At 42.3% G+C, this 243,793-nt stretch overlaps 2 protein-coding genes across 2 annotated transcripts; one reads left to right on the top strand and one right to left on the bottom strand.

Moving 5' to 3' along the window:
- Positions 1 to 16,133: 16,133 nt before the first annotated feature.
- rasgrp3 (RAS guanyl releasing protein 3 (calcium and DAG-regulated)) lies at positions 16,134 to 155,881 on the top strand. Its single transcript, XM_072580503.1, has 16 exons — positions 16,134 to 16,337; positions 80,236 to 80,422; positions 100,756 to 100,858; positions 103,713 to 103,775; positions 108,260 to 108,391; positions 113,236 to 113,386; positions 116,434 to 116,607; positions 124,148 to 124,264; positions 125,196 to 125,471; positions 125,858 to 125,938; positions 127,154 to 127,267; positions 130,207 to 130,322; positions 141,158 to 141,305; positions 146,570 to 146,606; positions 148,593 to 148,745; positions 155,351 to 155,881. The coding sequence occupies exons 2-16, from the start codon at positions 80,353 to 80,355 to the stop codon at positions 155,695 to 155,697; spliced, it is 2,082 nt and encodes a 693-aa protein (XP_072436604.1). The 5' UTR covers positions 16,134 to 16,337; positions 80,236 to 80,352; the 3' UTR covers positions 155,698 to 155,881.
- Positions 155,882 to 166,376: 10,495 nt separating this feature from the next.
- Positions 166,377 to 198,555, bottom strand: fam98a (family with sequence similarity 98 member A). Its single transcript, XM_072580502.1, has 8 exons — positions 198,381 to 198,555; positions 192,518 to 192,666; positions 191,649 to 191,783; positions 184,390 to 184,571; positions 179,318 to 179,398; positions 175,216 to 175,332; positions 171,026 to 171,193; positions 166,377 to 168,300 (listed from the first exon to the last, which is right to left on the bottom strand). The coding sequence occupies exons 1-8, from the start codon at positions 198,527 to 198,529 to the stop codon at positions 167,470 to 167,472; spliced, it is 1,812 nt and encodes a 603-aa protein (XP_072436603.1). The 5' UTR covers positions 198,530 to 198,555; the 3' UTR covers positions 166,377 to 167,469.
- Positions 198,556 to 243,793: the final 45,238 nt, after the last annotated feature.

Below are 243,793 nucleotides of genomic sequence, written 5' to 3'. Positions count from 1 at the left end.
AACGGAGGTGGTTAGATTTTTGTGGATAGGCAAGGGGGAAACTGAAGGCTATTGGGGATGGATAGGAATATGGGTTTTAGAGCAGAACACATCAGCCATAATCTCTTGAATGCTACAGCAGGCTTGAAGGGCCGAATGGCCATACTACCCCTCCTAATCCATATGCCCATGCGCAAATCTCCTTTATCTCTCCTTAGCCCCACTGAAAATCTTGCTCGAACAAGATGGGTGACAGTCCCAAACATAAAGAAGAAATAATTTGTAATCTGTTCTTCATTTTTAAAATTGAAATTCACCTCTTTTTGTATTAATTCTGAAATTTGAAGGGATTGATGTCAAACAATATGTTCTAGAATGTTCTGACACAGAGACAAAACTGGTCTCTCCTGAGTTAAAGAAAACACCCTCGCTTCTAATTAATTGATAGTGCTTTGAGGGAGGCCTACAGTTTGGCTTTTATTTCCAAGGTCATCTCCTCTTCAGTCAATTGAGGCTCAGTGCCCTACTCATGGATCAGCTGGGAGATGCAAATAGACCCCATTGATGGAATTCAGGTGCCTGGTAAGTCAGGTGTCATACTATTATGGAGCTTTGCTCCCTTGTCCCTCCTGTTTCCATGGGCGACATGATATTGGTCGTGGTATTGGTCCAATCCTAACATGCTTTGGAGTCGCCGGTGTTGGACTGAGGTGTACCATGTTAAAAACCACACAACACTAGGTTATAATCCAACAGGTTTATTTGGACGCACTAACTGTTGGAGCGCTCTCCTTTATCAGGTGGTTATCAAGATTGTAAGACACAGAATTTATAGCAAAAGTTTCCAGTGTGATGTAATTGAAATGATATATTGAAAAAGACCTGAATTGTTTGTTAAGTCTCTCATCTTTTAGAATGGGCATGTTGGTTTCAGTTCTTTCATACGTAAATCGCAAAACTTTTTTTAAAAGTTACATTCTCAAGTGCACTTTAACAACTGGTGTCATGTTGGCCCAGATAGGGTATTGTAAAATGTAATTCTGAAAGTACAAATGCACCCCACAAACTTATATGCGTATGTGTGCATGTGGGTGTGCGCGAGTGTGTGGTTGGGGGGGAATAATTTGAGGGAGAGTTATGAATGTCTGTGAGAGGGTGTGTGTGGGAGTGTATGTGTGAGTACATGAGAGAGGGTCTGAGTGTATGTGTGTGTGTGTGTGTGTGTGTATATTGCAATGGGGTCACCTGTAGTGTGACATGAACCCATGGTCCTGGTTGAGGCCCTCCCTATGGGTACTGAAGTTGGCAATCAGCCTCTGCTTGGCCACTTTTCGCTGCTGCCTGTATTGAAGTCCAGCTTGGAAAACAGTCACCCGAAGGTCCGAGTCGAATGTCCTAGATCTCTGAAGTGTTCCCCAACTGGGAGGGAACATTCTTGTCTGTTGATAGTTGTGCGGTGCCCATTCATCCACTGATGTAACTCTGCTTGGTCTTACCAAGCCTCAGGGCATCCTAGCCTGTAGCATATGAGATCGAGTCATAGAATCATAGAGATATACAGCATGGAAACAGACCCTTCGGTTCAACCCGTCCACGCCGACCAGATATCCCAACCCAATCTAGTCCCACCTGCCAGCACCCGGCCCATATCCCTCCAAACCCTTCCTATTCATATACCCATCCAAATGCCTTTTAAATGTTGCAATTGTACCAGCCTCCATCACTTCCTCTGGCAGTTCACTCCATACCTGTACCACCCTCTGTGTGAAAAAGTTGCCCCGTTGGTCTCTTTTATATCTTTTCCCTCTCACCTTAAACCTATGCTCTCTAGTTCTGGACTCCCCAACCCCAGGGAAAAGATTTTGCCTAGTAACCATATCCATGCCCCTCATAATTTTGTAAACCTCTGTAAGGTCACCCCGCAGCCTCCGACCCCCCCCCCAGAAAACAGCCCCAGCGTGTTCAGCCTCTCCCTACAGCTCAAATCCTCCATCCCTGGCAACATTCTTGTAAATCCTTTCTGAACCTTTTCAAGTTTCACAACATCTTTCCAATAGGAAGGAGACCAGAATTGCATGCAATATTACAACAGTGGCCTAACCAATGTCCTGTACAGCTGCAACATGACCTCCCAACTCCTGTACTCAATACTCTGACCAATAAAGGAAAGCATACCAAGCACCTTCTTCACTATCCTATCTACCTGCGACTCCACTTTCAAGGAGCTATGAACCTACACTCCAAGGACTCTTTGTTCAGCAACACTCCCTAGGACCTTACCATGAAGTGTATAAGTCCTGCTAAGATTTGCTTTCCCAAAATGCAGCACCTCGCCTTTGTCTGAATTAAACTCCATCTGCCACCGCTCAGCCCATTGGCCCATCTGGTCCAGGTCCTGTTGTAATCTGAGGTAACCCTCTTCGCTGTCCACTATAGACAGACTAACTGACATACACATACACGCACACACACACTCAGACCTTCTTTCATACACTCACACATACACTCCCACACACACCCTGTGACAGACTTAAACCCTTTTACATTCACACACATACACACACCCTCTCACAGATACTCATAACTACCACTCCCCCACCAACACACACACATGCACACATACGCATATAAGTTTGTGAGGTGCATTTGTACTTGCAGAATTTCATTTTACTTTATTTAAATGTAAGATTCTGTAAATCCATTTTTTAGATTAGAATCAGTCTGATCATTGTGGCACAGACAGCCTCACAGGGAGTTAACACCTACAATACCTTATCTGGGCCAACATGACACCAATTGTTAAACTGCACTTGAGAATGTAACGTTTAAAAAATGTTTTGCGATTTACATATGAAAGAACTGAAACCAACATGATCACTCTAAAAGATGAGAGTCTTAAACAATTTGGGTCTTTTTCAATATATAATATCAGTTACATCACACTGGAAACTTTTGCTATTAAGTCTGTATCTTACAATCTTATTCTCCACAATCACCTGTTGAAGGAGCAGCGCTCCGAAAGCTAATGCTTCCAAATAAACCTGTTGGACTATAACCTGATGTTGTGTGATTGCTAACTTTGTACAATCTTGACATCTTTATTTGCCAAAATGTGGAACTGAATGGTAAGGACGCAATTTAAAAACTTACATTCCAGATTCTGTGTTAGCCCACAGTTAGACAACATCACTGAAAATCCTGTCAAAAACGAGGTAAGTGGTAGCCCTGAACATAAAAAGAACGAATTTGCAACCTTTCCTTCCCAAGTTGAAACGTTACTTTTCAAAAAATATTAATTCTGCAATTTAAAAGGATGGAGGCCAGTCTATCAGACTGAGTGTAATGTAGAAATATCACCATAGGTGGCAGCAATGGTTAACAGAGCCACAAATGTATTGCCGAGTGTATCCAGCAACAAGAGAGTAGAATAATTTCCTGACTCAGGGAATAGGGAGACCATCAATTCTAATTGTCTATCCCAATCGTTAAACATAATTTCCTATAAAGTAATGGTTGCACAAATGAATAAAGACAAGTTTTATTGTTGTCCCACCTGACAAATCATTTAATTTTAGTGACTACCAAAGTTGTAATTATGATAAACCAAATGCATATTTGCATTTTAACATTGTTTTATAAGGTAAACAGTTCCTGGCCAATTACTAATCAATTGAAGTCATATTCATGCCATTTATTTGCTTGGACAAGATGGGCTGAATGGCCTCCCTGTGTGCCATTATGATGTGGGTTTTTTTATGACAGTGCAGCTTTGATCTTGTAGGTGCCATTTAGAAAAGGCTTTAACCTAGGACCTGGACATAATTGCAAACATAGCCCAGTTCACCCTGCAACATTCTCCTTACTCACATTTAGGGGTTTGTGTCAAAACTAGGAAAACAGTCCCACAAACTCATCACACAACAGTCTGACATAGTCATGTTCTTCAAATTATATCTTACAAACCATACTGGGGGTTGGTTAGCTCAGTTGGCTGAATGATTTGTTTGAGATGCAGAGTGATGCCAATAGTGTAGGTTTAAATCTTGTGCTGACTGAGGTCACCATGAAGGACTCTCTTTCTCTAAATTGACACATGCCTGAGATTAAATCTCCAATTAGAGAGCAATGCCATGGACTATAGTGACTTTGCCTTTCAACAATATTACAGACATCACCATCATAGTTTCTGGTTATGTCTGTCCCATTGGCAGGACAGATCCAACAGAGCTGACGGACTGTGTGAAATGGTCACAAAGGAGATCCCCTGAGAGTCCTAAATATTGACTTTGAATTGTCATGCCACTGGCTCAAATAGAGACAAGGAAGCCTCCTACAGCCCTTTGGCTGATGAGCCAGCACTATTCTACGTTGAACACCAATTGGAGGAAGCATTGAGTGATTCCAAGAGTACAGAATCTACACAGGATGGGAGACTTCAATGTCCATCAGTAATAGTGGCTCCTCAGCACCACTATTGACCAAGCTGGCTGAATCTAAAGGACATAACTGCCAGACTGTGTCAGTGGCGAGGAACACCATGAGAGTATTGATAGGAGTGACCACTGCACAAGCCATGTGACGAGGAAGTCTGATGGGTATCCTTCACTGTGTTGTGTGGCACTACCATCCTGATGAATGGGACAAACGGGACAAATCTCAACATCCATGAATTAGTGTGGGCCATTCACAGCAGCAGCAGAGAACTGTATTCAAACACAATCTGCAATCTCATGGCCTGTCATGTCCTCCACTCCACTATTACCATCAATCCAGGGGATCAACGCTGGTTCAGTGAAGAGTGTGGGCTGGAGGAGGGGTTTGGGGGGGGGAGGGCTTTGGAGGGTAGGATTGCCAGAAGTGGCACTAGGCATGCCTAAAAATGTAATGTCAACCTGGTGAAGCTACAACACAGAACTACTTTTCATGATAGATGACAGAAACAACAAGCAATGGAAAAGGGTAAATGATTCCTCAATAATTGAAGAATCAGATCTGAACTCTGCAGTCCTTTTAGATTGAGTTTTAAATGGTGTTGGGTAATTAACCAACAAACGGGAGCAGGAGGAAACTCCATATTTTTTCAAATATTCTTCCATGGGATGTGGGTATCAAATGGCAAGACTAGTTTTGAATTGTCCTTAATTTAAGTGGCTTGCTTGATCATTTCAGGAGGCAGTTATGAGCCAACCACATTGTTGTGGATCTGGAATCACATGTAGGCCAGACCAAGTAAAGATGGCAGATTTCTTTCCCTGAGGGACAATGGTAACAAGACATCACTGAGACTAGTTCTCATGTCCGGTTGAATCAGATTTAAAGTTCACCAGTTGCGATAGAACCCCCATAGTATTAGCCTGCTCCTCTGGATTACCAGCCTCAATTTCCACTACACCACCATCTCCTTGTACAGAAACATCCCCATCCTCAATGATGGGGGAGCCCTGCACATGAGTGCTCAAAATCCACAGGAATGGAAGCGACTCTACCATTGGGAGTCCCAAAATTGCCCTGAAAATTCAAACACCAGGCTAGTTAATCAGTCTCTTACACACAGCATGCTTCAACACCTCCAATTACTTTGAGTTTGCTTCCAACAGGGTTTTTTTTACGGGATATGACAAAGCTTCTGTTATCTCTTGTATCATGATAAACTGAGTGTGGGCATGGTGGTATTGAAGTCTTACAGACATTTTGTCACAACACAGCCTCAGGCGACTGACTGTGTGGAGTTTGCACGTTCTCCCCGTGTCTGCGTGGGTTTCCTCCGGGTGCTCCGGTTTCCTCCCACAGTCCAAAGATGTGCAGGCCAGGTGAATTGGCCATGCTAAATTGCCCATAGTGTTAGGTAAGGGGTAAATGTAGATGTAGGGGTATGGGTGGGTTACGCTTCGGCGGGGCGGTGTGGACTTGTTGGGCCGAAGGGCCTGTTTCCACACTGTAAGTAATCTAATCTAATCTAATCTAATCTAATCAAACATTATACTCCACAGGCACACAGGAGTCTGGGTTACTAGGAGGCTATATGTTTATAACAAGGAGCATGGTTCCAATTGAGTGCTATGCTGCACATGATCTAAGGGAAAATGGAGTGTGAGACCTTACACTCTCAGGATATGTGCTATGATGCATCTTAAGGTATCTTGAACATATCTCTTAAAAGTATACCGAGAGACATAACAAAGCACCAATTGTGTGTACCCTCTCTCTCATCAAGAAACAGAATCTGCGATTGGAGGAGCCTGCGATGGTGAGAGAGCGGGCACTTGTGATTGGATGAGCTGGACGAGTGAGTCTCATTGCTCAAGAGGTCACAGCAGATGGCAGGGAGAGGTGAATAGTTTTTACAGCCGAGGGTCAGGAATTAGGGAACCGGGCCGGAGAGTCACAGAAGGATTGGGCCGGAGGGTCAGCAAGGGGAGCGGGCCAGAGGGTCAGTAGGGGTAGTGGGCTGGCGGGTCAACAGGGTGACTAGGCTTGAGGGTCAGGAGGGAGAGTCAGCGAATGCAGCTTAACACGTGGCTGTGAGGCTGGTGCAGGAGGGAGGGCTTCAGATACCTAGACTATTGGGATACCTTCTGGGGAAGGTGGGATCTGTACATGAAGGATGGGTTGCACCTGAACTTGAGGGGTACAAATGTACTGGGTGGGAGATTTGCTCGTGCGATTCGGGAGGGTTTAAACTAGTTTGGCAGGGAGGTGGGAATCAGAGCCACATGTCTGAGAGGGGGGCAGTTGCAGACAGGACAGTGACAGGATGTATTGAATCTATCAGGAAGGTTTCTCATGCGATGAAACATAGGAATCGGTTAAAGTGTGTCTGCTTTAATGCAAGGAGTGTCTGGAATAAAAGTGACAAACTTAGAGCATGGATCACTACTTGGGGCTACGACGTTGTGGCCATAACGGAGACGTGGGTTTCACAGGGACAGGAATGGTTGCTTATAGTTCCAGGGTTTAGAACGCTTAAAAAGAACCGGGAGGGTGAAAAAAGAGGAGGGGGTATAGCATTGCTAATCAGAGAGTACATCACAGCTACAGAAACGAAGGTTGTTGAGGATGGTTTGTCCACTGAGTCAGTATGGGTGGAAGTTAGGAACAGCAAGGGAACAGCCACCGCATTGGGGGTTTTCTACAGACCACCTAATAGCAGTAAAGAGATTGAATATCTCATAGGCAGGCAGATTCTGGAAAAATGCAATATTGGCAGGGTTGTTGTTATGGGTGATTTCAACTTTCCCAATATCGACTGGAACCTCCTGAGTGCAAATGGTTTGGATGGAGCCGTTTTTGTCAGCTGTGTTCAGGAGGGTTTCCTAACTCAGTATGTAGACAGACCGACGATGGGAGAGGCCATTTTGGATTTGGTGCTCAGCAACGAGCCAGGACGGGTGTCAGATCTCATGGTGGGAGAGCACTTTGGTGAAAGTGATCACAACTGCCTCACATTTAGCATAGCCTTGGAGAGGTAAAGGAGCAGTTGCCGAGGGAAGATATTTAATTAAGGAAAAGGAAATTATGACGCTATCAGACAGGAGTTGGGAAGTACTGATTGGGAGCAATTGTTCCACAGAAAGGGCACAGTAGACATGTGGAGACTATTTAAGGAGCAGTTGTTGCGAGTGATGCACAAATTTGTTCCTCTGAGACAGGTAAGAAGGGGTAAGATTAAGGAACCTTGGATGACAAGAACAGAGGAACTTCTCATCAAAAGGAAGAAGGCAGCTTACGTGGAGGAAGCAAGGATCTAGCACAGCTTTAGAGGATTACAGGCTTGCTAGAAAAGAGCTCAGAAATGGATTGAGGAGAGCCAGGAAGGGGCAAGATAAAGGCTTGGCAAGACGGATTAGGGAAAACCCAAAGGCATTTTACTCATACGTGAGGAATAAGAGAATACTCAGGGAGAAGGTAGGGCCGATGAGGGATAGTGGAGGGAACTTGTGCGTGGAGTCTGAGCAGATAGGGGAACCCCAAAATGAGTTTTTTGCTTCAGTTTTCACCAAGAAAAGGGAACTTGTTGTAAATGAAAACTTAGAGGAGCTGGGACACAGTCTTGACCAGATCAAGATTGATGAAGTTGATGTGCTGGAAATTTTGGAAAACATTAAGATTGATAAGTCCCCAGGGCCAGACCAGATTTATCCCAGGCTGCTCCGGGAAGCGAGAAAGGTGGTTGCTAAGCCGGTGGCAAGGATATTTGTCCCCTCACTCTCCATGGGAGTTGTACCGGAGTATTGGAAGGAGGCAAATATTGTTCCACTTTTCAAGAAGGGTAATAGGGAAATCCCTGGCAATTACAGATCAGTCAGTCTTATGTCTGTGGTCAGCAAAGTTGTGGAAAGAATTCTGAGGGATAGGATTTATGACTATTTGGCAAAACATAGTGTGATTAAAGGCAGTCAGCAGGGCTTTGTGAGGGGCAGGTCATGCCTCACAAATCTTATTGAGTTCTTCGAGGAGGTATCAAGACAGGTCGATGACAGTCAAGCAGTGGATGTGGTGTATATGGACTTCAGCAAGGCATTTGATGAGGTTCCCCATGGTAGGCTCATTCATAAAGTCAGGAAGTATGGGATACAGGGAGATTTGGCCATCTGGATTCAGATTTGGCTGGCTGACAGAAGGCAGAGAGTGGTTGTAGATGGAAAGTATTCTGCCTGGAGGTCAGTGTTGAGTGGGGTCCCACAGGGCTCTGTTTTTGGGTGTCTGTTCTTTGTAGTTTTTATATATGACTTGGATAAGGAGGTTGAGGGGTGGGTTAGTAAATTTGCAGATGACAAAAAGGTTGGAGGCGTCGTCCATAGTATCGAGGGCTACTGCAGGCTACAGCGTGACATAGACAGGATGCAGAGCTGGGATGAGAAATGGCAGGTGGAGTTCAACCTGGATAAATGCGAAGTGATGCATTTTGGAAGGTCGAACTCAAATGCTGAATATAGGATTAAAGACATGAATCTTGGCAGAGAGGGGGAACAAAGGAATCTGGGTGTGCAAGTACATAGATCCCTCAAAGTTGCCACCCAAGTGGATAGGGTTGTTAAGAAAGCATATGGTGTTTTGGCTTTCATTAACAGGGATATCGAGTTTAAGAGCCGCGAGGTTTTGCTGCAGCTCTACAAGTCCCTGGTGAGACCACACTTGGAATATTGTGTCCAGTTCTGGTCGCCCTACTATAGGAAAGATACAGAGGCTTTGGAGAGGGTGCAAAGAAGATTTACCAGATGCTGCCTGGACTGGAGGGCTTGCCTTATGAAGAAAGGTTGAATAAGCTCAGACTTTTCTCTCTGGAGAGAATGAGGAAGAGAGGAGACCTGATCGAGGTGTACAAAATAATGAGAGGCATGAATAGAGTCAATAGCCAGAGACCTTTCCCCAGGGTAGGATTGACTGGTACGAGGAGTCATATTTTGAAGATATTAGGAAGAAGGTATAAAGGAATCATCAGAGGTAGGTTCTTTACGCAGAGAGTTGTGAATGCATGGAATGCATTGCCAGCTGAGGTGGTGGAAGCCAAGTCATTGGGGACATTTAAGCGACTGCTGGACATGCACGTGGATCGCAGTGAGTTGAGGGGTGCGTAGGTTAAATTACTATATTTTACATTAGGATTAAGTCTCGGCACAACATTGTGGGCCTAAAGGCCTGTTCTGTGTTGTACTTTTCTATGTTCTATGTACTAAGATTCCTGAAGAAGGGCTCATGCCCGAAACGTCGATTCTCCTGCTCCTTGGATGCTGCCTGACCTGCTGCACTTTTCCAGTAACACATTTTCAGCTCTATGTTCTATGAGCCTGGACCAGATACTTAGGAAGGGGAGTGGGCCAAGTGGTCAGCAGGGGGAATGGGGGTCTGGATGAGAAATCAAAGATTTTCACAGGGAATAGGAACTGCTACTCTTGTGCACTCTGACGTGCCACTCCTGTTTGAAATTACTTTGTTCACATAAACTTTTCATTGATTGGAATATTGTGTGTATTTCTGGTCTGCTTCCTATCAGGAAGGTTGTTGTGAAACTTCAAAGGGTTCTGAAAAGATTTACAAGGATGTTGCCTGGGTTGGAGAGTTTGAACTACAGGCAAAGGTTGAATAGGCTAGGGCTGTTTTCCCTGGTGCATTGGAGGCTGAAGGGTGACCTTATAAAATTATAAGGGGCATGGATAGGATAAATAGACAAGGTTTTTTTCCCTCAGGTGGGAGAGTCCAGGATTAGAAGACATAGGTTTAGGATGAGTGGGGAAAGATGTAAAAAAAGACCTAAGGGGCAATGTTTTCACGCAGAAGGTGGTACGTGAATGGAATGAGCTGCTGGAGGAACTGGTGGAGGCTGGTACAATTACGACATTTAAAAGCATCTGGATGAGTATATGAATATGAAGGGTTAGGGGGGTGTGGGCCAAGTAGAAGTAGATTATTTTGGGATATCTGGTCGGCATGGACGAGTTGGACCGAAGGGTCTGTTTCCATGCTGTACATCTCTCTGACTCTATCATTCTTTCAGCCTCGGGATGAAATAGATATACAATATTTGGACTGCCACAAAGAAATGTGTGATTGCGTATCATGACTGGGTGAGACAGAGGGAGAGGGGCTGATTACAGTGTTGGTGAGGGGGAAGAGCTGATTACAGTGTGAGGGGGTGAGGAAGGGGCAGATTACAGTGTGGGGGTTGGTTACATTGTGTGGGGGATGGTCTGATTACAGTTTGGGGGTGGGGAAGGGCTGATTACAGTGTGTGGGGGAGGAGCAATGGGCTGATTACAGGGTGTGGGGGAGAGGGAATGGGCGATTAGTGTGTGGGGGAGAGGGAATGGGCTGATTACAGGGCATGGGGAGGAGGAGGGGCTGATTAAAGTCTGTGGAGGAGGGGCAATGGGCTGATTACAGGGTGTCGGGGGGGGAGCGGCGGATTACAGCATGTTGGGGAAGGGGATGGGTTGATTACAGTGTGGGGGGAGGGAGAGGGGCTGATTAGAATGTCGGGGAGGGGCTGATGATAGTGTGGGGGAGGAGCTGATTATAGTGTGGGGGCGGGAGAGGGGCTGATTACAGTGTGGGGGAGGGGCAGATTACAGTGTGTGGGGAGGGAGAGATTGATTACAGTTAGTATGGAGTGGGAGGAGCTGATTACAGTGTGCAGGAAGGGGAGGGGCTGATTACAGTGTGGGGGAGAGAGAGGGGCTGATTATAGTGTGAGGAGGGAGGGGTTGATTACAGTGTGGGGGAGGGAGGGGTTGATTACAGTGAGTATGGGAGTGGGAGGAGCTGATTACAGTGTGGGGGAGGTAGAGGGGCTGATTACAGTGTTGGGGAGGTAGGAGGCTGATTACAGTGTGGGGGAGGGAGAGGGGCTGATTACAGTGTGGAGTAGGGAGGGTCTGATTACAGTGTGGGGGAGGGAGGGGTTGATTACAGTGTGGGGGAGGGAGAGGGGCTGAGTACACTGTGGGGGAGGAGCTGATTACAGTGTGAGGGTGACAGGGACGGGCTGATTACAGTGTGGGGGAGGGGCTGATTACAGTGTGTGGGAGGGAGAGGGACTGATTACAGTGTGGGGGAGGGAGGGGCTGATTACAGTGTGGGGGAGGAGCTGTTTACAGTTTGGGGGAGGTGCTGATTACAGTGGGGGGAGGGAGAAGGGCTGATTGTGGTGTGGGGGTGGGGCTGATTACAGTGTGGAGGAGGTAGAGGGGCTGATTACAGTGTGGGGGAGGGGCTGATTACAGTGTGGGGGAGGGAGGGGTTGATTACAGTGAGTATGGAAGTGGGAGGAGTTGATTACAGTGTGGAGGCAGAGAAGGGGCTGATTACAGTGTGGGGGAGGGGCTGATTACAGTGTTGGGGGAGGGAGGGGTTGATTACAGTGAGTATGGAAGTGGGAGGAGTTGATTACAGTGTGGAGGCAGAGAAGGGGCTGATTACAGTGTGGGGGAGGGGCTGATTACAGTGTTGGGGGAGGGAGGGGTTGATTACAGTGTGGGGGAGGGAGAGGGGCTGATTACAGTGTGGGGGAGAGAGAGGGGCTGATTATAGTGTGAGGAGGGAGGGGTTGATTACAGTGTGCGGGAGGGAGAGGGGCTGATTAGAGTGTGTGGGAGGGAGGGGTTGATTACAGTGAGTATGTGAGTGGGAGGAACTGATTACAGTGTGGGGGAGGTAGGGGCTGATTACAGTGTTGGGGAGGAGCTGATTACAGTGTGAGGGTGACAGGGAGGGGCTGATTACAGTTTGGAGGAGGTAGAGGGGCTGATTACAGTGTTGGGGAGGGGCTGATTACAGTGTGTGGGAGGGAGAGGGACTGATTACAGTGTGGGGGAGGGAGGGGCTGATTACAGTGTGGGGGAGGAGCTGTTTACAGTTTGGGGGAGGTGCTGATTACAGTGGGGGGAGGGAGAAGGGCTGATTGTGGTGTGGGGGTGGGGCTGATTACAGCGTGGGGGAGGGAGAGGGACTGATTACAGTGTGGGGGAGGAGGAGGTGCTGATTACAGTGGGGGGAGGGAGAAGGGCTGATTACAATGTAGGGGAGGGGCTGATTACTGTGTGTGGGGAGGGAGAGGGGCTGATTATAGTGTGGGGAGAGGCTGATTACAGTGTAGGGGAGAGGGAGGGGCTGATTACAGTGTGGGGGAGGGGCTGATTACAGTGTAGGGGGGAGGGAGGGGCTGATTACAGTGTGGGGGAGGGAGAGGGGCTGATTACAGTGTGGGGGAGGGAGAGGGGCTGATTACAGTGTGCAGGAGGGCTGATTACAGTGTGGGGGAATGGCAAGGGGCTGATTACAGTGTGGGGGGGAGGGCTGATTACTGTGTTGGGGGAGTGGAGGGGAATTGGCTGATTACAGTGTAGGGGTGACAGGGAGGGGCTGATTCAGGGTTTGGGGTGGGGAGGGAGAGGGAAAGGTGCTGATCACAGACTGTGAGAGAAGAGGAAGGGGCTGATTACAGTGTGTGGTTGAGGTGAGGGAAATGGGATGATTACGGTGTCTAGGGAAGGGGAAGAGGCTGATTTCAGTGTGTGGTTGAGGGGAGGGGGATGAAATGATTACAGGGCGTAGGGGAGGGAAAGTGGCTGATTACAGGGTGTGGGGTGGGGAAGGTGCTGATTTCAGTGTGTGGGGGAGGGGGAGGGGCTGATTTCAGTGTTTGCTGATGGATCACATATTTGCAACTCCTCAAATACTGAAGCAGTCCTTGTCCAAATGCAGCAAGACAATATCCAGGGTTGAGCTGAGTCGTGCCAAGAAGCGCTTGTGCCACACACGGTCAAATAATTCAATGGTTCTATCATCACTGAATCTCCCACTATTGGCATCCTGGAGTTTATCATTGATCAGAAACTCAGCTGGGCTGGTCATATAAACACAAGTACAGGTCACAGGCTGGCATCATACAGCAAGTAACTCACCTTCAGACTCCTCAAGATCTGTCCACAATTGTCAAGGCACAAGTCAGGATTGCGATGGAATACTTCCCACTTACCTGGATGGGTGCAATTCCAACAACACTGGAAACTTGACACCATTAAGAACAAAGCAGCCTGCTTGATGGGCATCACATGTAAGTTCCCTTCCAAGTCACACATTATCCTGACCTGGAAATATATCGCCATCTCTTCACTGTCTCGAGTTCACAATTGGAACTCCCTCCTGAAGTGCATTGTGGGTCACTCCACAGCACGTGGACTGCAGCAGTTCAATAAGACAGCTCACCATCACCTTCACAAGGAGGAGAAAGTTGAGGACTGCAGATGCTGGAGAGAAAAAGCGTTGGCTCTGGAAAACGTCAGGCAGCATCCGAAGAGCACTAGAGTCGACAAGTTAGGCATAAGCCCTTCATCAAGAATGTGGAGGGGGAAGGGGGCTGAGAAATAAAAAGAGGGGTGCAGCTCCAACAACGCTGGAAACTTGACACCATCAAGATCAAAGCTGCCCGCTTGATGTGCATCACATTCACAAACATTCATTGCCTCCATTACTCTTGGTCAGTAGCAGCAGTGTCTCAAAGGTGCACTGCAGAAATTCTCCACGGCTCCTTAAACAGTACCGACCAAACGCACAGCCACTACCACCTAAAAGGACAAGATCAGCAGATATATGGGAACACCACAACCTGTAAGTTCCCTTCCAAGTCACGCATTATCCTGACTTGAAAATATATCACCATCTCTTCACTGTCTCGAGTTCACAATTAGAACTCCCTCCTGAAGTGCATTGTGGGTCAATCCACAGCACGTGGACTGCAGCAGTTCAATAAGACAGCTCACCATCACCTTCACAAGGAGGAGAAAGTGAGGACTGCAGATGCTGAGAGAAAGAGTCAAAAGTGTGGTGCTGGAAAAAGCACAGCAGGTCAGGCAGCATCCAAACAGCAGGAAGTATGATGTTTCGACCACAAGCCCTTCTATTTAGCTATTTCTACGTTCCCAATGAGGGGCTTATGCTTGAAACATCGACTCTCCTGCTCCTTTGATGCTGCCTGACCTGCTGTGCTTTTCCAGCACCACACCTTTTGACTCTATCACCTTCTCAAAGGCAGCTAAGGATGGTCAATAATTCCCTGGAGATTGGAGGCTGAGAGGTGACCTTATAGAGGTTTATTAAATCATGAGGGGCATGGATAGGAGAAATAGACAAGGTGTTTTCCCTGGGGTGGGGGAGTCCAGAACTAGAGGGCATAGGTTTAGGATGAAAGGCGCAAGATATAAAAGGGACCTAAGGAGCAACTTTTTCACACAGAGGGTGGTATGTGTATGGAATAAGCTGCCAGCAGAAGTGGTGGAGACTAGTACAATTACAACATTTAAAAGGCATCTGGATGGGTATATGAATAGGAAGGGTTTAAGAGGGATATGGGCCAAGTGCTGGAAAATGGGACTAGATTAGGTTAGGATATCTGGTTGACAGGGACAAGTTGGGCCCGTTTCCATCCTGTACATCTCTATAACTCTATGACTCTAAATGCTTGCCCAGCCAGTTACACCCACAACCCCCATGTGAACTTATAAAGAGAAAGAAAAACAATTCTGAAAAGTTTTGGAAGTGGGTGGGGGGTGCGGAAATACAAAGATTGCAAGGAATGAGGTCATGGAGGGATTTGAAAATACAGTTTAGAATTTTTAAATGAAGGCATTGCAAATACTGATGCCTCATGTGACCATCCTTAATCTGTTGAGTGATCCCTGCACTAAGAACCATTCAGATCTACATTTGCCTGTAAAGCCTCAGACAAGTTTGTATTACATTTTTCATGAATCTCTACTAACTAGACCACATAGAAGCTTTAACTGGGCATACTATAAACTCAAAAATAGGCACATCAGGGTAATAATAAAAGAAATTGCTGGAGAAACTCAACAGGTCTTACAGCACCTGCGGAGGAAGAAACAAAGTTAATGTTTCTCTCAGAGTCAGTGCTGAGTTTTTCCTGATGAAGGGTGTTTGCCCGAAAAGTCGATTTGCCTGCTCCTCGGATGCTGCCTGACCTGCTGTGCTTTTCCAGCACCACTCTGTTCTTGACTTTGAGTTTTTCCAGCATTCTCTGGCTTTACTTTCAGATTTCCAGCATCCTCAGTACTTTGCTTTCGTTCCATCAGAGTTATATCTTGATTTAGACTAACATTGCAGAGGAAATTGTAAAACGCCCCAGACATAGGTAAACAAGACCTAGTGATCATTTAATGTAAAAAAAATCAGTGCAAGCAAATTTACCATTGTCTGTCCCAGAAAGAAAGATGATTCTTTGGCCAAACCAACATTGATTTATTTTCCAACCCTTTCCTTCACAACTATGACGGTGTGTTTTTTTATTTTTATAAGTTCACTCGGGGGATGTGGGTGTTGCTGGTTGGCCTAGCACTTACTGCCCATCCCTAGTTGCCCCTGGAGAAGGTGGGGGTGAGCTGCCTTCTTGAACCTAAGACGTCAAGACCAGTTGAAAATGCTAAAGCTTTGTTCTGCTTTTTCTTTTAAAACATTTCTTGCCTTGGCATTTACTATTTAATCCAGGCAAACTAGAGAGGAACAAAAAAACACTTTGGTGGCCATCCTATTTATAGATAAAGAGAGGAAAAGGCTGTGATGCCGGCAGGAAAAACTAAGTTAAGAAAGAATAGGAGGAAGTGTGAGTACCACTTAGCCAAACAGTCTGGAGCCAGTTGAGCTCACAACCACTGGAAACACTCTGCACAGTGCTCTGCACAGATGTGGCTTGCTCAGGATATCGATGGCCCCCTGTACTGGACTGATGTTCGGTGAATCTGGTCTACAATAACAGACGGCTGGAGCACACTGTGTGGCAACTGTCGAGGGTGACGAGATATTGGATCGAATGCTTGAATACAAAAGGCAGCAGGGAACAAGAAGAAGTAAGTTGTTCATTGTCGTTATTTGTGCTGGTGCTTTGATTTGAGGTGGGGTATGGGGGCTGGCAATTGTGACGGAGGGTCCAGGAAACTCTGACACTGTTTAGTGAACACAGACAGGACAGCTGAAGCAGTTCAAAGCTGGCCATGGAACTAACTACTGGTGGCAAAAAGGGGAAAAGGAATCGTGTTTATAAAGCTGAGCTGGTCTTAAAACGATTTTATTCTTTAAAAAAAATTCTAAGGCAACACCCACTATGTGGGAAGAAACTTATTATAGGAAACGGAGTTGTTTTTCAGGTGAGGTGGAGCTGCTGCTTTTGTTTGTCATTTGGATGTATTTGAAATTTGGGGAGATAGGAGTTTGTGAGCGGCAAATACAAGACAAATGCTTATTATGTTTGCTATTGCATGATAGCAGGAGGACCTTTCCTTGTGAGAGGATCCAGATGGGGAGACCCTGAGAGGGGATTCCTCTCTCCATCCAAAGCATCCCTGAAACATGAGAGAATCAACAGGCAGAGTTTGCTGATTAGACATGGATTGTTTTCTTCAACAACACACAGGACATTTACACACACATACAGACACACACATACAGGGTACACACACACAGATACAGACACACACATACGGGGGACACTCACACACACACACACACATACGGGGGACACTCACACACAGACACACACACACACACACACACACACACACACACACACACAGAGACACAGACACAGACACACATACAGACACACACATACGGGGGACACTCACACACAGACACACACACACACACAGACACAGACACACACATACGGGGGACACTCACACACAGACACACACACACACACACTCACACACAGACACAGACACACATACAGACTCACACATATGGGGGACTCTCACACACAGACAGACACACACGCACACACACACACACACACACACAGACACACAAACAGACTCACACATATGGGGGACACACACAGAGACACACACACACACAGACATACATACAGATCCACACATATGGGGCACACACACACACACTCACACACACTCACAGACACAGACACACATACAGACACACACATACGGGGGACTCTCACACACAGACACAGACACACACACAGACACAGACACATAGACACAGACACAGACACACATACAGACACACACATACGGACACACACACAGACACCCATACGGACACACACACAGACACATACACACACACACATATAGGGGACACTCACACACAGACACAGACACACACAGACACACATATGGGGGACACACACAGAGACACACACACACACACAGACACAGACATACATACAGATCCACACATATGGGGGACACACACACACACACTCACACACACTCACAGACACAGACACACATACAGACACACACATACGGGGGACTCTTACACACAGACACAGACACACACACAGACACAGACACACATACAGACACACACATACGGGGACACACACAGACACCCATATGGACACACACACAGACACATACACACACACACATATAGGGGACACTCACACAGAGACACAGACACACACAGACACACATATGGGGGACACACACACAGACACAGACACATACACACAGACACAGACACACACACACACACACACACACAGACCAGGTAAAGGTGCAACACAGATAGAGCGATTGAAGATCAGTCTCCTGTGAGTTTTAGTTGGAAACAGTGGAGCTTATACTCGAGATTATTTTCATGCAGATCTCCTGAGTTTTCTTTCGTGTTACCTTTATTACAACAGTGACTACTCTTTAAATGTTCTTCCTGGGCTGCAAGGTGCTTTAGGATGATCTGAGGTCATGAAAGGTGCTATGTAGATTGTTTCTATTCTTTCACTGTACTACAAAGACTGTCTCCTATCTCATCAAATCCCTCCACTTTCCTCAGCAGCTCACCCCATATATTCAGCAGCTTATGTGTTAACTGTGTAGACAAGTAAATTGGCACTGCAAACATACCATTACCAAGCGATTTACAAAATCTACTGAATCTGAAGAGACATTTTGGTCGGTTTCAACTTGTTAGGATGGGTTCAATTGGGGAGAGTGCAGGCAAATTTCTCAGGGATGAGAACTGGGCCCAGTATAATTTAAATTCAGCCGCTTCCGGTTTGTTCAATGAGTTTCATCACGTTTCACTCACGCCTAAAATGGCATCCTGAACATCAGGATGTTAACTTTGTCCAAGTTTCTCATTTCACCTTGGCCTGGCTGCTTTTTGTCTGTGGTTCCTGAGGCAAGAATAGATGCCTCTCTGACTCATCCAGTTGGAATGCAGACAGGTGCCTGATTCCTACTCGTTCAGTTTTGAGCCTGTCAGTCTAAGTTGGAGGAGCAGAAAGTTGTTATGAATCACTTGAAGCTCCAGGGAGGCACTACGTCCGTAGAGGCGTCACTGAGAAAAACTAATGCTGTCAGAAAATAACGTGGTAAGTTCAATTCAAGGGGGTAATTGGCCATCATTGTGTTGTACCGGCTCAGAAAGATATGGAGTCTTAATTGTACCCTTGGCATGTCTGTGCTTGTTTCCACTGAGACTAACTGGCAATACATAACCTTATTAAGGTTTGGCACCTCAGTTCACAATCTGGTAATGCTTTAAGTGTTAATCCAAAGCAATGTCTGATTTATTGCGATGTTGAGTTGGTGATGAATTACTATATTTTTATGAAGGGGAGGGGGGTCAAATGAATCATAGGTCCAAGTTCTTAAAGTGAAGACTGTTCCACCCATTGACAGAACATATGATGTGAGTTGGAAAGTGTGGTGCTGGAAAACACAGCAGGAAGAGCAGGACAGTCAATGTTTCAGGCGTAAACCCTTCATCAGGAATAGGGGGAGGATGGGGGCTGAGAGATAAGTGGAGGTGTGGGGGTGAGGCTGGGGGGAGGGTAGATGTGGGCTATGACAATAAAGGTGGGAGCAGCATCGGGGAAACTCAATAAACGAAGGATAAGTTATGCTGAAAGCAGACATAGTTTGTCATGGTATTTTGTTTTGCACTCATTATGATAATTTGCAAGAATGCCAATGTAATGGGGAAAGTATTTTTATGCCACATGAGCAGAGCATACTGACTGGTTGGCAAGTGGACACTGATTGGTAGAGGCATTGCCACAGAGATTGCAACAGTTAAATGAATGGTGCATTCCTTTGAATGGTGCTGTCAAATAAACTGTATCATAGAAAATAGAATGTAGAAAAGTACAGAACAGAAAAGACTCTTTATTCCATGATGTTGTGCCGAGACTTAATCCTAATGTAAAATATAGTAATTTAACCTACGCACCCCTCAACTCACTGCGATCCACGTGCATGTCCAGCAGTCGCTTAAATGTCCCCAATGACTTGGCTTCCACCACCTCAGCTGGCAATGCATTCCATGCATTCACAACTCTCTGCGTAAAGAACCTACCTCTGATGATTCCTTTATACCTTCTTCCTAATATCTTCAAAATATGACTCCTCATACCAGTCAATCCTACCCTGGGGAAAGGTCTCTGGCTATTGACTCTATTCATGCCTCTCATTATTTTGTACACCTCGATCAGGTCTCCTCTCTTCCTCATTCTCTCCAGAGAGAAAGGTCCGAGCTTATTCAACCTTTCTTCATAAGGCAAGCCCTCCAGTCCAGGCAGCATCCTGGTAAACCTTCTTTGCACCCTTTCCAAAGCCTCTGTATCTTTCCTATAGTAGGGCGACCAGAATTGGACACAATATTCCAAGTGTGGTCTCACCAGGGACTTGTAGAGCTGCAGCAAAACCTCGCGGCTCTTAAACTCGATGCCCCTGTTAATGAAAGCCAAAACACCATATGCTTTCTTAACAACCCTATCCACGTGGGTGGCAACTTTGAGGGATCTATGTACTTGCACATCCAGATCCCTCTGTTCCTCCACACTGCCAAGATTCCTGTGTTTAATCCTATATTCAGCATTTGAGTTCGATCTTCCAAAATGCATCACTTCACATTTATCCAGGTTGAACTCCATCTATCATTTCTCATCCCAGCTCTGCATCCTGTCTGTCACACTGCAGTAGCCCTCAATACTATCGACGACACCTCCAACCTTCGTGTCATCTGCAAATTTACTAACTCACCCCTCAACCTCCTTATCCAAGTCATATATAAAAACTACAAAGAGCAGAAGCCCAAGAACAGAGCCCTGTGGGACCCCACTCAACATTGACCTCCAGGCAGAATACTTTCCATCTACAACCACTCTCTGCCTTCTGTCAGCCAGCCAATTCTGAATCCAGACAGCCAAATCTCCCTGTATTCCATACCTCCTGACTTTATGAATGAGCCTACCATGGGGAACCTTATCAAATGCCTTGCTGAAGTCCATATACCTCACATCCACTGCTTGATTGTCATTGATCTGTCTTGACACCTCCTCAAAGAACTAATCAGTTGAGAAATTCTGAGGGGTTCTGACCTATTGTCTTCCATAAGCTTACCTTCGCTGGGCATGATAAACTGGATTCATATAGTTCCACCCACTATAAGATTAGCTAAATAGGCCCTGAGCCATGTGTTCCTAGGGTAGCAGAAGAGATGGCAGGGGAAATAGCAAATGCATTCGTGATAGTTTATCAAAATGTGCTGGACTCTGGGGCAACTCTGACAGATTGGAAAACAGAAAATGTGACATCCCTATACTGGATTTAAAGCAAAACACACTTTATTCATCTATTGTTAAATAAAATAAATGAAAGAAGGAATTGGAATAACTTAATTCTATTGGAAAACTTAATAGAATAATATTTACAGTAACAATTACTAATTAACTGTTCCAATGTAGTAACATCTCATAAACACACCCTTGGCAAAAAACAAATTCAGAAAACAGATTATCTCACGTTGAACTCCAGCAGCAGAGAGAGAACCCCCAGCTTTTGCCTGTAACTGAAAGAAGGAAAAAATAGTTTCCTCTTCTTCTTGACCCCAACAGCAACTGCTGAATGCTAAAACTAAAAATCCTGCTTCTGTAGGTGCTTGACAATACCCAATTAGGCTGCTTCTATTGTTCTATTTAAAAAAAAACCCAAGGCCTTACAAACTGGTTACTCGAGTGGCTCTCTTAGACTGCTTTGCACCCCTGCCTTAAAACTTCAACAATAAAACAGGACAAAATACACCTCTTGTAGTCAATTGTAACATCACACTATGTAAAAATGCTTGCGAGTTGAGCACAATTGGACTTCAAACAGGCACTCCAACTCAATTTACCACTGGGGAAATGCAGCAAGTGGAGCATAAGAGTTTCAGGCTATTCCAATGGAAGTGGACACCCTTGCCAGTCTGACTGAGCTTGAGGAACACCACTTGAGTGCAAGCAATTGCATAGCCACTTAGGGCATATCCTGATCAGGGGTTGGCCCACAACAAAACCCGAGAAAAAGCCAAACCTTGGTTAGACGATTAAAGTTCAACTGGTTAAAACAGTTAAACTGTTCATGTGTAAATATTCCCTGACCAGGGAAGTGGATGAGGCTATCTCCATAAATGTTTTTAAGGCAAAGATAAATAGATTTTAGAACAGTCAAGTAATTAGAGGTTATGGTGAGTGAGTGGGTAAGTGGAGCTGAGTCCATGAAGAGATCAGCCATGACCTTATCGAATGGCAGAGCAGGGTCAAGGGGCCAAGTGGCCGACTCCTGCTCCAATTTCTTATGTTCTTTTTTTAAAAGGGTGACTTGGTGATGGGAGTTATTTCAGATACTATTTATATTAACACACAGGATCCTTTTCTTTGCCGACAGGAAGAATGTGTACACACTCTGTGCCTTTCTCAACTAAATAAAATGGGTGCCTTAACTAATCAGAATCAACCTGCCTGGTTTAAATTTAAACAAAGCATGGCACTTATTTGCCAGTCATCACCTAACATTTATATTCTCCATGGCAATGCCTCTGTCAAGCAGAGTTTACCTCCCAATCAATCAGCTCATAAATAGAACATGTAGTTTCCCTTCAAAATGACTTTCTTGTGAATTGTCTTGATTAAGGCAAGACTGAAAAAATGCCTCAACATCATTTCTCTTTTCTCAGAAATACTCAAGTTCTCTATTACCAAACAACCATTTTTAACAGCAGATCAGAAATCCATTATGACTTTTATGGCCCTAAACAATAGCTTATGTTGGGAGAACAATTAAAAAGGAATGTTCACATATGATGCTCAGCACCATTTCTGAAACATATTGGGAAAACTCGTTTTAAAACTGATTAACTGAAGGGCATCCTAAAATTAGACAGCCCAATCAGCCAGCTGATATTTTGGCTCTGCCTATTGGATTATATATGTAAGTATGAGCTAATCAATCAGATGACCAGATGTTGGTATTCTGAGTTATCTTGTTATAAAGTGCTGGGATGATGATGAATTCTCTGCCATTTTAAGAGAATGAATTAGTGAAATGAATAAGACAAGTAGAATTCTGCTTCTGATGTGCTGTTCAAATGCTGTGAGTAAAATTTGTAGATTTTATAGTAACATATTCATTGTGTCTTCTCAACTGTATGTAATCTATTTAGGCTTTCTTGGAACTAAACAGCAAAAAAGTCAATTTTCATTTCAGTTGTTTGAATTGTACCATTCTTTAGTGCTTGGACATGAGGAATGTAAGTCATCTACTTCCTCTGAACCAAATTAGCCAATTTTCATTTCATAGATTTTTGCATTGTATCAATATTGAATGAGATTGAATGCATGACTTTTAGTCTTTTAGACTTTTAGTCTGACAGAGATTGAGTGCATGACTTATAGTCTGGGACAGCATTGACTATTTGATACTAATTTTCGCAATTGTTTGTCCAATGTTATGTTTTGGGTATTCAATATTAGATATTGACTGTTGGAGTGTAGGCATTAGGTATTCAATTCTGGAGACTGAGTGTTGGTCCTGTGTGCTGGATGTCTGAAAATGGATATAGAGCATTCTTTGTGTTGGAGATTCAATACTGGATATTGAGTCTTGTACTCTGGGGGTTTTACATTTAATGCTGGATATTGAGTAAAAAACCAAAAGCTCTGTGGCTGCTGGAAACCAGAAACAACAACAGAAATTGTTGGAAAGTTTCAGTAGGTCTGGCAGCATCTGTGGCGAGAAATCAGAATTGATTTTCCTCATATTCATTCCATTGCCTCATCTGATCTAATGTATTTAGCCTTCTCTCGTTTCATGTATTCTTTGTCACCTTTCCATCCTCCAATTTTGGCCATTAATGTATTCTATCATCTCACTGTTGGTGGTATAGACATCAACTCTTCAGGACCGCTCTCTGCAACCTTCTCCTTAAACTCCTGCACCCCAAGGATCCTTGTTCCTTTTTCAGAAGCCTTCAGAAAACTCATCTGCGGGCCATGTATGCTGCCGATCACCCTGTGGATCCTCTGCATCATACTCAATGTTGGTTCAAACACAGGAAGTGCTGGAAAAGCACTGGTGTGGCACCATTTGTGGAGAGAAAAATAGAGTTCATGTTTTGAGCCGACGATGACTCTCCTTCAGAATTTCGGTTTTTGGATCCATGCAGTGCACAAGGATGCTGGGGGTAGGAGCTGGGATCCTGGGAGATGGCTGCAGGTTGGTGGTAAATGGATATTTTGTGCTGGTTGTTGGTAATTGGCGTTTTATACAGTAAAATGGGCATTATTCTTTGGGTTTTAGATACCAAATTTTAGACTGTTTATTTCTTTCTCGTGAATGATTATTTGGGTATTGGCTGCAGTTTTCAATATTTGATATGAGTTATTCATTATTTAGTGCCTAATAACTTGCTTTGATCCTGGATACCTGTGAGTAAGCACCAAGCATGGAATTTTCTAGCCCTCCCTTTGACTGGGAGGGGGTGCAGCGGGTAGGTGTTTGGCAGAGGAGGAGAGGTGTGCTCATACTTTAAAATGGCATACCTGTCCTCCTCTGCTGTACTGCAACTTTACCGACAGTAGGGGAAGCGTGTGGGACGTGATCGCCTGGGGAACGAGGCTGCCAGGAAAAACTTGGTGAACCTCAGCACCAAGCTGGGGAATGGGAAGGTGCCACCTTGATGGGCAGCCTGTTTCCCCAAAGTCTGTTTGCCCTCTGTCTTCCCCACCTTGCTGTTTTAAAGACAGGACTCTCTGTGACCCCCACCACCTCTTTTGTGAGGCCGAACCAGCCTCCTTAGCATGTGAGATGCTCCGAACAAGGATTCAAATCTTGTTTCTCCGCAGCACAGCTATTGTGCTCCTGGACATTACTTGGGTTTGTGACCATTCATTGGCACACAAAGAATTAATGGTAATAGATGAGTGACTGTATTGAACAATGGCTTCTCATACCCTGGAAGCTGTGGCCATCACTCTCAGTGGTGCCACTCAGACAAGACAGGTGCCAGCACTCTGATTTCCCAGTGGTTTCCTCAAACCAACTAAAAGGCCCAGTAGCTGCACGGTTAGCTGGCCAAATGGGAAAGTGCTTGGCACTGATGTTTACACTGAGAGATATGTGCAACTAATGCCCAATGGTTAACACTGTTACCTCACAGCGCCTGGGACCAAGGTTCGATTCCCACCTCGGGTGACTGTGTGGAGTTTGCACATTCTCCTTATGTCTGCGTGAGTTACTACTGGGTGCTCCAGTTTCCTCTCACAGTTCAAAGATATGCATGTTAGGTTGATTGGCCTGTAGTCTGCAGGCTAGATGGATTGGCCAGGGTTATGGGGATGGGGGTAAGTGGGATACTCTTTGGATGGTCAATGCAGGCTCAATGGGCTAAGTGACCTCTATCTGTACTTAGGGATTCTATGCGATGTGTAAACCCTGTCCCCAGTGACAAATGTGGCCCAAGGTGGGAACGGTTTGATTGTGTGGTGTCACTTTGAGAGGCACTATGCAAGATATATTGATTCTCCAGAGGCTGATTGTACCTTGGGTCACAATTAGTTATTCTACCCCTGGGGAATTGGCCTAAATCTGCACAATGCACAACTGAAGTGAATCTGCACTGTTACTAATCCCAGCCAATATTATCATCAGATAAATCAAATCTCAGACTGGACAGATCATATTTTGATATGTTTGGATTTTAATGAAGTGGTATCCCACTGAAACATGAGCATGCGATGTTGCAGAATTTGCCTTAATGATACTACAAAAATTGACATCAGGCAGAAGTGATACTGCAGACACTGGAGATCCGAGTCAAGATTAGAGTGATGCTGGAAAAGCACAGCAGGTCAGACAGCATCCGAGGAGCAGGAAAATCAATGTTTCGGCAAAAGTCCTTCATCAAGAATGATTTTCCTGCTCCCCGGACACTGCCTGACCTGTTGTGCTTTTTCAGCACCACTCAAATATTGACATAAGGAATTAAGATAAAACACAATAATCAAACTATCTACTCATAACACAAACTCAAAGATTTTTAAATATGTAGTAAAAAGTGTAACCCCGTTCTGATCTCTCTCTCTCTCTCTCTCTCTCTCTCTCTCTCTACCTTCTCAGTGGCTGTAATTCAGTTCTGCTACTCTGGCATTTGGCTACTATGATCTGCCTGTATAGCATGCAAAACAACACTTTTCACTGTATCTTAGTACATGTGACAACAATAAATCAAACAAGCAAACAAACACACCTTTTAAGTTGAAAAGAGACCAAACATTTTTTACATCTTACCGAAAATGCCACTTGTAGACTACTCACTTGAGAGTTGTTGTATCTCATAACTCAGTAAATTTTACTGACTTCCAACCTCAAATTCATAATGGAACTGCATGTTCTTCTTGGAGGTACCACAACTGAGCTTAATTGTACTCAGCTTTAAGTAATTCTTCAGAATTTTATCTCAACAATTTTGGTCTGGGACCAGTCCTAACTCTTCCCTCTAAACTAATCTAGTTCACTTTACATCCTTGTCTTCACAGGAGCACTAACCTATTCAGCTATCTTCTTCCAACCACTACACCAGACTGCCCAAAACCCGAAGTAAAACCGAAACCAACATCCTCCCTCTCTCAGCTATAAGCTTAAAATAAGTTCTGGCATTACCTAACAATTCTCATGCCCCATTAGTTACATTGCTGAGTTGCGAAACAATCTAAAGTAACCAGAAAATCCATTTGTGGTGCAAACAAACCTATTCACTCCAAAGCCAGGTCTCAAAAACTATTTTAAAAGATATCACTATGGCTACAGAAATATTTGAGTTCATTATTAACTTCAAACACTCAGAGAACTCATAGGTTACTAATGTAAAAACCAAGCCCAAACGTACAATATAGAACTCACACAAACAAAAAAGCTCTCTCTGTTTTCATCAAGGTTTGTTAAATGTACATGCAGCATTTCTATCAAAGGAGCAGGAGGTTTAGAGGGGACGTAAGGAAATCTCTTTCACCCAGAGGGTGGTGGTATCTTGGAACTCACTACCCCCTGTAAAGATGGGAGAGCAGAAACCCTCCAAACAGTTAAGAAGTACTCAGATGTACACTTGTGATGTCATACAAGGCTATGACCAAGTGCTGCAAGATGGAATTGGAATCTTGGTTGCTTTTGACCAGCTGAGATGCCACTGGGCTGTAACCCTCTACAGCTCTATATATTATATAATTGTACAACATAGAAGGTGTGCTGGGGTTGGGGGCTGAGGTGGATTTTTACTACTCCAGTGAGAAGGGTGAAGCTTGAAAGGGTTCAGAAAAGATTTACAAGGATGTTTCCGTGATTGGAAAGTTTGAGGGAGAGGTTGAATTAGCTGGGGCTGTTTTCCCTGGAGCATCGGAGGCTGAAGGGTGACCTTATTGAGGTTTATAAAATCATGAGGGGCATGGTTAGGGTGAATAGCTAAGATCGTTTTGCCAGGGTAGTGGAGTCTAAATAGAGAGCATAGGTTTAAGGTGAGAGGGGAAAGATTTAAAAGGGACCTAAGGGGCCACCTTTTCACACAGAAGGTGGTATGTGTATGGAATGAGCTGCCAGAGGAAGTGGTGGAGGCTGGTACAATTACAAGATTTAAAAGGCATCTGGATGGGTATATGAATAGAAAGTGTTGAGAGGGATATTGGCTGGGTGCTGGCAAATGGGACTAGATTAAATTAGGGTATCTGCTCAGAATGGACGAGTTGGACTAAAGGGTCTGTTTCCGTGCTGCACATCTCTATGAGGGATATGACTTGGTTGTATGGCTCATTCAACTAAGAAAATTTCAAAATACCCTGGACTAGAAGATACAATAGCAATCGGAAATCTTTCTTGCGGGAATGGTTTAAATTAGAATTTTGTAATATCTTCTATTTCACCCTGCAGATTTTCCAAACCCATTAGACAGCTGTTTAAAGTCTGATATCCACTGCATCCCACCTCCTCTCACCCCTGTGATCCTTGCTTGCATTCTCATATTTCCTTTAACCCTCTTTCACAACAGCATTGTTTGTGGAAAATTGCCAGAGTTGGGATTTGGCTTTTTACCATGGAACAGCGGAGAGGAAAAGTAAAAGGAAAGTCTTGCTAAGGTGGAGCAGCTCCAAGCATCGTCGTCATCATCATCATCATCATCATCTGTGATGCCACAGACAAACCTCTAAGTCCTGTCAGTCTGCAATAGCTCATATTGCTGTCTGTAAACTAAGTCATAAAGTAATGACAGGATGAAGTATTTTGTGGTGCTTGTCATAACTTTGACATTGGTGCTACCAACTTGACAATCTAGTTTACACTTTCTAAATCTCTCATTTAGAGAGTGAGGAGAGATTGATATCTCCGTTAAAGGTTAATAAGAAATATGGTTCACAGGCAGACACATTTGCAATAAAAGTAGTTGGTTCTGAAAAGGGCTGGCACAACCATAAATGGGCTGAGTGGCCTCTCACTATGTTATATGGTCCTGACAGTTGACATCATAACAGACCAAGGGATATTGGAGCCTCACTTTGTGGGCATGGTAACAAGGTGGTGCACAGATTGGCCTTCCTCCTCCCCAGGGCCATGAGTGGATTTGCTGTTTATCCATTCATGGTGGGGGTGAGCTGCCTTCTTGAACTGCTGCAGTCCACTTGCTTTAGGTTGACCCACAATGCCCTTAGGGAGGGAATTCCCTGATTTTGACCCAGCAACAGTGAAGAAACAGCGATATATTTCCAAGTCAGGATGGTGAGAAGCTTGGAGGGGAACTTGCACATGGTGGTATTCCCATATATCTGCTGCCCTTGTCCTTCTAGATGTAAGTGGTTGCAGGTTTGGAAGGTGCTGTCTGAGGACCTTTGGTGAGTTTTTGCAGTGCATCTTGAGGTTTCCTGCCACATCACTGCTACTGAACGTTGGTGGTAGAGGGAGTGGATGCTTGTGAATATAATGCCAATCAAGCAGGCTGTTTGGCCTGGATGTCAAGCTTGTTAGGGCTGCACCCATCCAGGCAAATAGGGAATATTCCTTCACATTCTTCAATTGTGCCCTGTAGATGGCGGACAGAGTTTGGAGGGTCAGCAGGTGACTTGTCAGGGATTTCCTAGTTTCTGACCTGCTCTTTTAGCCACTGTGTTTATGTGATGAGTCCAGGTTAGCTTCTGGTCAATGGTAATGGGGGATTCAGTGATGGTAACACCACTGAATGTCAAGGGCAGTGGTTAGATTGTTTCTTATTGATGATGGTCATAGCAAGGCAACTGTGTGGCAGGAATGTTACTGGCTATGATCATGACACTTTGTACCATGGGTTTTTTTGTTCATTTATGAGATGTGAGTTCTGATGCAAGGATGGTACTTGCTGCCTGTTCCAGTTGAGCTTGAGAAGGTGGTGGTGGACTGTTGTAGTCCATACGGCACTATTGGGAAGGGAGTTCCAGGATTTTGACCCGGATATAGTGAAGGAACGGTGATAGAGTTCAACATCAGGATGGTCTATGACTTTGAAGGGAACTTGCAGGTGATAGGGTTCCTACATCATACAATCATATAGGACAGAAAAGGCTCTTTGGTCCACCAAGTCTGTACAGCCAAAACTATACTCCTACCTATACTAATCCGACTTTCCCACACTAGGCCCAAAGCCTTGAATGTTATGACACTTCAAGTGCTCGTCCATGTATTTTCTAAAGGTTGTGAGGTTTCCTGCCTCACCTACCCTCCTATGTATTGCATCCCAGGTCCAGACCACCCTTTGGGTGAAAAGGTTTATCTTCAATTCCCTCAAATCCTCCAGCCTTTTATTTTAAAACGATGCCCCCTTGTTATTCACCTTTTGACTAAGGGGAATAGCTGCTTTCTACTAACCCTGTCCATGCTCCTCATTATTTTACACACTTCAGTCAGGGCCCTTCTCAACCTTCTGTGCTCCAAAGAAAATAACCAGAACTCTTCCGCTCTCTCTTCACAGCTGAATGCCCCACCCTAATCAGCATCCTAGTGAATCTCCTTTACATTTCCTCACATCCTTCCTATCCTGTGATGACCAGAATTGCACATTGTACTCCAGCTGGGGCTTACCCAAAGTTCCGTACAGCTCCAATATGCCCTCCCTGCTCTTATAACCTAAGCCATTGACAGATAATGTGTGCCTTCTTAACTACCTTATTACCCTGTCCAGCTATCTTCAGGGATCTGTGGATAAGCTCCCCAAGATCACTCTGTTCCTCTGAGCTTCCTAATTTCCTGCCATTCATTGGAGTACTCCCTTGCCTTGTTCTTTCTTCCGAAGTGCATCACCTCACATTTATCAAGGTTCAATTGCATCTTTCACAGATCTGTCCTTCTGACTTGTTCCATTCACATCCTCCTATAAACAAATACCTTTCGCTTCCATGTGGTAAAGATTGTGGGTTCAGAAAGTGCTCTGGAAAGAGTCTTGGTGAGTTAGTTCAGTGCATTTTGTGGCCAGTTCACGCTGCTGCCACTCTGTGCCACTGGTGAAGCTGGTGAATGTTTAAGATGCCAAACACGAGGGCTGATTGTCCTAATGATGCCAAGCGTCTTGAGTACTTCGGAACTGCACTCATCCAAGCAAGTGGGGAGTGTTCCACCACAATCCTAAACTATGCCCTGTAGGTAATGCACAGGCACTGGGGAGTCAGGAAGTGAATATACTCACCTTAGAATGCTCACCTTTATTCTTTTGTAGCTACATATCTATCTGGCTATACCCATTCTGTTAAATGTCTAGTCAATGGTAATCATACAAAAGAAAATAGGAGCAGGAATCGTAGAATCCCTACACTGCAGTAGGGGCCATTCAGCCCATCAAATCCACACCAATCCTCTAAAGAACATCCCACCCAGATCCTGTAACCCTGCATTTCTCATGACTAATCCACATCCCTGGGGAGCTAGGGTAATTTAGCACAGCCAATCCTCTCTAGCCTGCACACTATGGGTAATTTAGCCTGGCCAATCCTCCCGAACTTGCACATCCCTGGGCACTATGGGTAATTTAGAACTACCAATCATCCCTAATCCGTACACTATCGGCAATTTAGCATGGCCAGTCCACATTACCTGTACATCCTTGGAATGTGGGAGGAAACCCACAGAGACATGGGGAGAATGTGCAAACTCCACACAAGCAGTTGCCTGAGACTGGAATTGAACCCAGGCTCCTGGTGCTCTGAGGCAGCAGTGCTAACTGCTGAGCCACCATACCACCCAAAGGATGAGGCCAGTTGGCTCTTTGAGCTTGCTCTACCATTCAGTATGATTTGAGGATGTTGATGGTTGGGAGTAATGTACATAGAAGCAGTTGTGCTGCTGTTGAATGTAAAGGGGAGATGGTTAGATTTTATGTGTAAGCTGAGAGCTGAGACTGATATAAATGATTTGGAGGAGAATGTAGGTGATCTGTTTAGGGAGTTTGTGCATGACACAAAGTTTGCAGGAGCTCTGGATAGTAAGGAAGATTGCCAGAGGATACAGAAGGTTGGAGACTTGTGCTGAGAAATGGCAGGTGGAGTTTAATTCAGACAAATGTGAGTTGATGCATTTTAGAAGATCGAATGCAAAAGAGAAGTGTACAGTAAATGGCAGAACCCTGAGGACCATCAACAAACAGAGGGATCCAAGTGTACTGTTCCATGGTTCCCTGAAAGTGGATAAGGTGGTCAAGAAAGCAAAGAGCATGTTTGCCTTCATCTGTCTGGGCATAGAGTGTAAAAATTGGTGAGTCATGTTGCAACTGTATCGAACTTTTATTTTGGCCACATCTGGAATTTTGTGTACAGTTCTGGTTGCCACACTACCAGAAGGATGGGGAGACTTTGGAGAGGGTACAGAAAACGTTTACCAGGATATTGCCTGTTTGGAGGGAGAGATTGGAAAAACTTGCTTTGTTTTCACTTGAACTTCGAAGGAGGAGAATGACCTGATGGAAGCTTACAAAATTCTGAGAGAAATTGATAGAATGCATCGTCGGTGTCTTTTTTCCCAGGGTAGAAATGTTAGTTACTCAGAGACATAGGTTCAAGGTAAAAGGGGTAACGTTTAAAGGAGATGTGAGAGGCAGGCTTTTTATACAGAGGGTGCTAAGTGCCTGGAATGTGCTACCAGAGGAGATGGTGGAGTTGGATACAATAACAATCTTTAAGAGGCATCTTGACAGATCAATGAATAAGCAGGGAATAGACAGATATAGACAGCCTAGAGACAAAAGGTTTCTGATTTCGAAAGGCACTATCAGTCAGTGCAGACTTGATGGGCCAAAGAGCCTCTTCCTGTGCTGTACTGTTCTTTGTTTTTTGAGTGTCTGGGCATACAGGAGGCTAAACAAGGGGTGAACAAGTGGGAAAGGCAGCTGAGGGACAGAGACACTTAACAGGGAGAAGGATTGATCCCAGTCCTAGTGGACGAAGCTTGATAAGATGGCAGAGCTTGAGTTACAAAAAGGAGCAAAAAGGAAGCGAATTAGATTGTAAAAGTCCTGGAAAGTGAATGGTCATGGGTGGTCTGAATACTGATGTGTTTGTGTTTCCCATTTTCACGTCTTCATTCCCAATAATGCTGAAGCGCTATTTTTCAAATGCACACAAGATGGTGGATGAGTCATTTTCAGTTCAAAAAGCTTAGTTCATTCTGAGCTAAGAAATAAAAATAGTTTACCAAAACTTGTTTGGAATTACATCAGACTGAAAAATAGATCCCATTGCAAAAGCACCAATTACAATATATAAATCCTGGGTTTAAAAATGCTGCTTTTCACCACATGTTGTTTTTTTTGTCAGGTTTTGAAGTGGAAGGAGTGATGCTGAACTAGCACAGTAGATGTTTACAAGCTGCTCCAGTTCCACCATTGTCTTTTGAACACAGTAGTTCCACAAATTTCTTTCGTTCAAACTTTTTCAGAGGAATGATCCATGGAGGACAACAAAACACTGAGTTTAACTCAGGATCACAGAGGCCCAGTGGTTAGTACTTCAGCCTCACAGTGCCAGGGACCTGGGTTCAAATCCAGCCTCTGTCAATAGTCTGTGTGGGTTTCCTCCGGGTGCTCCAGTTTCCTCCCACAGTCTAAAGATGTGCAGGTTAGGCGGACTGACTTTGCTAAAATGTCTTGTAGTGTGCAGGCTAGGTGGATTAGCCCTGGGAAATGTAGGGTTGTAGGAATAGGGTAGGGTCTGTGTGAGATGTTCTTTGGAGGGTTGGAGCAGACTTGATACACCGAATTTGCTATGATCAATCGATTCCAAAGCTATTATAATAAAAGGCCACTGCTCTGGGAGCCGATGACAGGGGACTGGGACTAACTAAAGTACTTGTGCAGAGAGCATGTCTGGGTTTGATAGGTTGAGTATCCTCCTTTGGTTCAGTAACCAATCTGTGGTTCCATCTTAGGATTTGATGAGCTGTGTGGTTATCATGAGGATATTTCTCAGAATGCTTCGTGTGGTGACTTAATTTTCGAGCAGCAGCAAACATTGTTGGCCAGATAAATGCAACAGGCGTGTGACATTTCAAACAATATGACCCAGTTACTTTGCTGCTTTGAGTGAGAAGAGTCTGGGAGTCGAACGGTCTGCTCTGAGACGTACTCCCATGAAAGCCTGCTGCCCGCGCTGTTTCTTCATCAGTTGCCATGTTGTTCACCTGGTGACTTTTCTTGCTGTGGCATGTCTCAGTCATTGTCAACATTTGTGGGTGGTTGATCAGTCAAGAATGAAGGTGAACACAATACTCAGGAGAGGTTACTGGAGTTGATAGTCTTTTCAAAGTAATTGTTTGTTTACATCCTCATCAGGATAGGCACTTAAACCTAATATGAGGCCTACACTGTTGAATCTTTCTTCAAAGTCTCTCGGAATGTGGTCCATTGAATCACTACTGACTTTGTTTCCCACTGACATAGTCAAGTGTTAACCCTTTACTCCTTATATTACCGTGAGGGATACAATGGTGCAGGATGTATAGTCTTGGACTCGCAGCCCACAGGCCTGAACTTATGACCCTGAGCTAGCATTCAAATCTGACAATGGCATCCAGGCAATTTAAAGTCAGTTAATTAACTAAATCTGAAATAAAATAGGATCAGTCATGGTGGACATGAAACTACTGGATTGTTGTAAAAACCCTGGGCTAGACTTTACAGCCCCTATTCCAGACATGTTGGAATTTTGGGGATGGGTATGGAGGGGGAGTGGGGGCTAGGGGGAAGGGGTGGAGCGAATAGTGGGGTAACGTAGCACAGCACTTTCCCACCAACTCAATCCAGAGCCCGTAAGACAGTAGGTGGGATAATTGTAGATCGCTATGTTTTAGAAAATAATTAAAGGGCAATTGAGCTTGTTATTAAGCCAAATTGCAGTGTTCTTGCCTTAATAATGATTACTGTGGCAACAGGTTAGAAAGTGGAGTATGTAGTTTGGGATGTGGGTGTGTGGGGGGGAGGAGGTGGGGGTGCGTGGTGCCCTGTGAAATTCGTGGCATCCCTCCCCAAGATGTTACTCATCACTTTGTCACTTCCCATCTGGGTAACAAAATCAACACCCCACCCCCCACCCTCTTAATGCCCTCTCTCACCAAACACCCAAACCCAACCCAAACCAGGCTCCCTGATATCTCCTTGTCCAAAAAGCTTCAGACTTCCTGCTTTAGGCTATGCCTCACATGAACACAGGTATTTAGGAGCGTCCTTAAATACTATTTCAAAGTACCTCTGGGCTAAGAAGGATGTGGCATACACTTAATGAAGAGAAGTTATCACTCCTCTTCATCCTCGACCATTCCCTGGTTCATACTCAAACCAAATTAAGGTTCACTCATTCTCTTCAGAACTGTAACAATCGTTGATTACATTCATATGCCACAGTTACAACGCTCTTGTGTAAAGTCTAAGACCTCCCTCTTTCCATGTTTCTTATCTCTCTACACTGTTTGGCTCTGCTGATGTTAGATTAACTTTGCTAACCATATCATCATAATTTGTCTAACCCATTATACTGCACTAACCTATGTCTGAGATCTATCCTCGAACTCTGTTTACCTAGCTGCAGTGCCCACTTCTTTGTTCTCTCCCAATGATGGTGCAAACCTGTTACGGAATCAACCAGACCCCCTTAGAATAAAATGCAAAGATGACCTAGACCCTAACCTTTTCTTATTGTTAAGGTAAATGTGAGATGCTGTGTTCCAGATGCAATTTGATTGGTCAAATTAGTCAACATTAAGCAAGAGAAACTTGGAATAATCTAACTCTATTGGAAAGCATAAAAGAATAATAGATTATTTTAGTACTAAACTGTAACTGTTCCAACATAATAATATCCCATAAACATACCCTTGGCAAATTCAGAAAACAGCATTGTCTCACAAGCAACTCTAGCAGCCCAGAAGGAAAAAAGAACATCCAGAGAAAACTCAGACAGAGAGTGTAGTAACTGGGTAAGATTCACTGTTTTCCAACTCTGCTAAGACCTGTGCAACAAGTACTGAAAACTAAACTAAAAATCCTGGTTCTGTGGGTGTGAGCTTTACCACACCCATTCAGGCTGCTTCTATTGTTCCAAATTAAATAAAAACAAGGCTTCACAAGTTGTTTATCTTCTCATAGACTGCTCAAATCCAGTTCCCTCATCTGTCTCTAAAAGAAACCAAGACAAAACACACATCTTAAAGCCACAGTATTGTCACACCTCCCCCTTTAAAAAAGAACCATCAATATACAAAGATAGCTTCAATTTTAAAAACCCTTAGTGTTACACACTTGGTACACAGTACATATACATTACTTTGACTCTAAGAGTGCAAACAATTACTGCTGCAGTCTATTCCAATCTGGTTTTTCCCACCACCAATCTTCTTTCATCATAGTTGTGACAATTATGTTCTTCCATTCTACCGTGTGAATAATTTTAAAATTGAACAACTGCAAAAGTTTTTTCCATCTGAACAGTCTGAAACTGTGTCCTTAAATCTCTCCAAAAACTTTAATGGGTTATGTTCAGGATATACAATTGACTCAGACACATTACTGGCAATATAAATGTTGAAATGTTGTAGCGCCAACACCAAACTCAAGGTTACCTTCTCAATCATGGAGTATGATGGTTCTGGAAAACTACCCGGTACGTCTTCCTGTCTCCTCATCGTCTTCTTGCAAGAGTACAGCACCGACACCCACATCACTTGTATCGATAGCCACCTTGAATGGCTTTGCATAATTAGGTGTGGCTAATACCAGGGCAGCTGTTAAATGCATTCGGACAGCTCGCCGTCCACTGAAATCCTTGACCCTTTTTCAATAAGTCAGTTAGTGGAGCAGCTACATTGCTAAGATTCTGTACAAACTTCTGACAAAAACCACTCCATCTCAAGAATCACAATCCTGCCCTCTTCATTGATGGTATGGGAAACTCCTCAATCACCTTTGTTTTCACATCATGTGGGGCCATCCTTCCATGTCCAATGACATGGCCCAGGAATGTGACTTGGACTTTTCTGAACTCACTCTTAGCCAGGTTTATCACCGAGCCTGCCTCCCAATGTCATCAAGTAATTCCAACAGATGCTGCAAATGTTCCTTCCATGTGTGACTAAAGATCACCAGGTCATCAATGTACACCACACAATTTGGTAATCCAGAAATAACTTTATTGGTTAGTTTTTTGAAATATGGCTGGTACATTCTTCATATGAAATGATATTATTTTAAATTGGTACATTCCATTTGGTGTCACAAAAGCTCTTTTTTGATAAAGGTACCTGTCAGTAGCCTCCGAGTAAATCCAACTTCGGAATATAAGTTGCTTGTCCCACCATCTCTGTACAGTCTTCCAAACGTGGAATAGGATATGAATCAGATTTGGTAACTGCATTGACTTTGCGAAAGTCCACCTTTAATTGTTGGGTACCATCTGCCTTTGGAACCATTAATATGGATGCTGCAACTCACTTCAATTATATTGTCTTTGAGCATGCGTTCAATCTCCTTTTGAACTTATGCCAACGTTAGAGGGTGGATGTTGCTTAATTGGAACAACATTTCCTACATCTATATCATGCATCATTAAATTAGTGCTTCCCAGCTTATGTGATTGTAATAACTCTTGCAGGTTTTAATTTTCCCTTGGAAGGTAACTTGGTAATTTATCCCAGTTTTGGAAAACTTCCTCATTGTCCAATTTAATTTGCAGAATGTCGAACACAGAACCATCTGAACTTGATTCTTCACTCTGTGTTGTAACCTGTAACACATTCTCCTTTTGCTTTCCTTCCCTATCATAATACCTTTTGAGCATATTCACATGACACACTCTGTGAGATTTATTTCTATCTGGTGTTCGTATCAAATAATTCACCTCATCCAATTTCATTTCTATTTGATAAGACTTGCTTTTAAAGGTTCTTCTACCATTGGAAGCAACACTAACACTTTATCTCTGTTAGTAAAATTGGAAATTTTTGATTTCTTGTCTGCTTCCTGTTTCATCATATGCTGGGCTATTTTCAAATGCTTTCTAGCTAACTCACCCGATGTATTGAATCTTCCTGAAAATTTGGCACATAGTCCAAATATGTGATGTTTGAACTCTGGCTCATCAATTTTTCTTGAATTAATTTCAATAGTCCTCTCACCTCATGCCCATAAACTAATTCAAATGGACTGAATTTGGTTGGTTCACTTAGTGTATCCCTTAATGCCTTGTTTAACCCCAATCTGTTTGGTATTGAGGTTTCTCTTTGAGGGGTAGAGAAATGTGGACGAACAGTACACCTCCCTTGAAAAATGTAGCCCTTCATCTGCTTCATTAACATCCTTTAAGGAAGGAAATCAATTGCCAATGCTGTGACTCCACACCCACAGTATTATGGTTAACTTAACTCTGAAATGACCGAGCAAAACAATCAGATGTACTCAAAAGGCTGACTCACCACCACTTTGTCAAGGGTAATAAGTGCTGCCTTTGACAGTGATGTCTATATCCTCTGAGCAAACTTTTAAAAATCCCATTTTTAAGCAGACTGTGAGCTTTGTGCAATGATAATGGGTGGGCTGCCTGTTTCCCGAGTGGGCAACCCATTGATCGTAGGAAAATGGCACCCAGGAGTTAGAATAGAGGTCGGTGGAGAGTAGCTGTTGGGGGCAGATAAAGGGGTTGGTCAGGGAATCTAGAGCTGGTTAGTATTGAGGGGAAAAGTCAGCCAGGACAGTTATAAAGTAATAAAGTTACCCAGAAGTTTAACTTGGAGTTTGCACAGAAGCTGATAAAAATAGGGAGGGATAGCACAATTTTTTCAACACAGACCAGGATAAAGCCTTGGTTTAAAGTCTCTTTCATAGATTGACACCTATATTAATGTAACACTTTCTTAAAAAAACCAAGTCAAAGGGCTTCACAGGTTGTGACAAAGGTCAACTAGAACAACAAAAATACTTACTGTGTAATATGATAGGATCAATTAGTCGCATCTCACCGTACAGGTGCCTTTTGGAGGCGGTGACCATAATATAATTGAATTTTACATTCAGTTTGATGGAGAGAAGAGTGGGTCCAAGGCTATTTCTCAACTTAAAGAGAGCCAATTGTAAGAGTATGAAAGCAAAGCTGGCGATAGTGAATTTATGAGATGGATTAAGGACAAGTCAGTAGGGAGATAGTGGAAAACATTCAAGGGATATTTCAAAATTTACAGATTAGACACATTTCAATGTGCAAAGACATATGACAGGTCAGTTGATTGAACAGAATATTTAAAAAAAAGCTAAAGAAATGAATAGGAATAGAAATCAGACCCCAACAGAAAGCTGAGCAGAAATATAAAGCAGAGATTAAGAGTTTCTATAAATATTTTTAAAAGACAATTTAACAAAGTGAACATTGGCCCTATACAGAGTGAATTTGGAGAATTGATCATGGAAAATAAGGAATTGAATGGTGTCTTGCATCAGTCTTCACCATAAAGGAAACAAGTAACATCCCAGAGGCAGTGATAAATCCAAAACTGGAAGGGAGGGAGGAACTAAGGAACACACAATCCCCAGGTAGGTGGTACTGAGTAAGTTTTTGAAACTACAAGTTGGTAAGTCCCTAGGTCCTGAAACACGTCATCCTAGGGTCTTAAAAGAAGCAGCTAGTGGGATTGTTGATGCATTGGTTTTAATTTTCCAAAGCCCTTTGATTTGGGATGGTTGCATAAAATTGGAAGAAAGCAAATGTTTATTTACAAAGGGAGCGAGACAGAAAGCAGGGAACTACAGATGGGAAAAATGCTCAAAACTACGATTAAAGAAGTCAAACCAGCACATTTAGACAAATTCAAGATAATTTAACAGAGTCAACATGGTTTTGTAAAAGGAAAATCATGTTTGATCAGTTTATTGGAGTTCTTTAAGGATGCAACATGTTCTGTTGGTAAAGGAGAACTGGTAGATCTAATGTACCTAGAATGTATTTTGTATTTGATCCTGACTGATGGTACTACTACACACATCTGATCCAACAATGAATTCTGGCTTGATATATCAAATATTTATTTATTCCAGATAATGCAATGGTTGATTACTAAAACAAAAGATGAAAAATCTTAAACACACTGCAAAACAAAGTTTCCATCTTTTCCCCAATACAATCACTTTATAATGATTCAAATCCAGAGAAATTGCTTTTCTATGTCACAACTTTAAGGTCAATGTAACTGATTTTCCCCAGTTCTTCCTGTTAACTGTGAAATCTTCTTCCGTGAATATTCACAAATCTGAAAGCTTAGTCTTTTTCCACCTTTACATAAGCTGTAAATTTCTAAGCAAACCCTTCTGGTCTGGGAGTTACGTGCACAAAGCTTCTCTACTGAGATAACTGAGCTTTCCTAATTGGTTCTATGCTCTTTATACTGGAAAGAAACTATATTTATTTCTGATCCCAGTCAGATCTCCTCTGAACTGCCCAAAAACTTTCAATTGTAGAATTAGAATCAGAATTAAGTTTATTGTCGTGTGTCCTTAAGTACACAGGTACAGGTGTACAGTGAAAAGCTTACAATGTCACACCCTGTGCTGCCATCTTAGGTACAAAGTACCTAGGTACAAATCTTAGATACAAAGTAGATAGATAAAGAAAAGTTACATTTCCTTAAAGTAGTTCATAGTATAAGCTAAAAAGATAAACATTACAGTCTTTCTGTAGAGTTCCTGCAGTAGATCAGTGCAGGGGGCTTCTACTCAGGTTCTGACTGGGTTTGTAAGCTGCTGACTGCCCATACAGGTCCCCAGTCTAACAACTATCCATCCTCCAATCCAGATACACTCACCATCCTCCTTCGTACGACACTCCATCTCCCTGACTGCCCCTTCCCCTTGCCCCTCCACCCCACTGACCGTCCCTCTCCCCTCGACTCTCCAGCCCGCTGACCATCGCCCTCCCCTCGACCCTCCAGCCCGCAGACCGTCCCCCTCTCCTCGACCCTCCACCACACTGACCGACCCTCCCCTCGACTCTCCAGCCCGCTGACCAACGCTCTCCCTTTGACCCTCCAACACACTGACCGTCCCCTCCCCAACCCTCCAGCCCCCCAGACCATACCCCTCTCCTCGACCCTCCACCACACTGACCGTCCCCCTCTCCTTGACCCTCCACCCCACTGACCGTCACCCTCCCCTCGACCCTCTACCCCACTGACCATCCCCCTCCCCTCGACCCTCCACCACACTGACCGTCCCCCTCCCCTCGACCCTCCAACCCACTGACCGTCCCTTCCCCTCGACCCTCCAGCCCACTGACCATTGCCCACCACTCGACCCTCCACCACACTGACCATCCCCCTCCCCTCAACCCTCTACACCCTGACCATCCCCCTCCCCTCGACCCTCTACCCCACTGACCGTCCCCCTCCCCTCGACCCTGTACCCCGCTGACCGTCCCACTCCCCTTGACCCTCCAGTCCGCTGACCATCGCCCTCCCCTCGACCCTCCACCACACTGTTTGTCCTCCTCCCCTCGATCCTCCAGCCAACTGACCGTCCCCCTCCCCTCGACCCTCCACCACACTGGCCGTCCCCCTCCCCTCAACCCTCCAGACCACTGACTGTCCCCCTCCCTTCGACCCTCCAGCCCACTGACCGTCCCCCTCCCCTCGACCCTCCACCACACTGGTCGTCCCCCTGCCCTCGACCCTCCAGCCCACTGACCGTCCCCCTCCCCTCGACCCTCCACCACACTGGTCGTCCCTCTGCCCTCGACCCTCCAGCCCGCTGACTGTCCCACTCCCCTTGACCCTCCACCACACTGACCGTCCCCCTCCCCTCGACCCTCCAGCCCGCTGACCGTCCCCCTCCCCTAGATCCCCTACCCCACTGTACATCTCCCTCCCCTCGATCCTCCAGCCCGCTGACCGCCCCCTCCCCTAGACTCTCTACCCCACTGTACATCTCCCTCCCCTCGACCCTCCAGCCCGCTGACTGTCCTCCTCCCCTCGACCCTCCACCACACTGGCCGTCCCCCTCCCCTCGACCCTCCAGCCCGCTGACTGCTCCCCCTTCCCACAAGTCTCGAGTCTGCCCTGCTTGGGCTCTCAGATGCTCCAATAATGTCACTGCCTCTCCAAGGTACATTTTTTTAAAAACACGCTAAATAAAACTTTTAAAATGACAGAGGAAAAATGAGAAAAAAGAAAAGAGGCTCCAATAGACGAACCCCGGGCTGAGGAGCCAGATCACTGCCTATTCTCTCACCGCTATCTTGCACACTCTCTGTAACATTCTCTCGGTTTTCTAAGATAACATCAATCCTTGATTATTGAGGAATAAGTTAATGGCCTTCAATGTTTATACTCCCTGTCATTAAGCAGGGCAGTACAAAACACCTTCCCTTAACCCTCGAGATATCCCTCCTTTCTGACACAACACTGGATTCGGTCATTGTTCCAGAAAGATATCTAACCTAGTTTTATTTTAAAGAAATCCTCTCAAACGGTAACCAACCCCCATGTGGCACTATTCTAAAGTCTGAACTCGGCAAATGTTTTTTTAAATAAATGTGAATAAATCACCCACATTTCCTCACAATTTGATAAAGTGCCACTTTAAATATTATCGTGTAATAGGAGCTCACAGTGCAAGGGGCAGCATATTAACTTGCTGTCGGTAATGGGACATTTTTCAGGTTAGCAAGTGGTGCGCCCCAGAGATTGGTGCTGGGACTTCATTTGTCCCAGTGTATGTTCCTGACTTGGATGAATGGTGTGGGTGCCACATTTGTTCATTCTACAAAGATATGTAAGACATTAGGCTGTGAAGACGACACAAGGAGATTGCAAAAAGATATGAAAACCAAAAGAACTGCGGATGCTGGAAATCAGAAGTTGCTGAAATAGCTCCGCAGGTCTGGCAGAGTCTGTGGAGACAAATCAGAGTTAATGTTTCAGGTCCAGTGACCCTTCCTCAGAACTGCAGGTGCAAAACTTGAGGGGGCACAGACCTGGCATTTGGAGTAGGGGGCAATTGGGAAAATGTGAAATTGTACATTTTGGCAGGAAGAATAAAAAAAAGCATTTATCGAATTGGGCTGAAATTGCAGTGCTCTGAAACCTGAAGGGATTTGGAAGTCCTTGTGCATGAGTCACAAAGGGTTAGAATACATAGAACATAGAATGTAGGTACAGCAAGCATGTAGAAACATTAAAAATGTTGTCATTTATTGCAAGGGGAATTGAATACAAAATTAGGGATGTTATGGTTCAGGGCATAGGTAAGACTACATCTGGAGCACAGTGTACAGCATTGATCGCCTTATTTAAGAAAGAAGACTAATGCCTTGGAAACAGCTGAGATAACGTTTACAAGAGTAATTTCTGGAATGGGCAGTTTGCCTTATGAGGAACAGGTTGGACAAACTGCTGGATTGTTCCTAGTGGAGATTGGAAAAATAAGAGATGACTTGATAGAGATGTATAAGATCCTGAGGGATCTTGATAGGATTGATGTTTGGAGGATGTTTCCTGTTAGGAGAGGAACTTGAACTAGGAGGGTCACTGTTTTTAAAATAAAGAGTTGCCTGTGTATAAAAAATAAGACGAAGTGATTATTTTTCTTACAGAGGGTGTGTGAATCTTTGGAACTCTTTCTGGAATTCTGGAGGCAGAATCTTTGTAAGAACAGAGTGGATAGATTCTTAGTCAGCGGTGGGGGGGGCGGGGAGTTCAAAGTTATCAGGGGTCAGAGAGAATGGGGGTTTATAATCAGAACAGCTATGATTTTATTCAATGGCAGAGCAGACTGAAGGCGCCCAATGACCGAAACCTGCTCCTTATCTGTATGCTAATAAATATTTATAGCTTTTTTAATACTATTAATATAATTACACAGGACCGTTATAAAACAAAGCATGACACAAGGCCAAATGTCAAGCTATTAAGTGAGAGGAAGAAAAACTTGGTCAAAGAAGTAGATTTTTAGGAGGAAAGCAGAGAGTGTAGGAAAGCAACTCCAGAAGTTATGAACCAGGCAATTGAAGATCCAACCTCTCATGGTGGAGTGATTAACATCAGGGATTCTTAAGAGGCCAAAATGATGGGAGGGAAGATATCTCAGATGACTGGGGGATTGGAGGGGATTGGATGCTGAGAAAGAGAGGTGGGGTTGAAAACAAGTTGAAGTAAGGAGCAATGTCAAACTTGGGTTTTAAAGACAGAAAATTGTAGGAAGGTGAGGACTGAGGGAAATAAAGGATTCTTTTGTGATTTTGGGAATAAACGAAATAGAGTAAAACATTACTTAACATTGCATAATTGCAACATTTTGGAGATAGCGAAGAGGAAGAGGATGTGGGATTTGGGGTATAGAATGAACAAAAAAGGAAAGTTCAAAGAGTCACCAGTGTTTGGGTTACAGAGTGTGCTTGAGTGAGTCAGTGTTATCCATTCAGAGTGTTCCGTTTCAGTGAAGAATTCAGAGGTTAGGTTTCTCCCTCAACTTAATGACATGATAGCAATTGGTGAACTTCTGTATATCATATTTTGCGCTGCTATTTAATTCCTCTCAATTTAATTTTCTATATTCTAAATGACAGAGGATTTGGAGCTAACCATGGCATTTACACTTATGCTGCTGTGGTTTATGATGCACATCTGACTTAAATAAAATTGACAACGGCGAAACACAAGCTGTGTATTACTTCCATATCACCAGAAATAAAACTAGAACAATAATCCATGTCAGAATACAATCCAAAAAAATCCCCACCAGAAAGGCCCAGTCCTCTCAGAATGAGTGTTCAAATACTTCTTTTTTTTAAATATAAGGGAAACCTGCATTTATATCACATTTTCATCAACGGCTCTACGTACTTTACAACCTGCGAGGTGTTTTTGAACTATAGTCACTATTATAATGTTAGAGACCCAGTCAACTTTTGTCTAGCATGCTCCAACAATCAGCAATTATATAATTACCAGAGAGCCTTCTTTCTAGTGACGATGCTGAAGGATAAACATTGACCAGCACACTGGCGATAATGATGTAATTCTAATTTTAAAAGTGCCATGGGATTTGTCATACTCACCTGAGAAAACAGATGATCCACTGGTCTTAACATCTTATCTGAAAGACCAAATCAATGACCAGGCAACACTTCCTCTGCGGTGCAACGCAATGTCAGTCATGACTGCGCCCTCACCCCTCTGGACTGGGACTTGAATTCAAGTTACATAGGTTGTATCAATCCAAGCTTTCAGTTTCCAGTAATAAAGCTTAACAACATTTAGTGTAATGTAACTTTCCTGAACACTTATCCTAGTACACCTAGTCATGATTTGGAGATGCCGGTGCTGGACTGGGGTGTACAAAGTTAAAAATCACACAACACCAGGTTATAGTCCAATAGGTTTATTTGGAAGCACTAGCTTTTGTAATGCTGCTCCTTCATCAGGTGGTTGTGGAGTACACAATTGTAAGACACAGAACTTATAGCAAAAGTTTACATTGTGATGGAACTGAAATTATATATTGAAAAAGACCTGGATTGTTTAAGTCTCTCATCTTTTAGAATGACCATGTTGGTTTCAGTTCTTTCATACGTAAATTGCAAAACTTCTTTTTAAAAATTACATTCTCAATTGAACTTTAACAATTGGTGTCATGTCAACCCAGATAATGCATTGAAGGTGCAAGCTGCCCTATGTGAGACTGTCTGTGCCACAATGGTCAGACTGATTCTAGTCTAAAAAACGGATTTACAGAATCTTACTTGGATTCATGCATTTTTTGAGCAAAATAAAATGTAATTCTTGAGTACTGTCTTATTCTCCACAGCCACAGCAGTGCTCCGAAAGCTTCCAAATAAACCTGTTGGACTATAACCTGGTGTTGTGTGATTTTTAACCTAGTACAGGTACATCGCTTCATTGCTTTAGCCTGTGGGTGGATTTGCTGAGTCAAGTCACTGACTTGGTTCTCAGAGTTACCTCTGATCATATGTGCATTTAAAGATGTTCTAAGCCATGTATGTAAATTATTTGAATTAAAAACTATCTCTAGACCTGTCTGAAATAAATAAATATCAATCCAAACACAGCAGTTAGCATTTGTCCAGACAAGTAGCATGAAAAATCGGGAGATCTAAATTCATCCAGTGTGTAAAACAGACTTGAGACAAATTGGCAGAAAGCCTTGCATCCTATCTGATCTTCGTTTTAACTAACGTTCAGAGAATAGTTGTTCAAATTCTTTATGGAGATTTGTTTCTCATTCTCAATGTCACTTTTATTTGGTTGGAAATTTCAAGGCCTCTGAGGTCAGTGGAAAATTTAATATCCTGTGAGGAGAAGCCATCTGGTGTTGAACGTTTCACTGTCTATACCACTTGGTGGGCCATTTTACAACATTATCAGGGCAATTTCCTTTAGCCAGCAACAAGGGGCAGAATTATTGATTGTCCCCATGATTTTACACATTAATTGCTCATTGAGTGAGGACATTTAAGTATTTGATTTTCCAGGTCACTGGTATTACAGCTCTGAGCTTTCTGCATTCTTGATGCCTCCTAGACATGCTAGATGAGAATTATAAAGTGAAACTCTGGCAGAGACAAGCAGAAGTGAAGAATTTCCAAGCTTGAAGAACTTCCATGGGGACACTGAACAGCTACGAACATTGGTATGAGGTAGATCATTCGGCCCTTCAAGCCTGCTACACCATTCAAACAGATCATGGCTGACCTGATGTTAACCTCAATTCAACATTCCTGCATATCCCCATTTGCCTTCCATTACTTGGGTAATCACAAATCTATTAACCTCGGCCTGTGAGAATTGGAATTTGGGTGTCCAGAAAATGGGGGAGATACTAAATTAATATTTTGCATCAGTATTTACTGTGGAAAAGGATATGGAAGATATAGACTGTAGGGAAATAGATGGTGACATCTTGCAAAATGTCCATATTACAGAGGAGGAAGTACTGGAGATCTTGAAACGCATAAAAGTGGATAAATCCTTAGGATCTGATCAGGTGTACCCGAGAACTTTGTGGGAAGCCAGAGAAGTAATTGCTGGGCCTCTTGCTGAGATATTTGTATCATCGATAGTCACAGGTGAGGTGCCGGAAGACTGGAGGTTGGAAAACGTGGTGCCACTGTTTAAGAAGGGTGGGAAAGACAAGCCAGAGAACTATAGACCAGTGAGCCTGACCTCAGTGGTAGGCAAGTTGTTGGAGGGAATCCTGGGGGGTAGGATGTACATGTATTTGGAAAGGCAAGGACTGATTAGGGATAGTCAACATGGCTTTGTGCATGGGAAATCATGTCTCACAAACTTGATTGAATTTTTTGAAGAAGTAACAAAGAGGATTGATGAGGGCAGAGTGGTAGATGTGATCTATATGGACTTCAGTAAGGCATTCGACGAGGTTCCCCATGGGAGACTGATTAGCAAGGTTAGATCTCATGGAATACAGGGAGAACTAGCCATTTGGATACAGAACTGGCTCAAAGGTAGAAGAGAGAGGGTGGTGATGGAGGGTTGTTTTTCAGACTGGAGGCCTGTGACCAGTGGAGTGCCACAAGGATCGGTGCTGGGTCCTCTACTTTTTGTCATTTACATAAATGATTTGGATGTGAGCATAAGAGGCACAGTCAGTAAGTTTGCAGATGACACCAAAATTGGAGGTGTAGTGGACAGCGAATAGGGTTACCTCAGATTATAACAGGATCTGGACCAGATGGGCCAATAGGCTGAGAAGTGGCCAATGGAGCTTAATTCAGATAAATGTGAGGTGCTGCATTTTGGGAAAGCAAATCTTAGCAGGACCTATACATTTAATGATAAGGTCCTCGGGAGTGTTGCTGAACAAAGAGACCTTGGAGCGCAGGTTCATAGCTCCTTGAAAGTGGAGTCGCAGGTAGATAGGATAGTGAAAAAGATGTTTGGTATGCTTTCCTTTATTGGTAAGAGTATTGAGTACAGGCATTGGGAGGTCATGTTACGGCTATACAGGATATTGGTTAGGCCACTGTTGGAATATTGCGTGCAATTCTGGTCTCCTTCCTATCTGAAAGATGTTGTGAAACTTGAAAGGTTTCAGAAAAGATTTACAAGGATGTTGCCAGGGTTGGTGGATCTGAGCTACAGGGAGAGGCTGAACAGGCTGGGGCTGTTTTCCCTGGAGCGTCGGAGGCCGAGGGGTAACCTTATAGAGGTTTACAAAATTATGAGGGGCATGGACAGGATAAATAGACAAAGTCATTTCCCTGAGTTCGGTGAGTCCAGAACTAGAGGGCATAGGTTTAGGGTGAGAGGGGAAAGATATAAAAGAGACCCAAGGCGCAACTTTTTCATGCAGAGGGTGGTGTGTGTATGGAATAAGCTGCCAGAGGAAGTGGTGGAGGCTGGTACAATTGCAACATTTAAGAGGCATTTGGATGGGTATATGAATAGGAAGGGTTTGGAGGGATATGGGCTGGGTGCTGGCAATTGGGACTAGATTGGGTTGGGATATCTGGTTGGCATGGACAGGTTGGACTGAAGGGTCTGTTTCCATGCTGTCCATTTCTATGACTCTGTGACTGTATACTGTATCTGTTGCACCTAGTGTGGTCTCCCCTACATCGGGGACACAGGATGCCTTCTTGCGGATCGTTTCAGAGAACATCTCTGGGACACCCGCTCCCACCAACCCCACCGCCCAGTGGCTGAACACTTCAACTCCCTCTCCCACTCCGTCAAGGACATGCAGGTCCTGGGCCTCCTCCACCGCCAAACCGTCACCACCCGGCGCTTGGATGAAGAAAGCTTCATATTCTACCTTGGGACCCTGCAACCACAGGATAAATGTGGATTTCAACAGCTTCCTCATTTCTCCTCCCCCCACATTATCCCAGTCCCAAGCCTCCAACTTGACACTGCCCTCCGGACCTGTCCATCAATCCCCCCTCTGACCTATCACCTTCTCCTTCACCCTCATCCATCTATCGCTTTCTCAGCTACATTCCCCACCCCCCATACCTCATTCGTGATGAAGGGCTTATGCCTGAAACGTCGACTCTCCTGACCTGCTGTGCTTTCCCAGCAACACACTCTTAACATCTCACACACTCCCTAAACACGAGGACATCCGAAACCTTACTGTCCTTAATCCTACAGTGGCCCTCTGCCTGAACAATTCCAGCTGGTTTCCTTTAATTGGTCTTGGGTTTTCTTAAAATGTCACTTCAGGCACTCACCACAGACAGAGGGATATCTTTAATCATCTCCCTTTTCTGTATCGCCTCCCAACAGTGGGATTGCGAACTGAGGAATGAACCTTGTGTCACATGCTACACAACATGTACATGTGGAGATTTTAATCGATTATACTCTCTGGGGGAATTGTAGCGTTGAATAGCATTGACCCTGATTCTGACCCTTTCTGCACTTTTCCCTGGCTGGTGGGGATGAAACACGATTACCCACAGCTTGTCCCGCCAGTACGTGGGACAGAGGTGAGTGGGCTATAATAAACCCTGGCTATGAAAGACAGCTCATGTTAACAGTCAGCGCACCTTCAGCTCACACATTGCAGCCTGAATAAAGTTATTATTTCCCATTTTGTCACACTGCTGCAGTCGCTTAATGAACAGCGAAAATGTCAGAGCTGTTTTGTAAAGGTCGTAGGTTATTTCTTGCAGGGGTAACCCCGAACCATTTCCTGAAAGCCCAGCCAGATGTGCATTGCCTCTTTCAGACCGGGCACAGCTGCCTGCTGACTGTGCACTGAATCCCTCCGAGAAGCTGCCTGCACTTCCCCTTGCTGTGGGTAAGTTAGGGTTAATAACTAGCAGACACCAAACAAACTCGGACTGCAATGAACAGCAGTCATGTGCAGGAGTACAAAGGAAAGTGTGTTCACCAGGGCATAAGCGAAAGTAACTGTTTAGCATGATATTGTAGCAAAGAAGGAAGCATTTGCATTTCTGTTGCGCCTCTAACCACCCAGGGCTTTTAAAATCGCTTTACGACAGTGGTGAACTTTTTCGCATTGTAGCCACTAATGCCATGTCAGACGGACAGTAGTCCATTCGCAAGCGGCAAGCTCTGACAGGCAGCAATGATACAAACAACACAGCCAACAGGTTTAGATAGAATTAAGGGTTTGCATAGGAGGCAGGAATATAGTTAAATAGTGTAAGGTCGCTTGAGTGAGGCATAGAGGCTAGTATAGGATAGTTAGGCTGAAAGGCCTGTTTGTGTGCAGTATGTAATAAACAGGTAATCTGACTGAAGGCTGATTTTTGGCCTGGATGCTGGGGCAACTCTTCAATTAGTCCCATAAATGGTTGCATAGTGTGAACATTACTGCTCTGATAATTCAGAATTATACTTTAATTATCTGGAGTCATGAGTTCAAATCCCACCTTGGCAGGTGGGGAGGGGAGTGTTTACATTTAATTAGAGGAAAGACAGGACTTACACAGTTAGTGATAAGGCCCTGGGGAGTGTTGTCAAGCAGAGTTCAGATACATAGGGGTTCAGATATATAGCTCCCTGGAAATGACGTTACAGGTGCATAGAGTGGTGAAGAAGACATTTGGCACGCTTATCTTCATTGCTCAGACCATTGAGTACAGGAGTTAGGGCGTCATGTTGTGGTTGCACAGGACATTGGTGTTGCTGTTTTTGGAGTACTGTGTACAGTTTTGGTCGCAATGCTAGAGCAAGGATATTATTAAATTTGAGAGGGTTAAAAAAAGATTTAGAAAGATGTTTCCAGGACTGGAATTATAAGGAGAGGCTGGATAAGCTGGGACCTTTTCCCCTGGAGCGTCAGAGGTTGAGGGGTGACCTTATAGAGGTTTATAAAATCGTGAGGGCTATAGATAAGGTGAATGGCAAATGTCTTTTCCCTAGGGGTGGGGGAGTTCAAAACTAGGGAGCATAATTTTAAGGTGAGAGGGGAAAGTTTTAAAAGGTCCTGAGAGGCAACATTTTCACAGGGGGTAGTTCGTATATGGAATGAACTGCCAGAGGAGGAGGGTGAGGCAGATACAGTTACAACATTTAAAAGATATTTGAACAGGTACATGAATAGGAAAGGCCTAGAGGGATATAGGCCAAATACAGGCAAGTGGGATTAGTTTAGCTTGGGAAAACTGTTCAACATGACAAGTGTCTGTGCTGTATGACCCTAATAAATCTGGCATAACAAGTGTGTCTCTCTAGTAGTCATCATATAGCAACTGGATTGTCACAATTCTGGTTCATTCATCCTTCAGGAAGTGAAATCTTCAGTCCTTTCCTGGTCTGGCCCACACATATACCAAACAATGTGGCTGATTCATAACTGCCCTCTGAAAATGATTTGGAGATGCCGGTGTTGGACTGGGGTGTACAAAGTTAAAAATCACACAACACCAGGTTATAGTCCAACAGGTTTAATTGGAAGCACACTAGCTTTCAGTGATGCTTGATGAAGGAGCACCGCTCCGAAAGCTAGTGCTTCCAATTAAACCTGTTGGACTATAACCTGGTGTTGTGTGATTTTTAACTTAGCCCTCTGAAAAGTGTTTGACTGATTTATTACAATTAAAATAGTCATTTGATGGTACATAACCCCATAACCCGAGCAACACTGGAAGAAAAAGGCACAGTTTGTTGAAGTGTTTTGACTTGCACTCATCAGCACCCTCCTATGAAGTGATTTAATGTTGGTTTTCTACTGTATTGGTATTGTTGTGAATCATCCTGATGAGTGTAGGACAAAAAAGTTTCAAGAAAATATGTCTTTTATTTGAGTTCTTTTGAGGAAGTAGCAAGCAACTTGGATTAAGGAATCCACATCAAAGATTACTCAGCATTTTAGGAACTTAAGGTGTACAGGGTAACAAGAACAGAGGATTGCTTAATCAACTGGAAACAGAGGGTGGTATTAATAGGCCAATTTTGGGTTCGCAGGACATGTCAAGTGGGGTGTCACACAGATTAGTGTTTGATCCTCAATTACTTACAATCTATTGAAATGTCTCAGATGAAGGGACCGGATTTATAGCTAAATTTGCTGATGATACAAAGGTCGTTAGGAAAGTAAGTTGAGAAGATGATAAGGCGATACAAATAGTAAACCAAATTTGGCAGATGAAGTATAATGCAGGAACATGTGAACGTGTCCACTGATTAGCAGGAAGACTAGAAAAGCAGCAAGTTATTTAAATGGAGGGAGATTGCCCAAATTCATTGCTGGATTCCTACATGGTGATAAGGACCTTGCAAATACCTTTCATCAGTTGCAAAGTGTTCTGGGACACAGACTGGTCATGAAAAGGGCTCTTAGTGACAGAAGCTTGTTTTTTTTAAAATACCAAATCTGTAAGGAACAGCTTCTTGAGCAAGGTCCTGAAAGCTTTGTGTACAAATTCCACATGGCAGATTGGACTCTCTTTGAGTTCATTCAACATCCATATAGCAATGCGCTTTGTAGTGATGGTAAACAAGGTCAGGTGATTGGATGTCATAAAATATAAGTTCCCTGATTGGGGCTGTTAACCTGGTCCAATCAGGGAGCCCTGGCTGACAGATATAAACAGGAGAGTCAGAGGTTCTGTTCACTGAGAGCAGGCTCTGAGGAAGCCGAATCAGAGTCAAGGACATTACACATGTAAATACTGGGTGACTTGGTGACAGGATGCTGGCTTCTGTGTAATTATTTTAGAGTGGGATTGTTTTAATCAGTACCGATTGCTTTGCAGTCAGTGAATGTATCCAACTGGCAGGAAATAAGTTTTAACTTTGTTACGTGATAAATCAGGGGATTTCTTTTATAACTTCATCTTCATGTGGTTCAGTGTGCAAATTCAAGTGGAAGCTAAATGTAGGCTGCTATTAGAACAAATTTTCAAGAAGGACTGTGAATCAAAAATAAATTCCGTCTTGCTTTAAGCTCTCAGTTCGTATCTTGGCCCCAGCATTTTTCAGGGATGGAGCACAGTAGCAAAAGGGCAGAATGACCTCCTAACATGTTGTAAATTTAAAAAAAATAAACACAAGAGTCAGAGGTTCTGTTCACTGAGGGCAGTTCTGAGGAAGCCAGATCAGAGTCAAGGTCTCTCTACATGTAAATAAAAGGTGACTTGGTGACAGGATACCGTCCTCCATGGAGTTATTTTATGGTTGACTCTCAACTGTCTTTTGGGATGGACAATGATTACTGGGGCACCACTGTGTAAATGTGTGCCTTTGGAGGAGAAGAAGGATTCTGAGTTGTTTCTGTGACACCGTGAAGAAAGATGATCATGTAACAAAACAGCAAATTTTTTATGAACAAGACTTTTGTTACTTTGAGCAAGCAATTAAATTTGTGTATAATTTATGAAGCCAGCACACTAACTCTCCAACATCTGTCCAGCTTTTTTCAACACAATCCTGATTCAGGTCACACTCCAGTACTTGAGGACAGAAATCAAAGTGGACACCCATGTGCAGCACTGAGGGAGTTATCTTTTGCGTGAGATATTCAGCTGAGGCCCTGTCAACTTGCACGAGTGGGTTTAAGAGATCCCATGGGACTATTTCAAAGATGTAAGGGAGTTATCCCAGGTGTCCTGGCCAACATTTTATCTCTCACCTAACATCACAAAACAAATGATGTGTGGGAGGTTGTTTTGTGCTGATTGGTGACCATGTTTCCCACAGTAACGCCATGATTACACCTCACTGGCTGTAAGGGGCTCTTGTGGTGCAGTGATAATGTCCCACCTCTCAGCCAGGATGCCCAGATTCAAGTCCCACCTGCCCCAGTGGTGAACAATAACATTTCTGAACAGGTTGATTTGAAAATATCTGCTTTGTTGTGTGTAAAACATTATGAGATTACTGCCATTGTGAAAAGGGTAATTTGAACACAAGTTCTTTTTAGCTTCTATCTGAAGCATTCCCATTGCTTGTCCAGGAGTTTAATTTCCAACTGGATCACACTAGGATTAAATTCAAACAAACACTACTAATGAAGAGTTGCAATTACATCAAAATAAGTACAAGATCAGTTAAGACGAGCTTTGGAAGGAGTGGGAAAAATATAAGACTGAATGTTAACAGCAAGAAATATTGTCATTGGATTACAATTGATCTCAAAGGAGGTGCCAGTGTTGGACTGGGGTGGACAAGGTCAGAAGTCACACGACACCAGGTTATAGTCCAACAGGTTTATTTGAAATCACAAGCTTTTGGAGCGCTACTCCTTCATCAGGTGAAGTCAGGGGAGGTGCCCAGGCTCAGAATTTATAATCCGAGAGATCAAAAGATCATATAAAAGGTGTGAGTGGAGTGTCAACAGGCCAAATAATAGGTCACTGCAGGTTATCAAGAGTGTAAGACCGTGTGAGTAAAGTGTCAATAGCTGAATAACAAGTGAAGGGGTGACCTATAATCTGATTAATAATCTGATTTTGTGTTGAATGGTGACCATGTTTCCCACAGTAACGCCATGATTACACCTCACTGGCTGTAAGGGGCTCTTGTGGTGCAGTGATAATGTCCCACCTCTCAGCCAGGATGCTGAGAGGTAATTACAAAATATTTTAAAAAGTTTGTGCTGGAGACAAACCAAATGATTAGGATGACATGATAGGTGTAAGGGTGGGATACTGAAGTTCTAACCAAAGTAACAAGTAATCCAAATCTGTACAAGGTAACTAAGGTAGAGAGGTGTCAGGTATTGATAGAACTGACTCACTTTTACTTTGCAGAGAGGGCATCCCCTCAGTACATTGTCCAGTTTCTGCTTGAATTCCCTTCCTTGGGAGTCTGTTGGAGTGCAGGAATGCATGCCAATAGATCACCCCTCATATTTATGAAAGGCCTTGCCTTCATTCAGAAGAAGGATGGTATGTTTCTCTGGGACACCCCCTCTGGCCTCCTTCAATTACCCTCCACCAATCTCCCACCGTAAGTATTAAGTCTTTTACTATCTCCGTGATCCTCCTGCTCCCCTTCCTGATCATACTCCCATCCAGATCCCACCCCCAGCCTTAGCTTTTGACTTATTCAGGTTCATCTCTCTCTGGTGTACCTGATTACCTGATTGGGCACCCACCCGAAACAGACAGTTCCCACCCTTCCTTGTCCCTATCTCTGTGATTCTCCCCAATGATGCATCCCAGTTTCCTCCCAGGATCTCTCCAGTGTTCTCTTTAACTCCCATTCCGTGTCATCCTTTCCTATCTGAACCTTTAGAGTTGGGGTCCCTTTAGAGGTTTAGCCTTACCCATCTCGTCTCGTTTCATCCCATCTCGTCTCATCCCATCTCGTCCCATCCCTTCCCCTCCCATCCCATCCCTGTCTCATCCCATCCCATCTTGTCCCACCTCATCCCGTCCTATCCAGTCAGATTGTTAACATCATGGTTGCCTAGCTCAGGCAGGCTTGCTGGCCCAGTCAGAACTCGCCCTTGTTACATTGTAAGCCTTTAACAACACAATAGGCATGACCATGTATAACTGACTTCACATGAGCTGATCGACCCCGTCAGGCTTCACCCCCTTACACTGTAAGTGTGTGTAAGAGAAAGTGAGGACTGCAGATGCTGGATATCAGAGTCAAAAAGTGTGGTGCTGGAAAAACACAGCCTGTCATCATTCCTGATGAAGGGCTTATGCTCAAAACCTCGACTCTCCAGGTCCTCGAATGCTGCCTGACCTGCTGTGCTTTTCCCTGGGGTGGGTGAGTCCAGAACTAGAGGGCATAGATTTAGGATGAGGGGAGAAAGATATAAAAGAGACCTAAGGGGCACCTTTTTCATGCAGAGGGTGGTGAGTGTATGGAGTGAGCTGCCAGAGGAAGTGGTGGAGGCTGGTACAATTGCAACATTTAATAGGCATCTGGATGGGTATATGAATAGAAAGGGTTTGGAGGGATATGGGCCCGGTGCTGACAATTGGGACGAGATTGGGTTGGAATATCTGGTCGGCATGGATGGGTTGGACTGAAGGGTCTGTTTCCATGCTGTACATCTCTATGGCTCTATATCTTTGAGATCTCGCAAGTAATTCTATGGACTGAGGTGTTTATGAATATTCCTGGAATGCTGAGGAATGTCCAAGAGGTTCCAGGAACTTGAAGCAAAACTTTAATCTGCAGTCAGGACCCCGAGCTTGAAGATCCCCTCCAATTAAGTTCCCCAAACTGCTTTCTAAAAGCATATAAGGAGTATGGAAGATTCTACCCCATATTTCTAAATGTTGCCAGAAAATAGTGGAAATTAAAGAATGAAGGAACGTGTTGTATTTATACACCCAGCTGCCAATGTATTCTTGCACTATCACACCAAGTTGATCTCTGCTACCCCCAGTTCTGTTCATTGTTTCAATTCATTTCATATTTATTTAGAATACAGCTTCGATTACTGTCCATTAGTGTGGTTCTTCGCTGTTAAATTTCACTTACAATTTGTCCTCCCAGTTCTGCATCGAACTGACAATTATCTGCCATGTTTGATCTGTTTTATCCTCTCTGTTACACTCGCTACTACACAGGATTTACAAGGATGTTGCCAGGGTTGGAGGCTTTGAGCTATAGGGAGAGGCTGAATAGTCTGGGGCTATTTACTCTGGAGCATTGGAGGCTGTGGGGTGACCTTATAGAGGTCTATAAAATCATGAGGGTAGAATAAATAGACAAGGTATTTTCCCTGGGTGGGGGAGTCCAGAACTAGAGGGTGTAAGTTTAGGGGGAGAGGGGGAAAAAGTTAAGAGGGACCTAAGGGGCAACTTTTCCATGCAGAGGGTGGTGTATGTATGGAATGAGCTGCCAGAGGACATGGTGGAGGGTGGTACAATTGCAATTTTTAAAAACGCATCTGGATGGTTTAGAGGAAGGGTTTAGAGGGATATGGGCCAAATGCTGGCAAATGGGATTAGATTGGGTTAGGATATCTTGTCAGCATGGACGAGTTGGACCGAAGGGTATATTTCCATGCTGTACATCTCTGTGACTCTATGTTGCCAATTGTCAATATTAAATTTTGCTTCAACATTCTGGGCATTCATGTTAATAGGCAATTCCATTCAGCAAGCCTCATTTTATTTTTAAACACCTTATTATTTGCAGCCATGCCTCATCTTGGATTTCTGTGCTTTTTAGTTTAATTGGAAGCCTTTCACGTGAAAGATCTGTGACAGACCTCCTAAAAGTCCAAATAAACTATACATAGGGAATTCTACTGCTTGTCGTGTGTAACACTATAAATTAGTGCTTATTAAAATATGCAAATTTTCTGTCTTTCGTCACTGACTTTCTTGAACATAACATCTATTACGTCCATCTCTCAACAAGTACAGATTAGCCAGTCATTATCACGTTGTTGTTTGTCTTTTGGCCATTATTACAGTGATGACTCTTCAATGTTGCTGGCTGTAAATTCTTTGGGAAATCCGAGGATCATGAAAGGCATCATAAAAATGTTGGTTTCGTTCCTGATCTCCCGAAAGGATCGCGTGCAAGTGTGCCCTAAACTCTACCAAAGCCAATAATATACTCCAATGGCTAGTTTAAATTCTGGTACTTTTCTGTTAAGAGTATTTCCAGTTTATATCAGATTAATTTAAGTTAAAGCATTGCTTGGAAAAGATCAGATTAATACTGGAGTCACAAATATGTGCTGTATGAGAGAATTTGGCTTTCTTGAGGATTTTCAGTTTCAGGATCAATTTTACAAATCCCACTCACCCACCATCCAATGTCATTTATAAGGCACATAATGGGTGGAATTAGAGTTACCGTATCAGAGAATTACTCCTGACCCTAGTGTTTCCTTCAAGCACAGGTCCCCTTTGGGAGTGTGTGAGTGGTCATTTGTATGTCATGGACATGTTATAGCTGAAAATGTGTTACTGGAAAAGTGCAGCAGGTCAGGCAGCATCCAAGGAGCAGGAGAATCGACGTATCGGGCATGAGCCCTTCTTCAGGAATGAGGAAAGTGTGTCCAGCAGGCTAAGATAAAAGGTAGGGAGGAGGGACTTGGGGGGTGGGGGGGGGGGGGGTGGTCGTTGGAAATGCGATAGGTGGAAGGAGGTTAATGTGAGGGTGATAGGCCGGAGTGAGAGTGGGGGCGGAGAGGTCAGGAAGAAGATTGCAGGTTAGGAAGGTGGTGCTGAGTTCAAGGGTTGGGACTGAGACAAGGTGGGGGGAGGGGAAATGAGGAAACTGGAGAAATTTGAGTTCATCCCTTGTGGTTGGAGGGTTCCTAGGTGGAAGATGAGGCACTCTTCCTCCAGCCGTCATGTTGCTATGGTCTGACGATGGAGGAGTCCAAGGACCTGCATGTCCTTGGTGGAGTGGGAGGGGGAGTTGACGTGTTGAGCCACGGGGTGGTTGGCTTGGTTGGTCCTCAGGGGATCTCCCATCCACCGCCTCCAACCTCATGGTCTCACAACCCCGCACCGCCCGTTTCTACCTCCTGCCCAAAATCCACAAACTTGACTGCCCCAGCCGACCCATTGTCTCAGCCTGCTCCTGCCCCACCGAACTCATCTCTGAAAAGACCAACCAAGCCAACCACCCCGTGGCTCAACACTTCAACTCCCCCTCCCACTCCACCAAGGACATGCAAGTCCTTGGACTCCTCCATCGCCAGACCATAGCAACACGACGGCTGGAGGAAGAGTGCCTCATCTTCCACCCAGGAACCCTCCAACCACAAGGGATGAACTCAGATTTCTCCAGTTTCCTCATGTCCCCTCCCCACACCTTGTCTCAGTTCCAATCCTCGAACTCAGCACCACCTTCCTAACCTGCAATCTTCTTCCTGACCTCTCCGCCCCCCACTCCCACTCCGGCCCATCACCCTCACCTTAACCTCCTTCCACCTATCGCATTCCCAACGCCCCTCCCCCAAGTCCCTCCTCCCTACCTTTTATCTTAGCCTGCTGGACACACTTTCCTCATTCCTGAAGAAGGGCTCATGCCCGAAACGTCGATTCTCCTGCTCCTTGGATGCTGCCTGACCTGCTGCGCTTTTCCAGCAACACCTTTTCAGCTCTGATCTGCAGTCCTCACTTTCTCCATGGACATGTTATAGCACAGAAGGAGGCCACTTGTCACATACATCTGCTCTGTCACTTCAAATGCGCACCATTACCTGCTGCCAACCCTCTGCTTATTCCTCAACATTGTTACAGGTGATTTCCTTCTAAGTAATCTTCCTTCTAAATAATCTTCCTTCTAAATCTTTCCTTCTAAATAACTCTAAATTATGGGCGGCACGGTGGCACAGTGGTTAGCACTGCTGCCTCACAGCGCCAGAGACCCAGGTTCAATTCCCACCTCAGGCGATTGACTGTGTGGAGTTTGCACAATCTCCCCGTGTCTGCGTGGGTTTCCTCTGGGTGCTTTGGTTTCCTCCCACAGTGCAAAGATGTTTAGGTCAGGTGAATTGGGCATGCTAAATTGCCCATAGTGTTAGGTGAAGGGATAAATGTCGGGGTATGGGTGGGTTGCACTTCGGCGGGTCGGTGTGGACTTGTTGGGCCGAAGGGCCTGTTTCCACACTGTAAGTAATCTAATCTAATAATTCAATAGCCTCTTGGCGGCCTTAGTTGAACCACCTTCCACCATACTTCCCAAATGATGCATTCCACACCCTAACTACTCCCTGTGTTAGATTAGATTCGATTCCCTACAGTGTGGAAACAGGCCCTTCGGCCCAACCAGTCCACACCGACCCTCCGAAGAGTAACCCACCCAGACTCATTTTCCTCCGACTAATGCGTCTAACACTATGGGCAATTTATCATGGCCAATTCACCTAACCTGCACATCTTTGGACTGTGAGAGGGAAACCGGAGCACCCAGAGGAATCCCCACATAGACATGGGGAGAATGTGCAAACTCCACACAGTCACCTGAGGCTGGGATTGAACCTGGGACTCTGGTGCTGTGAGGCAGCAGTGCTAACCACTGAGCCACCGTGCCGCCTGTGTTAAAAAGATTTTCCTTGTCTCACATTTATTTCTTTAGCAAATCACTCTAAATTTGTGCCCTCTTGTCTGTTATCCTTTTATGAATGGGAACAGCTTCTTCCTATGTCCCGAATCAAGCCCCCTCTTGATCTTGAATAGCTAGCTCTCTTGGAGGGTAAGGAATGGGTGATGGCCTAGTGGTACTATCACTGGAATGTGATATCAGAGATCCCGGTAGCATTCTGTGGACCTGCATTCAAATCCTGCCAGGGTAGATGGTGGAATTTGAATTCAATATTAAAAGAAAATCCGGAATTAAGAGCCTGAATGTTGACCATGAATCAATTGGTGAAAAAACCCATCTGGTTCACTAATATCCTTTAGGGAAGGAAATTGTCTCCTTACCAGGGTTACATCTAGAATCCACAGCAACGTGGTTGACTCTCAACTGCCCTCTGAGCAATGAGGTATGGACAATAAATGCTGCCTAGCCAGAGACACCCTAATCCCAGGAATGAATAAAAACAAAGATCTTGCTGTCTAATTTCCAAGGAGAACAGATCCAACTCTTTCGATCTAGCCTTTTCAATTCTGTCCTCAAGAAAGCTGTTGTGTCTGCAGGATTATGTCAAATCTACAATCAGTTTTCTGTATTCCTGATGAAGGGCTTTTGCCCGAAACGTTGATTTCGCTGCTCGTTGGATGCTGCCTGAACTGCTGTGCTCTTCCAGCACCACTAATCCAGTATTTGATTTTCAGCATCTGCAGTCATTGTTTTTACCTAATCAGTTTTCTGTAGCCCACTCTATACGTTAAGTTTTGAATGTAAAAGTTGCCTAGTTGTTGATAGTTGCCATTATTGTTCAAGAACATCATCTCATGCCAGAAGAACATTTCCCAAGAATGAGGCATATGTATAAAACATTAAAAGTAGCTCCCTTGATGTGCCCAGGAGCTGAACATCAGCTGGAAACTTACTGCTGGTAAAATCATATGTTCACTCATGATTGTGGATGACCACAAGCTTGTGATTTACACATAGTGGCTTTTGTTGGTTTAGTGCTGTTTTATTTAACCAAATCTTATTAAGTTCTTACTAAATTGTTGCAAAGACCTGGAGCCAATCGATTTTCCTCCACATGTAAGTAAGATTATATCAAATGCTGAAAGTGCTTTGAAAAACACAGTAGTGTATTGTTTTTGTGAAGTCATGTGGCCTTTCTTCACAGAAGAGAGCACTGCTGCAGGGAAATGAAAGGTATCGCTACCAAGTAAATGAAGAGTAAGGCAGCTAGTCGGTGGTTAGTAGGATGTTTGACTGAAGCTAACTTGTGCATAGCTTAAAGCAGCTAATCTGCGGACTCAACTGATGTCAGACCAAGACACCTCAAGTTTGAGACAGGATTCCTGCACCTATACAGAGGGTAGATCATCTCAACTAGTGTGACAATCCAAGTAGTCGGAACACTTACCATTCAAAGAGACAGAACTTCCTGAGATTCCTGATCACTGTGCAATAGTTAACGTTATTATTTGACAAAGGTGAAATTCAACTGAGCTCTAGTTATTTTATTTATTTCCCATTCCTAATCGCCGTGGAGACATTGGTGGTGAGCTGCCTTTCTGATCCGTTGCGATTGATTCGATTGAGTCTGACCCATATTGTGGTTCGGAAGAAAGTTTCAGACTTTTTAGCTGTTGACAGTTAAGGAATGGTAAGTTAGGATGCTGAGTGGCTTGGAAGGGAGCTTGTATATGGTGGTGACTCAGTGTATCTGCTGCTTTTGACCCTCTAGAGAGTAGTGGCCACATGTTTGGAAGGTGCTCTCGAAGGAGCATTGACTAGTTACTGCAGTGCACCTTGTAAGTGGTCCACTCTGCTGCCACTGTGTACTGGTGATGAAGGGAGTGAATGCTGAATGGGGATGGATTGGTTCCAGTTTAATGGGCTGTTTGGTGTTGAGCTTCTTCTGTGTAGTTAGGGCTGCATTCCTCAAAGCAAGTGAATATTATTTCATCACCCTCCAGATTTATGCTTTGTAGATGGTGAGTAGGTTTTGGGAGTCAGAAGGTGAGTTTCTTTGCTGCAGAGTTCCCAGCCATTGGTAGACTGTGACAACTGTTTTCTAGATACATTCATACATAGATAAGTGAGTGGGCAAACTATGGCAGACGTGGTTCAGTGCGGGAAAGTGTGATGTCACCTACTTGGAGCCAAGAAAGACAAAATGGAATATTTTCTTAATGAGAAGAGACTAGATACTATGAGGATTGTGGAGATGTAGGTGTTTGTGTACACAAAGACTAAAAACCTTTGGTCGTTATCTTTAAAATGTGCTGGAATGCGCAGTAAGGAGGTATTGCTTCACATGTAAAGATCAGATCCTATTGGGTATATTGTGTCTAGTTTTAGAATCACACATCATTGGTCTTGGAACAAGTACATTTGCCAGAATTGTACCAAGGTTGACATGGTTACATTGTGAAAATAGTTTCATAAATTTGGTTGTGTTCCTTGAGTCCAGTAGGTCCATGTATCAACAGGGAACCCGAAATGGTAATTTCGTGGCACTAATTAAAGTTAACTTTCATTGAGAGGTGCATTGTCACTGTAGAAAGGGTCGGGTGTCACACAGAAAGTGAAACTATCCTGGGAAACAGTGAGGAATGTTGCAACCTGTGACTCCAGGATTTTCAGTCTCTGCATTGGATGACTTGGTGGAAGAGGTGGAAAGGGGGAAGAGATGTCCTAAATTCATAGGACAGTAGAAGAGGCTCAAGGAGATGATTGGCCTATTGCTGAATACATAAGGATGGATATCAAAACAGCTTGCTTAACAGCCAGGTCAAATTACTGAGAGCATTTATTGGTTAGAGTAGGCTCATACATGAACAATATTGGAGAAGGTAGAGGTGTAGTGGAAGTACCACTGGTCTGTTGGCCCAGGCTAATGCTCCAAGGAATAAAATGTGCTGGCCATCTGAAACAACCAAAAAAAAACAAGAAGTGCTATCGAGTACATCTGGGGAGAGCAAGAAACAGAGTTTGAGTCCAGTAGGAGAAAGTGAGGACTGCAGATGCTGGAGATCAGAGTCAAGAGTGTGGTGCTGGAAAAGCACAGCAAGTCAGGCAGCATCCGAAGAGCAGGAGAATCAACGTTTCGGGCAAAAGCCCTTCATCAGGTATTTGAGTCCAGTCTGACTCTCTTCTTCAGATGTTAACTGTGTTTCTCTCTCCACAGAACCTGCCAGACTGCTTCTTGGAGACTTTCTTCGTTTTACCATTATGAGTGCTCCAAAGATTCAAATCCTAGCATGACAACGAATAATAATTCAATTCAATTAATAGATCTGGAATATAGAGATAGTTTTATGGCACGACTAATTGTCTTTAGGGAAAGGAATCTGCTTCCTTACCTTACCTAAGTGTGACTCCAAACCCACAACAACATGATTGGCTCCTAACTGTCCTTTGAAATGTCCTATGAAGACACTTCATTCAAGGGCTTTCAGGGATGGGCAGAAAATGCTGGACTTTTTAACGCTGGCAGCATTCCAGGGAGGAATCAGTTAAAAGTACATTTTGGGTGGTTATAAGTGGTCAATTGTATTTCGATAGGATTAAATGAAGGAAGAAGAGGTAATGCTAGAATATCATGACTCTGTGGAATGACAATACATGCATTCTTTACTGAGTTCAAGAGACTATGAGTGTAAAACTCACGTCATGTTTAGGAAGAGAGGAGTTATAGAGTTATGCAGCACAGAAACAGAACCTTGGTTCAACGTATCCATGCTGACCAGGTTTCCCAAACTGAACTAATCCCATTTGCCTGCGTTTGGCTTATATTCCTCTAAATCTTTCCTGTTCATGTACCTGTGGAAGGTGTGGAAGGTGGTTCTGTCTGTGCCGGTGGGGAAGGTGGTTCTGTCTGTGTGTGTGGAAGGTGGTTCTGTCTGTGCCGTGGGGAAGGTGGTTCTGTCTGTGGGTGTGGAAGGTGGTTCTGTCTGTCCTGGTGTGGAAGGTGGTTCTGTCTGTCCTGGTGTGGAAGGTGGTTCTGTCTGTGCCGGTGGGGAAGGTGGTTCTGTCTGTGCCGGTGGGGAAGGTGGTTCTGTCTGTGGGTGTGGAAGGTGGTTCTGTCTGTCTCGGTGTGGAAGGTGGTTCTGTCTGTGGGTGTGGGGAAGGTGGTTCTGTCTGTAGGTGTGGAAGGTGGTTCTGTCTGTGTCGGTGTGGAAGGTGGTTCTGTCTGTCCTGGTGTGGAAGGTGGTTCTGTCTGTCCTGGTGTGGAAGGTGGTTCTGTCTGTCTCAGTGTGGAAGGTGGTTCTGTCTGTGGGTGTGGAAGGCGGTTCTGTCTGTGCCGGTGGGGAAGGTGGTTCTGTCTGTGGGTGTGGAAGGCGGTTCTGTCTGTGGGTGTGGAAGGTGGTTCTGTCTGTGGGTGTGGAAGGTGGTTCTGTCTGTGTCGGTGTGGAAGGTGGTTCTGTCTGTCCTGGTGTGGAAGGCGGTTCTGTCTGTCTCAGTGTGGAAGGTGGTTCTGTCTGTGGGTGTGGAAGGTGGTTCTGTCTGTGGGTGTGGAAGGCGGTTCTGTCTGTGCCGGTGGGGAAGGTGGTTCTGTCTGTGGGTGTGGAAGGCGGTTCTGTCTGTGGGTGTGGAAGGTGGTTCTGTCTGTGGGTGTGGAAGGTGGTTCTGTCTGTGCCGGTGGGGAAGGTGGTTCTGTCTGTGGGTGTGGAAGGCGGTTCTGTCTGTGCCGGTGGGGAAGGTGGTTCTGTCTGTGGGTGTGGAAGGTGGTTCTGTCTGTGGGTGTGGAAGGTGGTTCTGTCTGTGGGTGTGGAAGGCGGTTCTGTCTGTGCCGGTGGGGAAGGTGGTTCTGTCTGTGGGTGTGGAAGGCGGTTCTGTCTGTGGGTGTGGAAGGTGGTTCTGTCTGTGCCGGTGCGGAAGGTGGTTCTGTCTGTCCTGGTGTGGAAGGCGGTTCTGTCTGTGCTGGTGTGGAAGGCGGTTCTGTCTGTGCTGGTGTGGAAGGCGGTTCTGTCTGTGGGTGTGGAAGGTGGTTCTGTCTGTGGGTGTGGAAGGTGGTTCTGTCTGTGGGTGTGGAAGGTGATTCTGTCTGTGGGTGTGGAAGGTGGTTCTGTCTGTGTCGGTCTGGAAGGTGGTTCTGTCTGTGCCGGTGGGGAAGGCGGTTCTGTCTGTGCTGGTGTGGAAGGCGGTTCTGTCTGTCCTGGTGTGGAAGGCGGTTCTGTCTGTCCTGGTGTGGAAGGTGATTCTGTCTGTGGGTGTGGAAGGTGGTTCTGTCTGTCTCGGTATAGAAGGTGATTCTGTCTGTGGGTGTGGAAGGTGGTTCTGTCTGTGGGTGTGGAAGGTGGTTCTGTCTGTCTCGGTATAGAAGGTGATTCTGTCTGTGGGTGTGGAAGGTGGTTCCGTCTGTGGGTGTGGAAGGTGGTTCTGTCTGTGGGTGTGGAAGGTGGTTCTGTCTGTCTTGGTATAGAAGGTGGTTCTGTCCTGGTGTGGAAGGTGGTTCTGTCTGTGGGTGTGGAAGGTGGTTCCGTCTGTGTCGTGGGGAAGGTGGTTCTGTCTGTCTCGGTATAGAAGGTGGTTCTGTCTGTGCCGTGGGGAAGGTGGTCCTATAGTGCAAACTGTGGCTCAGTGGGTTGAGTTTGAGATCAAAATAAAGTTTGTGATTGTGGTCAGTTTTATATCAATTGCAAGATTTCATGGTTGACGTGGAAGTAGATCGAAGAAGAATTAAAATTAGAATGAAATGTTATTGTTATGTGCATTCAAGTCCAGGAGTACCGTGAAAAGTGAACATTTCCACCATTCTCAGTGCCATCATCGGTGCAAACGTAATTAAGGTACAAAATCTTCGCTACAAAGAAGAAGATAAGGAAATTTTAAAATTCATCATTACAGTCCATCTTAGCATAAAGTAGAAAAATAAAGTTAAAGGTTTAACAGTATTATTTAGCTTAGCCATGCTGAGCTCACACACCCCACAAGGGCTCTATCTCCCTCCACCTCATCCTGGATTCAATCCTCCCCCCCCCCTGTGCTGGGTTCGACCTTGCCTGCGCCTGTTACTGCTGCAGTTCTTGGGATACCTGTATCGAGTCACCCTAAACAGATATGCCCTCCCCCAGATGTGTGGACCCAGCTGGACGTACCTGTCTGTCACTGAAAACAGCCTTAGGCTGAACTGGGGCTCTGCGTCAAAATGTTACCATCGACTGCAAGAACATCGTTCGATACTTGTAACATAGGCATGTCTGGTGGAGGTACCAACACCCACATCCTTTACTACCTCTTCATTTTAGGGGTGATAACTCACATCTGTTGGAGATGCCTCTGTAACAATTTTAATAAGTGTGTGTTTTGATGGGATGTGGTTGCTGCTGGTAAGGTCAGCATTTGTTATCCATTTCCAATTGCAGCTTGCATTGATCACTAGATCATTTCAGAGGCAATCTGATTACTATGGTGTGGAGTCACACACAGGCCAGGGAAGTTCAGATTTTCTTTCTTAAAAGATATTAGTCTAGTGAACTTCAGAATGTTTTACCCACAACCGGTGGCGCAGTGGTTAGCACTGCTGCCTCACAGCGCCAGAGACCCGGGTTCAGTTCCCGCCTCAGGCGACTGACTGTGTGGAGTTTCCACATTCTCCCCGTGTCTGCGTGGGTTTCCTCCGGGTGCTCCGGTTTCCTCCCACAGTCCAAAGATCTGCAGGTCAGGTGGATTGGCCATGCTAAATTGCCCATAGTGTTAGGTAAGGGGTAGATGTAGGGGTATGGGTGGGTTGCGCTTCGGCGGGGCGGTGTGGACTTGTTGGGCCGAAGGGCCTGTTTCCACACTGTAAGTAATCTAATCTAATCTGTCAAAATGTCTTTTAAATATTGTAACTGTACCTGTTCTACCATTTCCACAGGCAGCTCATTCCACATGTGAGCCACCTTCTGTGTGAAGATTTGCCCATCAGGATCCTTTTAAATATTTCTCCTCTTACCTTAAAATGTTGAGGTAAACTGAGGAGTATTTCCAGGCTATGGGTATTCCTCATTTCTGAGAAGCTGGGCATATATTTTTCAGGAATAGCTCCACCTCTCTAACTGGAATCCAAATTTCCTTTGATAAACAGCTTCGAAAACCTAGTCCCGAACATCTAGATCCATTCTTTGGAGGTGAGAGAAGCCGTAAATCATAGAATACCTACAGTGTGGAAGCAGTCCAATCAGTCCATTGAATCCACACTGCCCCTCCAAAGTGCATCCCACCCAGATCCATCCCTCTACCCTATCCTTGGAAATCTGCATTGCCCATGGCTAATTCACCTAGCTTATCAACCCTGGACACTATGGACAATATTGCATGGCCAATCTACCCTAAACTGTACTTATTGGACTGTGGGAAGAAACCGGAGCACTTAATGGAAACCCACATAGACACAGTGAGAAGGTGTAGACTCTACACAGACAGTCACTCGAGATTGTAATCAAACCTAGGTACCTGGCACTGTGAGACAGCAGTGCTAAACCACTATGCCCTAGAAACTGGCATCAAAAGGACCTTGCTAGTTGAGTGCTGGAGAGCTCCCCGTATGGACAGCAAACTGTCAGATAAATCTCACAAAAAAAAGCTCTAGACTGGTAAAAAAAGTAGTTTCATTTTGGTGGATGTAACAGGAGTAAGAGGTGTTTGAATGATTGAACAATGATTTCAATCATCGGTTTACCTAATTACTACCATTCAGTCATAAAATAAACATAAAATGGACATTTGACAATTCTGTGCGTGTGTGTGTGTGTGTGTGTATGTGTGAAAAGACATTTAGCTTTATGATCTGTACAAACAAGGTTTGAATGCCTGTAAAATAGATTCACTATTTGTAGCTCATTGTTTCTCATGCTGTTGAGAGTCTGGGGCTAAACTGAATATAATTAGCATTTCAAGTTCCCCTGTTCCAACAGGAGCTTTTTAATTGGCTTCTGAGTAATACACCTCCCGCTAAAGGAACCAGTTGTCTTTTATACTTAATGAGAAACTTTTCAAGAGCTTTAGAAGCGAAGAAATTGTAGTATGCCCCAGCTGGATGTTTACTGGGCTGGGGAGTAAAGCTGCAGGCCTGACCACAGGCACGGGTGATGTTTTTCTGTGTGAGTATCTAAATAGCTGCAGTGTTTTGACTCTAACTTGCATCTACGAGAAAGGTTAATCATTTACAAGCTGTTGAGAAGCTCTTTGTTCTTTGAGTAACTCACTGAAAGTGCAGCAGTGCTGTATGTAAAGTGTTAGGTATCAGTTTGCAGGAGAGTACACCATTTACCTCCCCCTGTACTGTGCCTGACCTGATCTGTTTCACTCACGGGATGTCAGTGGGCTGTGAGTCAGTGTTTGTGTCTTTCTCTGTCAAACTATTTTGAGCACAAATTGAGTCTTCTGGTGCTCACTTTAGCTTACATAATTGACATGCCTAGATCGTGACATCACATGATGCAGCAGCTTAGCAACGAGTAGAAAGAGTTTAAAGTCTATGAGCTTCAATACATCAATACAACTGGGGGAGTTAGGAAACATGCTGCTCCCTTGGACAGTGGAGTGGGGGATGAAACAGTCTCTTGCACCTGGTAAGTGCATTTATTTTCTGAACTGACAAACTTTCTTAAGGATGTGCAAGAGCAATGAAGCAAAATTAGCAAACCTTTCCAGGAGTTCTAGGCTGTTGAATATTTTTGGGTCAATTTTACAGAAAAAAGTTTTATTTTCAGTGTCTGCCCTTTATGTGTAGCACAAGTTTGATCAGAAACTGGCTGCATGTGCGCCTAGAAATACACACTGCAGTCACTGTTGCCAGTTTGTCATCATATTTACACTCCCAAAAAAGACAGCAGTTCTTTCCAAATGCACCATCAATTTTGAGACCACTTGTCCTGGCATCTGTGTAATTCATGCAACACTCGCCCACCCTCTGCACAAAGTCAGCTACACCCTGGGGAGTTACTTTTGAATCTCTAAACCATGCAAGTGCTTAGTATCTGCAGAAACTGGTGGTCTGAATCGAGGCATTGAATGATAGTTCTGTTTTCAGTCCACCTTCTGACTGGTGATCAGGCAAGCTCCTAATGTTAGCCTGGACCCTGGCCAGAAGTCGTGTCGAGGAATGTCATAAAGCAATATGTACTGCTGTCATTGCTCATTTGTCCAGATGATGTCCCCAGGAAGCTTTGTAAAAAGAGAATCAACAGGTATGTCCTTTCCTGATGATCCAACACTGCAGTCCCTTGCTCCCCCACACTAACTGGATGGTTAGTACTTCACCTTCTCTCTGATTTTAACACAGATTCATTAATGTAGAATCTTGATCTGGTTGTGGCACAGGCCATTCAGCCTGTTCTGTCCATGCCAGCAATATGCAAGTGCAACTAAACAAATCCCACTCCCTCGCCCCTTTTCCGACTGCTCTGCAATGTTTTCCCATTTGGACAATTATCCAGCTCTCTCTGAAGCTCTTATCATAAGAGCTGCTTCTTTTAAAAGAAAGTATTTTCTCATGCCACCTTTAGTTTTTTTATTATTCATCTTATATCGGTGTCCCCTGTTTCTTTAGCCTTGGGCCTGTGGGAACAGTTTCTCTCTGTGTACTCTGCAGAGACTCCAATTGATTTTGAACAACTCTATCAAATTTCTTCTAAATCCTTCTGTTCTCAGAGGAAAATAGCCTAGTTTCTCTAATCCTAATCTATCAATATTCATGAAGTCTCCCTTCCCTGCAACCAACGCTGTTGGCTTTTCTGGAACCCTCTGTAACAATTTCACATCCTCCTTCACGTGTGGCACCCAAAATCCAACACAATGCTCCAGTTGAGATGCAACCAGTGTTTTTATGCAGCTTCACCAGACCTTCCTTCCTTTTCTGCCCCACTCCTGTATTTTTCAAGGACGTCATTCCAATGTCTTGATAATCACTTTCTCAATCTGTCCTGTCAGCTTCACTGACCTGTGCACCTGTAAACCCAGGTGCCTTTGTTCGTACACCCGTTTAATATTGTATGCTATATTTTATACTGCCTACCCTTGCTCTTCTTGCCAAAATCCATCACTTTGCGAGAGTTAAATTTCAGCTGCTATGTAACTGCCCATTGAACCAACCCATTGATATCCTCTTGATGATTTCCCAGTATCTTCCTCACGATTCATGATACTTGCAGGTTTTGTGTCAACTTCAAGTTTTGAAATTGCGGACTGCATATCCAAGTCAAGGTCATTAATACAGATCAAGAGAAAACAGCGATATTAACCCTGACTCCTCGGCAACTCCATTATATACATTCTAAGTTGGAAAATCGAGACCATGACTCTGCTTGCTGCCATTCTGCAACCTTCATATCCATACTATCACTAATCCTTTTACTTCATGGGCTTTCATTTTGCTGACATGCTTGTAGTGTTCACTTTGAGATGCTTTTGGACATCCATGGCCACCTTAGTGATTCATCTGCCCTCTCTCTTTTTTACCACGTCGAAAATCTCAATCAAATCAAATAAATACAAAATTAATCTTTAACAAAGCCATAATGATTTCCTGAATTAACCTACATTTCTCCAAGTTACTTTTAATTTTGCCGCAGGTTATTATTTCTGAAAACTTCTACTATCACCAAGATTAAACTGACTTGGTATGCCAAGTATTTCCTTGAACCCTTTATATTTTGAAAGAAATAGTATTTTTCTGGTAGTGTTCCTGTGTCTGAGGAGAATTGGAAAATTACAGCCAGTATTTCTGCAATTTCTACCCCTGCTTTCCTCTGTATTCAGTAATGCATCTGGCCTGGTCCTGTTGATTTATCAAATTTAAATACAGCCAGCCTCTCTATTTTTAAGTGATGATTACCCAGTCAGTGTTCTCACAATCTGCTGTTCTTCATTATGACTTTGGCGACATCTCCCTTGGTAAGGACAGGTGTCAGGTTCTCATTTCCTAGTTTAACCATACCCTCTGCCTCCCTGTGTAAAATAGTCTTTGTGGACTCTAATTAGTCCATTCCTAATCTTCCTACTTATGATAACTTCATGTTACCTACTGCTGAAGTGCTGTGTTAACTGGAATGTCTGATATCCCCCGATACCTGGAGAAAGTGAGGACCGCAGATGCTGGAGATCAGAGTCGAGAGTGTGGTGCTGGAAAAGCACAGCAGGTCAGGCAGCATCCGAGGAGCAAGATGAAGAGCTTATGCCTGAAATGTTAACCCTCCTGCTCCTCAGATGCTGCCTGACCTGCTGTGCGTTTCCAGTGCCATATTCCCCAATTTCCTGTTGTATGAAAGCCCGGTCTGGAACCCACAAAGCTGCTCAGAGCTTGAACTCCTTTTTGTTTTTCTTTTTAAAGGAAGACCTGTCAGAAGCAGAGTTAATTGGCAGATTTCTGAAACTCCAATGTTGGATATACACCTTCTAGTGGACATTTGACATCTTTGGGCACACTGCGATAATCTAACATGGATTTTATAATTTGTTTACATTTCATTGTACTGTCATGTCTCTTCAGAGTAAGCATGTGTGGTTGGAGCTGTTTATTCAAACTAATGAGATGATATTCAAACCACCTGTCTTCAACTGTGGAGATCAATCTGTTCAGTTCTGCCTTTACTGCGATGCCTTGCTGTTTCTGGGCAAGGGTGGGGGGGGAAAAGCTATACTGTACTTGACTGTCCAGCTGTTTCCTGCTTCTTACTTATATTATCGACTTGACATCTGTCCTGTATGACCTTTTCAACCAGATCATCTTATTCTCTATTGCTCATCACCCAGAGAGCCCTGGCTTTGTTTCTTCTGTACTTCTCATTGTGGAAAAGTATATGATCTGTATGCGAACTGAGGCCTCTTTGAAGACAGTCCATTGTTCCTGTTTTACATGGTTACAGTTTTGCTTCCCAACCCTTGCTTCCATTGGCTAAATCCATGCTCTCCTACTGAAATTGGCCATTTCCCATTAATTACTTTGAATCTGGATTGCTTTTTGCCATCTCTCATAGCTTATTCACACATGATATTATAATCACTATCTCCTAAATGTTCCGCCTGATCTACTTGACCTCATTCTCCAGAGTCAGATCCAAAAATGCCTTTTTCCTCTTTGGGTCAGAAACGCACTGATCAAAATAATTCTCTTGAATACATTCAAGAAGCTCTTGACCGTCTCAACGTTTTACACTATTAGTTTCCAACTGTTTAAAAATAAGGGATTTTCCATTTAGTCCAGAGGTTAGGACAAAACTATTGTCGCTGAGGGTTTTTAGTCTGAATTCTTTTTCCCAGATAGCCTTGAATATGGTCAATGACCCAGCTTCCAATACTGAGATGTCGATTGACATGGAAGTCAGGGGTCATAAGGGATGAACAGGAAAGTGGACTAGAAGCCACAATCTGATTCTTGTGTTCTTATTACTATCCCAGGTTCTATTAGGATAAGTAAATCAAATTCAGTACTTTTTTACCTTGCTGTAATTTCCTTGTAAATTTGTTCTATATCTTTCCTGCGAGGTGATGATCTAGAGAATCTCCCAAATACTAGTACCTCTATTTATTGTTTGCTCGCTTTAACTAAATAGCCTCTGTCCTTGGTATTTTGATTACATTCTTTCTTTCCAGCACTCTTATATTCATTCAATCAATACTACCACTTTAATGATTTCTTAAGCAAAATTAAATGGCTGCAAAGAAAATGGAAATATTGTCCAGAATATTCCAGAATTCTTTGAATGCTGGGAGGGTTTCAGTGGATTGGAAAACCGTTAATGTGATGCCCCTGTTCAAAAGAGAGGGAGACAGAAAGCAGGAAACTATAGGAAAATTAGCCTAACATCTGTTTTTGGGAAAATGTTAAGATCCATTATTTAGTAAAAGTAGTAGGACATTTAGGAAAGCTTCACACACAATCAGAGACAATATAGTTTTGTGAAAGGGAAATAATGTTAGTCAAATTAGCTAGCGTATATAACAAGCAGAATTGGTAAAGGGGAAATAGTAGGCGTAGTTTTTGTGGACTTCAGATTAATTAGGTGCAGATAAAATATTATTGCATAAGCCAAGAGCTCATAGCATTGGGGGATAATGTATTAGCATGGATTGAGGGTTGGTTAGTACACAGAATCTGCATAAAAGGGTCTTTCTCAGGTTAGAAAGATGTAATTAGCAGATTGCCACAAGGATCAGACATAAGGCCTCAATTAATTACTATATATTAATGACTTGGAAGGGCAGAGTGTAATGTATCCAATTTTACTGGTGATAGAAAAATAGGTGAGGCCATGTGGTGAATGAGAACAGAAAGAACCAGCAATAGGATTTAGATAGGCAGACTGAGGCAGATGGTGTTTAATCAAGGAAAGTGTGAGGTCAATGTCTTTTGTTGGGAAGAATCAAAAGGCAGTCCCTTGTTTAAATGAAAAGGTACTCCCAAAAACGTGCAGCGGGGAGCGATGTGTGTGTTCTTGTGCATGAAACATGAGAAAGGTAACATACAGGTGCAATAAGTAATTAAGAAGGAAAATTGAATTTGGGTCTTTATTGCTTAGAGCTTGAAGTTTAACAATGGCCCTGTTTAAGTCTTGTTACAGTCAAAACATGTGGCGCTGGAAAAGCACCGCGGATCAGGCAGCATCCGAGGAGCAGGACAGATGACTCTCTTGCTCCTCGGATGCTGCCTGACCCACTGTGCTTTTCCAGTGCCATACGTTTTGACTGATCTCCAGCATCTGAAGTCCTCAACTTCTCTTAAGTCTTGTTATAACTTACGAGGTATTGGTCAGGCCCCTATTTGGCGTGCTGTGTACAGTTTTGGTGCCCGTATTTAAGAAAGGATGTCTTGGCATTGGAGTCGGTTCAGAAAAGATTTGTGAGCTTCTCCACAACGGTTGATTCCTGGGATGAATGGGTGGACTTAGCAGGAATGGCTGAACAGGTTAGACCTTTATTCGTTAGCACTTAGAAGCACGAGGGGTGATCCTTTTGAAACATGAGAGCTTCTGAAGGGGTTTGACAAGATAGATGTTGAGAAGATGTTTCCAGTACTGGGCTAAACTCGAACTAAGGGACATAGTTATAGAATAAGGGGACATCCATTTAAATCTAAGATACAAAGGAATTTCTTCAGTGCAGTGAATATCTGGAATTCTGTATACCAGGTAGATGTGGAGATGCATGAACAATTTATTGTTATTTGTATTTAATGAACAAATACAGTCAAAAGTGTAATATATTGCCATGCTGCGGCAACACATTGAGTTGCAGAAGATACAAAGACACAAACAGAATACAAGCAAAAACAGTTCTTCCTCCCCTCCTGTACCCCACTCGACATCGGCAGGGGGATGGGCACAACAGGGTCTAGGCTCACCAACTCCTCCACACCTCAGTTCATTCCAGGTAACCTCCTCCAGGGCCACCTTTGCTGTGCTGCCAGGAGCACCTGATGTACTCGCTGCTGATGTACCGGCTGGTCCAGTCAGTCCGATTACCGATTCAGGCCTACTGCATCACCACAGCTGAAGCCCAACATTCCCAATTCCGACCCGATTGGGGATACCACCTTCTCCGCGGACCAACCCTGCCATCGCTGCCATCTTGAAAGCTGGTACCACTGTCACCACGGGGAGAAAGTGAGGACTGCAGATGCTGGGGATCAGAGCTGAAAATGTGATGCTGGAAAAGCGCAGCAGGTCAGGCAGCATCTAAGGAACAGGAGAATCGATGTTTCGGGCATAAGATTCCTGAAGAAGGGCTTATGCCCGAAACGTCGATTCTCCTGTTCCTTGGATGCTGCCTGACCTGCTGCGCTTTTCCAGCAACACATTTTCACCACTGTCACCACCTCGAGTCCTGCACGGGGTCCACCGACGTCAAAGTCACCTCAGTCCAGCACCATCTCTCACTCGCTGCTATCGCGGGTTCTCTGAGGGTTCACTATTCCCCGTGCTGGGCTCCCTGGGAGTCCGGGCTCACTGTCTCCTTGCCGAAGATGCTGAAAAGGTTTTTAAGAGGGGAAAAAAGAAAGTGAGAGCCAAAAAAAAACCAAAATTAAAAAACAACAAAGAAAGTGAATGAGCTCCAGGCCAGGAGCTGAGATGCAGTTGCTATGTGGATGCCATCTTGCAGAGGAGATTTCTTGTGGTGGCCGACTGATTGACTGCATGTATTTGAAGAGAGAGATGGATTTTTGAAATGTCAGGAGTTGAGGGTTATGAGGATCTGGCACACAAAGAGGAATTGGGATCAGGGAAATATTATCATGTGCTGATTGCATGGCAGCACATCCTTGACAGGGTGAATATCCTACCCCTGCATTTATTTCTTATGTTCATAGTCCAGTGCTCTCCATTCTTTGTTGCCTTGATTTTCCTCTCTAATGTTGCATCATGGAACCCAACCCCGTCAACTTAGTTAAAGCCCTCCCCATCTCTCTGGCTGGTACGGTTCCTATCTCCCCCAGTCACAGATTCCACAGATCCTAAAGCCCTCTCACCTGCACCATCTCTTCAGTCACACATCTATCTGCTCTGTCCTCTTATTTTTTTACACCAGTGTATCCTTTAGGGAGTAATCTGGTTCCTACATTGTGAAGCCTTGCTTGCTGTTGAATATTTTGCCTAGTTTCCTTAAATTTGCCTGCACAATCTTAGCCCTTTCTCCATCTATGTTGTTCACGATCTCACTGCCCACCCCACTGCCCCCCAAATAACCTCAAGAGTGTGAGTGACATCCTTAACCCTAGCATGAGGGAGATAACATTCCATCCTGAATTCCTATCTGTTTACCATTTATAGCAATAGGGGATTCGATCAATAATCTTTTTCCGACTTTCCTCCTGAGGCTATGACCAGCCAACTCAGCCATAGGGTCATGGATTAGGACCTGCATCATTTAGAACCGATGTGCTCTGCAGTGGCTATAGCGATGAGACTATTAACTGATTCAACAGATAGAAATGGAAAGGTTTCAATAAACACTCTCAATCTACTCAGACCTCAGTTATTTCCTGTTTGCTAATTTTATTTTGTACTGAGCAACACTGACAGACATTTAAATCTACTTAAACAAGTCAAATTAAAAACCCAATGGGGAGGGGGAGGCAAAGCCTTAATGTCATTAGCATAGTAATCTAGAATCCCAAGTAAATGTTCTGAGGGATTTTGAATCACATAATGGCCGATAGTGAACTTTGAATTCAGCTCAGTAAATATCTTGAGTTAATGGCGACGATGTAATCATTGTTGATTGTCGTAAGAACTCATCTGGTTCACTACACATGTTCTTTAGGGGAGGAAAGATTTGCCATCCCGCCTGGTCTGGCTTACATGTGACTCCAGACTCTCAGCAATGTGGTTGACGCTGCTGACCCAGTCCACATCTCAAGAATGAATTGAAAAATAAACCAATGAACAAAATTTCTTCTATCGATCACAAATTTACTAGGGGCAGATTTTGCACATTTACCATTTGCTTTATTGGGGGAACCTTTTAAATGGAGGGAATTACAGAGTTAGGGAGAGGCGAAGCCACGGAGGGATGTGGGAACAAAATCGGAATTGGAAAGGCAAGGCGTTGTTTGACCAGGAGTCAGTGTAAGCCATGAAGCACAGAGTGACAGGGAAATGGGACTTGCTGTGAGTTAAGACAAGGACACTATAGCTTGAGATGACCTGACATTTACAGAGGGTGGAATATGGGACACAAACCAGGAGTACATTGGGATAATCCATTCCAGAGATAACAGAGGCCTGCTTGAGGATTTCAACAGTAAGTGAGCTGTGATAGGGTGGATGTTGGGTGGTGTTGTAGAGGTGGGAATGGACAGTCACAGTGATAAAATGAAAATGAGGTTGGGAGCTCAACTTGGAATCGAATGTAACATCATTGTTGTGAAGAGACTGGCTAAATGTTAGGTTGTTGCCTGGGAGACAGATGGAATTGGTTAGCTAGCGAGGAGGGACAATGGCTTCAGTCTTTCCAGGTTTTAAATGGAGAAAATTTGCATGTGATCCAGTGGATGTCCATTCCGTTCAGCTGAAGCTGCCTCTTCAGATCAGTCTGAGAGCTGCTTATCCACCTCCTTCCTGTGGAAAGGAAAAAAACGTAACCATCACAAATTCATAGTAATCAACAAATTAATCAACAGGGGGGTGAGAATGTGTTTTACACAGTGAGTTACGATGATTAAAATGTGTCTGCATGAGTTTCTGCCAGGTGTTCCGATTCCCTCCCATAGTCCAAAGATGCGCAGGTTATTGGCTTGGCCTTGCTAAATTGTCTGTAGTATCTCGGGACGTGTATACTAGGTGGATTATCCATGGCAAATGCAGGGTTACAGGGATAAGATGGGGGAGGTGAGTCTAGGTGGGGGATGTTCTTCAGAACATTGTTGATGGGCCGAATGCCTCTATTTGCACTGTAAGGATTCTGTGGTTCTATGATTCTATTGAAGGTGCTGAAGGTTTGTTTGCAGTCTCCTCATGGGAAGAGGTACTGGTAGTGTATTTATTTTTATTAATATAGATTTGGGAATGGGGAGAATGATGAAACTGAACAAGTTGCTCCAGCTTGCTCTGACTTTCTAGATCATTGAATGGGAAGTGACACTTTAATACGTGTGCTCCCTCTTTTTAGATTTAGATTTTATTGTCACGTACTCAAATAGGGGAATACAGTGAAAAGTGTCTAATGTCACCACATGGCACCACCTTAGGTACAAAAGTAGTAAAAGAAACAACGTTTAAATAGTTAAGCATTACAGGCCTTCATAGAATAGGTAGAAAAATAAGATAATAAGGTAATAGTTAATATTAAAGTCCTTCTTAATGTATAACCTAGTAAAATAAAGTTCAAAGGTCAGCAGTCTTTGAGTGCTTGCTGGGGCTTCAATCTCCTCTGCTCAGCTCACTCTGTTTTGGGGAAGGTAGGGGAAATGATGTGGGTCACCTGGGAGAGCGGCCTGATCCAGGAGCAATCAGGAAACCATCAATCTTCAAACATTGAGGCCCTGGCTCCAAAACAATGTCCTTACTTACTTTGTCGAGCCCTGGAAGAAGCTTGTAGCTTTCAAAGTGATCACCTCTCATTCTTGAGAATATCAAGCCAGTCTCATCATCTGTTCTTCTGGGAGTGTGTTTGTTTGTCATCTATCTTACCTTAGGCTCGGTAGCCTCCTTCTCCTGGGATGTCTGTACAAAGGGTCACATCGCAGAAGTCTTTGTGGGCAGTGTTGCTGTGTGCATTGTCAGTGCTGACTGGAAGAGCTGGGCCATTAAGTTACAAGATAAGAACGCAATGCTAGGCCGATGCTGTCAAATCAGATTTGGCTGTGAGTTTAATCTCTGCAGAGAAATTCTGGCATGTACTATTTCAATCACAGTGCAACTGAGAAAGATCCTTTAATTAGGATAAGCTGACTTGTGCAGAAAAGGTCAACTGCAAAGATATGGAACATTCCATCTTTAGAAATTTGCCTAAAGCCTATCATGAGATCTTTGGCACAAGGCATATTCAGGAGCGTCTTGACTGGGTGTCTCAGTATCTGTTTATGAATAATACTCCACAAAATCCAAAGAGGAAAATATCTGCATTTATATGATGTCTTTCATGACCACAGAATGCTACAAAATGCTTTGCAATTTAAAGTGTAATCTATGTAGTAATGTTATCACAGAATCCCTACAATGTGGAAACAGGGCCAACAAATCCACCCAGACCCATTCCATTACACTGCATTTACCACTGACTAATGCACCTCCGAACACTGTGCACAACTTAGAATGGCCAATTCACCTAGCCTGCACATCTTCAGACTGGGAGGGAACTGGAACACCTGGAGGAAACCCACGCAGACATGGGGAGATGTACAAACTCCACACAGATAGTCGCCCAAGGCTGGAATTGAACCTGGGTCCTAGGTGCTGTGAGGCAGCAGTACTAACCACTGAGCCACCATGCCATCTCCCACAACAAATAATATGATCAGATAACTAGTTTCATTGTGGTAATTGCTTGAGGAAAGGGATAGTTGCCCTTCAAAATAGTGCTGTATAATCTTTCACACCCTCCTGAGAGGGCGGATCCTGGAGCAGGACACAAAGCCATAGTATTTTCCCAGATACCTACTCCTGGTACCCTGTGGTATTTGTTGAGTGTGGTGCTGGAAAAGCCCTTCATCAGGAATGAGGCTTGTGGGCCAGGGACCTGAGAGATAAATGGGAGGGGGGTGGGGTTGGGGCTGGGTGCAAGGTAGCTGGGAATGAGATAGGTAGATGAAGCTGGGGGAGAAGGTGATAAGGTGGAGCGGATGGATAGGAAAGATGATGGACAGGTCAAGAGGGCAGTGACGAGTTGGAGGCTTGGGACAGGGATAAGGTGGGGGAGGGGAAATGATGAAACTGGTGAACTCCACATTGATGCCGTGGGGTTGCATGGTCCCAAGATGGAAGATGAGACGTTCTTCCTCCAGGCGTCGGGTGGTTAGTGTTTGGTGATGGAGGAAGCCCAGGTCCTGCATGACCTCAGTGGAAATCTTTCCCAACTATCTGCTCCACCCTCCTCTCCAATTTATCACCTTATTCCCCCACCTTCATCTACTTATTGTATTCTCAGCTACCTTCACCCCCCAGCTCCACCCCCTCCCTTTTATCTTTCCACCCCCTCAGCCCACAAGCCCCATTCCTGATGAAGGGCTTATGCCCAAAACGTTGATTCTCCTGCTCCTCGGATGCTGCCTGACCTGCTGCGCTTTTCCAGCACCACACTCTCAACTCTGATCTCCAACCTCTGCACTCCTCACTTTCTCCCACCCTGTGGTATTTGTCATTTCTACCAGTGTTTGGTGCTGGGTAAGGGCTGTTTTGTGATGGCTTGCTGACAGCACTCTTGCTTTGAATTTCCTTTTATTTTGGATCTATATAGTGTTAGTGGATGTACCACTGTAGATTATCTATGGAAGAGGTATGATTATTAGATGACAGGAATATTTAACTCATGATAACAATTAGTACAGCTACATTTAGATTACTTAGTGTGGAAACAGGCCCTTCGGCCCAAGCCGACCCTCCGAAAAGCAACCCATCCAGACCCATTCCCCTATATTTACCCCTTCACCTAACTCTACGGGCAATTTAGCATGGCCAATTCACCTAATTGGTGGGAGGAAACCGGAGTATCCAGAGGAAACCCACACAGACACAATGTGCAAGCTCCACACAGACAGTTGCCTGAGGCAGGAATTGAACCTGGGTCTCTGGCACTGTGAGGTAGCAGTGCTAATCACTGTGCTACCGTGCCACCCACAAGTCTGACAGAATTACCAGAAAATAATAACAAAGCCCTGCAGGTGCTGAAAATCTGAAACAAAAGCAGAAATTGCTGGAGGAACTCAGGGGTCTTCAGTGACAACTGTCGTAAAGCATTGGCAATGAACTGTCTCTGTTTCTGGTGACACGAGGGAGGAATGTCATGAGGGACAGAATTTGGAATAATTTTCAAGATGTCTTTACCAGGATGTAACCAGGACATATTAAATCAAAGAAAGACACCAAGTCACAGCTGGGAGTATTACATCTGATGACTGAAAGCTTATTGGTCACACACATGAGTTCTAAGAAGTGACTTAAGGGAAGAGAGTGTGACCGAGTTTAGGAGAGAAATGGAGAGGGATTTCTAGAGCTTTGGATCGTAGCAGTTGAAGACATGGCCCCCATTATTGGTACAATTATATTTGGAGACGTAAAAGAGGCCTGAGTTAAAGGATTACAAATATATTGGAGGTGTGTAGTACTGGAACAGATTACAGAAATAGACAGGGGCAAAGCCTTTGAGGGATTTGAGAACTTTAAGATTAGGATGTTTACACAAATACCTTCTCTCGGGCTCCCCTGACATGATGCTTTAAAATATAAAGTGAGCAATGATAGAGGCCCTTCAAAGTTTAGAACTGGAAATAAGATTTGAGTACTGTATTGGCAAAATAGTGTTTAATGTTTTATGTGCTTTCTTTTCCTAGTTTGGTACTAATTTGGTTCTGAGACAAGGCCTCACCTGTGTGCCAATGAGAGCTGCTTGCAAGTTGAGATGCTGTTCTGGAAAATGCAAATGACCCTTTGATAAGCCCAGAAGGACCATGGGATCAATTAATATAGGAAAGGCTGCCACATTGAATGAATTGTTACATGCCAGCATCGATACTATTGGTGAGTATATTTAGTTAAAGGGGGCAGAATGTGGGTGCATCACAATTCTTATCCTTAATTGCTGAAATAAGGTCTTGCATACGTTGGTAATAAATATACATCTTTGCTAAATCTCAGGTTAATGTCATCCTGTATTTAATGTATCGTATTTAAATCTGGTTCCTGGAGGGATTTGCTCATTATATTATGACTTAACCATCCCAAAATGTAAAAATTTCCAATAAGACTGCCAAATGGATGATTTGACTGATTAATTTTCTATTCAGGACAGCAGCAAAACACATTAGGTTGTATCATTAACAGAAAATATGTCTATTTAGAGTAACACAATTAAGTTCACCAAGAGCAAGGAAAGGGTTACTAAGGTACTTTAACTACAACTGTTCAAAAGCCCCAAATACATACACTCAATAACGATTTAAAGATTGATAAAATCAATCTTATGTTTTGAGTGAGAAAGAATATAGAAAGCAAATTCAGAAAATCAAACCACAAGGTGGAAAATTCTCACAGTCCTTTTGTTTTTGGCAATGATGTGCTGTTATCTCTAGGGTGACAATCATTCGCCAATTCAGGAGTTGATCAGATGGACCTAGGTATTTTCTTGTTTAGAATTCTTCTAATTTTTTTGCGGCTCATTTCTTTCTTCTATATGGGAGAGCGTGAGGGAGAGGTGGATGCTTTCTGCCTCTACATTTCTCTCTCTGTGGCACTCACAGCTTTTAACATTCTGCAACTCAGCTAACCGAAGGGCTGTTGTCATGCAGAATTTCCTGAAGTCAAAAGACTCTTCATGCCACTCCGTTTCGAGTTCTCCGCCTTACTGTTTCAAAAACTCCCATTTCAGCCAAAAAAAGGTTGTCTCTTCCAATTACTACTCTTAAAAAAAGTAGCATTCGGATGTAAATACATGAAAATGAGGCCAAGAGTGACCACCAGACACTTCATTGCTCCCACTGCCCACAGGATGGTGACATTTTCTGTTGGCAATGACCAGTAATATTGGCTCCAATGACCCTAAAAGAAACTGGTGGGGAATAAAAAAAAGTGGTATTGTGTCTCATTGTAATGTAAAACTTAACTATAGAAAATATTGACATATAGCAAACATTTGTTTCAAAAATATAAACATGTGAAAACATGTTCTAACACTAATGAAAATACTGCTTGACATTTTTCCCTCAGTAAACTTGTACAAGTCTGTCCCTGAAAAAACTTCATCTTGACTCGCCTGCTGGTTGGGTTTGACATAAGGGAAAGTTGGATCAAAATTGTCTTGTCACCTTCCTTGCCCCATCTGCTTCTGAAGTTCAGTGATACATTTTGTATCAGGCAAGTTGTGGTCATCAATCGTACCCTGCTGAAACAGGTGTTAGGCCCCTTGGTATAATCAGGGGCCTAGTGCCTGCTTTCAGGACTCAGTCAACTAATTCAGCGCACCCAGCTCAATGGTTCTGGGTAAATTATAGCCTTAAAGACAGTGCTACAAGCCACCAGAGAAGAGGTGTGTTTTTCCAGTTTCTCTTGCTTCAATGTAGAAACACGAAGTCGAAGTACTCTGGATTCCAATGCAGCCTCCTGTTACCTGTACTCTTCTTATTGACCATTCCACCGCCTGCCCATCCTGGACTTACCTGTTCCTCTGACACTAATACAAGCAGATCTTTATTGGTCGAACAGGTCTTATCACGGTCCGGATCAAATCAGCCCATTTGATTGGCACCCCATCCACCACCATCTTAATCATTCATGTCCTCCATCACCAATACACAGTGGCAGTAGCGTTTATCATCTGTGACATGTCCTGCAGTAACTCAACAAGGCTCGTTCAAGAGCATCTTCCACATCCCTGACCTCAACGACCCAGAGGGGTAAGGACAGCAGGCACATGGCAATACCATCTGCAAGTGCTCTCTCCAGTCACTCACCGTCTGATTTTGGAAATATATCTGTGTTCGTTCACTGGGTCACAATCATGGAACTCCCATTCAAACGGCCCTGTCGAAGTATAGATGCCACACGGACAGCAGCAGTTCAAGAAGACAGCTCAGTACCACCTACACAAGGGCAATTTAGGTTGGCTTTACCAGTTATGGCCCCATTCTAAATACAATTTTTAAAAAAATAGGAAATGTCCGAATTGGTGAGCCGCATTGGTCGGCTTGTTCAGTGTCTGCTGCTTGCTTGCGGCGTGGAGATGAGGCCTCAGGTTTAATTTAAGACAAAGCCTGAACCTCTCCTCATTGCATCAGCTAGCATCCACCTTCAGAACCTCTAACCCACACCTCCCTTTATCATTGAAGGTGTTACCAAGCTGCATGTCTCCCACTTTGATCAGATTACGTATTTAAGTTTCCTTTCTCCTTGACCTGGGAAAGAGGTGCTGTCACAGTGAAGAGTGGAATCTTTTTGATCTCAGCAATGTGAAAGACACGGGCTGCAGGTGCCAGAGAGGGATGAATAGGGAGGAAAGAATAGTTTGCAAGTCAACTTCAAAATCATGAGGGAGGTGTTCAGATGGAACATCTGTCAGAGTGTTCTGTCTGGCCTTGCATTCCATTACAACAACAATGTCATGCACCGATGTGCTCTGTTGATAATGTCAGACCTAAATTTTATGAAGGAGGCATGAAATGATTGAATAGGGCAATCCAGGGATCAGGCAGGAAATGAAGTTGAGGTAGCAAATCAGCTGAGAGATAGTGGAACAGCAGATCTGCCTGAAGGACTGAATGGCCTAGACCTCCTCCAAGCTTTTATGGTCAACAGCTAAAAGGTGCAGCCATTTGGATGGAAATGTAGGAGCTGTTTTGAATCTTGATGTACCATTCATTTCATCCATTTGATAAAAATAAATCTGAAAACTAGGTCATAGGGTCATGCAGCACAGAAACAGACCCTTCGATCTAACTCGTCCATGCTGACCAAGTTTCCCAAACTAAAACTAATCTTACTTGCCTCTCTTTGACCCATATCCTTCTAAACATTGCCTATTCATGTACCAGTCCAAATTTATTTTAAATGTTGTACCTGCATCTACCACTTCCTGTGGCAGTTCAATTTGCATATGAACCACCCACTGTGTTAACAAGTTGTCCTATGGGACCCTTTTAAAGCTTTCTCCTCTTACTTTAAAATTATGCCCCCTAGTTTTGAACTCCACTACCTCAGGGAAAAGATCTTTGCTACTCGCTTTATCTATGTCCCTCATGATTTTATAAACCTCTGTAAGGTCACCCCTTAATCTCCAATGCTCCACTGAAAGAAATCCCGGCCTATCCAGCCTCTCCTTATAACTCCATCTCTCCAACTTCATCAACACCCTGGTAAATCTTTTCGGAACCATCTCAAATTTAATAATACCCTTCCTTTGGCAGGGCAACCAGAACTGGATGCAGTACTCCAGAAATGGCCTCGCCAACATCCTGTACAAACTCAGCATGACGTCCCAACTCCTAGACACAATGAGAGCAAGATGGAGAAAACTTCAAGGGATTATTCAGAATTAAGAATGTCACTGTTGAAGGGGGGTTAGATTGGAAGACCGTGTACATACTTTGTGTTAGTAATGTCAGGCCAATTGTTTGGATACTGGTAGAAATGAGATTTTTGTTTATGGAAACATAGTAAGTGTTAGATGTATCATTAAGAGTGTGTAGAAGTTTGCTCCTATTCTTTGTGGCTGGCTGGTTATGAGCTGTGATGTTTCCACACTTAAAATAACTACAACTAAGTTCAAAATTGCCTGACAGAATGCCGTTGTGGATAATCACAATGAACTGCTGTTTGGTTTCAGTGGCGACAGAGAGACTTTCAGTGAAAACTTCTTAAGAAAATGATCCTAATTTTGTTTTAGAGTAAATAAAACAGCATTCTGATTTAGGCCGGTATCTGTCTTCTACCAAACAATTGGCCTGATATTACCAAACCATTGTATGAATAACCATCCAGTCTGATCCTCCTTTCAACCTGGACCTTCTTAATTCTGAACAACCCCCTGAATTTTATACATACTGCTCCCTCTTCTTTTTTGTTTTCAGTTTACTTTCAGGTTTTGTTTTTATTTTCTTAGCTGGTTTATTTGATCCTTTGAACTGGTTCTACCATTCCATAAGATCCCAGCTCACTTTCTATTTTGACTCCATTGTCCCACCCCATCCCTGGATTGCCCTATTTAGGCTGTCTCTTCCCTCATAAAATTTATCTCTGTGTGTATCATCAAGAAGCACTTTAAGGGCTGACTTATAAGGTGGTTACGATAATGGAATAAAATGGGGGGTGGGGGCAGGGAGGAGTGCAGCATGTTCTGATCCCTCAGTTTCTTTGACTTATGTGGAATCTGGAGTTTGCACATTCTCCCCGTGTCTGTGTGGGTTTCCTCCGGGTTCTCCAGTTTTCTCCCACAGTCCAAAGATATGTCGGTCAAGTGAATTGGCCATGCTAAATTGCCCAAAGTGTTAGGTTCATTAGTTAGAGGAGGGAGTGGGTTGCTCTTTTGGAGGGTCGGTATGGACTTGTTGGGCCGAAGGACCTGTTTCCATTCTGTAGGGAATCTAATCTAAAAAAAAAGCACAATTCTTTGACCAGTGCGTGTCAGTGCTTCCTGCTCCAGCGTTGAACGATGAGCTGTGACATGTCCTTGTGGCCACAATAAGGGGAGTCTTTTCTACAGAAGAGATCACTATTGTCTTGGGGGGGGGTTGGTGAGGAGCAGGCCCATTTGAAGTTAAGGCAGGATGTAAGAAGAATATTCCCAAAGTAACGTAGACGCACCCTTTGCTCTGGACAAAGTGAGATTGGTTTTGCAGTGGACTCTATTTAATGCCGTCTTTTCTTTAAACAAAACAACTGAGGTTGTTTCCCGTTACTGCAATAGTAAATGAAACCTGCAGTTTTCCACTCAGTGTGAGAAACCCAAAGGAGCACTCAGTGCTCTTTTATCAGACGTATCTCCTTTTCTTTTTTTTGTGTGTGATTTTGATCAAGGGTTAGATATTGTTCAGAGTACTGGGGACCTGGTTAATCTTCAAATTAGTGCTGTAGGACCATTTGCACTGACCTAGGAGAGGAGATGGGGAGCCACTGTCTATCTTCTCATTCTAATGATAGCACATCTAACCGTGTAGCACTCCCTCAGTATTGACACTGGAAGGCCAGGCTGGATTTTTTTGTTTAAAGGATCATTTGAATTCAGAACCTTGTGAGTCAGAGGCACGAGGGCTACCAACTAACTGCCAGCTAATACTTATGAAGATGTTATAAAAATGCAAACAATTTTTCCTTTAGTTTCATTTCTGCATGCTTTCAACACCTGTCAAGTAGAAGAGAACAGTTAATGAGCCTTAGATGGATTAAGAAGGAGTACAAGAGTAGGGAATTATACTCAGCTTGGTTAAGATAACAGCTAGCCCACAGCAGGAGCACTGTTCAGTTCTGGGTACCACCCCACTGGAAGCCTGTGAATCCATTGGAGAGAGTGCACATGAGGTTTACAAGAATGGTTCCAGGGATGAGGAGCTTCAGTTATGAGGATAAATTGGAAAAGGAGGGGCTGTTCTCCTTGGAGAAGTGATTTTTATTGAAGTTTTTAAAATCATACGAAATTCGCACAGAGGAAAAGCAAACAACTGGTCTCACTTGTAAATGGATCAAGAACAAGATTTTACAGATTTAAGCCCTTTTGCAGTAGAATGAAATGGAATGTGAGAAGAACCTTTAGATTAGATTACATTACAGTGTGGAACAGGCCCTTTGGCCCAACAAGTCCACACCGACCCGCAACCCACCCATATCCCTACATTTACCTCTTATCTAACACTACGGGCAATTTAGCATGGCCAATTCACCTGACCTGCACATCTTTGAACTGTGGGAGGAAACCGGAGCACCCGGAGGAAACCCTCGCAGACACGGGGAGAATGTGCAAACTCCACACAGTCAGTCGCCTGAGGCGGGAATTGAACCCAGGTCTCTGGCGCTGTGAGGCAGCAGTGCTAACCACTGTGGCACCGTGCCACCCACCTTGTTCATATAACAAGGAGTTTGGCCATGGAATGCAGTTGTGGGACTTGAAATCTCAAGTACAGAGCTCAACTGTGGATTTTGGAATATTGTCTATTCCTCCTAAAGATGCCAGTGGTTTCAATTACTGTACAAACATCCTTGCACACATGTTGTTATTGTGAAAACACTGGCACACAAGCCTCTAAACACCAGCTGCATGAGGACATTTATCGGCACAAGCTGCTAAATCGGAAACAAGTCAGCAATTGTTCTTGCCTACACAACAAGCCTGTCTCCAAGACTCTCAGCTTGAGCAACCAGTCAATGATCACAGAATTGTTAGAATACAGAAAGCAGCCGTTCGGTCCATCGCATCTTCACCAGTCCTCCAAATGGGCATTATGACTTAGTGCTATGCTCCCACCCTTTCTCTAACTCTACACATTAGAGACTTATTGAAATTGAAACAATGCCATTTAGAAAGCTCAACTGAATTTGTTTCCTCCATGCTGTCAACCCTCCCCATCTCTCTAACTTCCCCCAGCCATCCTGGACCCTTTAACATCTCCAACTTTAATTGCTCCACCATTGCTGCCTGGTTTCTAATCTCTTCGATCCCTATCATCCCCTGAACCTTACTTCGCCTTCCCCCTTTAAGCCATTTGTTCAAACTTTGACCAAGCTTTTGGTCGTCTCACCTGATATGCCCTAATGTGGCTCAGCATCAAATTTTGTCTTTAAAAGGAACACTCCTGCTCTTATTTCTTTTATATTTAAGTTGTTATAAAGTGAAGGACCAGAGATCATAGAATCATAGAGATGTACAGCATGGAAACAGACCCTTCGGTCCAACCCATCCATGCCAACCAGATATCCCAACTAATCTAGTCCCACCTGCCAGCACCTGGCCCATATCCCTCCAAACCCTTCCTTTTCATATACCCATCCAAATGTCTCTTAAATGTTGCAATTGTACCAGCCTCCACCACTTCCTCTGGCAGCTCATTCCATACACGTACCACCCTCTGTGTGAAAAAGTTGCCCCTTTTATATTTTTCCCCTCTCATCCTAAACCTATGCCCTCTAGTTCTGGACTCCCCCACCTCAGGGAAAAGACTTTGTCTATCTACCCTATCCTTGCCCCTCATAATTTTGTAAACCTCTATAAGGTCACCCCTCAGCCTCCGACACTCCAGGGAAAACAGCCCCAGCCTGTTCAGCCTCTCCCTGTAGCTCAGATCCACCAACCCTGGCAACATTCTTGTAAGTCTTTTCTGAACCCTTACAAGTTTCACAACATCTTTCTGATAGGAAGGAGACCAGAATTGCACGCAATATTCCAACATTGGCCTAACTAATGTCCTGCACAGTTGCAACATGACTTCCCAACTCCTGTACTCATGAGTGGAAGGGGTGAGAATAGAGATGTTGGATACGCACAGCATAGTTGGGACCAAAATGTGGCCTATGGTGTTTTCTTGATCTTGGGAAGGTAATGTTGGAGGAGATCAGCACGGAGCAGGATTTCATCAGATGTTGTGTTTTTTAAAATTTTGGCACAAGATGTGGGTGCTGCAGGCCAGATGAACATTTTATTGTCCATCCTTAATTACCCTTGAGCAGATGGGGTCACATTCAGCAATAGCTGGGAAATACATTGAAGAAGTTGGGACTGTTACCCTTGGAGAGAATGTTACTGAGAAGAGATCTGATCAAAGTTTCCAAAATCGGGAGTGGGCGGTGTGGACTAGATGGGAGAAGCTGTTCCCACTTGTAAAAGAAGGAGATTGAAAATGCTGTGTACACATCAGGGTCTGGAATGCACCACCTGGAGATGACGTGGAGGCAGGTCCCATTGAGGCTTTCAACAGGACATTGGATGGTTTGGGTAGAAATGGAGGGAAAGGCAGAAGATTAGCTGTAGGTAATAGAAGAAGTGCAGGCACAGTGGGCCGGATGGCCTCCTTCTACTCTGTAATGATTCTGTGCAGCGATTGAAGCATAGAAATAATGGATGCCATGTGTGAAGCTTAAGTCAGGATCCAGCAGCTTAGCAAATTTGTGCACCAGTGAGTTGAAGCTGTGCGAGTTGCTGGGGAGAGTTGTGGATTCTTTCCGCTGGTTTTAGGTTGCCAGAGTTAATGTCTTGATGTTGGACGAGTGATTTGACAGCGCAACGTAGCAGTAAAGGTGGTGGCTGAAAGGTACACCTGGGAAGCATAAGCATAGACCAGAAAGCTGTAACCCATTTAGACAGGCATCATCGCTAAGGGGCAATGTGTAAGGGTGAAGGGAGTTCGGGGAAACACTGACTTTACCATTCTGAAGAAGCCATTGCCGGAGGTCTGTTATCACAACCGAAACAGGAGCAGAACCAAGCAGTCCAACAGATATAGCCCACAAAGGAGAAATAACAGAAGAGAATGAGTTCTTTAACCATGTTGTTACGGTGTGAGCAAGAAGGCCAAGTACACATTAACATCCTGCTGGGTCATTCACTGAGGATACCATGAGTCGCGGTTCCTTTCCTCTGGACCTAGTTCGATAATGAGGACAAAGCAGAAACTGGATTTCAGGTTGGAAACAGGAAGCTGAGTGTATGGAGCTTGATTGCAGTGACATATTCAGCTTTAGAAGAAGCTGAGAAGCTGGCTGACAACTGGTTATAGGAGTGGAGTTAACAAATTACCTCAAGGCAGGAAAATCCCTGATCTGAAATCAGCAACTTAGAAAGTTTGTTTTGTAACTGGGCTGTTGAGCTTGATGACAGAAATTAGTCATAGTGTATTCAATAAGACACCAGTCTCTCTGTATACTTAAGCTTCCCCATAGTAAGGCAGAGTAAGACCCAGTTCCTCAGTCCCAGTTTGTTTATTAAAAGCTGATGGTTGTTGGGGTATTTTGGCTAATGAACAAGAAATTCCAACCTGTACTGCTGCCTTCCAAGGAAGGTGAGCAAGGGAGAAAAGATCTCATCAGCAACATTGGTGCAGTTATGCCCTCGTGTAATTTGGATTTTAATCATTAGTTGACGAGAGGATCAGGTTTTGTTTGGGTCCAAACAGGGGTTGAAGAGCAGCAACTTCCCTTGGCTGTGCTGGAACTGTGCCAGGAAAGTGCCCAGTGCCTTATTTGTCCAAGGACATGAAACAGGGAGTCTGCTTCACCACTCTGTAGAAATCTACCAGAATGGAGAAAAATCTACTGGACACCACAACTGCACCGCCATTTTTTTTTAGATTTGTTTGGTGGTTTAAAATGGCAACCGAGGAACATCCCACCCCTCACCAAGTTAGCAATCTATCTGTGTTTTAGCAGCTAGGAGGCTACTACAATTACAATAACATTCTGTTAAATTTGCCTACTGCTTTTTCAGCAATTTCTTTTTTTTTCAACCCAACCTCCCACCAAGAGGCTAATGGTGTACCTTTTCTATTTGGCTGGAACCCATACTCTCCCCAAAAAAATGAAAAATCCACTCACATTCCTCCATTACAGATCTTGTTCTCGCCTGATTGCTCAGTTAGAGTGTGACTGATGTTCTACCTCAACATAATTTTCCTGCTCCATCCCCATACCTGTTGATGCCTTTAATGTCTAGTAATCCATCAATTTCTAACTTGAAAATATTTGATGACTGAACCTCCACTGCTCTTTGGGGCAGAGAATGCATAAGCTTTACCTCTCTGTGTGTAGAAATGCCATTTTACCTCAGTCCTAAGTACCCTATGAGAGCAAATGCCCCCGGCTGTAGATCCTCCCCAGCCAGAGGAAGCCTTCTTCCTGCATCCAACCTGTTGAACCCTGTCAAAGTCCTGTATGTCTCAATGAGATCCCTTCTTGCTCTTCCAAAGCCTAGAGAACCACAAGCCAGTCTCCTTAATCTCTCTTCGTAGGGTAAACCCACCATCCCAAGGAGCGGTCCAATGAACATTTGTTGTATTCCCTTTGCAGCGAATATATCCTTCCTCCTGAAAGGAGACCACAACTAACCGTCATATTTCTGATGGAGTCCCACCAATGTGCTATAATGCCTTTCATCATCTTGTAAACTGGAACATTCCAGATTTCAACAATCCTCTTTGGAGTGAAAGCATCCCTCTTCATCTCTCCCTTGATGTTTTGGAAGTGATTTTACCTTTATCACCTCTTCATATTGATCCATTTGCCAAAGGGAATGTTTTCTCTCAGTTGAGTAATGATATAACTGTAGAGGAGGAATTTCTGGACCATATGTGAGTTGATTTTCTGGATGAATATGTTGAGGAACCAACCAGAGAACTGGCATCATAGACTAAGTATTACAAAATGAGAAGTAAATAATTGGCATCCTGGTTGTCAAGGTCCCTTCGAGAAGAGTAACCATAATATGATCGAATTCTTCATTAAGGTGGTGAGTGATGTAGTTGATTCTGAGACTAGGGTCCTGAATTTAAATAAAGGGTTTGAGGCATGAGTGGCTATGATAAAATGGGGATGTTACTTAAAGGGATGATGGTAGACAGCCAATGGCAAACATTTAAAAAGTGTATGGCGGAACCGCAACAATTCTTTATTCCTGTCTGGCACAAAACTGAAATTGGCAAGGTGGCTCAACCATGACGAACAAGGTAATTTTAAGGGTAGTATTAAATCCAAGGAAGGGGCCTACATATTGGCCAAAATAAAAACAATAGACCTGAGGATTGGGTGCAGTTTAGGACGACAAAGAGATTGACTAAGAGGAAGGAAATAGAGTTAGAAGAGTAAAATTGTGGGAACATACAAGTTGATTGTAAAAGCTTCTATTTGTATGTGAAGAGAAAAAGGTTTGTTAAGTGAAATGTAGGTTACTTTCAGTTGAAAACAGGGGTATTTACAATAGGGGATGGGCAAAGAGATTGCTGATCCATAAGGTAGCACTTTGCTTTTGTCTCCACAAACAAGGACACAAGGAATGTTGCAAATACATTGGGGAACACTGGGTCTCAAGGAGAGGAAAGAATGGAAGGAAATCAGGATTAGTAGGGAAATGCTGTTGGGCAAATTGATGGGATTAAAGGCTAATAAATGCCCAGGGTCTGATAGTCTGTATCCCAGAGTACTTAAGGAAGTAGGCCTGGAAATATTAGGTGTATTGGTGATGATTTTCAAGATTCCACAGACTCTGCAACGGTTTCTATTGATTGGAAGGGAGCCAATATAACCCTCCTCTTTCACAAAAAGTGGTAGAGAAGGAAGAGGGAATTATGAGTTGACGTTGGTAGTTGGGAAAATGCTGGAGTCCGTTATAAAAGATTTAATAGCAGAGCTCTTGGAAAACAGTGACAGGATCTGACAGAGTCAGCACGGATTTACAAAAAGGAATTTGTGCTTGTCAATCTTTTCTGGTACTGTTCAGCAAGTTGATAAGTAGGAGAGCCAGAGAAAATGGTTTCTTGAACTTTCAGAAGGATTTTGTTAAGGTCCCGCAAAGGAGATTGGCAGGTAAAATTAAAGCACATGGAACTGGGGGCTGTGTACTGACAAGAATAGAGGGCAAGTTGGCAGACAGGGCACAAAAAGTGGGAATACATAGTGGGAGCCAGTGACTAGTGAGGTATCGCAGGAACCAGTGTTTGGACTTCAACTACTGATAATATATATTTGATGATTCAAATGAAGGCACTAATGTAATATCTCCAAGTTTGCAGACAACACAAAGCTGATGAGTTGTGAGGAGGATGCAGATATGCTTCAGTGTTATTTGGACAAGTTGAGTAAGTGGGTAAATCAATGACAGATGAAGGATAATGTGGATGAATGTGAGGTTATCCATTTTGGTAGCAAAAAAGAGGAAGGCAGATTATTATCTGAATGGCAATAAATTGGGGGAGGGGATGATACAACAAGATGTGGGTGTCCTTGTACATCAATTGCTGAAAGTAAACATTTAGGTGCAGAGGGCTGTGATAAAGGCAAATGATATGTTGATCAGAGAGGATTCAAGTGCAGGAGCAGGAATGTCTTATTGCAATTTACAGGATCTTGATGAGATCATATTTGGAGTATTGTGTGCAGTTTTGGTCCCTTTATCTGCAGAAGGATGTTCTGGCTATGGAGGGAGTGCAGTGAAAGTTTACCAGACCGTTTCCTGGGATAGCAGGACTGACAGTTCAAGAACAGCTTCATCCCTGCTGTTCTTAGACTTCTGAATGGACATGTTCAAACTCATGTTGATCTCGCTCTTAGCTTACCTTCTCTGCAACTATAACTATAACATGCATTTTGTTTGGTATGATCTGGCTGTAGTGCACACAAAACAAAACTTTTCACTGTACCTAGGTACATGTGACATCAATATGTCAAATCAAATCAAACAAAAACACGTGAACAGAGACTGGATCAATTTGAACAATGGGGACAGCACAGTGACAAGTTGGTTAGTAGTAATGCTTCATAACACCAGATCCGATTCCACCCTTGGGCAACTGTCTGTGTGGAGTTTGCACATTCTCTCCGTGTCTGCGTGGGTTTCCTCTGAGTATTCTAATTTCCTCCCACAGTTCAAAGATGTGCAGGTTAGATGGAATGGCCATACTAAATTGCCCATGATGTCCAGGGATGTGCAGGCTAGATTGGTTAGGCATGGGAAATACAGTGATAAGGTAGGGGCTCCCTCACCTTCTACCTGTTCAGTCTTGTTGTCCTGTCCCACACCCCTACCCCCTGTCATTGGTATAAATGCCATCCTTTCCCAGCTGCTATCCATTCTAGAAAAGGCTCACTGAACTCAAAATATTAGCATTGTTTTCTCTCCACAGATACTTCCAGACCTGCTGAGTTTCTCCAGCAATTTCTGTTTTTATTTCAGATCTTCAGCATCCACAGTTATTTATTTTATTATACCCACGGGAGTTTAGAAAAATGAAGGGAGTGCATCTCATGGAATGTTATAAAATTCTAAAAGAACGAGATAAGATAAACGCAGGAAGGATGTTCTGACGGACTAGAGAATCCAGAACCTACAATCACAGTCTAAAGGTACGGGATTGGCTGTTTAGGACTGAGATGAGGAGAGATTCCTTCACCCAGAGAGTGGTGAGCCTGTGGAATTCACTGACACAGAAAGAGGTTGAGACAAAAACATTGTACGTTTTCAAGAAGGTGTTCTGTATAGTTCCTCGGGCTAAAGAGATCAAAAGGTAGGCAGAGAAGGTGGGAACAGGGTACTGCGTTAGATGATCAGCCACCATATTGTTCCTGTTTCCAATGTGTCAATGTTTGTTTCTGTACAAACTTCTTCTCACTTTCAACACATCTACCCGATCACCTGTGAACTATTCCATAGAGAAAAATATCCAAATGTTTCCAAGTTCCCCTCACAACTGGAGTTCTTCATTTGTGGTAACATCCTGTTAAACCTATATATCTTGGCTGGAATGTGTTCACCCAAATTGTCCACAATATTCTTGGTAGAGGCATATTGAGGTGAATTCCAGTCTACGGTCATCTTTGGAGGAGGGTGGGTGCTGCTGGAGTATCCACATTGCTGATGGAACACTCCTCGATGCCAGAGTTACCTGCTGTTCTTGACGATTCTAACATGCCTGGCTGAACTCCAATCTTCCATCCTCCACAGACTTTGGCACATCCAAATATCTTCTCCATTCACAATAACTTACACCAGATTTCAATCACCCAGCATCTCAATGTCCACTGTCCTACACCAGCCCACTCTCCCACAAGATTTGAATTTCATAAATCTCAATTTTGTTTGCAAAAGCCTTGATAGCTTTGCTCTGTACAGCTCTCCAAAATCTTTGCACACCAGTGCATCCACTATTTTAAATGCGTTCACCTATTTAGATCATTAAATTTGCCCACATAGCTTGCTTGGCCTATGTCCTTCCTTTAAGAGACTTCTCAAAAAAATCCACTCTTACTTCCAGGTTTTAGCTATCTGTCCTAATGTTTCATCAAGTGGCTCAGTGTTATATTATATGCAGTGCTTGAAGGTGCTATCCTGCACTATAGGCACTATATAAATGCAAACTTTTGTTGCTGATACTTTACGTTTCTCTGAGCAGCGAACAGCTGCACAAAAACAATGTCATTGTTCCATGTGGGACCATCAGTTTGAGATTTTAACTCTTTGAATATTTTTTGCCTGCTGCTTCAGTTGATAAAAGTGTTACCCCTCAGCAGCAGGATGCTAAATCGCATGTGGTTAATGATTTGACTCCTGGGAAAGTGCACAACAGCTGCTCTTTTAAGTGTTGGCCAATCTGCAGCTGTTTTCCATTTTAAGAGATGTGAAGGCCTCATCTGGAAGTTTCCACACGCCTGGAGTCTTTCAAGAACCCACATGTATAATTGGCAGAGTTAGTGCATTTGCAGAAGTGTCTCACCATTGCTTTTGGTTTAATAACCTGCTACAAGGAAAAAACAGTTTACTTTTGGCGTTCTAATTTAGTCTGTTTCTTTTCCCCTTTCTTCTGGTGACTCATGGTCCCACCGGGCTCTGGTACCTAATCTGACTAGTCTTTCTTCATATAGATACTCAACACACACAACACTGTAGAGATTTCTCTGGCAATGCAAAATGAGCAGTAACATGCTACCTACACCACAATACTTTGGGGCTGCACCTCCGTCAAAGTATATGGTGAGGGGGAGTGGTTGGGGATGAAGGGGAGCGGTGGAGGAGGATGGGTGAGGGCCGGGTGTGTGGGGAGTGAAGATAGTGTCAGAAACATTGCCCGACTGAATGGGTAACAATGTTCTTTTAACCAGCCAATGCCAATGCAGGCTGAATGGCCTCTTTCAGTACCAACCCACTACTATGATCTGTGAATTTTGTCATGGCTTATATCAGCAACCAACCACAAGCAGGGAGACTGACTGACTTATTTTTCCTTTTACTCCCCTAGTAGATACTGTTATGTCCACACTGTCACCATTGAGGAGTAAGGGCTGAAATTTTCACCTTGGGATCAGGGCCTTGACATTGGGAGCATTTCCAAGTCTTGACCACTATATCACCTTGGCATCCAATCACTGTGGTGTTCATTGGTGGCTCAGTGGTTAACACTGCTGCCTCACAGCACCTGGGACCCAGGTTTGATTCCAGCCTCAGGTGATTGCCTGTATGGAGTTTGCACATTCTCTCTGTGTCTGCGTGGGTTTCCTCCCATAGTCCAAAGCCGCACAGGTTAGGTGAATTGGCTATGCTAAATTGCTCATAGTGTTAGGTGCATTAGTCAGAGGGAAGTGGGTCTGGGTGTGTTTCTCTTCGGAGGGTCACTGTAAACTGTTTGGCCCAAATGGCATGTTTCCACACTGTAGGTAATCTAATCTAATAAAGCTGTTCTGTATTTGATTGTGTGCATCTGGTAACAGTACTTGATTGGTTATGCCCGGGTGTGAGCTAAGCGCAAAGTAAATAGACACTGCAGCAACTACTGCTGGAGTTCATGTAAACCTGTGGGTGCAGAAAATTTGGTGTTTGCAGAGATGTTTTAAAATCCTTATCAAAAATGTTGCGCAGTGAGAAACTAGTGTCATCTCTGAATTGCAACAATGAGTGACTCCATTTTGGAAAAGGCGGCCAATAAGGAGGACCAATGCTTTCATTGGTCATTGAGGCCTTCCAGCCTTGAGAGAGCTGCAGCCCCACTCTTGAGTTGGGTTCTGTTGAGACAGGGAGGGAGAGATGCGACTTCAAGATGGAGGCTTTCTCTAAACACACTTAATCTTTCAAAACAAAGTGTGATAACAGTGCGTGACTGCCATAATGGAGGTGATTAAGTGAGTGTCATAGAGTCATAGAGATGTACAGCATGGAAACAGACCCTTCGGTCCAACCCATCCATGCTGACCAGATATCCCAACCCAATCTAGTACCATCTGCCAGCTCCTGGCCCATATCCCTCCAAACCCTTCCTATTTCATATACCCATCCAAATGCCTTTTAAATGTTGCAATTGTACCAGCCTCCACCACTTCCTCTGGCAACTCATTCCATACACGTACCACCCTCTGTGTGAAAAAGTTGCCCCTTAGGTCTCTTTTATATCTTTCCCCTCTCACCCTAAACCTATGCCCTCTAGTTCTGGACTCTCCCACCCCAGGGAAAGGACTTTGTCTATTTATCCTATTCATGCCCCTCATGATTTTGTAAGCCTCTATATGTCACCCCTCAACCTCCGACGCTCCAGGGAGAACAGCCCGACTGTTCAGCTGGTCCGTATAGCTCAAATCCTCCAACCCTGGCAACTTCCTTGTAAATCTTTTCTGAACCTTTCAAGTTTCACAACATCTTTCTGATAGGAAGGAGACCAGAATTGCTTGCAATATTCCAACAGTGGCCTAACCAATGTCCTGTACAGCCGCAACATGACCTCCCAACTCCTGTACTCAATACTCCGACCAATAAAAGAAAGCATACTAAATGCTTTCTTCACTATCCTATCTACCTGTGACTCCACTTTCAAGGAGCTATGAACCTGCACTCCAAGGTCTCTTTGTCCACCAATACTCCCTAGGACCTTACCATTAAGTGCATAAGTCCTGCTAAGAATTGCTTTCCCAAAATGCAGCACCTCACATTTATCTGAATTAAACTCCATCTGCCACTTCTCAGCTCATTGGCCCATCTGGTCAAGATCCTGCTGTAATCTGAGATAACCCTCTTCGCTGTCCACTACACCTCCAACTTTGGTCTCATCTGCAAACTTATTAACTATACCTCTTATCCTCACATCCAAAGCATTTTTGTAAATGACAAAAAGTAGTGGACCCAGCACCGATCCTTGTGGCACTCCACTGGTCACAGGCCTCCAGTCTGAAAAACAACCTTCTACTACCACTCCCTGTCTTCTACCTATGAGCCAGTTCTGTATTCAAATGGCTAGCTTTTCCTGTATTCCGTGAGGTCTAACCTTGCAAATCAGTCTCCCATGGGGCCTTACTGAAGTCCATATAGATCACTGCCTCCAGTAGACTATGATAGATAGGCAGGAGGCTGGAAGAACACAGCAAGCCCAGGCAGCATCAGGAGGTGGAAAAGTCCATGTTTTAGGTGTAACCCTTCTTCAGGACTGGTGGTGGATGCAGGAGGAGTTGCACTTAAAGGGGGTGGAGGGTGTAGGTTACTGATGTGGGGATAGCTGAAGACAGGTAGAGGGTACAACCTAGTTGGTCAATGGGTGGAATGAATCCTGTTGGTGGTAGGGAAGAGTAGAAGGGAGGGGAAAGGGCTGGGAAGGGAGTCTGGTAATGGGAAGGGAGGTTATTTGAAATTGGAGAACTCAATATTGAATCCTCCGGGCTGTAGGCTGCCTAGGTGGAAGATGAAGTGTTGTTCGTCCAATTTGTGATGTGGTTCGTTGTGGCCATGGAGGAGGCCAAGGATGGTTATGTCAGAAAGGGAGTAGGAAGGGGAATTGAAATGGGTGGTGACTGGGAGGTCAGGTTGGCCCCTCGGGGCCGGCTGCGATGTTCGGTGAACCATTCCCTAAGTTTACAGTCAGCATGTCCAGGCCTTGGAACAAATCCAGTTGGCATCAAAACATTGGCCAAAATGGTTCTTTACTGGTTTCAGTATCTTACCCACTGCCTGCTGCAGGTAGCCATCACATGGCCAACCTGGAGTCTGTGAAAGTAGACTGGAGACCAGAATGTGCTGACAAACTGACAGTGCTGTCCAGTCCTAATCTTCTGTGCCTCCCAACTCTGACATCATTTGAAGCGTTGCCCCATGACTCCCCCTCACACCTAGAAATGCTGGTCAAGGGGGGAATGATCATAAATCATTTGTTTCGCTTAGCAACATGAACATTCAGCCTTTGTGCACGCTAGGATTAAACTTACAGCTGTGATTGATATCCATCTTCTGTTTATATCACCCTCACTCTCTACAGATTGGTCCTGGCATCTGGACCACACCTATTCTTTTCTTTCTGTGTGAATGTGGTAAAGCTCAGTAACATGTTGTTGCCAATCCTTCTCCAATGTTTATGTGCTAGTTTCAGCAAAGCTTATGTACTCCTCAGAGCACTTGACCCTTGGAGTTTAATGGTGGCCTTTGGAAATGGTGAGTCAACTGAATTGTGAGCTGACCAATATATTTACAGTGGATAGCAGTGTTTGACATCCAATCATGAAGTAAACATGTGCAGGCCTCCAGTGTATCCATTGGTATTCAGGCATAGTTGTGCACAGAACGTAATTTTGTACATTAAATCTGCTCTGTTCTTCATGAGGTCACTACCAAGGACTTCAGTGTTAGTGAGTTGTAAATACTGTTGTATTTGATACTGCTTCACCACTTTGTAAAAATCTTTCCTTCATTAACATATACCTTAGCTGGAAACTCAGCAAGGGTTTTAAGACAGTCATTCCCAACTTTTTCAGTTATACAGCATGCTTCAATGAAACAAAGGATTCCACGACACACCCATTTTTTTTTAGCTGCATTGATTGCTTATAAATGTCAGTTATTTGCATTTACTATGCTTGCAGTCTTACTCAAGAGGTTGCAACATAGAGCATACAACAAGCTAAAGAAGGATCATAAGCATTAAGATTAATAGGGCAGCATGGTGGCTTAGTGGTTCGCACTGCTGTTTCCCTGTGCTAGGGACCTGCGTTTGATTCCGCCCTAGGATTATCCGTGTGGAGTCTGTACATTCTCCCCATGTCTGCATTGGTTTCCTCCCACACTGCAGATTAGGTGGATTGGCTTTGGTTGGCAATAGTGTCTGGGCTAGGTGGACTGGGAGGGGTGCTCTGTGGAGGGTTGATGTGGAATTAATGGCCTGCTTCTATAGGATTCTAATATTTAATTTTCATAATGGCACATTTTCAAAATCTGCCCAGCTCAACTATTCATGGACCTAAATCTGTTCCACACACTGAACTGAACCGATACATAATAAAAATTCCAGTAGAACCTCGATTATCCGAACATCAGTTAGCCGAACAAGATCTCAAGGTCCCGTAAAAACAGCATTAAGCAATTCAGCATTCAGTTATCAGTCAAACAGTGCACTGCTGGATAACCGAGAAATGTTCGGATAACTGGCACTCATAAATTATTATTGTTCGTTTACGATCAGATCAATTATCCGAACGATCAGTTATCCGAACAAAATACTCACCGCTCATCTTGTTCGGATAATCAAGGTTATACTGTAAATGGAACAGAGCAGAATATCAAGTAGAGTAAATTGCAGTTTACCGGGTTAGAGGGAAACCTGGTGTGTGCAGACCCTTTTGATCCAGGGAGCAATTGATGCGAGGGCCAAGGAAAACCTTGTTCCTGACAAGCGCTCCCTCCAGTTTAGTTTGTCTTATTTTAACAAAAAGCATGCAAGCACAGTTTCTTGGGCTCTAGTTTAAACTATCCATGAGATCCTAAATTTCTCCCTGGCCTGCACATTTAGAATATTTGTGCGTTTTTAGAATTGAGAGAGTTCGATACCTCACTTTTAATTTGATGATTAATTTTCACGAGTTTTGGTTTAGTTTTTGTTTAAATTGTTTAAGATGAACATAGAATTTCCTTAACAAAAACAGAAATTAGTGGAAAAACTCAGCAAGTCCAGCAGCATCTGTGAAGAGAAAGAAATGTTAACGTTTTGGGTCCCGCTGACTCCTCTTCAGAACTGGACCTGCAACATTAACTCTGATTTAATGTTGCAATTTCCAGCAATTCCTGTTTCTGCTTCTGATTTCCAGCATCCACAGTTCTTTTGATTTTTTTTGTGCAGAATTTCCACACCTTTGTACAGAATTTCACAACATACTCGGACAATTCTGACAACATACCAGTTGCCACGGCACATTGTTTGAAAGCTGCTGATTTAGTGAGTGCTGGTATGAGGAAAGAAAGGTTGAGAAAGCAACATGGAAGTCATTGAGGCGCTGGATAGCTACACACATGAACCACTCTCTCTGTGTAAAAAATGTTACCCCTCATAACTTTTAAAAAAATCTTTCTCCTCTCACCTTAAAAATATGCCTCCCAGTCTTGAAATCTCCCACCCGAGGGAAAAGACACCTGCCATTCATCTTATCTGTACACCTCATGATGTTATAAACCTCGATACGGTCACCCCTCAATCTTGTACACTCCAGTGAATAAAGTCCCAGCCTATCCATTAGTTCTCCCTTTTCACCGTGGCCATTGTCACGTGGAGATTGTGGCAACTTTCAAAATGAGGTCACAATGGGAATAGGTTTGGGGACCGCTGGCTAATAAGTAAAATTGAAGAAGAAATGAAAGCTGGTGCTAATGAAGGGCCTGTTTTATGTTGCCTTTATTGCGAGTTGCGTACTGTGTCTAACCTGTCCTTCTTTATTTCCAGACAATGAAGGGGAGATGACTAACAGTCAGGTGCCAAGGATGGTCCTCCTAATGCATCGATGGTACCTGCCATCTACTGAACTCGCAGGAAAGCTTCTGTTGATATATCCTTTTGGTCCTCTTAGACAATTGAACAATCATCATTTGGAAAAGCCAATAATTGTTTGACTCTATTTTAGTCACTCACTTAGTCATAGAATCATAGACACAGAGTTTTACTGCACAGAAAGAGGCCCTTCAGCCCATCATGTTTATGCTGGTTATTAACCTCCTATCTACTCTTGTCCCGTTTTCCAGCATTTGGCTCATTTATGTGTATACTCTGGTACTTCAAGTAATCATCTAAGTAGTTGTTAAATATTGTGATGATTCCTTCCTCTAACACTCTTTTCAGGTAGTGATTTTCAGATACTCATTACCCTCCAGGTGAAAGAATTCTTTCTTAAATCCCCTATATGCCATTTACGTTATATCTATGACCCCTCTTCTTTTTCTAATCCCTCTACTAAAGGGAAATGTTTCTCTCTATCTACCCTATTGATACACTTCATAATTTAGAACACCTCAAACAGATCTCCCCATCAGCCTTCTCTGCTCTATGGAAATTAAGCCTAGCCTACCTAGTCTCTCTCTTCATTGCTGAATTATTCCAGCCCAGTCCACGTCCTGGTGAATCTCCTCTACAGCCCCTCTAGTGCAATCATAACATGGTGTGGTGACCAGAACTGTATACACCACCTGTGGCCTAGCTGCCATCTTGTACAGCTCCATCATAACCTCCCTCCTCTTATATTCAATTCCTTGATTAATAAAGGCAAGTATCCTATATGCTGCCTTAACCACCCATGCTGTTCCTTTCAAGAATTTGTGGACATGCAAAGGTCCCTTTGACCCTCTGTACTTCCCAGGGTGCTCCCATGCATTCTATACCCCCATGCTGTGCCAGTTCTCCCACAGTGCATCACTTCACACTTTTCAGCATTAAAATCCATTTGCCATTCTTCTGCCCATCTGGCCAGCCTGCATACATCATCCTGTCATCTGTGGAATGGCCAATGGGCAGGCTTGCCACCCAATTAGAGAGGTGGGCGGTCTCTTGAAGCCGAGGAGCCAATCCAAGGCCTTCCAACTTGGAAATTGGGAAAGTCACATTAGCTTTTGACAGATGGTAAGAGAAGGTGCTTTAACATAGAAGTGCCCCACCCCCCACTTGAATATTTTAAAAGCTTAACTTAAAACTGGCTTCATGCAGACACTCCCCACTCTGGCACTGGGCTGATGTGCCCCAGTGACAGCCTGCACCATCCAGGCAGAAAGGCCCTCCCTGGCATTCAGGGTTTCTCAGTCTGCCAATGCCCCGGGAGGCGGTGATGCGCCACCACCCAGAGCCTTAAATGGCCGCTGGGTTAGCTGCCCACTCTGTATGGGCAGTTATTGATGCCCACCTGTCATTCCTGGAGTTAGGTATTAAGCATAGGCTCCTGCCACATTCTAAATCAGCAAAAGGCAGAGCCTAGCCACTGATCTCTAACCCTACTTCACTCTGTCATTGCCTGTACCATTAGTTCGACATTCCTACTCAGTGACTATTGTATTGGAGGCCAAAAATATAAATCTAAACCTCAACTCTCGGAGCCTCCACTGCTATCAGATCAGATTGAACAGTTTTTCTTAACTTTTCTTCGCAACTTAATTGGTAGAGGAAACAAAATTGCAAAAAATGTAATCATCTTTTTAAAAAGATGCATTTTATTTAAGAAAGGTCTTGGTGGTGATACATGTTCTGTAAAAGGGAGCAAAGGGGTGATTAAACTTTTGTGGATTCTCAATACCTCTCTTTGTTAATACTGTCAAGGTGTTCCTGATGTTGATTTTCACCAGTCTAGAGACCAGTCCTGTCAATGTTTGGCATCCCAGACCTTTAACTACTGCTGAGCAAGGTTGAGAACACCTTCCACATGAGTCGGCAGGCATGGAAAAGTACTGTATTCCAAATCGGGGTAAAGTTAAAAGATTATTTAACTGGATTCAGTTGGAGGCTTCCTCTTGATCTTGAAATCAGTAGATTTTCTGAAACAAAGTCAGAAGATGCTGGAGAATCCCAATGGATCTGGCAGCATAAATGGCGAAAGAAGCCAACTTAACGTTTCGAGTCTGGTGTTTTTCTGTTCAAAGAGTCATCCTGGGCTCAAAACATTAACTCTGTTTCTCTCTCCACGATGCAGCCAGACCTGGTGAGTTTCTCCACCATTCTCTGTACTTATTTCAGATTTACAGCATCCTCGGTATTTTGCCTTTATTCCAGTCGATTTTCTGATTTGGGGTGTACGCAGACTCTGCTTCACAAGGGCGGGTAATGATGAATGTGAAGAGTGAAGCTTCCTGGCGAAAGGTTAGAGACCTAAAATATTAGCTTTGTCCTTACCCCACAGATGCTGCTGGACCTGCTGAATGTTTCCAGCATTTTCCATTCAATTTCAAATTTCCAGTATCAGTAGACATAGGTTTTGAACTTACTGTGTGAACTGGTGAAAGAAATATCTGTGTTCAAAAATGGCAATTGGAATGTGGGTAGCATTTCTTGCTGTTAAAGGTATTTGAGGTTTCCTGTGTGAGTTAGTGAGAACTAGCTTGCTTACCTCCAACCATCTCAGTAGCAGGAGAGAATTCCCTGTAACCTGTTTAGTTCTCATTTAAAAAGGAATCTTTCTGCAAAAATCAAAATTAACCATGTCTCGAATCAAGTGTGGCAACCTACTATAAAAGAGAGAAAGTGGCTTTAGAGAAAGGCTTGACTAGAAATTACCTCAATCGGTTTGAGTGCAGGCTTTTCTGTTTGTAAGTTAAAGAGGAATCAAGCTCGAAGAATTCCTGTTTTCTCTGTCACTGAATCAGTACCCGGAAAGTTAAACAGCATGTGCGAACACAGGGTCAGGCTGTTTTCCTTGACCTTCAAACGTATCGGGAAGCCACCGGTGAAGACTGCGATGCATTTCGACTCAAAATCTGCCACTTAATGAGGTAAGAAGCTGAAATGGCCTCATCTTTAACCGGAGGAAATAAATAGGGAGATCCTTGTGAGCAGTGTTACTGGCTCAATGTGGTTACAGTATGCACAATAGCTTCTCTCAGTAAGCCTGAGATGAGAAACCTTGTGTACAGCCTCACAAAGGACATAAGATCTGTGGCTTTCTTCATTTTGCCAAAATGCAGCATGGGAAGTGTAGGGATCAAGATGAGGTCAACCAGGTGGACCTCATAGAATATGAGTTCCCTGATTGGGGCTGGTAATCTGGTCCAATCAGACAGCCCAGATTGACAGATAAGAACAGGCGTGTCAGGGGTTCTGTTCAATCTAGGAATTGGCTCAGAGGGAGTTGGGTCAGTGTCTTGTACTCTCCACGTGTAAATAAAGGGTGACTTGGCGATGGTCTTCATGAAGTTATTTCAGGAAGATCCTCAGCTCTCCAATAACTCACCATTCCATCATTTATTCATATGTCAAACAATAATATATTGGTGGAATGTTTGACACTAGGGAGCCATCAGAATCATCATATCCTGTCTCCGTATGCAGAATGGAGCTGACCTATGTGTTGCTTGGCATCTGCAGTCCTCACTTTCTCCTATGTGTTGCTTGGGTCAATGTTATCCACGATTTAGAATGGAGGAGACTGGACTCCCAAAAGACAGAGAGAGAAAGGAACTTTAAAGACGAGGAGACCGAGCAGGGAACAGTCTTTTTCCAGTGAAAACTGCATGTTTGGCAGATATGAGCTATGTAGAGAGATTAATCTGATTCCATTTGTTTCTAATTTGTTGATTTACTCACAGCCTTAACTTGTGTGGTCTGAGATTGATATCTGGACAAAGGCATTTAAGCAAATGGTGCACATGTTTGCCTGAATGATTCTTGTATATTAGTTAGGAGGACAGTATGCCTGGTATTAATGAGTACAGGGAGTTTAATCCAGGAGAAATCCATTAGCCAGGGCATCAAACCTTTGCCAGGTGTACGTTCAGAATTCTGATCAAGACTTCTTGTATTATCCCATTCTCTATGTCAATAGAAATAGCTTCAAATATATGAAGGTTTTCAATAAGTCCATTACAAAGGCAAGGTTTTCACCTAATTGGTTTATCCCTGTTCTTAAAGCAATGCCTGGTTCATGCCAACATGTATAAGGAATGGAAAAGATTCCATGACCATGATAAATGATATCCAGCGATAACCTTAACCTTTACAGTGCTTAAGCTAATTTATGATATTCAGAAGTAAATGGTACATGATGAACAGTCCTAAGGATTTATTGTGATTGCTCTGTTCCATTGTACAGCATGGTAGCTCAATGGTTAGCACTTTGCCTCACTGCACCAGGAACCCAGGTTCGATTACACCCATGGGCGACAGTCTGTGTGGAGTGTGCATATTCTGCCCACGTCTATATGGGTTTGCTGTGGTTGCCTCCCAGAGCTTAAAGAGGTGCAGGCTAGGTGGATGAGCCATGATAAATGCTGGGTTACAGGGGTTGGGTGTGGTGCTCTTTGAAGGGTTGGTGTGGACTTAACAGGACAAATGGCCTGTTTCTACACTGTAGGGATTCTATGATGGTAGGGTGGCACCATGCAGTCTTTTATCAGGGTCCAAGTGCTGACCCCAAGCTGGAGGCGTATGGTGTGTTAGGTTTCATTCATAGAGGGATTGAGTTCTGGAGCCGCAATATCATGTTGCAACTATACAAAACACTAGTGAAATATTGTGTACAGTTCCCATGTTTCAGGAAGGATGTGGAAGCATTGGAAAAGGTGCAGAGGAGATTTACCAGGATGTTGCCTGGTCTGAAAGGAAGGTCTTATGAGGAAAGGCTGAGAGACTTGGATCTGTTCTCAATGGAAAGAAGAAGGCTAAGAGGAGATTTGATAGAGACATAAAAGATGATCAGAGGATCAGATAGGGTAGACAGTCAAAGTCTTTTTCCGAGGACGATGATGTCAGCTTGTATGAGGGAGCATAACTACAAATTGAGGGGTGATAGATTTAAGACAGATGTCAGAGGCAGGTTACGCAGAGAGTGGTAAGGGCGTGGAATGCCCTACCTGCTAATGTAGTCAACTCAGCCACATTTGTGAGATTTAAACAATCCTTAGACAAACACATAAATGATGATAGGATAGTGTAGGGGGACGAGCTGAGAATAGTTCACAGGTCGGTGCAACATCGAGGGCCGAAGGGCCTGTTCTGCATTGTATTGTTCTATGTTCTACGTTCTATGTTCTATGTTCTAATCAGTGCCTTTATGGTGGCTGATAAGGGTTGGATCCCAACACTAACACCCGAGCACAGTCAGCCTTTACTCCAATGTATAACCTTATATACCTCTGGTGTAAATGGTTTAAGTGCATGTCAGCGGGATTGGAGTCGGGTGGTTCCTCCTCTGACCCAACAAGATCTAACAGAACCAGCTGTACTCGGGCTACATCGAGATTGCCAATCCGCTGAGTGTCAGAGCTGTAGCACTGATCTCAGGAGCTCTGCTCACTCTCCCCTTCAACACTGCTGACCCAATGACATTTCCCAAGGAGGCCTGGTGCCTGACATATATTGGTCCTACTCCAGTTTACTGTTCATGCAGCAACCTGCTTATTGCAATGATGGAGAGGCTTTGTGCTTAGGGCATCGAGTGGAATATTGAATTCCCTTCGGGCGCAATCAGATTAGATTAGTTACAGTGTGGAAACAGGCCCTTCGGCCCAACAAGTCCACACCAACCCTTCGAAGCGCAACCTACTCACCTACATTAACCCCTTCATCTAACACTACTAGCAATTTAGCTTGGCCAATTCACCTAACCTGGACTGTGGGAGGAAACCGGAGCACCTGGAGGAAACCCACACAGACACGGGGAGGATGTGCAAACTCCACACAGTCAGTCGGCCGCCTGAGGCGGGAACTGAACCCGGGTCTCTGGTGCTGTGAGGCAGCAGTGCTAACCACTGTGCCATCGTGCCGCCCACAGATTGATTGGATGCAAAACCAACTCCAGAATAGAAGAAAAGTATCTCTTTGGACGTGATTCATCTCTTAATATTCTTTGAGGAAAATCCCAAAAACTGAGTAGTCTTGCATTCTCCTACCTCCATCCAGCCTCTCCCTGGCTTAGTTGGCCCTAGGATAGACCAATTCAGCACTTTAGACTTCGTCTTCCCTTCTAAACCCAATCCTGTTCCCGGTTGGGTGTTTACAAAGATCCATTTTGATAAAGTTAATCAGAACTGCAACATAACAAATGTAAAATAATAAATAATATTAAACTGTTTTCAAAACAGTTGCTGAATGCTTTGCCTTTCTCAACACTATGGTAAGAAAGGACATTTCCTCTGCTCCATTAGTCCTGAAGTGTGGTCAGACCACATATCCTGAAATTGTACACCTCCTAGCCAATGATTTTCTATCCATTAAGGTGAATGGATAGAAAACCAAGGGCTGGTCAGTTTAACATATACCTTGACCTGATTGGAAAAGTCTCCCTTAAGTGCCTGATATTTTTGACACTGACCTTTAGATTCATTAATTACTGCGGATGGATCAATTTGATTTCTTCCATTCAGTACTACATTTTATCTAGATTTCCTGCTGCTTTGTTCAGTGTGGGTTCACATCGAGAGGGCCACGCCTGGAGAATTGAAAGCTCCTGAGGGACAACCTTTTCAAACAAAGTGTGGTTCCTGTGTGGAATGAACTGCCAGAAGAAATGGTAGATGCTGGAACAGTTATAACATTAAAAAGACATTGGACAGCTACATGAATAGGAAAGGTTTAGAGGGATGTGGGTCAAACACAGGCAAGTGAGACTTAGCTTAGTTTGGGAAACTTGGTTGACATGGACGAATTGGACTTAAGGGTTTGTTTCCTGTCTGACTCTATGACTCTATTTCTAGGCACCACACTTTAGGAAGGGTATGTGAGCTCCAGAAGGAAGGCAGTATAGTTTCATTAGAGTGAGACTTGGACTCTAAGGGCTGACTTCTGAAGAGACGAAAAGGCAAACCAAGGTTGTATTACCTGGGATTTTAAAGGTTTGAGGATCCGATTAAAGGTTTTGGCATATTAAGAGGAAGAGAAAAGGTAGTTTGGAAGTAACAGTGTCAGCTAGTAAATCAAGGGGCCATGGTTTGAAAATCAGATTGTGAGGTATGAAATTAGGACAATCTTTTACCTGCAAAGCATTTTACAATTTTTAAACTCCTTTCCTCAAGTTGTAATTGTTGGATCAATTGTTTATCTTAAATGATTGGTAGATAATTTTTAATGAAAGGTCTTGAGGGTTAGGAACCAAATGTACACGGAGTGAGGTCACAGCTTAGGCATGTATGGCTTGAGGGGCTAAATAATGACCAAACCTCATTCCAAGTGTTAACCATGAAGTGTTATCGTCTGTCTGATGTCTTGGCTTGCCAAACAGAAAGCTTGTAATTCACCTGTCTTTCTGCACGTGGATGTACAGGTACTGGATTTCTGAATTCCCTGCTGAATTTAACTTGGATCTCGGTTTGGTTCGTCTGACAGAGGAGTTTCGGGAACTGGCCAGCCAGCTGGGATGTGAGGAGCACAGTAAACTCATCGACATCTCCAGCATGTAAGCAAGTGTTTGTGTGTTTCAACACCTGACAGTCAGCACGTGCTGCGATACTCATTACAGAAATTATCTTTTGCATTGAGTGAGAGATAATTATAAACTTTATTTAAGGGATAATTAGGTAACTTAGTGAATTCTATATGGTACAATACTCTTGAGGTTGTGAAGGGTGCTCTATATCTTTTAGATTACTTACAGTGTGGAAACAGGCCCTTCAGCCCAACAAGTCCACACCGACCCACCGAAGAGCAACGCACCCATTCCCCTACATTTACCCCTTCACCTAACACTATGGGCAATTTAGCATGGCCAATTCACCTAACCTGCACATTTCTTTTTGGACTGTGGGAGGAAACTGGAGCATCCAGAGGAAACTCACGCAGACACGGGGAGAATATCCTTCTTTTTGAAAGATATTCAAGTGACATTATTCCCTTTATTTCACAAGCACTTTTAGCTTCAGAAATGAGAGTACCTTTTTCCCATATAAATGCAATGACTTCACAAGGGATACTGGCTACGCTGTCTAGAAATTCTAGTAATCAAACTTTATAACGTTGCACCTATGCAGTAAAGGTACTAGGTGAGCAATCATACTGACAGTTTAAAGTGCTTTTGGTGTGGAAGAAATATTAAAGATTCAGAATGCAAGATTTAATGTTGTGTGGGGCCACAGCAAACCATGTTAGATTGTGGTGCAATGAATAGGATGTAATTGTAATGAAGGTGCTCCTTAGTAGCAGTGATCATAATATGATAGAATTTTTCATTCACTTTGAGTGAGAGAGAAATCGGTCCAAATCTGATATTTTAAAGTTTTAAAGGTAGTTATGAGAACATGAAAGCAGAGCTAGTTAAAGTGGACTAAAGCTAAATTAACCCAAGATAGTGGCAAATAGAGAGGCAGTGGCAGACTTTTAAAGGCTATTTCAGAATGCACTCTTTCCAATGAAACTGAACAATTTGCAGCTAACCTAAAAAGTTAAATAGTAAAGAAATTGCATATAATTGTGCAACATTGGGAGGCAGGTCTGAAGATTGGGCAGAATATATATAAAAAAACTAAGATTGACTAAAAGATTAGTAAGGAAGGAAATAACACTGAGTATGAGAGAAAGCTCGTGGAAAGGTAAACATACTGGTCTATAGACCTTGAAAAAGAATTGACAAAGAACATTGACCCTAAGCAAAGTGAGGCTGGTGAATTAATAATGAAAAATAAGGAGATGCCAGATTATTTGAAAATTATGATTATTAGGGAAATGGTACTCAGTAAATTACTGTAGCAGCAGGCTGACAGGTTCCTGGCTCCTGATGGACTTTATCCTCGGGTCTTAAAAGTTAGGCATTGGTTTTAGTTTTCGAAAATGCCCTTGAGCCAGGAAAGGTCTCATTACACTGGAATGATAGCAAATGTAACTGTTTTATTCAAAAACAGTAAGGAGACAGAAAGCAGGAAACTACAGGAGAGTTATTTTAACATCTATGATAAGAAAAACATTACAAGCTATTATTAACAATGTTATAGCAGGTCATGTTGTCAAAGTGAGGGTTATCTGATAGAGTTCACATGGTTTTATGAAAGGAAAATCATGTTTAACGAACCTATTAGAATTATTCGAGGAAGCAACACATGTTGTGAATGAAGGGGGGACCAGTATAAGTACTTTCATTAGACTTACAGAAAGCATTTGATAGATGCCACAACATTGTTGCAGAGAATAAGTACTCATATTGTAGAGAGGTAACTTATTGGCATGTATATAAGATTTGTAACTCACAGGGAAACGGTGAGTGGGCATAAATTTTCTGACTGGCAATATGCAACAAGCTGTGTGCCATAGAGATCGGTGTTGATGCCTCAACTTTATAAAATTTGTTTCAGTGATTTAGAGGAAGGGGCAAAATTATAGTTGCTGAGTTTGCTGATTCCACAAAGATAGATAGAAGAGTAAGTTGTGAAGAGGAATTAATGAGGCTACAAGGTCAGATAAAAAGTTAAGCAAGCAATTTAACGATTTGGCAAGAGATGTTGGAAAATGTGAAATTGTCCATTTTAGCAGGAAGAATGAAAAACAAGTATGCTATCTAAATCGGGATTGCAGATCTCCTCATTGCAGAGGGATCTCAGTGTCTTCATGCATGTATTGCAAGCAGCTAGTTTGCAGGCACAGCAAGTATTTAGGAAGAGAATGTTATTGTTTATTGCAGGCCATTAAATACAAAAGCGGGGAGGTTATACTTCAGTTATATAGTGCACTGGTGAGACCACATCTGAAGTGCTGCATATAGTATTAGTCTCCTTATTTAAAGATGAAAATGCATCAAAAGCAATTCAGAAGGGCTACTAGACTAATACTTGGGAGAGGCAGCGGCATCATGGTATTATCACTAGATGATTAATCCAGAGACCCCAGTAATGATCCGGGGTCCTCAATTCAAACTCCACCATGACAGATGATGGAATTTTGAATCAGTTAAAACTCTGGAATTAAGAGTCTAATGATAGGCTTGAAACTGATGTCAATTGTTGGAAAACCCCTTCTGGTTTACTAATGTCCTTTAGGGAAGGAAACTGCCATTCCTACCTGGTCTGGGTTACATGTGACTCCAGGCTCACAGCATTTGCCCTCTGAACAATTAGGGGTGAACAATAAATACTGGCCCAGCCAGCGATGCTTGCATTCCCATGAATGAATAAAAATAGGGTGTGTTGTCTTATGAGGAAAGGAAAGGCTAGATTCCTATCAACTGGCGTTTAGAAGGATAGGAGGCAACTTGATTGAAGCATTTAGAGCCTGAGAGATCATGTCAGGGTCACGTGCAAACATTTGGTGGGAAAATTGAGAATGAGGGGGTCTGCCTAAGACAGAGATAGGGAGGATATTTTTCTTCTCAGATGGTTGCTGGCCTTTGGAACTCTCCTTCTCAGAAGACAGTGAAAGCAGAGTTTTAAAAAAAGTATTTTTAAGACAATGGTAGATAGATTGTTGATAAGCGAGGGGACCAAAGAATAGGGAGGAAGATGAGTCATCAACTCAGTCACAATCTCGTCAAATGGCAGAGCAGCCTCAAGGGGTCCAGCTGGCTACTCCTGCTCCTAATTGTTGGTTTGTATGTGGGGATCTCTACATTGGGAGAAAACCTATCAGCTTTAGTATGTTGGAAATTGGCAAGTATAATTGCTGAAGACTGCACCTGGAGATTGGCTGGATTTCCAATTTTGGTTCTAAAATAGACATTAGCCTCTTTATGAATATATCCAGAGAACCAAATGTCTATATTGAATAGCTGCCAAGGATGCTTTAATGATGTCTAAAGTAATTCATGTTTCAAAGGCCTCTTAATGTACCACACTTTATGCTCATTTTTCATCCAGAATCTTGGTGTGGTGAGGCTAGGGTTTTGCCCCTTGGCCTCTGTGGGACTGGTATTATCAGAGGGTTCCATCATTTCTGCTTGAATAGATGGTAGTGTTATCTATCACAACATTGGAAGATCCATGTTGTGAATGTTCCCAGTTTTAATATTCATAAAGACCCATATGTCACTGTCTAAATTTTGTGCTCACTTCCTTCCAGTGTGATTATAAAATCTTTCTGACATCAAAATGGTGAGTAATATTTAAATGTGTTGAAGTACCTGTTCAGTACCAGATCTTTTGTAAGGACATGTCATCTCTGATGTAATCTAATAAACAGCAGGTTCCCACAAACAGCAGTGAAATAGATGACCAGATCTTCTGTTTCAGATATTGGCTGAAGGATCAGTGTTGGCCATGGTGCCCGGGAGAAGGCTTCTGGTCCTCCATTGGGGCTTATCTGAAAGGTGATGCCTCTGAATATGTAGCACCCTTTCAGAATTGCATTTCAGTGCCAGCTTAATTGTGCTTCAGTCGCCAAATTGAAGCTTGGACCTGTGACTTTCGTCCTTGGTTCACGAGGTTGCGTTCACATCTAGGCCAACTCTGCAGCAGGAGAACTGCTCTAATTGGTGGCCGTCTAATTTAGGCGACCCTTTACTTTCTGAGACTCAAGGAAATGGGCTGCAGGTTCCCTCCAGGCCTTGAAAATCCAGGCTGACACTCCGGTGCGGCACTGATGGTATGCTGCACTGTCAGAAGGGGTGACATGGTGGCTCAGTGGTTAGCACTGCTGCCTCACAGCGCCAGAGACCTGGGTTGGGTGACTGTCTGCGTAGAGTTTGCATGTTCCCCCCATGTCTGCACGGGTTTTCTCCAGGTGTTCTGGTTTCTTCCCACAATCCAAAGGTGTGCAGGTTAGACGAATTGGCCATTATAAATTGCCCATTGTGTTCAGGGATGTGTAGGTTAGGTGCATTAGTCAGGGGTAAATGTAGAGTAATTGGGAATGGGTTTGAATGAGATAGTCCTCAGAGGGTCAGTGTGGACCTGGTGGGTCAAAAAGCCTGATTCCACATGTAGGGATTCTAAGAAGGGCTGGAGTTTTCGCAGGAGATGTTAAATTGAGACCCCAGTTGTCTTCTTAGACAGAGGGTGCAAAATGTTCCAAGGCATTGGTCTGAGGAAGAATAGGGATGCTATTCCTAGTTTCCTGCAGTGTTTATCTATCAATAGCAGAACAGATCATCTGGCCATTCTCATGCTGCTCTTGTCGGTACTTTCTGTGCACAAAATTTCCACAACAGTGACTACATTACGAAAATATTTTGTTGCCGTGTTGTCCCTTTCACATTTGCATTGGGCAGACAAGAGTGCTATAAAAATACAACTTCCTTAATTTACGGTGATAACATGACAGTAGATGAAGTTCAGATTTCTCACCTTGGCTAATCCATTAACATCACTCTTTTTTTTCAAACAGTCCGTCCTATGACTGGATGAGACGGGTCACTCAACGTAAGAAGGCTTCCAAGAAGAAGGGGAAAGCTTCTCTGTTATTCGATCACTTAGAGCCACTGGAGCTGGCAGAACACCTTTCCTTCCTGGAATATAAATCCTTCCGACGGATATCGGTTTGTGATTGTTCATTTCAGAGAGTTGGTTTTGTTGTGTTTAAAATGGCACATTTCGCAAATAAAATGTCACCATTCTTAGCCAACACCTTGGCACTTCCCAAATGTTCTCCCGCTTCCTTGCAAGTGAAGAATGCTGTAAGTTTTCCAAATTCATTCCAAATGTATAATCTTCTAGCTCAGATCACCGAACTTTTCTGCTTGGTAAATTGAACAACTGTCCCTCCTGCAAACTGGGACTCAAAGATTTCAGATCCTCATGTGGCTGCAAGAAAAACTCATCCATCAAACAAAATTCTGCAGATGCTGACAATCTGAAAGGAAATCAGAAAATGCTGGAGGAACTCAGCAGGTCTGGCAGCATCAGTGGAGAGAGAAACAGAGTTAATGTCTTAAGTCTGGAAATGACTCTTGCTCAGTACCCGAACTCTGAATCCTGAAGAAGAGTCACCCTTGTTTCAATGTTAATTCTCTGCACACATGCTGTCAGTCCTGCTGAGTTTCTCCAGCATTTTCTGTTTTTATTTCGGCATAACTTCCTGTCTGTATCTCCCTCGTTTACTTGTCAAGTGTCACCTTAATTGTATCTATGCTGTTCACCTTGATGGGTAATTATGAGCATTTTTGTGTCTTCTTTCAACTGTGACGCTCTTTACCAGAAAACAGGTTGCAGTTGCCTGGGGTTTCTGTTCCTTCCCCTGCTCTGCAACTAGCTATTCTGGCATGGAAAGGAGGGGATAATGCTCACATTTACCTGGATTGGTGAGCAGTTTCCATCAGGGAAGGGTGTGGTACAGAAGAACGTCTCCAGATCAACCATTGAGTGAACCTAGGCTCCTGTCAACCACCCCATGTCAGCTATTTGCTGATCGGCACAGCTGGAAGCTTATGTCTCAATGGGTCTACATTAACCATGTGAGGAGGCAATGATGAGTACAACATTAAAAGGCAAGTGTTAACAGAAGTTAAAATTATCACAAAATGCAGAACATAAAGGGGAGATGGTGGCATTGTGATAATGCCATTGGATTGGCAATCCAGGATCCCAGGGTCATGTTCTGAGGGTAAGTGGTTGAATCCTGCCATGACATTTGAGTTCAATAAAAACCTTTAGGAGGAAGTTGATTTAATAGTGACCATGTGACCATTGCTGATTTTTATAGAAAGCCGTCGGGTTCACTAATGTCCTTTAGGGAAGGAAATCTGCCATCCTTAGCTGGTCTGGCTTACATGTGACTTCAAACCCATAGCAATGTGGTTGACTCTTAACTGCCCTCTGGACAATTAGGGATGGGTAATGAAGGGCCAGCTATGCCCACTTCCGTGATTGAAATTGTTAAAATATTAGCACCTGTATACTTACAAAAAAAGAGTCAATTTTCACTTCATTTCTGGATTTCTTAAAAAGTCATGTTTTCTATGTTTATGTTGACTTTATATAGGATATAATTATTATAACATTGCCTAAAGATTCATCAGTTGTATGAGATGGAGCCTGACTCATGTAAGGCCAATACTCTGGCTCAGTGGTTAGCACTGCTGCCTCACAGTGCCAGGAACCTGGGTTCAATTCCCACCTTGGGCAACTATCTGTGTGGCATTTGCACGTTCTGTTTGTGTGGGTTTACTTTGGATGCTCTGGTTTTCTCCCACATTCCAAAGATACGCTGGCTAGATGAATTGGCCATGCTAAGTTGCCCATAGCATTAGATCCATTAGTTGAGTTTAAATATAGGTTACCAATGGGTCTGGGTGAGTTACTCTTTGGAGGGTTGGTGTGGACTTGTTGGGCCGAAGGGCCTGTTTCCATACTGTAGGGAATCTAATCTATACAAACGTTAATACGCAGGGCATTTCACACTGCGGTGATGGACAATGTATGTTGTCCTGAAGGTGCAGTGTGATATGTTAATAACTGAAAGGTCCTTTTCTCATGATTAAACAATCCCACCAACCATGGCATGTGACACGAGGAAATGGCAGAATGTTTAATTGCAGCATTAAAGTGTTTCACTGAATATTTTTTTACAGCGCAGTACAGGCCCTTTGGCCCTCGATGTTGCGCCGCCCTGTCATACTAATCTGAAGCCCATCCCACCTACACTATTCCATGTACGTCCATATGCCTGTCCAATGAAGACTTAAATGCACTTAAACTTGGCGAATCTACTACCATTGCAGGCAAAGCATTCCATATCCTTACTACTCTCTGGGTAAAGAAACTACCTCTGACATCTGTCTTATACCTATCTCCCCTCACTTTAAAGTTGTGTCCCCTCATGTTTGCCATCCCCATATGTGGAAAAAGGCTCTCCCTGTCCACTCTATCTAACCCTCTGATTATCTTTGATTTATCTATGAAGGTTCTTGATGTTTCAGGTTATACCCACAACTCAGTGCTTTCCTCCCACTCAGGGAGTAAGTGCAGCTTAAATTTATTCTGGATTTAGACTGCAAATGGTTCTGTTGTTCTTCACATCCAATGCTTTGACCCATAATTGCTTAGTGTTATCCAGTTTAACTATCTTAGAATGATCCTCTTGTTTCGTTTTCAAACAGAGAAAACACCATGAGCTTTGTTAAGTCTTATTACAATAGAGTAAATGGAACAAGGAGAAAGCGAGGCATTCCTGATGAAACATCAACTCTCCTGCTCCTCGGATGCTGCCTGATCGGCTGTGCTTTTCCAGCACCACACTCTTCGAGTAAATGGAACAAGCAAAAGCAAAAATTGCTGGAGAAACTCAGCAGGTCTGGCAGCGTCTGTGGGGAAACAACAGCTAATGGTTCAGGTGTAGTGACTGTTGTTCTGAATGGACTTTGTTATTGATTTCTGTGGAAATAGTAATCATATCCACAAAATAGATGGTACTGTTCCAAATCAATCTAATCCTGAATCAGATTGGACAAGTGTTCATTATTACATTGGCAAAGGAGTAGGGCAAAGACCCACATGTAGAACAGGGCATCAACAATCAACCTAAGGAAATGTTTTGAAAACAATAATAAGAAAATTAATTAAATCTTGAAATGGTGATTTCTTGCAGTTTACAGATTATCAAAGCTATGTTACACATCGCTGTCTAATGGATAACCCAACACTTGAGAGGTCCATCGCATTGTTTAATGGCATTTCCCAGTGGCTCCAGCTGATGGTTCTTAGCAAGCAGACTCCCGTGCAAAGGGCAGAGGTCATCACCAAGTTCATTAATGTGGCTCAGGTGGGTAATCTTCACAACAGTCCTCGTTGTTGCGTTAGTTACCAATCCCCACGGTGTGCCTGTTTTAGCATCCCCTCGGGGTATGTGTGGAAGAATGTGTGTGGCACAAAGAAGACCCAGTTAAATCTGGGTCAGTTTTACTCTTGAGAGAAAAACTGAAATAACATTTAACATGATGCAGAGCTACAGGGAGAGCATGGCAGGAGGAATTGATTTTTTGTTGCTGCGGTCAGGACCTGATACAAATGTGATGGGTCGATTGGCAATCTTGCATGTTTCCAATAATAACTTTCCTATTAATGAGAAAACAGTGAGCCTTCAGCTCCTTCCAAAAAAATTAATCCTGTGAGGAAACAGAACAGGACTCAAAAACTGTTTGAGACAGTATTTGCTGTCGAGACAATTTGTACACAGTCCAGAATTGCTCTGTAGCCAAAGCCAAAGTTACATTGTTGTAAAGATTTGAGGTTTAGAATGACTAATCCTACCTGTGATGGCCTGTACTATTCTGGCTGAGCAAAACATCTCAGAAGAGAAGGTGAGATGGAGACACTTTGCCAAATGAGTGAAGGTGACTGGAGAAGGTGATCAAAATAATGGCTGAAGAGAGAGGTTTTGAAGAGGTTTCTGAAGCTGGAGAGAGATGGGTCAAGGATGTCGGGTCTAAGGAAAGGAGCCTCTGTGAAGGGGAAGGAAACCAGATGAGATTTCTGCCAGCCATGCTGCAAAGGAGAGGCAGGTTTGGAGTGCTGCAGGGATGAGATTAAATAGATAAAGTGGGGTGAATCTTTGAAGGGCTTTCTGTGTGCCATGATTATATTGATTGGGCAGGGCAGGCTTGATCAGCTGAATGGCCAATGCCTATAAACTCAAGACTGTGGAAAATGATGAAGTACATTTTCTATTCTGAAGGGCAAAATTTATTTTCAGTAGTCAGGAAGTGAATGCCATTTGAACAATAAGATGGACAAAGTCTGAATCGGAGATGCTGGGTAGCCAAGCAATACGTTTGTTTTCAATATTTGACAAATTTTTAAAAACCGCAACTCTGTCAGTGTGGCTGAAATGGAATAGCAGAGGGGACATTGTGTATGTAAATGCCTGACATAGAAGGCTGTGAGAGACAAAAAAAACTGCAGATGCTGGAATCCAAAGCAGACAGGCAGGAGGCTGGAAGAACACAGCCAAGCCAGGCAGCATCAGGAGGTGGAGAAGTTGACATTTCTGGTGTAACCCTTCTTCAGGACTTCAGAAGACTGTGAGCCCTGAGTCACATTGGGTAACAGTGGAGGGGTGTTACCTGGGAAGGGGGAAATCTCAGGATCTTGGAGAAAGGAAGAAGAAAAGGTGAGAAGAAGTGGAAAGGAGAGCCAATGGTCAAAGAAGTTCTCAGATGAGAATGAGACATTACTATTTTAAAAGGTGTGAAGACAAGATTGATCATGTGATTACGAAGACTGAAAGGAAGATAAACATTAACGAGGACTGGTTGGATGAGTTTGCCAATTTCCTATAATTGAGTCATTCCTATAAAGTACATGATTTAAGATGCAGTAGTCTTGATTGTTTGATTGGTTTTCTTAATTTCTTTATAATTTACTGTTTTTTTTGGTGGAATTTCAATATAATGTGCTCTTAATATAATGTGGCTATTCCTATACAGTTGATAGTCTTAAATAATCTACTATGCATGTTCCATCATCTGTTTAAAAACATACAGTATAAAAACCTATATGTTGTTGCCCTACCTAATGAATTAGAAATTTATCGGGATGCCTTTGTTGATGGAGCAACACATTAAATTTTGGGGCAATCTGTGATACAGCTGTTGGTAAGATTGGCTGAGGAAAGTTTTAGCTTCTTATCTGATCCTGAGCTGACAGTCTGTGGCTTGTTTATTTCTCTGTCATGCATTTCCTCTGTTTTTGACTGGTTTGTGCTATATGTGTAACATTGCAGGAAACCAGTCGGAGGTAAGGAAATGGGAAGAAATGACACTGATTAGGATGAGTAATATATGTTTGAACAACATGGATCTAAAGTCTCCAAGCCAAGTTTTCCTGCTGGAGGAGAGGATAGCTGACAAAGGACCAGCCTCTCTCACCCTCTAATTGGACGAGTGCAAGATTAATGATCACACCAGCATTTGACCCATCTCCCTCTGAACCCTTCCTATTCGTATACCCATCCAGATGCCTTTTTAAATGTTGTAATTGTACTAGTCTCCACCACTTTCTCTGGCAGCTTGTTCCATAAACGCACCACCCTCTGTGTGAAAAAGTTACCTTTCAGGTCCTTTTTAAATCTTTCCCCTCTCACCTTAAACCTATGCCATCCAGTTTTGGACTCCCTCACCCTAAGAAAATGATCTTGACTATTCACCCTACCCATGTCCCTCATCAATTTTATGAACCTCGATGCGGTCACCCCTCAGCCTCTGACACTCCAGGGAAAAAAGCCCCAACCTGGCCAGTCTCTCCCTATAACTCAAACCCTCCAATCTCAGCAACGTCCTTGTAAATCTTTTCTGCATCCTCACCTAAAAGGGAAATTAATATTTACATCAGCAGCTTCAATAACCCATTGATAACTACATGTGGTGGAACAGCAGATGTTTGAGACTGCCAAAAAAGTGAATGCTCCAAACACTTTGTTCATTGTAGCTCATTTGGCAACACTCTTGAGCAAGAAGCATTCATAACCTGGACTTGGGGCTGGATTGCTGACCAGCCTTCCTAAACTCTGCATGAGAAAGACTGTTAAGATAGGTAAACAGACGCTGCCACAAACAAATGGTTCACTCAGAGTCCTGCTGGAAATGCTAGTAGTCAGCAGTCAATCTCCTTTAACTTTATTGTATCTTCAGGAAATATAATCTGGGAATCATGTAGCCCTCGATCGTAAATTCTGATGAATATTGATGCCACACTAAGCACCATCTGAAAAAGAAATACACAGATACCCTGGTCATTATTCTACTCTGGCTTTGGGATCTCATTATGCACAGATTAGCTGCGGCATTTTCCACATTAGAACATCTTATTAGCTATGAAGTTGATTTTGGGATAGTAGGAAAAGGCGCCATGTAAATGCAAAGCAATCTTTATTTCAAAACGTTTTAGAACAATTCTTAAAAATGACTAGCAGAAACCAGAAGCTTCTGTTTTTGAAAATCAAAACAAGTCTCTTAAGTTTGTGTAACTGCTGATGAGAATATAAAAATGCTGGTTGATTTTGATAGGGTCTAGCCAAGCCATCATTCTGATTGATTCTGACAGGTTGGATGACAGTTTTAAAATAACACCAGCCCAGTCCAGCTGAAATAATAGTGGTTGTAATGGATTTGTACATGAATCAGCTGATACTGAGTTTCTTTCGGCTCTGTAACCAAGTTAAGTGTTGGTTGCTGAGGGGAGCGACACTAATTCCACTGGATCAATTAGACCTTGAGGAGTTTTGCTCCTTGGAAGTGCCTCAATCCTCATGTAACTGTGATCAGTCAGCTCTGGACACCTGTATCTCTGTCTAGCTCACACTATTGAAACAGAATCTTGGGACGCTTCATAAAAGGTGATGCCAGGGTTACAGTTTGGTCAAAGGAGTAGGTTTTAAAGAGGGTCTTAAAGTGGAAGGTCTTAAAGAGGGTCTTAAAGAGTGAGATACTGAGGTACAAAGGTTTAGGGAGGGGATGTGGAGAGCTTAGGCCTAGGCAACAAATATAGATTGAGTAAAGTTAGCAACGCCTAAGAGGCAAAAATTAAGAGATATCTGTGGAGCTAGAGAAGATAGTGGAGATAGAGAGGGGTGATTTATGAAGGGTTATTAAATAACAGCTTAAAATCTGATCTTTGACTGCAAATCAGTATTGATCAGCAAGCACTAGGGTAAAGGTGAGAGTGGAAGAATTTTGGACAATCGTGAGTTTATGAAAGGTAAAATGTTGGAGACTTCCACAATGCCAGGAGGGCATTGGAATAGCAGTGTATAGAGGAAACAAAGGCATGAATGAGGGTTCCAGAAGCAGATGGGCTGAGGCCAAGGAGAGTTGGGTGATGTTGCAGAGCTGCTACATCTTGGGGCTTAACTGAAATGTAACTAAAAGAATGAGGCTACATGAGGGTTACTAAATTAGCAGTTTGCCCTAGTTCTGTCCTTTGACCATCATTTCAGCAATCTCAGGTGCTAGCCTTTGTCAGACAGATTCACAGAAACAGAACATGAAATATGTGAGTGCCAACATCACAGAGTCAGAGAGGTGATTGGAATTTGTTGAAAGGATTACTAAGCAAAGAAACCTATCGTTCAGCTCTTAAAACAAAGTAAAAATTAATGTGTAACAATGTAATAGCATTTGGTTTGAATGACAGCTGCCTGTTTGGAATATTTTAAGTCCTGCATCAGACATTATTTCTAGGTGATACTTGGCAGTCTACATCGTCTAGCAATGTGATAGTCGTTTTATTCACATATCTCTTATTATCTATTTGAACATCATGCCTCAGTGTTTTCATGAGCTATGGAGTCATTTTATATAATTATTAATAACACAGCCAATATGTTTGTTAAATCTATGAACCATATATACTGAGAGAAGCAATGTAGCTGAGGCTATACTTTCTAGTGGTGAGTAATCCTGTTGAGTTTTGGTCTGTTTCATGTTAATGTGTATGTGTCCATTGTGGTATTCATGGGTAGACTATACTGTTACCACTCCTCTTACCTTGAGTTGGTGTAAGGGCTTATTTGGTTTACAATGGCAGAGCAGCAACTACTACTGAGTCCTAACAAGAAGGGGATCTTGTCTTAATGAGATGTAGCTAGTTGTACAACAGCAATTAGTTACAAGTTACATAAGTTAGTTGGAGATTGTTACTGACACTATTGGAAGGTTTGGATAACACATTTGTCCTCTTCTGATCCAAAGCTTTGTCCTGATTTTCTCCACCAATACTGTCTGATGTCATCAGATTAGGTGGCACTTAATTCAGTTCCCAATTGAACCCTATCAGAGCCTTAAGCTTATACAACATCTCTTCCAACGTTTGTATATGCATGTACATTCACCACTACTTTATCTCTGCCTTCTCCTTCAATAGACTTTACAGAACCCTTAAGAAGGGTCTCTGGACCTGAAAGGTTAACTCTACTTTCTCCCCACAGATGCTGCCTGATCTGCTCAGTTTTTCCAGCAATTCATGTTTTGGTTGGCATAACTGGGTTTACTTTGGTCTATCCACTGACTCTTGAAACTAAATGAACACTTCCTATTGCCTTAAGGATATTGAAATCAAGGTGTGTGTGCAGGTTCAAGGGTGAGAAGTGTTGAGTCTGAAACATATGTACATTGTCACCTCCCTCACACTCTTTATTGTTGGATTGCTTGTAGCATATCTCTAAGCTTGACCATATTTCATATCTGTAAGTCATGTCTTCAGTTTGTTTAACCCTGTTATTTGATCTAATGCAACAGTGACACCTGGCCCATATCAAGCTTAAAATTAATGAGATTCCCATTGACCTAAACAGATTCTGACAAATGTGATAAATGTAACAAAGAATTGTGGACTCTGGAAATCTGAAACAAAGTTACAAATTGCTGGAGAACCTCATCAGATCTGGCAGCATCTATAGAGATAAAGCAGAGTTATTGCTTTGGGTCCACTGAGTCCTCTTCAGAGTTATTAGTGCTAGGAACAGGTGGTATACATGTTGAAGACAGGGGGTGGTTAGGGAGGAAGTGTCAGTGAGGAATGGTCACAGAGTCCAGAAAGGGAGAGAGACCGAGATAGTAGGCAGATAAAGGGATGGATAATGGTCAGCCAAGGAGAAAGAAAAGTTGGTAATGGGGACCATAAGTCAGTGAAAGTCGGTTAGCTGTGCTGAAAATTTATTTTTGATGAATGTGGGCTGTTTGGATCATCATCATCACTTAGGAATGTACTGGATATCTTTACAAATGCTGGTGTATCTGTTACATTAATGTCTTTGCACAAGTAGGAATGCAACACTTTACTGCTCTGAAATTGCATCCTACGTCTGCACATTCTCTGGAGGTGACCTGTAATTTAACAAATGCAGCATTTTATTGTCATTGCTGGGCACTCCTTGAACTTGTGAGGCTTTTATATTCAGCAGCATTGACACTGACTGTTACCAACTGCTGATTGGTTTACTTATTGTCTTGCCTTGTTGGGTGTCCCTTTAGAATGTTTATACCTTAAAATGTTGTCCTTCTCTTCTTGTGTGTGATTCTTCCTGGTTTCTGCTTCAAACACAATTCAAACAACTTTTTCCAAAGTCAAATACTCTTTTCCATTTTATTAAATCTGACAAACAATCATCAATAATTCCAACAAGCATTGTCTCTCATAAATTCTAATTTCAAAGTTCCATTGTCACAGCTTTCTGTTAATCTGTAGAGATCATCAATTAAACTATCTGTGGATCCTCCTGAAAGCTGAACTCTTCTGCTAAATCTTGGTCATTCAAAATTGTTATTTTCAGATTAGGGTAATTGTTAAAAGCTTGTAAAAAGTCTTAAAAAGTTTTTGTTCCCTCTTTTATTTTCAGGTGAGGTATAAAGTTATGAACTGTAAGTTCTATTAATTACAATAGTATATTTTAATGCACATCTTGTGAAATCTTATGAAATAGTTTTTAGGTGTGAAGCATTCCTGTATCTTAAGAACTGTTCTCTCTAAGATTTCCATCCCTGAGATCCATTTGGCCCATCTCAGTAATGTTGAGGCCATAATATTTTCCCAGCCATATCTTTCTACTATAATTTTATTTCTTATTTTGAAAGTTTTCAAATTCTGCAATATCCATTATAATCCCTTTCCCTTGAATACTCTTACTTCTGTAAATAGAAAAAACAAAACTTTTAATTTGTTAAATAAGAATGCAGTATAACTGCACTGTTTACAGGGGAGGCTCTCTGCATTCTTAGAGGCATAGTGGAGCTTAGTGGGATAGATAGAGAAAAACTGTTTTACCTGAAAGAAAGACTATTCAATGCTGCCAGGAAACTCTCTTGCCACAAAGGGTAGCGGAAAGCTTGAACTGCTCTCCATAATGTTGCTGGACTGAAAATTTCAAACTGGAGGTTTGATAGATTGTTGTTATGCCAGAATAATAAGGGTTACAGAATGGAGGTAATTAAATGCAGTTGAGGTACAGGTCAATCTTCATCTAAGTGAATGCAGAACAGCAACAAAAGGCTTAATGGTCTACCAGTGTTCCTGTATTGCTAGATTTTTATTTTTAAGATCCTGAATCCATGAATCACATCTTCTATGTGGCACATAGTTCAGTTCTGCTCAAGAAAATAGTGTTATCCATTTGTATCAAGATTCAGTCATCCTAAGAATTTCAGGTTGGATACCTGTCTGTATAAATACACAGCACGTGTGGAACTGTAGAAGTGTGACCTACTATATGATTTCTGGCCAGGAACCATATTTTTGAATATAATGCAGAAATGGAGCTAAGCTTCAATATCTTTCACAAAGAGTCTAATACTCTGCTGTGTTTGTTTCAGAATTTACTCCAGCTCCAGAATTTTAATACGCTGATGGCTGTTGTGGGAGGCTTAAGCCACAGTGCCATATCCCGCCTGAAGGAAACTTGCTCACACCTTGCTCCTGAAGTTACAAAGGTAAAATAACAAGTGCCAGAAAAATGCAAAAATGGACAGCTAAGAAGTGACCAATTGGCTTGTTCCTCCTTTTCGTGTAAATATCATGCCGAGATTCTGGGTGCTTTTGACGGATGAGGGCTGCCCACCAGACATGTGCAAGTTGACAGACATTTACTACCTAGTTACACATGGTTGAGCTGGGCTTCACTAGAAACTCTTCCATTCAGGTCTCAGTCCTATGCGATCTTGCATCCTCTGATGTCAATGCAGATGTTAACATTTATTGTTGCATTAAAATGTACAATGTTAACATTATGAGGTAATGGTTATTTGTATCTTTCTATTATCCCCATGTATTACATTGTTGACTACCTACCATCTGTCCTTGCGTAGATTCTGCTAACCCATCTTGCCTGCAAATTCTTATAAATTCCAGATATCGCTTTCATTTTCTGTTCAGTCTGACCAAATCCCTGAACTTGTCAAGGTCTCTCTGGGTTACCATCAGAAAACTCAAAAGGGATGTAACAATTGGGTTTTCAACTCATACACAGGGTTTTATCATTCCAATACTTGGTCAGATCACCTTGTGTTGAGCATGCGTGAATTTATTCATGCATTTATTTTTCAAAGATTTTAAAGTATGATATTGGTCCCTCTCCCCTCTGCCTATCTAATGGAAGTATCTGAAACAAGGGAACAATTCCTCCAATTTAAAATAGTACAATATTCAGAACACGCCAGAATATAATATCCAGCTCTAGTCATAGCTTGATACAAAATCCTTTATATCTATATTCGGGCCATTTTTAAGAGAGAATGTTTCAATGTGTGGGATAGTTTATTAATGGAAAAGTTTCCACTTTATTTAATGTGACCTTCTGTGTTTCCAAAAGGTATTTTTCTTTTAAATCTTCTCTCCTATGTTTGTTTCTGTTTTCATCACTAGGTTTGGAATGAAATGACCGAACTCGTCTCCTCAAATGGGAATTATTGCAACTACCGGAAGGCCTTTGCTGAATGTGAGGGCTTCAAGATTCCGATCCTGGGAGTTCACTTGAAAGACCTGATTGCCGTCCATGTAGCTTTCTCCGACTGGATAGACGATAATAAAGTGAACATTGTTAAAATGCAGCAGTTGTATGTTACATTTAATGAACTGGTTTCCCTTCAGGATGCAAATCCGCATTTAGAACCAAATATGGATTTAATACACCTGTTGACGGTACGTTTAAGTGTGTATTTATGTTTCTATATGTATACATATGTGAGTGTGTGTATGCGTGTGTACATCCCTGATTACATACATTTATACCCATGTAAATACATATACATGTGTGAGTAATATGTGGCTGGTTGGCATCATATCATTTTAGGTATTTCGGGGCTGAAATTCACTGAAATTCACCATCCTGAGCAGGAACAGGGTGACAAGACTCTATTATGATGCTTAACTCCCCACATCTCCTTCCTGCCCCACCATCCCAGCTATGCCCGCTGACTTCAGACTGTTTCAGGGTAATTCCTGATTCAGATCTGCAAATTGGAAATAATCATTGTGTGAAGTTCAAGTGACCCTGAGAAACACTGCTACTTGTATGTTTTGCACAGCTTTCCCTGGATTTATACTACACAGAGGATGAAATCTATGAATTATCGCTACTTCGTGAACCTAGGAATCCTAAATCGACGGTAAGTAGCTTTCATTTTCATTTTTATTTCCGATATCTCCAAGTGCTTTACAATGGGTGAAGTGATTCAAAATGTAGTCACTGTTGTAATGCAGAACTCATGGTTGCTAGTTTACACACTGTAAACTCCCATAAACCAGTAATCTGATCATGACCAGATTACCTGTAGCCATATGGTAATGATTGAGAGTTATCCCCAACCTGGACGTTGGGGATAACTCTCTCTTTATGTTAATCACATGGGATCTTTTACTGAACGCATGGTTGGAGCCTTTGTTTAATACCTCACCTGAAAGATGATGTCTGCAATAATAACATCTGTACAGTGAAAGGATTTCAGTCGAAGACACTTTGTAATGCATGCTTTTATATATTTTAATTCAGGCTGTGTTGCCACAATGATTGATACCAGTCAGAAGGGAAGGCTAGGCTGGTGTATAAGGAAGAAAAGAACAGAAGGTTTTTTTTTCTATTTTGACCACATGTGTCAGCATTTGTTTCTCATGCCCTCTTCCAAATTGTGTTCAACATGGAATATGATCCTTCAGCTATGGGAGAACACGAGATGGTAATTAACAGGAGGTTTTCTTGTCCATGTCTGGCCTGATGCTACAAGACTTCAAGAGGCCAGAGTCAATGTTGGAGACACCTGGGACAATTCTCTCCCGACTATATCCCATTCCAACACTGAGACAGGTCATACCCAGGGAAGATGATGGTGGGGTCTGGGACAATGCCTATAAGCTAGGACGCTTGACTAGTCTGTGGGACTGCTTTCCTAATTTTAGGGCAAGCTTCCATGTGTTGGTAAGAAGGACTTTGCAAGGTCAACAGGTTTGAGTTTGCAATTGTCCTTTCTGCTATCTAGGTTGATACCAAGTGGGTCCATCCAGATTTATTTCTTTTCGGCTTTGCAATAGTTTGATAGAACTGTTAGGCTATTTCAGAGTCAACCTCATCGCCGTGGGTCTGGAGTCACATATAGCCCAGACCAGGTAAGGACAGCAAATTTCTTTCCCTAAAGGATACTAGAAAACCATCTGGGTTTTTACAACAATTGTTTCATGATCACCTTAGGCTAGATTCTAATTCCAGATCTATTTAGTTAACTTTTAGAATTTGGGATTTGAACCAAGTCTGAGCATGTGGATTTCAAATCCAATGACATCACCACAATGCAATACAAAGTAATGAATTTGGTGTGTTTCTTTCACAGCCCAGCACCCCAACCACCCCGAACAAACATGTGGCACTCGTAGACTGGGCACCTGGGCTGACACCAAAGCCAGATCCTACTGTCATCAATAAGCACATCCGCAAAATGGTTGATGTAAGTATATTTTAATGAACGCTGTTTCAGGAAGGCTCTCATGCTTGCTATTGGTTAGAGTGTAAGTTTACATCATAGTTTCACAGTGCTGGCTGTCAAATTTACTGATGTGCAACTGAATAGAGTGCAAATGAAGAAAAGGTACATCTGAAGCAGATCAAGGCTCTTACTCAACCTCAGGAAGAATATTTATTAGGGCAGAGAATGTTTCTGCCAGAACATGACTCTGTCTCATGGACTCATTGAGTCATATAACACATAAAAGACCCTTTGGTCTGACCAGTCCATGCTGACCATGTTTCCAAACTAAACTAGTCCCACCTGCCTGTGCTTGGCCCACATCCCTCCAAATCTTTCTTGTTCATGTATCTATCCAAATGTCTTTTAAACGTAACTGTACCTGCATCCATCACTTTCTCTGGCAGTTCATTCCACACACAAATCAATCTGTGTTAAAAACAAAAGTTGCCCATCGTGTCCTTTTTAAATCTTTCTCCTCTCACCTTAAAATCCCCCCTTAGTTTTAAACTCTCCCACTCCAGGGAGAAAACCCTAGTCATTCACCTTATCTATGCCCCTCATGATTTTATAAACCTTTGTAAGCTCACCTCTCTGCCTCCTATGCTCCAGGGAAATAAGTCCTAACCTTTCCAGTCTACTTGTTTATCTTAAACCATTCCTGACAACATCCTGGTCAATCTTTTCTGAACCCGCTTCAGTTTAATAATCCTTCCTAGAGCAGGGTGACCAGAACTGCACACAGTACTCCAGAAGGCACTGCCTGTTGACTCTCCAGGGTTAGAGCTTGGCGTGGGTCGTGATGGTGAGCATCAGCATGGAGGGGTGGGGCTGGGGGGGAGAAGCCCATCAGAGCTAGTCCAAGCAGAACCCTGTCTTCACCCAATGTAAACACATGCTTGCATATACATAACACCTTTAACATTGAGATGTATCCCTGAGGTAGTTCACAAGAACATGACCAAACCAAATTGTTATGAAAACACATCAGGGGATAGTAGGACAGGTAATCTAAAGCTTGAGACAGGTCAAAGAATAGCCTTCAAGGAGGGCAGTGTGGTGAAGCAGAAGAGGGGTTTAGCAGAGGAAATTCCAGAGCTTAAGACCTTCTTATAGATCCTTCATTCTGAATGCCGAGAGCTCGTTTGGGATCAGGCATGGGAACTTTTTCTGATTTCTCTCCCCTTTCCTTTTACTAGTCTGAGACTATTGAGATGAATTAAAAAACTCTTGCCAATACAGCACAAAGTAAATATCAAGCTTCAAGTTAGTGGGGCTGGACTTTCAGGAAGGTTATAGCGTAGATCAGTGCTGGCGGGAACACTGTTTGCTGGGGACATATCAGCTACCCATTGGGATGTTGTGGGTAGCTAATTGAGGCCAATTAATTTCAATGATGGGCCTATTACAGGCTAGTTCCCACAGAACTGCATTAGTTAGTAGCCCATGCCAACCTGGAGTGTGTCTAGGTCAATGTGGAAGTGTTGAAAGTTGGGGTGTGGGAAGAGTTTGTTGCTGATGCACATGTAAGAGACACCCCTCTTCCATCCCAGATCCACGGCAGTTATGGTCTCATAGAGTCATAGAGATGTACAGCACGGAAATGGACCCTTCGGTCCATCCTGTCCAGGCCGACCAGATATCCCATCCCAATCTAGTTCCATCTGCCAGCACCCAGCCCATATCCCTTCAAACCCTTCCTATTCATACATCCAAATGCCTCTTAAATGTTGCAATTGTACCAGCCTCCACCACATCCTTTGGCAGCTCATTCCATACTCGTACCACCCTCTGTGTGAAAACGTTGCCCCTCAGGTCTCTCTTATATCTTTCCCCTCTCACCCTAATCCTATGCCCTCTAGTTCTGGACTCCCCGACCCCAGGGAAAAGAGTTTGTCTATTTATCCTATCCATGCCCCTCATAATTTTGTAAACCTCAGCGGTGGTATATTGTTGCATAAACTTACCATCACTTGCCCTTGCTCTTCACTGCTTGAATGACAAGCCTCACCACTCCCTTCTTGATCCCCCACCCTCTCATCCTCAACTTCCACCCTCAACTGAGCACTAAAGCTTGTGGTAGGTGTGACCACAGTCTGCAATGTGGGAGTGGGACCCAGCTCCCACACCCAGTTGTTTAATGCTTGGTTGAAAATCCAGCCTTTGTACAACTTGGTAATCTGGGAGATGCATTTAAGCATTGGCAAGTGAACTAAAGAGAAACATAGAGATATCAAGCTAGTATTAGTCATTAGGAATCCCATTACAAACCATACTCAGTGATTTTATCATATCGCCTGCAAAATGTCAGCTTTACACTGTTTATGAGGTTTGTGCTGAACTGCACGTTTGGGGAATGTGGTGTTGTTGTAAGAGGTGATACCAGAGTAATGAATTTACCAAAGTGTCTATATGGCTGGTGGGAGGTGTACTGCTCGCCATGTTTGTTTTGGAATTAAAAAGGGACACCAGATTTCATGCACCAGAAACAGGCGAATGGTTTACCTTCAATTCAGCCTGGCCACAGAAATGTTGTTGATGCCGTGTTTTGAGTCTGAATGAAGGCACCTTCTTCCTGTACTACTTGAACACAAATCCCTGCCTTTGAGGTGAACGCATTACAGAGGAACCTTGATTATCCGGCATTCGATTATCGAGTATTCGATTATTTGGCAAGATCACAAGGCCCCAGTGCTTGACTAAACTATGTTATCCGGCATTCAGTTATCCGGAATTTGATTAACTGAATGAAATAATCCCTGCCCGTGTCCTTCAGATAATCAAGATTCCTCTGTCTACCGTATTTTTATCCTTGCCCTTTTTTAATCAGCCATCTTATTAAGAAGCTGGTATGTTTTTACTGTAGTATTGCTTTTCTTTATTTGTTAACCTGTCTGCTGAAAACTTATTAGAGATTTTAGTCTGTATTTAGGAACTATGACCACGATCACGATGGTTATATCTCCCAAGAGAACTTTGAAAGCATCACTGCCAACTTCCCATTCTTGGATTCCTTCTGTGTGTTGGACAAAGATCAGTAAGTACAAAAGCAAATGGCCAAATTATTTAATATTGCTTTATTTCTTGGTTAAGTTGCTCATTGTTTATCATATGCTTGTACTTAAAATGGAATGACCTTGTGCAGGTACATTTCAGAGACAGGTCTGTGTATATGACACAGCGTTGAACCTCCTTGTTAATTAAACTGAACACCCAGAAAAACTCACCTTGCCTCGTAATCTGTTAAAATATATGAGTGACAGAGAACTCTCAATTTCCACTATTTAATGAAAATAATATCAATTTATTCTTTCACTCTAAAACTGCTTATTATCTGCTCCAACTCTTTGACAACATACTGTTCCAATAAAACAACACCCCTACAGACTTAATCCTTTGAAAGCAATGTGGATTGCCATAGCTATAAAACCATAAGACATAGGAGCAGCAGTAGGCCATTCAGCCTCTCAAGCCTCCTCCCTCATCCAGTAAAACTATAGATGATCTGATAATCCTCAACTCCACATTCCTTCCTTTTCCCCGTAACCTTGGTTCCCTCACTGATTACCCATCTGTTAATCTCAGCCTTCGATATGTGAAATCTGAGGTCATCACTGGTTAAAACAAAGGATGGGAGTCCATTTTAACCCCCATTTAAGTCACACAGCAGAATGACCATCGATAGATCTTTTCCTGTATAGCTGTCAACTGTTTTGCATAATTGGAAAACAGCCAGACAAAGAGGACACTTTAATCTGTTGGGCAGTCATGGGAGAGAACCATATCATTTTGCAAGCCTGTCTTTTCAAATCCCAATTGTTAACGGTCTGATGATTTCAGGAGATGGATTGGAAGATTTACCCATACGATTTGATTAACCAAAGTTGTCATGAGGGATCATGCTTAAACAATACATATTCTATTAGAAAAAAATTATCAGACTGATTAAGTTTAAAAATATATAATTTCAGTCACATGACACTGTAATCTTTTGCTATAAATTCTGTGTCTTATGATCCTGCTTCACAGCTACCTGTTGAAGGAGCAGTACTCTGAAAGCTAGTGCTTCCAAATAAATCTTTTGAACTATAATCTGGTGTTGTGTGATTTTAACTTTGTCCACACCAGTCCAACACTGGCTCCTCCACATCAGACTGAGTAATGAAGAGCCCTGAACTAGTATGAGTTCAAGCTTCAGCATAACAGTTTATAAGGCATTGGAATGGGTATCTGAATGAGAAGGGTTTAGAGAGATATGGGCCAAGTGCTGGCAAATGGGACTAGATTAGGTTAGGGTATCTGGTCGGCATGGACGAGTTGGACTGAAGGGCTTGTTTCTGCACTGTACATCTCTATGACTCTACTTCACTTCAACCCTTTTCGACAAAAATTTGTAACTATTAAACTGTCAGATTGTTTGTTTGTTTGTTTGTTTGTTTAGTTATTTGTAAAAGCCCCAACTAGTTCAGCACTGTCATCCGTAGAGGAGGTCTGTCATCATTATACAAAGTCCATGTGAGTATCCCCTTCCTTCCAATTATAGTTGATTCTTGTCTGACTTCTGAAGTCCCCACTCAATAGTCAACTAAGGTAACACATTCTAGCCTTTCCAATCAAGTCCATTTTGCAAGAATGAATACTAAAAAGTATTCATAAAAAGACTCTGGCAAATACAAATTCCAAGTGTAAATGTTGATGCGGTAGAGCTATATTTCAATGGAATGAATATTGTAAAAGTTGAGTATTCAGTGGATGAGATTTGGAAAGGCAATTCATGTAGAGAGCATGACTATCATCCAGCTAGTTGAGAACTGAGATAGGATCAAAATTAAATACATAAAAAATGAGCAGAAAAGTCACCTGGCCCAAGTTGGACAAATCTTGAATGTTGAGGGAGGAAAGGGTTAAAAACTGCAGAAGTTCAGGTTACAATTGTCCATCCTCCTTTTGGGTATTGGAGTGATGACAAAGGACAGGTGGATTGGAAATGTTACATCTTTGTTCAATAAAGGAAAGAGTGAGTCACAGTGTAAGGGTATGGGGTTGATAATTTAGGACTGAGATGAGGAGAAATTTTTTCACACTGAGAGTGGCACACCTATGGAAAGCAGTTGAGGAAAAAACATTGAACGTTCTTAGGGCTAGACGGACCAAAGGGTATGGGGAGGAAGTGGGAACAGAGTGCTGAGTTGGATGATCAACCACGATCATATTGAATGGCAGAGCAGGCTCGAGGGGCTGAATGGCCTACTCCTGCTCCTATTTTCAATGTTTCTATGTTTCTAGCAACTATATGTCAGTTTGTGAACCTCATCAGCAGATAGTGTTTAGAGGCAATAATTGGGGAAAATTAATTGTCACTTGAATTAGCATGGATTAATAATTGAAAGGCATTACTGATTTGTTTAAATCAAATTGCCCTTAACTAACTTTGAACTTTTCAATGAAATTTTTTCAAAATCATGAGGGGACTGGAAACAGTAGAGATCAAGAAATTGTTCTCTCTCATAAAAGGATCAAGAATGAGAGGGCGCAGATAAAAGACAATTGGCAACTGAAGCAAATAGGAGGTGAGAAAAAACCTTTTTTACACAGTGAGTAGTTAGAGTCTGGAATGCACTGCCTGGTAGGGTGGTGGAGATGGGAGGAAATTAGATGATTATTCAAAGAAAACAATATTTAGGGCTGTGAGAGAAAAGTAGGAGAATGCCATAGAGAGCCAACACAGATTGGATGGGCTGAATGGCCTATTTTGCATTGGAACAATTCTGTGAAATAATGCAGAGGGATTGATGAAGGACGTGCAGGCATTAAGTATGTGGACTTTTAAAAAGCCTTTTGATAAAGTAGCCGTAGACAACCCGTTAACAAAATGAAAATCCATGAGATTAAAGGGTTGTGTAGAAATGGAATCAGCTGACAGTCAAAAAGCAGATAATAGTTATGAATGGTTGTTTTTCAGACTGGAGTAAAGGGCTCACCCAGAGAAGTCAGTTTTGGGCCCACTGTTTTCTCTGATCTGGGGACTAAATTGATGGCTTTTTTAAAGAACAGACACAGGCACATTGGATCAAATGGGCTCCTTCTGTGCTATAACATTCTACAAAGTACAACAATTAAGATCATGGTGTCTGTGAATGATCCAAATTATTGTTGGATGTCAATCAATTTAACTCTGCCTTTTTGAATCCTCAGTTTGTTGAGTTTTAGTCAGGGTTCAAATGATTTGTTGATATTATTACACTTTTTTGAGGTCCAAAATTCCCCTTGGTTTTTTTTGTAGTTTTTGATATAAAAATGGAACATGAAAATGTCTCAATAAATAATTTTTAACGTGGTGAAATAGAAAAAAATCCCTATTGATCTTTCAGCCAACCAGAAAGCTTCTGCAATCCCCCACTGCAGAACAGAATTTTTTTTTTGTTGCTGTCACGCAGTTGTAACCCAACTTTAAATAGAAATTTACACAAAGTAAATTATTCAAAAACGTCTGTGAAACAACTGTTATGCCTATTCCCAGATGGGGCCAGAGGCAAACAAGATTGCGTAGAACTGGAGAACTTCCCCTTTTGTATTCCAGACATCTTGAGACAAAGATCAACATTTTATTAAGAGTTCTTCTCAGTGCTTTGTACAAGCGCACTAACCTTTAGTGACTTGAATACCTCGTCCCCAAAACCCCTTTCCTCCTCCTTGTCTCTCACTACTCCGGAAATATTTTGATTCATTGTTCTCTTCCCACACTTATTCACATTGAACTCCATTAGCTATTTATCTATTCTCTTTATCTGCCTGTTTCCCATTATGGCTTCCTGCTCCCACCCACACAACTCACAGTGCCATCTGCAAACTCGTTCATCCAAATCATTAGTGTTATAGGATAACAAGCTGAAATTGCAGGATGGTCCCATGGGAAGACCATTTCTTACAAGCCATTAATGAGAAAACATTGCCTCTATTGTAAACTCTTAGATTTTACCTTCTAATCAATTACAACCTGTAACAAATGATTAGTTCAAATTCTATCCAAGTTCAATCTTGCTAATAATCTCTTGTCCCTATCCAACTCCATTTTGATTTCGTCCTTTCCTGCTCTCCCTACTGCCACCCTCCCCTCGCCTGTGAAGGTTCATATTGCCTATAATGGGTTTTGCTAGTAAATGTTCAATTGATTACATTGGTATTTTACTGATGGTGGTTACTAGTTTTAAATAAAAAGCAAAAGGTATGTATCACGATCATTTTGGTGGTGGGAAAGTCACCCAGTTATGCATAATAGCACCTCTGGGTGGAGTAAGAACAAAATCTCTTATGCAAACACTTCAGATACTGTCTGAAAGGTTGTGGAGAAAACACCCATAAGGCACTCTGCTCTCCGCCACCACACTCATGACGTCAAATGGATGAGTAACAATGACTTGCCATTCACAAATCCATGCTTTGCTCAGCTCAGTCACTCTGTGACTGGGCATAAGGAAGCAACCATCTGCAGGTCCCTAGCCTGTGCTTAGTCATTAGGATGCCCGCTGATGCACCTTTGTGCCAGCCAGGCTCCTAATTGGTTGTGCTCCTCTCAAGGATCAGAGGGAACTTGTGGGCCAATGGGCTGAGGAGTGGCAGATGGAGTTTAATTTACATAAATGCGAGGTGCTGCATTTTGGAAAAACAAATCAGAGCAGGAACTATACACTGAGTGGTAAGGTCCTGGGGTGTGTTGCTGAACAAAGAGACCTTGGAGTGCAGGTTCATAGTTCCTTGAACGTAGAGTCGTAGGTCGCTAGGATAGTGAAGAAGGTGTTTGGTGTGCTTTCCTTTGTTGGTCAGAGTACTGAGTATAGCAGTTGGGAGGTCATGTTGTGGCTCTATAGGAAATTGGTTAGGCCACTTTTGGAATATTGCGTGCAATTCTGGTCTCCTTCCTATTGGAAGGATGTTGTGAAACTTGAAAGGATTCGAAAAAGATTTACAAGGATGATGCCAGGGTTGAGGGATTTGAGCTATAGTGAGAGGCTGAGTGGGTTGGGGCTGTTATCCCTGGAGTGTCGAGGCTGAGGGGTGACCTTATAAAGGTTTATAAGCTCATGAGGGGCATGAACAGGATAAATAGACAAAGTTTTCCATGGGGTGGGTGAGTCCAGAACGAGAAGGCAAAGGTTTAGGGTTAGAAGGGAAAGATATAAAATGGACATAAGGGCAACTTTTTCACACAGAGGGTGGTACGTGTATGGAATGCGTTGCCAGGGGAAGTGGTGGAGGCTGTTACAATTACAGCATTTAAAATGCAGTTGGATGAGTATATGAATAGGAAGGGTTTGGAGGAATATGGGCCAGGTGCTGGCAAATGCAACTCAATTAATTTAGGATATCTGGTCAGCACAGACAAGTTGGACCGAAAGGTCTGTTTCCATGTTATACATCTCTGTGAGAATGGCAGGATGCCCTAATTATAGGTCCTACAGCACACGATGCCAGTGCACCCCACTGGAAAAATAAACATTGTTCAGGTAGAAATGTGAACCTTAACAACAGAAGTGAACATAGAAATGTGGGTCAAGGAGTTGGCCAATCAACCCTTCAGGCCCATTCTGCCATTCAGAGAACTTGTGGCCAACCTGGTTGTGGCCTCAACCTCACTTTGCTGTCTGCCATTTGGTAACCCTTGACTCACTTGTCTATCAGGAAATCAGTCTACCTCTATATTGAACCAGTTCAATAACCCAGCCTCTGTTGCTTTCTGGGGAAGGGGCTAACAACCCTCTGAGAGATAAAAAAAACATTTCTTTGCCTTCAATGAGAGGCATCTTATTCTTATATTGTGTTTCCTAATTCTAGTCGCCCTCAGCGAGAGGAAAGCTCCTCCTTTTCAAATCCGCCTAGGATCGAAACATGTTCTGATAAGATCTTGGAAGACTTTTGACAATTTAAAGTTAGTGAAGGCACACCACAGTTTTCCAAAGTTCTCTCACCCCTGTATGAGACAGATTGAGAGGAGTCGAGAGCTGTGGGAGGGTGGATTGGAGGAAAGTGGTCTCAAGCTACGATCTGCTCAGCCAAGATGTGATCAAAAGCAGGTTTGAGGGGCTAAATGGTACCCTGCAGCCCCTATTCCATGTGCTTTTATAATCACGGTTGTTAGGACTGTCAGTGTGGATTACCCTGGCCAATGCATACTTGAGGCTCTTCATTAGACCAGTCAGAAGACCCACCAACAACCCTTCACTGCACAGCTAGGGAGTCATCTCCAGCCCATCTCCAGACTGACAGGGTGAACATGGTCCCGAATCTGATTCTGTCTACATCCCAGCCTGCCCGTGTTGAGTAGGTTGCCGTTTCCTGCGGCATCCTGCCCCAGGAAATCTTTCCAGACCAGGAATACTTTGGCACTGGGTAGCATAGTGAATCAGTGGCTAGTGCTGCTACCCCACAGGGGTAAGGATTCAGGTTCAATTCCACCCTCAGACGACTGTCTGTGTGGAGTCTGTACATTCTCCCCATGTCTGTGTGGGTTTCCTCTAGGTGCTCCGGTTTCCTCCCACAGTCCAAAGATTTTCAGGTTAGGTGGATTGGCCATGCTAAATTACCCATAGTGTCCAGGGATGTGTAGGCTCGGTGGATTAGCAAAGGGAAATGCAGGGTTACAGAGATAGGGAGAGTGGTCGGTCTCAATGGGATGCTCTTCAGAGGGTTGGCCTGCTTCCACACTGTAGGGTCTCTATGATTCTATCTGGGAAGTCAGCCCAACGTACAACTGAGCTTTCTCACAGCCCTGCATCTAAATCCAAAGAAAAGTTCAGCTTTTGGTCTCTGCATTTCACTAATGTCCATCCTCACAATTGCTGTTAATTGAAGATGTCTGCAAAAACACAAGGGGGAAGGGTAGGACTGAACCTGCCGCATCATTCAGCATGCTTAAGGCTCACTTCAGCACTCCACTTTCCTATTCAATCCCCATACCCCTTGATTCTCTGAGAGTCCGTTCCAGCCTTAATATCAATTCAATTGATGGAGTATCGACAACCCTTGAGTAGAGAATTCTCATGATTTATAATGCTTAGATGAGGAGAAATCAGTTCACTAAGATTTCTAAATAATTAACCTTTTATCCTGAGACAATGCCTGTTTTATAGGTTTCACGAGTAGCAGAAACAATCTGTCTACCCTGTCAAACGCCTTCAAAATTCTGTGTTTCAATGAGGTCAACTCTCCTATGAGTGCCAGATAATATAGACACAGTTTACACAACCTTCCATCATAGTTCAACTCCTGTCACCCCCATGGATCAATTTAGTGAACCTACACTAGACTGCCTCCTGGAAAGACATATCCTTGTTACTATCTCCTCTAATGTTAATATGGGACAAGTCAGATCCCCGTGTGAAACGAGAGAGTATAAGTTTTATTTTTGCAGTTGGGTTACAGCAGTCATCAGTCACTCAATCAATGTACTCACTAAAGGCTGTCAATGTACTTTTAACAAAAGAACACAAGTTTATTACACAAAAGAAAAAGCAAACAAAGCTATATTTTCTTACATATATGACAATTTTGGAAAATTTTAGTATAAAGTGACCTTCTAGAGGTTTATAAAATCAGGAGGGGTATGGATCGGGTGATTGGCTTGTGTCTTCCCTGGTGTGGGGGGACTTCAAGACCAAGGGCATACTTTTAAGGTGAGAGGAGAAAGATTTACAAAGGACATGAAGGGCAACTTTGTTACACAGAGAGTGGTTCGTGTGTGGAATGGACTTCCAGGGGATGTGGGTATAGTAGCAACGTTTAAAAGACATTTAGATAAGTACGTGAATAAGGAATGTTTGGAGGGACATGGGCCAAGTGCAGGCAGGTGGGGTTAGTTTAGTTTGGGATCATGATCGGCATGGGCTGGTTGGATTGAAGTGTCTGTTTCTGTGCTGGATGATTTTATAAAGAAAAGGAGCAAAGATTGAAAACTTTCTCCTGGCAATAACCTTTATGGATATTCAATCCTACTAAAGTATCACTCCTATCTTAATTCTAAGGGTTTTTTTATCCAGTGGACTCTTCCCAGTTTTGATGGCAGAGAAAACTTTTTCCATGCCTGAGCATTGGGATTTCTTAAAGGTAAAAACAATGACTGCAGATGCTGGAAAGCAAATACTGGATTAGTGGTGCTGGAAGAGCACAGCAGTTCAGGCAGCATCCAACGAGCAGCTGCTTGTTGGATGCTGCCTGAACTGCTGTGCTCTTCCAGGTGAATAAGGAGGTGAGGAGGCATACAGTATGCTTGCCTTTACCAGTCATGATAAAGATTGTAAGAATATGTCGGCTATGCTGGAGATGTACAGAACTTTGGTTAGGCCCCAGCAGGAGTACTGTGTGCAGTTCTCGTCACCACTCTCCAGGAAGGATGTGATTGCACTGGAGCGGGTGCAGAGAAGACTCACCAGAATGTTTTCTGGGATGGAGCATCTCAGCTCTGAAGAAAGGCTGGATAAGCTCGGGCTGTTTTCTCGGGAGCAGAGAAGGATGAGAGGGGACTTGATAGAGGTGTATAAGATTATGAGGGACCAGGGTAGGGTGAATAGAAAATAGCTGTTCTTCTTAGTCAGAGGGTCAATAAGAATGGGGCATAATTTCAAAGTGAAAGGGGAATTGAAGAAAAACATTTTCACCTAGTGGGGGTCTGGGAGAATAGTTGAGGTGGAGAACCTCACGACCTTTAAAAAGTACTTGGATGAGCACATGAAGTGTCAAAAAAAATTCAAAACTGTGGTCCTAGAGCAGGGAAGTGGGAGTACTGTGGGTAGTGGAATAGTTTTGGTGGTACACACTTGATTGGACAAAAGGTCTCTTCTGCACTGTATGATTCTATGAAGTGACTTTCACAGAACTGAAATCAAAAGCCAATTAATGCTACTTGAAAATCTAGAGTTCAAAATGAGAATAAAAGTAGAGTAATACTTGCAATTTCTGAAAACTGTGACACACAATTTTTTTGCCTTGTGTCCTTTAATATTCTGGATGGAAACGATAAATTCTTAGAAATAACACACACAATTGTTTGCTCTGTTGGCAAGGTGGAGCTCACTGGGTAATTTGATCACCTGCATCAATATGATTTTCATCATCACATCCTTGGATTCTAAATAAATGGAGAAATGTAAATACAATACTCGAGGCTTATGGTTTACTGAGGGTGCCATCTCCACAGGAAGAGACTAGTTTTTCCTGAGTGAGGAGATGATCCAAATCTCATCTTTATTCCATAGTTAATAAAAACTGAAACAACTGTGGATATTGTAAATCAGAAATAAAAATAGGAATTTCCGGAAAAGCTGAACAGGTCTGGCAGGATCTGTGGAGAGAAAGCAAAATCCATAGTTACCAGCTTTTAAGAAGCTGGGAAATGGATGATTGTATTCCTGGATCTCACTCCTATGCTGAGCTTCTTTTTACTCCATTTTGGTGAAAATACATTTGCAGGTTTTGTGGGGAGCTGTGAGGAGGCGGTACCTGACCCCAACCATGCCATTTTAGCCTAAGACATATGGGTTTCCTCATGAAGTCATTAAGGTACTTGAAAGAGGAGCTAAATAACTTCTTAAAGCATCTTTTAAGCCTCTGTAGTCCCCATAGTCTCTTTGAGGGAACCTACTTGCGGGCTGGAAATTTTGGTCACTGAGTTAAAATTGTGATTGAACCCTAAAGAAGGCAATAGGAATAACTGAGCTCCTGTCAAAATGATTCTGTTGGCTCTGACTGAGTGTCTTTGCTGTCTGCTTGTTGGAAAATAATAAACTATTAATTCTGGAACAGGCAAATTGTGCCATTTTAGCTGCTCTTGCTGTGCTCGCTCTCTGCCCTGGTTTCTGCCGAGCCAGTCAGGTTAAATTGCACTTGCAACCAGACTTCCTGGTCTGTGAAACCATTTAATATTACTTTTGGTGGTGTTGGTTCAATCATTGGTGGTTACATGCGTCAGTTGTTGGCAGCATCTATACCTTGTGGAGTATGTCCTGGTGGTCAACACTGCGCTTAGCATTGTCTGGTCTAGGCTCAAGAGCCCCACTCTGGTGCAGCAGCCTCAGTCAGTGCAGCTGAGGAGGTGCACGCTTCGCTGGGCCTGAGCTTTCACTGGGCTGCTTTCTTGGTCAGGCTAAGCTTTTTGTTTCTGCTCCTTTCTTCTATTGCACCTGCAGAGGTCATACCCGTCACGGCCTGTTTCCTAGTTGTAATTCCAACATCCAGTGGCATGACAAAGAACCTTTCCATTTGCAGCTGTCCTTGTAGTATCGGCTTGGACACCTTGAGAAGTCCAGTTCACCGTCATCTGCCATTGACCGTGCTAATGTACAAATACAATCAAGACGTTCTTAATTTTTAAACTGACCTTTGACCTCTGTGTACCTTGAGATTGAATCAAGCTGTAACTAAGCTCTGACTGTCAGCTATGTTCCCCGCTAATTTATTTTCCGCTGCGTGAGTCCCCAGAGTCCATGCAAAATCCTCCAGGATTGGAAGTCAGTATGGCAGTGCAGCTTAGAGGGAACATTGGCTACAAGGCTCCGAAATGAAAAGTCTCAACGGAGTTCCTCGTTTCTGGCTGACACCATAATTTGCTGATGGAGATTAAGACTATTCCTGTTCCAAGGAGCCATGTGACGCAGTGAGATGGAAACTATTGTGTTATTGAGAGTCCCCCTCTGATATATGCCGAAGTTACATTTTACAAGTGAAAACATTCCCCTTTCCCAGGCATTGACAGAATTTAAAAACTTTTTCTTCCTTTCTCCATTATCTTCATGTTTCCATTTTCTCCATTTTTCACATTAAACAGTTTGTTTTCCAGGATTTGTGCTACAATTAAAATATATTTTCTTCTCTACTTCTCAGAGATGGTCGGATCAGCAAAGATGAAATGATGGCCTATTTTCTGCGCGCCAACTCTCAGCTCCAGTGCAAAATGGGGCAGGGCTTTATTCACAACTTTCAAGAGATGACATACCTCAAACCCACCTTCTGTGAGCACTGTGCAGGATTTGTAAGTACTCCCAGTGAGATATAACACAAACATATGAATTGCTTCCGACCTGGTTGCTTTCATGTTGCTGCTGCATTTCCTGATATTGTTAATCCACACAATGAATGCACACTGATATTTTGTGGCAATATTTCTAGGGAGAACTCATGCTCCAAACTCAAATCAGCCAAATCTATATGTCCAATGTAACAGACCACTGGAACACACAGATAAGGTCCACTTGATTTGTAGGATCTGGAAAAATGTAAAACTTAGGATATCCTTGCAAGGCAGATTGTCTTCACATTTCTTCTATTGCACATTGGTTATAATTGATGAGAAATAACTAACACCAGGTATAATCAAACAGGCCGAGACTGCTGTTACAAGGGTACATTGAATAAGCTGAGATTGTCATTTTAAGAGAAATTTGACAGGAGATTTGAGTTCTGGAATAAAAAACATGAGACGACTAAGACAGTGTAGAAAGAGAAAACCATCTGTCATTGATGGCAGGGTCAAGAAGAGGCCAGTTTGAGGGGTTCAGCAACAGAAACAGTGATAAGATCAGGATAGTCATTTATTTATGAAGTGAGTGTTTTGGTTCTGGAGTATGAGCATGTGAGTATGATGGACGCAGATTACACAGATTACAGATCGCTAACATTAGTGAAGCCTCTTCTAGAATATTGTGTCCGGTTCTAGTCACCCAGTTAAAGGAAGGATATTATAAAGCTGGGGAGGGTTCAGTAGAGATTTACCAGGATGTTGCTGGGTATGGGAGGTTTTAGTTATAAAGAAAGGCTGGATAAGCTGGGACCTTTTTTCATTGTAGCGTAGGAGATTGAGAGGCTACCTGAAAGAAGTTGAGAAATTAAAGGTATAAGTAGAGTTAATAGTAATTGTCTTTTCCCTACGATGGGGGATTTCAAGACTAGGGGACGCATTGTTAAGGTGAGAAGAGAGAGATTCAAAAAAAGACCTGAGGCAAATTTTTTACTCAGAGCATAGTTTGCGCGTGGAATGAACTTCCTGAGGAAGTAGTGAATGTGCATACAGTTACAAAGTTTGAAAGACATTTGGATAAGTACATGAATAGGAAAGGGTTGGAGCGATTATAGATCAGAAGCAGGTAGGTGGGACTAGTTCAGTCTGGGATTATGTTTGGTATGGACTGATTGGACTGAAAGGTCTGTTTCCATGCTGTATGACTCTGACTCTATAATACCCTCAAACTGGCGTCTAATTGACCCTTCAACCAATGACAAATGATTTTCTCTATCCACACTGTCTGGCCGTCTCATGTTTTGTTTCTAAAAGTCAAATCTCCAGACAAACATCTCTTTGGGGAAACAACCTCAGCTTAGAGTCATAGAGTCATAGAGATGTACAGCATGAAAACAGATCCTTTGGTCCAACCTGTCCACGCCGACCAGATATCCCAACCCAATCTAGTCCCACCTGCAGCACCCAGCCCATTTCCCTCCAAACCCTTCCTATTCATATACCCATCCAAATGCCTTTTAAATGTTGCAATTGTACCAGCCTCTACCACTTCCTCTGGCAGCTCATTCCATACCTGTACCACCCTCTGTGTGAAAACATTGCCCCGTAGGTCTCTTTTATATCATTCCCCTCTCACCCTAAACCTATGCCCTCTAGTTCTGGACTCCCCAACCCAGGGAAAAGACTTTGCCTATTTACCCTATCCATGCCCCTCATAATTTTGTAAACCTCTATAAGATCACCCCTCAGCCTCCGATGCTCCAGGGAAAACAGCCCCAGCCTGTTCAGTCTCTCCCTACAGCTCAAATTCTCCAACCTTGGCAACATCCTTGTAAATCTTTTCTGAACCCTTTCAAGTTTCACAACATCTTTCCGATAGGAAGGAGACCAGAATTGCATGCAATATTCCAACAGTGGCCTAACCAATGTCCTGTACAGCTACAACATGACCTCCCAACCCCTGTACTCAATACTCTGACCAATAAAGGAAAGCATACCAAACGCCTTCTTCACTATCCTATCTACCTGCCACTCCACTTTCAAGGAGCTATGAACCTGCACTCCAAGGTCTCTTGTTTGTTCAGCAACACTCCCTGGGACCTTACCATTAAGTGCATAAGTCCTGCTAAGATTTGCTTTCCCAAAATGCAGCACCTCACATTTATCTGAATTAAATTCCATCTGCCACTTCTCAGCCCATTGGCCTATCTGGTCAAGATTCTGTTGTAATCTGAGGTAACCCTCTTCGCTGTCAACTACACCTCCACTTTTGGTGTCATCTGCAAACTTACTAACTGTACTTCTTATATCTCCAATGTCCCCTTGTAACTGCAGTCTCTGCCTGTTTGATTAACCAGGTGCTAGTTATTTCTCATATTGTATTTAATATAACTTTGTTTTCATTCTTTATACCAAAGTGCACAATTTCACATTTTTCCACTTGGCAGATCTCACTTTATCTATATCTTTTGTAGCTTCCTTATGTTCTGTTCATAACCTGAAAAATACTCATTTATGCCTACTTTGTGCTTTCAGCCAATCTTTTATCCATGTTAATGCACTAACCCCTACGCAATGAGCTTTTCTTCTTACAGTAATCTTTGATATGGCTCTTTATCAAATGCCTCTTTGATTGGAGAAAAGTTCTGTTATCATAGTCATACAGTTGTACAGCGCAGAAATAGATCCTTCAGCCCACTTCTCCATGCCAACCAGATATCCTAAATTACTCTAGTCCATTATCCAGCATTTGGCCCTATTACTCAAAGATTACCTGACTCCTGAAGTGAATACCATATGTCCAGATATTTTTTGTATTAAATTTTCTATTGTCCTTAAATATGGTATTTGACAAACTATTGAATTCTTTATAATGAAGAATATTTTAGAAATTCTTATTGTTTGAGTGGTGTTAACTTTGGTATTTCTTTTGAAATTAGAGCCATCATCTTGAAAGTGACTGTAGAACTTAATTCTAAAATTAAGAGTTAGAATCATTACAGCACAGTAGGAGACCTTTCAATCCGTCTTAAACATTCCCACCCACTGCAAGAGCAATTCTCGGATCCTACTCTTCAACCTTTCCCCATCACAAGCAATTTGTTTTCTTTTAAGGTGCCATCCAATCCCTTTTTGAAAACCACAATTGAATTTACTTTCATTACACTGAGACAGGATACTCTAAATTCAGACCAGTCACTGAATTCAAAATCATTTCCTCACCTCATCACTGCTTTCATTGCCAATCTCCTTACACTGGTGTCTACTGGTCCATGATTATTCTGCTTGGTGGCAGGAGAGTTTCTCTATCAATATTGTTTAGACCCTTCAAGATTTTTAAAAAAATCAAATCTCCTCTCAAACATCTCTCTTCTAAGGAGAATATCCCTAGTTTCTTTAATGTTCAGGCAAGAGAGCTGTGAAGGGGATATAAGAAGCCTACAAAGGGATAGGTTTAGTGAGTGGGCAATGAGCTGACAAATCAGTACAATGTGGAAAAATGGAAATTGTTCATTTTGGCAGAAGGAATAAAAAAGACAGATATCTGAATGGTAAAAGGTTTATAAAGCTCTGAGAGCGAGGGAGATCTGTGTATCCTAGTGAATCACAAAAAGTTTGTATGTAGATACAGTGAATAATCAGGAAAGTTTTATTGTGAGAGGAATTGAGTGCCAGAGTAGGGAAGTTATTCTCCAGTTATACAAGGTGTTAGTAGGATTGCATATGGAGTATTGTGTATGGTGCTTGTCACTGTACAGATGGAAGGATGCTATTGTGTTGGAAATGATTCACAGAAGGTTTACTAGACTAAAATCTGGAATGAGTAGATTGCCTTATGAGGAAGTATTAGACCGACTAGGCCTATATCCTCTGGATAGTCGGAGATGATTTAATTGGAAGGTATAAGATCCTGAGGAGACCTAACCAGGTGGATGTTGAAAGGGTGTCTCCTGTATTGTGAAGAATCTAGAATAAAAGGCCATTATTCAAATATAAGAGGGCACTTGTTTAAGACAGAGATGTAGAAAGATTTCTTTTCTCTTAAAGTCTTTAGAATTCCCTTTCTCAAAAGGCAATGATGCAGAATTTTTAAACATTTTGGAGGCAGAAGTAGATAGATTCTTAATGACCAAGGGGATAAATGTTTATTGGGGATATGCAGAAATGTAGAGTTCAGGTTAAGGCTAGATTGGCCATGATCTTATTGAATGGGGGAGCAGGCTCGAAGGGCTGAACGGTCTACTCTTGTTCCTTGTTCGTATGCTTATAACGTAACCTTGTGACTGACATCTCAGTCTGTTTGATCGTACCCAGAGTAAGTTACTTGCCACAAAGTTAGCTCCTACTGATGTTGTTCAAGGTGAACATCAGTAGACTCATGAAGGTGCCATTTCCTTGGATGCTTTGCTGTTGGGTAGCATGAGACCTGCACCTGAACATCCCACCACCGTCTCTGCTCGCCCCCCTACCCCCCACATCCCACCTCTGTCTCAATCACTATCACTGGGATCAGGAAATGGGAATCTCTGAAGCAAGCGTCTAAAAGTTTATTCACCTTTCCTGCACCGTTTCCTGAAGATTACACTGCAGTTTTAGTCAGTGTACATTCTCTCCCCATGTCCCTGGAACAGTGAGTACAGGATCAGTGTGTACTTTGTGTGACTCAAGCAGGGCACGTACAAGGGCTGGGATTCTGCACCCTTTCTGCTTTAACAGGGCCTCTTGCAGATTGCTTATCATTTCCGTGTTTGCCAAGCATTTTGGCAGAGTTTCTATTGCGATGGTTTACACAGCCAGTCTCCTGATTGTCACTGAGCAAGGTGATTTGTTGCTATGGAGCTCTGTCTCTTTGCTGGACAATTTTTAGCCTCAGCAGCATGTGACCCTCTTTTTTCCCTCGCTGGAGTGAAGCAAACTGTAAAACTCTGCTGTTTTCATTGCGCATCTTAATGGAAACAGCTGCACTGAGGTCTGAAGCAGCTAAAGGATGTAAAATGTGGCTCCCCCACTGCTCCCAGCCTGAAGAGTGTACCTCACCGAGATAGGCTCATCATGGAATTTTTAACCCGGCGAGACTTTCCCCTGCTTCAAATGAATTTTGAGAGCAGTGCTGGTCTGATGCAAGTCTGAAATAATGATCCCCTCTGTCTCTGACAGGAAGGGTGTTGTGAATAGCACATCCTGTTTGTGCTACAGCAGGCCCCTGTGCCTTCCTCTTTCATTACTTCACCTTCCGATTTCCTTCCCAAATCACTAACATTCTTTTGTTCTCTTTACAGCTCTGGGGTCTAATCAAACAGGGATACAAGTGTAAAGGTAAATAAGGACTTGCTTTTTGTTCTGGGCACCTATTGTGTTTGAATATAGGCGAAGGATGTTTTAGGGACATGGAGCTAAGGAACCTGGGCTCTTAAATTTTAGGCCTTAGGAGGCAATCAAATGAATGTGAACAGTTGGAGTTCTTATTGCAGGTGTCCATTCTTTTTTAAAAAAACTCATTTATGTGATGAGTAAAGAGATCATATCAACCATCGTAGCAAATTTTGTCATCCCTTCATGGGGATGTGGGCATCGCTGGCAAGGCAAACATTTATTGCCCATCCCTCACTGTTAAAATTGAGTGATTCCTAATCTTTTTCAGGAGACAGTCAAGTCAATCACATTGCTGTAAATCTTGAATTATATGTAAACCAGGTCAGATAAAAAGACAACAGAATTTATTCATCAAATTACTTTAGTGAACTTAGTTTCCCTTTCCATTCTTCTGCACTACTCAAGGAAGATACTTGACTTTTGCCATTATATTTTGAGGCAGTCGTCAAGAAACTTGGTTGTTGAAATAAGAACTCCAACTGTTCACATTCATTTGACTGCCTCCTAAGGCCTGAAACTTGGTTGCCCTTCAGTTTAGTTCACCCATCACAATCATTGTCCTGGGAGAGTCTACCCCATCGATGAAAGGGAATTGATGGATGCATGGTACTCACTCCCTGTACAATCAATAATATCTCCACATTGAATCAACATCACTAAGACACAGTCAGATGGTGGACATTGAATAGTTCTATCTCACTTTTAACTGCTGCATGTTTGGAAGATGGAAGATGATCCCAGTGCATGACAATTCATGCTAGTTATTTTACAACAGTGGCATCATAATTAACTAAAATGGGCAGCACAGTGGTTAGCACTGCTGCCTCACAGCGCCAGAGACCCAGGTTCAATTCCTGCCTCAGGCAACTGTCTGTCTGGAGTTTGCACATTCTCCCTGTGTCTGCGTGGGTTTCCTCCGGGTGCTCCGGTTTCTTCCCACAGCCTAAAAATGTGCAGGTTAGGTGAATTGGCCACGCTAAATTGCCCGTAGTGCTAGGTGAAGGGGTAAATGTAGGGGAATGGGTCTGGGTGGATTGCTCTTCAGAGGATCAGTGTGGACTTGTTGGGCCGAAGGGCCTGTTTCCACACTGTAAGTAATCTAATCTATTTTCCTAGCTTTTCCATTTGTGATTTTCACCCAATAGCTGAGCATTGTCACAACTGTCATTCAAAACAAAAATCCCAAATCAGTTGGTTTGTGTAAATGGAAACGATGCAGCCACCAAGGTGTGACATTCTGGTTGTGCTGACTTTGGCAGTTGAGTAGTGTTTTGGAAATTCTTATTTCTGCAGGTAGGTGAAAGTTGCAGTTTCCCTCAAGTCATCCTGTTGACTTGATGTGTTTTCAGTAATCAGAGAGATAGAGGGCTATCTAGTGGAAGTCCTTAGCTTCACAGCATGCTTTATCACAGTGGAACTCAAACATGAAGCTAGCATGCTTGCTGTCTAACACATATAAGCCGGGGGTGGCGTTAGCTTATCATGTATCCCTGGAAGCGTAAAACACAAATTAGTTTTTTTTTGCCCAAATTTAACTTTCTTTCAACTCACATCATACCTGAAGTCTGGGACACAATGCACAAGAAAGGGGTAATCAGCCCCTTATTACTCTGTGGCCACAGGAGATCACAGTTCAATTTTTTTTAAAGTGTTGTTGTATCGAGTTCCCTTGACACATTTCAGGTGCAACATTCCATGATTCCTGTAGGACTCAGTGTAATCAGATAGAAATTTTCCAGACAGCCATTGAACGTACATTCTCCGACACCTTTTAGCCTGTAGGCCCTTTCTCTTTAAAAAGAAAACATGCATTGTACTTAAAATGTCAATATACACAAGTAATTTGGGCATGTGATCCATTGTCATGCTAACATTGTTTGAGGATGATGTCTGTCAATCTGTGTAACACTGACCATTTTTGCTCTGCAGACTGTGGTGTGAATTGTCATAAGCAATGCAAAGACCTTTTAGTATTAGCATGCCAGAAGCTGCCCAAGAGCTCCTCCTTGGAGAGTGCTTCACCACCTCCACACTCACATGGCTCTCTGCCCAGCAGCCCAATGACACACTCCTATGGAAATGGTAGGAACACTCTTATGGTTCTTGGAATGTCAAATTGGGAATAATTAGAAAAGTGCATCTTTGTGATTCTTTTCCTGCCTCTCATTCCCACTTTGGGGGAATACATCGTGTTATTGTTCTAAATTATGCAGCCATGATCAATAGGCTGAACATATTATGACTTTTTAAAAATGTATTAATGGGACTGGGATCACACCAGATATAATACATTAAGTATTCAGCCACTAATAGTGATGTCCACTCTACTGTCACATATTAATGAGTCTAGTAACCTCTGCCCTTGCAGAAAGCTGTCAGAGACATGATGGGCAGAACAGCACGGGATCAGAACCTTTAGCCTCACAAAGCCCACGCTGACACATGCTACCATTCTAAACGAGAAGCCTTTTGCCTCCATGTGGCCTATAAACCTCTGTTCTCTGTCTGTTCATGTATCTGTCAAGATGCCTCTTAAATGTTGCTATTGTAACTGCTTCTACCAGTTCCATTCCAGGCACTTACCACCCTCTGTGTAAAAGACTTAACTCTCACATCTCCTTTTAAACTTTCCCCCTTTTATCTTAAACCTATGTTATTTCTATCCTGGGAAAAAGACTCCAATTATCCATTTTATCCATGCCTCTCCTAAGTTTGTGAACTTGTATTAGGTGGCTTCTCAGCCTCTGACACGCAAGTTCAAACAAACCAGGTTTGTCCAATCTCTCCTCATAGCTAATACCATCCAGATGAGACAAAATCCTGGCAAACTTTTTTTGTACCCTCTTCAAAGCCTCCACATCCCAACTATAATGTGGCGAGTAGAACTGTACACAATATTCCAAATGTAGTCTAACACAAGTTCTATCAGCTGCAACATAACTTATCAATTTTTATACATTATGCCTTGAGTAGTCCCTTTCTGTGCTATAACCATTCAATGTTTCCATTCTCGCAGATGCAGCAAGTCTTTTCCCACTCTTCAGCCTGGTTTTTCTCCCAACTCTTTCATGGCCAATCCATTTGTGGGCATCCAGCTAGGCCACTCTAAAACAATGGCAGGTTCACGAGTGTGACCTGGTAATATTTTCCCCCCACCAACTCCCCCAACCAACCTTCTGCCCCCACCCTGGTCTCAATCCCATTAAAAATTAATGAGGGTTCCTCTGCAGTGTCATGATTCTCAAGCTAAGATTCAAAATCAGCCGAAGGAAAGTCAGCAAATGCATTGTAACCAGAATCAATTCTAACTCCTTTCTGAATTTTAATTTTTTTCTGGATTATAGAATGATCTTAGAATCTAATTAAACAAAAGTACGTCAATCGGAAAACAATGCAGATGCAAACTTTCAGCCAAAATATAAGACCAGTCATAAACCATTATAAAGCAATCATAAAAATTGTTTTATTTATCAAAACACTGATGCCCAATGTTTCTGCTCCTAGAATAGTGCACTAAAATGATGGTAATAATGTTGGAGAAGTGCTCATAGAATTTCTAGAAAACTGGAATAATGGATTTTCAGATTAGAGAGGTTGCAATGTGATAGTTCAAACTGAGCATCTGATAGCATATTGTACATACAATTTTATTCTCTGTTTAGGCCGTGAGTAATTATATTCGTGGAACAATACTGCAGACATATAGGGTGCTTTTAGTGGGGCTTGTGGCAAAGTGGTAGTGTCCCTGCCTCTGAGGCAGAACATTTGGGTTCAAATCTTACTTGCTCCACAGGTGCATCATAACAGGTTGATTAGAAAACAGGCTCAGGGTGCCTTTAAGGCATTTTGTGGTGTAGTGGCAATGTTCCTAATCTGGGTCAGCAGATCCAGGTTCAAGTCCCACCTAGCCCAACATTGTCCCATAACACGTCCACGCAGGTTGATTGAAAATACGTTTTTTTTTTAAACAAGGCTTCTTTGGAAAGTGACTCTTGGGTATTTCACTCAGACTGTCTGTCAGAACAGTTTTGCAATAGTTTCACTTCACTGGTTATATCTTGAGCCTGCTTTCAGCACTCTGGAAGGATTACAACATTAAGGAGTAAACCTAATTTTCATAATCACTTTGAGCCTATTAGTGGAACAATCTACGATGGACATTCCTTTCCTATTCAGTCATTGAACTGGACAGCAGTTTGATTGGACAGTTTCCAACATACATCCCAGGAAAATATCTTAAAATTCAAGGAAATGAGATCATTCCACTATGTTTTTGGATGGTATTAGGGCAAAATGGGTGTTTTATCCCTTAGCAGATTAATTCTGAGTATGGTATTAGAAATTTATCAAAGCTATCCACATATCCTCCACATTTGCCCAATTTTCAGCAAACAGTTCCTGCTATGCAACCAGTTTTCATGTGAATCATACTTCTTTTCTCATGTTTGTCAACTTGTTTTACTGTTATTAAAACTGTGTCAACCCGTAGTAGAATAAAATATGTCGTTCTTACAGTGATGGCCATCCATTCAAAGTGGCTCGCTCTGGTGAAGTCTACTGCATTCTCCAACAGTTTAGTGGCACATCTTGCATTTTTACAATGCTGCAGACCATACATCTAGGAGAAAGTGAGGACTGCAGATGCTGGAGATCAGAGCTTAAAAATGTGTTGCTGGAAAAGCGCAGCAGGTCAGGAAGCATCAAAGGAACAGGAGAATCGACGTTTCGGGCTTATGCACTTTTCCAGCAACACATTTTTAAGCTGCAGACCATACATCCTCAATGAATGTTTTCTTTATAAAAATAAATGGAAAAGCTTTTTCACCCAGAAAATGGTGGGGCCTGGAATGTGCTGCCTAGGAGGATAGCTGAGGTGGGAAACCTCAAAAATATACTTTGGTGAGCATTTGAAGTTTCATAAATTTCAAGGCTGTAGGCCTGTTACGGGAAAGTTAGACCGGTGTACTTAGTAGCAGATTTGATTTGGCCATACAGACGAGGGCCTCTTCGTACAAGATTCTAGGATCTTCCTTAAATTGTAGTCACTATTGGAACTCAGGAAACATACCCAATAAGCACACAAACTCCCCCACAAACAGGAGAGTGGTGACTGTCTGTGTGGAGTTTGCATATTCTCCCCGTGTCTGCATGGGTTTCCTCTGGGTGCTCCGGTTTCCTCCCATAGTCCAAAGATGTACAGATCAGGTGAATTGGCCATGCTAAATTGCCCCATAGTGTAGGTCAATTAGTCAGAGGGAAATGGGTCTGAGTGAGTTACTCTTCGGAGGGTCGGTGTGGACTGGTTGGGCCAAAGGCCTGTTTCCAAACTGTAGGGAATCTCATCTAAAATAATCTTGCTCGCAATGCTGATTAAAGGATAAATATTGGTCTGGAACTCCTGTGGTGCATTGATTGTCTTAGACATGTACAGCATAGAAATAGACCCTTCAGTCCAATTTGTCCATGCCAACCAGATTTCCTAAACTGAGCAAGGTGGCTCAGTGGTTAGCACTGTTGCCTCACAGCGCCAAGGACCTGGATTTGATTCCCACCTCAGGTGACTGTCTGTGTGGAGTTTGCACATTCTCCCCGTGCCTACGTAGATTTCCTTCCAGAGTCCAAAGATGTGCAGGTTAGATGAATTGGCCATATTAAATTGCCCATAGCGTTTGGTGCATTAGTCTGCGGTAAACTTAGGGTAGGGGAATGGGTCTGGGTAGGTTACTCTTCAGAGGGTTGGTGTGGACTTGTTGGGGCAAATGGCCTGTTTCCACACTGTAGATAATCTAATCTAGTCCCATTTGCCAGAATTTGGCCCATATCCTTCTCACCCCTTCATCTTCATAAATCCATCCAGCTGCTTTTAAATGTTGTAAATGTACAAGCCTCCACCATTCTGTCCCAGAAAGACTGAGTTCATGTCCCACCTGCTGCATTTTATATAATGCTTGATGAAAGATTCAGCAGCAATGTGAATGGTTGAGTGAAAATATGTTAGAGCTAACTCATCTGCTCTTCTCAGAAACAGTGCCACGGGATCTTTTGTGTCAATCTGAGAAGGTTTTTTTTGTTTTGATTTGATTTACTGTCACATATACCAAGATACAGTGATAGGTATTGCTTTGTGTGCTAACTAGACAAATCACATGTTAGGTGCTATATCAGGGTAATAGAACAGGATGAGAATATAGTGTTACAGCTACAGAGGAGGTGCAGAGAAAGATCAACTCTAATATATGAGAGGCATTCATAAGTTTGATAACTGTGGGGAAGAAGCTGTTCGTCAATCTGTTGGTATGTGTTTTCAAACTTTTGTATCTTCTGCCTGATGGAAGAGTATAACCATGAGAGGAGGTGTACTTGATTATGTTGGCTGCTTTCCCCTGGCAGCGTGAAGGGAGGGGAAGTCATGTTCTCCAATTTAATGTTCAGTCCGAAAGCTGGCAGCAATGGCAGTGCAGCACTCCTTTGACATTAGAGTTAAGTGACATTGAAAATCTTCATTGACAATGTCCTAAAGGAGGATTTGACCCCACAATCTTGTCCCTCTAAGCCAGGGATGGTGCTAAGTTGATACTGCATTTAATACAACTTTGCAAGAGTTGAAATTTCTCTAATGCCCTGACCAATATGTTTGTTTGCTGTCCGGATATAATAAGCTTGTGCTTTCATGGGTGCAGAGGTTCTCTTAAACTTCTGAAGTGGGAGATACTGGAACTGTGTAAGCAGAATACAGTAATTTATATTGTGTTGGAGAAACACAGATATCTTCTAACTAGTCTCTGTTCAGAGATGTTACTATACATATTGAGCAGATGATACTTGAATGGGTGCCTCCTGACTCAGAGGTAGGGACACTACCACTATGCCACAAAAGAATGCTATTTCCAGGGCTTTTGGACATTTTCAATCACAGACATGTTGACATGTTATGGTACACTCCTGGATCAGGAGGGACAAACAACTGCAGCAAAATAGCTCTTAATGTCACTTTATACATATTTCTCACCAAGCTGTTCAGAGATGTTAGTACAGATAGGACTTAAACCCAAGCCTCTAGGTGCAGAAACAGAGACACTATGACAATGGTTAGGATGCTGCTTCTGCTCTTAATTGAAGTTACAGTAGATTATTGACATCAATCCATGTTAATGTATTTTAATGTATTTAAATATTTCTGTCAATGGTGAACTTCCAACTCTGGTCTCTTGCATATTCTCGATTTCTTTGCTTCCTCTATTGTGATCATTTCTTCAGTTGCACAAACCTGACAATCTGAAATTTTGTAAGTTCTCTGCCACTCGATCGCTTTCTTCCTTGAAGATGCTTTTTTGCTTTGACCAAACATTTCCTTGTCTGACCTTATGTTGCCTCATGTTACTTGATGCCAGGTTTTGTTTGATTATATTCTTCTGAAGCACCTTTGAAGGTTTTATGTTAAAGGTATGGTGGCTCAGTGATTGGCACTGCTGCCTCACAGCACCAGGGTCCCAGGTTCGATTCCAGCCTCGGGCGACTGGCTATGTGGAGTTTGTACATTCCCCTCTAATGTTGCTGTCATACTACAGATGCTGTTTTATGATTGCTACCCACTTTATATCTCTGTTACATTTGCAAAACAGGTCTCTATTCACACATAAAATCCCTGCAATGTGGAAGTATGTCATTCAGTCCATCAAGTCCACACCAACCCTCTGAAGAGCATCACAAACAGACCCACTGCCCCTACTCTATCCTTACACATCCCCTAGCCAATCCACCTATAGCCTGCACATCTTTGGACTGTGGGAGGAAACCCACACAGACACAGGGAGAATGTGCAAACACAGTCACCTGAGAATGGAATTGAACCCAGGTTCCTGGTGTAAGGCCACCAAGCAACCCACCTACAGTCACACAGGATCATAGATTGACATCTGAATGTCAGAACAGGTGGCCCATTGCAAACTTTAAAAATAAACAGATAGCTGTGCCAGTATTATGGAGCCCTGCTGAATTTTAGGGAGAATTAATCTTTGAGAAGATACTTGCAAGCGTTTCAGGCAATAAAGCACTTTTATTGTCTCGATAATGTTCCACAGTATGTAGATTATCTTGTATCTGTATTTAATGAGTCATTATCAACTTGTTATTACTCATATTCATTGTTATTTTGTGAGGGTGCTCATTGAGACACGATTATTGCTTATAAGGAACTTGTTTCATGTTTCCACCAGTGTACATGTGAGAAAAATTGCTCTCCTTTTAACATTAGTCATTACAAGATTCCATTCAGCCCATTGAGCCCTTGCCAGCTGTCTAGTAAATACTCTACTGGCCCAGTTTCCCTGTACTTTGAGGAGGTTATTTCCAAATGTGCATCCAATTTCCTTTCCAGTTCATTGATCACCTCTGCATCCACCACCCTGAAAGGCAACAGCACTCAGTGCATTTGAAGTTCTTTCTCACATTCCCTCTGCATCTCTTACAGAGAACCTTAAATCTGCCTCCCCTGGTTTTTATATTTCTCTTGCCTGCTGTTGAACTCTCAGTTCAGGATAAATAAATTACTCACAATTAGTTTACTTCATGCCTCTTGATATTTCAGCTAAGGATTGTTTCCCTCTCAATCTCCAACTTTCAAAGTGGATTTTGGCTTTTCCCTGTTAATAGTTTCAATCTGTATGTTTTCTTCACTTCACTTGCAGCTCAAGATGGAGCAGTGTTCAATTTCCCCCAAAGTAGCAGAAACCAGGCTGTTGATGGCAGGTCAATCACACTAATGACGGGCTCAGCTCAGAAGATTTCCGTACGCTTACAGAGAGCTACAGCCAGCCAGGCCACACAGACAGAGCCCCTGTGGCATGAGAGTGGGTGGGCTGCTGGCGACTCAGGCTCACACACCTTCCCAAAAATGAAGTCAAAATTTCAAGGAAAAGAGGGAAAGGACAGGGGCTTTGCCAAGTGGGAAAATGAGAAGCCCAGTATGTGTGCCAAAACAGAGGAGGAACATGAGCCACTGCAGAATGGGACCGATACAGATGAAGAGCAGTGAACGTGCATTACTCAAGGTAAAACATCAAAAACTCTCAATGCAGCCCAAAGTGGTATCGGAGTGAATAACTGGCCAGCGCTACTAAATTTATGATGTTACGGTTATTGTAGTTTATTTAACCATTGTGTAACTGCTTTGTGTTCTTGTCTATTTGTCCGTTTTCATAAAGTACATCATTTCCAAACCTCTATCTGGCAAGTATCATTAAAATGATAAATCATTTGTATAAAATGGCATAACTCTTGCTCCTTCACTTGTTTAATCTATCAAAATCTCTCAAACTTCACCAGTGTATGCCCACCACATCTCAACTCCATCATACCTGATTGCATCATCTGGCAGCTGGTCAGATCTCATGCACAAATCCCATAGTCCTGGAACAGCAAAGAATTACATTTCAACATGCAAATTAAGAATATCGTGGTGGGCACCTACAACTTCAACAAGAAACCCACAAGCAACTCAGCAAATGTCAGCAATCAAATCATGATGAACCTGGAAAATAGTTCCAAATTAACTGGAAAGTTTCTATGGCTGCCAACTTTTTCTATTCAGGTTTTTGGAAGTTAATCATTGTGTAAAACTTGAAGCACAGCATTACCTCATATTTTTGGGGTAACTTGTCTGTGAAAGAGAAACAATTGCAATTATTACATTCAAGAGGATACTTACAGCACATTACACGTATCAAATAAAACTTTAAATGTGGCTGTCAGTTTTAGAATATTCCACATTTAGTCATTTAGCAGTACAAAGCTTGAGCACTGATGAAAAAGGACATTTTATTCTTGCACTCATCAATTTGCAATAATGCTAATCAAGGAAGAAACTAACATTTACACTGAACAAGAGGAGAACGCTGATTGATTGGCAAGTGAACCACATTTGCTAGGAGTCTTTCCATACAGTCAACATGCCTGGTTTAAATTTAAATAAAGTCTGGCAGTTAACTGTAAATCAGCATCAATGCGTTCTCCACAGCAAATGAAGACAAGCATCGCTGTTTGACAAAATACTCCTCAGCCTCTGGTGTTATTTATGGTACTTTTGGACCATGAATGCATTGTCTCTATTCCAATCATATTCAGGTAGTCGGAAACCAGGAGTAAATGTTACCCACGTTGTTGTGCTACCCCCAGGCAGAAATCCCGAGCCTAATTTTAAGGCAGTCTTCGGTGCACCCGAGATAAAGAATGATTTGTATTCGATCTGGGCAATGCCATTTGTGGAGTCTTCCAGGTGATCTAGATGAGATCCTGCAGCCTTTCTGCCGCTTGTAATTATACTTAGCTCAGAGTAGCACTGATTAAAACATGCAGGAATGCTTTTAATAGTGTAAAAATTGTTTTTCCTGCTGGACTTGCTGCATCAGTGACCAGTTGCACAAGGGTAAGATAATCCTTTTAGCATTGACCCCTCTTCCCCACTGGAAAGGGCAGTAACTGCATCCTCGGTCTGTGTTGCTGAAGTGACAGTCTATCAATTTTTGCACATTATGCATTCTGGTCGTTTGTCTCAAAATTATATTATCAAACATAGTTAAGGAAGTCATGTCACATATTTGGCAGTGTCTCTAGCCACCTCTATTCCACAAGCTAGAGGTTCGAATCTCCCCCATAAACTGAAGAGGAGATTGTTGGAGTTATGGGGGTTGCCAGCAGGATTCCATTTTTTTGGCTTTACTGCCAAAGTTACACTGGCTGACTGATGGGGAGCTCAGTGCCAGTTCATTTTATGCGAATGGCTATATTAAAAATGGCTTTGGCTGGGGAAATAGATTCAGTACCTGAAACCCAAACAGTTAAAGACAAAACTGAAGATGCTGGAATCCAAAGTAGACAGGTGCAATATGAATAAAAAAAATACTGTGCTAATGATAAGATTTTTTAGTAGTGTAGATGAGCAGAGAGATCCCTGAAAGTTGCCACGAGGTTGATAGGGTTGTTAAGAAGGTATGTGTATATTAACTTTTATTGGTAGAGGGGATTGAGTTTTGGAACCACGAGGTCATACTGCAGCTATACAAAACTCTGATGCGGCCACACTTGGAGCATTGTGTACAGTTCTGGTCACCACATTATAGGAAGGATGTGGAAGCTTTGAAGAGGGTTCAGAGGAGATTTACTAGGATGTTCCTTGCTATGGAGGGAAGGTTTTATGAGGAAAAGTGGAGGGACTTGAGGCTGTTTTTGTTAGAGAGAAGGTTGAGAGGTAACTTAATTGAGACCTAGAAGATAATCAGAGGGTTAGAAAGGGTGGACAGTGAGAGCCTTTTTCCTCAGATGGTGATGGCTAGCACAAGGGGACATAGCATTAAATTGAGGGGTGAAAGATATAGGACAGATGTCAGAGGTAGTTTCTTTACTCAGAGTAGGGGTGTGAAATGCCTGCAATAGCAGTACACTCACCAACTTTAAAGGCATTTAAATGGCCATTGGATAGACATATAGATGAAATTTGAATAGTGTAGGATAGATGTGCTTCAGATTGGTTCTACAGGTTGGTGCAACTTCAGGGGCCAAAGGTCCTGTACAGTGCTGTAATGTTCCATGTTCTACAAGTAGGAGGCTGGAAGAACACTGCAAGTCAGGCAGCACCAGGAAGTGGAGAAGTCAATGTTTTGGGTGTAACACTTCTAATCCAAACATACCACCAGGAAATTAATATCACTATTTACTCAACAGAACTCGGAGTAGTAAGCAGGACTGTCTATCAAAGTCACAGGACTATTCATGTGCCTTTGAAGACCAGAGTGCCAACTTTTTTTTCAAGCCAATACCATGCAGATGTGTAACCATTTCACAAAAAGGTCTTGGTGCTGATTAAGGTGAGGATTGAGTGTTTGGAAAATAGATTTCCTCACATTGCTATCAAAGCATTCCAAATGCAAAATAGGGGGTGGGAGAGGAGAATGGGTTGAAGAAGGTCCTCCTCAGCAATGTCCTTTAGCTCAAACTGGTAACAAGCACCAATATTGTACAATTTTTCACACCTCAATATTGTGTGACAATATTCACTGGCTGGGGGTTGCTTTTTTGTGGTGCATTTTATTTTATGTATAAAATGATGGAACTAATTTAACTGCATGGCTAGGTGAGTGGGGGGGGGGGGAAATCCCATTTTTCCAAGTGCCTTTAACTAAAACAACAGAGAGGGGTGTAATTCAGAAGGATGACATCTTTAAGCATTACTCCTTCAGTACTGCACTGGAGTTTTAGCCTGCATTAAATACTTATGCCCAATTACTTCTGCATTTATTTGGAATAGGGGCAGACAAACAAAATAAAAGCAACTGGAGTGAAATCATTGGTTCACATCCCACAAAGTAGATCCTTTATCCCAACTAAAATACACAGTCCACTACTGTAAATGTCTCCAGCCCCTTTTCCAAACTGCTCATTCAATTGACACACTAGGTTGAATTTAGTTTATGGAGAGGGTGATACCACAAGTTCAGTATACTTCTGGATCCAGACACAACATAAATGGTCGGTTATCTCTATGTAATTTAAAGCTTTTCAATTAAGCACATTTACTGTTATTTTTCTATGAGACAAGTAGACCTGGCGAACAGTCCATAACATAATACAGCTAAAGCTCCTGGTCCTTTCTACTGTTGTCTTTATATGTACAAGACTTCTGCCAACAGTCTGACGTAAATTATTTTGAGAAGAAGCAGATTGCAAAAATAGGCTAACTTATAATTTTTAAGTCACATTCTGCAACAAAAAGCCAGGGAGCTCAGAGAATGTGGAAGCTGTACATCTTATGTATGGGAAGGTCCAAATCCAGTAGCTTCTGAGACAATAATCTATTCATCCAGGAAGGAGGGCCTGGTTAAAAGTTTAAAAAGCATAAACCCAAGTTAGGGGACAGACAGCAATAAATGTATCTTTATTGTCATAGTCTCAAACCACAAAACAGATCAAACTTCTGGGAGCTGCTACAAGAGTTGCAACTTGTAAAAGTAACTGACATAACCCCAACTGTGGGACAACTGTAATCCTGTGTAAGTAATTGGATTTCAGTGTGATAAAACTATGCCCAACATTTCTGGTTGTGGTTCTTTTGATATTTTGATCAGACTCAAAAGGGGAACTGATCTACGGAGGAAATAAACAATTAAAATTTCTTCCTCAAAATTTTAAATTCCGTCGTCGTCGTATCCAACAAGAATGAAAAGACTTGGGTTTTGTACATCAAGACAAATGGGCATATTTGAATCACAATTGTGAATGGGAAAATTTAAGAAAATCCAACATATACCTCAAATATTGTGTTCCAACATCAGCTATTTTAAGGATGTTTGATAAATTTCTAATGCATTAATACAGGTCAATAATTTGACATCTTGCACAGTAGCCTTGCTGATGTTGGAATCTGCATCATGTGATCTCACCGACAAAGCAGAGCTGGAGCAAAGAGCGGCTCTTTAATAACAACAAGTCACAGCATACTCAACTCAGTCACATCAAGTTGAGCTAATGCTTATTTTATTTCAAACAGTGGAATGGTTGTACAGAACTTGACTATATCTGAAGAGACAGGCATATTACTGAGTTTGTGCACTGGTCAGAACAAACTAGAAGTACCAAATTTTAAGCTATCAAAACCATTTATATTAGAGGAAGAAAGGGGTGTGGATTAGTTGGCAACTGGACTCTGCTGATTAAGACAATTGTCATGAAGACAGCCATGGGAACTTTCAGCCTTTGTCTAGCTTCTCAGTATTTTAAGATAATTTATCTTTAGTTAGTTAAAATGTAATCAAATTGGTCAATGTGACATGGCTCATTTATGCTTCCTAGGAGCAGTACATATTCATGTACAGGAACCCCTTTCCTATGCATAAAAGGCTTGCTTGCCTGAAACCTATTCACTTTATTTGCAAAGAACAGGTCCCAAGAATGAACGTATTTCTAGCACATGTAAACAAGCTACATTACACCTTAAAATGAAACAGAACTGCAGATGCTGGAAATCTGGAACAAAAACATAAATTGCGAAAGAAATTCAGTAGGTCTGGCAGCATCTGTGGACAGAAAGCAGAGTCAATGTTTCGAATCCAATGACCCTTCTTCTGAAGATGCTGCAAGACCTGTGGAGTTTCTGAAACAATTTCTATTTTTGTAGATTACAATCATAACCACTTATCTTTAGTCGCTCAAAAACTGTTTAAATTATTCCATATTGTTTAACTGGAAAACAAGGGAAAACTATTGTTTCCCTTTACTTTCTCCATAGCAATGCCTGAGCCAATAAAATCAACTTGCTACCCAATTAGCGCCCTTTTATTCCTGCAGTATAAATAGCTGCGATCATTTAAAATTCAACATTGTTGCATTTCTCTCGATGAGGGCAAAACAAATAGCTTCAACAACATGACTCCCTTTTCAACAAGAGAGGTGGCATTTTCATGGAAAAGTCACTGGACTAGTAATCAAGAATTCCAGATTAATGTTCTGAAGATATGGGTTGAATCCCTCCATGGCAGTTGAAGAAATGGGAATTCAATAAAAGTCTAGCCTGTGGCACCCATATACATGAACAAAAAAGTATTTCAATTTAAGACTCCAGCCAAGAATAATTAGATTGGGTAGAAATCAAGTAAATTCAGATCAAATCACTGAAATTTTCCTTTAAACAAAAAGGCTTGGAGCACTGAAATCATTTTTTGCATTCGCTCATTGTTTAAAATTCTAATCAAGTCACTTTAATGTCTCTAGTTGAACATCAAATATGAATTTTTGTTAGATGCCCAACAATTTTACAGCTTTCTGACTTTAGACACGCAAGCTTCAACTGCAATGTCATTGCTTTGCTACACCGTGTTCTTTGTCTCAATGTTTAGTCTATGGTTGAGCATATGCCCCGAATTGATCTTTTGTCTAGGCTCTTCAAAAGACATCCTTCTACTCTTAATGCAATAATCTACTGAAATGTGATTTCTGATTTTTTAAAAATCAGAAAGTTTGATTCCCCACTGTTAATTCTATTGAGCAAATATCCACTGCAGGAATCAGTGGTCATTCATTAGGCCCAGAAATTATGTTGACACAACAATTAAAGCACAGGAAGCAACAATTACAATGATGCTTGCTATTTGTTAAAATGATCCATCATTACTCATTTCTGCATTACTTTTCTTTTCCAACTATTTATGGATTTAATTTCATTGATTTTTATTGTCAGATTAAATATTGATATTGCTGCAGTTACAACTACTGGCCTGCTCAAACTACTCATCATATACAAGTGTCACAAGATGACAGCATGTTTATTTTACATCTGCAAAGGTAAAAGCTAAACACTCAAACGTTTCTCCCTTACCAAAACTGCTCAACTGTTAATGCAATAAACTGCTCCAAGCTGTTTTACAGGAATGGAGCTTAAGTCTAAAGTCTACCCTATTAGGGCTAGGAATAACTTCCTTGATTCCAAAATTTAAATGGAAGAAGTACTCATCCAAATGATGTTTAAAAGATCTCATTGCACATTAACATTGGCACAAACACAACATTCACAACTATATTCATTGCATTGTGTTGCAGCAGGCACCCATGTCCAGGAATTCCAGCAATGCCTCATCCTCTAAACCAGGAAAAGCCCACAGAAGATCAGTTCATATAATTCCATCTGCCTGTAATATGGGATAGATTAGCATGGTCTTCAAAAATCCCAAGAAGAAAGTTAATGAGAGATTTGGATAGGAAAGGTGCTCTTCAAAAGCTGAGGCTTTTCAGAGTTGAACATTTCCATCAACACACAAAAAAAAAGTTTAAAAACTTAAAGCACACTGCATTCATTTTGGTTTCCCCGCTATTAAACAAAAACGTTAAACTTGAAGGTGCAGAAAAGATTTACAATGATGTGAACGGGGTTGGAGGGTTTGAGCTATAGGGAGAGGCTAAAAAGACTGAGGCTATATTCCCTGCAGGGTTGGAGGCTGAAGGGCAACCTTGTAGAGTTTTATAAAATCATGAAGGGCACAGATAGGGTGAATAGTCAAGATCTGTTTCAGAGGTTAGGGGAGACTAAAACTAGCAGGCATAGGTTTAAAGGGGGAAGGGAAAGATTTAAAAAGGCACCAGAAAGGTAACTTTTTCCATGCAGAGGATGGTGTGTGTATGGGATGAGCTACCAGAAGAAGTGGAGGAGGCTGGTACAATTACATTTAAAAGGCACCTGGATGGATAGGAAGGGTTTAGAGGACCAAATGGAACTAGATCAATTTAGGATATCTGGTTGGCATGAACGAGTTGGACCGAAGAGTCCGTTTTCTTGTTGAAAAATGTTTTGATTCTAAAGCATTAAAATAGTTTTCTATTTTTGCTTAAAAAATAATTAGTTGTATGATCCCCAATTGAAGGCCCAGTTACAGGTAGTTGCATAACACGTTTGGAGGGGTTTGTCCAAACTATTTTCATTAGCACACAAATATAAATGTTTAGGTACTCCTTGGTCAAAACCTGTCCTAACTGGACTCAATTATCCCCTTTAAATTGCAAAGGAAAACTTAAATTTTCAGAAGAGAGACACACAGACAGAGACATACAAGAGAGAGAAAGATAGATAGAGAGAAAACAAAAATCAAAATTTACACTAAATAGTCAATCTTTGGGTTTACACTAAGTACAATGAATTCAATGTTAAAATCTGTAGAGTAATATCTATTGTTTTCACAAGTACCAGTTTTGCATCAATGATTGTCAATTCAAAATGGGAGACTTGAGTGTTAACTATAGGTATTACAAGTGCAAATTTTCCCTTTGTTGTTTTGAAACAATGCAATTTAATAAAATGACTATTTGGAATCAACAATGGAATAAGGGCAACATTTCTGTAATAAAAACAAACCAGGAAAGTTGAAGCTTGACAAAAATAGAATCAGATTTTGTAAATCAAAGGCAAAGACCACAATTTTTACAGATGCCATGATCGTAATATCCTTAGATTAGATTAGATTACTTAGTGTGGAAACAGGCCCTTCGGCCCAACAAGTCCACTCCGCCCCGCCGAAGCGCAACCCACCCATACATCTACCCCTTACGTAACACTACGGGCAATTTAGCATGGCCAATTCACCTAACCTGCACATCTTTGGACTGTGGGAGGAAACCCGCGCAGACATGGGGAGAACGTGCAAACTCCACACTGTCGCCTGAGGCGGGAATTGAACTCAGGTCTCTGGCGCTGTGAGGCAACAGTGCTAACCACTGTGCCACCGTGCCGCCCACAATTCCTATCAATGTGGTTAATACATTATACCAATTAACCCACACTGTCAAAGAATGGTAGTTTAGATTAGATTACCTACCGTGTGGAATCAGGCCCATTGGCCCAACAAATCCACACCAACCCTCCGAACAGAAGCCCACCCCTGACTATTTACCTCTGACTAATCCACCTAACACTACGGGCAATTCAGCATAGCCAATTCACCTAACCTGCACATCTTTGGACTGTGGGAGGAAACCGGCGCAGACACGGCGAGAATATGCAAACTCCACGCAGACAGTTGCCAGAGGCAGGAATTGAACCCGGGTCCCCGGCACTGTGACGCAGTGGTGCTAGCCACTGTGCCACCCTCCAACACAACTATATCTTCCAAATTATGAAAAACTCAAACAAATAGTTTTGCACTGGGAATTTGAAACAAATGTGTGTCAATTGTATCTGTACTTTGTCACTTAACACATCCTTTTATCCTTAAATTACATTAATACTTTACATCCAGAATAGCACTTATTATGGAAACATTCTGCACTACAACATTCCAACAGGGGAGCTACAATGTTCGGCAGCTCCATTCACATCACTATATTTGCAAAAAGTTAAGATCACTTGTGAATGTGGCGAGAAATATTTTATGTATTTAAACTTCGAGTAGACTTGTGGCACAGGGATGAAATAACCACGATATTTATAAGCAAAAACAAATCTTGAAATAGTCCGATAATAGAATCAAATAGCCAATGGGGTAAGTGATTGATCAGGCTCATGACTATAACAGAAGTGGCACAAGCCATGTTCTGGTAGGGGAAGGGTGCAGTTTTCCCCTCTGTTGGTTCTCCTATTCAATTGTTAATATTCAGACATAGTTGCTCTTTTCCAGTCAACTTCTGGCTTCAGTCTCCATGCCAGCTGACCTCATCCCTACCAACTTCCAGCAGCTTTAAAAATGAATGTGGGGAATCAAAATCACTTACTATAGAATATGGAAATACCAGGAACCCATACCACAACTAAATAATTGCTGTTTCTGGGCACAATCTTTGATTTGGATAACTGTTTAAATGTTCCTAAGCTTCACGTATAGCAAATTTCTTTAGGTAAATCAGTCAAAGAGTGATTTCACTCTGTAATGAAGGAGTCCTCTACCCTAAGCAGTTATATCCCCAGCTCTGAATATTTTAATAATCATAGTTAAATTTGGCATGATTTATGGCTTACACATGGACATAACTCCATTGACACACTGCATCACCCACCTCAACCAATGTTATAATTTGTTAATTGAACAGTTTATACATCAGCCTATGCAGCAAGGTCATTCAATCAATATACCTATCACAGCACAACCTCAATTGCATTCCTGTAATTCTCTGGTGAAAAAGTTCACAGATAATTTGAAGAGGCAATTTAGGCTGATTTACCTTTCTTCTATCAAGAACAAAAGCAGCAACTCCTACAAGCCACCCACAGCTGATGTTGGCATTAAGATCAAACTGGACAAGGGTCTGAAGAAATTAACTGAAAAATTTCTTTGTACTGAGCAGGAAATCAGTTCCCACATTTAAATAAATTATGCAAGTACATCTGTTACATAACAAAAATTTACTTAATCTGTACTACATTAGATTACTACATTAAAGAATCAACCACGTTTTTATGAGCCAAGCGGGATCTCTCTGCCCACTAGTCAAAGTATTGCGTCAATCCCTAAAGAAAGCCAGAGTCTTAACAAGAGAATTTTAACAGGCAATTTTTAGACTTAAATGCAGTTTAGATTTTCAAACAGAAATGTACAGTATATACACCGCTGAATTGAATAACTTCAGCAGTTTATATTTGGCCCCACCATTTTTGGACAAACTAGTGCTAAAGCCTTGATTTAATTATTTTTGAAAAGAGTAAATTCCTTATGTTATACACAAATAAGACAATCAAAACATGATTCTAGTTGCTGACAAATGCTTTGCCTGTGTTTCTGGTGTCTAGAGATGAGCCTGAGGGGATTTGATCAGCAGTTTCAGCCAAAGATAACCATTTAAATGAGCAAGATAGAAACAGTTGCTAAGGATCTCTTCAAAATAAGATACAGTAATTTGAAGAGAGAACAACAAATCAAAAATACTTCCTGACAAGAATAGCACAAGTTAGCATCAGCTCGTGTTAATCAACAGCTGTTACTCTGTTTACAACAGTGACCTCTAGCGTACAAGTGCCAAAAAAAAACCCTGCAAAAATCCTACCACCCAGCTGTAGCTACAACCTATCCAGAATACAATGTCAGTTATAAGTGTTTAATTTACATTCTCAGAGGGCTACAATGACTTCAATGCTGGCAGATCAATTAAAAAGTCAACAGGAAAGATATGTGAACTGATATTTTTTACTCAAAACTGAAAAGAAATCAGTGATTAAATCACAACACAAGAATGTGTATATAGGATAACTTGTTTCACATTTTCTTTTATTTCCAGCTCTTTGACCATGGGTTATATTCAGCAACTGCCTCAACTTCCAAATAATGAAGTGTGCCATGTACGATCAGGCCCTTGCCAATATTCAATGGGAACAAAAACAATTAGTATTTTACAAATACAGTCAGCCATTCTTGGCCAATATTTTCAATTGTCTGTAGAATTATAGGCATTGTGCATAATCTAAGGCTGAATTAGTTAAACCTACACATTAGCCCTTTCTGTGCTGAATATCCTTTGCAGCTTTCAAACTACACACATTTGCAAAAGGGATGACATACAGTAAACTTCTCAACCATTATAAGTTAGAAACACACAAAAAACCATGGGTGTCACCCAAATCACAAATTTCTCAATTCAATGTTTGGGTAAAAATGCAAATATGCATACACACACTTTCTTACACACATTTAAATAAAAGGTTGGTACTGAAATCCTCTTTTGATACCTCCCCTCATCCATGAACTGTGTTTAACTAAAATCCAACAATTTCAAAACAGCAAAACAGCACACGTATACTTAATTGCTCATCTTTCAGACTGTCATTCACTCTGCTTGTGAAGTTTACAGTTATGTACAATTAACAGCCAGCAGGAAGTTACCATGTGGCTTAATCGAGGACATTAGAGAAATGTAAGCTCTGCAAATGTTTTGCTGAAAGCACCAGTCTATTAGAAAAGGAAGCTTCCAGGCTCAGTTGGGGCTTATATGCTCGGTCTGTAGTGCACTTTCAACAAAATAAAGAGTTTTAATCTTGCCAGTGACAGTCACACATGCAGAGAAGCAGTTTTTTTTTGCTGCGCTTTAAGTACAGTTTTAAGCCTAAAACCCATTTTATGAAGAGTGGGGATGGGAGGTCAAAACAGAAAGACTTAGAATCACAAGCCTTCACTCCTGCTGAAAGCAGGGTGGGTGGTTTTGCTTCCCTTTGTTTAACAAACAAATCTGCAGCACTGCTGATTCAATACAAGGTACTGGATTTTAGTGGCATTCGACAGTTGGTAACTATTTATGGCTGAGCCTGTGACTCTTGCAGGAAGAAGCCAATAGTCAAAGCTATCAAATATTAGCTAGAATACTGCCTACCTTGATAGAAACCAGAAGCATTGTATTGTTGGCCACCATGCTGGAAATATTGCTCAAACTGCCCTCCCTGGTTATAGGTTAGACCACCTCTGTTGACCCACCCACCACCCTGTCCCCCGCGCCCTCCACGACCCCCACGACCACGACCTCCACGTCCTGCACCTCGACCACCACCCTGCTCGTGGCTGCTATCTTGATTCCGGTTGTCTTGATGTCCTTGGTAGCCACCCCCTTGATAACCACCTCCTTGATAGCTTCCACCACCCCCATGGTAGCCACCTCCTTGGTAACCAGCATTGCCTTGGTAGCCACCACTGTGGTAACCGCCACTATGGTAACTGCCATGCCCCCCTTGATAGCTAGAATCTTGATGGCCGCCACTTCCGTCTGACCATCCGCCTTGAATTTTTCCTCTGCCTCCACCACGTCCTCCTTGTTCTGTCCTATCATATCCACCACGGCCCCCACCTCGCCCGCCTTGGTCATATCCGCCTCTTCCACCTCCTCCATAAGAACTGTGTTCATATCCACCTCTTCCACCTCCTCCATAAGAGCCTTGGTCATATCCACCTCTTCCACCTCCGCCATAGGAGCTTTGTTCGTATCCACCTCTTCCACCTCCGCCATAGGAGCTTTGTTCGTATCCACCTCTTCCACCTCCTCCATAAGACCCTTGGTCATATCCACCTCTTCCACGTCCACTGCTGGACTGGACATTGTCTGGCCTTTTCTGCCACGGTGGCATTTCTGGTGGAGGGGGCTCAATTTCATTTGGCCTGCCGCCCCTGTCTGGCACTCGTCCCATAAGTACCTGCAAAAAGAAGAAACCAAAAGGACAAAGTTATTGGAAGTATGAAAGTCTTGAACAATATTAGTTCAGGCATTCAGAGTTTTGGACATCGCAATGTAAAAAGTTTTATTTAAAAACAATTCATCACAGAAGGTTGGTCTGCAGGTGCAACAGGAAATTAAGGAGTCAAGTGGAATGTTGTCCTACATTGATAAAGGGATTGAGTTTAAAAGCAGGGAAGTTATGTTGCAACTGTACAGGGTGCTGGTGAGGCCACACCTGGGAGTATTGTGTGCAGGTTTGGTCTCCTTACTTGAGAAAGGATATACTGGCACTAGAGGGGGTGCAAACGAAGTTCACTGTTTTGGATGAGGTGGGGGTTGACTTATAAGAGATGGAGTAGACTGGGATTATATTCATTGGAATTTAGAAGAATGAGAAGCATCTTATAGAAATATACAAAATTATGAAGGGAATACATAAGATAGAAGTAGAGAGAGAATGTTTCCATTGGCAGGTGAAACTCAGACAAGAGGGCAATGCCACAAGATTAGAGGGAGCAGATTGCGGACTGAATTGAGAAGGAACGTCTTTACTCAGAGGGTTGTGAATCTATGGAATTCCTTGTCCAGGGAAGTAGTTGAGGCTTCCTCAGTAAATACTTTCAAAGCTAAAGAAAGTTTTTGAACAGTAAAGGAAGTAAAGGTTATAGTGAGAGGGTGGGTAAGTGGAACTGAGGCCACAAAAAAGAAGATCAGCCATGATCTTATTGAAATGGCAGAGTGGGCTCAAAGGGCCAGATGGCCTACTCCTGCTCCTAGTTCTTATATGCTTCCAGAATAAAAATAGTCAGTCAAGTAGGATAAATAACAAAATGATGCAGTACAAGGTGTTGGATCTTGTACAAACGGCCCAATTAGTGATATTCCCCTATATTTTTCATATCACCCTGTAAATTTCCTCCCTTCAACAGCTTTCACCAACGTTTCAGGCAGCACATTCTAGATCATACCAACTCATGGCACAAATTGCTGCCCTCTATGTCCTCCTTGTTTTGTCCCATCAGACCCACCATTTAGGCTTAAATCTATGTCCACTAGTTATTGACCATTTCACCACTGGAAACAGTTTGTCTTTATATACAGCTATTCCTTTAATAATTATAACCCCCCATGATCTTCTGGTATAAAAAGGATAACAACTCCATTCTCTCTAGTCTTTACGTGATTAAAGTCTGTCATCTCTAGTACATTCCAGCATGTTGTCTCTTTCCTCTCTCAGGAGTTGACATGCTTCCTAATGTGTGGTACTCAAAATAAGTCATTTTATGCATGTAGGATTTGTCCAGTGTTTTACAAAGCCTTTATGTAACTTCCTTGTTTTTCATAATTTATACAAGGATCTGTATGCCTTAATTGGGCCACCACAACTTTTCCAGGTATCTCCACAAATTTGTGTGCGCGCATGTTCAAGTCTGTTCCTACATTATTTGTGAAACTACTGATTGTTTTATATTGCCACTTTTCATTCATCTTTCCAAAATAAATCAACATATACTCTCAAATTTCACCTACCATTCATTTACCCATTTCAGTCAATATTTTACTGAAATCTATTATTATCCTCCTCATTGCTTAATACAGTTCCACGATTTAGGTCATCTGCAAACTTTAAATTATGCTGCGTAGACCCAAATCCAGGTCATTTAACATACAAAAACAGCAGTGATTCCAATATCAACAGCACTACACTCTGTCCTACGGTCCATTATTTTGCCAAGCAGCCAACACCCTGTTAATCCTGCAGGCTTCAAATTTGCTAACAAGACTATTACATGGTATTTTACTAAATGCACTTTGAAAATCTATTCACACATCAGGTGCATTGTTGTATCAACCCCAAGATTTACAAAGAATAAAATTAAAGCAGTCCAAAATGATTCACTTAACAAAACCTTTCAGCCTTTTCATTTAGTAACTTACATTAATAAATAAAAACAAATAGGGGATGTAAGAAAACACACTAATGGAATGCGAGCACCCAACTGTGTTTTATTCTTTTTAACATTTGTGCGTTGCAGACAAATATTAGTAGCAGTTGCTTTTGCTGAATTTGTCAGAGTTACTGAGTTTTGCAGCAGATAAATACAATAAAGGATTTGCTGCTAGTCAGACGTTCTAAATTTATTGTTGAATCATAAGAAATTGAAGATTTCATTCCATTATTTTAAAAGGGAAAAAAAGAAAGGAGCTCGCCAGAAGCCTGGGACAACATTCCTCTCCTAACTAAAAGCTTTGGAAGAAAAGCAAATCAGACAAACATACAATGTGGTTGACTCTTAACTGCCCTCTGGGCAATTGGGGTGAGGACGTCACTGGCTAAGCCAGCATTTATTACCCATCTCTATGAACAAAATCAAAATTTCTGTTAGCTGTTTGTGGGATATTGGAAGTGTTACATTTGCCAGTGGAAATGACTTTGAAGCATTCAGGGTCATTTTCATTAACTGATCTACAAAAGGACAAACTTAACCTGAAACTCTAACATTAAATACGGCTTTATTTACCAATTCAACAGTGAAAGAAATTGAAACTGAAGTTCAAACTGATTAGGATGCGGCAACACAATTAACAATTCAATGACTTTAGGAACATGACTCACTTTTATTGTACTCAATTGTTATAGTGCGCAATGTCAAGTCAGTGTTCATATTTGTCCTTACTAACAAAGCCAAACTTTATTTTACCTTATTAACAGCACATGCAGTCTTCTCTCGGATTAAGCCACTGCTGGTTCGCATAATCTTAGACAGGTCCTCGCGGGCAGCTAGCAGATGTGCCACACAAATGGTACTTCTTGAATTCAAAACTGCACGCTTGGGCTGGTAGACTTTGGCCAATTTTTCAGTTTGAGTCTATGTGAAGCAGAACGTACAAAAACCAAATCAGTATTAAAATGTAATAATGAGTGGATAGCTCACAAAAAACTTCTTTTTGGAGCTTTACAAGATATAAAAGGAGTTGAGTTTTTCTTAGTAACCTGAATAAAGAAAGAACTTAAGACCACCAACCAAAATTAAAGCTGTTATTAAAAAGAGCTGATGCTGCAACTGCATCAGTAGCATTTATTTAAGAAGTTCTTTTTAATTCAACGGACTGACTAAAAAGATCTTGTAGCATTTAAAATGCTTTCAAGATATCAACAAATTACTGCTGATCGAGTCTGATAGGTGAAAGAGCAAAGACAGAACTAACTCAAACAGTAAAGTCATGATTTGGAGATGCCGGTGTTGGACTGGGGTGTACAAAGTTAAAAAAAAATCACACAACACCAGGTTATAGTCCAACAGGTTTAATTGGAAGCACTAGCTTTCAGAGTGCTGCTCCTTCATCAGGTGATAGTGGAGGGTTCAATCCTAACACAGAATTTATAGCAAACATTTACAGTGTGATGTAACTGAAATCATACATTGAAAAATTGATTGTCTGTTAAGTCTTTCATCTGTTTGAATACCATGATAGTTTCACTTCTTTCATGTGTAAATCACAAAACCTTTTTTTTAAAATAGTTGCATTCTCAGGTTAGCTGTTAACAATGGTGATAGCTAGAAATATGTTGAAGGTGTTAGCCCCCTGTGCTCTCTGTCTATGCCATGATGTTTAGATTGATTCTAATCTAAAAAGTGAGATAACTGAGTTTTACATGAATTCATGCAGTTTTTGAGCAAAGTACAATGCCACCCTGCAAGTACAAATTCACCCCAAAAAGTGTGTGTGTGTATCTGGGTTGAGAGCGAGAGTGGGCGGGGGCGCACGTGGGGGCGAGCATGCGGTGCAATGGTGGCCATCTGTAATGTGACATGAACCCAAGGTCCCAGTTGAGGCCCTGCCTATGAGTATAGACCTCGGGCTCATGTCACATTACAGATGACCACCATTGCACTATACACACACACAGACGACCCACACATGCACCCCCTATAAGACACTCTACACACACATGGGTTGAGTGTGAGAAAGAGTATGCGTGAGAGTGTCTTTGAGGGGGTGCATGTGTGGGTGGTCTGTGTGCGTGTGTGTAGTGCAATGGTGGTCATCTGTAATGTGACATGAACCCAATGTCTGTACCCATAGGAAGGGCCTCAACCAGGACCTTGGGTTCAGGTCACATTACAGGTGACCACCATTGCACTACACACACGCACACACACACACACACGACAGACACAAAGACCCACATGCGCACATATACTTTGTGGGGTGAGTTTGTACTTGCAGGGTGACATTGTACTTTGTTCAAAAACTGCACGAATTCATGTAAAACTCCGTTATCTCACTTTTTAAGATTAGAATCAATCTAATCACCATGACAGAGAACACAGGGGGCTAATACCTTCAACATATTGTCCAGCTATCACCCATTGTTAACAGCTAACCTGAGAATGCAACTTTTATATAAAAAAGGTTTTGTGATTTACACATGAAAGAAGTGAAACTATCATGGTATTCAAACAGATGATAGACTTCACAGACAATCAATTTTTCAATGTATAAATTTCAGTTACATAGAACATAGAAGAATACAGCGCAGTGCAGGCCCTTCGGCCCTCGATGTTGCGCCGATCAATGCCCACCTAACCTACACTAACCCACTATCCTCCATATACCTATCCAATGCCCGCTTAAATACCCATAAAGAGGGAGAGTCCACCACTGCTACTGGTAGGGCATTCCATGAACTTACGACTCGCTGAGTGAAGAACCTACCCCTAACATCTGTCCTATATCTACCCCCCCTTAATTTAAAGCTATGCCCCCTTGTAATAGCTGACTCCATACGTGGAAAAAGGTTCTCACTGTCAACCCTATCTAACCCCCTAATCATCTTGTACACCTCTATCAAGTCACCCCTAAACCTTCTTTTCTCTAATGAAAACAACCCCAAGTGCCTCAGCCTTTCCTCATAGGATCTTCCTACCATACCAGGCAACATCCTGGTAAACTTCCTCTGCACCCGTTCCAGTGCCTCCACATCCTTCCTATAGTATGGCGACCAAAACTGCACACAATATTCCAGATGCGGCCGCACCAGAGTCTTATACAACTGCAGCATGACCTCAGGACTCCGGAACTCAATTCCTCTACCAATAAAAGCCAGTACGCCATATGCCTTCTTCACTGCACTATTTACCTGGGTGGCAACTTTCAGAGATCTGTGTACATGGACACCAAGATCCCTCTGCTCTTCCACACTACCAAGTATCCGACCATTAGCCCAGTACCCCATCTTTTTGTTACTCTTACCAAAGTGAATCACCTCACACTTAGCTACATTGAACTCCATTTGCCACCTTTCTGCCCAGCTCTGCAGCTTCTCTATATCCCGCTGTAACTTGCCACATCCTTCCTCACTGTCTACAACTCCTCCGACTTTCGTATCATCCGCAAACTTGCTCACCCAACCTTCTAACCCTTCCTCCAGGTCATTTATAAAAATGACAAACAGCAATGGTCCCAAAACAGATCCTTGCGGAACACCGCTAGTGACGGCACTCCAAGATGAACCTTTGCCATCAACTACTACCCTCTGTCTTCTTCCAGCCAGCCAATTCCTAATCCAAACCTCCAACTCACCTTCAATGCCATATCTCTCTATTTTCTGCAGTAGCCTACCATGGGGGACCTTATCAAACGCCTTACTAAAATCCATATTATACTACATCTACCGCTTTCCCCTCATCTACCTCCTTAGTCACCTTCTCAAAGAATTCAATAAGGTTTGTGAGGCATGACCTGCCCTTCACAAAACCATGCTGACTATCCTTGATCACATTATTCCTATCCAGATGTGCATAAATCCTATCCCTTACAATTCTCTAAGACTTTGCCCACAACAGAAGTGAGACTCACTGGCCTATAGTTACTAGGATTATCCCTACTCCCCTTCTTGAACAAGGGAACCACGCTTGCTAGCCTCCAGTCCTCTGGCACTACTCCTGTAGACAAAGAGGACACAAAAATCAAGGCCAATGGCTCTGCAATCTCCTCCCTTGCTTCCCAGAGAATCCTAGGATAAATGCCATCAGGCCCAGGGGACTTATCTAGTTTCACCCTTGCCAGAATTTCCAACACCTCTTCTCTACATATCTCAAAGCCATCCATTCTACTTATTCGTGCCTCAGTATTCATATCGACAACAATGTCCTGTTCCTGAGTGAATACTGACGAAAAGTATTCATTCAGTGCCTCCCCAATCTCTTCAGCCTCCACACGCAACTTCCCATTACTATCCTTGATTGGACCTATTCCTACCCTAGTCATTCTTTTATTCCATTTACATCACACTGTAAATGTTTGCTATAAATTCTGTGTGTTAGGATTGAGCCCTCCACTATCACCTGATGGAGTGATGCTCCGAAAGCTAGTGTGCTTCCAATTAAACCTGTTGGACTATAACCTGGTGTTGTGGGATTTTAAACAGTAAAGTGACTTTCTTCTCTCCAGTTGCCATATTGTTAAGTGAGGTGTAATTTGGCAATTCTCACAACAGCTCCCATTACGGATAAGTGACATTTGTAATTTAGTGATTAAAGTTTAACATGGTTTGTCAGAAATAGAAACACTTCCATTTTCAATGGGTTGATTTTCCTGTTCTTAATATGCATGAACAGTCCACGCAAAGATTTCTATTCATTACTACTGTGCCATTTACAAGCACTATTCTTCTTTCAGGTATGGAAGTGACTTGAGCTTTACATAGTGTCCAAGGACACTTTGTCAAAATTGTGTAAAAGTTCCCCTTAGTATTTTAAGCGACTTCACTATAGGATACCATAAAACAATTACTAATAATTCACAATTCCAGAAAAGCTGTTTTTTCTTCCCACAACTTGCTTTGGGATAAGGGAAAAACAGGATTCTTTACAAAATCCAATACCTTAGCTCGATCAGACCAGCCAAATGACTGTATGGTTACATCCATTCGCTTCAGCAACATCTTTCGTCGAATTTCATACTCGTTAACCAGGACCTGATTGATAGCTTCTAATTTCTCCTGCCAGTAAACAGAAAGGACATTCTTTCCTTCAAATACCATGACAACTACATTGAAGAGAAAACTTCATAGCAGTGCAAATGTATTTTCAGTAACTTTAGAATCTAACTTGTTTGATTCTAAAACGACAGTCATAGAGATGTACAGCATGGAAACAGACCCTTCGGTCCAACCTGTCCATGACGACCAGAAACCCCAACCCAATCTAGCGCCCCCTGCCAGCACCTGACCCATAACCCTCCAAACACTTCCTATTCATATACCCATCCAAATGCCTCAAATATTGCAATTGTACCAACATATCAAATAAAATATAAGCAAAGACTCCACAGCACTACTCAAGCACCAAAATCATGAAATAAAAGGAACATAAAGGGGCACCAGAACACTTCTCTTTTGCATGTGGTACAGGGAATCGAGAGTAACTTGGTGAACTGGATTCAAAATCGGCTCAGTGAGAGGAGACACAGAGGGTGGTGGTAGAAGGCTTTGTGTGACTGGAGGACAGTATCCAATGGCACAGCACAAGGATCAGGGCTGGGTCCCTTACTGTTTGTGATATATGTAAACAACATAGAAGAAAAATGTAGAGGATATTGGAGATGATAAGTAAGATCGTGGATGACAAAAATTTGCCAGGTGGATGACAGTGCGGAAGGTGGTCTTGGGTTACATGGGTAGAATGGTGGCAGATGGAATTTAACCCTGTTAAAAGTGAAAGGTGGTGTACTCAGGAAGAAATAATAAGACAAGGAAGCACTCAAATGGCAGGACACTAGGAAGCTCAGGAGGAATAGAAAGATTGTGCAGTGCTTGACTATAGATCCCTGAAGGCGACAGAACATCTTAACTGGGTAGCTAAGGCGGCAGATAGGACACTTGCCTTTATCAGTCAGGCATACTTTATAAGAGCACAGAGGTTACGTTGGAGATGCACAAAACTTTGGTTAAGCCACAACTGGAAAAAAGTGTGCACAGTTCTGGTCTCTACACTGTAGGAAGGAAGTGATGGCACTGCAGTGGTGCAGACAAGATTCGCAACATTGATGCCTGTGATGCAACACCTAAGAGGAGAGCCTGGATAAGCTGGGGTTGTCAACCTTAGAACAGAGAAGACTGAGAGGGGATCTGATTGAGATGTCTAAGATTGTGAGGGGCATGGACAGATTGGATAGAAAACAGCTGGTGCCCTTAATTGAACAGTCAATAACAATATAGCAAATGGTTTGCCACCAGGCAGCGGAGATCCCCAGTGGAGGGCTCTCTACACGGGAGTTCTCTCCCTTTCTCTCGGGGATCTGGGGTGGAGGGTGCTGCACGAGGCTGTCCCCTGCAACTGCAGATTGCGGTAGTTCACGGACTCCCAGCCCAACTGTTTGTTCTGTGGCGCAGTGGAGTCCGTGGACCATGTTTCTATTGGGCGTGGGCGTTTGCACTCCCTTCTTGATTTTCTCAAAAACCTCCTTCTCTGCTTTTGGTTGCACTTCAGTCCTACGCTCCTGATCTTTGGGCACCTGGTACGGGGCGGTGGGGGGTGGGGAGAGAAGAAGAGAGGGAAAGAGGGAAAGAGGGAAAAGAAGGCAGTTCTGAAGACCTTGTGGATCTGCTCCTGGGCCTGGTCAGGCTAGCCATAAATAGGTCCAGACAGCAGGCTGTGGAGGGGGTTGTTAGGGCCGACTGCCTGCCCCTCTTCTGTGGTTACGTTAGAGTCTAGGTGTCTCTGGAGAAGGAGCACACGGTGTCCACCAACACCCTGGAGTTGTTCAGGGAGAGGTGGGCACCACAGGGAGTGGACTGCATTATTCCCCCCTCCAACTCTATTTTGATTTAATCCCTGCCCTCCCCTTCACTGTTTTGATCACACAGCATTGCCCTTTGATGTGAAGGGCACTGCTTGTCACTGGCCACTTGGGTGTTTCCTTTCTTCCTGGTGGTGGAAATTTGAATAAAGATTCATGCACCTTGTGTCTTTCACTGTGTCTCACATCTGCGCACACATAACACAGACGCTGGGGGGAAAAAAAAGAAAAAAAATACAGCAAATGGTGTAAGGTGAAAGGCAGGAGGTTTAGAGGGGATTTGAGGAAAAAATCATTTCATCCAGAATGTGTTGGAGTCTGTGAATGCAATGCCTGAGAGTGTAGCATGTTTTATATTGTATGCTTCTATTATTTTATAATCAGTTGGCCAGAAATTTCCCCTGCCCATACATAATGGAATTCAGTGACATACATTTGTATAATGGATTATAGGTGGAATCAATTTAAAAAATAAAATATTGGAACATTCGTATTTTGTCTTAATTATTCTGCATCAGTCCCATCTTTTTTGGTTCAGAGAGCAATATTCCCTGAGCCTCCATTACCCAATTAAGTGCTCAACACATCAAGAGACATCAGTCTGAGATATCGGAACAGAACGCATTCCACCATTTACTACCCTGACACAGCAACAGGTCAGATCAGGCACTGGGTATGGATAAAGGGAATATATACAAAAGGCCCAGAACTCAAACATTGCAATTACTTTTGGAAAGATAACATATGCCAGATCTGGGAACAATCAAACATGCTCCTATTTCCGAGTTCAAGCATTTTATGAAGCAGGGAGAGCCAACTGCAGTGTTAAATTATCAATGAGACAGTCAGTGACTGGATTTAGGCCACAACCCGGTGGATTCTTGCAGCTAGCATAGACTGGACTTGAATCCATGTTCCAAACTAATTCATCACGCAACATGACTCTTCATTAAAGTATTTACTTTGACTTGTTTAGCATTTTTGCTGCCTTTTTCAGGTCTGCATTTGGAGACACTATTTCCAAAAAAACAAACAAGTGTTTCATTTGTGCATTCTCATTTTCAGCAAAGGTGGCCCAAAATGACCAATGTCCCACACCTACTTCTTATATTTTAAAATTTTGAAAAAAAAAAGTATTGAATCAGATTCTTACAGCACAGAAGATGATCATTCGGCCTGATGTCTACTCTTTAAAAACATTATCCCATTTAGTGTCAAATTCCAGGCTTAATCCAAAAACTTGCAAATGAATCCTTTTCAGATACACGTTCAACTCCCTTTGGAAAGTTCCTCTGTACTCTGATTACATCATTATCTACCAATGTACAGTCTGTTCTGATGTAACATGATAGTTCCGCTCCCGCATTTTAAGAAAATCGCATAATACCAGCAACATTACAACCAGTGGCACTGCAATTACATTATAGCCAATACAAGTAAGAAAAACATTCACGTTCTACAAATAATGGTCTAAATTCTTCAATCACGTTATAGCCAATTTGCATTGAAGAAATGTGCATTAGAGCAGAACTGACTGTTGTCCAAACCTTAATACTGTGAGAAGAAATCTACCAATTTACCCACTAATTCATTTGTTTATTTCAAATCCATAACCTGAAGTTATATTTCAAGTAGAAGAAAGAGTTTTTACATTCTGTATTTAATATGTAATTGCGAATATCTGCATTTCCTTTTGGCTTAATGTACTACAGAGATGGATCCAAGATTCTCCAATCTCTCAATATTAAGAGATTTTAGTTCTGGCATCATCCTCTACACCCTCTTAAAACCCTTCCTAAAACGTGATGCCTGGAGCTGCACACAATACTCCAGGTGGAGTGGATAGCTTATCAGAGATTTATAAAAAATTAACTTCTTTGTTCATGTTTCCAACATCCTAACTTAAAAGACAAGCATCCTGTAAGCTTTCTTAACTGGAAAATTAAAAGGATGGAACAATATAACTTGCAGTTTGAAAGTATTGTCAAACAAGATAGCTGAAAACAAGATTCAGAGTCATAAAGTAATTTACTAGGAGGAAGGGAAAAGGATATTGTAAAGCAGTTAAAGAATATGTATTTAGTAGCACTTAGGAACAGAATTATTAGTGATGTAATTCACATTAAAAGTGGTCAGAATTCATTCTGCAGGGTGTGCCACTCATAATTGATGGTTTCATTACTTACCCAGTGAAGTGGTCCAAGTGCTTTCTTTATCAGAGGTTTTCCAACATGATTTCGGGGCACTTTTGACAGAGATTCTTTAAGCTACGAAAGAAAAACACGGTCAAGTTAAAAACTGAATGGATAAAAGGTGTATATTGCACTTATGTCAAATCATAAATCAAACAGCAAAGAGGATTGCTGTACAAACTAAAGACAAGAAAGTAATACAAAATTATGAAATTACCCTCCACAAAGCTACATATTCTGGAGAGTCTATGATGCAAAATTACATTCTGGCATTAGATGGATGGTCCAAATGTCTTTCAGAACAGAAATGACGACATTGATTAAACATTCTGTCACTTCTGTGAAGGGTTGAAATAATAATAGGAAAGGTGGTGAAAATTAGGAAGTTAAAGAAAATGAATGCCAGGCAGCACTCAAGTTTTCCACAAGAAAGTGTAATAGTTTTTAATTACATGACGACAGAAGGTAATTTGAACCATTTAAGTGATTTCAAAAGACAACTAGAATTTCTGAACAGGAATGGATTAAAGGTTATGGCACAGTTGGCTGGCAGCTCTGCATTTGCCTGCTCCAGGCCAACGCGTCACTTCTATTAATTAAGAGAGAAGTACACTATTTGCCATGCTACATTTTTCCCCACAAGTATAAATATTAACTCCTTCTCCACATGTTTATTGACTGCTGACCCACAGCAAATAAGATAGCTATTATTTAATTATTTTTCAGGATATGTGACATGATCCCATGATCCAGATTTGCAATTTCTGTTTTTAATAAATTTGCCAACTCAAATAACTTTTTAATACATTGACCCCTTTCAAATTGTAGGAAATACAACTAAGTCCAATAAATTAATTAACCTTGGCTGAAGTGTAAATGGCTGTGTCAGGAAACATGATCTTTTCCTGAAAGCATTTAATATTTAACTGGACCTTTTGTCTTCAGATTAATGTTCCAATTACACTGCTTCACAAGAAAACCACTTGAATTAAAAATGAAACAATTTTGGTTTTGACAAGCACAGACAGGATGAGCCAAAGTGCTTTTTTATGTGCTACTGACCGCGGTCTTGGGGAGAGCCAATTCTACTCCCTAGCTGCTATTCTTGGTTTAAATTTTAGAATATTTTTAAAAAACTAATGTTTTACAATGATTTGTTCCATTTGGTGCTGCTGGTTTCCTGAAGGATGATTATATATAGACATCTGGTGAGCTTGATGTACTGTATACTAATACAGCATATTTGTATATTACTTTGGCAAAACTGACATTTATTCTCAACATACCTAACCCATCACAACCTCTTAACTCTTCAACAATCATGTGACTTGAAAATAGGCATGAAAAGTTTTGCATCTTTGTACGTTTTATTACATAATGCCTAGAAATCATAAGAGATATGTATGGCAAATAATGTCTTTAGGTTTTCTTGAACATATTCAATATATCACACTTTTATTGACTTTATGTCAGGTCTCTTAAGATAGGCAATTCTTTTACTGACTTTCGTTAATGATAGCACTGGCTAGCCTTTAGCCTAAAATATCCCTAGACAGCAACCTAATGCTTGAAAAGGCAATGGGCCTTCTTCAGTGATTGCATCCAGGGGTGATGGTGTTCCCAGTGCTGGTAGGTAGGGATTTGACTCAACAACACTAAAGGAATGGTGTCAGGTGGCACACAACCTGGAGGTGATGATTTCCAATGCACTTGCTGCCCTTGCCCTTCTAGGTGGTGGAGGTTGTGGGTTTGGGGAATTTTGACAAAGAAGGAGAGAGTGTAGCTTTTGTGCATCCTATAAATTGATCAATACAGGATGTGGGGGTCCTGCACATTTAAGCTGCTGGATGTGGTGCCAATCAAGATTGTTTTGTCCTGGAGGAGGTCAAACTTTTTGGTTCTATGTCACTGCAGCTGCGTCCAACCAACTGGTCAACACTACCATCATGCTCCTGATTTGCACACGTAGACAGTGGAGAGACAGATGAATTAGGACATGAACCCACTTGTCACAGAACACTCAGCCTCTTACCTGCTCTAATATCTGGAATGTTTAGATGGGTGGCCCAGTTGAATGTCTGCTTCAAGGCAGTGGGTGTTAAGACAACTGGAATGTTACTGAATGTGATGTGATGTGATGGTTAGGCACTCTTGGAGGTGTGTATAATGTTACTTGCCATTTATTTGACCAAGCTTGAACACTGTACAGATCTTACTGCATGCAGGGAGGGACTGCTTTATCACATGAGGAATTGAGAGTGGCACTGAACACCAGCAATGAGCAAGCCATCCCATTTCTGAGTTTATCCCAGTGATAAAAATCACAGGACACTTCGGCCTAAATGCACCAATCAAATCTCACCACTTTCCACAGGGTTTTTACTTCTTAGTGATTGAAAGTTCAAGTGTCCAGAAGATTTAAAGAAAATACTGAGTTCAAAAACATGTACATTTTACAACAGCATAAGCTGCTGGTGGACGAGGTTTGCTACAGTAACAATCTGCTCTGATTATGCAACACCTGTAAATGCAACGGAATGTCCTGCACTCAAATGTCTGATTTTCCAAATATTTCCAAGTTAACTCTGCAACACGTTCAAAAAGTTGTTTTCCTTTTTCACATCAGGTTCAATTCACAGCAGGACGCAAAAGTCATCCTTAAAAATACTCCAGGCTATAATTCCAGAGACATCTCACCCTTGAATCTGAGGCAAGGCAGTGAGTCTGGTAGGTTTATGAAGGAGTAAAACATTAATTAGGTTTGGAGGCAGTGGATAGAAACAAACAAACAAACAAAAATTCAGTCAGAAAAATTAACACTTTTTGTGTGTGATTCAATAAGAAAATCCAGATGACAAACTCTCGATCAGAATGGCACAAACATTGCCATTCTGCACAAAGTAGAGAATCGATGAAGTCAGATTTCCTTGACTTCCCATTACATGAAGCTGCCCTGCCAGTGTCCTCTGCCAGGCCAAGTCATTCTTCATTGGCTTTGTCCGTTAAGATGAATGCTAATAAGAAGTTACAGCACTATTAGAAGGAACAGGAAGTTCTTTCCTGCCCAATGACTTCTCTAAGTCTCACCACCAGAAGATGGTTAACTGATCATTCATTACATGGTCCTCTGTGGAACCAATGTGACTTGTTTAAAATAACTGCACTCGGGACTTTTCTAGAAAACATTGTGAAGTACAGGTACTTACATAATGGAGAAAGCTCTCCAGTCTTCTTGCAAGGCCAACCACCTCAAAAAGTGCAACAAAACAAAACCTTGTGGCAATTAATAAAGAGCATATTCCTTGAAGATAGTTCTCTCAGATGCTAGTTTGTTTCGGAATGTCAGGATTTTTACTATTTATTGTTTGTCTTTTCAATTCTGCCAGGAAATCTTAAGGAAGCAATTTCCAATTTTCTCCAACCACTGGTGAAGCATAACATAGCCTGGAGTTTAAAATCAAATGCACTGACCACTTCCTGAAGCAGGGTTTTCAGGTCACTCTTGCATACAAACCTTGCAGATGATAACCACCATATCGTTTGTGCACAATTTGAAAGAACAATTAACATGATAGAGTGGTTTCCTCTTCTTTCTTGGGGAGTGGAGAACACTGAAAAGGCCGTATTTATTTCTAGATTATAGATGCTCCATTGTAAATGGTGGTAGGTCCTGGAGTCAGTGGTTTTAAGTAAAGAATTTCAAGATATCAAGCATCAACGATGAAGATTCAATACATGCAGAAGCCTGGAAGGCACTCGATGTTATTCCTGCAGAGCAGCTGCTCTTGATTTCCTTGGTAATATCAAGGTTGGGAAATGCTGCTGAAGTAGATTTGATGAATTGCTGTCGTGCACTCTGTAGACAGGATTTGCAACAAGCACAGTAACGCTTTGACAGAGGAATTGGATATTAAAGGAAATAGTGGGATTTGACACAAATCAAAAAAGCTGCTCAGTTTTGGATAGTTTGATGAGAAGTATTCCTGTGACAATGGTCCAAACTCCATCACATCCGTATCTTCAGCTTAAGAAACGCGAGTGTCATTGAGAGATTAGGTAGTGAGCCACTCATTACAGTGTTACGAAAGCTCGGTTGTACATTAATATAGGTTGCTTGATAGTCAGATACATGAATCGAATGGAGAGTCAAGTAACAAGTGGACATTCCTATTCTTGATTCTACATTGGAGCGAAGGCCACTGATAATGCAAATGAAGATGGCAGGATTAGAATTTGAGTGAAGGTTGTGTTATCTTGACTTGTATTCCCTTAGTAAGTTGAGAGGCGAGATAATTTAAGTGTTCAGAACACACACACACACAGTGCATAGTATCTACTTTAAAGACAGTAAAAGTAAAACACCTCAACTACATAGCTGCTTATAATGCAATACATCTTGACAGTTGGTTATGCTGACAAAAGAGTTTTATGCTGAAGTCGATGCCTTTTGCATCTGAAAGCTCATGTTTAAAACAATTTGATTCTAATTTATTGATCTGAAGGCTTTCTATACACAAATGAGTATTGGAAAGGAGATATTAAATACCCAATTGCATGGTGGACACCTGAGAATAAGGTACAATGCAGTGAAACAGTTCCAGTCAATAATCTGAGACACACTGGAAATGCAGTTTTCCAATTTGATATGTGGTTTGGCCACTGTGAATTTATGGTAATCTGAAATCGCCTGTCTTTGTACTTTTCCCCAAAATAAACAAACCCTTAAGAGAAATTATGAAAGCCATCAAACAGACTCTTAACCCTGATTAAGAGAAGAGAAAGTAGGATTAAAATTGCTTCCTTATACTCAGAGGATAGAACCTTGTATTAAAAGGTGCAACCTATATAGATCTTGTAGTAGTTAGAAACAAAATAACTGTTTGAAATCAAAAGGCAAGATTAAAAGAAACCTTCTCTCAACTGATCTGTGCTGTTTCTTTTAAGAATTTATTATTTCCTGAAGAGGAAATTCCAATGGATTTTAAAAAAAGTAATTATTTGTACTGTTTGGCTGAATGATTCAGGTTTTAAATGCTGCACATTAGGACAATTTTGTTCTTGTGTACCTTTTTCTCAATCCCACTGAAGAACTGGAACATGGTGATGTTATCTGGGGGCTTGGACATACCCAGAGTAATACATATGGATTTCAGCTCCATGAACGACTGGCTGGTTTTATCTGGCTGCTTCTTTGGCGGGTTGTGCACGCCAAGCATTCGTGAAGATTCAAGCTCAGAAATCAGGTAAGCTACAGAAACAAAAATCAGCAAAACATAAACACGAGATATATAAGCTACAAATGTATTTGTCCATTACCTCACCCAATTCCTTCCCTTTCCTGAGATCAGCAACAGTTGCTCAGGTAAAGTATGGGTATCAACTGGTCTCCATTTATATGTGAACCTGCAAGACCACAGTTAAAAAGGTTATCTGACACGAAGAGAGGAATCACCTTTGACAAGTTTGATTCCAACGCCAACCAACAGGAACACAGGCTGCTGACATGCTTTTGCTACACCTCTGGAACTCTGTTACCAGGTTCAATTATAGCATTTAGTATTAGTATTAACAGATTCATATGCCTGAGTACTATATACAACAGTAGATTGTAAACTGACCAACTGAATCAGAGAGTAGCATTAAAACTTGAAGTGCCCGAGAGAATTTCAACAAATCTTCATTTCAAATGACAATAGAGTAATGCACTTAAATCCATATATTTATTGATTTTTTTTATTATTCAGAGTTGTCACATGGCTACTTTAGAACATTCACATTAACATGGCATTTTAAAAACAATACCTAGATATTATTTTGATGCCACTTTGCTTTTGCACAAGAGTTTCATTTCACAGTTCAAACTGCCAACATAGCAAGTGGTTTGTAACCAACCAAGTGTTTCAGAAAAAAACTTTGCTGTTTATGACTGAAACAGTACATGCACATAGCAGACTAACATAAGGGAACCTCTAGAAACTCAATGGCACAAGACTGAGAACTGTCACTGAATTACCAATTCCAGGTTACATTCATTTATCAACCAGCCTCATGGTAAAGTAGTGACAAGGAAGGAACTGGTGTATTGAGGTCTCAGATCTCTAGCTCAACATAGCTCTTTCATAACCTCAAGTACAAGAGCTAGCAGTGTTAAAGCTAGATTTCCCATCGACAGATGACAAAAAGGGCAAAGACCAAAATTCTGCCTCTAGAAAAGTGAAAACACAAAATCCATACTTGGGTTTGTTACCAGATTAGTATTTCAGAACGGTTTAAAATGCCATGGAATTTTCGGTTTTAAAAACCTGGAAACTTGAACCTGAACAAATGATTGTCAGACTTCCTGACTGTCATGTAAACTAATATCTTTAGGGAAGAAAACTTGTGATCTTTAACCCAGCCTAGCCCAAGTGGAATTTCTGTCCAGCAGCAATGCAACCAACCAATTGCCCTTTCAAATAATGTAGTAAGTCACTCGGTTAACCAAACTGCTGGGTGTAGTTTGAGGTAGCAGCAGATAATCATCTCAGAACAAAGTTTGGAATTGGCAAAGTTTGGCTAGCAATAGTTACATAAGAACAGGAGTAAGCCACCTAGCTTCTTGATTCTTTTCTGCCAGTCAATTGGATTATAATTCATCTGGATTACTGCTCCAATTCCCTATCTTGATTCAACATAATTTAAATTCCATGACCAAATGATCAAACTATTACCAATGCCAGTTTTAAAATTTCAACTGATCTCACATTCCCTGAATAAATACAAAAATAATCCACGTTTAGACAGAAGAGATCACCAGAACTAAGTTAAACAATTTTGTTTTTAGTTGCTCATTCTGATGAACGTTTTGCTAATGACCCATGTAGTACTGCACTCCCCTGTCCTTAACTTCTGGTGGCATACAATGTTGCTAATAATTTTGGGAGAATGAAAACAATTTCAGCAAGGACCACATAAGTGATCCCTAGCTTGTGTTCAGATAGGTGATGTCAGCCAGGGCAGCAGTAGAACAATTGTAAGTTGCTCAGTGGTCCTTGATGGTAATGGATATGATCAATCATAACATTCATCCTTTTCAACACCCTCTAACCTTCATCTCAGTCTCAGCCTCCACACTACCACTCCACAGCATCTTTCAAAAACAGCAGTTTTCACATCAACTATCCTGACAGCTGTCATAACATCACCATCCCCATATCAACCATCTAAAATTTTCGCACTGCTTGTCCTCCATCTGGTATCAAGTATCCAGAAATTAACTCCAACTAAATATTTTAAACTGTCACTTCTGTCTGAAACGCTGTTCCACAGCCACTAATTTGATCCCTTTCCTTAGAACATAGAAAAGTACAGCACAGAACAGGCCCCCTCAGCCCACGAAGTCGTGCCGAGGATTAATCTGCAGTTGCTTAAATGACTCCGCTTCCACCACCACCGCTGGCAACCCATTCTGTGCATTCACAACTCTCCATGTTAAGGACCTACCTCTGATGTCCCCTCTATACCTTTCTCATAATACCTTAAAACTATGACCTTGTGCCAGGGGAAAAGTCTCTGGCTACTGACTCTATCCATGCCTCTCATTACCTTGTATACCTCCATCAGGTCACCTCTCTTCTTCCTTCTCTCCAGAGAGAAAAGTCTGAGCTTAGTCAACCTCTCCAGCCCAGGCAGTATTCCTGGTAAACCTTCTTTGCACCCTCTCCAAAGCCTGCATATCTTTTCTATAATAGGGCGATCAGAACTGGACACAATATTCCAAATGTGGTCTCACCAGGGACTTGTAGAGCTGTAGCAGGAACCTTGTGGCCCTTAAGCTCGATTCCCCTGTTAATGGAAGTCAAAACACCATATGCTTTCTTAACAACCCTATCCACTTGGGTGGCAACTTTGAGGGATTATGTACTTGCACACCCAGATCCCTCTATTCGTCCACACTGCCAAGAATCCTGTCTTTAATCCTATAGTCAGCATTCGAATTCGACCTTCCAAAATGCATCACTTCGCATTTATCCAGGTTGAACTCCATCTGCCATTTCTCAGCCCAGCTCTGCATCCTGTCTATGTCACGCTGCAGTAGCCCTCGAGACTATCGACGACACCTCCAAACTTTGTGTCATCTGGAAATTTACTAATCCACCCCTCAACCTCCTCATCCAAGTCATTTATAAAAACTACAAAGAGCAGAGGCCCAAGAACAGAGCCCTGCAGGACCACACTCACTGACCTCCAGGCAGAATATTTTCCATCTACAACCGCTCTGCCTTCTGTCAATCAATCAATTTTGAATCCAGATAGCCAAATCTCCCTGTATCCCATACCTCATGACTTTATTAATGAGCAGTTATTGAAGGCTGAACAGACTGCTTGCAATCTAAAGGTCACATTGGATCCCAAAATGAGTTGTTGACCACAAATTAAGATAGGTTGCGGGTATTCTCACATTTGTCATAAATATATGGACCTAATTGCATTACTCTATCATTTCAGATGAAGATTCATTGAAACTCAGTCAAAGACTTCAAGTTTTAATGCTGTTCTCTGTTGATTCAGTTGGTCACTTTACTGTCTAGTGTTGTATAGTACTGAGGCATATGGGCAGCATGGTAGCTCAGTGGTTAGCACTGCTGCCTCAGTGTTCGATTCCTGCCTTGGGCCACTGTGCGTGGAGTTTGCACGGTCTCCCCACGTCTGCGTGGGTTTCCTCCAGGTGCTCCGGTTTCTTTCCATAATCACAAAGATGTGCAGGCCAGGTGAATTGGCCATGCTAAGTTGCCCGCAGTGTTAGGTCCATTAGTAAATGTAGGGCAATGGGTCTGGGTGGGTTACTCTTCAGAAGGTCGGTGTGGACTTGTTGGGCCGAAGGGCCTGTTTCCACACTGTAGGGAATCTAATCTAATCATATCATATCATCCAACATTATGTCATTCCAACTCAACTGCTGCTGAAAGCCTCATGTTTGTTGACCTTGTTTAACTATTTTGATGTAATTGGTGGGTGGCTTCATGTCGTATCTTCTGCTGCCCTTGTTCCAACTTCCCTGCCAAGCCTGGTGTGCCTCTTATACAACTTGGTTCCTGTTTAAACAATGCCTGAATTTTAAAATTCTCACCCTATATTTCAAATGCCTCCAGGTGCGCACTGCTCAAAATGTCTGTATTCTCCTTCAGCCACACAACCCACTAAAAACAGTCAACTCTAGAAACGGCCCCATAAACCTTTTCCCTCCTTAAAACAGTACATAAAAGCTACTCAGGTGAGAAAAGTTCTGAGCATCTACCCTAATATCTCCATTTAGGGCTCTGTATCAAAACCATCTCCTAGTGCTTCTGCAAAGCAGCTTGGAGGAATTTTACTATGTTGAAGGCACCATATAAATGCAAGGTGCCACTATGATTCAGTACTGCTGGAAATGTACCATAGCACGATGACTTCTGGACCGGAGAAAATTAGTATGTGTGCATACACAGCAGGAGACGGGGGTCTGTAGTCGCTTTTAAATCCCCACACACCTGTCAATTATGGGTTTATTTGATACAATACTGCCAGTAGTAAGTCAGTCACATTCCTTATATGAAATGAAGGCAGATGTGGAGTGTCATTTGTAAGCCATCACGAGTCCTCAGTAAATTAAGGGGGAGAAATATTTCCACGAAACATCAAAATTGAATCTCAGTATCAGAGGATCCACATGCTTGAGCAACAATTAACCAAATTCTGCAGTAGAGATCAGTTGAGTAATTAGCTGGAACAGACAGATTGGACCAAACTGGCCTCCTTCTGTGCTGTAAAGACATTATTCCTTTGTAGATCAAGATACACATTGACAACTTAAACCCAAGATCAGCAAAACAGATAATGAATTTGCCCTTTTTATTCCTGACGATGTTTAAAAATTGGAATGGAAGAAGAGTCACAGAGTCAGAGTCATACAGGATGGTAACAGACCCTTCAGTCCAACTAGTCCATGCTGACCATGTTCCAAAATGAAACCAGTCTAACAAGAGTCGGTCATGTGTGGAATGAACTGCCAGAAAAAAGTGGTAGATGCAGGTACAATTATAATGTTTAAAAGACATTTGGACAAGTACATGAATAGGAAAGGTTTGGAGGGATATGGGATAAACGCAGGCAGTTGGGACTAGTTTAGTTTGGGTACATGGTCAGCATTGGTTGTCCAACGATATAACTAACTTTTATGGAAGGCCTATCCTTTTCCATAACTATTTAAAAACTATCAGAATCATGATCACTACTCCCAAAATGTTGCTTGACTAACACATCAGTTAATTGCCCTGCCTTATTTTCCAAGAGAAGGTTGAGTTTTACTCCTTCTCTGTAAGGAAGATTTACATATTGGTAAAGAAAATTATCTAAAACACGTTTAACAAATTCTTCACAAGCCAAACCTTTAACACTATAGCAGTCACAATCAATGTTTGTAAAATTAAAATCACCCATTTACAATCTTGAATATCACTCTTACATATATCTACATATTTGATCCTCTATTTCCCTCTGACAATCCTTTTTTGGGGGGGGGTTGCGCAGCAATCATCCTTGTCTCACTTTTAAGTTATACCCATATAGTTTCACTGGACAATCCCTCAAAAATATCCTACGTAGGGTAGTAATGTTTTCCTTAATCAAAAGTGCCTCTACCCCTTCTCTCTTGCTATCCTCCCTACAGCATTTAAAAGCCGAACATTGAGCTGCCAGTCCTGTCCTTCCCTCTGTAATAGATATGACATCCCAGTCCCATATTCGCATACGTGGTCTGAGTTCAGTTTTACCTGTAAGGCCCCTTACATTGAAATAAATGTAGTATAATTCTTCAAAATTACCTTGTTTTCTGACTTGCTCTTGATTGCCTTTTCTAATTAACTTGCTCTTTTTTTGATTCAGAACCATTCTCATTTGCCTATTTTCAGTGCTACTTGGGAACTACCCCCGAAAAGCTTAAAGACTCAAAAATAGAACTGGCAAATCTCCTCACCAAGATATTGGTCCCTTTCCAATTCAGGTGAAACCCATGTCTTTTGAACAGCTCTTTTCTGCCCCAGAAGAGATCCCAATGATTCAAAAATCTGAATCCTTGCACACCTCTCACCTCTTCACCCACTGATTTATTTGTTCTATCCTTCTATTCTTACTCTAAGGTGGCACTGGGAATAAACCAGACATTACTACCTTGGAGGTTCTACTTTTAAATCTTCTATCTAACTTCCTATATTCACATTGCAAAGCCTTAACCCTGTCCCTAACCATGTCATTCTTACCAATGAACATGGCAACTTCCAGCTTCTCACTCTTGAATTTTGTTTAGAAAAGTTCCGAAAATAATTGTAAAATGAACTTTTTTTCGGCTTCTGCTATAAAAGCCAGAAGAAAATCATAAGAGAAACCTGCAACTTAGGAGCAGCTGCAAGATCCACAATACTCTTGTTCCACTATTTGTTTTTTGAGTAATGACGGAGGCTGGTACAATTACAATATTTAAGAGGCATTTGGATGGGTATATGAATAGGAGAGATGTGGAGGGATACAGGCAAGATGCTGGCAGGTGGGACTAGATTGGGTTGGGATATCTGGTCGGCATGGATGGGTTGGACCATAGGGTCTGTTTCCATGCTGTACATCTCTATGACTATGACTATGATTACTCTAAAATAAATCCAGCCACTATCAATTTGCTGATTATTTGACCATGACTAAGAAAACTACTTTGAAACCCAATAAAGAATATACATCGCATAGCCCATGTGACATACAGATCTGTATTCGTGTATCAGAAAGCAAATAATGTATAAAACTTTACAGTTGACATTGTATTTAAATGTCACACACCTCTAATCTTTTGAACGGTTTGAACATGGGCCAGAGCTGTTAACTACATGTTAACTTTTTAATGAATAGGTGGGACAGTAGGGTGGGTTCCCTTCCCTGAAGGATATCAGGGAAGCAGTTTTACTTGTGAGACAACCTGTAGCCTTCACAGATTCAGTGTCATTCTGGCATAAAAGGCAGCAATTTGGCCCATCGAATCCATAAATCAGGTCTCTGTAGAGTTGTATTGATATTTTGTTTGGTACCTGTCACTAATTAATGTACTTTCTAATTTGTCATAGTAGGTATTAGAAGCCATAATCGATTGCTAGCCTAGTAACGTAACCACTTGACTGGCATACCCATGTACACATGTGTATATGACCTTGGAGAGAGAATGCATCTTTAGCATTGAACACTTTCAAGCATTATGACTGAGATTTAAGTTTCAAATACAATAATTAATCAAAGAACAAAAAATTCAAATACTCCTACAACTTACTTAGCAGCAAAAGGCAATTATTTTTGTTGAGGAGGCGTTTTGTGACATCTCCAGTAGTTAGAACAGAATAGGGACAATTCATCTCAGCCAACAAACCGCTCATCTCTAGCTGAAACTCTTCAGCTTCTGTGGGGCCTAGGAGAGAGTTTAAAATAAAAAGGAAAAAGAATCACATGACCTAAAGTCCTACACCCAGATAACAGTTAAGGTTATCAACATTAGAATTATTTTCTTTTTCAAAATATAAATTTTACTCAATCAAGCCATTTACAATATGCATTAAACACCTCCCTTTCCTTCCAATTAAGAGATGCAGACATGACATAACTGGCATTGCAGTTAAGTCAAAGCTTTCTGAATGCAATGTCACTTGAACATGTTTATGCGATAGAATAGAGTCTGTGCTATTTTTGTGGTATCATCTTCAGTAAGGTAATTTCACTGTTAACACATAGTCAATGTTAACTTCCAAATAAAAGCAAAGTACTACAAATGCTAGAGATCTGAAATAATGAGACAAATAGCTGGTAAAACTCCACAGGTCTCCGAGGATCTTTGGAGAGAGAAAAATATAGTGCCAATGCTGAGTCTAATATGGTTCTTTGGTGGAACTCCAAATGTTGGATTAAAAAGACTGCCATGATTTAATGGTTTAAACTGAACAGATAAAATTGTTCCAACTGATATACAATAGCCTGTGAGTCATTACGGTAGTTCCTTTTCAAGATACTAGAAAACATATTTCTACTACCGATGATGATATTACACACATTTCCAAATTATGATTGTTTTATGTGCAAAACGGATTTAAGTTGCTATATCACTTGGGTAATGCAACTGGATATAGTTTAATAACTAAAAAAACTTACTAGCTGTTGCATTGACATTTTCTACCAGCTTGTAGAAAACTTTCAGTTCTGTTACAAGCCAGGCACATAGCTTAGTGTATTCTGGAGAAGCTGCCCCACCAACGGCTGCCAAATTGAGAGCTCCATCATCCAGTAGTGGACCCTTGTATCTGCAAAATTAATCATTTTCTGTGAGCATTCTAGAAAGCCTCTCGATTCCACTATTGCAAGTGCATTTCTCGAAACAAAAGAAGCCCTAAACTCTACAATGTACCAATCTTCTTTATTTTTAAACTGAAGCTTCATATTAAATGTTACACTTGTCAACAGAAACTTGTGAAAATGTTAAGTTTAAATGTTAATTCCAGAGGCAAGACTTTATTAATTACTTGCAGTTCAACAGAATCATGCCTCATATCAGAAGGTTTTGTCTTATCATCCAAATACTATTGTAATTTTAAATTTTAAATTTTGTATTTGTGGGGAGTACCAGTCTATAAAACCATCTAAAAATATTTTTAACTGTGGAGAGGATGACCAAGTTCATCTTTGGGAAACTGGTAGGATTCTGGTAGGTATGCAGATGACTGCCAATGCAGGACGATTCTGCTGCAAATAGTACATATACCCTCAATGATTGAGTTTTGAATGAATTGCTAGCTTGGGATTTTCCCTCCTTACACTCTCCCAATGGTAGCGCAGCCTTCCTCAATAATAAGCACACATTTTTATTTTGTAGCACGATATGCAATGGTCCTGCGCAAGGCTTCCCCAGGACTCAAGTTAATAAAGAAATTCCAAAAATGAAGCAAGACTCCTTGTCATGCTTCTTTTGACTGCCGTAAGAGTACATCACAGATCGTGTGTTTCAGTGAGCAAGTGGCATTCTAGTTATATGATCAGTCCAAACCAGTTGTGACTCAATATATCATGGATGCAGGTCAGCTTGGGTGAGCACCTCTGTCTGATCATTCTGTTCCATCAGGTGATCTTTGAAAGTTTCTGAATGTAGCTCAGCTTCTTGGCATGACTTTGATACACGATTCAGTTTCACATGCATGGAGCAGATATGCAAAACTACTGCTTTGTAGACTTTAACAATGGCACTTAGACTTACTCCTTTCATTCCAAACTCTGCTGAAGGCTACACTTGCTTCCATTTCTTATAGTATTTTCTCCACCGTATTCTGATGCTTTCCATGAAAGTGACCCTGGCACTGAAATCAGACATTGTATAATGGGAAGCTGCACAATCTCAAGATGACTTCAGGTCAAGAAGGTGGTCTCCAATGTCACAGTACATGATTTCCTATTTGTTAATTACCGCATGCAGCTGCTGACTCAGAGCTGGAAATACAATGTAACAGGACTTGTTCTTCAATGCCAGCTATAACTTTGGCCTTATGATTAGCACATAGAAAACCAAGGTAGTAGACCAGCTGCAGGAAAGTCCTTTTGAGCCCAACATTCCAGCTAACATCCAGAAACTGTTTGCAGTGGACAAATTCAAAGCTCAGCACCACACAGCTCTAGAGCTGTTTATATTGATGGCACACACAGGAGTCTAGAAATAAACAACGTTTGAGGGGAAAAAGCAACTATTGTGTTCTAGGTTGATCGGAATTCAAATCAGGTCATGTTTGTCTGTCATTCTCAAGTCTTTGAAATTAGCTTGTAGATTAATAGTAAATATCCTGAATGTCTTCTTTCCATAGAGTTCCTACAGTGTGGAAACAGGCCATAACTCTCTAGCCTCCAGCCATGCAAAGCTCTCTACTGTATGGAAACAGGCCCTTCAGCCCAACAAGTCCATACCTACAGTCCAAAGAGTATCCCACCCAGACTCATTCCCCTACCCTATTACTTTATATTTCCCTGACGAATGCACCTAACCTACACACCCATGAACACTATGGGCAATTTTAGCATGGCTAATTCATCTAACCTGCTTATCTTTGGACCGTGGAGGGAAACCCGAGCACTTGGAGGAAACCCACATAGACAGTCACCAAAGGCTGGAATCAAACCCAGGTCCCTGGCGCTGTGAGGCAGCAGTGCTAACCACTGAGCTACGATTAGTACACAGAAATTCTTTTTGTGGCAAAGAATGGAAAATGTGAAATCTAAGAGCCAAGAGATGCCATTCACACTAACTATACATCTCAAACTTGGGCAGCTTACAGCAGACACCTCAAAACACTTGAAGGTACCAATGTACCTTTATAAGAATGTTCAACTCCAGTGGCTAGAGAAGTGGTCCAATAGCAGCACCCTCTCTCAAGTCAATATGCCCAGCACTGAGATGCTAATTACTCCACAGGGCAGCACACACCACTCATACTTTGGCAGTCTGGTTTAAGTAACAGCTCTACTCAGGACAGCAGGAGACAACAAAAAAAAAATGCATTTGACATGTCTTCAAAAAATTGAAGAAGAAACATCCCCGCTGACTCACGGGAGTCCCTAGCCTGTGACCAACTGGACTTGAGAAGGTTCAAGTGGAGACACCTGACAAAAAGACTATATTGGGAATTTGCAGACCTGATGTCTATGCATAGTAGAAAGCGCTCAAACCTTCAAATAACTCATTCATCTCAGTCCATCTGCCCCATGTGAGGTAGAGTCTGAAAATCACACATTGGAATTATCAGTCTTCTCAGAACCCATCAAACCAATATGACAAGTCATTTTCAGTTCCAAGTTTCTGCTGAAAATCATGGTTCACACATGACAACATAAAAAATGAAGGAGAAGGCCATTTGGCTTGCAGCCCACTTTGCTGTTCATTATGGTCATGGTTATCATCCAAAAGCCTGTTCCAGCTTTCCCCTGCACATCCTTTGATCCCTTAACTCCATGTGCATTTCTGATTGCTGCTTGAAACCACACAATGTTTTGGCCTTGACTGCTTTTGTGGTAGTGAATTCTACAGGCTTACCACTGTCTGGGTAAATACATTTCTTTTTATCTCAGACTTAAGTGATTTACCCCATATCATTAGACTGTGACCTAACGTGGACTCTACACACATTGGAAACATCAGTCCTGCATCTATCCTGTTTAGATCTTACAGAATTTTAAACATTTGAGTTCTGCCTTCATTCTTCTGAACTCCAGCAACATGATCTAAATTCTAAAGGTTTGAGCGCTTTCTACTATGCATAGACATCAGGTCTGCAAATTCCCAATATAGTCTTTTTGTCAGGTGTCTCCACTTGAACCTTCTCAAGTCCAGTTGGTCACAGGCTAGAGACTCCCGTGAGTCAGCGGGGATGTTTCTTCTTCAATTTTTTGAAGACATGTCAAATGCATTTTTTTTGTTGTCTCCGGCTGTCCTGAGTAGAGCTGTTACTTTGGCAGTATACATCAGTCTTGCCATCCCATGAATCAATTTGAAAAATCTCCACTGAGCTCCCATGATAGCAAGTACATCCTTCCTCATAAGGAGACAAGAAATGCACACAATATCCCAAGTGTGGTGTCTCACCAGGCTCTGTATAATTGCAGGAACACATCCCTGCTCCTGCTCTGGAATGCTCTTGTATGAAGGCTAATATACAATTTGTCTTCTTTACTGCTTGCTGTACCTGCAGGCTTACCTTCAGAATCTGCTATTTGAGGATACCCAGGTCTCACTACATTCCCCTTTCTTACACCCCTTTCACTTGAATGGTATAAATCTAGTTCACAAAATAACTCCAAAGACACCAAATTTTCAAATTGAAGCACTGGAAGCACAGAAAAGCTCTGCAAGAGACAAAGGTCTTACCTATGCTCCACTTTCCTTTTAAGCAGCCTGCTTCAGTCGAAATTTGGAGATGCCGGTGTTGGACTGGGGTGTACAAAGTTAAAAATCACAAACACCAGATTATAGTCCAACAGGTTTAATTGGAAGCACACTAGCTTTCAGAGCGTCGCTACTTCATCAGGTGGTAGTGACGCTCCGAAAGCTAGTGTGCTTCCAATTAAACCTGTTGGACTATAACCTGGTGTTGTGTGATTTTTAACTTTGCTTCAGTCGAGACAGCGAAAGGAATTGCATTATTTCCTTGTCACACTGAAACAGAGGCACTATTCAAAACTTACTGAAACGGACATCTAAAACTACCAAACTCTGAAGCTTATTCAGTATGCCGAGTATTAGATTCCTATTCCTTTACTACACATTTGTGCTATGTGGGTAAGCTGGTTGCAAATAAATTTCAATTGTCAATTTTAGCCTGAACAATTTTAGTCTGGCAGTTTGGTATCTTCCTCACACTTTCCTGCTAAAAGCTTCCATTTCAGTTTCTGCGAGAACACTAGGTCTTGACCATCAACAGAAAAAAAAACTCTGACCTTTTGATCTCAATTATTTGACTTGCATTAGTCTCCCCCCAAAGATTTACTTCTTTACTGGACCTCCTACTATGCTGATGGAGGGCTCCTGCCCGAAACGTCGATTTTCCTGCTCCTTGGATGCTGCCTGACCTGCTGCGCATTTCCAGCAGCACTCTAATCTCCAGCATCTGCAGTCCCCACTTTCACCTCATAAATGTGCTGCTCCATTCTACAGTCACCTAATTTCCCCTCTCATCTAAGTGCGAGATACACAGTGATAAGTCTCTTTGGACTCTCCCCATGACCTTGAAAACCTTAAAGGATGGCACCAAAATTTGTCACAACAGTTCAATTATGATTTAACTAATTATTCTGAGAGGTTTAGCACTACCTCTATTTTGGCATGCAGTGCTTCCAATTGTAAAAATGTTTTAAGACATTTTCCCTCTATGCTAATAAACTTTTTTGTACAATTCCAAAACACATCTAATCTTTTCATAAAGATCAGCTTCCTACATATCATTAAATGAAGATAAGTGTTGCAGATATTTTCTAATCAATTCTCCAGAAGTATTATAAGACATTGTTGGAGCAGGTGGGCAGTGAACCAGGCCTACTGATTTTGGTTTGAATAGCTCAAAAGTTATTCAAGATATTATTCAGAATTACAACCCATTTATCTGGACTGTTGTCATTAGAAGCATATGGCAAGATAGAGGCATACCATATTGATAAATGTCACTAGGCAAGTAATAGAGACAAAAGTAGAAATTGCCAGAAAAGCTCAGCAGTTCTGGCAGTATCTGTGGAGAGAAATTGGAGTTAACATTTCAGAGCAAGCAACCCTTCCTCAGAACACAACAGCACCCACAGTTCTTTCAGTTTTTATTAAATAATCAAGACTGAGCCAATGACCTGGGGAATAGATTAAATCCCATTACAGCAGCTGATAGCATGTAAATTCAATGAACAATTCTGTAGTCGAAAGCTAGTCTTATGAAAGCTGATGATCATAACAGCCTATAAGGAAACACTCCATCCCCACCTGGTCTAGCCTAAATGTGAGCCAAGCCTTGGCAACATGGTCGACTCCAAACTGCCTTACGGTTAAATCACTCAGCTCAAGGACTCAGTCAGTCACATGACAGTGCCCACCCCCAACCCTGTAATGTTGAAACAGTTTTCAATGTTGGCAAACGATGGACTGGGCGACACATATGCAAATGACAGATGACAGATTTAAAATGTAAAGTGGGGAGATAAAGCAAAAAGCACAGGTAGGCCTTTGCTGCAGTGAAACACGTGTCAGCAGCGAGGAAAAGGGCAGAAGCGTTTTACCCCAGAGTCAGGCCCAATGGGTGGGCAGCAACGCCAAAGCCAGCTCAGCAGGTTATTTATAACGAGCGCTCGGATCAACTTGACTACGCCAGTGTGAGAGGGAGGCGGGGGGAGGGTGGTGAGGGGAAACCACCCGGTGACAAACACCTATCGGTGAGGCCCAGCCTGGCGGAGAAACCTCCAGAAGGTTGACACGGGGAGGGAGGAGAGAAAGTCCAGCGCCTACCCCAAGTCCTCCAGTGAATCGAGGATGTCGTTCTCCATGACGCAGCCCAGGCTGAGGTGTGTGCCGGCCCCTCCAGCTCCACGGCCCACACCAAGCACGGTAACCTCCCCGCCACTGCTGCCGCTCCGCGGCTTCTGCCCGGTTGGCATGTCTGGGGCCTCACTCTATACTCGGGCAGCCCCGTGCCTGACGGCCGGCTCCACAAAAAAAAACAAAACCTTGACATTACAAACAATAATGGCACTAAAACAGTGCTTTCATCGATCGAAACCTATCCGTGCAATTAATGAGAACAATGTTGAATAAAACGCCCAGTCTTCATTCAGGCAGATGATTGGACACGAAAGCCCCTGACAGTTACTGCTGTTGCCATGGCGATTATTCAAACTTTCTGAGGGTAGGTTCTAACGGTCTTATTTTACATTTACATTTACACCCCGTTAGCCTTTTTAACATATTCATCTGGAGTTGTTTTGTTCTTGAAAATGAACTCATTTATAAATCACATATAAAAAAGATGTCTCTTTCTCTGTTTTTGTGTTTTGTCCTCGTTGGCTGCTTTTTGTGCCACTTTGAAAACCATTCCCATTGACTTTAGCAACAACATGGGTGCTGGTAGAGGATGCTAAGTTGCAGGTTTGTTGGCATATAATTCCAACATCACATCTTTCCACAGAAGTTACAGTCCAGAAATTGGCCATTTGGCCAACATAACTGTTAGAAACAAAATTCAGTAAAATTTAGACGAGACCACCAAAGGTGGAAACAAGACAATTTATTCTCCGATCTTGCAAGAAAGGACCCCAATTGCAGAGGGCAATTGAAGTAAATTAGAACTTAGGTTAGTGTAGTTATACCCTTTGAGCTGAGTGAGGTAATCTCTCCAGACTCCTAATTACCCAATCTCTCTTACTGTGCCAGACCGCTGCCCAGCTGTGCTCCACCCTTATTACTTCCCCCTTCCCCAGGTTGGCAACCTTCCTTTTTGTGAGTGCTGACACATACATTTATTTTGTCGACAGTACATCTAGATCTGGTTTAACATTTTGTATCAATTCTGCTGGCACATTCCCATCCTCGGACATTTCATTAACTTGTATCATTTTGTATAGCTCAAGCATTTCGGCTATCTCAGCTTTTTGCTGAAAGCATAATTTTACAAAAAGAACTTTTTGTTATAGTAATTACACACCAAAGTTAGTATTTAATTAACCACAATTATACACTGAAAAGTCCCTAAATACCTGTAGGGTTAATAGTTCTCTTGCTGTACCCCTTTTCTGTATGCTTTTTCTATATCTGCAAAAACAACACTTTACCCCATTTCTAACAATAACCATGTCAGTGTTGATGTTCTGAACCATGGGTCTCCTCCCAACCACCTTCATCTAACGATATCAACTTACCATTCCAAAAGCAAAATGCTGCAGATGCTGAAATCTAAAACAAGTACATAGGATGCTGGAGAAACTCAGCAGGTCCAACAGCATCTGAAGAAATTAATAATTTTAGATTACCAGACTAATACCTGGAATGAGTATTGTCTTATGAGGAAAAGTTGGTCTAGGCTTGTGAAGAGGATGCTTCTTATGAGAGATTGTCCATTTAAAACCGAGATCAGGTGTTTATTTTTGTGTCAGTGGGTTGTGGAAGCAGAATCCTTAAGGCAAGGAGGGTGTGAAAGATTATTGGGGTAGGTGGAAATGCAAATTTGAGGTTAAAATCAGATGATCCAAGATCTTATTAAATATTTGACCAGGCATAAGATGTTGAATGCCCTACTCTTGCTCCTAATTCTGCAAAGACTGTGTCTTTTTATTTTCCTATATTGAAATGAGAAGAGAACTGTTTCAAAACCAAGGATTGCTGGAACATTCCTACACATTTTGGAAATAGTAACCTGACATTTATTATAAACACTGTTTACATAGCTGTACAGTTTGTTCTGCTATAATGTGTGTTTCGTCAACACAAATTCGCTATAACATGATTGATGAATTGGGTACACTGTTTTTAAAGTGTGTATTGGTTATAACACAATTCCAGTCCCATTTGTTGAAATGGTGCTGCTATTACACAATTTTCTTATAGCATGGAATTGCACGAGTTTGGAACTACCAAGTTATAGCGGAACAGAATGTACTTCAAATGTAGTTTAGTGATGAGCTGAAGCCAAATGGTCGTATACAAATAGAGCTTTGGTTGACGACAAGTAACTGATTGGTCTGTAGAGTTCTGACCAGTTATCGATATTGAAACATATCTGATTCTTAAGGGGCTTGACAGGTAAATGTTGAGAGGATATTTCCCTTCATGGTGGAGTCTAGAACCAGAGGGCATCGTCTCAGAATAAAGGGGGACTAAGTTAAGACTGAGATCAGGAGGAATTTCTTCTCTCAGATGGTTATTAGTCTTTGGTATGCGTTTCCACAGGGAGATGTGGGAGCAGAATCCTGAAGTATACTTAAGGTTGAAATAGATTCTTGACTGGTAGAGGAATCAAGGGTTATAGGAAAAAGCAGAAAAGTGAACTTGAAGAATGTTGGATCAGCCATGATTATATTGAATGGCAAAGCAGAGCTTGAAAAGCCGAACAGCCTACTTATATTCCTATTCTGTGTGGTCTTATGAAGACAAAGGCCTTCAGCCTGCCAACAGCTATGTGATTAGTTCTTAGGTAGCTAAACAGTTTGAGGTTGTGAACAAGATACAGAGAAGTCGTCAGACATCCACCACCAGGAGCTGTCTCAGCAAAACCCACTTTAAGCCTGAAGTAAACCAGTTTACTTTTTCTTCACCATTTGCTGCAAGCAATGACTTTTAATGACTAAGTCAGAGACCTACTATGAGCGTGAACCAGTCACCCCATACCTCAGGCAAACCAGCAAAAGCATTTAGAGGATGAAGACTGAGACACAGCATTCTGATCACCACAAGAATCATCTCAGCAGCCTTGTGAACAGGAAGCTCTGAATTGCTTTCTCAGTCTCTCCATCCATGTGTAACACCCTTTTTGTGTGTGTGTGTGTGTGTGTATTTTGTAAGGGGGATTAAAGTTTTAACTAGTAGTGATGCCATTGAATGTTTCAAAGTTGTTTCTCTGTAGCAAGAGTTTATTTACTTGTAATAAACACTAATTCTTGTTGAGTAAAAAAAATCTGGTTTGTGCTTCCTGTTAAAAGAGTCTAAAAGCCAGGTAAATTGGGCAATTTTGTGTACTTTTTAAATTTTTTAACCTTTATGATAACTCCAAGAATAGCAAGATTTGATTTCCAGTGTGCTACCCCAGCGAGGTATAATAATTTGTACATTTATATGTATGTTTACTACCGACTCTTATGTGTTTTTGGTATGTGGATGTAGCTGGGTGAGACAGCATTTATTGCTCATTGCTAATTGCCACATGAACTGACTGGCATGATAGTGCTACTTCAGAGGAGAGTTATGAGTCAGCCATATTATCTGGAATCACGTGTAGGCCAGACCAGGTAATGATGACAGATTTCCTTCTGTAGAGTTCATTAGTCAACTAGATGGGTTTTTACTACAGCCGTTACCTTTTGGCCATTAGGCTAGCTTTAAATACCAGATTTTCATTGATTCATACTTCACCATCTGCTATGCAAATGCTCTAGGTTGCTGGATTATCAACTCAGTCATAATGTCACCACCTCCCCGTAAACATTATGAATTATATATCCATTATACCTGTAGATAGACGTTGGTACATACTGTGCATAACACCCCTATCCTTTATGGATAAATACAATATGTCAGACTATGGTGATGGAATTTGTGACTAAGCCTTGTTATTTAAAGATTGTTAACATTATTGGTAAAGCAGTATAATTGCTGATCCTTTGTCAAGAATGTAAATGTTTTTGAATTGTCTTAGAGTTAATTCTATGGAAAGATGAAACAGGAATGAGTGTAAGTATGTCTTAATTTTAAAAAATATTTTTGTTTTGGATATCGTTTGCTCACTGAGCTGGAAGGTTCATTTTCAGACTAGGTAAGATCATCAGTGAGCTCCAGTGAAGCGCTGGTGTTAGTGACCCACATTCTATTTAAGTGTTTAGGTTTCCTTGGATTGGTGATGTCATTTCCTGTGATTGTCATTTCTGGTAATGATGTCATTTCCTGTTCTTTTCTCAGAGGGTGGTAAATGGGGTCCAAGTCAATATCTTTGTTGATAGAGTTCGGGATGGAATGCCATGCTGCCAGGAATTTTTGTGCATGTCTCCGTTTGGCTTGTCCTGGGATGGATGTGTTGTCTCAGTCGAAGTGGTGTCCTTCCTCATCTGTATGTAAAGATACTAGTGAGAATGGGTCATGTCTTTTCAGGGCTAGTTGATGTTCATGTATCCTGGTGGCTAGTTTTCTGCCTGTTTGTCCAATGTAGTGTTTGTTACACTTTTGACAAGGTATCTTGTAAATGATATTAGTTTGTTTGTTATCTGTCTAGGGTCTTTCAAGTTCATTAGCTGCAGTTTTAGTGTGTAAGTGGGTTTGTGGGCTACTATGATGCCAGGAGCTCTGAGTAGTCTGGCAGTCATTTCTGAGTTGTCTTTGATGTAGGGGAGAGTGGTAGGGTTTCTGGGCGCGTTTTGTCTGCTTGTTTGGGTTTGTTGCTAAGAAATCGGTGGACTGTGTTCATTGGGTATCTGTTCATTTTGAATACGCTGTATAGGTGGTTTTCCTCTGCTCTTCATAGTTCCTCTGTGCTGCAAATGTCTGGTGGCTCATTGGAAATAAATCTTCTAATACAGTTTTGTTTGTGGGTGTTGGGATGATTACTTCTGTAGTTCAGTATTTGGTCCGTATGTGTTGTTTACCTATAGTTTGAAGTTCCCCGTTGGCTGTTTGTTTTACTGTGACATCTTGGAATAGACAATAGACAATAGGTGCAGGAGTAGGCCATTCTGCCCTTCGAGCCTGCACCACCATTCATTATGATTATGGATGATCATCCTCAATCAGTATCCTGTTCCTGCCTTATCTCCATAACCCTTGATTCCACTATCCTTGAGAGCTCTATCCAACTCTTTCTTAAATGAATCCAGAGACTGGGCCTCCACTGCCTTTTGGGGCAGAGCATTCCACACACCCACCACTCTCTGGGTGAAGAAGTTTCTCCTCATCTCTGTCCTAAATGGCCTACCCCTTATTTTTAAGCTGTGTCCTCTGTTTGGGACTCAGCCATCAGCGGAAACATGTTTCCTGTCTCCAGAGTGTCCAATCCTTTAATAATCTTATACATCTCAATCAGATCCCCTCTCAGTCTTCTAAACTCAAGGGTATACAAACCCAGTCACCCCAATCTTTCAACATAAGATAGTCCGGCCATTCCAGGAATTGAACTCGTGAACCTACGCTGCACTCCCTCAATAGCCAGAATGTCTTTCCTCAAAGTTGGAGACCAGAACTGCACACAATATTCCAGGTGCGGTCTCACCAAGGCCCTGTACAGCTGCAGAAGAACCTCTTTGCTTCTATACTCAATCCCTCTTGTTATGAAGGCTACATGCTATTAGCTTTCTCCACTACCTGCTGTACCTGCATGCTTGCCTTCATTGACTGGTGTACAAGAACACCGAGATCTCTTTGTACTGTCCCTTTACCTAACTTGACTCCATTTAGATAGTAATCTGCCTTCCTGTTCTTGCCACCAAAGTGGATAACCATACATTTATCCACATTAAACTGCATCTGCCATGCATCTGTCCACTCACCTAACCTGTCTAAGTCACCCTGTAATCTCCTAACATCCTCCTCACATTTCATCCTGCCACCCAGCTTTGTATCATCAGCAAATTTGCTAATGTTACTATTAATACCATCTTCTATATCATTAATATATATTGTAAAAAGCTGCGGTCCCAGCATTGTTCCCTGCGGTACCCCACTGGTCCCCGCCTGCCATTCCAAAAGAGAGCCATTTATCACTACTCTTTGTTTCCTGTCAGCCAACCAGTTTTCAGTCTGAGTCAGTACTTTGCCCCCAATACCATGCGCCCTAATTTTGCTCACTAACCTCCTGTGTGGGACTTTATCAAAGGCTTTCTGAAAGTCCAGGTACACTACATCCACTGGATCTCCCTTGTCCATCTTCAGTGTTACATCGTCAAAAAATTCCAGAAGATTAGTCAAGCATGATTTCCCCTTCATAAATCCATGCTGACTCTGACCTATCATGTTACTGCTATCCAGGTGTGTCGTAATTTCATTCTTTATAATTGGCTCCAGCATCTTTCCCACCACTGAGGTCAGACTAACTGGTCTATAATTTCCTGCTTTCTCTCTCGCTCCTTTCTTAAAAAGTAGGACAACATTAGCCACCCTCCAATCCGCAGGAACTGATATCGAATGCATCCATGATTTCTAGAGCCACCTCCTTCAGTACCCTGGGATGTAGACCATCGGGCCCCGGGGACTTATCAGCCTTCAGACCTAACAGTCTCTCCAACACCAGTTCCTGGCAAATATAAATTCCCTTCAGTTCAGGTCGCTCAGCCACTGTTACCTCTGGGAGATTGCTTGTGTCTTCCCCAGTGAACACAGATCTGAAGTACCAATTCAACTGTTCTGCCATTTCTTTGTTCCCCGTAATATATTCCCCTGTTTCTGTCTTCAAGGGCCCAATTTTAGTCTTAACCATTTTTTTCCTTTTACATACCTAAAAAAGCTTTTACTATCCTCCTTTATATTTTTGGCCAGTTTACCTTCGTACCTCATTCTTTTTTCTGTGTATGGCAGTTTGTCTTTTCTTCCTCGTTAGTGAATTTTATCCCAGTAAGGGTTCCTCTAATTTGTTTCGTTTAGTGATGACAAAGGTGTCATCCATGTCGCGGACCCAAAGTTTGGGTTGGATGGTTGGAAGAACTGTTTGTTCGAGTCTCTGCATTACTACCTCTGCTAAGAACCCTGATATTGGAGATCCCATAGGTGTTGTTTTGGTTTGTTTGTAGGTTTTGTTGTTGAAAGTGAAGTGGGTGGTAAGGCATAGGTCCATTAGCTTGATGATGTTGTCCTTGCTGAGAAGTTGGTTGTGTTTAGAGTATGTGTCTTTGGTTCTCCTAATCGCATAGTCAGTGTTTCCTTGGCTAGGTTGATGGATGTAAACAGGACTGTTACATCAAAGGAGACCATTATTTCATCCTCCTCTACCTTCGTGTCATTGATGGTCTTCAGGAATTCTTGGCTGGAGTGGATGGAGTGGTGTAAGTCTTCTACCAAGTGTTTGAGTCTTTGGTGTAGCTCCTTGGCTAATCTGTATGTTGGCATTCCAGGTAGCAAGACTATGGGTCTGAGCGGGGGGGCTCCTGTTTTGTGAACTTCAGGTAATCCGTAGAAGCGTAGTGTGTTGGATCCATCTGGTTTCATTTTTTGGAAGTCAGTCTTATTTAATTCTCCAGATTTCTGAAGATTTTTGAGTAGGGCTGTAAAGTGGGAGATGGCATGGGTCAGGGTGACACGAGGCACATGGACACACAAAATGGCTGCTGAGCTATCAGTTGGCCACATGATACATAAGATGGCTGCCAGACCACAATATGGAGAGAGATAGCAGAGCAAATACAGACACTGTCTGGGGCCACCAGAATGCTAGCACAATGCACTCACAACCTAGTTGATTAGTTTAAGGCAGGTGGAAAAGACAGTACACATGAGTAACGTACACTGCACGCCGAAGTGTCTGGGTCCAGCTAACAGCTTTACAGAAATGCTAACAGACTCAGTCCAGAGTGCTAATAGCTAGGGCTGCAGTAATTGTCCTTCTCAGAAAGAGCGACTAGAGCCCATTACTAGAGCAATGGACTTCCGTGCAGATATTGAAACTGACAATGTCTGCACTGAAACTAACAACAACTGCGCTGAAATTAACAAAGGCTGTGCTGGAACTGACAATGACTGTATCGAAACTATCAAAGATTCTGCAGTGATTACCATAAACAAACCATATTAAAAGACAACAATCTCATCACTGACCTATTGTATCAGAAGATGTGTAAAAGTGTTTTGACGTGCTCTGGGTTGAGAGAAGAATCACAGCTGACCACTGTGCTGTTGGTGTCTTTCTCTCCCCGGAGCTCTGGTACTTCCTTGTGCAATAAACTGTGTCATTGAACCCTGACTCTGACTCCGAGACGCTGCGAGCAAGGTTCATATTACTGGTGTCCTGTCAAAGGCCACGATTGGGGGACTGGGGTCAGGACCAATTTGTACCTGCAAGCGGGAAGAGTCAGACCGGTCCAAGGGCACAGTTTAAAAGGTATACCGATTGTAATGTCTGATGTGCTACAGTACTGAGTTAAAAATTCTTTTTCGTGCATGTCTGTGGAGAATGAGTGCTAACTGTATTAACTGCTGTAAGAACCTGCTGCTTGTGCTGAAACAGCCAGAGTACAAGGTAGTGCCTGTCTCAAAAGTCCTGCCCTTAACTGGTTGTTAAGAGGGGTAGCCCCCCTACACGAAGGTTGGGATTTGAAGTGGGAATTTAGGTGCCGAGGAGTTGTGAAGCACAAGTGGCAAAGTGAGGTAACACTGGACCCTGTAGGGGTGAACAACTCAGAGTCCAGTTAGAGTTTAAGTTAAAAGTTGGGTGCTGTTTATACTTGTAATTTCCAATGTGGTCACATGCTGTTGCCCTCCAGCTGAGATAGAGGCCCAGTGGGCCCCCCTCACCGACTTTAAAGAAGAAATCCAGAGGGTGCTAGGGAATGCTCCCGTGAACTGGAGCAGAATCACAACCACTAAGCAACTTAAAGGGGAAGGAGCCTCTGAATATGGGAATGATTATTTAGGGTCGATCAGGAATGCTCAGGGCAAGCAAACCCAGGTCAGGGAGACCGAGTATTTTGCTAGAGAGTGTAGGCTCCCATGAGCAGGGGATAGACCAGGGAACAATGCAAAATACTGCAGCCACTGCAAAAGACCAGGACACACAGAAGCAGTATGTGGGAAAAGCATGGGGCACCCCCAAACACCACTTGGAACACCGCAAAACCGCAGGAGTCCCGAGGTCAGTGGAGCTGACAACCAGCTTCCCCCATTCGTGAGGGTAAGGGAGAGGGGAGAATTTACATATCCACAGTAATGGGAGGGAGGAAATGTGAAATGCTAGTAGACACAGGAACGGCCATATCACAAAGTTACCCTTACCCCATACAAATACAATGATTCACTCAACTGGGGTAGGAGGGGATAAAACACCAGCTTACCTAAGCGAAACTACCCTTGTAGAAATAAACAATATAAATATATATCCTCATGAAATTCTATGTATGCCAAAATAATGAGGGCACCATAATAGTGTCCTCCAATGATCTCATGAAAGAATATTATATTCTAATCGATTGTGCGATAGCGAAATTGATTTGGCCTAGACAGGACGGTCGAAAAACCAAGATTGGGAAACTTACAAGTCACCTTGAAACTATTAAAGTGGCTACCGTCACCAGTAGGGACTGGAACCTCAAAGGGGGGATTTGGAGCCATCTCTGCCTTCGTCCCCAGAGCATGGGCAGAAACAAAGTTAGATGAGGGTCTAGTTAACATAGACCCGATAAGAGTTCCCATACCGGAGCATAAGCCCCACCGGCAATACCCAATAAAACTCAAAGCAGAAAAACAGTTGTGGAGATAGTGAAAGGACGAGTGACACAGGGAATCCTGAAAGAAACCACAACTAATTCCCCGAGGTGGCCAGTACTAAAACCTGATGGGAGCTACATGCTCACCATTGATTGTACAGGATTAAATATGGTCACCCCCAAATTGCACCCCATTGTAGCAGACCCCTTCACGATTTTAAACGGCTTGGCACCTGAGTACAAGAGTTTTACTGTTTTAGACATAGCCAATGGTTCCTGGCCCATTCCGTTTTACTCCGAGCCCCAGAACAAATTTGCTTTTACAGTAAGGAACAGGCAGTACACGTGAACTTGCCTGCCACAAGGGTTCCACAACAGCCCCACTATTTTTCGCAGGGTGATGAGTGACATTCTGGAGAGTAGATTTATCAGAGGGTAGCACTGCCCTCTAATATGTAGACGATATCCTAATTGCTCAGAGTCAGAGTCAGGACACCAGGAAGCTTTATGTCTAGTATTGCAGGAATTGGCAACTGCAGGGTTAAAGTCAGCCCCACAAAGACACAGATTGGCAAAACACAAGTCTTATACCTGGGACACCTTCTATCCCAGGGACTCAAAGAAATGCACAAGAACCACAAGAAAGCAATTCAACAGATGGCGCAACCTGGCACTGTCAGGGGAGTCAGAAAGGTCATGGGGCTAGTCAACTACAGTTGGAGCTTTATAGTCGAGTTTGCAAAATTGGTTGAACCGATCCAGAGATTAATTAAAGAAGGCAAGCCCACCTTAGAAGCTGTAACATAGAGCATAGAACATAGAAAGGTACAGCACAGAACAAGCCTTTAGGCCCACAATGTTCTGCTGAGATTTAATCCTAATGTAAAATATAGTAACTTAACCTATGCACCCCTCAACTCACTGCTATCCATGTGCATGTCCAGCAGTTGCTTAAATGACCCCAATGACTTCTCTTCGACCACCTCAACTGGCAATGCATTCTATGCATTCACAACACTCTGCATAGAGAACCTACCTCTGATGTCTTCTTCATACCTTCCTCCTAATATCTTCAAACTATGACTTCTTGTACCAGTCAATCCTGCCCTGGGGAAAAGTCTCTGGCTATTGACTCTATCTCTTCATCTCATTATTTTGTACACCTCGATCAGGTCTCCTCTCTTCCTCTTTCTCTCCAGAGAGAAAAGTCCGAGCTTATTCAACCTTTCTTCATACGGCAAGCCCTCCAGTCCAGGCAGCATTCCTGATAAACCTTCTTTGCACCCTCTCCAAAGCCTGCGTATCTTTTCTTTCATAGAGCAATCAGAACTGGACACAATATTCCAAATGTGGTCTCACCCGGGACTTGTAGAGCTGTAGCAGAAACCTTGTGGCTCTTAAGCTTGATTCCCTTGTTAATGGAAGTCAAAACACCATATGCTTTCTTAACAACCCTATCCACTTGGGTGGCAACTTTGAGGGATCTATGTACTTGCACACCCAGATCCCTCTGTTCCTCCACTTTGCCAAGAATCCTGTCTTTAATCCTATATTCAGCGTTCGAGTTTGACCTTCCAAAATGCATCACTTCGCATTTATCCAGGTTAAACTCCATCTGCCATTTCTTCGCCTAGCTCTGCATCCTGTCTATGTCGCGCTGCAGCCTGCAGTAGCCCTCGATACTATCGACGACACCTCCAACCTTTTTGTCATCTGCAAATTTACTAACCCACTCCTCAACCTCCTCATCCAAGTCATTTATAAAAACTACAAAGAGCAGAGGCCCAAGAACAGAGCCCTGCGGGACCCCACTCAACACTGACCTCCAGGCTGAATACTTTCCATCTACAACCACACTCTGCCTTCTGTCAGCCAGCCAATTCTGAATCCACATGGCCAAATCTCCCTGTATCCCATACTTCCTGACTTTATGAATGAGCCTACCATGGGGAACCCTATCAAATGCCTTGCTGAATTCCATATACACCACATCCACTGCTGTACCATCGTCAACCTGTCTTGAAACCTTCTCAAAGAACTGAATAAGATTTGTGAGGCATGACCTGTCCCTCACAAAGCCATGCTGACTGCCTTCAATCACACTACGCTTTGCCAAATAGTAATAAATCCTATCCTTCAGAATTCTTTCCACAACTTTGCTGATCACAGACGTATGACTGACTGGTCTGTAATTGCCAGGGATTTCCCCATTACCCTTCTTGAAAAGTGGAACAACATTCATCTCTTTCCAATCCTCCGGTACGACTCCCATGGAGAGTGAGGGGACAAATATCCTCACCAGCGGCTTAGCAACCTCCTTTCTCGCTTCCCAGTGCAGCCTAGGATAAATCTGGTCTGGCCCTGGGGACTCATCAATCTTCGTGTCATAGATTCATAGATATGTACAGCGTGGAAACAGACCCTTCGGTCCAACCTGTCCATGCCGACCAGATATCCCAGCCCAATCTAGTCCCACCTGCCAGCACCTGGCCCATATCCCTCCAAGCCCTTCCTATTCATATACCCATCCAAATGCCTCTTAAATGTTGCAATTGTACCAGCCTCCACCACTTCCTCTGGCAGCTCATTCCATACACGTACCACTCTCTGTGTGAAAAAGTTGCCCCTTAGGTCTCTTTTATATCTTTCCCCTCTCACCCTAAACCTATGTCCTCTAGTTCTGGACTCCCCGAACCCAGGGAAAAGACTCTGCGTATCTATTCTATCCATGCTCCTCATAATTTTGTCAACCTCTATAAGGTCACCCCTCAGCCTCCGACGCTCCAGGGAAAACAGCCCCAGCCTGTTCAGCCTCTCCCTGTAGCTCAGATCCTCCAACCCTGGCAAATCCTTGTCCATCTTTTCTGAACCCTTTCAAGTTTCACAACATCTTTCCGATAGGAAGGAAACCAGAATTGCACGCAATATTCCAACAATGGCCTAACCAATGTCCTGTACAGTCGCAACATGACCTCCCAACTCCTGTACTCAATACTCCGACCAATAAAGGAAAACATACCAAACGCCTTCTTCACTATCCTATCTACCTGCTACTCCACTTTCAAGGAGCTATGCACTCCAAGGTCTCTTTGTTCAGCAACACTCCCTAGGACCTTACCATGAAGTATATAAGTCCTGCTAAGATTTGCTTTCCCAAAATGCAGCACCTCACATTTATCTGAATTTAACTCCATCTGCCACTTCTCGGCCCATTGGCCCATCTGGTCCAGATCCTGTTGTAATCTGAGGTAACTCTCTTCGCTGTCCACTACACCTCCAATTGTGGTGTCATCTGCAAACTTACTAACTGTACCCCTTATGCTTACATCCAAATCATTTATGTAAATGACAAAAGGTAGAGGGCCCAGCACTGATCCTTGTGGCACTCCACTGGTCACAGGCCTCCAGTCTGAAAAACAACCCTCCAGCACCACCCTCTGTCTTCTACCTTTGAGCCAGTTCTGTATCCAAATGGCTAATTCTACCTGTATTCCATGAGATCTAACCTTGCTAATCAGTCCACCATGGGGAACCTTGTCGAACGTCTCACTGAAGTCCATATCGATCACATCTATCACTCTGCCCTCATCAATCTTCTTTGTTACTTCTTCAAAAAACTCAATCAAGTTTGTGAGACTTGATTTCCCATGCACAAAGCCATGTTGACTATCCCTAATCAGTCCTTGCTTTTCCAAATATGTGTAAATCCTGCCCCTCAGGATTCCCTCCAACAACTTGCCTACCACTGACATTAGGCTCACTGGTCTGTAGTTCCCTGGTTTGTCTTTACTGACCTTCTTAAACAGTGTCACCATGTTTGCCAACCTCCAGTCTTCCAGCACCTCACCTGTGACTATGAGTGATACAAATATCTCAGCAAGAGGCCCAGCAATCACTTCTCTAGCTTCCCACAGAGTTCTTGGGTACACCTGATCAGGTCCTGGGGATTTATCCACTTTTAACCATTTCAAGGCATCCAGCACTTCCTCCTCTAATCTGGACATTTTGCAAGATGTCACCATCTATTTCCCTACAGTCTATATTTTCCATATCCTTTTCCACAGTAAATACTGATGCAAAATATTCATTTAGTATCTCCCCCATTTCCTGTGGCTCCACACAAAGGCCGCCTTGCTGATCTTTGAGGGGCCCTATTCTCTCCCTAATCACTCTTTTGTCCTTAATATATTTGTAAAAACCCTTTGGATTCTCCTTAATTCTATTTGGCAAAGCTATCTCATGTCCCTGTTTTGCCCTCCTGATTTCCCTCTTAATTGTACTCCTACTTTTTTTATACTTTTCTAAGGATTCACTTGATCTATCCTAATCTTACTGTTTTCCAACATTTCCAGCACATCAACTTCATCAATCTTGATGTGGTCAAGACTGTGTCCCAGCTTCTCTAAGTTTTCATTTACAACAAGCTCCCTTTTCTTAGCGAAAACCGAAGCAAAAAAACTAATTTAGGGCTTCCCCTATCTGCTCAGACTCCACGTACAAGTTCCCTCCACTATCCCTCATCAGCCCTACCTTCTTCCTGAGCATTCTCTTATTCCTCACGTATGAGTAAAACGCCTTTGGGTTCTCCCTAATTCGTCTTGCCAAGCCTTTTTCGTGCCCCCTCCTGGCTCTCCTCAGTCCATTTCTGAGCTCCTTTCTAGCAAGCCTGTAATCCTCTAAAGCTGTGCTAGATCCTTGTTTCCTCCACCTTACGTAAGCTGCTTCTTCCTTTTGACAAAAAGTTCCTCTGTTCTCATCGTCCAAGGTTCCTTAATCTTACCCCTTCTTACCTGTCTCAGAGGAACAAATTTATGCATCACTCGCAACAACTGCTCCTTAAATAGTTTCCACATGTCTGCTGTACCTTTTCTGTGGATAAATTGCTCCCAGGCAGTACTTCCCAACTCCTGTCTGATAGTGTCATAATTTCCTTTTTCCTAATTAAATATCTTCCCTCGGCAACTGCTCCTTTCACTCTCCAAGGCTATGCTAAATGTAGGCCGTTGTGATCATTTTCATCAAAGTGCTCTCCTACCATGACAGCTGACACCCGTCCTGGCTCATTGCCGAGCACCAAATCCAAAATGGCCTCTCCCCTCGTCGGTCTGTCTACATACTGAGTTAGGAAACCTTCCTGAACACACCTGACAAAAACGGCTCCATCCAAACCATTTGCACTCAGGAGGTTCCAGTCGATATTGGGAAAGTTGAAATCACCCATAACAACAACCCTGCTAATTTTGCATTTTTCCAGAATCTGCCTGCCTATGTGATCTTCAATCTCTCTACTGCTATTAGGTGGTCTGTAGAAAATGTGGTGGCTGTTCCGTTACTGTTCCTAACTTCCACCCATACTGACTCTGTAGACAAACCTTCCTCAACAACCTTCATTTCTGTAGCTGTGATGCAGTCTGATTAGCCTAGGGGCCAGAACAGGAGAAGGCACATAGTCAGCTGAAAACTTGACTCATATCAGCCCCTGGGCCAAGGCTACAAGATCCCAGCAAGGACTTTGACATCCACTGTAATAATGCGGGAGGATTTTACTCTGCAGTGGTCACCCAAGACCATGGTAATAGGAAAAGGCCCATGGGTACTGCTCAACTACAGAAGGGCCAGTAGTCACTGGGGAAGAATAAAAAATACCCCCCCAGACACAGTCGAGGAGACCTTCTTCATGGACGGGTTGCGAAAATACATAGCAGGGTTGACCCAAACAGGGTGGGCTGTGCTAAATGATAAGTTAGAAACAGTTATGCCCGGAAGGATTAATGGAAGTCAGTCTGCACAGGTAGCAGAATGGGTAGCAATCACCAAAGCACTGGAACTAGCAAAAGGAAAAACCGTGAATGTGTGTGTGTGTGTGTGTGTGTGTATAATATATACAAAGCACACACACACACACACACACACACACACACAATGCCTTCGGTGTAGTCCACGCACACACACACACTATGCCTTTGGTGTAGTCCATGACCACATGGTGGCATGTGGTAAAAGAGGGTTCACCACTGCAGGGGGAAACCCCTATCAGACACCAGTTAAGAATTCTCCTGTTCCTTGGATGCTGCCTGACCTGCCGCGCTTTTCCAGCAACACATTTTCAGCTAAAATTCAAAGGAAACCAGGCAACAGACCAAGCAGCTCAGAAAGCCCTAGAACAAGAAGCCATTATCGAGACTGCAATAGCCACAATTTAATTAGCGAAAGAGGCTATCCAAATTCAGCAGCTACAGGAAGAGAGGGAGCAATGGAAACTGCAGGGGGCTTTCAAAGGGGAGGATGGTGTCTAGAGGCGAGCAGACAAGGCAGGGGAACTGGAAGTCTTCCCTGAGATCCCAGCAGCAGGAATCCGTGTCCGAGTCCAAGCATTGCCTGACAAGCAAGGCTTTGCCCCAAAATGGAATTAGCCATGCGACACGGTAATAAGTGGGGACACTTGTGCCTGCATAGATATTAAAAGAAAAGGGACATGGAAGCGCTGGACCAAACCCAAACTGTTTAAAGACTCCTGTGACCAAACTAATGTTATTGACCATTGCCCAGATGCAAACAGGAACGGTGGACAGGACAGTCATCTCGGGGGGAATACCAAAAACCCAACAGAACAAACTACACATAAGCCAGACTACACTTCCTGATGAGAACAAAGACTTTGATAACTTTATTTTAACTGCAAAATGTATATACCTGTATGTATTTCACTGTGTTTAAGTGTCACAACTGTTGGGAGCATGTCAGGATTTGAGGATAACCTCTTCTATAAAACCCACCCAAGTGTGCATGGGAACTGAACTGTCTGCTACCCACTGGCGTGATCAGTGGAATCCCTACTTGTCACCGCCCTGGTGTGGACCCCTCGTGACCTGTATACAGCAGATATCTCAGGAGCACTGTGTAAAGGGCAAATACAAGTGGGGACTCCAGGGTAGATGCGTGCAGCTGGACAGGATCATGGGGCTGGGTCCCCCAGCCTAGGGAAGGGAAGACCCATTTAAAACCCGGTAATTACCCACTCTGTTTCACCGGACAGGGATGGGAATGCGTTTATGCCCTGGTTCCCAAAAATGACTTATGCGTCCAGACTTATCAGCACCGTAAGGTCACTAGGGGACAGTTTATCTGCACCTGCAGTGAGTAGGCATGTTTGAATGTGACTGTGGGCAAACAGTTCATATGTGGTTAGTGCAACAGCACCCATGTTCGATACTTATTAGTAAGGGGGCTCAGGGGCGACATGGATGGACAGACTAACAGAAGGACAGGACAATGTCTGTTACTGAATAGCGAAGGGATTTGTTTTTCTATTTAAGGGGCCTTACTCAACAAATATCCCAGACCTCTCAAACTTGTTCGTAGCAGAGACAGTTGCACCCCATGCCCCACCCAATTCACTTTCAACAACAAAATGTACAGACAACCCAACAAAACACTCATGGGATCTCCGATATCAGGGTTCTTAGCAGAGGCAGTAAGGCAGAGACTCGAACAAACAGCTCTGCCAACCATCCAACCCAAACATTGGGTCGGCGACATGGATGACACCTTTGTCATGACTAAACGAAACAAATTAGGGAAACCTTCAAGACCATCATAATAGCCTTACAGGTGTAAAATTCACTAATGAGGAGGAAAACGACAATAAACTGCCATTCCTAGATGTCACGGTAGAGCAAGCAGCCAATGGGTAACTTCTAGCATCTGTAGGAAAACAACACATACTTACCAAATACTGAACTACAGAAGTAATCATCCCAGCATCCATAAACGAAGCTGCATAGAACAGTATTTCAATGAGCCACCAGACATTTGCAGCACAGAGGAACTATGAAGAACAGAGGAAAACCACCTATACAGCGTATTCAAAATGAACAGATACCCAATGAACACAGTCCACCGATTTCTTAGCACCAAACCCAAACAAGCAGACAAAATGCGTCCAGAAACCCTACCACTCTCCCCTGCATCAAAGACATCTCAGAAATGACTGCCAGATAACTCAGAGCTCTTGGCATCATAGTAGCCCACAAACCCACTTACATACTAAAACTGCAGCTAATAAATTTTAAAGACCCTATACAGACAACAAGCAAAACTAATGTCATTTACAAAATACCTTGCCAGAACTGTAACAACACTGCATTGGACAAACAGGCAGAAAACTGGCCACCAGAATACATGAACATTAACTAGCCCTAAAAAGACATGACCAACTCTCACTAGTATCCTTACATACAGATGAGGAAGGACACCACTTCGACGGAGACACATCCATCCTAGGACAAGCCAAACAGAGACACACAAGAGAATTCCTGGAAGCATAGCATTCCAACTGGAGCTCTATCACAAATGCCTTGACTCGGACCACACTTACCATCTTCTGAGAAAAAGAACAGGAAATGACATCACCAACCCAAGGACACCTAAGCACATAAATAGAAAATGGGTCACTAACAACAGTGCTTTACTGGAGGCTCACTGATTATGTTACCTAGTATGGGGACAAAAAGTCTGAAAACGAACCTTCCAGCTCAGTGAGCAAACTTACATCCAGAACCTCAACTTGAGCTCCAGATTTTCTCAAAACTTGCAAATATTATTGTTTAATTTGCACTTTGCAGTAAAATGCATTTTAAAACAGCAAGTTATTTTTCTAAGGGTGAGGGTGTTTAAGTGATCTTTTATATTTAATATTTCTTGGAGGGATTAGGTTTTGAAGGCAATATGCAAACAAAATTATTTCAAATTTTGTAGAAATACCTTGAATGATTTGTTAAAAGAGATTGTTGGAAGATCACTGTGAACATTGAAGATTTTAACATTGCCTTTAGGAAATCATATGACTGGTGATTACTGCATGCTTTGCTGGACCTGGTTTGAACACTGACTGTACTTTGATATCTGGAATTAGTTGGGGACAAAAAAAATACCAGGAAGCACTGCATGGCTGATATCTTCCATTTCTGGAAAAGGCCTGTTGAATTTATGGTGAAATTGATTTGTTCTTCTGAAAATGTTTGGAGAAACTTGTCTGTAGATGTAGAGCAAGCTGTGAAAGAAAGACTCCAGAGACAACCCCATGCATAATTAATTATTTGACCACACATGCCAGAACATCAGGGCAACAGACTTTAGAACATTCTACACTATTATTTTGCCTTAAAGAATAGCGCATTGACATAAATTTTTTTTTCAGAAAACTAATCTCTAGAAAGAAATTAATCTTTTACTCCTTTTCCTGAAGTGTGTGTGTTTTCGGGCGATATTTAAAGGGGTATGTGTTTACACTTCAAAATTACTAACCGTTTATGTTGAACACTTATTTGCATCTTCATAGAATAAATTTTGTTTTCATAATAAACTAATTTTTTTTCAAGAAACTTCATTTTGGTCATGCTTTTTAAAACCTGTTATAGATTTTGGCTATCTTGGTAACTGGAAAAATATTTTTCTTTTATGTTGTGATCCACGGAGTAGTGGGACTAGAACGACAGCATACTTCTCAACCTCAATCATAACAATAGGCAAAAGTTACCTTTGTTGGATGAAATTGACGATTGCCTGATATTACCTCTGATGTTTGACATGATGTTTGATGGAGACAACTAGCTTCCGAAAGCACACCAGTTACCGATGACCTATAGCCCATGCAGATAATGTGTTTGTTTTCATCTGAGGAGACCACTTTCATGTAAATGAACATGAGCAATCAACTAACCAATTTATAATAAATATGTCACATAAATTATAATTGATAAGTTTAGTCTAGTCCCCATTACAAGATAAGTTAACATGTTTGAGCTGACAGTGTAAATGTGGACCAGTACATCAACAAGCAAAATGGAATTTAATCTTGAACTGTCTATCTGGAAGCAACACAGCTTGCCCATTTGTCTGTTAAGCTTAGAATTAATGGGGTATGTGAAAAATTATTCAGATTTCATTTCATTTGCACATTATATCATTGCGACTCCCCACCCAAAAATATGGCATTTAAACTACTAATGGAGCTGGCAGAGGTCCAGGGTAGAAAATATTTGTTACTGGTTAATGAACTGTTAAAGATGCACACTGTGGCTGTAATGCAATAGAAAGTATGAAATATTGAAGCAGAATGTGCAATGGAAGAAAGCCGGACAAATCAGAGGACCACCTGCATTCTCTATCACCCAATGTGATTTGAATGCTATAGGGGAATGGGTAAGCTTCCTGTATCACACAAAAGAGTACAGTGGCAAAAGGCTACACCACCAGAGATGTCATTCACAGATTATATCATCTGCTGGACACAAACTTAATGCTCTGTTGTCATTGCTGATAGAAATGTAACTGACATTAGCTGGGAAAGGTGTGTGTTCACAGTGATACTGGGGGAGTTAAATGTAGTGGTTTTGAAATAGCTCAGTTGGGAGACCATTAGACTGAAGATCTGAAGGTCCTTGGTTTGATCCCAGGTTTGGGGGGAGCCCTCTTGTGGCGCAATAGTACTGTCCCTAATCCTGGATCAAGAGACCCAGGTTCAAATTACATGTGCTCCAGAGGTGTATAATAACATCTCAAACAGATTGATTAGAAAATAGGTTAACAATCACATTGGGAGAGCTGTATGTTGATCACTACACTGGGAGGTGTGGGTATTCATGGCCACACTGGGTGAGGTGGGTGTTGAGGGCAACTGTTACAAGATGAGGTAAAGCCTTCTGCTAATTTGAGCCAGTCCCACAGAAAAGTTCACCTCACCTCATAATCTGTTAAAGTATAAGTGACCAAGAACTACAAAAGTCTTTCGATGTAAAGAAAAAATTTTAGCAATTAACTCTGAGAAACACAACAACATTAAACAACAACTGTCTACACGGTAATCATCCTTTGTTTGATCAATTTATCTACCTCCCACTCTACAATATACTGATCCGATATAACCTCCCGATTAAGGTTAACAACAAAACAAAAATCAAATTTCAAAACCAACTACTTGTTGCCATTCCTTTGGTATCTTCGTCTGTACTTTCCTGGATCTTTTCTTTAGTTTTCTGCTTCACAACTTTCATATGAAAAGATATCTTTCAGAGAGATGCTCTGCAGGCCGTATCTTCATTTGTTGGTGCTCTTTGCCGCTCTGGCTAACTGTTCAAAATGCCTGATTTTACATACCCCAGAACATCGGACTGTCTGATTGGTTTGATGTCATCAAAACATTAAAATTCAAGTTCGATTCGATTTTGGTATCTTGGGGCATACTTTAAATTGATTGGCTAAATTTGAATCTGTTGTGTACCATGACAACGCAGCTCCAACTATTTGTTTCACAACTTTTATGTTACACTTTTAAATTTATCAGCACACTCTGTGCCTCTCTAGGTTTGTGCCAGCTTCCATACTCTCTTACAGTACATACCTAAACCTTCATAATACCACATTACTATGATTCGAAAAGTGTGGTGCTGGAAAAAGCACAGCACGTTAGGCAGCATCACAGGAGCAGAAGATTTGATGTTTCAAGCAGAGGCCTTCATCAGGCCTAGGATTGTCAACAGTGATTAAATATATTCCAGGATGTTTCATTGTATGACTTGTCCACATGCTCCAGCCAGTTGTTGGCAACACATCCATCCTTGTACATCAATTAGGAAGCAAAAAGATTCATTGCCCAACTAGTTAATCCTTAACAGTCATCCAAGCAGCTTTCTATCCCCCAGTTTTTAGTATTTTTATGTTTGAAAATAAATCAAAGATAAGTAATACCTTTGCAAGTTTTCTCCAGGATTGCACACAGAAGTGTCTTGAGGATTAATCCTCAATTCCATGAGACTCCAGGCCAACTTTCAGCTTTGAGGCTGCCCACCAGCCCTAAGATTTTGGCAATGTCACCAATTTAAGCATACGTGCCTAATTAATTGTTTATAATTCGTTACCCAGGCCAGTAACCAATGCTGCTTGGACTCTAGTTTCAGTAAGGTTCTATCAGAGCTAATAGTGTGTTGAGGATTTGTCTTTATACTTGAGATTTTCTGATGTTATCCATCCTCCTCATGACTGATAATATTCTGCCCAATATGTATGTGCTTGCAAATGGTTATGGAACATATTTTCCCTTGCCACCTCTCCACTGGCTGCAAAAACATGTATTTTTTAAAGAAGTGTTGTAACCCCATAAGCTACTACTTATTTAAAAAAGACAGAACAGGCTTTCTTATAAATTTAAATCAAAAGCAAGATAAAAACATTAAACACCTGAAGTGTAAACCCAACACATACCCATTCCTCAACTACAGATACACACATTAGAAAAGGTGTAACATACACTAAGATTTATTAAATTCTACATTCACTGAAGTTTTCTGGCTTTTCCAGCTCTGTAGTGAAAGATGTCTATACCCATTTCTGTGGTCAAAATAAGTTAATCCCACCTCTTCACCTGAATGATTTTTAGACAGGATTCTTTCTCTTGCTGGCCTCTGGGTCTTCTTTGTCTCCCAGATTAACTCATTTTTGGCTCTTGAAAAAATGGTATTTCTTATTGGAAGTGTTTAATTTGGTCATAAGACCAGGATGTCAGGTTTCTCCATTGCCCACAAATTGATGTCATAAGTCATTATTACACATCAACTTTCTTGTTATGAATGGTCTCCATATCTTGAACTTTTTCCACCTTCCTAATAAATCTTGTAGGCACATGGTGTGACTATAACAGTACTGTTAACCAAACATTAGAGGACAAGTGATGACAATCAGGACTTTGGGCTGATTTTCTTAGGACCCTGAACACATGGGCAATGATGAGTTGTTGGGAAAGTATTGCAAGGACGGAAGAGTGATGTTCTCTCTGGTGAGAAAAAAAAATGTGGTGACTGGAACCAGGTTGACTTCGTTGAGTACAAGATCCTTGATTGGGGTTATTAACCTGGGCTAATCAGGAAAGCCCTGGCCGACTAATATTAACAGGAGATTTAGAATTTCCTCAATCCTCAAGCTAGTGTGCTGTGCACAAGTAAATAAAGGGTGACTGGCCTCTGTGCAGGTATTTCAGTGGTGACGAGAGAAAACAGTACATGCTTGAAGAACATTTGCTTGCAACAGTCATCTTGGAGTTGGGGTAATTGTTTCTGGTATCATGCCTATATTGGGAAACTTGACTTGTTTGATCTGCTATCAAAGACTCGGCCCATTATGTGGAAAGTATGTAATTTTTTTTCCAGCAAATGACATTGGGAAGATGAAAAGCAAATAGTAATCCTTTTGACGTCTTGCAGACTTACAGCAGTTTTGGTTATAAGGGGCTTAACTTGCCCAGAGACACAGGACACTAAAACCTTTCAAGAGATAATGGAATTGGTTAAGGAATATTATGACCCCAAATCTCCTCTAATCCTGAGATGCTATTGGTTTTATTTGACTGTTAGAGAACCAGGGGAATCAGTATTGGAATTTTTGATGGGGTTAAGCTGACTGGCAGAAGCACGTGATTTTGAGTTAACCCTGAATGAGATGCTGAGAAACCATTTGGTATGTGGGTTTAATGATGTAACCATTCAGAAGCGTCTACTAAATGAGGCCCAACTGGACTTTAAACATGCACTACAACTGGCTTTATCATTAGAAAATGTGGCAAGTGAAACATGGGAGCTACAGGGCATCCCAATGGAAGTGGATTCCCTCAGCTGTTCAACTGAGCTTGGGGCACACCACTCGAGTGTAGGCAATCGCAGGGCATATCCTGAGCAGACGGACCCTAGGCCAACCCACAGCTGAACTCACAACAAAGCCGAGCCCTGGCCAAGTGGCTAATCAGTTTTTCAGGATATGGGCTGGCAAGCCATTCTGGTTGCTGCCAGTATGCGGATTCGATACAGCAAGGGAGTCCTACAAGGCCTGACTTGAGTAAGAAAACTCGTAGGCTGGTACCAGGAGACTGCACGCCCTGGAAAGTCCACCTGCATGTGGGTTGGAGTTATTAAATTGCTTAGTGACATTCACATCAGAACCAATTTAACGTTTAGCTAAATGGTCACCCAGTTCCCATGGAGATCGATACTGGCACAGCTGTATCTGTGGTTGCGGAATCTGCCTCTAACAAGATTTGCTTGGGACTCCAATCCTTAAGTTTGTGCCAGATTGAGAACATACACTGAGGGACCATTGCAGCTTAAGGGTATGACTGGTTCTGGTTTCCCATGAGAAGCAGTCAATGCAATCACCACTGATGGTAATAAAAAGCTTGGGCCCAAGACTATTGGGATGAATTGGTTGAGAAAGATTCACCTAGGTTGGCTCAACATTTTCTGATTAGAAAATGGCTGTCTCAGTGAAGTCCTAGTGAAATACTCAAGAAACTTTCAGGAAGGGCTTGGTACTATCAAAGGGGCCAAAGCCACCTTACATGTTGACCAGGAATCAATTCCAAGATTTTTCAAGGCCTGCCCAGTGCCATTTGCCTTACAAGCAAGTGTAAAGGCAGAAATCAAGAAGCTGAAGAGATAAGGAATCATCAAACCAATGCATTTTGCAGGATGAGGAGCACTGGTTGTACCGATTGTGAAACCAGATGGCTCAGTTTGCCTTTGTGGGGACTTAAAGCAAAATCTTGCAGCTGGATAAATATTTGATCCTTCATATAGAGGATATGCATGCAAAGTTGGTGGTAGGGCTGTCATTTATGAAGCTGGACATAAGCTATGCCTTCCTGCAATTGCGACTGGGTGAGGAGTCCCAGATGTATACTACAGTTAATATCCTTAAGGGTTTACATCAACATACAAGACATCAGCCCGTGCCCTTTTCCAGCGAACCTCGGAGAACATTTTACAAGGGCTATCCCAGGTTGTCATTTGTCTGAATGACATTCCAGTAATGGGAAAGACCAAAAACTTGGACATCGTGGTTATACATTTCTCCCTGGTGGGTATATGCCTTAAAAGGGAAAAATGTGTGTTTCAGGTACCCCGAGTGACCTACTTGAGTTACAGTCTCGATAAAATTGGATTATACCCATTGAAACGATCAAAGGATTCCCTACTCCCACATCTGTACCAGAGCTTAGGTCTTTCCTTGGATTAGTGAATTATTACAAAATCGTCATATGTATCCTGGCCTCCATCTTGGCATCCTTATGCCTACTATTGATAAAGAATCAGCCTTGGAAATGGTTCCGTAGCTAAGAAGTAACCTTAAGGAAAGTGAAAAAGCAGTTATCGTCATCAAAGGTGTTGGCCCATTAAGATCTGAAGTGAGAGGCAGTGCTGACATGCGATGCCTCCTCGTATAACATCAGGTTAGTGTTGGCTCACCGGTGGCTCAACAAAGAGGAACACATGAAAGTGGACACTTCCTGGACTTTGGCTGATGCCTAATGCAAGTATACCCAGTTAGAGAAGGAAGGTTTGGCGATCACCTTTGGTGTGTGGAAGTCCACAAGCAGCACCACCAGTTGCATGTCGATTATGCCTGTCCTTTCGTGGGTCCAATGTTCCTGGTCATTGTGGCTGCCGTGAATAAAGTTTGTTTGGCAACTCGGGGATAATGATTGAGAGACTGCAAGCATCATTCGTGATCCTCAGACTCCCAGAAGTATTATCACAGACAATGGAACGTTATTTACCAGCTGGGAATTTAAATATTTCCTAAAGTCAAATGGCATTCGGCACATAAGGACAGCTCCATACCATCCATTGACCAATGGTCTAGTGGAAAGAGTGGTTCAAATGTTATAGGCAGGCTTAAAGAAGCAGCCTACACTGTCACTTGATACCAAACTGTCCAGGTTCTACCCTGATTATAGGATCACTCTGCATGCAACCACAGGCTGCATGCAACAACATTTCAGCAGAGTTGCTGATGGGGAGAAGACTCCGCACCAGTTTAAAGCTGATAATTCAAGACCATGAGGGAGGGTGAAATGGCTGCAGGAATGCCAATGCCGGCCACATACCTCCTCAAAGTGAGAGAGACAGTTTAATTCAGGGGCTGAATCTTGATGTTGGAACAACAAAATGGCCCTAAGTTGGGTACGAGGTGAGGATGATGCGAGGTCAGTCCCGTGACATACAAAGTTCGAGTAGTTGATACAGTTCCTGGATGACTTGAAACACATGGATCAAACTGAAAGCTTTTACCTCACAAATGGGGCAGGAGCAAAACATACCAACCCCTTGGAACAGCCAGAAAGCCTGTTAGAAACTGTAGGTTCTCCTCCTCTGGTTAGTGTCAAGGAAACTTCAGAGTCCAAGATGGATGCAGCCTCGATACTGTTACCACCAGAAGAAGAGGAAGAAACTCTCCCAAGATGCTCTGGATCAAGAGACGGGCTACAGTCCAGTACACGCCATCCGTGTCAGAGTCTGACTCAGAGGAACTGGATCTGGGGCAAGAATGCTACAAGAAAAACTAAAGGAGAAAGACCAGGCCCACATCCCCGGATTTAGGGAGGGATGTAGAGACTGGAACCAGACTGACTTCGTTGACTACGGGGTTTTTTATCTTATTAGACAACCTAATCAAATGGCTCCTGTAGATTCAAATATATTCCATCCACCCTTCCCCTCTATCCAACCTACGTTTTACCTCCTCAAAGAATTCTAGTACACTTATGAGGCATGATTTTGCTTTTTGTGATCAGAAGGTACAGAGGAGTTTCAACAGGAAGTTGCCTGTGCTGAAGCAATGAAGAAAATAGTAGATAGGAAGAAAGTTTTCCCCTTAGTGACAGTGTCAATAACCATAGGTATAAATTTAAGAAAGTTTAGAGGGGATTTAAAGAAAATGTTTTTTACCCAGAGGGTGCTGTGTATCTAGAATTCACTACTGGAAGGGTGGTAGAAGTAGAAAATATTACAATATTCAGGAAGTACCTCGATGAATACCAGAAATGCCAATGTATGCAAGGCAATGGACCAATTGCTGAGATTGAGTCAGTAGATAAGTGCTTGATGTCTGCTGTGGAGACAATGGGTTGATAAGCCTCTTTCTGTGCTGTAATACTCTATGCTTCTATCTCCAATTTACTTACAATATTGTTTACCATTTCAATATTGTACTTTGGAGCTCATTGACACCTTTCATTTCAAAGCTGTCGGTGGGCCACTTTGTGTGCTGGAACAGGTGCCCATCTTATACATTAGAATAGGGTGCACTGCAGGGCTCTTACCTTGCTCCTTTCATGCTGTGCTGTTTTGCTTACTTGGATTATTTGGCCTTCCCTTGCCTTTTTGTGTATTGCAGCCTCAGTGAAAAGCACCTTTCTGATAATAAACTGAAAAAAATCAGATTGTTAATGTTAGCCTGAATGAGGAGTTCATTAAGAGCAGCACAGTCAGGAACCAAACAGAGAACAGTTTATAAAAAAGTAAAGTTGCCATAGTCCCCAGGACCATAGGCCTGTTCTGTTATTAGAAAGAGATGGCCTACAGGTCACCACATCTCAGATGAGGGGAGAGGTGGAGAAGGAGGAACCTTCATGGTAACCTCAGCTGGCACAGTAATAAAACACATGCAGTTGGGTATCTCTATGCACTGCAAACTGGACGTCCAGCTTACCGACCTCCATACAATTTCATCCGAGACTTAGCACATGTAACGTTGCATAATTAATTAATGAGCTCAGAGTAACAGCAGCCCCTAAGTAGCAGAGGCCTCAATATGATTTGAAATTTACATTCAGCTTAAAAGGTCTAAAAAATAAACTTAAGTAGAGCACCTACATGTTTATAGTTGAATTGATCTGGGATCTAGTCCAAGGGATACATTAACAGAGAAGCATGGCAGATATTTAAGAGGATATTTCAGAATATTCAGAATAAGTATGTTCCTACTATAAAGAAAAAATTAGGAGGGCCCACCACCTGTGGTTAATGAGAGAAGTTAAATCATCAAACTTAAGAAAAAATTATATACTTGTGCAAAGATGAGTGACATATCAGATGATTGGACAGAATATAAAAATGGCAGAGATAGCTAAAATTAATCAGGAGAAAAATATTAGAGTACAAGAGGAAGCTAGCTTGAAATATGAAAAATGGATAGCGAAGTTTCTCAGGTATTCAAAAGGTAAGAGTGAGTATAGTATGTGTTGGTCCTCTAGAGAGTGAGAATGAGAAGTTAATAGTAATAATAAAGAAATGGTGGCAGAAGTGAACAAATAGCTTGTTTCTATCTTCACTATCGAGAATATAAAGGACATTTCAATAATAGCGATAGATAAGATAGTGGAAGAGAGAGGGAAACCTGATGAATGTATTATCACCAGGGAAGTGGTACTGAACAAACTGATGGAGATGAGAGTTGACAAGATCCCAGGACTAGATGAATTTCATTCCAGAATCTTAAAAGCTAGTCTAATTAGGTGGTGGATCCTTTGTCATTAATTTTCTAAAATATGCTAGGTTCCAGAAAAGTTCCAACAAACTGTAAAGTAGCAAATCTGATTCCACTATTCAAGATGGGAAGTGGGCAGTAAACTGGAAACTATATGCCAATTTGTTTGATGTTTGTTGTGGGAAAGGTATTAAAATTGAGCTTTCAGGAGGTTATATCTGGGAACTTAGGAAAAACTCAAGTTAATCAAAAATTGTTATCATGATTTTCTGAAAGGAAAATCATGTATAAACAATTTATTTGAGTTAGTTGAAGAAGTAACATCAGTTGTGGATAAAGGGGATCTATTTGACCTTCTGTATTGCAATTCCATTTGACAAGGTGCCATGTTATTGTACAAAGTAGGAACTCATGAAGGAGCAGGTAACATCTTAGCATGATTGAAGATTGGCCAGCTGGCAGAAAACAGAAAATGTGCATGAATTGTTTTTTTTCTGATTGGCAAAATGTGATTAGTAGAGTCTTGCATAGATCTGATATAGATGCTTTAGAGGGCAAAAGGCATGTAGCTAAATTTTTCAGCAGGCACTAGGAAAGGTAAGAAAATCTCTTGCAAAGAGGACATCAGAAGGTTGCTCCTTGGATGCTGCCTGAACTGCTGTGCTCTTCCAGCACCATTAATCCAGCAACTGAATATAGACAGGTTGAGTGAATGGACCGAACTCTGGCAGATGCACTGTAATGTGGGACAACGTGAATTTGCTCACTTTGGCAGGAAGAATGAAAAGTAGAGTATTACTTAAATGGAAAATGACGGTGGAATTCTGTGCATGTGTCTCAAAAACATAATATACTGCTGTAGAAAGTAATTAAGAAAGCTAATAGAATGCCATTCTTTATTATGATAGGAATTGAACATAAATGTAAGGATGTGATACAGGGCATTAGTGAGACTGCATATGAAATTCTGCAAGCAGTTTTGGTCTCTTTATTTAAGGGAGGATGTAAATGTGTTGGATGTGGTTTAGAGGAGGTTTACTGAATGGATAACTGGAGTGTGTAGATTAGCTTACGAGGAAAGGTTCCACCGAAGCTTAGAAGAGTGTTTGAAGTATAGAAAATCCTAATGATGTTGACAAGGTGGTTTTGGGAAAGATGTTTGCTCTGTGGGTGAGGCTATAAGTAGGCACCACTGTTTAATAATTAGGGGTCACCATTTGAGGACAGAGATGAGTAGAAATCTTTTCTTTCAGAGAGCTGTGCAATTTTGGAGCTCTGCCTCAGCAGACAATGAAGGTGTGTTAATTGAATATTATTAAGGTTTAATGTTCAATTAGGTAAGGGAATCAAAGATTATCAGGGGTTTATATGGGAATGTGGAACGCAAAACAACAGTACAGCCATCACCTTGTTGTATGGTGGAGAAGGCCCGTGGGTCATTTGGTTTACTTGTGCTCCTAATTTGTATGTTTTGTTCACTGCTTTCCACTTCCAGCAGACTGCTTGCCTTCCAACTGTCACACTAGTTACTTCCCTGGACCTTCAGTTCATCTCTCTGGACACTCCTGCCTACTACCTCCTTCCTTTGACCATCCCGCTGTCTGCTTTCTGCCATTGGACTTGCTCTTTCCATCCCACTTCCAGTCATAGTCTCCCACTCTCTTGTTCCCTCACTCACAGCAAAGAACTGGAAGGGAGTTATTGAGTGGAAAGTGTTGTGGGTTCAAGGGAGAGCAGTAGCACGTGAGAAAGGTGGAAGGGTCAAGAGAGCGATCATGCGTGGAAGGGAGCTGAAAGGTTGGAAAAGGATGGCAACCAGGAGGGAGCAGGAGTGAAGAGGTGAGCAGGTGGCTGAGGAGAAGGTGGCAAGTAAGAGCAAAGCTTAAGAAAGAAGTGTTTGAAAAATAACACAATAAGCTATTATTATAGTCAGTTCTTATATAACGCGAAGATTGCATTCATGCTTTAGAAACAGCGCGTAAAGTGTTGGTACTGTAATTGCATTATAGCCAACACGTTTTAAAAGTTCAAACTATAGAAACAGCGTCCCCAATTCGTCAATAATGTTACAGCGAATTCGTGTTGATGAAATGTGCATTATAACAGAAACACATGTATTGCAAGTAAATTACACAATGCAAAAGTAACCAAGGAAAATATTGAAGTTATTGGGTGTTAGGATGTGCTGAAATAAAAAACAGCTTTCAAAGACTGTAGGATCATGTAATAACTGACTGGCAGCGAAATCTGAATTGCAGACAATGTCTTCAGCTTCTTAGGAGGAACCGAACATCTGACCTGCTTCACAAAATTCAGTCCGAGTTTCCTAGCTCTTTGGCACTGCAGATGCACCATTCCCTTGCCCCTTCCTTCCACACCCCTGCACCCATCCACCCAAACTCTACTCCTTCTGGCCGCTTCCTTGAGCCTGAGTCCAGAATGCCAATACCACTTTATGCACAAAATCTCACACTTACATTGCTCCGTCCTTACAAAACCCAACTCAAACTATGGTGAGGCTGAAGACATATTTTCGGCTTATTAACACATTCAGACGTCCTCTCTAACACAGATTTTAGGTGATTACTTAATAATGGAGGGCTAAGCATCTTCTTCTTGTCAGTAGCCAAATGTTAACACAGCGAATAGAAAAAAATCATTATAGTTTTTAAAAGGGATTTTAAAAATTAATACCAGTCGTGGAAAGGACATGGCATGGGATTAAGTGACATTTTCAGATAAACACAGCCATCACAGCAGTTTGGCTTTTTTTATTCTATAAAATCAATATTTACAGGAAATCTATTCAATTGCACATCTGGAATGCTACGGAAATCTGCTACAATATTGTAACCGTTTGGGGGAAATAGCTCTTAATTTTTATTTATGGTTTCAATAAAGTTCCAGAGCGATTTGTGGCAACATTGGAAATAATTAAAATTGCTTTACTCTTTTTAAAGCTAAAGGAAATCACATATAGAATTAGGGATTGAGTTAATACTGTAGTCTTTAATTTCATTGAGAGGCTCAGAGGCCGTCATAAACTAGGAAAGTGATGCCTGACTGCTTTATGGGCATCTGCTGAATTACAGCCTCAGTATTGTCCTCCACTATCTCCTACTTTTCTCACATTGTGCATTAATAAAATGAAAATAGGACAAAGGATCATTAAAATTACATTCAGGCGGTGTGAGGCTACAGCAAGGTCTTCACTACAGACAAGTAGCATCAGCCTATTACTAGAAGGTTAGAAAACATAGAAAAACTGATAGATAAAAGTATAGCACAATGTAATACATTGGTCTGGTTTGGACTGTATTGTAAACTATAATAGCAAGGTTCAAACAATTTACCATGGCTAGAGCCTGAGAGCTGCAGTGTGGAATGCAGTTCAATAAATATTTATTTCTCATGTGTTGTTTCTTTTTCTTTTTGTTCTTCACCTTTTCCCATAGTTTTGCATTAGTTTTTGATCTTGTAGCTCTAGTAATGTGATAAAAGGAAGGTGGTGGTTTAAACACAACAGTTCTGATTTTGCACGATGACTATACAAGATCCACTAATATCGGAAAAAGAGGAAGTCAGTGTGAAATGTCTTAATGAGCTTAATATGCAACATCTAAAATCACTGTATGTGAGAAATGGAGTCATGGTGAATCATGCTACAGCAAGGATTCTCAACCAGAGAACTGCGACATACTGAAGGTATGTGGGAAGGTTTTAAGGGGCCTGTTAGTGTGTAATACTTTGCTTTGCCCTCATGAAACTGGGCAAATTCTTAAATCAGGGCACTGCCTCAGCTCTTGTGTATTTGGTAAAGTGGGGTTCCTGGGAAGCATTGCAATAGGAAGTTATCAAGAACAGCGTGATATTTGATAGAGATGTTATAACGCATTATGAGGTGGTGAAAGGCGCACAAAGCCATAGACCTAACAACTCTGTAGGGAAGAGTTTTTGAGGAAGTAACAAAGAGGATTGATGAGGGCAGAGTGGTAGTTGTGATCTATATGGACTTCAGTAAGGCGTTCGACAAGGTTCCCCATGGGAAACTGATTAACAAGTTTAGATCTCATAGAATACAGGGAGAACTAGCCATTTGGATACAGAACTAGCTCAAAGGTAGAAGACAGAGGGTGGTGGTGGAGGGTTGTTTTTCAGACTGGAGGCCTGTGACCAGTGGTGTGCCACAAGGATCGGTGCTAGGCCCTCTACTTTTTGTCATTTACATAAATGATTTGGATGCGAGCATAAGAGGTACAGTTAGTAAGTTTGCAGATGACACGAAAATTGGAGGTATAGTGGACAGCGAAGAGGGCTACCTTAGAATACAACAGGATCTTGCCCGCATGGACCAATGGGCTGAGAAGTGGCAGATGGAGTTTAATCCAGATAAATGCAAGGTGCTGCATTTTGGGAAAGCAAATCTTAGCAGGACTTATGCACTTAATGGTAAAGTCCTAGGGAGTGTTGCTGAACAAAGAGACCTTGTAGTGCAGGTTCATAGCTCCTTGAAAGTGGAGTCGCGGGTAGATAGGATAGTGGAGAAGGCGTTTGGTATGCTTTCGTTTATTGGTCAGAATACTGAGTACAGGAGTTGGGAGGTCATGTTGCGGCTGTACAGGACATTGGTTAGGCCAATTTTGGAATATTGCATGCAATTCTGGTCTCCTTCCTATCGGAAAGATGTTGTGAAACACGAAAGGGTTCAGAAACGATTTACAAGGATGTTGCCAGGGTTGGAGAATTTGAACTATAGATAGAGGCTGAACAGGCTGGGGCTATTTTCCCTGGAGCACCAGAGGCTGAGGGGTGACCTTCTAGGGGTTTACAAAATTATGAGGGGCATGGATAGGGTAACTAGGCAAAGTATTTTCCGTGGAGTCGGGGAGTCCAGAACTAGAGGGCATAGGTTTAGGGTGAGAGGGGAAAGACATAAAAGAGACCTAAGGGGCAACTGTTTCATGCAGAGGGTGGTACGTGTATGGAATAAGCTGCCAGAGGAAGTGGTGGAGGCTGGTACAATTGCAACATTCAAGAGGCATTTGGATGGATGTATGAATAGGAAGGGTTTGGAGGGATATGGGCTGAGTGCTGGCAGGTGGTACTAGATTGAGTTGGGACATCTGGTAGGCATGGACGAGTTGGACCGAAGGGTCTGTTTCCATGCTGTACATCTCTATGACTCTATCTATGACTCTATCTAACTTTAACTTATACAGAGAAAGGCCATGACTTTTAGGCAAGTTCCAATTTCCTGGCTTGTTGGACAACCTTCTAGTAATAGGCTAATACTATTTGTCTGTAGTGAAGACCTTGCTGTAGCCTCACACTGCCTTAATGTAATTTTAATGATCCTTTGTCCTATTTTCATTTTATTAATGCACAATGTGAGAAAAGTAGGAGATAGTGGAGGACAATACTGAGGCAGAATCTGCCACAAGCTATATCTTCACCTGTCTAACATCGAATGTATTGGTATTGTTATTGAATCATTTGGAGGTGGCTACTCTAATAACTTTTGAGGCAGGACCCCAGCAGCTCACCACACAGCACCCCCCTCAGCTAGGAATTAATATGACATGGGTTCACAATTCAGCATTTCGAGACATCCACCCTTTTTAGGGAGGTAAAAAAGCAAATTGTTGCAATAGCTCACAATCAGTATTTTCAGGAACACCAGAAAATGTTACTTTAAAAGTTTTTTCTTAGGGGTGAGGGCACTACTGGCATTGCTCAGCCCTAATTGGACTGGAGAAGGTGGTGATGAGGCAACTTATCAAATTGCTGTGGCTCATCTGGTGCAGATACTCCCATAGTACTGTTAGGAAGGGATTCCAGGAATTTGACCCAACCTCAGTGAAGGAAAGGTGATACAGTTCCATTTCAGGGTGACGTGTAGCTTGAAGAGGAGTGGTGTTGTTGCCATGCATCTGCAGAAAGACTATCTTCCTATCAGATCAATATTTTTTCTGTTTCAGTGTAATAGGGCTATTTCAACAAGAACAAGATACATTACAAAGAATAGGAAAGATAACTGTAAATGCAGCAGCAGGGGATATTTAAGTGACAAAAAAAATCAAAACAAATGCGCTTTCGAGTTCAAATCTAAGTGATGTACAAAAAAAGGATGCGAAAAAATGTAAATCAATTATCAATGTCATCGAAATAACAAAGTATGACGACAGCTATTTGAGTATTAGTTTTATTTGGACTGAAAGAGGAATTATACCTCTATTCAACAGGTATTCGCCAATGAAATCTGTGATGTCCTTTGAAATAGAGATATCATATAATACTTAAGGACAAGCAATGGTTCATTTTGAAAACATGGACCAGAATCAGCAGGGATGCTGCATGCAATGCTGCTAACCACAGAGATCATGGTATGCTAATCTTTTTGCATACTTTTCCAGCTGAGACATCCAATTCCAGCTGAAGCAATGTGTCTATTGGGACTGAGTAGTTGGTTCAGAGTGTTCCAAGGTTGGCTATTCCAGTCTGGCTTAATGTTCAGTTCAGTATGGTTGGAGGATGGTACTGTAAGTAATTAGGTTGGAGGAGTAGGTGGTCAGGATGGACCCTCGTCAGGTTGAGGGATTCAGTGGGTAGTTGAGTGAGGGGCTGGGTTATGAGTGGGTGGTCAGGTTAGGAGGTTAGCTCAAGAGGTCTAGCAGTGGATAATTTAATCGATAGGGTTGTCAGGTGGAGGGGGCGTATTGGTTTAGATCAATGGAATGGTTGGGGTTATGGGAAGTTTTGTGCGAGTGGTATTGGATTAATCTCTGGCATAACTCAGTTATTAAACTGTGTTAATAATTTTAAGGTAAATATCTGGTAAGTGGTATGCTTTTAGCACAAGTCTCTGACAATTAGATCAGTGTAAGGGATGCTTAAGAATGGTTCCAGGCAGTGTGAACCTTCCCATTAGAGGTTAAACTTCTAGGGCAATTATGGTGCACGTCCTTTAGGATTTAGGGTCAGGATTTCTTCTGGGTTTCAATGCATATCAGCAATGTTAGTTCATTACAGTGTATCACCACTCCCGATACCAGAAGATCTGATCAATGTTACAGGGATCTCTGTAACTGTAAATACATGGAGTTTAAGCTTTATACTAGACACTCATTAATTTTTCACCATTTTGATTCGGTGTATCATTCATTATTTGAATTGAGACAGAAGGTTGATCGAAGATGCCTGTGATGCCCAGGGTACTCCTACTGTCTCTGCTTTCATGTCTGTGATTAGATTAGATTAGATTACTTACAGTGTGGAAACAGGCCCTTCGGCCCAACAAGTCCACACCGCCCCGCCGAAGCGTAATCCACCCATACCCCTACCTCTACATCTACCCCTTACCTAACACTACGGGCAATTTAGCATGGCCAATTCACCTGACCTGCACGTCTTTGGAGTGTGGGAGGAAACTGGAGCACCCGGAGGAAACCCACGCAGACACGGGGAGAACGTGCAAACTCCACACAGTCAGTCGCCTGAGGCGGGAATTGAACCCGGGTCTCTGGCGCTGTGAGGCAGCAGTGCTAACCACTGTGCCACCGTGCCGCCCACAAAAGTTATTTTAGATTACTTACAGTGTGGAAACAGTCCCTTCAGCCCAACAAGTCCACTCCAACCTGCCGAAGCACAACCCACCCCCCCACATTTATTCCTTCACCTAACACTACAGGCAATTTAGCATGGCCAATTCACCTAACCTGCACATTTTTGGACTGTCGGAGGAAACCCATGCAGACATGGGGAGAATGTACAAACTCCACACCATGAGTTACCTGAGGCTGGAATTGAACCCAGGTCTCTAGCACTGTGAGGCAGCCCTGCTAACCACTGTGCCACCATGCCACCCAAGTTTTTTTTTGTGATTTAATGACTACCTGTAAATGCAACTAAGAGCTAGGAACAGATGATGAGAAAGTTCTTTTCTGTCTAGGTTTCACAGTCTCTAAGCACTGATGAAATCTGTATAACCTATCATGTCCCTGAATTCCTTCTTAGTGTCTCTCATCTGATCTGCCCAGTGTGTTATCGAGCAACAGATTTTAATTGCTCCTATATTGTAAGTGCAATATATACAGTACATGCATATATAATTGAATTTCTATAGCTACTTTTAGACCAGTTTACATAAACAGTAGATTAGAGGAGAGGTTGGTAAAGGAACTTCCTGGGGAGAAGAATTCTAGGAAGCCTTGTAGAAACAGCATACAAGGTATTTGGGAAAAGCTCTATTCGCAGCAGGTTCCTAAGGATGGTAATATTTTGACTGAAGGAATTTGTACTGATGGTAGAGCTGAGTCAGAGGAGTGAAGATTATTTATGCAGACACCAGAGCTTTTTGCTTTATTCATTTAAAGGATGTGGGCATTGTTGCTGGGCATTGTTTAATGCCCATCCATAATAGCCCTTGAGAATTTTGGTGGTCTGCTTCTCGTACCGCTATGGGCCATGGAGTGGAGGTACACAGCTCAATCTGTGGGGTTTGCTGGGAAATTGAAAATTCTGACTGGCAATTACGGTCTGCCTGGAACTTTCTGAAAAATGACCCTAAAGTCTTGGAGGGTTCCAACTCAACTTTAATCCCAGGAAATGTTATGGGGAATTAAAACCTACTCATACTCCAGGTAACTGTTAAATTGAACTGCTTATTCATCACTGACTACTCCCCAATCCCTGTACACTTGAACTCATCAGTCTCACTTCTCTGATGTGATCACCGCCCACAACAATATGAGCTCACTGGAACCCCCTCTGATTGAGGGTCCCCCCACCGCTGGACCTAAAACATCTCCTTAACCCAACAGCCCCAACTCCTGAAACGTTTAGGCCTAACACAAAAACATTGCCCCTGCTAGCCCCTGCTGGAAAACTAACTCAAGTCATTGGAGAAGAATAATCTAGTTCACATGAAAAAGGCTGTAGAGGAGTTGAGGAGGACAACAGCAAGAATGCATCACTCGTGTAGTTACAGAAGACATTTCTCATTTTGACTGAGGCTTTTATAGTATAGTACAGGAACAGAATAATAACTTCTCTAATATGGAATGAAGCAACTTGTACCACAAGATATGTTAATATATGCCAGCTCCAAACACGATAGATACAGTCTATAATATGTAAGGTAGGATGTCACAATACAGTATATATTCTTAGAAGTTCTGGTATTTCTGTAATACATTTGCAAGGCCAATATCAATAAAGGATCGTTACACTCATAAAGATAGATTATAGTGCTATGACTAGGTATGGAGGAGTCATAGCTCCCCTCTGTTTTTAATCCCTACTTGATCAATCACAGCAATTTGATTTATTTTTCCTTTCTTAAGTTCGCAGTAGGCACACATCACATTGTTACCAGTCCATGTTCCTCTCTCTCCTGTTTTGCTCAAAGATAGCTGTTGATATACTGGTCCTTTGCAGATTCTGATGTCTGTGCCATTGGCAAGGTATCAACAATAATATTATAGAGAACTAAGTTGTTTTGTAGAACACCGGGACTAGGTAGCATATGATAGCACTCGACCACATGAAATGAATACGGTCTTTCAGTGTAAAGCATAAACTGATCTGTAAGGCATCCCATCTGCATTTCAACCAGAATCCAGAACTGGAGTCCTAAAATTCAACAGATAGAATTTAGTTAAGTCAAGGTTCCAAGCATCCATGTAGCTGTCTGTGCAATAGAATTCCTGTAAGAATGACTTAAATAATCCAGATCTTTTTCAATGTATAATTTCAGTTACATCACATTGTAAACTTTTGCTATAAATTCTGCGTCCTACAATCTTATACTCCACAACCACCTGATGAAGGAGCAGCGCTCTGAAAGCTAGTGCTTCCAAATGAACCTGTAACACTATAGCCTGGTGTTGTGCGATTTTTAACTTTGTAAGAATGAATCTGTTGATAGGGCACAAGCCTTTGAGAAAAGCTGTTGATTTTTTATGTTGTTGTCCTGTCAGCAGGCCAATTGAACTCCTCAGAAGAGATCTAACAAATTTTCTTTCATTACTTGTTCGGAGTGCTTGGATCAAAAGCAATCCATTGAACTTTAGTTTTAAGAGTTGAGAGCTTAGTATATTTTCAGAAATAGAAGTGAACTAAAATAAATACAATCTGTCTCTGAGATATAGTTTATGGGACTTTTCTTTCATCCTGAGAACAAATGCTAGTCACCAATACCCTTGACAGCATACCTAGAGTCAGAAGGTGGTCCCTTGTGGCACAGTAGCAGTGTCTCTACGTCTGGACCACAAGGTCCAGATTCAAGTCCTATGTACTCCAGAGGGGGTGTAATTGCACCTCTGAATAGGTTGATCAGAAAATGGCTACAGTCAGAAAATTCAATATGCACTTGGGAAAAATAGTTTTTGACTACACTGTGATAACATATTTGAGTTTTGACACACCCCAACACCTTGGGGGGTCGGGGGGGCGGGGTGTGGGGTGAAATAAAGTGAGAAATAGGATACTGTGGCTTCTGGAAATTCAAAACAAAAGGACAATGCTGGAATTAATCAGTAGGTTAGGTTGCCAGTAGCAGTAGTGGACTCTCCCTCTTTATGGGTATTTAAGCGGGCATTGGATAGGTATATGGAGGATAGTGGCTTAGTGTAGGTTAGGGGTGCTTTGATCGGCGCAACATCGAGGGCCGAAGGGCCTGTACTGCGCTGTAATGTTCTATGTTCTATGTTCTATGTTAACATTAAAAGAGAAACACCAAACATGCAAAGAAAAGGAAATCAAGTGAGGGGACAAAACTTAGGGTCTGAAATGATTGAACCCAATGTTGAGACATGTAGACTAAAAAGTACCTAGTTGAGAGTTTGCATGTTATTCCTCAAGCTTATGTTGAGTTTCGCTGAATCAATATGGCAGCCCTAAAGTAGAGATATCAGTGTGAGAGCAAGGTGGAGGAGTAAAATGACAAGCCACCAGAAGCTCTGAGCCTTCCCAGTGTAGAGGAGATCACATGGTAAGCAGTATAAATTTTAGATTAAACAGAAATAAGTATATGTAAATCACAGCTTCACTGAGTACAAGAGTTTGGGACCATGGATGATGAGGAGAGATGAGGTAAAACAACAGGTGTCCCATCTCTTGCATTTGACTGGAAAGAGTTTGTGGAGAATGGAATGTGTGTTAGAGGTCATCGAGGATCATACTAGAATATCCTGGAGGGAGCAGGCTCTTTGGAATGCTGAAAGGGGATAGCAGGAAGTTTTATGATGACATCAGGCTGGAGATGGAAGAAAAAACAATGGGGAATAATCTGATGAATATGGAGGCTGGTATGATGAAAGGTGTGGACAAGGGGATCCCTATCAGGTTTTGGAAAGGAGGGGAAGGGATGAGAACAGAATTGCAGGAAATACAACAGCACAATCCAGAGATCTATTATCCAAAATGGAGGGAAATCCTTGGGGGAAAAAAAGAGATCTCAGAAACACAGGTGGGGAAGGTTCCATCATCAGGACAGATGTAATGAAAACAGAAGAGCATTGCAGCATCAGGAAATGGAGCTGACGTTGCTGTGAGAGTCACTGGGCTTATGGTGATTATTAGTAATCTATTGCCAGAAATGGTGACAGGAAAATGAAGGAAGGCAAAAAAGAGACAGAAAGGAACAATGTGGAACTGAGCGAAGGATGGAAATTGGAAGCAAAGTTCATGAAGTTTTCCAATTCAGTATGAAAGCAGGACACAACACTCATACAGTCATTGATGTACCAGAAAATGAGTTGAGGAACAGAGGCTAAATAGAACTGAAACAAGAAATCTTTCACAAAATCCATAAAAAAACACACTAAAGTAAGATCCAATCAGGTATCCCGAAAAACATCTTTTGAGAAAGCCAGAGGAACTAAAGAAATTGTTCAATAAGCGAACAAGATTGTCAAAGGGTGAGGATGGTGATAGAAGTTAACTAATTTGACCTTCTTTTAAGGAACAAGTGGAGACCCCTGAGACTGGTCATGTGGAGTGGAGGTACGGGAGATTGGATGCCTATAGTGAAGTGGACATGGATAGGGCCAGGAAATTGGAGTCTTTTAAAGTGAGTAGAGGCCAACATAGGACTCTCAGATGTAAATAGAGAGAGATTGGATAAGGGCAAAAAAGAATTAAGTCAAGGAAGGAAGAAATCAGCTTAAAAGGGTGGGAGAAAGCTGAAATGATGGGCCAAATCTTGTGCAGCTGATGGGGATCTTAGCCATTGTCTGGAATGCCAGCAAGATCTCTCTGTTGCCTCCCACATCTTGTACAATGAGGCTCTAATGAAGCCTGCAGTACACTCCCCAGGATCAAAGACCCTGGAGGTCAAGTTCTATCCAATGAAAGCTGCTGGCCAGTCAGAAGCTGGAGAGGTCCTGTACTCAGCAGTGCTATTAGAGAAGGTTTGACTATTGCACTACCACACACACCAGTTGCCTTTGATAGAATAGGGACCCAGGCATATGTGAGCAATGAGGGAAGGAATTCTATTGGTAGGGCTGGGGAGAGGAAAGGTGGAGGGAGGTCAGTAATGTTAGTAAGGGCAGAGTATGGCACACAGTGGTTCTCATTTTCCTAATACTGGGGCCCTCAATCAGACATTGAATGCCTTTAAATGATGGATCCTTCCCCCTAGAAGTTTGCAAGCAAATTTGCCAAGGTTTGCTTGTCATGATCGCTGCTTTATGAGCCCCCTTCCCTTGGTGGGAAGACCATCTACAGGCATTTCCACCAGAGATTTAATTGGAAGAGATTTAATTGGGTTACTATCTCCCACCATTCCACTGATTAAATGCCTCCAACCACAAAGACCCCACGGGTAAGGACACAAGATTTCATCCAATGGAAGCTTGTTTAAAGAGTTTGTTAGAGTCAGACTATCATGGTGTTGTGGATCTGTCTCCAAAGTTTCCAATGTCACTGCAAGAAATGAGGACAGTGACTTTTTTTTTAGAAATAATAGCTTGATGTTCAGTGTTGGGGTCATGGTCCAAGGGGAGGTTGGAGAAGTGTTGGAATGTGGATTTTCAGCTTGGAAAGGTTGAAGTCAATTTGTCAGTCAGCTACAATACATGCTTCCCTCCGGAATAATCCTGACATTGTTATCAAGCCTGCTAGAATATGATATTTCTTTATTTTATTCACTTATGGGGCATGGGCGTCACTGACTGGCCAGCATTTATTCCAACACTTCCTCCAACATCCCCTTGGGCCATGACCCAAACACTGAACATCAAGCTATTATTTCTAAAACAGTCACTGTCGTCATTTATTGCAGTGACATTGTCGCCTGCACCCACACCTCCCCACCCTCACCTTCCAAGGCAGCAAAGGATTCTTCCACATCGGCAGAAAGTTTCCTGCACATCCTAATACCTCATCTACTGTGTCCGTTGCTCTCGATGTGGTCTTCTCTACACTGGGGAGACGGGACGCCAACTCGCGGAACATTTCAGAGAATATCTCTGGGACACATACACCAAACAACCTCACCATCCTGTGGCCGATCACTTCAACTCCTCCTCCCACTCTGCCAAGGACATGCAAATTCTGGGTCTCCTCCATTAGAAAATCCAAGCCACCCGATGCCTGGAAGAAAAGCAGCTCACCTTCTGCCTTGGGACTCTCCAACCACATGGCATTAATGTTGATTTTACCAGTTTCCTCATCTCCCTTCCCCCACCTCATCCCAGATTCTACTCTCCAACTCTGCACCACCCTCTTGAACTATCCTACCCGTCCATCTTTCTTCCCACCTATCTGCTCCGACCTATCACCATCACCCACCCCCACATGCATCTACCTATCATTCTCACAGCTACCTTCTCCCCCCAGCTCCACCTCCTCCTATTTGTCTCTCAGCTCCCTTTCCCCCCTCTCCTCCACATTCCTGATGAAGGGCTTATGCACGAAACATTGATTTCCTGCTCCTTGGATGCTGCCTGACCTGCTGTGCTTTTCCAGTGCCACACTTTCCTGACTTCAATGCGACCAGCACCTACAGTCCTCACTTTCTCCTGGCCAGTATTTATTGCCTGTCCTTAGTTGTCCTTAAAGGTGGTACCTTCTTGAACCAATGTGGATCAGTGGGATCAAGAAGGAAATGCAGTGGAGAGAAATCTAGAGGGGCATTAATACCTGTGATTTGTTGGAGTTTGCACCCTTAACACCTGAAAGAAAGAGAAAACATCTTTTGTTGAAGTGTTGGATGAGTCAAAGGATGAAACAAAACTGTGGAACAGGACAGCTTTGAGAAAGAGTGAGCTGGTGCTGCTGAAAAGAGGCCAAGATTGTATATGTGACGTTGCACAGCTTTCGCTGTGAATCTCAGGATGAGGCAAGAACAGCAGTCTAAAGAATATTGAATATCCAGGAGATACTTGCATCATGTGGGTCTGAACAGTGAAGGGCAGAATCATTTGGAATAAATTGGAGCTGCAGATGTTTGCAGAGGAAGGAAATTACCAAAGAAATGGATTTTTTTTAGGTACTTAATCATAAAAATCAAAAAGTTAAATTTGGTCTCCTCTCCTTACCCCACCTCTTCCACATGCAAATTTATTATCCTGGTGTACTAAGATGTAACGGCCACTAAAGTTTTGCCTTCTGGTCTTCATTGAATAAATTAATCTCTTTTGAGCTGACAGCAACAATGTATGTTGACTTACTTTGCCCAAAGGCAGTTTTAAACTTCATTCAGTGTAAAGTCAATTCTGAGGCATGCTGTTTGTCCTCGGATCAATGAATAAATAAAACATCTGGTTGTACGTATATGAAATTTCTGAAACCTTTACTCCAAGAGGCAAGATGTGCTGTCTTATAAATAAATAGGGAGAGGGAGAGGAAATCAGGAATCACATTTTTGAAAATGAATTCATTCATGGGATGTGGTTCTGTCAAACCTTTCAGGTTTGCAAATGCTGGACAAGGTTCAGGTCTTTTGACCTACATTGCCTGACACCATTCACTAAGAATAAATTGTTTGCTGTGGTACTAAAGATTGTAGTTTAGCATTAGACATTATGTTCAGAAACACAACTGCACAAGACATACTCTCCAACTACTTGGATGAATGTAACTCCAATATCACAAAGGAAACTCATCACTACCCAGGACAAAGCAGGCCACTTGATCAAAAACCCATTCACCACCTCAACTATTCACTCCTTCTAGCAGTGATGCAGAATGGTAGCAGGGTGTACTATTGACCAGATACAGTGTAGCAGCGCAACAAGGCTCTTTTGACAGCACTTTCAAAAACTGCAAGCTGTAACACCTGGAAGGATAAAGGCAGAAGATGCAAAGAACATTACCATCTGCAATATCATCTTCTTCAAACCATACAATATCCTGATTTACCACTCATTCACTGCTGCTGTTTCTAAGTTGTAGAATTGTTTCCCAATAGTACTGTAGCTGAGCTAACATGAGATGGAATGTGGTAGTTGAAGGACACCTCTCACCACTACCCTCTGAAGAGCAATTAAAAATTAGCAAAGCTGACCTTATTGCTCTCAATGCTCACATGCCAGGAAAGAATTCAAAGGAAAAGGGAGAATGAAGAAAATGTTGATGTGAAATATTTTTAAAATCAGTCACATGGCATTTATAGGGATTACATTGTTCTACTCCTCACATAAGTACCTACTAATTAAAATCTATATGAATGAACTATATATGTGGAGATACCTTAAGGAGTATTCACTTTGCAGGATTCTCTATTGTTGTCAGGAATCTCTCTGATATTTTGAGGCTGTTCCTGGCTGCAGGAGCAACTGGGTTTCTGTACAGACTTTGAAAATGACAGCAATAAAAATACAATCCAATATGAATGTTACAGGAGATCTGTAGTCTTTTCAAACTAACATAGTACCTGCTGTGATACATGTTCAGGTGGAATAAATCGTGCTTGAAGTGAAAAAGTTGCAACTAATGCAAGGAATCACAGTATTATTTCCTACTACAATGGATAGTCCCTGAAGACAAAATTACAAAAATATCTTAATAGCATTCCTAATGCTAATTCAATCACAATAACAATCTAACCTGATGGAAGAGAAAGCTAATATGCTGATCATTATGGGATGCAACATTTTTTTGAAGCCATCAGAGCCCCTGACTGACAGAAGTGAAATTGATTGGAGTTAAAACATTATTTTATCATTATTTAATAAGTTTCCTTGTGACTATGTAAATTGGGTAACCTGTGTAGCTTGTAACTGCAAATAATAGTAATTTACTTTTCTATAAAAAGGGGATGTTTGGAGAAATGCATTTGTACCTAGTGTACAGTTTGATTTGTTGTTGTCCTGTGATTTCCACCTCAACTGTGAGTTCTTTTATGGAAGCAATTAAACATATATCATTTATAACAAATATAAAACAATCTGAATTTGTTGGGAATGAGGAAATTTTACCAGAGACATGGTGTGCAAGGATGCTCAGAACTGCTGTCTGGAGTCACAGCAAGGCCCCCCCAGTCCAAGCTGAGCATCAAACCTCATCTTTAACAGATCTATGGTCCATGTTATCATTGTTCTGATTGAAGAATGTACTACATTGTATCTACAAGAAAGTGAGGACTGCAGATGCTGGATAATCAGAGTCGAAAAGGGTGGCACTGGAAAAGCAAAGCCGGTCAGGCAGCATCCAAGGAGCAGGAAAGTTGACGTTTCGGGCGTAAGCCCTTTATCAGGAAAGCCCTTCTTAATGAAGGGCTTATGCCTGAAATGTCGACTTTTCCAGAGCCACCATTTTCAACTCTACATTATATCTACAGTCATTTCAGTCAGGTTGTTGTATGATGGAGTCATCAGCGATGGTCACAGAGGGTAGTCACTGGCTTTCAGTAACCTTGTCTTGACTGCCTCCAATGCCAGTATATCTTTTTTAGATGAGGCATCCAAAACTGTTTACACTATTCCAGCTGTGGTCTGACTTGAGCCTTATATAGTTTTAGCAAATCCTCCCTACTTTTCATACCCTTTGAAAAGAAGGCCAACACTCAATTTGTTTTTTTTAGATTAGATTACTTACAGTGTGGAAACAGGCCCTTCGGCCCAACAAGTCCACACCGCCCCGCCGAAGCGTAACCCACCCATACCCCTACATCTACATCTACCCCTTACCTAACACTACGGGCAATTTAGCATGGCCAATTCACCTGACCTGCACATCTTTGGACTGTGGGAGGAAACTGGAGCACCCGGAGGAAACCCACGCAGACACGGGGAGAACGTGCAAACTCCACACAGTCAGTCGCCTGAGGCGGGAATTGAACCCGGGTCTCCGGCGCTGTGAGGCAGCAGTGCTAACCACTGTGCCACCGTGCCGCCCATTTTAAAATTTAAAATGTTTCACTTCCCAGCACATTTCCCAGAAATGATTCTTTGAATGTGGAACCCGACTGTACTGAAGAGGTCCGTCGGTCCATATAGCTTGTGCTATCAAGGCTAATGGAAATTAGATTTTTTTTTCTTTAAATGCAAGACTGAAATTTAC

This window comes from Chiloscyllium punctatum, chromosome 11 (assembly GCF_047496795.1).
Source record: "Chiloscyllium punctatum isolate Juve2018m chromosome 11, sChiPun1.3, whole genome shotgun sequence".
Lineage (NCBI taxonomy): Eukaryota > Metazoa > Chordata > Chondrichthyes > Orectolobiformes > Hemiscylliidae > Chiloscyllium > Chiloscyllium punctatum.
The sequence above is the reverse complement of the archived record's forward strand: the minus strand, read 5'-3'. Positions and strand labels throughout refer to the sequence as shown.

Coding starts and splice junctions, on each gene's coding strand:
- fam98a (XM_072580502.1), bottom strand. CDS start 198,529: ATGCCAACCGGGCAGAAGCCGCGGAGCGGCAGCAGTGGCGGGGAGGTT. Junction 192,667..198,380: donor GATTCACTGGAGGACTTGGG/GTAGGCGCTGGA, acceptor TTAATTTTGCAG/ATACAAGGGTCCACTACTGG. Junction 179,399..184,389: donor TCAGTGGGATTGAGAAAAAG/GTACACAAGAAC, acceptor TTTCTTTCGTAG/CTTAAAGAATCTCTGTCAAA.
- rasgrp3 (XM_072580503.1), top strand. CDS start 80,353: ATGGGATCAATTAATATAGGAAAGGCTGCCACATTGAATGAATTGTTA. Junction 141,306..146,569: donor GTGAGCACTGTGCAGGATTT/GTAAGTACTCCC, acceptor TTCTCTTTACAG/CTCTGGGGTCTAATCAAACA. Junction 148,746..155,350: donor GACACACTCCTATGGAAATG/GTAGGAACACTC, acceptor CTTCACTTGCAG/CTCAAGATGGAGCAGTGTTC.